Source organism: Zootermopsis nevadensis, unplaced genomic scaffold, assembly GCF_977971745.1.
Source record: "Zootermopsis nevadensis isolate Lab colony 2312 unplaced genomic scaffold, Znev_1.0 Znev_ptg000024l, whole genome shotgun sequence".
Lineage (NCBI taxonomy): Eukaryota > Metazoa > Arthropoda > Insecta > Blattodea > Termopsidae > Zootermopsis > Zootermopsis nevadensis.
This window is the reverse complement of record NW_028259156.1, coordinates 9,674,231-9,962,588: the sequence shown is the minus strand read 5'-3', so window position 1 is coordinate 9,962,588 and position 288,358 is coordinate 9,674,231. Positions and strand designations below refer to the sequence as shown.

General features: G+C 37.0%; 18 protein-coding genes across 33 annotated transcripts in view; 6 read left to right on the top strand and 12 right to left on the bottom strand.

Moving 5' to 3' along the window:
- LOC110831953 (glutamate receptor ionotropic, delta-2) overlaps window positions 1-10,853 on the bottom strand; it is a 24,411-nt gene extending 13,558 nt beyond the window's left edge. Inside the window, exons 1-2 of the mRNA XM_087355437.1 lie at window positions 9,961-10,853; window positions 1,257-1,426 (exon numbers count right to left, since the gene is read on the bottom strand). Of these exons, the coding sequence (XP_087211563.1) occupies window positions 1,257-1,426; window positions 9,961-10,159 (369 nt within the window). The 5' untranslated portion in view covers window positions 10,160-10,853. The remainder of the gene's footprint in view (window positions 1-1,256; window positions 1,427-9,960) is intronic.
- Window positions 6,122-30,812, top strand: LOC110839309 (acyl-CoA Delta-9 desaturase). Of its 3 annotated transcripts, none has more exons than XM_022083403.2 (6): window positions 6,122-6,321; window positions 18,929-19,108; window positions 20,423-20,553; window positions 23,989-24,194; window positions 28,758-28,943; window positions 29,403-30,812. In XM_022083403.2, exons 2-6 carry the CDS (start codon window positions 18,952-18,954, stop codon window positions 29,683-29,685), a joined length of 963 nt encoding a protein of 320 aa, XP_021939095.1. In that variant the 5' UTR covers window positions 6,122-6,321; window positions 18,929-18,951; the 3' UTR covers window positions 29,686-30,812. The 3 variants fall into 3 exon arrangements, with proteins under 3 accessions (XP_021939095.1, XP_087211567.1, XP_021939096.1); XM_087355441.1 differs by lacking the exon at window positions 6,122-6,321 and adding an exon at window positions 7,169-7,276; XM_022083404.2 differs by lacking the exon at window positions 6,122-6,321 and adding an exon at window positions 16,198-16,292.
- An 8,223-nt stretch (window positions 30,813-39,035) lies between these two features.
- On the top strand, window positions 39,036-46,244 carry Desat1 (Desaturase 1). Of its 2 annotated transcripts, none has more exons than XM_022083398.2 (6): window positions 39,036-39,195; window positions 41,422-41,672; window positions 41,817-41,947; window positions 42,959-43,164; window positions 43,256-43,441; window positions 44,046-46,244. In XM_022083398.2, the coding sequence occupies exons 2-6, from the start codon at window positions 41,444-41,446 to the stop codon at window positions 44,362-44,364; spliced, it is 1,071 nt and encodes a 356-aa protein (XP_021939090.1). In that variant the 5' UTR covers window positions 39,036-39,195; window positions 41,422-41,443; the 3' UTR covers window positions 44,365-46,244. The 2 variants fall into 2 exon arrangements, with proteins under 2 accessions (XP_021939090.1, XP_021939091.1); XM_022083399.2 differs by lacking the exon at window positions 39,036-39,195 and adding an exon at window positions 39,931-40,795.
- Window positions 46,245-47,155: 911 nt separating this feature from the next.
- Window positions 47,156-57,058, top strand: LOC110839305 (uncharacterized). Of its 2 annotated transcripts, XM_022083395.2 has the most exons (6): window positions 47,158-47,922; window positions 51,214-52,254; window positions 53,077-53,103; window positions 53,273-53,299; window positions 55,296-55,474; window positions 55,942-57,058. In XM_022083395.2, exons 1-6 carry the CDS (start codon window positions 47,373-47,375, stop codon window positions 56,083-56,085), a joined length of 1,968 nt encoding a protein of 655 aa, XP_021939087.2. In that variant the 5' UTR covers window positions 47,158-47,372; the 3' UTR covers window positions 56,086-57,058. The 2 variants fall into 2 exon arrangements, with proteins under 2 accessions (XP_021939089.2, XP_021939087.2); XM_022083397.2 differs by lacking the exon at window positions 53,077-53,103 and having other exon boundaries at window positions 47,156-47,922.
- A 1,656-nt stretch (window positions 57,059-58,714) lies between these two features.
- LOC110838480 (trypsin-1) lies at window positions 58,715-157,135 on the top strand. 4 transcript variants are annotated; one of them, XM_087355439.1, is made up of 8 exons: window positions 58,715-61,308; window positions 98,877-98,901; window positions 140,911-141,052; window positions 141,318-141,480; window positions 142,279-142,487; window positions 142,902-143,104; window positions 143,823-143,877; window positions 144,676-144,946. In XM_087355439.1, the coding sequence occupies exons 3-8, from the start codon at window positions 140,938-140,940 to the stop codon at window positions 144,792-144,794; spliced, it is 864 nt and encodes a 287-aa protein (XP_087211565.1). In that variant the 5' UTR covers window positions 58,715-61,308; window positions 98,877-98,901; window positions 140,911-140,937; the 3' UTR covers window positions 144,795-144,946. The 4 variants fall into 4 exon arrangements, with proteins under 4 accessions (XP_087211565.1, XP_087211566.1, XP_021937383.2 ...); XM_022081691.2 differs by lacking the exons at window positions 58,715-61,308; window positions 98,877-98,901; window positions 144,676-144,946 and adding exons at window positions 139,897-140,005; window positions 156,500-157,135; XM_022081690.1 differs by lacking the exons at window positions 58,715-61,308; window positions 98,877-98,901 and adding an exon at window positions 139,897-140,005.
- Window positions 62,209-70,881, bottom strand: LOC110839308 (trypsin-1). Of its 2 annotated transcripts, none has more exons than XM_087355443.1 (6): window positions 70,779-70,881; window positions 68,768-68,942; window positions 68,170-68,375; window positions 66,197-66,405; window positions 63,331-63,385; window positions 62,209-62,453 (listed from the first exon to the last, which is right to left on the bottom strand). In XM_087355443.1, the coding sequence occupies exons 1-6, from the start codon at window positions 70,840-70,842 to the stop codon at window positions 62,356-62,358; spliced, it is 807 nt and encodes a 268-aa protein (XP_087211569.1). In that variant the 5' UTR covers window positions 70,843-70,881; the 3' UTR covers window positions 62,209-62,355. The 2 variants fall into 2 exon arrangements, with proteins under 2 accessions (XP_087211569.1, XP_087211570.1); XM_087355444.1 differs by having other exon boundaries at window positions 68,870-68,942.
- Window positions 71,424-77,104, bottom strand: LOC110838478 (acyl-CoA desaturase). Its single transcript, XM_022081687.2, has 5 exons — window positions 76,888-77,104; window positions 75,647-75,777; window positions 74,206-74,411; window positions 73,261-73,443; window positions 71,424-73,055 (listed from the first exon to the last, which is right to left on the bottom strand). Exons 1-5 carry the CDS (start codon window positions 77,057-77,059, stop codon window positions 72,641-72,643), a joined length of 1,107 nt encoding a protein of 368 aa, XP_021937379.2. The 5' UTR covers window positions 77,060-77,104; the 3' UTR covers window positions 71,424-72,640.
- LOC110838479 (venom peptide isomerase heavy chain) lies at window positions 77,964-83,662 on the bottom strand. The gene is made up of 7 exons (XM_022081688.2): window positions 83,525-83,662; window positions 82,188-82,290; window positions 80,549-80,732; window positions 79,738-79,943; window positions 78,718-78,944; window positions 78,439-78,496; window positions 77,964-78,245 (listed from the first exon to the last, which is right to left on the bottom strand). The coding sequence occupies exons 1-7, from the start codon at window positions 83,597-83,599 to the stop codon at window positions 78,124-78,126; spliced, it is 975 nt and encodes a 324-aa protein (XP_021937380.1). The 5' UTR covers window positions 83,600-83,662; the 3' UTR covers window positions 77,964-78,123.
- On the bottom strand, window positions 84,523-91,309 carry LOC110838486 (clotting factor G beta subunit). Of its 2 annotated transcripts, none has more exons than XM_087355438.1 (8): window positions 91,197-91,309; window positions 89,888-89,945; window positions 88,839-89,004; window positions 87,759-87,964; window positions 86,420-86,572; window positions 85,683-85,909; window positions 85,431-85,488; window positions 84,523-84,975 (listed from the first exon to the last, which is right to left on the bottom strand). In XM_087355438.1, exons 1-8 carry the CDS (start codon window positions 91,275-91,277, stop codon window positions 84,836-84,838), a joined length of 1,089 nt encoding a protein of 362 aa, XP_087211564.1. In that variant the 5' UTR covers window positions 91,278-91,309; the 3' UTR covers window positions 84,523-84,835. The 2 variants fall into 2 exon arrangements, with proteins under 2 accessions (XP_087211564.1, XP_021937391.2); XM_022081699.2 differs by lacking the exon at window positions 91,197-91,309 and adding an exon at window positions 90,951-91,147.
- Window positions 95,695-108,358, bottom strand: LOC147872804 (trypsin-7-like). Its single transcript, XM_087355442.1, has 7 exons — window positions 108,108-108,358; window positions 102,785-102,887; window positions 101,345-101,507; window positions 100,523-100,728; window positions 98,144-98,349; window positions 96,717-96,774; window positions 95,695-96,223 (listed from the first exon to the last, which is right to left on the bottom strand). The coding sequence occupies exons 1-7, from the start codon at window positions 108,201-108,203 to the stop codon at window positions 96,102-96,104; spliced, it is 954 nt and encodes a 317-aa protein (XP_087211568.1). The 5' UTR covers window positions 108,204-108,358; the 3' UTR covers window positions 95,695-96,101.
- LOC110838471 (transmembrane protease serine 9) lies at window positions 109,710-132,908 on the bottom strand. The gene is made up of 15 exons (XM_087355416.1): window positions 132,752-132,908; window positions 131,101-131,245; window positions 130,472-130,634; window positions 129,657-129,865; window positions 128,047-128,252; window positions 127,316-127,373; window positions 126,696-126,819; window positions 121,022-121,216; window positions 120,477-120,657; window positions 116,563-116,674; window positions 116,101-116,263; window positions 115,395-115,603; window positions 113,705-113,901; window positions 113,169-113,226; window positions 109,710-112,740 (listed from the first exon to the last, which is right to left on the bottom strand). Exons 1-15 carry the CDS (start codon window positions 132,833-132,835, stop codon window positions 112,619-112,621), a joined length of 2,226 nt encoding a protein of 741 aa, XP_087211542.1. The 5' UTR covers window positions 132,836-132,908; the 3' UTR covers window positions 109,710-112,618.
- Window positions 144,852-167,734, bottom strand: LOC110838477 (soluble guanylate cyclase 89Db). Of its 2 annotated transcripts, none has more exons than XM_022081685.2 (13): window positions 167,375-167,734; window positions 159,125-159,330; window positions 157,610-157,803; window positions 153,408-153,784; window positions 151,949-152,169; window positions 151,087-151,194; window positions 150,370-150,538; window positions 150,037-150,180; window positions 148,650-148,803; window positions 147,997-148,106; window positions 147,130-147,216; window positions 146,509-146,627; window positions 144,852-145,459 (listed from the first exon to the last, which is right to left on the bottom strand). In XM_022081685.2, the coding sequence occupies exons 1-12, from the start codon at window positions 167,414-167,416 to the stop codon at window positions 146,511-146,513; spliced, it is 1,929 nt and encodes a 642-aa protein (XP_021937377.1). In that variant the 5' UTR covers window positions 167,417-167,734; the 3' UTR covers window positions 144,852-145,459; window positions 146,509-146,510. The 2 variants fall into 2 exon arrangements, with proteins under 2 accessions (XP_021937377.1, XP_021937378.1); XM_022081686.2 differs by having other exon boundaries at window positions 146,552-146,627.
- Window positions 167,735-168,661: 927 nt separating this feature from the next.
- LOC110838475 (RUN and FYVE domain-containing protein 2) lies at window positions 168,662-186,068 on the top strand. 3 transcript variants are annotated; one of them, XM_022081680.2, is made up of 11 exons: window positions 168,662-168,880; window positions 173,709-173,887; window positions 174,523-174,632; window positions 175,027-175,234; window positions 176,104-176,264; window positions 177,634-177,931; window positions 178,529-178,669; window positions 179,835-179,932; window positions 181,572-181,788; window positions 182,935-183,165; window positions 184,423-186,068. In XM_022081680.2, the coding sequence occupies exons 1-11, from the start codon at window positions 168,691-168,693 to the stop codon at window positions 184,561-184,563; spliced, it is 1,974 nt and encodes a 657-aa protein (XP_021937372.1). In that variant the 5' UTR covers window positions 168,662-168,690; the 3' UTR covers window positions 184,564-186,068. The 3 variants fall into 3 exon arrangements, with proteins under 3 accessions (XP_021937372.1, XP_087211636.1, XP_087211635.1); XM_087355510.1 differs by lacking the exon at window positions 168,662-168,880 and adding an exon at window positions 171,235-171,326; XM_087355509.1 differs by lacking the exon at window positions 168,662-168,880 and adding an exon at window positions 172,966-173,542.
- LOC147872803 (sodium channel protein Nach-like) lies at window positions 185,484-192,040 on the bottom strand. 2 transcript variants are annotated; one of them, XM_087355512.1, is made up of 4 exons: window positions 191,734-192,040; window positions 190,069-190,122; window positions 189,023-189,271; window positions 185,484-187,603 (listed from the first exon to the last, which is right to left on the bottom strand). In XM_087355512.1, exons 1-4 carry the CDS (start codon window positions 192,011-192,013, stop codon window positions 187,362-187,364), a joined length of 825 nt encoding a protein of 274 aa, XP_087211638.1. In that variant the 5' UTR covers window positions 192,014-192,040; the 3' UTR covers window positions 185,484-187,361. The 2 variants fall into 2 exon arrangements, 1 of the variants encoding a protein (XP_087211638.1); XR_015536982.1 differs by lacking the exons at window positions 189,023-189,271; window positions 190,069-190,122; window positions 191,734-192,040 and adding an exon at window positions 188,200-188,662 and having other exon boundaries at window positions 187,465-187,603.
- LOC110838476 (opioid-binding protein/cell adhesion molecule homolog) lies at window positions 188,744-284,733 on the top strand. 3 transcript variants are annotated; one of them, XM_022081684.2, is made up of 11 exons: window positions 188,744-188,888; window positions 214,626-214,812; window positions 243,611-243,708; window positions 257,414-257,621; window positions 263,115-263,273; window positions 267,576-267,701; window positions 268,638-268,775; window positions 275,119-275,268; window positions 280,241-280,312; window positions 281,268-281,378; window positions 282,137-284,733. In XM_022081684.2, the coding sequence occupies exons 2-11, from the start codon at window positions 214,725-214,727 to the stop codon at window positions 282,286-282,288; spliced, it is 1,302 nt and encodes a 433-aa protein (XP_021937376.1). In that variant the 5' UTR covers window positions 188,744-188,888; window positions 214,626-214,724; the 3' UTR covers window positions 282,289-284,733. The 3 variants fall into 3 exon arrangements, with proteins under 3 accessions (XP_021937376.1, XP_021937374.1, XP_087211637.1); XM_022081682.2 differs by having other exon boundaries at window positions 267,573-267,701; XM_087355511.1 differs by lacking the exons at window positions 188,744-188,888; window positions 214,626-214,812 and adding an exon at window positions 233,617-233,634 and having other exon boundaries at window positions 267,573-267,701.
- Window positions 193,495-201,351, bottom strand: LOC110838472 (pickpocket protein 19-like). The gene is made up of 7 exons (XM_087355429.1): window positions 201,298-201,351; window positions 200,664-200,764; window positions 199,474-199,611; window positions 197,519-197,722; window positions 195,985-196,156; window positions 194,815-194,960; window positions 193,495-194,191 (listed from the first exon to the last, which is right to left on the bottom strand). The coding sequence occupies exons 1-7, from the start codon at window positions 201,349-201,351 to the stop codon at window positions 193,972-193,974; spliced, it is 1,035 nt and encodes a 344-aa protein (XP_087211555.1). The 3' UTR covers window positions 193,495-193,971.
- Window positions 203,452-206,205, bottom strand: LOC147872802 (degenerin del-1-like). The gene is made up of 4 exons (XM_087355428.1): window positions 206,199-206,205; window positions 205,759-205,815; window positions 205,086-205,325; window positions 203,452-203,988 (listed from the first exon to the last, which is right to left on the bottom strand). The coding sequence occupies exons 1-4, from the start codon at window positions 206,203-206,205 to the stop codon at window positions 203,840-203,842; spliced, it is 453 nt and encodes a 150-aa protein (XP_087211554.1). The 3' UTR covers window positions 203,452-203,839.
- On the bottom strand, window positions 208,129-210,163 carry LOC110838473 (sodium channel protein Nach). Its single transcript, XM_022081677.2, has 4 exons — window positions 209,997-210,163; window positions 209,696-209,899; window positions 209,177-209,348; window positions 208,129-208,278 (listed from the first exon to the last, which is right to left on the bottom strand). Exons 1-4 carry the CDS (start codon window positions 210,161-210,163, stop codon window positions 208,129-208,131), a joined length of 693 nt encoding a protein of 230 aa, XP_021937369.2.
- Window positions 284,734-288,358: the final 3,625 nt, after the last annotated feature.

Here is a 288,358-nt window from a genome sequence, read left to right as displayed (position 1 = left end):
TTAATTATAACAGCTAATGTCAACGGTGTTAATTTTTAAAACTTAACATAGGTGAACAGAATATCGGCTGGTCGATAAGATAAATGCTGTAATCAGAATTTTATATTTATATGTTTTTAAACTAATTTAATTACGAAAAGGTTTTGGCTCTTAAAGTGCCAATGGATGCTTTCACCTTTCCTCATCCAATGTCCCACGTGATGGGACATGAGTCATGAAGAAAACTACTTAAAATATTGACCGGAGGGTGTTAAAATATTCTTAGGTGTTGAAAAGCCATGAGCAGAACATGTCAACGCGTTTTTTACAATTAATCAGTTGAATTACAAAAATAATGTTTTACTTTTTGTACCGGTAGATTTATTTCAAGACAAGACTGATTAGATTTAGACCAGAGGTTCCCAAACTTTTATACCTTGCGCCCCCCTTAAAACATTTCATAAATTTCACGCCCCCCTTCCAGAACAAGTGCAAGCAAACAGATTTGACATAAAATTTAGTTATGAGTATACATTTTTTATAATTTATTCAATACATTTAATTTAAAAACTAATAAAATACACGCTTCATACCCGGATTAGTGGGATGGATGTGGTTGCTTCTGTGAACATAATTTATCATACCGAGGTTGGAGTTTTGAAATGGCCGCTCTAAGGTCGTTTTCAAGGTTCATCGTAGAAAGATAATTTGTTTTGATGGCTGCCACTGCTGAACTGCCTCAACCAAGCGAAGGATGTTAAAAATGTTTCTCCATATTTCATTAAAAAAAGTTTTTCATACAAACAACACGCCCCCCGCCCCAGGGGAGCGCGCCCCAAACTTTGGGAACCTCTGATCTAAACTGAAATTTGTATAAAATTTCTAAAACATACCGTTCAATATTGTATTCCTTCTGACTGTTGTTGCTGGTAGTGAGTTTAATTTTGTCATCTTGAAAAGTCGAGATCATTTTATCTTGATTTAGATGCATTAAATGTTAGCTAGGCTACTTGAAATCTGGTCTCCTTTTTATAAGAAGAGCCTTTTGCTTTTATTCTTGGTATTAAGAGTGATATTGGACATGTAGACTAACAACTGAACACTACTAATGAATTGGTCCTCTAATCTTGCCGTTTTATTTCGCCGGTTCCCGCAAAACCCAATTTTGGAAACATCTTTATATAGGCGCGTGTTAACTGTGGGAAAAGGCTTGCTGCTTTCATTAGACCGTGACTCATATTGGCTGAAGGATTGCAGTCTGTAATTATTTGTCCTACCTGTTCCAGGAACTCTTCTGCGACAAGTGACACCCTAGACCCAGTCACAATGACGGCGCCGATCCTGTGTCGGGCGATGCTGATGGCAGAAGGAATATGAGGGTCCTTCAGATCCTGAAGACCAACGAACACACCGCGCCTGCTAAGCCCCTTCACAAGATCCATAGTTCCTGCAAAACAAGGGCCATCATTCTTGCTACACTTACAATTACTTCTGTTTCTTATAATGTAACCTCACCACTGATATATTGCACTGTTCATAAGAACGCAACAGAAGAAAGAACACAGATAAGAAATAATGTGGCTTGTGATCTTCTGGGTTGTGACGCCATGGTGTAGTCTTGTAGGTCTTTACTATTCCATGGTTGATGGGATCTGGGTTGTGATGCTGTGAAATCTTGTAGGTGATTATAAATGTGTCGGAGGAAAGTATTGTCTCAATCTTCAGGATATCAGAGCTTCTGGGTAATGGTGGGGTGAACTCTTATTGCAGATCACCAACGTTCCGGAGGAGCATGTTGCCTTAATATTCTTCTTTTTCTTTTGGGAAATTAGATGTCATACGTTACACCGAAATGTCTGTATCCTTCTACAACATTACAAGGTGTCAAAACCTGAAATACCACTTTCGACATTTTTATAGCCTTGAAAGTCTCAAATATCATTTAAGGAATAATTTGTTTTAAGAGAATTACTAAAACATACTGTAGCCTATCATCGCAATATTTATGTCTGTCCGTCCGTATGCATGTATTGATTGATTTCTTAACTCTTTTATGACGCTACTTGAACTTCAAAGTTTAAAGAGTGTAGAAGCAGATGAAAGAGTGGAAATCAAGCCTCGTTTCACTCTATACTTCTACACAGTTTGTAAGGTGTGGTAAGAAACTGCGGAGTGGCGAGTGGCGAGTGACTCGTGCGTTGAGCGGTACAGTATCACTCGAAAATATGGGGTAGTTTTACTGACAGAATATGTATATTAGCCTGATGGTTAAACTGACCCGCGGTCTGGAAAACATTTTAATGTATACTCATCCATTCATGTAAACGGTAGCGGGACATGAAATAGATAAACAAAATTTCGAACTAGTATGGGAAAAAGTTTCAGCTTTAACGACTTTATGGAAATAGCGGACGAAAAATTTGGCTCAGCGCTGCATAAAGAGGAATGGTCAGGCCGATTTATGTACTGAAGATAATTGAAGCAGAATTTCTGAACGGAAACCGGCGATTGATAAAATATCAGAACAGTTTATAGTTAACTTACAAACAGACTGTGAATACCTCTTAACCTACACCAAGGCGACCATCAAGGCGAAATAGGCGGAGCAGATTCTCCGGGTAGCTGAAGTAAACACACAAAAAACAACTGGCCCAGCATTTGGTTTTATATTTTCTTTTTGGATCTAAATTCGGCTGGGCTTGGCCATCAATATTTTTAATTGGCTGTTGAAGATCGTGTGGTGTTACGTAAGTTAAAAAATTCCAACAGACAGCCTTCAGAAACTAAGATGTTTACCGCCAAAACAATAATACGACATATCTACATCATCATCATCATTATCATCATCATCATCAATTATTCATGTTTTTCATTTCTCAGTACAACGTAAATACTATCAAACTGGTCCTGTATTCTATTCCAGTTTATATGTAGTTACTAACAAAAGCGCCCTTTCCATGCGAAGGTCTTGTAAGCATCAGTACCACTGGCCAATTCTTTTATACGTCGCCATAGCTCCACATAATGATTGATTTGTGCACTAAAGGGTATGAAACAGCGAGAAACAGTGGCGTGGTTAGTGCAAACTCTTGCGAATACTTTAATATTTGGAATACATAAAACACTGATATTTCTTAACAAGATGAGATACTATTACCTTCTGAAGAAATACGCTTGTCGAATGACACAGTCAAATGGTTAGCACGCTTACCTCATATTCGGGAGAAACCGCTCACAAGTCTTGGCCCGGGGACTGACTTAACGAACTGACATTTTTCGTGATTTCTCTCAGTTCTCCAGGCAGATATCGGGATAGGACCTCAAATTTGGCCATATCTTTCCAAATTTATCATTTATCAAACCTATTATCATTCCATGATATGTAGATTGAACTACTGATGGCGTCGTTAAAAAACCATAAATACATACATAAATAAATATTCTACTCCAGGAGTCAGTTCAGACACATATTCTTACAATTTTATCTGAAATATAAGGGCATTATTAATTTGAGTTTCTACAAATAAAGTTTGAATCCTGACTGGCTGATAAGAATCAAGTTTTTTGTCGTAATATGTTTTAGGAAGCGTCTGCCATACAGAATTTCGTCAAAATCTAGCTGAAGGATACGGCGTCATCGGATAGATTTAATTGTTGCAAAATGAGTGGACAGATATACAGGCAGGACTGGAGTCTTCATAGAACTTCGTCATGCAGCATTATTGAACTTCTGATAAATTGGCATTAGTTGTTCGTTCCCCTTTAAGGGATGTTGTAAATAGTCCACCAGATTTCTGACGTCAGAGACTCATCATCTGTTACAGCGTCAAAGTAATTACATTGCTTCACTGGTGATGGGTGTTTCGTTAATTGATTGCAGGTCTTCCACTAGTTGATGTTGAGACACTAATTAAATTGGAAATACTTCAGTACTTTTAACTCAGTGGTAACTATGTGTACCACCTGCTTTTTCATTGTCAGTATCTCTAAATTTTGCCCATAGCATGGATTTGTGGGTTCTGTATGATTTTCAGTACAGAGACTATTTCCGTAAACAGCATCAAGCAACTGATCATTGTAATGGAGACTCGGCCAAGTTATTATTTTTAATTTTACTTTCATTTATTATTTATTTATTTATTAACTCTTTTTAAACTGAATTTGTAAAAATTCGAAATTCCAATGAAATGGATTAAGGTTCTCCTCAAATTAATTCCTTCTCATCATTTGCGAAACTTTACAGTCGGAAAATGTTCTTTCTTTTCCCTCCACGCCTAAATGTAATGTCTTTCGCTATTCCCCCTTTCATTTTATATATTTTTTCTCCTCTTTCTTCCGCACTTCAAAGGGATAATAACCCTACAAATAAATCACCTATACACCCTTTTATGTGCACAAACAAGGCTGATGGATATGTGACGAGAAACAGAACTTTTCAATGAACGGAAGGTCTTTCCATGCATTCTCACAGTTAGCCAGCGGCTTGAGGGCTTCCACAGATTAGATAACAGCTGCTTTTTTCAAATTATACTAACAGCGTAAAGTCGTTTGCAAAAGCTTCTACAAGCCGAAGTCGGTACGATTTTAGGTAATTTCAAAATTAAAAACAAACAAACAAACAAAAAACAAAGAAAAAAAACAGGTTTTTATATCGTCGAAATAATGTTATCATGGGTGGTGATCAGCTAAGTCTTAGGTCATGTAACGACGTTTCAATCTATAATGATCAAGAATAGTAAGCACGAAAGGATTTCGCAGAATTTTTTAAGATAGACCAGTATGTGTCCATCTGAAGAGACTGAGAAAAAAAAATCGGTCATTATAGTCGTTAGCCCGGTCAGCATTAGAACTCGGCACCTACTGAATACAAATTCATAGCATTTTATCTACACCAGATCGTTTAGCGTGTTATTGCACCAAAAACTGTGGCAGACTTATACTAGGAGTCAATATTTTCCAGACCCAGAGCAACATTTACCCTTGTTGTCCACTCGCGGGTCACAATGTTATGAGTTTCTATTTGGTTAAACGCCACTGAAGTTTGTTAAAATGATGCTACCAAACGACGTCTACTGTTGTAAATAGGCTTAGATACTGTACGTTACTTCTCTTTGACAAAATCAGTCGTTAGCGAGACAGGACTACTTTAAGCTACAAGGTACAAAAGTATTTCGCTATTACATATAATTACTCTTACAGCAAATCTGGAACATCCCTCCATGTTTTGATCAGTATGGTGCGTCAAATTTATTGATCTGATGTTCTTCATTAAGACCTAAACTGAAAATTGCACGCAGCGATTGGTACTGCCAACTAACAACAACGTTAACAAAAGTATTTTCTGATAGCAGTTAACTATTTTTTATCATATAGGTTAATGCATTTTCATTAGAATAACACACGTACAGCACAAAACATATGCGATGCCGCGGGTTGCAAACCCCTAACATAGTTCTTTTGCAAAATCTTTTATCACAGCCTCTGGAAGCAGTTACATAGCAACGAGTAAGAGACAGAGAGATTCACCTTCTATTTTCTAGTTATCAACTAGACATTTTACATAACATGAGAAATCGCTGCTTTGAGCATACATAAACAAATAACTCAGTTGATTATAGAAGATTCAGACAAGGTGAGTTATACACGTGGTGGCATTTTATCCAAGCTAATTCAAGGACTCAATTAAAACAGAACTAAATAAAAATATACCTTGAAGCAACAATCAACTTTAAAAGAGGCCTAGAATGCTGTTTCTTACGTAATACATAAAAACTGTGTCCATGATTGCCGATTACAACAAATAGCAAAATTTTTTATGTTAAGGAGACATCTAATGTCTTAGTAGCAAACTGTGTTCTGGGTCGTGTACAAAAGCGCCTGAAGTCACGAATGCCGATCTAGCTTTCAGCTATGTCCACCTCGAAATAGCATTTGCCGACATTCACGTTTGTCAGGCACCTTGGAACTTGCTCCCCCCCCCCCCCCCAATAAATCTCATGACTACTTTAATAACTGTCTTACGACTTCATAATTTCCGATCACTATTCAAATTAAGACCTGTCAACAGCGCTACATTTTTCTCCCGAACTGGGCCCAGCTACTTCACACGTAGGCGGGGCCAAGGATTATAAAATCGCAACGCAACAATACCTATACGTTAGTGTAATCATCGACCACCAGGGCGGGAGTTCTTATCTGGCAGGCAAGGTAGCACCCAGTGTATTTGTTTGAAGTGGGTAAGAGAGTAGAGTGCAAAGTTAAATTTGCCCCTGCGTCTAAGGTCCACTCCATAGAGGCGTATTAGAGATCGTGTAGTCAATGAGAGATTGACATAATATTGAGGTAAGTAGCCGACTATATGCTAAGGCCGAATTGTCCAAAGGACAGAGCCTCGAAGTTTCCCATAGCCAGTCTCGACATGGTGGCGCATAAAATCGAAACAAATCTTGGCCATTCAGCCTGCCACTTAAGTAAATCCGGCTTCCGGTTAATAGAAAGTAAACAATGCTTTAGCTGGGAGATAAGAAAAATACATTTCTTTTTGTTAGAAGTGGCATTTTCTTTAGCTAGTGAAGTCTGAACAAGTTTGTGAACATATCCGACCTCATTCGTAGACGTGTCCATTTAAAATATCAGTGTCAGTTATCATATCTTAAGTTTACCTAGTAAAACCTGCGGAATATTACGATTTGAGTAAAAATAATAAATTTTGTTAGTTTGCGAACGTGGTCTATAGGAAGGAGGCGTTTTTATACAGAATATACTACTAAGTACTAAATACGGTTGTATTTCTACTCCGGTATAAACACTCTAAAAGTTTCAAAATTATTGTTTTAAACAAAGAAGTTAAGCCTATTTTTAATAAAACATATTCCCGAAAACGTGTGTTCTTTGTCTCTGCTTATAGACAAGCTGCAAAAGGTCTACGAATATCGTGTAAGTACTGTTATAACTGAAATAATACTGTGGTGATAATACGAAATTTCAAGATGAAGGCCTAACTAGTATGTTTGATAGTTTCAGATATTTTAAATTCAAATTGTAAGATATTTTGTACAAATATGCTTCAACTTTACCCTTTTAACTTACAAATCTGTTCTCTTCATTCAGAGGGAAATTTTAGGAACATGTTATCTCCACAGATGCTTCAAAGAGGTTTTTCTGATTTTAGATGTTAAATTAAGATTCCGAAACACAGGATACTCTGAAGATTTCTGTCTTCTGGGTTGTTGCGCTGTGTAATCTGGTCGATGTTAACCAACGTTTCAGAGGTCATACTGCCTCCATTATCAGGGCGGTGAGTATGAAGATTTCTGTCTTCTGGGTTGTTGCGCTGTGTAGTCTGGTCGATGTTAACCAACGTTTCAGAGGTCATACTGCCTCCGTCAAACTCACTTCTGTCAAAACCTCAAATCTTACATAGGATACTCTGCTCACCATTTTGGTGTAATCTGTAACACGACTCGTGTTTCTTTTAAATAATCAAACACTGACTCACAAAACCGATACCATTCAGGTGTTATGTGTGGTAAGAGACTTCGTTAAAGATTATTGTCAGCGGCTCAGACTGTACAGCAACGAATATTAGGATAACTAATTAATATTAAGCTGTAAAATTATGAAAAATGTCGTGGTCTATTTTGATATATGCTTACTATCTTGGTAGTTGCCTGGAGGGACTGGGGAAAACCTCAATAACCCTCAGTCAGGGCAGTCTGTGTCTGGGCCGAGATTGCAGCCCGAGACGTACAGAATAAGAAGTAATGTTCATCACTTAGATACGACATTGAGGAGGCAAATGACATTCGTAAAGTCATGGAAAAAATAAGGCAATTTTCGTTAGCTTTTGTAATAGCAAGCCACAATCTAAATTGGTTGTGAAATTTTGAGCTAGTAATGAGGTATAAGTATGGCCTGCAGAAAGTACTGATTTCAACCATTAAAATGAGGGAAATAACTTCGTGTGGCAGACCACATTTTCGAAAATTGAATTTAAAGGACTGCCAGTAGATGCAGACTCTAATTATATTGCGGTTCCGGTTGCAGACAAAGAATTTTTGCTGTGTTCATAAGAACCAACGAGTGGACCACGTGTAGAGCCACTTAAATTGTGGTGAGATTTCAGGTTCTCACGGCGACTAGTACGAAGACGGCTGCCGTCTGGGATTTTGCGCCGTGCAGTCTGGTAAATACTAACGAATGTCTCAGAAGAGCTTACTGCAGCCATCATCAACGCGATTATTTGAGGTTTTATCTCGCACCATGAGTCAAGTCACCCCTTCCTTCTAGATTTAATAATTTACACGGGCCTTTTTATTCACTCCATTATAATTGAAAATCCACGCGTACATAATAAACGTCATTTTCCCAAGTGTCTATGATTCCATGCATAGTAGAATTTGAGTAGATAACCGATACTGAAAAAGGGGTAAAAAGTAAAGTTTGTCCCGCTATGCGCCGTACAGGCGCTTGGGGTGAGTGGAGGTATAGCTCCTCTCTTCCTTGACCTCGGCACCAGATGGGGGTGAGTGGTCAGCATCACGCCCCGGCCGGCTTTACCCCCGGGAAAGGACCCCGGTACCCATTGGACAGGAGGCTGGGTGGGCCCCAGAGCAGGTCTGGACGCAGAGGCTAGAGGAAAAATCCTCTGCCCCCGTCGGGAATCGAACCCCGGTCGTCCAGCCCGTAGCTAGTCTCTATACTGACTGAGCTATACTGAAAAGGGGGTAGGGTGGACTTAAAAAGGTCTAATGTACCAACTAAACTGGGAGCACTGATGAAAGTATGATTAGTAGAAAACAGCTGAAGACACGACAAGAAACCAGCTGCTAATTTCATTATGTATAGAATGCTCATGGAAAGAATCATATTTTGTGTTCCTGAGTAACACAATTGGCCATCATAAACTTAGACAAGAAAATATAAAAAGCATGAAGTGAAAGTTTTGTTCCATTCAACATTTCTCCTGTATTTCCAACAACGGGGTAGTTTACTGCCGTTTCTATGTAGAGAATCTGCAGACCAAAATAAATCATCACTAGCCATCAGTCTACAGAAATGAAAAAAACGTTCCCCTTTATTCTTGCTATAGCACAATGCAAGTCTTTAGCTGCTCCAGATATTCTCAAACGTCCTTCACTTGCTGTAAATTAGAAGTTTTAGCGTTTAACATCAATGACATTACTACTAATAGATGGGTTTCTAAACAGGTCTGTTACAACACAAATTTATCCTAAATTAAAGTGATTCATCGCCGCAAACCAAAATAATTCGTGCGCTTGCCGTGACGTTATTTCAATTTGGATGAAATTAACATAAATTAATAATAGTTATAAATCACCATATGAAACCTTAGGACCCTGATTATACACTCGTTATTTCTGCCCTTCGTCAGGTCTACGAGCATGATGGTGTAATAATATCCTGCGCTAGGGGGTCTTAAACTTATTCAGATCTGGCTACATACTACTTTTTATAGACGCGTCCTCGATCTGATTTGCGTTCTCCATTAAGCTGGACTGATGCTCACAGCGATAGGTAGACCTACTGTCAAATACTGACAAATTATGAACGTGTCTTATCATATCACGTAACTATATTGCACAGTATATAGGGTTACATTATTACAAAAAGAAAGGATATGCGGACAGCGCAAAACACATGGCCGCGGGACATGTTTGAGAACCCTTTTTATACATTTGTATTCGGAGGACACCCAGTTCTAATGACGGCCGACAGGACATGTCATTCGGGGAGCTGTCACAAATTCTGAAATCATATAGTGTCGGATGAAATGAGAAAATTATTATGAACTGTACGTAAACATTTGTAAGGAGGCAGTCATAGCCTATATCGAGACGGGAAAACCACTTATGTTAAATAACCGGTAACCTGTTATCTTTGAAACGCGTACGCCTATGGCATGGCGGTTAAGAATAGGGGCAAATTTATTTACCCCTTTAAAACGAAAATAAATCTTACCCGATGTGGAGTGCTGGTATATGACTACTTGATCCAGTTTCCTCCAGCGAGCATATTCAGCCAGAAAGCAAGAGGTTATGGATTCGATGCGACGGGTTCGCTGTTGATAACTGGTTTTTGAACTACTGACCACAGCTAACAATATTAAGAATATCACCTCGCTGCAGCTGCAGAGAAGTATACGTTCTTCACGACCCATACTTCGTCTGTTTAAACTAGAACATAAAACAATTTAAAGGATTCTGACATCAGTTAGATTGGGTGAATGTCTTTATTTTGTTAGGCATATTCTTAGCCAAAAACGTTTAAAAATTTGGTTATACTTCGTCTACTTTCACCTGAAGACAATAGTAGAACCAGCTTCCGAACCTTTGTGGCTTTTAACAAAAATAATTAGACAACGATTAAAGTCAATACAATAACTATGCACAAAATTCAACATGTTCTATCAGTAATATCCACGCAGGAGATGACAGTACATCATGACCTTGTACGATGCTGTTCTTTAATTAGTTATTGGGCTATTTGTATTGATGGATCATAGACAATTTAACGATGATGTATTAACTGGTTTGATTTAAACTATAATGCAAATGAGGATATTCCCCACAGTTTTTAAATGTAAATAATGTTTGTTCTGTTATTTTCAAAAATCTGTAAAGCCCCCTCTTCACTGAAAAACAAATTTGAGTAAGGAGATAGTTACAACGTTTTCCACATGTAATTACATGAAACTCCTCATCACTAAAATATCTTAATATTACAGAAGATTTTCCCTGTAATGAGATCGAATGTAACGGGGGGTGAGTCTGAAGATGGCTGTCTTCTAGGTTGTTGCATTGTGTAGTCTGGTAGAAGTTTACCGACGTTTTAGAGGTCCTTGCTGCCTCCAACATCGACATGTTGATGGAGGCAGCAAGAACCTTTTGAAACGTCGGTGAACTTTTACCAGACTACACAATGCAACAACCCAGAAGACAGTCACTTTCTGTTATTTTTTTATTGATCATGATCAGGGCCGTCTGTAGAGGGCGAAGCAGGCTACGCGGGTCTTTCCTTAATATTTACACAAAAAACAGTACCTATTACATTTAATCTTACCGGCACCAAGTTGTAGGTTATATTTATTTATCTGTTCCGGGTTTACAATTAAATTAATACAACTTAATATGCATTGTATTACAGTTTTACTAGGGCGCTTAAGATGTCGGTGTATTTAAAATATTTTATACACCTACGATATTATGCATGTTCGGAGGACAGACCTTTAAATTTTCGAATTGCGTATAAGAAAAAAGAATATAGCTAATTTGTAAAATGGAAGTGATATTCTGTAATTCCAAAGGCGCCTTATAAAAGAAGTGTTTATGGTTTTACGTAAAGTGGTCATCAGATTTATTCGATTTTGATGAAAACTGATATAGCTCGATACTCCAAGATCAGACAGTTTCTTTAATTGCTTCAAATGTCCAGATAGAAGGAGCAATTTTAATAGGTGCTTCGCAAATGACGAACTTTTTCTTTCAAATACACGAGGTGTTCTTATCCCTTGGCCCTTAGAACTCTTTTGTGATAATAAGTTAACGCTCAGTTAATTTTAAGCGAAAAGTTAACACAATAAACGAATAAACCAATTTGTAACAATAACAGGAGAGGGAGAATTTATCCCTTTGCTGTTAGCATACCTTGTAACCATACAGTTATAACAAAATGTGGCTTTCAGTATTCCTCAAAATGGAAGCAGTATGTACCTCCAAGATGTTGGTACTCACCTACAAGTCTGCACTGTGTCACAACCCACAAAACCACACTGCTGTATAAAGCTGAAACCTCACTTCGGTGGTTATTTTCTAGACTTAGATAATTAAACAGCAGTAATGTTTACCTTTATGCCCTATCCGAAAAGTCTCAATGAATCAAAGGTATGAAAGACATGACAAGTATTTACGAGGGCTCAAGACTATGAAATATTCAGCACTTGCCAGTTTTTCGATGGCTACGTCAATGTGTCGGGTGACGACAAAGCTAGAGAAGAATCCTTTGTTGTGACTAAAGCAGAAAGGAAATCTGTAACAAATTGCCTGTACAGCATTAAGAATTCCCATTACAATGAAAATCATCAACATAGGCAGACGTGACCTATTCAAGACTTTCCGTAACTTTATTGTCAGATGTCTTATACGCCAACATCCAACCTTCAGATGAACTTAAACTGATATTAAGAAATTTATAATTCCCTTGGAAACAAATGTCAGCTTCAGTGCTTCGGAGGTATCGATTACAATTTTCGATACAGAACACTTCATAGTCATAATACTAATTCTGGCTCGGATTGTTAGAGTTCGGTTCATGAAACAGGACGGCAAAGCAGGTGTTCACTGGTCAAAGAATTCACGCGGCTGTGTTCGCTCCGTTGATAGGCTCTGAAACATTTCATAGTACGCATACAAAGGATAAATAATATTAACTAGAGTAGAAATTCAGCAGAGAAACCTGAAGAAAAAATACCATTTGGGAGACATAGTCATGAGTGAGAGAATGATATTAAAACGGATCTCAGATAAGTAGGATATGAGAATTTGGACTCACGTGGCTCAAGAATACGATTCACTGCAAACTCGTGTGAAAATAGTAATGAACATTCGCCAATTTTTGGACCTAATTAATTGTATTTCAAAACAAATTATCTTAATCCTTTCAAGATCTTGCTGGGATCGATCCAGTATTCGGGATTTAATTTCCTTCCCAAACTTTCGTAAACTTCTACCAGACCACACGGCGCTACAACCCAGAAGACAGCCATCTTCATACTCGCAGCCATGATAATCTGAAAACTCAAATGGAATTAGTGACTTTGTGGGATCGTGACTTTTAGTGTGTAAGTTAGGCAGATAGAAGTGTTTTATAGCTCGATTCTTGGCATTGAAAGTTGAGTTATATCTGCTATCATCGCAAAAATTATGGATTATCATGAAGTAGAATTATGTTCAGATCACGTAATGTATCACGCGTCCTAAGAGGAAAAGCTAGATGGGCATTGTAGAGGTCATCTGATTGCTTAAGCATTATACTGAAATAAAACATATGAACAGCAAAATCCACGAATTATCATTCAATAAACTGTCATTCACTCTTCAGTCAAGGGTAGAACTTTCGTTATCACATCACGACTTGCCAAGTATTTCATTGGTTAATAACACGGGTAGGACATAGTTCTCCATCATAATATCAGGTATTATAAACAAATTTTATAATAAAGCTTTCTGTCTTCTGGGTTGTTACGCCGTGTAGAAGACAGAAATCTTCATACTCACCGCTGTGAAAACTTCAAATCTTACATAACATTTATAATTCTGATTCTAAATGCTTTGTTTTATGTTAGTGGTAACTATGTACACCGCCTGGTTTGCATTCAGTTGCTTGGCATGTACCATAGAAAGTTTATGGGTTTAAAACTTGGTTTCGCAAAATAAATAGCAAACGTTTCTTAACACGCAATTAAAACAATTACCCTTACAACGATGACATGTATGTGTTGTAGGTAGGAACCTAATGATTAGATATTTAGATAGAATTTCTTCTTTAAAGAACGAAAGCAAAGGAAGAATGAAAGAAAGGAAAAGTGGAAAGAGGAAAGAAATTACGGAAGACACATTACGGTTTCTTTTCATTACGATAATGACAAACTTAGAAGATTTAAAAAGAGTTGGGAGGTTCCCATTGAAATGGATCTTGCGGTGAAGACTTGAGAGAAAGTGAAATATCTTTTGTCGTTTTACTATAGTCTTTGTTATTAGCGTTGCTGAACGAATAGTGAGAACGTTAAATGGTCAGTTAACACAATCCATGAGTCTGACACAGAATGACTCTATTGTTTCTCCCAGCAAAAATATTTTTGCGTCTCAGTCACGCCCGTAAATGAGATTATGACTTTAAAATTCTGTCATGCAATATGGCACGCACACACTGGCAAGCAGATACGGAGAAATTATGGATCACGCTATATATAGACAATTATTAGCGCGCGTCACCATGTCACATGTCAAAGGTCATCCCGCAGATGATGTATGAGTGAATATGAATAGCATCGATTAAATAATATTCGCAAGTGAGTACCGAAGAACTCGAAGCTACACCTGCCCCAACATCGCTTTAACCACAGCAAATCCCGCGTGTATTAATCAAAGGTCGAAGCCTATCAAACTCGGTGAAAAGCTGGCGACTAACTGCCTGAGCTAAGGCACGGCCGAACATCCGACGTACCCGTACAGATAATCATTAACCCTTTCAGGTCTATTGTTAACGATGTACGACACCCGCTTTAGTGATCAAGGACTCTGAATTTTCCTCACGTCGTGTATTAATGGCTATCGTATGATTCTCAGGATAACGATATTACCCTAGCTACAGGAGTTGCATTTCGTTGAAACCACAAATACATCCATGAAACGAAGGAGATATTTCATAGCAGCAAAGGAGAGCCAGCGTGCTGATAATCACATCTGTATATGAGAACGACACTGACATTGAATGACAAGTGAAGTCATGTAAGAGACAGGATGTCACCACATGTACTCGTGTTTCGCCTAGTAAGCCGCCCACCAAACAATACGAAATTGTCTGGGTATGAAAAGGAGAGAAACCCTGAAAAGCCTAATGATTTTACATAAGTTAACAGTGTTCTAGCACACACAAACCACTAATATTTAATTGAATTTACATAATATGTAGGCCTGTAATTTTGTTTATAAGCTTCGAACAGTGGGTCTTTGTTTCAACTGCCTAAACATTGAAATTTCTTTCAACAATTAAGAGCACATGCAGATTCCACCCCATGATTTCTCTAATCCTTTCGTTCCTCACTCTCTCTCTCTTCTGGATATTCCAGCCGCTCTTCATAGGAAATCCATTTCCATTATTCTCAACTTTTTTTTTTTTGTTCCGAGAGTTGCCATATTTCTGCTCCATATACAGCCACGCTTTGTACCATCGTTTTATATATTCTCTCTTTCGTTATTTTTGTGATATTTTTGTCCCATAATTTTGGGTTGAGGGCTCCTATAAATCTCCTTCCTTGTTTTATTCTTTCCTCTGTTTCAATTCCATACATCCCTTGGTCCCCTATCATCGCTCCTAGATAGTTTTCCTTAGAATGAAAAAATAATAGCTTTAGATTCTTCGGTATTTAACAGGAAATTCGAATGATTTTCAGTTGCCATTCAGTTTAAAGAAGCACCTATTGTTCTCCCAGCAATGGCAGGTATAGGCTATATTTCATTGAACAAGCTTTGTCTACCCCTGTCATTGACTCGCATGCTGTACTGTTACATAATCACAAAATAGTATTATTGTTCGATATGCTTCTGAACGTCTCTGATATCGCTGTTGAATATTAAAAAAATATTGGACCTCACAGCCTTTCACTCATTCACTGCAAAACCTCGGCTTTACCAGAGTCAAAGGGCAATGCTTAATGCTTAAGCTGTAATTCTGAATACCGAGAACATCTGCTGATATCTTTCGATAAACGTTTTTATCTGTTCTTCCTCTGCAGGCATATTAGAATTATATCTATGTAAAAAACAAGCTTAAATAACGGATTTAACTAACAAAGACTAGGCTTTCAATACAAAAACCCATGAACGAATTCCAGAGTACAACATCACATCGTAACACATTGAAGTGTTGAACTGTGTACATGAGTGAAGCAAACTACTTTATAGACATATACTTCGTCCCCGAATTAATAAAACACGACGTTTCGGAGATTGAAATCTATCTCCGTCCTCAGGTAAAACCTACTACGATGGCCCCATCGACAGAGCTAGTCCCTATCTCCGGAGATAGGGACTAACTTACCTGAAGACGGAGATACATTCCAGTCTCCGACAAGAAGTAGTCCTCCATACTGGGCACATGCATAATCGTCAGACAAGTACATATAGTTCTCAGAATAAATTCTAACGTCTACTTTTCTTCAAGTGCTTCAGTCTATATGTTTACACCGAGAAAAATTATATACGAACAATTTTATAATTCATTAAATCATTTCCATTAGCAGAAATTCTGTACCATTTAAGTGTGTCAAATAGAACTCTATTCATTAGTTGGTCAAAACCCAAATACAGGAGCTCTGAACACAGGCCTTTATGGTAATTTGCCATAAGTATGTTTTTCCTCGTAAGATAATGAAAGAAGGCTAATCACCGGATAAGCCTAATTTATTCTGACCATGTAAATTGCAGTACTATATACAGTTTACACAATTCACCAGTTACTCTGACCATCAGAACACGAACTGACATTTTGCTCCTAATAGCACATGATACAAGGTACGTAAGCAAAGATTATTGTTGAAGGTAGAAGGAAACTTTATCGCTGAGACCGATAAACAAACACGTCTTTTGGGGGAGGGGTATTTTTAAAATTAATCTGGAGTGCGGAGATCAAATACAGGAAAAATTTTGGTAAATGCGAATCTTGGCAGGATGGCTTTAATTCTTGGTTGGCAGTATATTATGATGTTTTGGCTCTAATAAAAATGTAATTAAATAACGAGTGTCTATTTTATTATCACAGTCTTATTTGTAGGTTATATTACTGTTGACCAAAAGAAAAGTTACCAAACTTTCGTAAACTGTAACACAACAATAAAATTTCTTATTTATTAGGAATAACTGTACAAAACAGTGTCCTTAAGAATATTCTCATAGGTGTGCAAACACTACTGGCATGTTATTCATACCAAGTTTTATAAATATCTGTCAAATGACTCGAAAGTTACGAATTACAGGCACTCGTACATGTCAAATATCATTATTATTACTATTTAATGTAGGTTAGAAAGTAATGAGAATGTTTACTAATGAAATTTATACAGAGAAATAGATCATTACATTGCAAAATTATTACTGTATAAATTTTATTAGTTTATTTTGTAAACATTCAAAAGAAATGTGAACTTCATAATTTATTCTGCAACTCTTGATTAGATAACTGACTCTCTCAGGGAAACTCTAATAACCCGAATTAACAATTGGATGTTAGGAAAGACGGTGATCATAGACAGTTGCTAGTACCTGACCGGTTTCTTCTTTCCCTCGGGGTCATTTCTGTAAGATAAACTCATTCAGAAATTCCCAGAAATGTTTTCGTGTCTCAGCCACTTCACTGGAAAAGACTGACAGTCCCCTCAGTTTTTAATATTTCTGTAACTTTTTCATTCTCCCTTTGCTATGTACACTGCATTCAACGTAGCTATGCCACCGGCGACATCAGCGGATGGGAAAGGAAAAAATAAGGTTGGGTAGCTTGTTTACTGTATCAAATACAATAATCCGGTTTCATAAAAAAATAATTATGTTCTGAATGTTGCAAATAAACAAAACTCATAGTTGTGCTGTTAGTAATGGCCATATTCTTACACCTACATTCCATACTAAACGATAGGTTCTACAGCCCCAATCTGAGAATATATCTCAGAACTTTAGAAAAAAAATACAAATGTATAGTCAGATTGTTACCATCACGCCAGGATAGACACCTTGGTATCACGGTGGGACAACTGCTTGAACATCTGTGGTAATTATATAGCAAAGTGAATTGTACCAAGATATTTCCATGTGTCATGAAAATTAATCCTTCACCTAGAAATGTTTTCCACTTTTTGAAACATCCTCGTTTATTTAATCTTCAAGTATTATGTGTCTTCTTTCATACTCTAATATTTTAATGGTATGTATTCTACTAAGTCACTGGTAGTTTTATCTTCTGAGCTGTAACTTCACGTAGTCTAGTTACACGTCTACTAGACTTTAGTTGACGGGTGCATACGTTTCGGAGGAAGTGTAGCCTCCATATTTGCGATTTGCCTACGTAGAAACCTTATGTCTCATTACTGAAAATTTAGTCAATGAAATAAGATAGTATTTATATGTTTGCGGACTTAAAATCATAATACTGAAATAGAACTTTGTTAGTAAATTATAGCTCATAAACCTTTCATTATTCAAATTTCATTAAATAACAAACGAAAAGAGAGTGGCAATACAATTAAACAAAGTCCAAAAGTTTCTGACGATCGTACCGTATAATCTGTAAGAGTGTTATTTTGGACTTTGTTTATCGTCAATATTTCATTAAAAATACAACCTTTCGGAAACTCAAACTTGTTCAGTCTTCAGGTAAAAGTGGAAGGACAGAAACACTAGCTGTTGAGCCCTCTGGTTGGGCTAGCCTCAGATCTGGACCGGTTCTGACGTTTTCATCAAAACTATGCAATACAAAAGTAATCAAAACTGCAAAGTACAGCCAAGCAACTGTGCCGCGCACTTGCCATACGTGTTCTGCAGCACTTTCAGAGCTGACTGTACAGGATGTACGTTAGAAAATGCAATATTAGATGTTGCGGGAAAATGTAATGATGAGGAACGCAAATTCTCTCATTTCTGATGCTGTCCATATTCAAGAGTTTTCGTGGTCTTAGAATGAAGGTGTCAGAACTGTGATATCACCTGCAAATGAAGTGGCGATTATCATACAATTGTGACTGTATGGTGTGAAGTTTCTTTCAAAGCTTTGCAACTTTATCATATTAATACTGGTCATAAAACTAAACTTAATAGTAAGTAAAGTAATGCGTGATTGGGAAGTAAGTTTTGTTAATTAAGTGTGCTCAACAGCTAAAGAGAATGTTTGAACCCAAGAGGGATAAATAAGAAGACAATGGATGAAACTGCATAAAGACAAATATAAAACTTCCTATCAGATTTTTGCGGTAACATACGACTTTGTACCACTCAGATCTCTATATCAGATGCAAATAATGTAGCCCCAAAAAGGGTTTAAACTCACCAAGGCCCCAGCGTGAACAGATATGGAATCAAACACAGGCAGTTCCCCGAGCCCCAGGTACGTACACACACTTATTCTCTGGCTCAATATATGTAAGAAATTGTATCGTTTTCAGGTTACAGATACCACTGAGATAATATGACCGAAGTAGACGCAAGAGATGAAAAGTACAAGAATGGAGAACATAAACAACGTATAAAATGGGTTAATGTCATCAGCATCGGTTTATTTCATTTGCCGGCACTATACGCACTGTTCATTTTACATCGGCTCAACTGGAAGACCTTTGTGTGGAGTGAGTGCTTTACAACTGAAACCTACACGTGCTAATGAATAATATAGATTACTTCCTCCTTTTCTCATTCACTCGCCAGGTTGCTAGAGGTCACAACTGAATATTTGTAGTGTATAATGCTGTGCACGACTTTACTGCTGCGTGCTTTTTAATGAGCAGGCGATCGATATGGGACGTCACGAAAGCCAAAAATAAAATTTAATGATCGGTAAGAATTGTTCGGCGCAAATAATAGAAAATGTATATGAAGCCACATCTTTTAGATTTAAGAATCTGAAAAGTTCTACTATTACAGTGTCTTATGTCTTATTGTAGGACTGACAGAACAGACTCAGAAACAGGTTTCTGTATGATTATCACATGTTCTGGTCCGGGGGTGGGGAACCTGCGGCCTTAAGGACACATGTGGCCTTCTAGGTCCTTACGTGCGGCCTTTTGACTGAATCAAAATTTTACAGAACAAATGCTTTTATTTTTATTAATACATTTTTCAAGACGCCCTAAAGGTCACAAATGACGGATACCCATCTAGAGGATCAACTGAAACTCCATGCTGCAACCAAGCATTCAAATGCTTTCCAACAAAAAGCAGACACAACAAAGTCATTAAAAGATTAGTTAACTTTAAAATTAACAAATAGTTTACATAGTAGTTAGACTTTTACAAAATAATGTATATTTTTAAGTATATCAAATTGAAGTTTCTTGAATGCGGCCTTATTTGATTACAGCTAAATTAATGCGACCTTCCAACATGAAAAGGTTCCCCACCCCTGTTCTGGTCACTCCGTTCGATAGCTTATTAGTGTATTATATGTTTGTTATTCCTACTACCTTTATTATGATTATAATTCGTCATTTTGTATTCTATTACAACACCGAGGGACTTATTTCTGTCCTTTCCATCTTGTCATTTGTTTTTCTCGCGTCTAATATTTGCGTTCATATTGTAGTTTAGGAATATCTATTATTCCACATCTACATCGTCTTCCTTGACATGGTTTTGGTGCTAACAAGCCCGTTCCCAATTCTGCATAAATCTGTTAAGATTTTCTTTGCAGTTTTCTTACCAGTTCTATGGAACTATCGATATCTAGTCTTGTGTTAACATTACTGTCTAAAACTGTTTTTGTTCGTAATTTCATACCATGCAAATATAAATAAATTCTTTAGGTTTTAGTGCTGTCTCAGCATTATTAATCGCTTGTTATTTCATGTGTCAATAACTTTCCTGTTTACAAAACCAGGTCGCTCTGACCGACACCCAACAGAAAACACTCCACTCACTGTTCTTGCAATCTGAAACTGTTGCAGGTTTGTTAGTCATTCTTACTGCAGGTTTCGGTATTACCGGAGGCGTGCACCGTCTATGGACCCATCGTTCATACAAAGCCAAGTGGCCACTCAGAGTCATCCTCGCTTTGTGCTTTTCTGTGGCAGGCCAGGTAAGCGACGTCAGCTTTCTGTATTAACTGTTTTTTTACGTATGGTCTGTTACGACTAAACATTAACTTATAAATATGTAACCATTTGAATATAGGTTGTTGCTGCCTCCATCATAAGAGCAAGGATCTCTGAAACGTCGGTAAACTACTACCAGACTATAGGGCGCTAAAACCCAAAAGATAGCCAACTTTGCACACATCGCCGTGAGACCCTCAAATACTAATTAGTCTTTATAAAAATGAGCACTTAATAATCCAGGCGTTGATGAGAGATAGTATTAACATAAATGTTAGGGAACAGGCTGTGAAAATTGGCTTTTGCTTTTATTGTATAGGCCCCATTATTTGTCAGTCCCTGATTCTGATCTTTCTTAGGGTCTGTAATGTTAACAGTTGAAGGAAGATTAGTCATTCAACTTTTCTATATCTATATGTTCTTGTGTCCAAACAAATTCGATTTTGTTGTTCTGAAATAACCAAATTCAAATCTAGTGAAACATTACAATTGAAAGCGTTTATTGAGAAATTGGTGAGTTGAAGTTTGAACAGACTTGTACTGAAAAGTATTACTAATGACTGCTTTCTTCCGTGATCGGGCTTATTGACTTTAACTGATTTGTTGTGACGCGATGTTGACGTAATTGATACTGCCTAAAGAAGCAAGAGTTAAATTCCCGGTAAGTGTTTGCACTAAAGGAAAGTAAACTGAAGTAAATATGGTTCATTTCCGTGGTAGCATCTCAATAATTCTCGGAATCAGTGATCGTCGTGTCGACTGCAATACTTACATTTATGTAACGCATATAATTGTGCACACGAATAAATATTTTGAGACCTAATTATTTTAACATAATTAATTTCCATGTAGATATTTCGATAATACGAATCGATACTCACTGAGTTATAAAAGATATCGATAATTTTATGTATAGGCATAATTATTATAATATAATTAACCCGTGTATCTGTTTCTTTAGAGTGCTCCCTTACAGAACAGGGCCACGTGGGTTTCTTGAGGACATCTTGATAAACAGTCTTCTATTTATATTTAGTCTGACTGCAAGTCACGCAACGCGTGATTTTATGTCCGTACACAGACTATTAAGCAAATATTTGCATGTTATTTCTTTTAAACGTCTGGGACTGTAGATATTACCGGTTACTAGTACGGATGACCCTATAGTCCAAAGGGCGACCTTAAAAAATTTTACCTGTTTATTAGCAAATAACCATACGTCTTTCACTTGATTACCACGTGGATTGGGTCTTAAGAGTCAAGAGGTCTGTGGGAAACGGACTTCAGACAGAACGCATTCACCAGGCTCATGCCTCAGAAGTCCATCTGAATACTCCTTAGGATTATCCCTATTATCAGCTAAATGCAGCGAAGGCGATCGAAGATTAATTTAATAAGCCAATGTTTATACCAAAAAAATGTGTGTCACGAGGGTAACAGAAACAGAAACAAAGTCGTTATTCTTATGTCCTGCGAAGTACCAAATACAAACCGAATATTTTTACAGACCTAATTACTTTACTTTTGCAACAACAACAACAACAACAACAATAATAAATTATAGATAATATATTATTTTGGTTTTTATTGCTGTAATATATAAATAATATTTTAAAAATAGGTATTAAGTTTTTCCTATACTCAAATGCTTAAGAACAAAATTATTTTCAGAATTTTCTCGGGGAATGACCTTGAACCCCCTCCCCGTGACACCTATAGTGTGCTTTACACACATGCCTCTCAGATCCCTCTGATTTCAGAACTGTGACAAACTTCCGCGGGTGTAAGAATATTTGGAAACACTGGGCCAAATTTTTGAGGTAAAACAAGGCTTAGTTGAAAAGCAGATGGTATCGATTTTGACTCCAGGGAGCAGGATCTCTACGAAAAGTTGTAGAATAAGATATTTTACACTTTATGAAAATTGGAAGTTCTATAAAGTTTATTGCCTCACTTACAAAATCCCACCATTGGACCGTATCCCGAATCTTAGCCCCTTAGACATTTTAATTTACGATGCAGGCTACTACTGTTGTAGTGTAGGTAAATAATACTTCTGAAGTGGGCGTCTGTTAAATCGATAGTCATATTAAGCCTGTCATTAGTCTGCTTCATGGAGAAAAGTCCTTCTTGAGAAGCTGATAGTCATTCAGTTGGTCAAGAACTCCCCCTTCTTTTATGGGACGGGAAACATCATTATTGTGTTTACAAGAGCACACCCTGGTCACTACATTTTACCAATTTAATCCAGTCTATTCTGTCACCACATTTCTTTAATGCCAGTCTTTCCTCTGCTCCTAAAGTAATTCCAGTTTCAGACAGAAATGTTTTATGCACTTCTCATCTTCCTGGTGCATGCTACTCGCCTCATCTCATTGAACAAAAATTAAAATTCTGAATTATTACAAATCCGGCAGGATCCGTGACAAGTAGTGGCGTACTTTAACCCAAATCTCGGCATCCACCTGAAAATGTTCACGTAAAATTTCTGTCGATATTAATTAAGTTACAGGATTAGGCTTGTCTCTGGGCTAAGTTACTTGGTTAGGAAGATTTTATAGCTAATTCGCTTTTCTCAAAAACAATTATTGTCCTCAAGATGTAACAACGGAATAAACTACACATTTCTGGTGTTTATAGAAATTTTCTAACCCATAAATCATGAAGACACGAATGAGCTCTCTCTGACAAAACAAGTGTTTATATGGCAGAAGCAAAATTTCCGAAGGAATGTCTTACACTTAAAAAATATTTAATGTAGATTTTAGAACTTCAGTTTATGCTTCTTACCACCCAATACCCTAAAAACCTAAAAATTAAAATACCAGTATCTGCCTTTAACTCCAAGGAAACAACATAAATTGAGAAACGTATTAATAATATAGAATGAGAATGTTTGAAAAAAGTGTTGAGGAGAATATGAGGAGCTTCTGTTCACCAAATACTTTTGGGGCAATTAAATAAACGAACAGACGTACAATAGTCTGCTGTTAGGGTATAAAGAGATAACACGTATCGGGGCGATGAAGAACACATGCAAAATTTTAATCGGAAAGCCAAAAGGCAAGAGATCACTTAGAAGCCCTAGATGTACATAGGAGAATGATACCAAAATGGGTGTTAGAGAAATAGTTTGTAGACGTGTGGACTAGGCCTGTATTCAATTGGCTTGTAACAGGCAATGGAAATTCGGCTTCCATAGAGACATAGAATTTTGTGACAAACTGGACAATTGTAACATAAAAATACTCTGCTTAATTTAGTTTTTAGTTAATACTGAAACGAAGAGACGCGACTGCTCCACTAGACGGGAATTTCTTGTTCCTACAGTTAAAAAAGACAGTAGGAATAACAGTTAAAAATGTGTTCAGCAATCGATTATGTACATAATTCTGATTCAGAAATTTATTGGCCAACAGAATACGATATTCGATTGGGTGCGTGATCACCGGGTGCACCATAAGTTCAGCGAAACAGACGCCGATCCTCACAATTCGAAACGAGGTTTTTTCTTCGCTCACGTCGGATGGCTCATGCAGACGAAACATCCTGACGTACTGAAGTATGGGAAGATGATCGACATGAGGGACGTCGTGGAGGACCCCGTGGTCGCCTTCCATCAAAAGTGAGTACTCACTTTATTGTGGCTATTTAAACTCAACTACGAATTTTCCCATGATAATTATTAATAGAATATGAATGGCGGAGTTTTGCGTCATCAGTGGTACACGGGAAACACATTAAAATATATTAATTTATTATTTATCGTGCGTATACAATATGCATTAGTCTGTGTAATATAAACATTATAGACGAAAATAATAAAGACTCATGGAGAATAATACAACTATAATTTGCTTGTACATCGAGGACATAACTGCACTAATGTTAACATGCTGGTAGACTGATTTACCAATGTGTGTGAGTTGTGACATCTTCAGTATTTGTACTCATCAACATTCGTTTGAGAGTAACAGATTTGAAACCTGTGTCGTTCATAGTGGGGCATCTAGGGATTCAGAATTGTATTATATCACCTTGAAGATTTTCTACTAAAAGTTGACCAATAATCTCAATCACGGCTTGCTAGGAAGTTACACGTTTTTCTGCAAGAAACTGAATATTGCAGCCGTGTGCATAACACTCCTAATTCGTTCGGGAGGTCCCCGGTTCACATCTCGCTCGAACACCGGCTGTGTTTCGCGGTTTCCCTCAATTCCTTCTTATAAATACCTTTTTAAATTGATTATTCAGTAATCATCCCATAATTTGACACTGCCTAGTCTGCGCTATTAGCAACGTTGTTAAACAAACTGCAGATAAATAAAGATGAAGAGTGGATTTATCTGGATCAGGATATAGCCAAGTGGTAAAATTATGTGAATGATAATGAACGTGGAATTTAGTGACTAGCTGGGAAACTATTAGCTTCTCAAGGAGGATTATTTATTTTATAGTTATCCGAGTTTTAGCAATATTCAGATAGGAGTATTACTTCAGAAACATGGGATAACAGAATAAATGGACAGACCTTTTCAACTTCTCTATGAGAAGGTAATAAACAGGTCAGCTGTAGCCTATTTCAAGGTTGGCATGGCTATTTACTTCCAACTGTTATACTTAACCAAATACTTAATCTTGTGTCGCAACGGTTGATAAACTTATTGTTAACATATTAAATTGACAAAAGCTTATCTTTGTTTTTACACTGGAAAAATAGATTCCATGCTTATCCTTGAGACTCCTCTGTTTAAAAAAAGTGTTTTCATTGTCACAATAACACATGAAAAAACTCTCCGATAAGATAAGACAAATTGGACTGACATAAAATAAAGAAACATTTTACGTCAAGCCTCTAGTATTTCAGTGTAGCCTATATTAATTTCTCCATTGAACCTGTAGTAATATAAATGACAGTACCTGATTCTTTTTTAAACATATGAACATTACTTTTTAAGTGTTCATATGTCTTCGCCTCCTCCTATTCAATTTTTATCGTTTTTATTCAAGGACTTTAAACATATGTTTTCACACAATGGGTTAATAACTCTTTCTGAATTGTGTATTTTTCTGTCCACTAACACACTGCAACTTACTGTTTTTAATTTAGCATTATTTTTGGCTCTCTGCTTATGAACAACTGCCCTCATATGATATAACTTCGTATGCTACCTATCTTGTACAGTATTTTACCGAAAATATTAAAAATATTTTTGTTGATTTAATGCTACGTAAATTTGTGTCTTTCACATCTTTATATATAATTAAATTGGGAAAACATTTTGTGCAATCTCATGACGAATTATTCTTGGTTAGTTTATATAAAGCAGATATTCGGAGCGGTAATGTTTGCTTCATTTTTATATGTGCACACTGCTCATCCTGTGCCTACAACGGTTGTATGGTTTTTGGAAGGTAGTAACTATTCTCCCTACCGGCCCACCCTTCCGAAAGAAACCAGGGTACGATACCTGCAGTCCACAGGGAGTTACATCAACATCTTCACGGCCGTGAGAACCTCAAATTTAATATTTGTTTTCTTACAGATAAAGTAACTAGGTAAAGCGAGCACATTTTACCGATCGAAATTCATTCATACCTTTCAATTATGAATGAATTTTAGATCATCTGTGAGAAAATAAAGAATTCTCTGGTGACAGACTTGAAAAATAAATAAAGAATTTAAAAAATCTGGAAAATATTCCCCTTCATAAAAAATTTATACATTTTTAAATTTTATTTAAATAATTTGATAAGGGGATATATTATTTTAATCCAGTACAAAGAGGTATTGGTATAACATGTGTCGCAAAACGACAGGGTATGATCAATGATTTATAATTTCTTTACGGAACAAGTGTACCTTGACGTAATTACCGTCTCCTTTCAACTCTAACAGACATATCAGCACGGATCTGAAAGTATGTCGTACGTCTTCTTGTCGGTCATTGTCAGGGCTTCAAGAACAAGAACCGATGTTTCTTTAACTGTGTCTGTGTTACAAAAACAAATATTACCAATACCACTGAGTTATTCTTCAGCTGTTACGGATTTAACAGTATGGTCTGGTCAGATTAAAAGTACTTCTGTAACAACGAAAACATTTAGATTTTTACAGACCACTGAAACAAGAAATGGGCTCTTCGAAAGGCTTCTACCGACACCGGACAACACAATATATCGCTAATATAGTCGAAATAAAGTTTTATCTACAACACGGGAGGGATTCAACCCCTGGATCCTGGTTTTCAATCTGTCCAAGACTAATACGCCTCACACAGCTAGGTCGCGCTGTTCGATGTTCCAATGTTCAACTGATTTATTCTAAAGTTATGTAACCGATGCTTTCCAACTGCGAATATTATGTAGCGTCGAAAGAGGTGAAAAGGTTGTGAGTGGTTAGTGGATAAGTATACAGAAGCCTGTGGGTATGACCTGTTTCAAGATATCATTCTGAAATAGAATTGGAGAAACTGAGAATAAAAGGAGAAAAAATTAGGCTTGAATACAACCGGCTCGACATTGTAATGAGTACCTTCCCAATACGTCTAATACGTTACTGGTACAATAATGCGACTCCGACCTTGTTATAATGCCCGGAAGAAGAAGGTGACGAAGCTCAATAGTACTTGAAGTCATAAAACACAATACAGCTTTATAAAAAAGCCGTTCTACTTACATCTTCAAAAAGAGATTTTCGCACCGAGCTTTACCGTAACAATACTGAGGAGGCTAGCTAGTAGCCTCAAGGGAATGTAACGTCTACTGTACGATTCAAACATGAAGGCGGATGAGTGACGACGAGAGAAGCAGAGAGCCAATACATACATCAACAGATCTTTCTTTTTTGTTGGAAGCACAGTGCACAAGTTCACCATTCTCTACCTCTACCTTGGAACAATTAAATACCTTCAAAACGGCGTTAACTGTTGATCGTCATATTAGTTATTACGGCGTGTGGTTATGTAGATGGCAAAGACTAAAATGGTACGTTCCTCCAATATGTCGCTAGCAACATGCAACACAACACGGCGTCTCAACCCAGAAGATCACAGTCATCAATGCCATAACAATCTCAAATCTCATGTAAGTTGTTCGTTCATTGTGCTGATTTTCTCGTGCTAAAAGGAACACTAACAACGAATTGCTACCTGAGACACTTTATTTTAAAGTATTTCAAGTTGTAAAAGCTGCGAGAGAAGGCGCACAGTAGCAATAACGAAGACTGACGTCGTAACAGTCCTTGACCCTTGCTACTGCTCAACCGAAACCAGCCATCTTAATCGAAACGCAGAGTAGATAACTGCAGCCATCTGTAGCTGTAAATGCTGGCCTTCATTACCAATGCAGCATTGTTCCCTCCCTCTCTTACTGGGCACACTTTTTAGTCAAATAAAATCAAACCGTGACCTACCAACCTACCAAACAAGTTCGTGTAGCGGTAAAGCTCATAGCATGTGTTCCTGAGGTAGCCGGTAGTCGTTATGGGAACCGATTTTTCTCTTCATTACCGCCTTCAGACTTCCTCTTGGGACTATTCGGACGTCTAGCCAATTAATTCTGGATGTTTTTTTCCCGAAGACAAGGTTGCCCGAAACGGAAAACAACTTATTTCTTATCTAATATCGAGTTTAAAAATACGCGAAGCTATACTTCCACATTACCATGCGCCTTCATTGCGATCTGCTTAATTAAGCACTGTGACAACTTTACATTTACCTTACAATTCAACAATATATGACATATGGAGTTGATTAGACGCAAATGCTCAATAACCTATCTACTGACGTGTCTTCATAAAGTTTTCAATCCGTCGTGTATCCCAGTGAACACGATAAAAACAATTCGGGTAATGATATTTCATAGATGTTCTCAGAGAATAATCTTAACTCGTTAGTCGATAGCTGTACCATTAATTAATGTCGGACTTGAATGGAAGACCGTTGAGATTACAACGCGCCACGATTATTTTTATAGCGATCTGTCCATTCACAATTAGAACTTTTAGTATTATCCCGAACCAATCACAATTCGCAACAGAGTGTTTTATTTATATAAAGAACGTTTCCATTACTTCGGCCCTAAAAAAGGCAAGTTTTTCCAAAACGTACGCAATATTATTTCCGTAAAAATACGGTTCTATCCTTTAGAAGACTCTACAGTGAATTTTGCTATTTGTTTGTTGCAGATTTTTCATACCTCTGAAGATTATGTTGTGCTTCGTTCTGCCCGTACTGGTACCCCCTTTGATGTGGGGCGAAACATGGCAGTACTCCATTCTCGCAGCGGGGTTCCTGCGCTACATGGTTGGGCTCAACTCCACATGGGCGGTGAACAGCGCAGCCCATATCTGGGGCAACAAGCCCTACAACAGGTAACACTACTTTATATCATTTTGTCTGAATCCTACTTCATAGGCCTATTAAAAACGTTTTGTGCTACGTAGAGATGTCTGGCTTAGAAGCGCTGGACCATACGGTGTTCTTCCTTTTACAAGACCAATGAATACAACTTGTATTCCTATATAAGGCTAAATATCTGCTAGCTTTTCAACGCCATAAATTGTATTACGAGAATATTAATTTGAGAATTTTAGTGAAGAGATCTCTTGGAAAACTGATCATGTCTAACGCCTGGTATTGATGATGCTGAACCCTTGGGATCAGTTATTACAATGTTACTTTTTAGATTGTTGGTTAGTTAGTTAGCGAGGTAATTACTAAGTTAGATGGCAAATTCATACATTTTTCCCGAATATTGTTACTTCTTTTCCTTAGGTCAAAAACTCCCTTGCATCATGCAAACATAACCACACTTTTGTATGATGTTGCAGGGGCATTAGTCCTGCCGAAAATGTTTCGGTGGCCATAATGTCTATGGGTGAGGGGTGGCACAACTATCATCACGTTTTTCCGTGGGACTACAAAGCAGCCGAACTGGGGAATTACACATTCAACTTCACCACAGCTCTCATAGACCTGTTTTCGATTGTGGGCTGGGCATATGACCTCAGGGTACCAACAGCCGACATGGTCCGTCGTACAGTGGAAAGTAAGGGCGATGGGTCTCACCCGCATTGGGAAAGCAGGCAGGACGATGCAGTGAAGAGTGAATGAATTCCGGACCCAATGACTAAAGTCAATTCAAAACAGAGATGCCACTGAGGCACAGAACTGAAAACAGTTTTGTTCAAATACTTTGATATTTAGCCTGTATGCAAACATACCGACGCAATTTCTTTACGCTTATGCTAGGTTGAGGGAATTGTTTACAAATGAGAAATTAAAAAAATCAGTCGTCCTATTATCATTAACATAGCTGAATTTCTCATGTAATCTGCTTTTATACAGCGTAATGTAACTCCATGTGATTGCAGGGCTAATTATGTTGTATGAAGAAAACAGTGAATAAACTATCCAGATAAACAATGAATTAACTTTAGCTACAGAATACGAAGGTTCATCACATTCATGACAAAATTCCATAATTCTATCACGCTTTTGTTATTGTCTACTATCTACAGTGCATTATTATACGATAAAACACACAGAAACAAACATTCTTCAAGACATGTGGATTGCTACGTTCTGGGTTGTGACGTCGCGTAGTCTTTTAGTTCCTTACCAAAAATTTGGAGAAACTGTAGCTTTCATTTTCTTGTTAGAAGTGACATTGTTGACTACCTACATACTATGAGGCGTCACAGCCCGGAAGACAATTTTACAGTCGTGAAACCTGAAATGTCATATTCCTTTTAGACATTTCGATAAAGATATGACTGTAATGCAGTGCTGGTGTCTGACGCCATCGACAATTCTAATTCAAGAGAGAAGAATTGTATACTTTTGAAGTAAGCTGCAAGGAGTGGACTTATTTGAAAATAAACATGAAATCTTAAAAAAATTTAAGTTCATTGTTAACAGAGCCTTATAATAATTGTTTAGTTTTTCCGTATTAGATATTTTATAAAAGTTTCCAGCATCTTTCATTCCTAGGCAAAAAGTAAATTATGAAAATTTAAGTTCTATAATGTGGCTTAGTGAAATTCTATTTTCAAACAAAATTGCGTAACTAAGTATAACTTCTGATAATTATAATTTAGTAGGTCCTAACATGTCTTGATTGTCTTTGCTAGTTTCGAATGTACGTGTTTTATATGTTGTACTACATTTAACTTAACGTTTTAATCAACAAACATGCTATTTTTATTTTTCATTAGATTGAATAAAGAAGTTATAACGTATGTCTTGTTTTATTCTGGAAAATTCTAGTGTTACCTTCTTCGTTTCAATACCACTGACGTGCATTTCATGAGCTGTTTATCACTGAAATATGTCCTTAAACATTTTAAGCTCTCATTAATATCAACGAGGACAGTCTCACGTCAATATTTATGACCATTATTTTCAACCTCAAACTGTGTGCTAAAAATCCCCGGAATTTTTTAATTTTACTATTATACCCCTGATGATTACAAAATAAAAACTTATTTTTCTAAACCGTTAAAGGGATTATAAAGAAAATAAAGCATTTTAATAATGCAAGAAAAGACGGTGAACAATTCCATTACTTTTGACACCAATGACTAAATGCGGACAGACTATAATGAGTGAATTGTAAGGCTAAACGAAAAATGGCCATACCACACTTTACCACTCATACAGGAACCACTGTATTAAACATAATTATGACCTAGTGTGCATAAAACTGCTCGAGGTCTTCGTCAGTGTTACAACGGAACGGTGTGAGACAGCACAAACTGGCAGAGTGCATTAATAACATCAAATACGTTGTGAATTATTGTTTGAAGCACACTACCTTGAAACCTCATAGACTACACGCAGAGACTGCACGTAACATACAATGTGATTTTTTGTACTACTAAAGTTTTTGTTTGAAACTGTTTCTACCTATATAAGATACATCCATTTGTATGTTGGTGAGAGTGCGGATGTTTAGACACAAGCAGAATATTTTACTTTCAGATTGTTACATGATGCTGTAAATCGCCATGACTAATTACTTATATGGGTACAAAAGTAGCCAAGTTTCACTCCTATCATCTTCTAATATAAAATAAGCAAACAAACAAACTATTAACACTATGAATGACACTATTGATAAAAGCGTTTCGAACTCAAGAGGTCATCATCAGTGGCAACAGGGAATTAAGTTACCACTGATGATTACCTCTTGAGTTCGCGTTTGGCTCTAGTGTCATTCATAGTGTTAATAGTTTGTTTGTTTGCTTATTTTATATTCTAATACACTACACGGTATGCAAAGTTTTAAGACTATCATCTCCTCTAAAGACCCTCCTCCATGGGGTCAGTTATACTAAATACGATTTTAAGTACCATTTTGGGTTTTGTTGCACTGCACACTGAAGGACAGTAATTAGTTATTCCTACTAAAATCATCATGTATTTGACGTCTGCCAAACTATGAATGATCAATTACTCCTTTGACATTGCAGAAATCACGTTACGTGGAGTTCTCACTATAAAAAGTCAAGGAACTTCTGGCCCAAATAGTTTCTGAAATATGTTTACGTATTTTTAAGCGATACACCAACAGGGATAAAAGTAACTGTCAGCATTATCTCACTCGTATTATTTTAAACCAACTTAAATTTGGTGTTGAGAAATATAGTGTATATAAATATATTGGGAAATACCCGTACATTTTTAAATGAATAGATAGTTTATGTTCACTTACGTGGACTTCATCGAAGACGAGCATATATAAAGTAAGTTGTAATATCAGCCCGAAAATTACCTGTTGATAAAAAACAGAAGCATAGATTTGGAAAATATGATATTTGCGTGCTTCAGCACTAGATTTCCGTTATCTTTTGTTTGTGAATACAAATGCCACATTTAACGCATTGTATTCTCATGGTCGACATATTGCATGGAGCGGTATTTGACTAATATCGGAAGAACTCTACCATGAAGGAGACCAACTAACATGTCACTCCCTTTCTCTTTTCGTTAAACTGGAACAAATGGAAAAGTTCATTGATTAGAACTACATAACGTTTTCGAATATCCCCTTTCTTGTTTAGTTTACCTTCAGTCTTGTTCCTTAACAGAAGACAGAAAGCCATTATTCCGAAGCCAGAATCATCGAATACTGTTCAGGACTCAGTTTTGCCACCGCAGGATCTACGAACACATATAGGGAATGTGAGTAAACTTTGCCTGGCTCACATTCCTTAGAGACTTGGATTTCGTTGCTGTTCACCGTATCAAAATTTAAGTAGAAATATGTTACCTCAATCAGCTCTGTGTATATATTATACAGTAATTTTTATGCGATAATTGAGCTTTGTATAAAGGATAGATTATGTTTGAATGACATGAATAAAAAATACGACATTTAATGCTGATTCCCAATACGAAATTCAGTCCATAATCGACCAATACATTTGAATATCAAATTTGTGATGGTAAATCTAGCGTCTATTTTACGCACTTTCTCTAAAGCAGTCTGAAAACCAGTCTTTCAAATCCTTAAGTTTCAAACTTGTATTACCATACATTTGAAAAAGAAATATTTTGTTGCCTTGTTGTGAGGCTTTCTTATGCGTTAGTAACAAAGCCTTTGCAATAATAAATATACTCTTCTGTAGGTAGTCCACAATGCAGTACGGTACTAAACCGCAAATTTGCTATTTGTTATTTCTGTAGGACAGTGAATATCTATGAAGTCTATGTCTAATACCAGTTACCAAGATCACGACAGCCTCCTCCAGTTCCCTATATACCTTATAATCTTCATCATATATATCATATATTTGCAGTTAAAAGAATTACATTAAATGGTCTAAGAATATATTTACGTGTGCATTACAGCTTATTAATTTTTCAAGAAAGCCTATTATTCAGTTAGGAGGTTAAGTTTTATACAATATTCCCAATTAATTCGGTAGTATCATGAAAATAATTAAGTTAATAAAATGTGTTTAAATGAAAATTACAGCAAAGTCCGCATAGGTAAACATATATTTGATTCATTTCCTATTCGGAATGGCCTGGAACATGTAGATGCTTTTTAACCATTGCCTTTCAGATTTTCTTTAGATACGTTATCAGGAAGTTCAGAGAGAGAGAGAGAGAGAGAGAGAGAGAGAGAGAGAGAAGAAGAAGAAGAGGAGCTTTAAAGGCCTGACGTGCCTTTTACGGCACGTCATTGGTATACGTAGTTGAATCTCTGCACTTAGGACACGGCGCACATCGCATTATATAAAATGGCATTGTCATTATGGTATTAGGCTCTAATCCATAGAAGCAATGTCAGTGTTGTCTAGAAGGACGACCCTATAAATTACTTGTTTGTTTTTTTATTTAGGCATTTTATGCAATTAAACACTTTTATTTTGTTTTCTTGTGCAACTTTTGAGTTTTGCTGAAGCAACAAATTAATTAGCTTTGTTTTGAATAAGGAAAAACATATGTTCCAAACAGTTGGTTCCTTATTTACAAGCTTCTCTTCTGAATCCTGCTTTAGATGCAGTATTCAAGTCGTATTTTCTTAGCTCAGAAACCTTTCAATGAAACTGCTGTTCATTTATTGGTAATACATTTTGTAATTTAAATGAGAAAACGAATTCAAATACATAGCGGACCTCTGGCCATAGCAGTAGACAGCAAAACAATGATAAAGGTACGGGACCCAGTGTTGGGTTGCCTCGTAATGCTGCAGCTGATTACAAGAATGAATCTTCTCCCATAGAAGACTAGAAATTCTTTCTTGCATAGTTCTTGGTCACATTATTGTTGGAGGAATGAAATCTTGCAAGCAACCAGCAGCAGCCTGTCACCGAAGGGAGTCACTAGTGAAGAGATGAACGTTTTCTAAGCTCGTGTTTTCTGTACGGGGGCGCAAGAATAGATGGCCCTGCTCGACGATCAGCCCTATACATGAAGATTTCTGTCTTCTGGGTTGTTGCGCTGTGTAGTTTGGTCGATGTTCCTCGCCCTGATGACGGAGGAAGTATGACCTCTGAAACGTTGGTTAACATCGACCAGATTACACAGCGCAACAACCCAGAAGACAGAAATCGTCATACTCATCGCCCTGAAGACGGAGGCAGTATGACCTCTGAAACGTTGGTAAACATCGACCAGACTACACAGCGCAACAACCCAGGGGACAGAAATCTTCATACTCACCGCCGTGAAAACCTCAAATCTTACAGCCCTATAAATCTTTTTGTCTCAAGGGACTGTTTGTTCATATTTTAATATTATGCTGAAAATGCAACCGCCCCAGTGCCAGGTACAGAGAAAAGTAGAAGAAAGATGGTTTGTGTAAGCTGAGAAGCCTATGCTGTTTGGCAGTACATTTTGCTGTGAGCTAATATCCAGATTAATGGCGAATGTAAAGTCATGAATCGGGACGCGTCTTACTGACGAACACTTATACGGATTCATGATAATCAAACAACAGAAATGAATTTGATACTGACACATCATACTGTACGATTATGCAAGTAAAATCAGTAACAAATACCACACAAACAACTTTTTTGCCAAGAAAAATTCAGTAATATATGAACCTTTTTGTAGCAATAACACCATTAATACACTTCTGTTACCTTAAAATAAATTACATTTATTTACAACTTTGCGGCCCTCAGATCGTTAACCAAGGGTAAATTTTGTTTTGGGTGTGGAAAAGGTTGCTTTAGTCGGAAGGCCGGATGTTAGGAACGCTAGGTGTTGATAGGGATAATATTAAAATGGATCTCAAATCCATGCGGTGTGAGAAGTGGACTGGATTTATCTACCTCACTACGGGATTCAGTGACGGACTTATGGTAGACCCAATGAATTTTCGAGTTCTTTAGATCTCAGGAAATTTTTTGCCTATCTGAGTGACTGTCTTATTCTCAAGAAGATTTTTTTCGATGGACGTAGTCCAAATTGTTACATTCACGCGAATATTACATTGTGTGGGAAGTTAGCCCTGTTGTCTCAAAAACACGAAACAGACCTTGAACATTGGTACCTCATATGACAACGAGTATCAATGCGAAGGTCGTAAAGACACTAGAAATCACGCAACTGGCACATGGAAGATTTTCCTTCATACTCCATGATTATATTGATGGAAGCCTGACATCTGATTAATGTATGTAGACCTCTGAGAACTGCAATACTGTAAAATAATAAACTAATACGAGCAAAGAATATTCTTTAAAATAAAAAAGTCCTTTTTAGATTTGTGTTAATTTTAAAACTGCTACTTATAATCGTTATATGTATGTTATGCATATTAGGCCTATTTATACTTTTACTGTATCATCCTATGTACATTTGCTCGTGAAAAGTTTACGAACTTTACAAAAACATACAGTGTTCAGGTTGTGCTGGCTGGACGATAAAAGAGAGGCTCCGAATTTTACCTCTGCAGAGACTGAAGAATATTTCACACGAGGTCTACGTTAAACCCTAATACGCAATGTAATTTTTACATAGATCTATAGAGAAATATGTCAGTGGGAAGGGAATACGAGTTAAGATTTATTTAAAATACTTGCTGAAAACACATCCGGAATGAACAACAATTAGGATTCCTCTCGGGTCAGAGTTGTCGCCGTGAAAGCGTCAGATGATATACATATCATGAAATGAAGTTGAAATAAAATTAGCGTAGGCTATGTTTCTAATTCTTATATTGTCAGTTGTTTTATATGGTTCATAAGGTATCTTGTTTTCAGGAAAGACCATAGATTAAAAGTTCTGATGATGATCTCTTGAGGTTGAAACGCGTATGGTACTAGTGTTTTTTTTTGACGTAAATCCGTCTATACGGAAGGGTCATTCGGCAAAACGGCGTTAGAAAATTGTATAAGATCCATACCAACAATGCCTAAATATGCACCGACAATGGTCAGCTTTTATATGAACTCCTGCGTGCATAACAATGCAAGAAAAAGGATTCGAATTTCTAACACACGCCTGCAACAATATTGGCTGAGTATGCCATAAAGCTCTTTTCTCATTTATTATGCATGCTGTATAATTGCCTGAATAAACCGTATTGCAATCCACTCCTTTACCTAAGAAACTAATTGTTACGTCATCTGTTTATTCGGCATTGTTGTGTTTCATTACTGCCGTCAACAATCCGCTTTCGTTATTGCGGAAAGAGCTGAGCTGTGAATCGCTTGTAGAAGAAGTGCGTCGTAGAGTAGATAATATTGTGCTGTTAAAAACGTTTTAGAATATCAAAAGTATATAAGAATTATTAAGAAATCTGTGATACTGCCCTCCGGTCTCTCCATTTTAGTGCCGGTGGACATCGTGGTCTCTTACAATTGAACAAAGTTTGAGGTAAGGGATAATGGCGCGTAGCACTTCAAGCTACTGCTGCGTTTGTGTGTTGCGTCATACTAGGTGGAGATAATACGATGGATGACATTGAAGCTAATGCATAATATATGAGACAGTACAGAAAACGTAAAAAAATAAGAAGTATTATATAAAGTACCTGAAGTTCCCCCCCCCCAAAAAAAATACCAAACACTAATGCTGAACGTAAGAGGGAATATAGAAATCGCAAGAAGCAAGTTAATGCTTCCACATCATTAGCAAGTACAAACAATGACTTAATCAAACTATTTACTCAATTGTAAACCATGTATAAACGGAATGGTTCCACTGTCAATTTTTATAGTGCTAATAGTTTGTTTGTTTGCTTATTTTATACGAAAATAACCTGTTTAAGAAAATATTAGTGCCTCATAAGGATCAAATAAATGGACAATTTAGAATACTAAGCAATTTTGTAATTTTTACAGGTCTCCAAGTATTGTTAAAACAGTGAATTCTAGGACTATGATGGTATGAAGATATGGCTGGGGTTGAAGAGTCAAGGTATGCATTCAAAATTTTGGCTACGAAATCTGAGATGATGGGAACTTTGGTATTAGCGTTGTTTTTATCGATTTATTTGTAGCTTATTTAACAGCACTGTCAGCAAATCAGGCTATATAGCGTCGGATGATGAATTAGAAAGTTTGTGGAAGAAGTGGTAGTGACCTAATTAAAAATGCATTAAATTAATTTGTGGTATTTGCCAAGATGGAATGAGAAAAACCACGAAAAACCTAAATCATAATAGTCTGTTTCTGGGCCATGGGGAACTTTAGAAATTAAACAGAAGCTCTATGCCTCTACGGTGGGTGTAGAACTTTCGAGTTCTACTGTCATAAAGCTTTTGGTGATAATTAAAAGTTTATTGCCTCATTTTAGAAACAGTATTATGTATATTGAATTTTAAATGCTACAGAAGGAAAGGAAGATTGTGGAATATACGAGAGTGGGGTGGGTTCCGAGAAATACATCGTTGGGCGGCGGAAGTTCGAAAACCGCGTTTTAATTTAAATAAATATCCGGATACTTTCATTCGATTGCCGTTTTCGATTAAAAATAGGAATTAAACAATCGAATGATTCTTTACGTCATTTTCCACAATCGAATAAATATTCGATACATTTTTTAATAAATATTCGTTTTTTTGGATAAGTATTCGATAGTAAGAACCATTCGATTATGAAAATCACTTGAGTGTTCTTGTATGATACATCCGAATGGTTTAAACTAAGTAAGGGTGTGAGACAGGGATGTATTCTCTCTCCATAACTTTTCAACTTATATAGTGAGTCCATATTTAGAGAAGCAGGTCTTGATGGAATGGCAACAGGCATTCGTATTGCAGGAAGAACTATCAACAATCTACGATTTGCAGACGATACAACTCTACTGTCTACTGACGAAGAAATAGAAGTGGTTAATAGCTTTATTTTATTAGGTACTATAATTAATAGTAATGGTGATTAAGCCTGACTGTTCCCTTGAGGCCACGATCTGCAAATTAAGACTAAAGTACTTTGGTCATATCATGCGAGCCGACAACAGTCTAGAAAAATCTATAATGCTTTGAAAAGAGGAAGGTAGTAGGCGTAGAGGAAGACCTAGGATGAGATGGATTGATGGAGTCATGGAAGTCTACGGAAAGACCCTGGAAGAACTGAGGACAGTTACTAGAGACAGAAGAGGATGGAGGGATTTTGTTCATAATGTCACTAGGGATCGACCCCGACTCGATGGTACCTGAACTGAATGTACGTTCCCAGCACCTCTAGAGTAAAGTTGCGTAAGACTGTCTTACGTTTCTTTGCTAATTTAACAGATGGTCGAAGTTCGTTACAGAAGGTATGATTCGTGCCCACGTACTAGCGAAAGAGCGTTTAGTCCAAGGTACACATCACAAGCACTTAATAGGTTATGTAGGTGTGCAGACTCGTAACTAACTTGTCTCTGTAAAGGTTAGGTTTGCGAAGAGGCAGTGGCGCGTGGTCCGTGGATCACGCCACCAGTAATGACGGTTCGGTGGGGGCACCGGCTGGTCACATGACTCAGGGACTGTGATCGCGCGATGTACACGTGAACGAGAACCCTTTCGGTTGCTAGTCAGTTCATAGTATAAAACGAAGCCGTTGATGTGTTGTACTCATTTCACTAAGGAAGCGTTTTATGGTTGGTTACACAAAGTGTTTTTATCTTTACCAAACCTGTGATAGTGTATTAGTTTGTGTGTAGTGTATTTGAAAGGTGAGCATTTACTTTATTTAAAACTGTTAGTGTTGAATTTGATAAGAGTGTTTTAAAATGTTTGATATATTTGTGCAATCGAAAAGAACCTTTATTACATACGTTCTCCACTACAAATATCGATTGCTTACGATCGATCATGTTTCAAGATGTTCTACCACTTATCGTAAATTATTTGGGGAAGCTGTTAAAATATAAAATTTTGCATACATATCCCTTTTGCAACAAGTGTTCCTATTAAATATTGAACATCTAGGCCTAGTACAACGATAATGAACGGGAAATGTTGAAATATTCAAATGTGGGTTTCTGTTGAAAATTTACAAATTTAATAAACTTGCAGTTGTAGAGAGTAGGGGAGGAGAACATGCAGTTTTCGGAGAAGTTCTAATCGTTATTTGTTACAGTTCAGGTGTATTCGGCTGTCTTTATTTGTCTATAAAAACAAGTAGAGTTATAACGGACGATTTTACGCTATTGAAGCCCCCGTATAAGCTGTTGACACCTTTGTTTCAAAGGAATGTAAGATATTGATGCTCCCCATTCGCTGATCGCCATCCGTAAAATTTCCTGCTTTCGTTAAAACTACTTTAAGTCTGCGAGGTGATGCTACTAACCGACTACATATTTAATTTTATATGGGAATCACAAATGAGCAGTGTACTTCCTGTGTGTAAGAGATTAAAGTCTGTAGAATTACATTAAACAACTGCGATATTTCCTGCTTAGTTTGGGAACACAGGAAGTGAAATTCTGCCACACGCACTTTCACTTCCTCGTGGGGACAAAATTATACAAAAGTAGCTACTTGCTGTACCTGGTAAAAATCGTTCGGTCTCATCAGACAGAAATATTGCAGCGACTTTAATATTTTTTGTGAACATAAGATTGCCTGGCTTGCCCTGACCCTGACACCTTTCGCACGCGATCAGTCTGATGTGTATGACACACAAATCATTATCACGAGTGCTTACTACAGCCATAATAATTCATTAGGACAGAAAAAGAAGAAAGAATAATTTATTTTTTGTCTTTCGTACTAGTACTAAATGTTATACTACCGTCACGCCTATTATGACATAGAAAATAAGATTTTCCAAACCCCTTCAGGCAGGGTTTTAACCCAGGACACAGCCACATACTGTTTTCTCCTCTTCGAAATTTCGATCCAAGAATCGTGTACAATATTGACGCATATCCCCAAACGGAAACCATAGAACAAGACAATATAATTTTTTAAACGCTGACCTCGCACAGTATTGTTGAAGGTTAATGTCAAACTTCATTATATGAACAACATTATGTTTGGCGCGGAGCTTCGTGACTGGCTAGAAAGATCACACCATTGGATCACCTGATGCTATCCTACCCAACTGTATTGCGTCACAAACGAGAAGATCGATATCAAGGAGGTTTTAAATTTAGTATAACATATCCCGGCTAGGAAGAAGTGAACGAGTTTGTGTTAAAATGTAAACCAGGTGGAGGGTGTATATACCACAAAATTTCACTTTATTTTAATGTGAAGACTTCGAATAATACTTTTGAAAAATAATAGTACTACTCTCTCGTGGGGCAGCTTTACTACACTAACGTGAAGGTTAGACAATTTGTTTAATCACATTTGGGGTTGTGAAAACGTTGTGCAGTGGTTCAGAACTACACTGTATTTTATTGTGTTAACATTATAAATATGGTCGAAAAATAATGAATTGCCGTGTGCCTGTGAGGAGGAAGATTATTGACCTTTGAGCTGTCAGCTGTCAATAATTGTGATATAAACAAGGTTATTGTAAGATAATAACCAAAATTGTAACAGTAATGGTGAGCAGTAACATCAGTCTTTTTCTGTGAAAACCTACTGACGCTATTTTATCTAAAACCGATCCGATTTTTAATGTGTTTTGAACGTTAATTATTTTCATTAAATGCCCTACTAGTGGCATTCAATTTTTGCAATTTTTTTTAGTTACATTGGATCAAGTTATACATAATCTTTAATCTGACTGTCAGTATTCTTTAGACTAAAACAATTGCTTTTTTTAACATGTTAGGTTATTCAGAAAAACTTCACATCATACACACGTTCATCAAGAACTAGGTATGTAAGCGCACTAGCATTGTATGTCCTGGCAAGAATTGTCATTGTGTAAATTGAATTCTTCCAAGAATTTATTTTTAAAGTGACTGTAAATCATGCCTGTGAACCGTATCCTTTATTTCCAGATTAATTGGTGCCACACCTGACATGGCTCCAAATATAACAAGTTCTCCAACAGGAGTGCTGTTTGAGGATGATATTGTTGAGACTGTAGCAGTACCATCTATTGAATCTAAAAATGATGCAAAGCCACCTGAAAAGTACAGGAGACAAATTGTGTGGAGAAATGTCATCCTTTTTGCATATTTGCATCTGGCTGCAGTTTATGGAGCTTACCTGATGTTGACTTCAGCTAAAATAATTACATCAATATGGGGTGTGTACTATAGTAGATTTTATGAGATGTATTGCTTAAATCAAATTTAGTTTGTTTTAAAATTTTAATATAAATTGAATGGCGGAAACTGTTACAACAGTGCTTTACTATTGCTCTGATAGTTAAATATGTTTCTGTTTGCAGCAATCCTTTTGTACCAAGCAGGTGGTCTAGGTATCACGGCTGGGGCACATCGACTATGGGCACACCGTGCTTACAAAGCAAAATGGCCATTGAGACTCATTCTCATGCTATTCAATACTCTAGCATTTCAGGTAAATAACAGATATTTAGAAAATAAACTTGAAGTGCTTCATAACTTAAAATTCTCACCTACTGTCAGAGTGAGTATTTCATGAAGATATGCATCTGTCTCCATAATCAGCGCTGAAGATGGAGAAATTATGTTTCTCCAAAACATTGGCATCTATAAACCAGTCAGCATGGGGTCAGCCCAGAAGCATATTGCCATCTTCACCACTGAAAATGTGAAATGTCACATGTTTTTAATTAATTTTCTTTTGTGTTGATTCAAGAACATCTAGATCAAGGGTTCCTGTGGGCTACAGCTAATATTTTGAACTATTGCAACAACATTTTATATGTGTTAAAATTTAAAAAAAAAATGTAAATATTTTTCTGTAGTAAGATGGTTCTGAATGTTTTTGTGCAAGTTACATTACCATGTAAAGCCATTCCAAAATTAGATTTGCAAAAATTCTTTTGCTTTTATTGGAATTGAGAAATTGTTGTCAAAACCATGAAACTAATTGACCAGTGATGAAAACAAATTACATCCGAATGCTTTAACAGTTCAGAAAACTGAAAACTTTTTTAAATTCGAAAAGTATCACTCAGGGGCACAGTAAAATGTATGGTTACGGGGAATTAACCTCCTTCTGTTCCCCTCCTTTACAGTGTATTTAATGAAGATGGAAAATAACCTTATAATCTTCACAGCACTTCCTTGATATCTGACAGTTAATGTTGCTTCAAAACTGCTGCAAATATAATTTATTTTCGTAATAATTGAAAGCTCTAAAATTTCCTGGTTATGGCAGACTAGAGTAGATTAGATTTGATGGATTGTAACATGAAGTAATAATTGGCTTATGATCTGTGGATTGTTTAGTCTGCTCCCAATAATCTGCAGGACAGCAGATAATTTCTTGTTAGTGTTAAATAAGAGAGAGTACCTAGAAATGAAAACAATTTAGATTATATTTCCATTGTATAGAAAACAAAACTATGGTGGTATAATGTGAAACAAAATTTTTATTTTGCAGAATCATGTACATGAATGGGCTCGTGATCACAGGGTGCACCACAAATTCAGTGAAACTGATGCTGATCCTCATGATGCAAGGCGTGGTTTCTTCTTTTCTCATGTTGGCTGGCTGCTTGTGCGCAAGCACCCTGATGTTAAGGAAAAAGGAAAAGGAATTGACATGTCAGACCTCGATACTGACCCACTGCTCATGTTTCAGAAAAAGTGAGTATCAGATAGCAATCCGCACCTTATTCTTACTCGGCTGTTCACGGTAGAAGATGCATTACAGCTACGCGCTGCTTCGTCATTACAGGTACTATCTGATCATGATGCCGATACTCTGCTTCCTGATACCAACAATGGTTCCTGTGTATCTGTGGGGAGAATCTTGGACAAATGCCTGGTTTGTCGTGGCCATGTTTCGGTACACGTTCACGCTCAACATGACATGGCTTGTAAATAGTGCTGCACATATGTGGGGAAGTCAACCTTATGACAAGTAAGTTTCAGAATTAATCCTTTTTTCCCCCCTATTTTACCATCTGTGGTCTTGGGTCAGACATGTAGCATGCACGAAGGAAACATATTTGAAAAAGAAAAAAATATTCTGGTTGGGAAACTATATGGAAGGAGGCTATTTGATAAACAACATTGTAGATGGGAGGATAATATTCATCTGTATCTAAATAAGGTAACTATGTGGGTATAAAGTTGAGACCAGTGATTGACGTATTTCATGTCGGTAACGAGCCACAAAGTTTTGTTGTAACATACCATTTTATCAATATCTCAGTACTTATTGGCTGATGATGCATGATCCCAATTTCATTGTCACTTTTCAACTTGGACTGTCATGAACTGTTGAAGGATTTAACATTTTGAAAAGAAAGAACGTAATAACTCTTTGTCCTTGATGCAATACCATAAGGACATAGATAGTTTTCCTGCAAATGTATGTTAATGGTTACATGTAGCATGCAACTGCGTATGTTTCTGAACATAACTTTGTTCTGCATAGATAAGAATTACAAGTCTGCTGGTTGTATGTGCGCCATTCAGAAAATTGTTGGTGTTTTTTGATTAGTTCTTTCTTTTTCTTTCAGATACATCAATCCAGCAGAAAATTTGAGCGTGGCCGTATTGGCACTTGGTGAAGGATGGCATAATTATCATCACGTGTTTCCGTGGGATTACAAAACTGCCGAACTAGGCAACTACCGTGCCAACCTGACGACCGCATTCATCGACTTCTTCTCGCGCATCGGATGGGCGTACGATCTGAAGACCGTGCCGATGTCTATGGTGAAGAGGCGGGTTGAACGCACGGGAGACGGCAGTCACGAAGTCTGGGGCTGGGGCGACAAAGACATGAGTCAAGACGATATGGATCAAGCACAAGTCATAAACAACAAATCTAAATAAAATACAACTTAAGATTTGAACTTGACGTAGTGCGGTTGAATAACGCAGAATTATTGATGAATGATGAACACTGTATTAGTTGTAGTGATGACTGATGTTTATATTTGGGCAGAGCCCGAGATGTGTTTGTTGATATATCAGGCTGGTCCTTTCATTTCACACTTTTAAGGGACATTTTTTAAGGACTGCTTGCGTAGCCAAGCACTTAAGCCTGCCAGCTTTCACATTCAACATTCCTCCTGTAATGTGAGGAACAGAAACAAATGGTGTAGTGTTGTGTCTTATGGGCATTTGTGTTACCGTTAATAATTGTCAATATTGCAGAAATAAAATACACTTGCAGATACATTGCATCTTAATGCAAAGTTTTGTTCGCTGTGGGATGTCACAGGAGGATGTAAGTGATCTTAAAGATATACACCTTATTGTATGTATCAGTGCATAACTTTTGGACGTTGAATAAACTAAAACTAAAAGTACATTCCATATATGTCTCATTTGTATGGGGGGAGGGGGGACTACTGAGATGTGATGTAACGTAATATTAAGGTGTCCTGGTGTTTCCTCTTCGTGAAATTGAATTCCAATGTTACGGCGTTAAAATTCATTCCAGATCGTGACTTAATTTTGAGCGCTGATACATAACAATAGTTATCAGTGTAATGAATGTTGTATATAATATGTTGCCTATCTGAGTATGTGTATATTGTGATCATTTCATGCCATTTTCAAAGAATTCCTTCATTTTACCTGTTTCATATTGTCATTATTATATAAAATTTAAAAATACATCTGTGGAACTTCGTTCATAAATATATGTATGGTCAAAAACTACATTTATGTCTACTTTGTGTTAATTTAGACTGTAGTTATGTGTTTATGTAAACATTTGTGCTTATTTTCGTAACATGTTTGACAAATTTAAAGGCTTCAAAATTGTTTTACGTATTCAAGAAATTCTTCAGATTACAAGTTAAATATTTTTTATTACTGATAAGCCAGTTGGGTGATCAGATATGATTGCTTTTGGCAATACATGACTCAGAATGTGTAACTGATTGGTGTTAATTTACAGGTGTTGATACATTTCATTATTTTGAATTGGAGAATAACAGTAATATGTTAGGTCCATGGAAGTTTGGCTGAAGAAATTTTCAGAAAAATTCTGAACATTATGAAGTGTATATATTTATTATTATGATGTACTGTGGGGCCATACAAAATCTGGTTGCAGCAGCGGTGGCTTTGGCCGAGAAGTGACAGCTTTGTGTTTTAAATCTCTATTATCTATAGAACAGTGATGTTTACATAATTTATTTTGTTATCTAATGACCTAGAAGTTGCTCAAGAAGTAAAGTAATATACAAATATTTAGTTGATATATTGTTAAGATAGTTTGATGGCTACCTTTGTGGTAGATGAATGAATAGTGCAGCTGGCAAGTTAAATTATGGAAGAAAATTGCTGTAATGATGTTGGCTGGCATATAACATAAAACAAGGCTCTTTTGGTGAAAATTCTCAACTGCATACATCCATGCACACTCAAACATTTACACTGCTCTCTTTCTTTGTTACTGGAATATGTGGTGATGGGACATGTTTCCATCTTGTGTATTAGAGTTGTGTGAATGCATATGCCTTAATTTATTGTCTCTTATGTTGTAATATTCTTTCATGTTGAAGTCCATTAAATAACTTAAAATAATCAAAAGTTTATTACTTTTAATTAAGTTAATTACGTCATGAAGTTGTTCATTTACATCTAGATGTATTCTGTTTTGGGTGTACAACATTTTATGTGCAACAGTGTGTGAGAAATTACTGAAGCTGTGATATTTTTGTAGAATGATGTGTAACCTAATAAATGTTTAATGGTCATGGATGATATTTCTGTTCCTATATCGCAGATTTTTCCATATAGCTGGATTAGGACCAGAACTCTGTATTTACAGTTCAATTGATTTTCAGAATGCAATGCGAAATTACATTATTTGCACTGATATAATGTAGAATCATAAATCCTTTAGAAGTACTGATTTTAGATTTGCTGTGGCAGTTGTGGAACTAAAAGCAAAATACACTAACATTGGCAAGGCAGGTACAAAAAGGCTTGCTTATATTAAAAATATATACTAAAATTTAATAGTGTAACAATTTTATAAGAAGGCTTCAATTGTAGGTCATTTACATATACATGATGCCCTTTCTTGATAACTTTTATTTTTATATGTCTTGTCATCCAGGGCATATCTACAAAGAATGTGTCTGGATCATTCTTTCTCAGCTTTTCCCATTTGAATTTAAGCCAGTGAACTACCTCTAATTCATCATTAATTTTTTATTTTTTCATTATTACTTTACTGACATGGGTCAAGTCAAGAAATTGGTTGATTTATTTTGATGATAATACAAGGATTGTTTTTACAGTCAAATTATGGTGTAAAACAGAACAGTCAAATGACGTGACAGCAAATATTCCCTCTATTTTGACTAAATGTTGCCTTCATTGAAAATTTTGATTCTTAACAATAATTTTAAAAAAATGTCAACAGTGTATTCGCAAGACAGCAGTATTCACATTGTATTTTAGCAATATACTTTTACGAGTTATCCCAAATCCTCTAATTTATGAAAAAATGGAATGTAATATATATTGAGAGAGAGAGAGAGCAGTGATTTTTCTTTATCGACTGAGCATCGCTACCAGTGTGATGCCTCTATCATTCGATGGTAGATTGCAGCACAGTGAGCATGCTAAATGCACTGAGATAACAACAATTAGTGACTAGCGCATCGGTACGTAGGTGATTTTGGTATCAACTGTGGAAGATACAATCTGTGGGTGTTGCGTGATTTGGTATTGTAGACAACCTACCTTGTTATTGACTGAGGTTTTTTGTGTTGCTCTGTGAAGTGTAACGTATGTTTTACGCTGAGGAAATAATGTGATATTAATATAGTGTCACCGATGTGAGAGACTTTGAACTATAACTATTGTTTGGTCGTATGAATATGAGAATGTTCATAGAGGTTTTTGTTTTGTGTTTGTTGGCACAATCCCAATTTTGTATTTCAATTGCTGTACAGCCAGCACCGACTGAAAGAGGCATCGTGCCTCACAGTTCGAATATACTTGCTCTCATAAATGATGCCAGGAAATGTGGGGCCTATGCCGGTACATCAGATTTAAACGACTTAACAGCATGTGATAGGCCTGTTCAGGTTGCATCTGACCCAAAGGAGTACATCGATTATAGCCTGGTTTTGTGTATGGTTTTGTATGATGCCGTCCAACGTGTCTGTAAAACAAAACAAAACTTTACCAATTTAAAACAAAATGTTAGTGATAATTTCTGTGATATTATGACGAAAACATTTCCAGAACGTTCCTCTGAGAAATCGGACTGGGTCTCACTTCTTAGGGGCAAATTTGAAAATAGTGATACTTGTAAACAAGAATGTATACAGGGAAAGTTGATCAACCCAATATGTGATTCTATATTGGCGGCAAACATATTCACAATGGAAAAGCAAAAGCCCCCTACCATTAGAGCAGGTGAGTTTTGTCTTAATTTGGTTATTTATTAGGATGCCAAAATGTGATTACTACACTTGTGTCCACCTCTTCCCATATCCTGCCTGCTACATGCCCTTATGATGCCCAGCCCCCTTTATCATTTCATGACATTTTAGGGTAGAGCATTCATATTAACCATGTTAGCCCAGTGAACACTTTGAAAAATGAAAAGTAAGAGGTGTACCATTATGGTTCAGTAGTATGCTATTGCACTTTAACATAGCAGAACTAATCAGATAAAATGCGTCATTAGCCGGCCCCAACCAACCCTTCACAGATGCTGTTAGCTGGCTTGTTCAGGCATACATTCTCCATATGTTTGCTGAGGCACAATTAGAAGAGACATTATATAGTGTGGACTTGCAAGCTATGATCTTTGCACAAACTTTGACTGCTATTATGCAAGTTGTTTGTGTGATGGTATTTTACGTAGCTCACAATATCATGTTTCTCATGATTTTAAATGCATAATCTCTGTTGTACATATGTCCTGTTTTTACTTGTGCATAAAGGAAGATAAAGTATGGTGTATGTACTCAATTGCTAAAATTGTCATGACCACCACTGATTTCATTTCTTTATAGTTTTGTTTGGTTTGGTGGTAAGTTTTTGCATGTATGAAACTTGAAAGGAGGCATGTTGGTGGAGCTCTGGTGACTGATGGCTGATAGATCTATTTCACTATCATTTTATCAGGTTGAAAAGGAATAGGTGTTATATTAGGCTGTGATAATTGTCCCTTTGTTTCTGATATTTTATACTAATTTTTAGATATACCATATACATTGTCAGTACTGTGACCTGTTTTAAAGTTAAGAGAACACAATTTATAGGTTTTTAAAGCAGGAATGCTGAGTATCTCACTTATATTGAAAAGTTGTAAGAATATTGAAATGGTTGTGACTTTGCATGTGAGAGGAGCATCATGTGGTTAATTTGACATGATTCACTTTATAATGTTAGTAGGGTACTGATATGAAAAAGTCTCACTTTTGACAGCCTTTTGCACCTACTGTCAACAGAAAGATCTTGTTTATATTATTACAAAAAAACTGAATCATTTAAGGTGTCTGGTTGCAGAGCCAAGCTTTGTTACTTCTTTCGTTTCCTTTACTGACACATTTTGTGAACATTTTTTTGATGTAAATATGTCTATACAGAAGGGTCATTCGGCAAAAAACATAACGAAGATGTGTAATGAAGTTGGGTAAGATCCACATCAACAATGTGTGAATATGGACTGACAACAAAGGTCAGCTTTTATATGAACTCCTGCGTGCATTGTTATGTTACCTAAGAAACTAATTGTTACGTCATATGTTTACTCGGCATTGTTGTGTTACATTACTGCTGTCAACAATCTGCTTTCGTTATTGCGGAAGGAGCTGAGCTATGAATCGCTTGTAGAAGAAGTGTGTCGTAGACTAGATAATTTTGTGCTGTTAAAAACGTTTTAGAATATCACAAGTACTTATCTTATATAAGAATTATTACATTACAGAGACGTATTTACGTCAGATTCTCCGGAACTGTGGTTCCACTGTCAACTTTTATTGATGATATGTTACTTTTAAATTTTGTCATATTTGAATATTTGCTGAACATTAAAATATAATAGTTACCATAGACTACTGCATTGTTGTCTTGTGAAGTTACACATTTATGCCACTTCCTGCCTTCCAGCCAGTAACTGCCAAACTTTAGCTGAGGCTATCAATTAGTCTTTATGTAAGTAACACACCCACTCATGCACACACAGATATAGTTACATACTCACACAATCTCTTGTACTCTCTGTTTTTTAAACACTTTGAGACTTGTACAGAGAAGTTTTCTGTGGCTAATTTCTAATATATCTTCTTGATCCAAAAAGTTTAATAATTTTTGCTACTGCTTATTTTGAAATGACAGTTTTTTTGTGCTAGACATCTCAGTGACTGTCATGGCAAATGTTCTAGTGTAGGCTGTTTTTTGTCCACTTTCTCTTTAGTAAGTGCACTGTGTTTTTAATGGGTATTCTCCCCAAAGTAACTGAGTAAGACTGACTTATTAATTTTATGAATGCCTATTATGCTTGGATTGTGAGCCCTGGAAACTTATGAAAAAACTTTCTGTTACACTTTCTAGTGGAACCACATATTGTCTTGCATTTTAAATACAGTATATAAAAATTTAACTTGCACTCATCAAATTTGGTATTAATTACAACTGGTGAATGAAACCAATGAATTATTTACATATGGCCAAAATGTTTCCATACAACACACATATGTATATATGTGTGTGTGTGTATATATATATATCAGAAATTACAGTTACTAAATATTTTTCAAAAAGTATTGTTGTTGTGATGTGGCAATTGAATTTCTTATTTAATTGAATAAAAATTTCCTTGGATATTATCCATTGTCTAGTAAATGTAAAACGACGTTTCGGAGATGGGACTCTATCTCCGTCTTCAGGTTCCTACACAGTCCCATCTCCGAAACGTCGTTTTACGTTTTATATTTACTAGACGATGGATAATATCCAAGGAAATTTTTATTCAATTGACTCTTCACCATTGTCAAGAAGTTTTAGATTTGATATTCTTATTTAATGTTAAGATTTTGGCAAATTTCTTAATTGTTGACTTCATATAAACTCTTATGTAAATTCTCTTGCTTTTTTGAATGTTTATGTTGTGTTGATAGGAGTTATTGAGTCATGTGTTGCATAGTATTGGGATCTGGCAGAATTTATACCATTTTCTCTGTGTAATGCATGACATTTTAGAACATGCAAAATGTGAACTCTGTGTAGTTATTAAAAGTAAAAAAAGTGAGAAAATACTTTACATGAAGATGGTATTGTGTTTGATATTTGCAGATATTTTAACTTGAAAGTCTCTATTGCCCTGAAGTAGGAAGTCTTTATAAAATGTATGAGAAGACTTTCAAATTCGAAGCCCACTTCTGTCTTCCACCCCACTCCACCAAAGTACTAAACCTACCTCAGAAACCTGCCAAACATGTCACAGAGTTTGGTTTTATGCTTACTGGAACTCTGGAAATAGTATTATTTTATATAGTATTCTTAATATTGTTGATTTTGAACCTACATTTGTCTCAGAATTGGTTTTGTTGGAGTAATAAGGAGTAGGGATGATTTAGCATTGTTCAGTAAGAAAAAAGTAATGATGGGAAATTTACTGAGGGGAGTTTTTTATGTACCTGTAAACTAAGTTTGTTCCAATGTTTGTATGTACTTGAAATTAGTAATTTGTTCTAGGTAATCCTGGTTCCCTCATGAATTTACTGGACCCTGGAATAGGCAAGGATATAAATACTAAGAAACACAAATTCTTAAAGGTAACTTCTGTATCTCCTGAGGTAAATGATAGAAGTCCAAAGATAGATGTTGAAGGTGTTCATAACATTTCTGAAGCACATGCTACACAAGATAATGTTGTAAACATGTTGCATACCACATATAACCAAACAAGTGAAGTAACGCAGCAATCTGATATACACGGTCATGTTACAGAACAGCCACATATCTCAAATAATAATAAATATGATTATACATCTTCAGAAGGTGATATACAAGATACTGTTATAAAACAAGCAGATAAGAAAAAAACATCACATGATGCACCACACCAGGGTTCTGGAAGTGGAATGCCATATGGTGCAAACCAGGTTTATGTCAAAAATACTAAAGCCCCCCCTGGTGCAACAGGCCAAGCTTCAGGAGGTGCTGTGGCAAACTTTATAAAACAGGCAAATCCCACAAATATGAACATCCCATCTGATGATGCAAAACACCAATATTCAGGAAATGGAGTGCCAGATGGTACAAAACAGGAAAATACCACAAATAGAAACAACTCCTCTGCTAAGGGTGCAACTAACCAAGCTTCTGGAGGTGGTGTGCCAAAAGTTGGAAAACAGACACTCACCACAGATAGGAGCAACTCATCTGATGATAAAGTACCCCAAAGTCCAGGAGGTGATGCAAAAGAAGTTACAAAAGAAGCACATCTCACAAATGAGATAACCCTGTCTGATGATGCAACACACAATAAAGAGAAAAATAAAAAACCAGGAGCTGGAAAACATGAAGACAGCTCAGGAATAGCATTCTCAGCTGATTCAAAAAGCAATAGATCTGAACAGAACTCAGCTGATGATGATACTGTGTACTTAGAAAAACAAAACGATGATGGTAATGAAGATTCTGTTGTGCCCACTAAAATGAACACTCTAGGTTCAGATATGATTGATCATGATGATGTTGATCAAGATGACAGTATAAATGCAGATATTCCAGGTGAGTGTTAAAACATATTGCTTATAATAAGAATAAATCTTTGTAGGGTATTTTTTGCATGCTTATGCAATAATGTATAATGGTAAATATTGATTCAGAACTTCAATTTGTGACACTGAATTTTTAAAGTGTACCAAGCTCTGGTAATCAGTGAAGTAATAGTTCTAACCCTTTAAAGCCTAATGGTAACTATATGTTACTAACAGGTAGCAATTCTACATTTTGCCCACAAAACACGTTTATCAGTTTCTTATAAATGTCAGTATAGATAGCTGTTCATTTCTGTAAACATCATTTCCTTTGACTATTTTATTCTTGTAATGGTTATGGATAATGTTCTCTTTGAAGTAAGGACTGAATGTTTAAATATTAATAAGATGATCTGTGGCTTCAGAGGGCTAAGGAAAGGGAAATTGATGTATGGTCTCAGGAGTGTTGTCCAGGTTGTGTATTTTCATAACAGAAGTTATTAATAATAAACTCAACACATACCCTTTTCTGCCATTAAAGTGGAGTTCTTTTCACAGCATCGTAACAGGAGACTTGTTTGTAATGAATATATATTTTGTGTTAAGTCTAATCTAAACTATGTCAATAGTGATGGTATTTTGTATTTGTTAAATACTGTTTTAAGAATTCTGTATTGTTTTTGTTTGTACTCCACAGACCAAAGGGTGAGCTAAAACTGGTAATGGTATATAAAGTGCACAGTGGAGTGGACTATCCCTTGGGGAAACTGTGTGCTATGTGATCTGTATGTATTTTGGTGCTATAAATTATTTGGCAAGATAAAGTGATCATAATTTTTTCTTTTTCCCCCAGGTACTTCTTCTGGCAAAGAAAATGTTGGTAAGGACAATAATGTTGTGTTTGTTAAGTGTGTGCCATTGTTATTCATGTAGGAGGTAATTGAAATTTTTTTGTCAAGTTTATCTTCTGACAAGAATATTAATATAATATTTTTTAAGAAAGTGTAATTATTGTTCATGCAGGACTTAATTGTTTTATTTTCTTCTAGGTATTTCTTTTGACAAAGAAGATATTGGTAAGGACATATCATGTTTGTTTACCATATGTAATTATATACATGAAGTTTAGCTTAATGTAACAATATAAATGCCACTTTGTAATTTTGACTGTCCAGTCCTGAGTCATTTATATTTTTTTTTCAGTTTTTCCAGGTTCATAACAACTTTGTTCCCTGTTATTATGAATTAGCTATAATTATCCCAACATCTTTTGCCACTACATAAACTCTGCAGTTGATGCAGTATTTTTACATAACTTCTAACTCAAGGTGTGGGAGCACAAAACTTACATGACTTTATAGAATAACAAAATGGTCATAATAAATTCAGTAAAATGTAATTTTGAAAGTGTAAGGAGCCTCAAATCAAACCAGTAGATTCCATGATGAGGTATAATTAGACATCATGTAGAGTGGAATTGTTTGTAGTATATTGTGTATGGAATAACATTAGTCTGTCTGTGCAGATCTGATCTGTACCACAGGAAGTTATTATTTTCTCAAACGAGCATGAAATTAATGCATAATTGAGAAGACATGTCTGCATGTTTTATCTTCAGAAATGCTGAATAGATATTAGTGACATTTTGAAAATTGAAATACATTAAGAACTGAATTTTATTTTGGTCCACATTAGTATATTTTAATCACTGTGTTGGACAAAGGTTAATTTGAACTTCATGAAATTTCTCAAAATTTGCTAAATGTACAAAAATGGATATGAAATACACAGTACAGGTGTCATCAAGATCTGTACATTTTATTTAAAAATTTCTTCAGTCTGGTTGTAGATGTACTACAAGGACACTTACTTTAGTCTGTGCACTATATCTGTACTCTTGATTAGTTTTGAGCAATATAATTTATGACTATGCTGTGCAGTACAGGTGGGACTTGGTGTACGCTGCTTCAATTTATGCCCGCTTCACTTTTGCGCCTCTCATAGATCACGATTGGAGGGGGTAATGAGTCATGACTCTGCCCAACTTCCTAGACACAGATGGTCCTGACATTGTAATAAAACTGTAATACTAAATGATAAACTATGGCCTAAAATTTAAATAATTAAACAAAAACGGAATATAAAATGCGACGAGATGTGTGTCATGCCTTCAATTTAGCACCATCAACAGAGGAAAGTGAAGCTGACTCTGCAATGCCGGTTAGGACACTAACAGTGAAATCAATGCAAGAGGCTATTGCTCTTATTAATAAGGGATGTGAGATCTTCCGTAGCTACGACCCCAACTGGGAGCGGAGCTCAACCGTTAAGAGAGGAATTAAGACAGTTCTACAGCCATACTACAACTTACTATCAGAAAAGAAGAAAACCAAACAGACATCTAATCTATCATTTTTAAAGTAGTAAATTTTATTTCTTTTTCTTAAACATTATACAATTTTCAATATGTAAATTTCATAAAATAAAACATTTTTTAAGTATTACTGAAAATGAAGATATCCGTCTTCTGGGTTATTGCGCTGCACAGCGCAATAACCCAGAAGACAGATATCTTCATACTCACCGCTGTGAGAACCTCAAGTCTTACATTACTGAAAATCTTGGACCAGAACCTAATGTATTTACATATGTTCCCATTATATTTTTGCCTCAATTTATGCCAGAAATCTCAGGAACCTAACCCCGGCGTAAACCGAGTCCTACCTGTATTTGTACTGTTGATTAGATTTGGATCTGTGTGGAAAGCATATGTACTCCTAATTGGAATTCATATTCTTTGTACTCACAGAATTGATGTTATAAACAACTGCAATAAGTCTTTTTAGTTTAACCATGTAAATATGTCATGATCAGTTCTTCTCTGAACGTGTTATTTTACACTTAATTTTTCTTGTTATTTCTGTAAGCCTTGAAGCAGAGCTGAAGAGTTTTTATGCTTCATTATAATGATTTGACTTGAATTTCTTTATACTGGTTTTATGTTACTAATTCTTATTTATTTCATGTTTCGTCAAAGCCCAGAAAGGAACTTATGTTTTATTTGTGTTCCAGTTGTAACAAATGAAAAAATCCTGATAAACACTGAGAATCGCCAAGAAGCAACAGGGAATCATAATACTGCACAGTTTAACCAGTTAGGGGATACACAAGACTCTCATTTTTATGCCTATTTTATGACAATGGTGGTAATATGCATCATTGGGTATTTGTTATTCCACAATAAGCAAAAGGTATGTAATTTGGAGGTTATTCATGCTTATTTGTATGGTAGATCTGGCTAGACTTCTATTTGTTAAAATGATGAGTAACATAAAGATTGAGCACCTACACATGCTTTGTGTAAGTTTGTGAGATTCTTGCAAGTAGCATTGTACATGTACTCTTAAATATGGAAATTTGCATGTAGTTTCTCTGTATTACACACCTCATTCTCCTCATTTTATTCACTAACAATATATAGCACTACAAAATACAGCGTCTGTTGATCAGAAGAGTCTCCTGTAAGATTCTAATTATATATATTTCATAAAAGTGTGGAAACTTGTACATTTCAAAATTTCTTTCCTGAGTAACTGTTTCTTATAAAAATGCAAAGTGAATGTTCGGTGCCTTTGAATATTTTATTGTATGCAGTTCTGTACAGCAAATTACAATCTCCAGTATAAATTCTGAGATTGTATTAATTGTTATTTTACAGATTCTTGCTCTGGCTTTGGAAGGCAGGTCACGAAGGGGCACTAGAAGACGTCCAAATACTTCAGGGTACAGGAAATTGGACAGTAACCTAGAAGAAGCGGTTACCTCAAAATGCAGTACTTCAGTTACACATGTTATTTACTGAATGGAACATTCTTGTTATTCTTTTAACATGGGTAATGTAGTTCTGCCAAAGTCTTTTTTGTTTGTGTTAGCACTTAAAGTGCATTTATTTCAGTTTCATCTTATTTTGTAATACAGGGTGATTCAAAAAGGACTTTACAACTTTGAAAGTGTATAGAAATTTATTCAGAAGGCTTACAGAATCGGTTGAGGTGTCATTTTGTAGCAAAACAAATCAACAGTCATTTTGGTTCGATGTGATTGCCATTGGTGATACTGCAGACATCCCACCTGAAATCAACTTCTTGCCAAACATGATCCAGCATATCTGGTGTCACTTCTGCAATTGTGGCGGTGATTCGAGCTTTGAGCTCAGTGAGATTGGCAGGTAAGGGTGGAACATACACATGATCTTTAATGAAATCCCATAAGAAAAAATCGAGAGGTGTCAAATCTGGAGAACGAGGTGGCCATGCTATCGACCCTGTTAGACCTATCCACCGACCTGGGAAATGGTTATTGAGGAAATCCCGGACTTCTGAGGTAGTGAGGTGGTGTGCCGTCTTGCTGGAAGTGAATGCGTCCTTTTTGGCCATCTTCGTCTAACTGTGGTATGAGAAAATTTTCGAGCCATTTTCAAATGCACTGCCACTTGCGCTAGCGGTGACGGAATTCGGTACTACAGCACAACGTGAGTCAAACTTGATTTGTTTTGCTACAAAATGACACCTCAACCGATTCTGTAAGCCTTCTGAATAAATTTCTATACACTTTCAAAGTTGTAAAGTCCTTTTTGAATCACCTGGTATTATTCTGCAGAAATTTTGTGCCTCAAGCATTGTTTGCTGTTGTGACCAACAGAAATGCGCTATAAAATTACATGTTTTGTATTAATTTGTTTTTGTTTGAAGAGAATTATAACTTCTATTCTGTACTGAGAATAACCAGTTGAGTTTAGTTGTAAAATTTTAATTAAAACATTAGAGTTCTGTGCATTTGTACCTTGAGTCATTTTTAATGTCTCTTTGTAAGTAACTTTCTCCACATGATATTTTCTTTTAAATTCTTGAAGATGTACTTCTCAGAAGTTGTTTTCTCTGAGTCTCATCTTCTTTCTCATAACACTTTGTTCTTTGAATATTGTGTTGGGGACTTGAGACATTTTAATTCCAGGCCTACCTGTGTTTCCTAAAACTTGGTTAATGTTGGACAAATTACTTACGTTGTGTATTTCTTTACATACGGATGGTTGATTATGACCATGTGGTAATTTCAGATTGACAATACACAGTTCATTTGAATAGTGAAGAACAGTTCCTTGAATCGATACTCCATATTTTGATTGTTGTATTGGTGATTTTTTTTGCACATGTAGGATTTGAGGTGTTCATGGCGGTAAGTCTGAAGATTGCTGTCTTATGTCATTGCACAACTTTGCATAGGTTTGTTATATATATATATGTGTGTGAACAGGCAGTCTGGAACTGTGTTAATGATCTACAGCAAATAATACTCTACTTGGTGAATGGATTAGTTCTTAGGTTGTCTTCAGTGTGTAGCTTGTGGTAGAACTACTTACAACTGGTACTTAATTTTGAGACCTAATATTAAATTGTTTAAATTTAATTTAATGTTGTGATATATGTGCTATAATGTTCTCAGCATATGTTATTTTTCCTTTGTCCATTTCATGAATTACCATAAGTTATTATGAAATGTATCTGTTGTGTTGTTTCCAAATATCAGCTTGTAGGGTTTGCGTAGTATAAATATGTATTTTTTATTTGCTTGTTCATAACAATTCAAGTGAGCAGAGAATGTAAATTTGCAGGTAGTAAGAGAATTTTCCTGTTAGGAGACAGGAATTTGATCAGTTGTAAGCGAGGATGACTGCAATTGTCACAATGACGTGGACTCTGTCCCTTTTTGTGAGGTTATGGGAGGAGCTGGTAGTTTGAATGTGTTTAATATTTTGAATACTAATTCCAGCTGCTAGGCATTTGTTGTAAAATAAACATTTACCTGAAGTTTTTCAGTCCACCAATTTAGTTAACAACATAGTATATTGCGATATTTGTACTTTAGTCTTAAGATTAACTGTAATCTGGCATTGCTGGTAACATGGCTAAAACATGTATGTCTCTTTTATTTTTTATTGATTTTTATTTCAGTATTCATAAATATTAACAGTATAAGGGTTGATTAACTGAATGTTTTCAGATTGTCTCGGTGGAACTAGCAAAATACCTGCAAGTTTATTTTATTATAGTTGTAGTATTGAAGTTCAGCTGCTTGTGTAAGTTCTAAATATTCAGATGTTTAGTATTTGAAGTATCTGCTACTATGTCAGTGTCATTTCACACAGGTTTTTAGTACTGAGAGATAAAATATTAATGTGTGTAATATTACATTATGACAGAATATCAACAATCTTGAATATAAGATAATTTGTTGGATACATTTGAAACTATTGCTTGAAGTACAGTGACATAGGAACTTCTATTTTTGTTCTGGTTAGTTTTGGTATTTTTGTTTTACTTAAAATTTAGAGTAGCATTTAACCTTTATCATCCATGTTTTGGTGGCTTACGTGTGATTCAGTGACTATCACGCTAGCATAGCACACACCATTAACCCCAAGTTAAAGTCCTACTGGCATAGCCATTGTACAGCGGTTTAAATTACGTGTTCCAGTATAACAATGGTTTGAAATACTAGTGGTGCTAGCTGATAGCTGGCATTTAAATAAATGCTCAGAATGCATAATATCAGAAAATAGTGTAATTATAACCAAAAAAAATGGCAGTTGTAGAAGCCTCTAGAAACATTTTAGACAGACAGTATAAGAATCTGCAAAATATGCAACATTTTAATATTATTATGTTATGGGACGACATAGTTTGCCAATGTATAACCAGCATCTGGTTAAGCAAGATGAGCTGGACCAAAATTTATAGACCCTCTTATTGTTAGCAAGGGCTCTGAATTTTAGATGAATTTCTTACATGTGTGAAAGTAGTATTGGCTGTGCTTATGTATATTTACAGGTACAGGTAGCCCTCGATTTACGATGGGGATGTGTTCATGGACGAACCGGCGTAAATTGGAACGATTTTATAATGTAAATCAATGACATGCGTTCCCAGCACCCAAATATTGACGAGTAATATAATGGAATTACATTTAAAGCCTTGAAATAACGTAAATAAAATAAAGGGAATTTAAAAAATATGTTTTATACACTTACATTCGGCGATGGCGTGATGAAGCGGCGTTAGTTCTGTGACGAAGTCCCAGGTTGAGGATCGTCATGTTTTTTAAAGAAGGCATGCAGTGTGGACTGTCGTGATTTCTTCTTTCTTTCAAAATTTCACGATAAGGCCTCATGGATGCCATAACGCTCCTCTTCGCTGTAACACAAGAGCAGACTCTCATACGCAAAAAGTTTGTATTTCACAAACAGCTTTTACCGATTCATCGATCTCATTGGAGCAAATTCGCGTTATCGAAACATACGTATTTACAGAGATGACTGTATTAATAATTTTTATTCAAAATCAGCGATGTAAGAATTACGATTTAGTATAAGAAGCAGTATGAGAAACATTGTAAAACGTTATAAATGATAGCAAAAAATATATTTTTTTTTCACTTTTTGACTTCCTGGTTTCAAAATCGACGTTATTCTGAATCGGCACAAATCGATAGCTACCTGCATAAGTATCTCTTATTTTTTACTATAGTAATCACTGTTAGGAGCTTAATGGAAGTACATATGTTGAAAAAAACGTGCATGAACACATCTAGAGGTATACATGGTCGGTTTTCAATCTGTCTTGCTGTGTACCTTGTGTGGTCACACATAATGATGACCCGGAAACAAATTATCAACGATGCCCTTGTCAAAATTGGAAAGACAACCAGAATGTGAAACATCTTGCGGTGTGATGTTTTTTAAACCATAAAGAACTGGAGCTTAAATATTGTGTTTGTTATTCATTTAATTTGGTGGTAGACAGCGAAAGGAAAATCTTATAATTAATTTCTAACAATATTTGAATTCATGATCATCATCCCAGCTATATATTGTAATGCATGAAATCATGATAGCATCACAGAATAATTTAGGCTTCATAGCGTATCTGCAACTAGAGGCTGTGCTGTAGCTTAGGCAGTTAGTTGCAGCAAAGGCCTGCATTTGTGCCCAGAGGAGTCCATGTGGAATTTATAGTGGGTAGAGTGGCAATGGGGCACTTTCTCCAAATTATTTGGTTCCCCCCCCCCCCACAGTATCATTCCACTGCTCTGTATTCATCCATGTATCATCTGGAGATGGAAAATGAGCCCGTTACAAGCTGCAATTCCATAAAGACGCGTCATGTCTCTTCATCATACTAACATTGCCCATGGCTTCATGTAAAATTGCATAAATTGTAAATAGGCAACTATAAGGGTATGATAAGAAAGAATGAAAATTATACAATTGATAAACAGAACTAATTTCCATTTGTGGGGAGGGTGCAGAAATAAAGGAGCGGGAAAAAAAATGACATTGAATTGCGTAATTAAAGGACTAGAACAATCGCAGCATATTATTTTGTAGATGACACTACATGTCTCTTACAAGGTCTGATTTATCGGAGCAGCATGACTGGCTCAATGGCGTTGCTATTCATCTTTGCCACGTAAGCTATTGAAAAATTCGTTCACTAGGTAACCAAAGATCACGCTGGGATGACATGACTATATAATCGCTGGCACAGAGTTGAAATCTTCCTGTAACCTCCAACGTTGACGCAGACGACAGGAGCACGGATTTGTTCATAGGGCAGACTTTGTGTAAGAAGGGGCTGTCATCTGTAGTTCTTCATGCCAACTAAACGTGTCACCAGATTTTGCGTATTAAACATTTGAACGTCAGTGCATTAGTACGGTGGACAATTCGAATGAATGGACAGTGTGCTTAATTTTGGATATAAATAACGTACGTGAAAAACCCAGCGTAGGTATAAAATGCTAGGATTTGTGTGTTGATATATAAAGTGTAAAAAATGTTTAATACACTGTAGAGGTAGTAGGCCTAGTTTATCTTAAGGTCATTAATCTCAACCGCAGGTGCGTGTGTGTGTCTAAAAGTGAATAGAACATACCTAAACTCGAACTCAGATGCTAATCAATGAAAAGTCGGTGCTTGAAGATCTTCTAGTTTCTTCCTGCTTCTGCCGCACATCACTAAATTGGTTCGGTAAGTACTCCATGTGAAAATCCGACCGCATCTTATAGACCAATTTTATAACACTACGTAACAAAGCGTTCTATGTAAAACGAAATCCAAAGTACAACATTTATAACCTTAGGTGACATCAAAAGAACAAGACAAGCGAATTTTTTAAAAGTTTTTATTTGATAGGAAGAACTTGCAGAACAGTTTACAGCAAAGGCTAAAAATGTCCATCACCTCGAAGACAAGCGCCTACTGAGATTTTCTTAGCAGTCGGTGTATTATTCGGAACTTCCTTGTCAGGAAACGCATTGTTAACTGCTTCACGAACTGAACATACGATTTCGATGCGAGGTTATGTTCGAAAATGAACACGTTCTGCTCCTAAATACGCCATGCTCGTGGCTCCGTTAACTGGAATAAGCAGCGGCCTTGACAGTCAGAGTGACCATGACTCAATGCGAAAGGGAAGTTGGGAGAGTCTATTACACGGAAATGGACTAATTTTATTTTTGTTGTAAAAATTATGTTCGTTGCTTGTTTTACCGGTTCCTAGAAGGGGTTTAAATCCATTAATAGAAAATCTGTCTTCATATGGAGTTATTATTTACCATCCTTAAACCAAAAAGAGGTGCAGCCTCATTTTATGTATGATTTCAAAAAGTGATAGAAGGTTGAAGTTGAAGCAACTGCGACGATGGTACTGGGTCGCATACACCACATGAATACAAGTAATTTTTCGTTCAATGGATCAACACTTTCATTCATTAGTACATGACTGCTGTTGGGTTACTTTTTAAATGGTACATACTGTACATCTGTGTTTGTATTGTATACGTATTATGGCACCTGTAGATGTAGAGTTTTGAGAGACGTTGTTTTTACAGAATAGGCCAGAGGAAAAAGGCTGAAGAAAGAACTTGGTGAAACATAGCAGTTTATTTGATACTGATTTTACTGCAGACCTGCTTAACAAACGGGAGAAAGTCGGGTAATTTTACGCTTTACAAAATTTGGTTTCATTCAATATTCTTGAAGTATTTTTTTAGCCGAGTGCTTCTGATCCTCATGTCATGTGTTTTCCTTGATCCAGTCTAGAAAATAATAAACATTTGTGTAGATGCCGGGGTATCCAACTTTTCCGCACCCAAATCCGAATGAAACAATTCCTGTGAAAGCAATACAACACATTTAAGTATTTGCCGAATCTGACGACGCCATATGGGGGAATATGTTAATACACGTAATTCATAAATAGAGACACAAATTTTCGAAAAAAAAGTTTTTTTAGTTCATTAGATTATACAGCCGGGACCTTTTTCTTTATTGAGGTATCACTTTCTGTTAATGATTTGTGTGCTTACAGGATATGAACATGATGCTTCTCTTGAATAATTACATGTGATTTCTTTGCTTCCATATGATGAATAGGAATCTAGTAAGAGTAAACACAAATGTGTTCATAAAGAATTAAAAATTTGGATGAATATGCTACTTTATTTAAAGAATTTGCAGCTGACGTTTCTAAATTGCATGGACATTTTAAGATGTTTCAGGTTTTATTTAATATTTTACGTAAGATGGAGGATGGTTAGGATTTTTCATTGTTCTTAATGTATACAATGAAACAGCGAGTGTAATTCACAATTTCATAGCATTCTTCAGAAACTTTCTACACTTTTGTACGCATGTTGCAAGGCGGATGCGTTTTTATCATCTAGCGGATTTTGTCTGTGGTTGTCCATTCTAACAACCTTCATTTTTGACTAATGGTCGCAAGTGATCTATTCCTTCTCTGTGTCATGCGTGTTACGTGCCATGTACATGCCATTATCCTCGACTTGATTACCATAATATCTGGGAAAATTCCCTGATTTTGTAAGGTCTGTTACTAGCATCATAGTATATAATGTTACTAAGTTTGAACATAGGGAATTGTATTATGATAACAGAATCACTCATAGTCAGCGACGGTCATGCTGTTTTGGTGTTTCTGCACTATGTCACGAAAATGCATTTGACGTGACGCAAGGAAAGAGTAAATACCTGTTAGAACGAACATTCCGTTGTCTACTACTTGGAGTGGTCCACCGCTGTCACCCTGCAGAACAATATCAGTGTCAGACAAAATTGTTATTCCTCGTAAGAGAGTAAACTTTTATACGGCCAGTCTTAGTTTAAAAAATATCAGTTAAAACAATTTACTTTTATTATACGCTCATTCTGTCTAATATATGTATCAAGCAGGGCTGTACTAAAATCTCCAAATCCAGCTCTGACTCCCTCATAAAAGCCGAATATGTATTAATAAGAGTAAACCTACTAAAATGGTAAATGGCACCATGAGAGATTTCATCACCACCACGTGAATCATCAGGCTACTGTTTAGACTTATAACCCATATTTAAATATACTTCTAATGGTTATTGCAGAAATCATTTGATTTGTAGACAGTCCTAAGTTACCGGAGCCAAAGTTACAAAGCATTATTCCCACACCATGTGGCTCAACGCGTAGTTGAATCATCCTAAGCGTAAGGCCGCCGGCGGCACACGGTATAGAAAGTGTCCTTAAGATTTTATATCGAGGTCGGAGTCGGAGTCGGTACATTTTTACCGATTCCGATTCCACAGCCTTGGTATCAAGTACTACGAGGCGCGTCCCAAAAGTAAGTTTCCCACTCGTCCCACAGCTAGCAAACCTTATATTGAGCGAAGCGACTGTGCGTACGTGATAGAGCAATGACGTAGCATGGCGCATGCACTAACGGTACTTCCCGCGTTCTCACAGTAGCATCGTTGCAGCTGTTGAAGATGGAGGTTCTTATTCCAGCTCCCGCCGACTGTGAAGTGCGGTCAGTGATAAAGTTTTTGAATGCACAGAGCATAGCGCGAGATCGAAATTCATCGTCAGCTGTGCCGGGTCTATGGGCCTAACGTCATGAGCAAGCAGATGGTGCGTCGCTGGTGCAGACAATTTTCAGCAGGTCGACAAATTGTGCATGATGAGAAGCGCAGTGGGAGGCCATCCATCATTACAGACGACCTTGCGGAGCTTGTGCGGGAACGCATTATGGATAATCGTCGCTTCACAATTACGGAACTCAGCAGTCATTTCCCGCAGATTTCCCGCTCCTTGTTGCACAAAATTGTCACGGAGCACCTGTTGTTCAAGAAATTGTGCGCCAGGTGGGTGCCGAAGCAACTGACACCAGAACACAAAACAAAGCGCATGGAGTCAGCATTGACATTTCTGCAGCGGTACCATGATGGCGGCGACGAGTTTCTGGACCGGATCATCACAGGTGATGAAACGTGGATTGCACACATTACCCCAGAAACCAAGCAGCAGTCAATGCATTGGCGTCACAGTGGATCTCCCTGTAAGACGAAATTCAAGCAGACGTTTTCGGCGCGGAAAGTGATGTGCACGGTGTTCTGGGACAGACGGGGCGTTCTCCACGTCGACTTCCTGACCAGAGGTGAGACGGTGAATGCTGAGCGTTACTGCGAAACACTGCAGAAATTGCGACGGGCCATTCAGAACAAGCGGCGCGGGATGCTTAGTGCCGGTATTGTCTTCCTGCACGATAACGCTAGGCCGCACACGGCTCGACGGACAGCAAGTCTCCTGCAGGAGTTCAGCTGGGAGGTGTTTAATCATCCACCCTACAGCCCGGACCTCGCTCCCAGTGATTTCCATCTTTTCCTACACCTCAAGAAATTCCTGTCCGGTCAGCGTCAGCGTTTTGAGAATGACAGAGAGGCGGAGATGGTTGTCACACAGTGGTTCCAATCCCAGGCGGCAGACTTCTACGACACAGGTATTCAAAAGTTGGTCCCACGGTATGACAAATGTCTCAATTCCGGTGGCGAATATGTTGAAAAATAGCTGGACACTTGCTGTATCTGTTGCAATAAATATTTCCATGAAATTGTGTTTTGTTTCTGTAAACGGCCCCAGGGAAACTTACTTTAAGGACGAGCCTCGTATATACTTCCACTTGCTTTGTTAACATTACTTGTCTTTTATGTTGGTAGGCACGAGTGTTAAGAGGATATAAAAAAAAAGATTATTCGCGAAATACGCCCGATACAATAGCGATGCGCGGGTTGAGGACCACAACGTAGCATGACTGAGTTGGATGCAAAGAAGCTGCGTAAGTTTCGCGAAGATGCATCACGGAAAACTTCTAAAGAAAGCGCAAAGAACGGAGTTGTTTCTTTGGTCTAGAATATTACAGGTTCAAAGATTGCAGAAACTGCCCTGGGTTCGAATCCCAGAGCAGATGTTTCCTGCATCTTGGAAACTATTGACGGGAGAAGAGGGCCGGACGTTTCGAAGTAGATATTTGGCAAAAAACCTTCATAATACTCCAACTCAACATCACCCAAACAAACCAAACCTAACATAACCAAAAGTAATCGAACCCAAACGAATCTAACTTAACGAAAATGAACTAACCTATTGAAATCGAACCATTCCTGACAACCCTAAATTGAGAACCTAAAATATGGACGTAACACAATGTAACATAACTCAAGATAATACAAACTAACCTCTCCTAATCCAGTAAACCCAATAAAGCCTAACCTAACCTAACCTAACCACACCTAACATAACCTAGAGTAACCGATCCTAAACTATGGCATTCGACTATGCGTATCAAATGATCATGCCTACGATAGAGTTTTTGGCAAGAACTAATAAATATAGCACTTTTCGAATTTGTCCTTAGTAGATAAGCTGCGGGTAGTCTGCTACGAAGGCGTTGACTGAAACCAAACTGATTTGGGCTAGTACAATAATGGTGTTATTGGAAACGCATTGATGAACCTTCGGATACCAGAAAAGTAAATATTTATTGACTAGGTGAGTAACTATAATCGTTTGCTTTTACTAGTTGTCTCACCAGGCAGCTGTCTACCCCTCCACCAATAACGCCAGCGCATAAAATTCGTGGACTGGGTATGTTTGAAGGTAGCTCTAATTCATTGCATTCTCTGTTTGTGAAGATCTGAATGTAGGCCCTCTGTAAGGTACAAGGCATTGTGGGGTTATCTTCAGTTGTCTCGCCAAATCCGACTATCTCTCCTACTCGATTCGTCAGATTCCTTTCGACTGCAACACAAACGTACATATTGCCTGCTAAAAACAATAGTGACGTAACTCAGAAATCACAGTTTCGAGAAAAATGCCTTCGAACTTTTGGAGCAACTTCAATCTTCCATTCCTCGTCCGCCATACAAATTTTTCGAGTAATTCCTTTTACTTTATTCACAATATGCTTTGAATTAATGTAATTTGTAAGTTTTCTGCTTTTTGGCTTATTTTTAGAATGAGTTACATAGCTAATGCATGACGTGATGCATAACTTTCAAATACTTTGTGGGGTAATAATGACGTAATACATATTATTTCGTTTTCTAAACCAGTTTATTCTTCAAAAATAATTCGATTTAAGATTACTAAGGCACAGTTGCATAGTAAGCTTTTAATTATAGCAAACTGTAAAAAAACCTTTCAAAACAAAATCTATCAAGATTTACTTACGTTATTCCCATAGATAAAAGGATCTTCTCTCCTCTTGTAGTCATTTTCGGCACTGCTCACAATAAACGCACGTTAGGTAAAACAACCGATAAGAATGAATAGTGACGTAAGTCAACAGTAAACACGTTCAAGTAATCTAGAAAATGACGCATTACTCACGTAAGTCGAAAATATGTCTTTAGTGTTTTAACAAACAATTTTCACAGTTGGTGCATTACTGATGTAAATCAACATCCGTCACTATTGACGTGAACTTACCAATCCTAACGCCATCGAGGTCGGCCGCACACTGTCTTACGTCTCTCATGCACGAAGAGATGGAGCGAAACGTTCCCGACAATAGTGGCGTTTATCGTTACCTAGCGGCATAGGGCGGACCTACACTTCCGCCGCTTATGCATGATTTAAAGGTGAATGTTGCAAGTCTATTTATGGATATAACTCAAAATTGGCGATTTCTGAGTTACGTCACTATTGTTCTCACCAGGCGATATATAAATTCAGAATTAACATCTTTTATCCTTGATAACAAATGTAGAAATAATTCGGTTAATATATTTATATACAACGTTTCTTAGCCTTCCTCTAATTCTTGCCCTTTAGGTTTGCAATTCCGTGATCTCTTCGGTCATAAGTATTACCCATTCTTCCTGTTCTTACTAATAGAGCTTAATCCAACTATGGTTGCGATATCAACCTTTATTGTATTACAATAAGCCTATCAGTTGTTAGGCGCATTTAAAACTAAAATATGCAGAATTACGCATATTACCTTTGCCAGGTCTGTCTGTCCGTCCGTCAGCCCGCGTGTGACAACTCGAGGACAACTGAACAAATTCTCGTGAAATTTCATACTAGATGGTTTTGCACATATTTGTAGATACATTCCAGTTTTGGTTAAAAACGGGACTACCTTGACTGCCATGATTACCTGTAGAATCCCATGTTTGTCTAGAGCTGTACATTCAATTAAGGGCCTTAACTACTGCTTCTTTACTTATGGTTTTGTTTCATTTAAAATACGTACCGTACTTTTCTTTACCAGTCTATGAATTATTTCACTTACCCACGTAAATATTTTACTTTAATTGTTAAAGTCTCCGTAGCCACTTGCGATTATGAAATGTTTTAAATATTTACATTCTTGTACTTGTTCAGTTTCTTTCACAAAATCCCACCATAGATCCTTCTCCTGAATCAGACGATTTTAGGCCACACATCTTGTTTTTTGCTATCTCCTCAGAGTCTGATAAACAGTTCAGATGAAACATTTAAATAATGCACGGAATTTATAATAAATTATCAACACAAAAACTCGTAGCATCTCTTTACCTTTGCCGGGAAGACAAATGGGCGTGTAGTTTGTAGTTTGATTCAACGTTATGATGGCGATATCATAGCTGTCGGTTGAAGTCGTAAAGTTTGGGTTCAGAACGACACTGGAAACCATGAACGTCTGTTGGGTGGACTCGTTCATACATCTGTTGTATATTCCTAGAGTTACACTAAATTTGGATGTATTATTGTCCCCTTTCATCCTGAAAATGTATTTCGTATTATATTAAACAAATTTGGCCACTTTATCTGTATCTACTCTTTTAATTTTAATTTTAATTTTAAGGAATCATTAATGTCCATATCTGAATGGTGCGCTGGAATTTTTTTCAAAATATGCATATGCTAATCTGCTACGCGGAAATGGAATGGACATGCCATCGAGACCTTCGGAGTCCAAATGTGGTTGGGGGGCACTTTTAGTATGACGCAAAATAAATACTGTGAACAAAAACTTTTTCTTTGTGAGAGGAACCAGTGATACTTAAAAATGTCAATGCCACTGAAAGACTCTGGTTCACAAATTTTTAGGGGAATATCTTCTTTGGGAATAATTCTCGCTGGGACATCACCACAGCAACATCTACTTACTTACAAGACAAAACAGTGAGCAGCAGTTATTACATGGTGGCTGTCGATAAGTGTTCCTGAGCATATTGGGGTCGTTTTATCTTCCGGGGGATGCAAGAGTGCGTACCACGGTAATCTGTATCCATCTGCGTCTTCTCCTCCCACTATCCGACCCTGTGGAACCAGCTCGACTCCGCAGTCTATAAATATATATTACGCCATGTGTGTCTAATAAACTAATGTCACGAATGCAGTGCTTGTTAAAGTTGAAACAGGACTTTGTGTTATCTATGCCGAAACCAGATAAATTACTCTATAAGTTTTAATATTAATAGAATTATGAGAAGCAGAAAGTGTTGTGTGCATACACAGTTTCAGTCGTAGAATGTGGAAGAAATTACTTGAGTGTCTTGTGTGTAGATGGGAAGATAATAATAAAATTTGTCTTAAAGAAATAGGGTGTAAGGTTAGGGTCCAATGGCGGGCTCTTATGGACACGAGATTGAACCATCAAGTTCCATAACAGTCGAAATTCCTTAACCAACTGAGAGACAGAGACCTTCTTAATAACAACTCATGGAATTAATTTCTTAGAAACTGACGTAAAATCTGTTGGTTTTGGACTATTCAAATGTTACAATCGCTGTCTCGAATGTTGTTCGTTTCATGCACTTTTATTCACGTTTTTCTATATTGAATTGTCCTGTTGGTGTAGAGGTCTTGTAAAGGGGTGGCCCATCACTCACGAAATCGTAAGAAATGCCAAAAAAGAATTAAGTGTTATATGAACAGACTCTGTACTTGTGACTGCTCTTGTTAGGGGCATGAAATAAAGAGGTTTAAATGGGCAAATTAAGTAGTATACATGAAAGAAACAGCAAGTCCACAGAGGTTGGGAAGTCATTTAGAAAGAGACATCGCTAGTTTGGAATATTCTAGGAGAAGTAAGTTTCTGCTTCTGTTATGACAGTGATGGAATTTTGTATTATTTTTTGCAACTGTATACATTATTTAATCACTGTCTTCTTCACCTTTCTTTCGGAGTTCTTGCCACAGTACAGTCAACTCCTCATGATGACGTAATGATCGGAACTGGTTGACATAAGTAGAACTAAGTTGTGTACTACTCGGCTTCTGTTGGTTCTGTGGTTAGTTAGGAGTTCGGGGTGCTTTGATTTCGGTTGGTTCGAAGAAAGTATGAGGTTTGCTCTGGCTTTTTGTTAACAGCGTGCTAATATTGTTATAAAAACTTAAAATGTATGCTGCTGTAAGTTTATTGATATCACACTCAAGATATAATGACTACAGATTTTAAACAAAGCTGACTTGAATTCATTTTGAACCAAGGACATTAAGTAGAACGCACATGCGATGAAAAAAAATGGCCCAAAAACATTTGGTTACAAATTTCAACTTATATTAAGTAAATGGGTGAGTAAAATTGAATGTATATGCGTTTATATAAGACATATTCAATTTTATTTAGTGTCAATAACTAATATTTTTATTTGTGACGGCTCAGAAAATTTGAATCTTCGCATTGGGACAAACTTGTCCACAACAGTGTTGATACTTTGTGGTACTTTTACGTGAGTGGTTTCTTATGGCATTCTTAAATGTGTTACAAACAAGAATTTTAATGCGTTAATGACAACAAATATGTATAATGGCTCTAAGTATTATTAATTTCACATCCTCGCGTATGGCGATGAGGGATCAGCTTTAAACTCTAGCCACTCAAGTTTACTCTGTTCCACTATACATGGGGGCACAGAGTCGGTCTGGACGTGGTAGTGTACAAAAATACCCTACAGAGAATCGAAATCCGGTCATCCATCACACATTTTATTGCAGTAAATAAGAATATTAAAAATAAATCTTTTGTGCTAGCAGTTTATTTTGAATTGCCATCTTTTTTGTTTCTTCTGCCCATAAAACCCTTACAAATGCTTCTGTGATGTAATTGTGTCATGTCTATAGTTCCAAAAATGTAATGAATTTTACATTAAAACTGAAACAGTGTAATATTTACTCACCTGTATCTGCTTGTACGTTTATTAGATGAACAACAGTCCATAATAAGACTGTACCTGTTTTCATAGTGAAACTACAGACCGAACTGACAATTTTAATACGTAACCATGGGCTATTATCTGCTAGTAGTGTTATCACTTGAGTTGAAACCTTGCAGTGTTTCGTTTCTGCCATAATTAATATTACCAGTCACAAGAACCTTCTAAATGTCACGTAATCTCTAGTTTAAAATATTAAGCAAATATAGTGGAACCTCGTTATATCGCGACTGTGATCATGTCTCCCAATAAGATTACATATGTTTTACACATTTTACATATAACGCGGGTACTGAACCTGTCCGCCGAAACCCGCGTTATATCGAGGTTCCACTGTGTTGTATAACAAGGGCAATATTTAATTATGGCTGTATTCTGGGTTATTGCTCCGTGCAGTGAAATAGAAGCTTACCGGCATTTCATATCGCCCTGATGATGATGGCATCAAACACCTCTGAAGTGTCAGTGGACTTCTATTGCACTGCACGGAGCAAAAAACCCAGAAGACAAACAGCGGAACCCAGGCGAGCGAAGACAGTTTAGAACTCGCAGCGTAGCAAAGCCAGCGACGCTGTACCAGTGACTAGAGCAGCGCAAGGGGGGGGGGGGGGAAGGAGAAGTCCTTCCATGACGTTGAAGCATGCAATTTGTTTCTGTTATTTGTGTCCAGTTATTCTTTCTGATAAATTAAATTCATATTCTAATATCAAAAGGATGTGAAATTACACACATCTTCGTTGGTTTATTTTCCACGATGCAGCCTCATAGTGATGACTTTATGTAAAACAGATGGAGCAACCAAACAGCGGTGGACGTTGATCGCAAAGCCGATGCAAAGATATGAGAATTTTACAATGGGTAATAAGAGTTTTGCTTCACGCTTTGGATGTTCATATTTTCTAACCAAAGAAGACGCATTTATTAATATTATTGGAATAAAAAGACCAAGTTAATTTATGTTAGCATGTATTTGAAAATAATTGTAAGTGTAGTTTACTTGTTTTAAAAAAAAGTACAAAACTTGAAATGTAGTTATTATTATAAAATGCTATGCTAAAGATTCTTGCACAAAAGTTAATGCAGATGTTTATTATTAGTACTTGTGAAAAAAATTTAATTGCGTTGTAATATTAATGAAAACCGATATATGCAAATAACATACAAGTAGAGACCTCTAACATTAAGACAATGCAGTGTCTCAGACTGATAATGAGAACAAATTTCTTCTCACATGATACAGTGTTTCTTATATAAATAACTTGTATACTAAGCAGTGTTCCCTTGTCCGTCTGTCTGTCCACGCGCATGAAACTCGAGAACGACTAATCGGATTTTTCAGATATTTGATATCTTGGAGTTGTGCCAAAATTTGTAAAAGTATTAAAATTGTGCTTAAAATCGGCCACATACCATGAAGACATTCACGAGTTTGCTCTCGCGGAAATGACTGGGTGGGGAATCACGAGGCTCCCTTGATTACCGTGGTTATTATACTTACCATGGTTAAAGATACAACGGCAGGTTCTGACGAACGCACCAGAATTATTACGCTATGCTTATGATTTTTAAGTTGTTAATTTAAAAATATAATGGGATTACAGACTGAGTTCTACTTCAGATTCTAAAGTCGTATGTACCACACTTCACAACAGAAAATGTTTTGCAGTAGCCTATGCTATGCCAGAGTAAACGATATTTTAATTCATATAACATCATACTGTGTTTGATTTTCAGGGTAAACCAGGGACTAGTGTAAAAAGAGCCGACATTCCTACATGTTTTATTGTTGATACACCAGAATTTTTTCAGAGTCTTGTCTGTGTAATTCATGCATTTGAAGTGTTCAGTCTTCGTGCGGCAATATTTTCATTCGTTGCTTTAACTACGTTGTTATATGCACGCATGTCGCTTCTTATAATTTCTTCTCTACAATTTAAAACCTTGTTGGTGCTTAATTGTGTCTCCGCGTCGTCAGATGAATCCTCTTTCCACTCACAGCTCAACATGTGACTGCCATCGCCGAATTTCTTCACCCATTTGTTTACCAAATGTTGGGGAGTTTCTTTGAGATTATACGCCCAGCCTCTTTTTTCCATTAGTTGTATTACTCTTGAAGACAAATCGTGTTTATGTCCGTACTCTGACGCACGATAATCTGACGGAAATGTGTGATGAAAGTTGTGCCAGCCTTCTCCACACGTTAAAATTGATACAGTGCTGCTCTCCACAGGTTGAATTTCGCTGTAGTACGAACAAAAAAGCACAGTTATTGAGGATCAGATAATCATCTGGCATTCTTATATTTATGAATTTATTTTTAAGAGTTTTTTCCCCATATTTTCTGAACTCATCTAATCACAGAACCCCCCTACCCCCCAAGACAGTAGTGTTTCATCTGCACTACATCGCTCGAGGAGGAGGAGAATTTGAAAATAACTTTTCTTACCCGTTGTAGGGTCTAGTGCCGTAGAGGTGGGCCGCACTGTTAACGAGCCATGTGATGTTGTACACTACCACACTTCGTAAAATGAACACGCCTAAAATTGACACCCGGACCGACTCACCCCACAGTAGATAGGGCAGGGCGACGATAAACGTGTTAATAGCGCCGTATAACAAGTAGTAATACCTGGAAAAGAATCACATTCTTGAACTTTTGTGCGTTCCCAGGTCTCCACGCTAAGGGGCCGAATTCAACTACTGGTCTCTATGATATACAGAGAAAGTGTACAAAATCCTGGGGAATGAAAATGTTATGACTTGTCTTAGTGTTTATGTTGCATCGTCCGTGCCTTCGCAGATATAAAATAAATAAGAACATGTGCTCTACATGCAATTAAATGTAACAAAGTTATTGCAATGAAACTGTAAAATAAAACGTCGTAGAATGTGTAAAAGTCAGAGACCAAAAGATCTTGTAAATAACATATCAGAACATATCTATGTTTGTAGTTGTTAATAATGACGTATATTAAAGACAGTGATCACAGGAGTGATTAAACAGAAACATTATCACGAGTCAGGTATCTGATTTGCACGCGGTCTTTCGGTTTGTATGTATTTTAGGACAGTTCATAGGTGAAATTAGTCAATATAAGAATCTTGAACATTCTCATTTTTCAGAATATTTTTTCTCTTAGCTTCCTCTTTAAATACACGAAAGTATAATTTTATTCGTTGTTTTATATGGGTGTTAAATTTGGTCTCTCGTCCTAAGGGAAGAGTGTAGGTTAAGGGTATATGAGGAAAAAATGTTGATTAGAATGTTTGGATATGACAGAAGAAGAAGAAGAAGAAGAAGAAGAAGAAAGAGGATGGAGATAACTGCATTATGTGATATTTCGGAGTATCATTTCATGTGACGTCTCTTATAATCGTCCAGGCAACTTACTTTTTCTGGAACATTATAATTGGATCCGCTTCGAGATCAGAGAGGTCGAGGGTTTTTCCTTTTGCAATAACCTCCGGGTGTTTTCGTACCATCAGCCAACCGCAGTGCGAGAAGAAGAACCCTCTCTTGGCGTTGTGAGGGTCTGCGTCCGTGTCCGAATATTTGTGGTGTTGGCGGTGATCGCGCACCCAAATATACAGACTGTTCTGGAAAGATAAAATAGACACAATTTGCTCGTGACTTTGTTACTATATGTCCATGGATTCAGCTGAAAAGTCGAAAAACAGGTATCACTCATTGGGTTGTTACGTTTTTGTGGACGTTTAGGTAGGTACAGTATCAGTCGTGAAGATATTCCTCAGAATCACTGATACACGCCTACAATTTCACAGTACGTTAAAATCCGTGTACCTACGTTTCGGAAGAACCTGCTGCCTCCATATTCAGATCTATGATTCCTCCTAAACGTTTCTATCTACTTAAAAGTTCATTAGGTCTTACAACTCAGGTGGCAGCTAACACTGACATTCTCACCCTTGTGGTAATTTTATGTCTTATAACCCTAGTTTTTTACCCGGGAAACGGAAGTAGCTGAAGTGTATGTTGCGTACAACAAACGAGACATTCTTCTTTGTTTAAATATTTATCCCATTATTTTATGTAAAACATTTATAAGTACAAACCTCTTTGTTCTGCTCTATTTTTCTCGCCGACGTACTGTTTAAAAGAAGTACTAGCCGACACCGTAGCTGCTAGCGGAAAACTGAACATTTAGTTCCATTTTCGTACAGGCTTGTGGAAGCAAGATATGTTTGTTCTATTTCATTTTTCTGTTTTGCTTATCGTTATACAGCCATAACGTTTATGAACTTCTTAAATATCTGCTACGGGATTAGAAACTGACTTTTTTTTTACAGGATTAGCATCTTTTATTGTCTCTAACTCACAAAGGTGTGTAGAGGTACTGAGTTTAATAGCATAATTTTATCTAGCAAAAGCACGAGAGTCGCAAAAGGTGGACAGTTATGAATTATTGGCAAGGTGGCCAACGAGTTTGGACGATTTTCATGACACGAAAATATACATCACGCATCACAAAACTTTCTGAACTACTTCAGATATATAAAAACATTGTCCGTTTTTTGTTCTTAAGAACCAAAATATTTTCTTTTTGTCAAGAAGTAGTGAAGAGTAAACTGTGACGTCAGAGTTAACTTTTATGTTTTTTCATTTAATTGAATTGTGTTTTGCGTAGCGAGTCTCAACATCCTTGATATTAATTTATTATTGCCTCTGAGAAATCTTAGCTCTAACAAATTATTTAGAATTGCATCGCTGTGTTTTATTCCATGACACATTCTCGAAACAACTGTGGAGTCATTGTATTTACAGTGCAGAAACAAATCAAATCATTAGCTGTGATTCACTCGCCAGTTCTTACCTCTCCTGTCATGGTGAAAAACGCCACCAGAAGACACCGCAATCCAAATGTTGCTTTAAATGATCGATGCGCGAAGCAGCGGTGGGCACCGATTGTGATTCCAGCACCGCAGATAATAAAGACGATAAAACCTGCAAAACATGAAAGTATTCAGATGTTGTACAAGATTTCGTTTTGAGTTCAGTCGCTTGTAGGTTAAAAATAGACCAAATTGATTCCCACAAATGTGAAGAAGGTTTGGCGGATTTGAAAGGAAGAATCAATCGTCTGCTACAAAGGAACACGAAGGTCTTTAACTGTTTTCATAAAAACCCGCCTTTACCCTAATCTGGCTACATCCCACCTGACTGCATAGATCAGGATATTTCTTCATAAGCTTATAGTTACACAGGAGATTGAGAAATTCATAGCTTTTATGTACCAAGAAGATTTATTATTGACTTTAAAAATCCTACCGATGGACTTCATCCTAAGCCGACGGAGTCCGGTTTACGTCCTATTCATTTAAGGTTCCATTTCTCATCGGGAGGGTTTTAGAAACGTTGCCATAAACTTGACAATTATGAGTGAAAAAAATATCTGTATGAAAATATTACTGGTCTAGAGGCACTAGGAGGATATTACTAAAACCAGTGTTGAAGATATAGGTTTAAATATGTGGACGGGATTGAGCTGTCTCAGAATACGGCAATAAACATTAGGACATTAAAGACGTGGAATTTATTGATTAACTGAGGGATTATAAAGTTTTCAATTTGAATTCTGTTCCATAAATATTCTTCTTTGTTTAAATAATTTAGACTTAACAAAATTGATGTCAGAGCATGTACTATAGCTTTCGATTAAACACCATAAACCAGCTGTATTACGAGCAAAAACAGAATTTGATCATGTTCTAGGATGTGTTTAGACCACCTATTACTTAGGCCTATGTCGTTATATAGCTGTCAGTTCATATTGCCTTAGGCGGGTCCTTTTAGTAGACATCGTAAATGCGAGGTAAACTCGAAATCGATCCTTTTTATTTGTGTTTCTTCGACTTGTTATGAACGAGAAATATTTTTCATTGTCATGTGGATAATTACAGACGCAGTCTGTAATTCGCAAGGAGCAGAAAAACAGCCCGAGGGGTAATTGCAACGTTTCCAATCTCATTCTTCACCTGAAACATTGTCGTTAAATGAGGTAACTACGTAAATCTAGATAAACGTAAATATATTAAATAATTGTTTTCTGCTTACCATATATCCAAGTCAGCAATTTAGCAAATGTAATAGAAACGTGTAACCCGTACAGTCCTATAAGGTGCATCAGCAAAAGTCCTAATGCATTTTTCCACACAATCTGTTGCTTTATTTTAATTTTAACTTCTTCGTTGGGTTTAACAGGCTTCTGCAAGGAAATTCTATCCATGGCGATTAAATGAATAACGCCTCTCGCAACAAAATTATGATAGACACTGGCGTCTTCTTACAGAAGTACGCCATATATTTTGATTAACTTTCTTATATAGATTTCATTAACAGAAGTGAAAGGAAAAATGGGACAGTTTACGCAATTGAATGCCTGACTATTCATATTATTTACATACAATGTTATATTTATTTTCAAACAGGAAGTTAAATTTCTCTTTTTGCTAGATGGGAGCATACGACTTTATAATTTTGTAAGGTATGTAATATCCTTAAAAAAACCGGAGTAGCTCAGTCAGTATAGTGATTTGACTTCGATTGCACGATTGTTTGATCCCCGGCAGGAGCAAAGATCTTTGTGTCCGAAAAGTCTGAGACCCACTCGGAAAACCATAATAATAATGAGAGATTTTTGCCCTGATGAAGGTGTTGCATTACTTATTACTTATTTTTCACCTCTGCCAATTCCTAGTTTTGAATCATAGCAGTTTACTATTGAATACATATTTACCCAGATTATATATATATATATATATATATATATATATATATATATATATATATAGTCTTCTTGATTTACGTTTCGGTTGCTATATACTGTCGCGTCTGAATTTAAATATTTTATTTGAATACTAGGATGAATATTTATATTAGGTGATTCGTTGTAAGCATATACACATATTTTATGTAAATAATCGCCTCTCATTTCAGTGTCCTTCCCAGAAAATTTAATCAAGATCAATAACTTTAAATTAGTAACTTTATTTAAACAAAGAAACATACAAAGGGACAGATAAGAAAGACTGATGGACGCTTGGGTTCTATGAAAGACTAGGAATATCTTGAACAACTGAGCTAATATCAGTTTCTCCAGGACTGCGCTCCATAGAATCAATAATACAAAATAAATTGTTTAATTTATTTACAAGATTGCTTGTAAAGTTCATTGTATATTTGTTATAAATGTCCACAAGCTTAAATTACTCATCAGTAGGAACACGAAGCAGATTTAGATTTATCTTTCATTATTTGTAATAAACGTGATGCCACAAAGTGTAACATTTTTCAGTTGGTACAATACACAGAATCCTGGGTGTTGGCGATGATCCATGCTGTAAACATGGGTACGTTAGTGTACGTTCCAGGGTAGTGTGGGTGAGCGCAACTGATGCCGTTTGAAATAATACCTGAAAATAAATACGACTATAAATTGCCTTTTTTATTCCCATTGTCTTCATTTAGTAATAATATTTTTATTTTCGTCTGAAATACATTGCACTTTCTTGTGTGTATAATTTATTGCGAATATCGTCAGATTAAGAATTAGATTTTTCGAACAATACATAATACCATTCAAATGAGAGTTTCGATTTCACATACCTATTATTTCATATCTTCCCCCTTTATTTATCACCTGAAGTGGGCCTCCACTGTCTCCCTGGAAAAGTGACACACGTGCCATTCAATTAAATTAGTTACAGTCACGAAAAAACCAAATCTCATAAATTAGTTAATAGTTTAGGGATCTCAGGAGAATTCTATAACCTGTTAACAATTCGGTCATTTCCTATGTACTTAATCGGTCTGTGGTTGAAAGAACGTAGAAGATGCGAATGTGTATGTGGATTAATTGATTAATAATCAAAGAACAGCGCTGACCTGGCAGGAGTCCTTGCCTCCTTGAGGCACTCCTGCACAAAACAACGTGGAGGGTAGCTGATCAGGGGTGTATCTTGACTTCATAAGGCATTGCGACCTGGGGATGATGGACAGCTTAACCTCCTGGAGATAGCACGATCGCTGTGGTGAGTGGTATGTCAAGATTCCCCAACCCAGAGCAGTCGCTTCTTGTTCTGGTAGCTGAATTGACGCAGAGTTTCCTAAAACTGGCGGATACGTAGCGTATTATTGTTCATTACATTAAGTAGCGTATGCTATGAGTAAACCACAAAAGATGAGTTTTGGTTTAGAGGTTTATAAAGCGCTGTTCTTGGGATTCATTTAAATTGACAGCGTATAAAATTATAAATATATGTCTGGTAAAAATAATGTTGCAATGGATAATATTATTTCGTAGAAAAATTTTGATTTCGAAATAATCTCAGTATAACGTGGACTTCAAATTATCGGTTCGTAACATATAGGCTGTGTCAGCATTAGCTCGATTATTTAAACATAATGCACCGCAATATAATATTTTTATATGCATCTAGTTGCTATTGATTTTAAATATCACATAAGAAACTTTTCAAGGCCTCTCTAGATGGGCTCACCCCATATCTCCTTTAGTTCATCTCGGTTACTGGACTCGTCCAAATCTACCGCGCATCGTGTTTACAGTGGTCACATCTGACAAGTTGAGCTGTATGTGTTCCTGCATGAGTAACTCAGTACAGTGGTATTAAACCTTTTCTGTTCGCGTACCCCCAGATATAATTTCTCTTTAACTTTGTACCCCCAAAGTTGTTGGTGTATAATTCAAGTTATACATAGTATATAATCTACATCTAAAATAAATTAAATAAATTACATTACTGATTATTCAGTTTTTATCATAAAATAATATATATATATTAAATTTCACGCCCCCCTAAGATGTCTTCGTTTACCCCAGGTTGAATACCACTGACTTACTAGGCCTGCTTTGGTGTCACGTGATAGAACATACGTAGGACTTACCCCATCGCGGGAGACAGATGGGCCTTACAACCTCGTTGAAGGTAAGTCTCATATTTAGCTTCAAGAGCATAATGTCATAGGCGTAAGCACCGGGGTTGAACTGAGGATGCGCTACCATCTTCTCGACTGAGAAAATAGAAATCTTGTTGTCGGGCTCACAGTAATTGTGCTCTCCAACTATTACTTTGAGCTCCTCTTGACGATACCTGAAACGACAACGCAATTTGATATAAATGTAAGAGGACAGACAAATATTGTTTTAGACCTAGCCTTTTGCACTAACTCACAGTACAAAGACCAAAGAGGAATTAAAGTGGGACAATAGTGGAATATTTTCTTTGCATGGTTGGTAAAAATGCTGATGCCCCTGATCATGTTATAGCTCAAGGTTAGACCGTAATATGCTGCTAGTCCATTTTTGCCGCGTGAGTATGGCATAAAGATGGTTGCTGCACTAGAGGTTCGATCAAGGAACGAGCAGTATTAATGCCCAGTCTTGCAACAATTTCTGCAGTAGTTACCGTACAAATTTCAAGAATCATTACTTGAACACGCTTTATGTTTCATTTGTTTGTGAATGTGGATAAATTTTGTATACATTTCTAATCTCAGCCACGAATATCCGTGCATGATTCAATTATTTTTCGTCGTACATTATATTTTATTATCCTTAGCTTAGAAATGGGATGTCTGCTAGAATGAATGGATTAATTAATTGATTGCTTGATGCGTTAACGTGAAGTCAGTTGAATGCAAGGAGTTTTTAAGGTGGGTTGTATGTAGCAGTGGTAGCCAATCGGTCTCTGCTCACCTGGTTGTCGTACAATGTGCTGCTGTCAGAACGTACTGGTCACTGATAAGAACGCCACCACAAGATGGGGTGTTGTTCCCTGTGATGAGAACCATCCACGGGTAAGCATTTTGGGGTGCCGTCTCTCCCCCAACTATGCGCGTATCTTGCTGTCTACTGCTGTTCAAGTTGGGTACCCCACAGGCTTGAATAAAGCAGATGCCTTAACGGATTAACTATTGACAGGATTTAACTGCACGGGCAGAATCTGTTAAATGATCGGCTGCTCAGGAAGTTCCCTTTATTTCGTTAAACCCAAAGGTTTCAATACAAAGCATTGGATCATAATCCGAGCCAGTTTAATCCATTTCAAAATCTCACTCATTTATTTGATATCTACTACAATATTATCCTTCCATATATAGAAGCGATATTTTGCCTTTAGTTTCTTAAACTAAAGTGTTTGACAAATTTGTCTCTGCTGTCTAATCCTTACCCATGTCATCCTGTTTGATCTGATCAACCATGATATTTGGTAAACAATACAAACTATGAAGCTTCTTATTGCGCTTGAAATTTTCTCCCGTCTCTTGTTTATTTCTTCTTTTGCATTCGGATATTCTACTGAGCTTCCTGTTCTGAACGAATCTCAGTCTGTGTAATTCCCCTAGGACTAGAGACCAAGTTTCACATAGAAGACATAAGATAATATGCAGCATAATTCTGAAATGGATGACACAAATGCATTCCTCGAATTTAACTGGCTTCTAACTTTGTTATGTATGGGAAACTGATTTTGTTACTTTCATATTTAAACAATGTCAGATTTTATAATAATTTATTAGCTGTCATATTATTGCTTTACCCTGGATTGTGGTGACGAAGCATGAACATACCTAACGCTATAACGTCATGGATACGCAGAATATGTAAGATGGAATGGAAGATATAATAAATATGTATTGAACGTAATACAGGGCATTTTATGGACACATGAAAGTAGGCTGCAAGGACCTCTGAAAAGTCGATAAGCCCCAACCAGCCGGCACTGCACAACATCATGAAGGCAGTCATGTTCGCATTTTAGCACGACGAGCCGTAGAGTATTTCACCACGCACATTGACAGTGCCATCGTAATTTAATGGGGTGTTAGTAGGCAACTGTTGCGCTGATTCCTGCATATTTTGAAGGTTTATTTAATTGATGTTATGACGTTGTTAGTTTTATGAACGTCAAAGCTTTCTTTCTTTAATAAATGTATTGAAATTAATAGGACAAATAAATAATTGTGACGGTTTTAAATTAAAATGAGAATTATGTATCTAGGTTTATAGGTGCTCTAAATTAAGAACTAATTTAACCAAAGTCATATTTTAAATATTCACGCCATTCTTGTGTGGCGGGATTGGGTCATAACCTGTGTAAAAGCTAATTTACATAACCACGTGACCAACCACTCACAATGTGTGTGTAATACCACTACTAATGTGGGTACAATTTATAACTCAGTGTCTTCAAACGGACACGTGTGTGATAAACAGTTGGTGTGTAAATAGTAAACACAAGGAGAGAAAAACTGGCTCTTGTTATTAAGAGATCTCGGTGTTGAATGTCTTAGAACGAACATGCGTGATAAGTTGGTAGACTGAATTTTCTTACCGCATTGCTGGCACTGCGGAACACTGTATGACGGACACAGTTTTATTTCAGCTCGACATTTGATTCTCGCTTCTTCTCTGCTTCTGTTACAGGATGATTGAACCTTTGGGGGAATTTGAGATTATTGTTATGGCCTCGGTGTGATAAAATGAACAAAGCATCAAATAATTGATACAGCGCTGTATAATATTAAATTAAAATTAAAATTATTTAAAATACATACCAACAGGTTATGTTAGTTATAATAATAAGGCATTAATGTAATTTATCTAATTTGTGTTAAATATATTGGGAACAATCTATTGTGGACGTGATTCATACTCGTAGTTAATTTTAAAATTACGAAACTCCCCAAATTCATATATAAAATGCAATCACAATTTGATCAGTAGTCTAATTAAGAAGCCAAAAAACTGAGGGAATCATGCTAGAAGGATGGATAATGTCAGAAAAGCGTAATGATGATGTAGTTCTGCACAGGGATAGAAACAGTTAAGTTTTGGCGTATGAATACTAATAGTGCACGTATGTTAAACGAAATAAGCGTAAGAATTTAGATTTCTGTAAATCAGTCATTTTGTTGATACGCCTTTCTGGAGTGATGTCGTCGATATCAAGCGTAATAGAATGCAGATGGTGGTACACATATAACGCAGAGAAAATTCAATGGAAAGTTTTGTCCACGTCATTTAAAAACTTCGTGTGATTGAAACTTCTGTATTAAATATTGGTACTGTAGGCGTAATCAGAGCGTGTCTGTACAACATTTTAATAAAAGCCGTAAAAATGTGGAGGCAGTGCTTGTAAACGTTGATTTAATTCTTTGAGTAAAGTGGACACAATTTTGAATGAATCGGCCATTTCGGAGTTGACCAAAATTGGTTACGTGACTTGAATCCTGTCTTACGCGGATAAAAGAACGGACATAATAAAACTTGTATTTTTAAAAGAATTATCTTCGGAACGCACATAAAATGAAGAGAGGTGAAGATTTGTTCTTAATGCTATGGGTGGTGTAGTGTGATTTAACATTTCCTTCCTGTGTTGTGTCGTTCAGATAACTAATATCATCTTTTGTTTGTGGATTACTACTGTTTATTTTAAAAGTTTAATTTTCAAGAATTTATTTTAAATTAAATGATGATCAAATATGATAGTAATTCAGAGTATAAATGGATAGTGATTCTTAAAGATTAGTCAATTAGAATGTTATAACTTACCTTAATTTTCCTATAATTGAACTAAACGGACTTCATAAGAGTGGCTATAAATCTTGCAATCTGAGGACGAGGCCTTGAGTATCAATGCTGCTTAGTTTTCGAGAGTTAATACCTCACCTGGATTTTCTGCATCTGATCTCCAAGAATAAGCAACGTAACGACGAACGGGAGCAACCACCGACTATTATTCATGGCAGTTCGGTAGGTGGAATAACGTACAAATACATCTCCAGTCCTCTAGTCGCTTCCAGAAACGTCAAAGTCGAAGTATGACGCGAAACAGATCACGTCTCTGACTATTGTACAACCAGCCTTATGTAACACGTCCCATTTTAATCAAGTGATGGTTATGCGGGTTAGCGTCACAGTTTTGTTTCGAAATAATCATAATAACTAAAGTTTTATATATATATAAATTGTTTGATAACGTAAAAGGTGGGTACATAGTACACTGTAACTAAGCGTAGCCCTAGGGAGCCGGATGCAATACTATCCACAGACTATTAAATTTGGTGCTAGAAGGGCGTACATGATCGGTTTGTGCCTCCGTTATCGATGCGATTTGTGGTGTGGCAGCGACGAAAACCCGGGCGCCTGTTTCTGTGACGAAATCCAGAACGTCGCATTATTATGTAAACTGATGTGGAAAGTTAAATATCGTACGTTATTATGTGATTCAAATGTGACTGTTGTATAGGGAGATATCCTAGCTCTGAACTGTTCCAGTTACAAGAATTTCAACTGTTTCTTCTAATTATTCGTCGGCCCCTTTTGTTTATACTAACAGAACATCGGGAATCTGTCTTCAGGCATCCTTTGTTTCGACCGAACGTCGTGGACGAGTAGTTAAGATTCCTGTTCCTTATTCGGGAGTTCCGGGTTAAAAACCTAGGGCCGAGACCTGATGTCCTGAAAGTTTTCGTGGTTTTTCTCAGTGTATTCCTGCAAATGTTGGGATAATTTATTAATTTTGGCAACGGCCTCTACCTCCCATGTCCTTTCCAGTTAAATTTTAAGTAATCATCCGATCCCATCATTCGATGCTGTGTATTTCGAGCTAGTAACAGCATCGTTAAGTAAACTGTAACTAAATAAATAAATAATTACACAAGGCATTGTTTATAAATATTTAAACCTTTTATTTTATATTTTTATTGCTGTACTGTTATCTGCTATTTATAATTCTTGTGTAGTATCTGTATTACATGCACGATATTCCATGTTACAATTTTTAAAGCACAATTAGGAACACATGAAACGTCCATTTACATTGGAACTAGATGCATACATATTTATTTCTAATTAATAATTTAACCAAGTCATGCAACTTGGACTTAATTCGACATACATGAGAAACTTTGCTGTTCCTTATTGCAGCCGCTTTCAAGCACCTCACCAAGGTTTCACGAAGTGAACCATAGGCGCTGTCTAGAAACCGAATTTTAATATTGATGAACAATAACAGGCATTAGGAGTGTTGTTGTGTATCCAGGACACGTAGCTGTTGATTCTAGTATAGAGAGTTGGCAGTGTTGAATTAACACAATCGTTGTTAGCAGAAAGGACGCCTGAAACACAGATTCATATTAATATAAAAACGATGGTGAGTCTGGCGTTAAGAATAGACTATCGTATCTCATGCGCTATTACTTCAAACAGCCACAGTTGTATCACAGAATCTTTCGTTTGATTTCTCACACTAAAATCGGCAATAACAGTATGTAAATATTTTGGAGTAAGATAAAGTCCTGACCACTAAAAGCAACTTGCCCCAATGTTGCCTTTTTCTTTAACACATGACGGCAAAAATATTGCGCACACTTAGTTATGTTGTGTCGTAGTAAGTAGTGTGTTTAAACGAAGTGTGAAGTTCTTTGAAGATGGTGCGTTATATCTGAACGAACTTTAACCGTATTAATCGTGCAGAAAATGTTATGAATTGTATTGTCATGTAATCTTTGAGAGGAAGAATGGATGGTCATAATTTAATAATTTCGGAAGAAACTTTTAGTCTGTATCTTACCGATTAGTTGGTATACTCCACGTTGATCTCTGAATTGGACCGGTGCTCCGACGTCAGTCTGAAATTATGTGTAAACAAAGTGTAAATAAAATATTAAATATGTGGATAATATGTCTGATCATATAATTTTATATTATTGCATAATTCGAATTAAAATCTGTTTAGAATACAATTTACGTACCTTAAGTGCCAAGTATCTCTTTTATATATAATATATTAATAATTGTACTATTATAAAGGAGGTGAACTTACAGAGCAAAGTTGATTTGGAGCTCCACTAATTCCAGCACAGCCTGTGTCTCCTGATATTTGTTGAGAATTGACGCTGGCATCCGGACACCGACCTTCTCCTAATACTGGAAGGCCTAGCTTCTTGGGAAGACAGACGTCGTCAGGGGGAACAGTTGCTTGTCTTCGTTTTCGGGAATTTAAGTTTTCCCAGAAACCATCGTCTTCATTTTGGAGCCACTTTTCATAACCTAAAATAACAAACAAATTTGATCAGGAAATCGTTCAAAGGCTGCGTTCCATTTATATAAATCTGTGTCGCAACCCTGATTGGCCAAAGTATCTTCACATGTTTCTGTTCTATCGCAACTGTCGCCATTAATCTTAAAATGCTAAACACAACAAAATAGTCATTCATCTTATGAGACCCAATAGCCTGAAAATACGGGTTAGAACCAAATCCAATATCGACTTCATGTCAAACATGCACAATCTCACAGTGGACAGTGTCAGGACTGTTGTAACGGTAAAGGCATACATTTTTCTTAGATCATAAAGCCAGTTACAGTGGCGTAGAAACCAGACTGGAGAAGGATAGACCGAACTGAACCTTATTTAATAAATTACATAAATTAATATAAACACACAGGAGGCAAAATCTAAAGTAACTCTTTTGGGAGATCTGTGCTCCATTCACTAGTATAATGGAATTTTACTTTAAGAAGTTTTGGCATGCCGCAAATAAGGTATGAGCGGCCTACCACTGTTTGTATTCCTACGTCTTCGTCCCGGGGTGGTGGTGGTGGTAGGGGCCACAGTAGTGTTGGCTGCCGTTGGTTCAGTTGTAGTTGACGTGGAATTGGGATTTTGACCCCAACTGACAACCGTCGCTACTTGGCCCAAATACTTCGCATCTGTAAGACAAAATCTTACATGATTGTACTCGTGATAAAGTGCGGCACAAACGGGGCGGAGCTTTCGTGTTAATCGTGTTAGCCTGGCTAACGCTTTGAAGAACGAAAAATTGAAATTCTTCCGTCTTATTTTAGTGGTTCAGAGGTACTCCATACACTGTAGCATAGCAAATTCAATGCATCGTTAGCCAGCTCCAGCGAGACAGACGTTGGTATCAAGGTAGTCGAAGCTTACGTTCGCCGGGAGTAGCCTCACCTTGATGGATAACGACTTCTGGCTGGCTGGCTGAAGATGGCTGACGATGCATTTTATCTGATCGGTTTGCTGTGTTGCAGTGCATGGAATACCACTGAACCACGAAATTAGGGCAAAGCGTTAGTCGTTTTGACATGTTTTACACAAACTCGCCACCTTTGAGCTCAATCTTAAGGTGTAAATCTGTTGATAAAATTAAGCTGGCAGTAACTAATATCAAGGAACCGATGATAGTTTCCCCATTGCGGGGCTTTCAGGCGATGAGCGGATTGACGGTTCATGCCATAGATCAGGCGATTAGACGCTGGCTTCTCACTGTGGAGACCAGGGTTAAATCCTGACTTCAAGTGAATTTCATGGTGGTCAAAGTCGCAGTGGAGCAGGTTTTTTCTGAATTATTACGTTTTGCTCTGCTAACTATATCCTGTCATTACTCCACACTCATTCTATCACCGCCCTACAAAGTGGAGGAATGCCCTAAGAAAGTAGCCATCCAATAAGGGGCGTCATCTCTGACCTAACACTTGGTTTCTATGTAAAAAGAGTTTAGTTTCGTTAGGAAATTGGTGGGCAATGGTGAATAGATATTATTAATTCTCAGGACGTGACTGGAAGTCTCGCACCGCCTCTGGGATCGGATTGAAATATTTATATACATTGTTGTCGTAATAGTACATCCGTAGTAATGATGCTGGCATAAGTAGCGGTAATTATAAAAATAGTAGTAGTAATAGGCCTATTATTACCGGTGCTTGTAATGAGTTTTAGTAAGTAATCAGTTTTTCAGCTGTAGTAGTGGTGGTAGAATAGCTGTTTATCAGTCATAATAGTACTTGTGTGTTAATGTTAGTAATAGTTTATCAGTATTAATAATAGTATCGGTGGAAGTAGAAAGAACAGTAGATTAACGTAAGAGACGCTGTATCTTACTAGCATCCGGGAGACAAATTGGATTGATGTTCTGATTAAAGGTAACAGGATTAGTCAACTCTAGAAGAGCTATATCATGGTCCCCTCTGCGCGCATCGTAGTTGGGCAGAACGATGATGTTGGATACGCTATCATTGACAGAAGAGATGTCCACCCGACATCGGTCATATGCACCAAGTGTCACTTTCACCTGATATGGAGTTAACCTGAAAAAGAAATTACATTATCATTTTTATAAAAAATAACATATTTTTTTAAGAAAGCGTAAATTAATGCAGAAATTTATATAAACATAATTTAATTGTATTGGACGTAGTCTCACAGAGCGAAATTAAACACCGTCGCAATGGAGCCGATTATGTCAGGTCATGGGACCATGTGGAAGGCACCCGATTGCCCACTGTTTTAAGGGAATGTCCCATAATTCGCTTGTAGGGAGGGAGAAAAACTGCGCAATACTTCGGCCAATATAGGAATCCTCAGGAACCAGCATTGAATGTGGGGCCTCTAGAATACGAGGCAGTTAATATGCAACGCTAGAACATCACACATCCTTCTTAAGGGTGCCCTATATACGGTGCCTGTAATAGTATAGTAAACCTTTAAAATAACCATTTCAGTTGAATATCCGTCGTGATTAAGGCATTTAAGACAGATTTGCTCTCTTGACTGATAACATAAGCACGTCTTTCTGACTTCCGTGTTCCCATTTGCACTTACGTAAATAATTTAAATTTCAAAATATAATGGCCTGTCACTTTGCTGAGCGTGTCGTTAAGATTTTAACTTCGTCGAAAAAATCACAACAGGATTTTTGCCTATAAGCTAACTTAATATAAGCGATCGACAGCTTCATATGTGAGCTCTCATAAGAGACGTTTCCTTTTATGTCTCATTGAGCCGAAAGTTTTTTGTAAATTTGTTTCTATTGTGTAATATTCTTATTATAAATATCAATGACAACAAAGGTGGTCAATTATCATGTCACTTTGGATGTAATATGACGGTCGAAATAACTTAATTGTACTGTATCTGCAAGTCGCGGAAGATACTAGCTTATGTCGTATTGCAGTCACTTACCCAGCCAGTGGTCCATTAGCTGTAATGATATATCGATCATTGATGAGCGCCCCACTGGAAACACCCGTCCCGTTGAGAATAATGGCCGCCAGCCAAGGAAACTCATGAGTCTGGGAGAAATCTCCACCCTGCAGACGAGCAGTTACACGGTTCGGTCGTCCGCAAACTGCGAATAACCAAAATAACTTTTTCTCATTATCCAACTTTTACCATGTGGCGGCTTATCGCTTAGTGAAGCATCAGGGACATTTTACATTTACCTGGCCTACAATTAAAAAAGTTAATAATATACCGTGTAACGGTCAGGAAATAACTGATAAAGTTGACAAAGATTAATAACTAATTTATAAGATACCTAAATGCTTAAAATATGGAAAATATTGGTATAGAAACAAGGTCGACGTTATGGAAAAACACGGTTCAGAAATATCTCACTGTTATTTCCACACTTTGTGAATTATTGTTAAATGTATAGAAACTCATTTTAATTCAAAATGTAACTGCACACCAGTTGAAAAATATTGAGAGCCCTTACCTCAAGAGGTGAAATCAAGCCTGCTTGGCACAAATACCATCACACGTGAGATAGGCACAATTAAGGGCATCTGCGGATGACATTGTAAATAACACGACTGTGTTCGTCTAATGAAAGATTTTGTAGCATACACAATGCAAATCAACACAGATTTAAATTTCACGGAAACAGTTATTCTGAATTAATTGAGATCAATACTATAGGTCTGAAATGAGACCCAAACACTGTGCTTAAGTAATGTATTTAAGTCGAGACATTTGGTTGAAGCTTCTTTATATCACCTGGACCAAGATTTACATTTTACTATATTTATGGTCTGTTTTACGATGTTGTCAATAGCACATATTAGCGTCGAATGATAAGATGAGTCCTGTATGCAGAATTGGAAATAAATACTTCAAAGAACCACACGTCCCATAATTTTAATATTAACATAGTAACACGTGAGAAAAGCCGGCTGCCTTGCATTTGACTAGCCTTGCAGTAATTGCATCTCCTGGCGTGGAATACTCACGGCAGTTGCACGTTCTCGGTTTTCCAAAGAAGAAGGAAAACAATCCTTTCCCCTCACCCTGGAAATCAGGGAAAATATATACATTTTATAGCCTGTAAGTTTACGTATACATGAGAGGATTATAGGGTATTTGTGCATAATAGGCCTAATGTAAGACACTTTGTATTTCTCTCCATTGCAGTAGCATTCGGTATACGTACTGCAAAATAGGTCTAAGCGTGTAACGAACCTTAAAAATAAGTTTTATGTTAGAGGCCCATATTACTATGTTTGTAATATTTAAATTATCATCAGTATTGCTTTAATATTGATATAATTCAGTAAGATTTTTTTAATTTTTAAGGAAATTCTAAATAATCGAGCCACTTCATATAAAATGCATAAAAATGGGATTTTTCTTTCTTGTTCCAGGTATCTGAAGCGTTTTTCTTCCAAAATACAAATAAAAGAGATGGGCCCTTAATTATCGTGAGCTGTTAAGTATATCACATAAGGCCACATTATATACAGTATCACCATTGTAAATTTTGTTCCTTTGTTCTTAATTGTCTCCAGGCAAATTGCGAGATAGTTATTTACGGAAGTCCACGCGGCTTTTTTTCCAATTACATAATTTGACGTACTATGATTATTTCGTTTAAAACAGCGTCGAGTAAACGATTAATAATAAATTACCTTAATTTATTTATTCCACGCATTATCAGTTTTCCACTGAATATTGTTGGGATAACGAAACTTGTTTGGGGCACTACTTCATCTTCTAATGTTCAGATACGTTTTCTTTTCAAATTTTACCTAACATGGACTATATCTTTTTTCTGCGAAATGTGACTCTGCGTTGTTATCCTATTTTAGTTCGTTCAACAATTCCCATTCTAGAAAAGAATTTGTTTTAACAAATAAGGCAACAGAAATGTTATTAATGTTACTTGTACTTCTTGTAGCAATTCGATGTCTTTCTATTTCTAATTGTGTCACCAATGCATATTGAAATATCACGTTGACCATGAAAAAGTCACAGAACACTTAAAACGAACGTTAAATTGTATCCTGTCTAACTTACCCTTCTTGATTTTATCAACCTAATGCTCACCGAAGAATACCAATTATGAATCTCCTCATTATACAATTTTCTTCGTCTTCCTGTTGATTCTTTCATCCTAGGTCCAAATATTCTCCTTGGCGCCGTGTTATCAAACACCCTCAGTCCACCAAGGTATTTTAATTAATAAACGAATAAATGCATTCCGTACCTGAAAAGTTGGCAAATTAAGGCCGATATGTGTAGAACTGAAGTAAGTGTACTCACGTTGGAGTCCATAGCTTGTGAAGAATGTAGCAAGTAGAGAGCCACAGCCAACGCCAAGCTCGTCTTGCTGGTAACCATCATGATCGACCTGCTTCCTGAAGCAGACTGACTGCTTGCTGAACGCACTCTTCAGCTTACATTTAGAAGCAATAGAGGTCATCGCCATAATCTCATAATTGTTTTGCTGATTGTCAGAGCTTAAGTTGGCGTTTCACAAAAAAACAGATTGGTGCAAACTTCTCAGGTAATATACGCGGAAGAAAATCCCGTGACATTTCAGTGATTCATACTTACTAATTTATCTCATGAATCAAGAAATATAAAACACATGTGATTTATAGGTATGTGAGAGCGTGTGTGATAAATGTGAAAGTTAAGTAGGAAATTACGTGGAAGATGTTGGTTTACCCTATTTTAAGGCATTGTTCCAATATCTTCCTAGAAAAAACTGTGGAAAAACAGTAAAATCTCTCCGAACATCTGCCTTCTAGTAAAGGATCGAATCTAGGACCTTCAGAATAAGAAAAAGATTTGTTAACCACTCAACCGCGATATTATGTCGTCTCTGTGTTGAATCTTGTTTTTGCATGGTTTGTCTCACGTCTTCCTGTCAGGTCTTCTTATTTCATAGTACCAAACTACGACATTAGACGTACGAGGTGCGATCGGAAAGTTTCAAGACTGCGCGTATAAAAACCCGTACATTTATCTCAGGTAATAAATTCATCCATCACCCTCGAAGTAGTTCCCCTGGGAGTGAACACAACGATCCCAGCGCCGCTGCCAAACCTGGAAGCATCCCTGGAAATCTTTCTTTGTCAGCCTGTCAAGCACCATCTGCGATTCTGCCTGAATCTCTTCTATCGTCTCAAATCTCCTTCCCTTTAGCTGAATTTTCATCTTTGGGAAGAGGAGGAAGTCACACGGAGCTAAATCCGGCGAATAAGGAGGGTGCGGGATGACGGCCATAGTGTTTGAGGCCAAAAACTGGCGAACTTTGAGGGCGGTGTGCGCTGGCGCGTTGTCATGATGCGTCGCATGTGGAGTTCTTCCTTTAGAATCAGCTGACAGGTCCCATAGCCTATCCCAACAATGTCGCACAAGTCGTTGATGGTACGACGTCGATCATCGTGAATGGCTGACAAAGAAAGATTTCCAGGGATGCTTCCAGGCTTGGCAGCGGCGCTGGGATCGTTGTGTTCACTCCCAGGGGAACTACTTCGAGGGTGATGGATGAATTTAATACCTGAGATAAGTGTACGGGTTTTTATACGCGCAGTCTTGAAACTTTCCGATCGCACCTCGTACAAGAGGTTTTCCGAGTGTCCAGATGTTACAATCTGATGTTTCGGTCAGACGCTCTGTTCCAGCGCCGCATTGCCTCAGTTGTGATCTGACGTTTCTGTACGGTGATACAAAGCAACCATGCATGCAGTTCAGGAATTTTCCTGTGGGGCTGAGGGAAATCGACGAGCAAATCAGACAAGACCACCTGGTCTCACGACCGAGACTCGAACTTGGTAACTCCAGAGGCAAGGAAGGCGCTGTACTACATAGCTAAACGTAACCGTTGTGGTCCATTATTTCCGAACACAGACGTGTCTATACTGGCACGAATGCTTCATATAACGCGCTGTCAGAAGTATTTAGCGGAATAATTTCAGTTATTCTTAATTGTCCGACCTGAAAGTTCAATTTTTCTTGTGTTCCCATTTCCTGCGTGCGTGAGGTTATTTCTTAGGATTTGTTTGTATTACGTAGCTCAACGAAATATGTTATGGGACTCGTTTGATTGTAGTTACATTTATGCAGGTATGTAGGTGTAAGAGGTTGCTGACAAGGAAAACAAGCGGGTATTATTAGCTGCAGCGCGTTTCGTTCTCATGTGGGAGGTGCCCGGTTTATATCCTAGTCAGGGACCGGATTTTTCGAATTTTCTTTCGAGTTTCTCTAGGCCAGTGCTCTAGATAGTTCCAGCAGTGTTCCACAGCCGGTGTGACGCCACACCGTTTCAGTTGCGCTTCGAATTCTTTTTAAAGAAATTGCATATTCGCACGTTGAAGTTAGAATATAATGTTTAATCTTTCGTAATTGCAATTTGCAATACACACACTAGTTTATCATCGATTGTCTTATCCTACAAGTGAAATGTTTTATTTTCGTATACCTATGTTCCTATAAGGAAAGTATTTATTTTTACGTATATATTTATGGCTGTGTATGGTTTCGTACCCCCCTTTCGTGCGGCGATATTTTGTGGTGTACCTTTATGTGCCTTTGACAAATTTATTTCTAATATATTCATTACTTTTTTAATCCACCGTTCTGTACCCAGTGGCGTTTCTGAAGAAACATTCCTGCCATCTTTCTTCTTCTAATTAGTTCTTTGTTTAATTACAACACCAGAAACCATTCAAAAACAGAGTTATTTTTTAAGTTGTTAGAATTTGAATGAAATTATTAGTTTTTGGCTTTTTCCTACTAATTCCCGTGTTATAACTCCACAAAACTGTTTAAAATTGCGTCATTTTAATATTGTCGTCTGTGTAACATTCGTTACTGTTTTATAAAGAACTGGGTTTTATATTTTGTGTACAGTGACAGACACTTTGATGAACACTCAGAAGGCTTGGCATATGAATCTTGTGTTGTAACTAGACGACCGGGGTGTAATGCAAGAAACATTGCTAAAACCTGTGGAAAATGGCCAGTACTGAGCAGTTGACACAGCAATAAGCATATTTTAGGACAAACCCGTATCCTTTCAGCTTAGCACTCAAATGGGGCGTTATTAGTGGGCGTGATATGACGGCATGGAAATGTGGCTCACTGAAAGTTTGACCTGCTTTCTGATTAAAGCATCTAGTTGATCCAAAACAAAACAGTTATGCTGATTCAACAAGAGACCTATCTTGATATTACTTTTGTATACATTACCGCGGAAGGTTCGTCAACGCATTTGTAATATTTAAATTGGAAAAGATTGTATGTAAAATCCCCAACCCCTTATATGCAGTGGTTAATCACATATTGTATTTATGCAGGGCTGCCCAAAAGTAACACCACAATTTAATTTATATATACTAATTTTGTGTTGATTAATTATGTAGCCACTTCTTTTTCTTGTGTTACTTTTGTCATTTTCCATAGTTTCACAACACTCACATACTTAGAAACGTAAAGGGAATAACATAGCAATACTAAAAGTGTTTATGATATTTTCCAACAAATCTTTATATTTCACGATGTCAAAATATTATTGTTTTTCGATGTAAACGTGAATTATTTTAACACATTTAAATACTTCCAACTAAATTCGTTGTAATACGAGGGCGTTCAGGATCGTACAACGAAGAAGCGTGCATTACTTCTGCAGCAGATATTCTCACAATGCCATGTTTGTAAAGCTAAGAACCTAGTAAAATGAAAGAATGAACCTTCTGCAGTTATTACTTGGCGATGACATCGCACAGAGTAGACGCCTATCTTTTATGCTTGGAGTATCCGCACTTCCTAACATTCCGCATTTGAAGAATTTTTAAAATAACATTCAACCGACGATGAATGAATTCTATAACAAGAAAGTGGTTTCATGTATTCATTCGGGAGGGAAGATAGGCGAGCCAAATGGATGTGGATTTATGGGGTGAGACTAAGCTAACCTGTGAAACTTTCTGAACTCGTGTTAAAATTCTGTGGTCTATGTTAAGGGAAATTATTAAAGTTATTTTCTGTTGTTACCCGTGGCTTTTACTTTATTTGCTGAAGTTTTGCAACCGCTCTCCCTGCTGTTGCATGTTTTTATGCCAAGCTGCGGGTTGTCGTTCGTAAGAGATACCGCGCGGTGTGGTTTCGGCGCTAATTATGTAACCGCAGACTAAGTTGCTGTAACCTTACCCACATGCCATCATTTCATGCAGTAGTATTTTACAAGTCAGTATATTGCACCTGTTACATACAGACCACCCTAATATTTCATCATAAATATTTTTGTTTTCGTCTGGAATATAGGACGCAAAATGACGGATGTCTCATATTTTTAGAGCATTAATAGGTATTCATTGAACGTAAGTGGTAAATCTGAAACGTCTCTAACGATGGAGTCAAGGCCATTATTATTAAACGTTTATATAAATTGGCTCTTGATTTAAAAATAACAACGTTATATCAACTGAAAAAACAAAAGTGAAACGATTTTGGACGCTGAGTTTCAAAGGGTCGTGGACTTAAAGGACTGAGGAAGACCACGTTGTCGTAATATGCAGTCTCATAACCGAGACTGAACTAAGCAGCTGCACAGCTAAATTCTGTATCATCAGCAACGTGTCCCTCTTTTCTTGGTTTTTGTCTACATGAGTTGATATGTTATTTTAATAACACATAAAAGCCACTGGCATTTTATTTATTTCTTGTATGCAGGACTGGGTCTATACCCCCATTCCTCCATACGTCTTCAAGACGTGGCGCTCAAAATTAGTAAGTACCAGTGACAGATTCACCTTTGTGTTCTTGTTGTGTCAGCGTGTTCTCCGCTAAGAACATGGATGTGTGCCCATGATGTGTCGTATTGTGCTTATGCGATTCTTCGAGCTGTTAAGGACGTGCTGTTTCAAAGGAGTTCTGAATTCGAAGAGGCTATAGGATTTAATCATCGATATCTGAAGACAAATACACAATTCGAAAACTGGGAAGTGGTGAAGCTCAGAAATACTTAACGCAACCATTTTTTATCTCATGAAATAATTTATGTAGCAACATAATATAATCTCAGCACGTCCGGTAATAATATCTGTTTACATGGCTTTACATCTTCAGCTTTGGTCTTTCCAATAGTATTTCTCTACATCTTGAGTCGTGGCAGTGTTTTTGTCATGGTTCCACAAAACAGAAGCAGCAGAATGGTGATCAGTCTTGGCAGTAACATCCATCCCTGGAATTCTCCTTTATCCATGCCACGTACCGTGTCACGCGGGTGTAGACACCAGGATACCCGGGCCTAGCGCAGCCATTTCCCCATGACACGATACCTGAAGCAAAACAGGACGACCAACTATATCTCTGTGTTCATAAACGCCGTCTGTGCTGCCTGTTACCATACTTTATAACATGACTGTACCATTTATACTTTCAGAGATTTAATTCGTCTAAAATGTTTTCGAAGAAACCAGAAGGGGAAAAAACCATTTAGGAGACGAAGTGTAGAAGGGAGGATAATATTAATGTGATTCTTAGGAAGTAGCACGTCAGGATGTGGATGGATTCAGCTGACTCAAGATAGGTCCAGGTCCTATAAACACGGTAACGAGCCTTCTGGTTGGTCATAATTTTTGGGACTAGATATTCTCTACAGAAATTTGTTTCCAGTGGATTCAATCTACGTTCTTTACATAAAGGCCAACTGTGTCGTAAACTATGTGGGTAGTGAATAATAGTGAATAATACCTTAGTAAAGCTAAAAATTTGTGTAGATCGTGAAGTTCCTCATAGGTTCCTGCCAGGGAGTGACGTTCTTTTACTTACCAATGAGTTCGAATTTTTTATCCTCGCGTTCAGTTGCCAAAGGTCCTCCACTGTCACCCTACGAAATAAAGAAATGAAACACCATTGACATAGCACAGAAATGTTAATTTGTTTATAGTTTACGACTATTCCCACAATATTGTTATTATTGCGATGGGGTCAGACTTGTCTCTGTGGCACTGGGCCTCTGACAAACCCTTTGTTTCCACAACGCAACCACCAGCAAACTAGTGTTGCCCCACATGGAAGAGGTCGTTCAGGTTGCTTACGGTCGAAGACACTTAAGGCTATTTAAGACTTCGCCCAGAAGTAGTCTGTGAAATTTTAATGGCGCCCGGCATAAATCCGTAAACATAGACACAATACATGTTAATTCTACGAATAGAATGTGACCTACAATGATCCAACGTGTGATACGTTGCTACAGTATCGTGGATGGTAGGTGTTACACGTTTATTTAGAACTGCCTTCACTGTTATACTCAGTATAACACAAATAATAATGTCAGAGCGTGAAGCTGACCAATGAAAATATCCAAAATCACTTTTTGCAGTCTGCACGTTTAACGTCTGTGGAACAGCAAAGCAAGAGAGTCAAGTTAAGGATGACTGAAGTTTGTAATGTAGAATTTCTTCTAGGTCACCTGAAATTCTGTTATACTTACATTTCGTTTGACTGTTTACTGTCCTACTTAAAGACTAATGTTTCTGTTTTGCATACAATCGCACTGTTTTTCAATCCTCGAGCTAACGGTAAGGGAGATGGCTGACAGTACAATGCAGCTGAATCAGATAAGACCTGAACACGATCGGAATTTACGTGTGTTGGTGTCACATTAATTACTTGATAGAATTGTAAAATAGCTAAGCCACACAATCTGCATTTCATATAATGAGAACTTCATAAAATGTAGGAGGCTGTATGGTGTATTGATCTCGTGACTAGAACAGACAATACAAAAAGTTTATACAGAACTTTGGTAAGGAAACATTTACTCTTAAGGCTGAGGAGGAGACAGCAGGATGGACCATAGGCGTCATGGCAGGCTTTGATATTACAGTGACCACCACCAAATTGCATGCTGAAGGCCGCGGAAAGATTTAACCACCACTCCAACCCTTACGGTCGGCTCTGAGTCACAAGTACAGTGTTACGAGCTTTGCTACACTGCAATTTTTGAGCAGTCTTCATTTCCCTAGGCTTCACTGTTCGTGTTGCACCGGAGTACAATTTTGATGAGATCTTGACGCACACAATTTGGATGATAAGAGATATTAGATATTAATAGTCTGACAATATTTGTTCATAAGATAAAAATAATAGTGACTCCGTTATTTTCATAGAGAGAGACATTAAAGTAGGATAGTAGACATAACATCTGTAATTTAGGTGGTTACTGTTGTTTGTGATTGGGTCGCCGAACGTACTTGACAAGAATCCTTCTTTCCTTCCGGATAGCCCGCGCAGAGCATGTTGTCGGAGATCATCTTCTCGTTGTACTTGGTGTTCTTCCGACAGTCTTGATTGCTCATGACGGGGACCTCCACTTGCTGCAGGATACAGGAAGGTTTTCCTTCTTCTTTAATCGTGCCCCAGCCACTTGCTATCGCCTTCACGCCCTCATAAAGCGCATCTGTGGTTGGATATTGGACATTGCTGTATTAGATGTGCTCTAACAATTTTCTCCCATTCCAATGTGAGACTTTCATAGTTGCCACAACACTAAAAACAGTCTCTCGATACAAGATTGGTTTTGCTGTTTCAGATGAGATTTAGACGTAAATAAATAAAAAATAAATTTATACATTCACAAATAAATAAGTAAATAACTAGATCGAATAAATTACTCAATTAAAATAAATATAACTCTGTTAATAATTCAATAAGCATACGAAGAAAATTATTTAAAATATGAACTATTGATTAAGTTGGTAATGAGATAAATTAATCACCTCATATCTGAATGAATGAATTCACGAAGAATAAATAAAGATTTGTATGATAAAAAGAAATTTTTTAGAAAGCAAGGTAGATATGAAAAGAGTATCTAGAGATAAATCGTTACATATACTCCGAAACAATAAAGAATTTATTATTACTTTATATTCGTTAATACCTCTTTTTACCAATTAACATTTAATTGTTTTGTGTGTTTTACAGAAGGAGGTGTTGGCGTATCGTACCGGTAAGTGTCAGAAATCTTGGTAAGAAATAGACTTAATTAATAACGTACTGAATAAATATGTTTGTTTGCTTGCAAACAAATATTTATAATTGCATAAAATGAGTTAATCCATATACACACGTAACTGGATGGAAACAAAACGCTTTTGGAACTTTTATTTTAAGTGTTTCCAGAGCAATGGTTTACAAATTTCATAGCATCATAAATCGCTTCCTTGAAAAATCAGGCTGGGGATCAACAATTTTAAAATTATATGAAAATAAATGTTTTTTTCCGATAATTATGTCCACGCTTGTCCCTTCTGTTTGTACATCCCCTTCTTTGGGGTAGACAAAAAATTTTCACATCCCCAACAAACGTGGCTTTTGTATAAATCTCTCCAATAATCTGTCGTATCTGGAAAAGGCTTGTGTCTAATTAACTGCAACAAGTAGCTGTTGTTAGCGGTAACTAGCAACGACGCGCATTTAATGACCTGTAAAAGCCGCTCTCGCCATCTGTGATCCCGATTCTAACCATTTAGAACGTTCGTTGCCGACTACTCCGAGATAAAAGACGACTGTGGCAATAGTTTCACGGTTCGGAAGGAAGTTCCAATGTTGTTTCATATTTATTTAGTTTTAATTTTTCATGCTGGAATTTTGAAAGTGGTCTAGAATAATTGCAGGGTGTAGAGGAAAGAACACTGAAATTTAGAAGGCATATATATATACTACAGTAAAACCTGCTTGTAACGGAATTCGCAGTGACCAGAAGAATGTTTCTCTTCAAACATGTTTACGTTTAACAACGCACTTGTATGTAATACATAAATTATCTAAATTAGAAGTCATAAATCTATGCTATACATGTGCACTATATTGTTACTGAGTGATCTACATATTCGAATTTATTTGTGAGATATTAGGTTCTCACGGCAGCGTGTATGAAAATGGCTGGCTGTCTTCTGGGTTGTAGCGCCGTGTAGTCTGGTAGTTTACTGACGTTTAGAAACGTCAGTCAACATCTAACAGACTGCACGGCACAACAATCCAGAAGACAGCCATCTTAAAATTTATTTGTTTGGCAGATTTTCTCTCAGTTTTGTTTTCTGCCTTTCCTCACTTATATAAAATAGGTCATTGAAGCACATTTCACGTTTCGTTCAGTGCCATCGCGTCTATTTGTTGCCAACAATAACGGCAGGTAAACTCAAGCCAGCATAATATTGCCAAGTATTTCTCTATTTTATGGGGATTTATCCATCAGAGATATTCTGAGTATAAAAACGAGTTTTAATTTTCCATTACCTTCAATATAACGCCAATACTGACATAGGTAATAGAGTGGCGCTCTAACGGGGTCTAACTATAATGCGTGCTGCTCCCCAATAATGATTAACGGCTCAGCTGACGAAGCATAATTTTGTCGTATTAAAATAATCACCGAATTAAGGAACACCCGTTCCATTCGGTGGTTCTTCAACACAAATCGTGTCATGATTCAATGTGTGCTTCCTCCAAGCAATTCGTACAGCCTATGTTAAAAGTTCGCTCTACTGGATGAGTGGTCGGTCAGCCTGATGCAGACAGGAACGAGGTTAATTTTCCTACTTCATGGGGTCGCCCTATTAGGAATTCACCTGTGTTGTTTGGCAGGCAGATAGGTCGGATCTTGTCACTGATAGGCACCTTGTCGTTTAGTCTCAGTAGGGCGATGTCATGGTCGAAGTTCATGAAGCTGAAGTCACCGGTTATAGCACGCAGTACGAACCGGCTCTCCGGCTTCCGGGTGTCGTTACATCGGTCGTGTTCGCCGAACGTCACCTTGATCATGAACCACATGAACCTGTTGGAACAATCAACAGCATTGTAAAGTTTACTATCCGCCGACAGAGCAGCGTAAAACTCTACGATCATACTGTTGCAAGGGACACAGCGGGTCCACGAGGATACCGAGCGATAATTGGACAGTTCTGTTATTAATATTATTACAGTAACAAAAGGTTTTAAAAATGTACCTTATGAAAATAACATAGAAGGTAAGTACAAAACGTGTTTCATGAAAAATATTCCTTAACAACTCAATTTTTATTGGAATAAAATAATCAATGTTTATCACTTACACTCACTATCTTTTCAACCGTCCGATTGTTTGACTTCTTAGAACCTAACAGGAAATTATAGCAGCTGGTACACGTGGCCTTTACAATCAACGCTCTACAGACATCAGCTTGGATCGAAATTGAAAACGATATAATTACTTATAGTCGGCAGTCGAATTTGGAGTTTGAAGCGAAGTGCAAACATAATGACTATGTTGCTGACAGACTTATTAGGCACAGACTGTTTAACATGCGCGTGTTTGATTGTCTAACGAACTCATTCAATAAAATATAAGGTAATGATCTTGAAAATCAGTAGAAAATTTTCTTCGATCAGGTTCATAACAAGACAGGTCCTACCCTTTGACGCAGTGTGCAGCTGTAAGAACGTATCTGTCATTGATGAGCATGCCACCGCAGTAGAATCGATTGAAATACGACAGACGGGCCATCCATGGGAATTCATTCATCTCTGTGGGCTTTCCACCCACAATCCTGCTGCCATCATTACGCTCACCACAACCTAGAATCACGAACATCACTTGCTGAATCATCTTCAGTGCGAAACAACGTCAAAATCACTGATTTATGCAGATGTTCCTCCATTTCACTTACGGACCCTTGTATAAAACTATAAAAACAGCAACCGTAAACAACTATGTTTTCTTAGGCCACACCAGTCACTAAATTATATAATAATATAATAATATTATTATTTTTATAAAATTTGAAGTTTTCACTGCATTGAAATATCGATGTTGGTCTTTATGGTTGTAATAACATATACTTGCAAACGGATACCAAACTTTTCGGTAGAACATCCTGTCTGCATCTTCAGGGCTGAATATTGCTATGAGCAGAAACTGCGCCGATGGCACCAGTATGTCAGAATATTTCAGGAAATTAGAATCAGAATTAATATACAGAGGTGTTTATCCAGGTATTGACTGAAATGTGAGGATACTTTTTAAAGGCTAAAGAGGCTGAGTGTCGGTTATAGTAGTAGTGACCAGCGCCTGTCTCGAACGACTTAAAGAATCCTCATTTCGAGGAACGTAGAGAGTGACACTTTGTGGGATTTGAGGTTTCTCACGGCGGTGTGTACGAAGATGTCCCTGACATGGAGATACCATGGACCTATGAAACGTCGGTCAGTGTCTACTACTGCGTGGCTGTACGACCCCCAAGACAGCCATCTTCATACCCTTTGACGTGAAAACCTCAAATTCTGTTTAATGTTTAGCCAGAAACTGTAACTTATATCGCACTGTAAGAATATGGAATTTGTTGCCATATAGAAATTTCCAGGATGTCTAGACCGTCGAACCTTTGTCTTGTTATCTTACAGATACATCTCATGAAAGGGGTTTCGATTTCCGGTAGGGTTTAATTATTCTCTTAGCCATAACGGCCAGACAGCCTCTAGGGCCTGCTCAACCTCCTGTCCACTTGGTACCAGGGTTCTTTCCTTGGGGATACAGTGGCCTAGCGTGAAGGTAAACACTCGTTTCCATTCATACAGAGCTTAATAATACGTGGAACTTTAACCCCACTCCCTCATACGTCTGCATAGCCTGGTGCTGTCATCGCCCTGATGATGGAGGCAGCAAGGACCTCTGAAACGTTGATAACTTCTACCAAACCACACTGCGATACAGCCCAGAAGACGTTAACAATTTACGATATTTACAGCGATGCTAGGAAATTTATTGAGGTTATTAGTTTCGTTGTCCCTGTTTCATTATCAAACAGAAACTAACGTATAGTGATTTTCATCTAATAAAGTAATTTCGTACTCACTACATGTATGTCTACAGAAGGGGAAGTCGATCTGAGGAGGTCTGGTTGCAAAAATCCCAAATAGGTTCCTCGTTGCTTTAGGGGAATTATCGGCTTCTTCACTCTGTAACATAAAAACATTGTACCGTCACCCACCGCATGTAAAGCTTTGATATTTTATCCTTTCAAAATGAATGCAGTTTTATGCGTTCTTTACACACAATTCAGAAAGTGAAAGCACAATGAGGAGAATGTGTATGTGCGGTTCTTTGTCCGTCCGCAGTTTTCACTCCGAAACAATTCCACGGTTTTTAAATTAAATTCGGCATTGCGTTTGTATACTGAAAATTGGGGGAAAATTTAATTTCGGTGCTTACCTGTACTTTACATGAAGCACAAGTTGAACTTTATAAAAATTAAAAAGTTATTATTTGAAAGTCATGGCACATGACATAGCCTTAAATACAGGCCTACTTATAACTAGTATTCTCACTTCCATTTCAAATATCTTTCGATATGGCGATCGCTAAATTCAAGTAATTTCTGGCTACATTGTGATTAGATTATCAAAGTTGCATTTGTATTTGAAGCAAATAAATATTTTAAAAGTTTGTTTGTAATAGTTAACTCCATCAGAATATATTTTTCAAGAAGATTTGTAAGATAAAATTCATGTACAATCTCCACGACTCCCAGAAAAGTTCAGTTCAGTTTTGCGGTCGATTGCTTAGAATTTTTTCCTTATCCGAAGGTTCTGGTTTCGATTTATGGTTCGGAGGCTGGCTACCTGAGATGTTTATTTATGTTTATTCCCTATACAGACTAAAATATGCCATGCCCACCTCATTCACATGAAAGTAGACTATGCAGTTGAGAATGCGTCGTTAAACAAACTTAACAAATTTCTCTTGCTTACCGTATCTTTTTTTATTTATCCTTATTCCGCTGCTGATACAATGCAATAAAATGTTTATACGTGAACAGCGTTTTTAATTTGTACTGGTAATTGTGATTGATAGTAAAAACAACGAATTTCATTTCAGGAATTGAATATCCTCTTTTATGGGTGAAGATAAGGACCGCCATTAAAGACTTCTTCCAGTCGAAAGTGAATTACAATCTCAACAGGAGCCTGCTTCTTTACAATCCACAAACAAAGTCGAATAGGATTTTTACGTGTTTATTGCTCAGGCTGGTATTAGGGTAAAGTGCGTAGTCTAGCTGGCATAAAGACTTTTCGACTGTCTGAAAAGTTTTGCAGGTCTCTGTGTTATTCGGTTTGCATCCCTGGATCTATGTTTTCGTAGAACATTGCTGAATTTAACACCACATAACATATGAAATTCAAGTTCTACACAAAAAGTCCCCAGTGTAAACGTACCGTTTGTATGTATTTTCAGTTCCAGCAGATTTGTTTAAACGTTTGGAATTCAGAAATATCTGAAGACGAAGTTGTAATAAATCCATATAGTGCTCATATCTCAGCCACGCTTCCCAAAAAGGACTCTGTTTCACGATGTTACGAGCAGTTAGTTGAAATACTTATTTTTTACAATATAAACCGGTATTTAAATTCTTGTTATGGAATGAATTTATGCCAGGAGTTTCAAGCAATACGAAAACGATCAGGGTTACAGTAAAAAGCTATCCTTTGTCTTTGGTCATAGACCTATATTTCATCTCGTTTCTTCGCAGCTTGAGGTGACCTGCAAGGACAAACAGCATATGTTTTAAACGGAAGCTACTTATTGAATAACTTGAATTCCATTGCTCTGAGTAACTAGTAACGTGGCTAGTATTGGAAGGGAATTCTGAACTGGTTTGTTGGCAGCACCTCTCGGTGGCCAGTGAACTGGAGGATTGTTTGTGCTGTACTCAAACGGTTTCGGTCCATGCCCTCTAGCCACATTCACTAATTACGCATGGATCATGGGTAGCGACACCAATACGCTCACGGCTTGTGATAGTCTATTGTTCTCCAAATATAGTATTCGGAATTATACAGCAGACAGCGCTGTGAAGTTGTGTAATCTGATTGAAAATTATTCATGAAAGAGCGTTCTCACACACACAGAACTAAAAGTTTTCTCCGTCTTACGTCGTAGATCCTGACTTCCTGATATTTGTCTGATGAGACAATCAAAATTAAACAGTCATCTTTTTTGTCTGTCCTGAAAAATACATTATGGTGACTTCACATACTTCTGCAATTTTAAAGGACCTTGGCCCCTTTCGAAATTATATAGAATGGAATAGTCTCAGTCTGTATTAAGCCGCCACGCCATAATTTCCCTGATGAAACAAACCATAACAGCGAACAACTCCAGTCTGGATATTCGTCCCCTGGGACGAGGACTGCATTCTGGACTTCCCAAACACAAAAGAGTAGTTGTAAAACCATTCAACATCATCGCTCGATAGTAAATATCTAGGTTACAACTTAAAGGAATATAAGTGTTTATGTTTTCGTTATAGATGCCATATCGTTTGGAACTTTTCATTACTTTGCGTAGGGAATTTATGAACGTCTTCACATTATGGGCGGCTATAGAATTTTATGTGAAATTCGAGATTCTCACAGCGGTTGAGATTGTCGATTTTGGTCTTCTGACTTTCAATACCGTGTGGACTTGTAGGTGTACACCAACGTAGTTCCCTCGGTCGCCATACTGATAATTGTTTACACACAAAATGTTTGATTCAGAAATTATGAGTATGTTAATGTTTTGTCTCTATAAAAATGTTACATGTCTAGCTCCGAAATTTTGTTAGTTATTGCCAAGAAATACTACACACATCTTCACGGCGTTACATCACAAAAGACCAAAATCGACATCTTCACCGCAGTAACAACATCTCATATTTAAAATCTTAGCTTTTGTTTTGTGTTTCCCTTATTTCTTCCATGTCCAGCGGATATTCTCACACAGGTCTGTAGCTGGACCTATTAAATATAAACGTGGCCATGACTCAGAAATCTTAGACCACCTGCATTATCGAAATCTTACATTTCGTGGATAAATTGTGAAGGATGAAATGACAAAGTTGACGAATTTTTAGCGTTCACTGTACTCTCCATTAACAACTAATGACTGTGAAAGAAAAGATAATTTTTTCCCCTCTTTCGTCTTCTCGTTTTCTTTACAGGTCAGGAAACTTAATTTCTGTACCAATATCAAAATAATCTCTCCTGCTATTTATTATTCTTACTCTTACGAACGTTCACGTTTATAAATCTGTCATCTTTTGTTTTCTTTTCCGTCTACATATAGAAATTTCGTAAGCTACATTATCGATGTAAAAGGTGGCTGTCATCTGGTTAACATTCCTGCTTTATATTAGGGAATCCCGGGTTCAAATCTCGCCCAGCTAGTTAGAAATTTCCTCCTTATTTATGGAAACCGAAGGTTCATTAGCATAAATCATTATATTTTGTTCAGTAATTAATGTATGTGTTAATTATTTATAAACAATTATTAAGTTAATATCGAAAATTTAAAAATGGCTAGTGTATATTAAAAAACACTAAACCTTTGCAGCACTGTTTAAATTGCGTTAGAAGAGTTAATTTAATTCGAATACTTTTTATACATTACTTTTAATAAGATAAGGATGGCAGGAAATACTAAGTTTTACTTCGTTTTAATGCGCTAGATGTAGCAAGAGTCAAACTAAAAAAGTGCTCTACTTAAAAAGCAATTTCGTTGGAAGACTTTGAAAGACACGTTGCTTAGGAGAAATGTCAGAAATTAACGCGGAAATTACTACACCTGGTTTCATAACAACAAGCCCGTTGTTGGCTCGCCTTCTATTCAGAGTATAAAAATGTTGTTACAGAACTTAATTTAGTTTTGTATTATATTCTTTGTTGAAGCAGAAATGTAATTTTACTAAGCTCCATAGAGAACTGCAGGTATCTATGTTAAAGATTTTCTGTTTTCTTGCACCTGGAAGTTTAATGTGTCCCATTATCCAGAAGCAGCAGTTCTGAACAATTTATTTTTAAATTTGGTTTGTGCCTTCTTATCACGTTTGAGAATCATATTGTTGTGGCTTACCGTTGCTTCTTGTCAGAGTACGATCCGTTATGAATTTGTTCCGGTTTCCAAGAAAGTAAACCATGTTCAACAACAGTGGACCTCAGTCCTCAAGTATGCTACAGGCGTAGCATTGTGTAATCGTATAAAATATAACAAGATATAAAGATCGGTTATTATATTTTTAACAAAATTGTCTAAACTGCATACATTAGGCTTAAACAGTAGTAATAGGATCGGAAGATGATAATTAAAAGTCGAATAAATTAGGATTTGAAAGGCGGAGTTGTATTCTAATTAAATTACTACCTTTGTATTTGCCCGTAGACAGAAAGCCGCGAAAAACCCGATGATATCCATTAACGCGGTGGACATTTACATCGAAGTACCTCCTGAATACAAGTCTACAGAGTTACGGCTAACCTGCTCGGTTTTAATCAGTTGGTTAAGAAATTTTCCGTATTTTATGGAACTCGACGGTTAATACTGTACTCACAAGAACACGCCGCTGAATCCTATACGAATCAAGAATCCAGTCCACATTCTCACTATTATTTTTACTAATATTTTTGAAGGGAATAAATTATCAAGCTTCTCGTTATGTGTTTTCGTATTCATGCTGCGTCCTCTTTCTTAGGCTCAAGTATTCCTTCTACGCGAAATCATTGACATAGGTAATTATGATAGGTCTAAAGATAAAGGACAATTAATTCTGATTTCTGCAAATCTGTCCCGCAGATACCAGTAACCATTCTGTCAATGTTGCTGTTGATTTTTCTTAGATAAATCGTCTTTCGTGTTTTATCACGAAAACAAAATATATTTACATTTCAACTCTTTACTTTAATATTCACTGTTGTCCATACACCAACTCAAAATATTATTACTAAAAATTAACCTTCTTTAAAAACAGCAGCGCTGAATTTATTTATCATCAAGTTACATTTGAATTTCAAACTAGTGTAACAAATAAAAAATGTGAATTCGGTATTTATTTTTATATAAACTAGCATTAACGGTTTTATTCAAAAAACTATTTATAGAGAAGCCAGTATCTGATATGGTCGAATAATCTTGGCGTATCGACTCACGTGTCGGAACTAATCGATTGTCCGCAGTCGGGTCAGTTATTTTGTTAGAAAGAAAGAAGGAAAAAAGAAAGAAAACAGTGTTAAAACAACGTAATAAATGGTAATTGCTGTCCTCCTGAAGCATAGATTTCCTCAGCCCAATATTGTCGTTAATTGGAGACACGTCGTATGCAGAACAGTAGTCACGTGACAGGGATGAATGATGACATTACTTACCAGTCCAACACGAGCCGCTGAGAAGAGAAGGATCACGACAAGGCTCCAGCACCCCAAGTTCCGGCTCAGGAAGTGGCAAGAGATGAAACTCGACATGGATGTATTATACCTTGAATGAACACGCCAGAACACAGAGTGTTAGGGACCAACTGGCGACTGACCCACTCGCTCGGCTCAGGTTGTATCCCCTACTACACAGACTTCTTGTTCTGCTTGGCTCTGTCCTCGTGCAGGCAATCAACTGCCGAGGCAGTCCAGTCGTCTCAGCTGCTTAGCATTCATTTGCGCTTACCATATCGGGACCAAGATCGATTATACAGTAACACCTGAATTGGACGGAAAGATTGGTTAAAAACGGAGAGACTGGTTTACAGTAACACGTGGATTAGACGGATATGTTTTCTCAAATCCAGAGAATTTGAAAACTAATGTAAAATTATCTGAAATCTACGAAAAGGAAATGAAGGTAGTCTGCTGACTTAATAAGTTTTCTGTGGTGTCCTTCCTAGGATTTATCTGGGAAGGAATGTTTGTGTCAAAAATGCGAAAGAATGAACGTAAGCTGAAAGTGTTCTCTGCTCAGAGTGGTGTACGAATATACAAAATGGAAAAGTCAACTGACTTCTCTGGGGTTTGCATTGCAAGCAGGTTTTACTGTTTTGAACTACATATAGATTTTAAAATTTGGATATTTCAACAAGTACTGGAATTCGTCTCTTATAATGTGCCTCACTAGTGAAACCGAAGTCATAAATAATAAAACGAGTCGTAATACTTGTTAATAAAATTTTAGGCTACGGGCTAGATTTATGGCGGAGGGCGTTGAGAATGTTCCTTAATTTTCTCATCCAGATCGGCTTCGTGGTCTAATTAGCCTTCTAACCTTTTTTCAAGAATAAGGACGTGAAATCCTCAGAACTGACCTCCACCTTCTGCTAATTTTGTGTGAATTCTTACCTCCACTTCTGTAAACGCCTTCAAGGCATGGCGTCTAAGCGCTGGCCAGACTTTTATGCGGCAGTTTTGTTCGGTTCGGGATCTGGGTACCGTGACTTCGATTATTCACGGTTTCTACTCCGTATTTCAACAGACGGGGACCAGCAAAGTAATTATTCAGGCGTCAAAGAAAGCGCTTCCACAATGTTGTACAGCAGCTGATGTGAAACAAAACTTTGCTGTACATGCGTTTACAAATAAAGAAATTCGCAGTGGTAGCACTTTTAGTTTCCTGATCACTTTGTCCGAAGTTTATGAAATTTTACACTGAAGATCTTTAATTTGTTGAGAAATATAAATTTTCAAGATACTGACCAGTAAGTACTGACACTATGGTTTAACACGAGATTATAACGAAACGTTCCTGTGATAAGTACAGGCATTAATGACAAGCAAGTTTAGGTATATGACATTTTGGACTATATTCTTTACGCACGATGAGATAAGTTGACGGGTTTGGTAATAAATAATTTAAACGAAGTCAAGTTAGTCACGTATTTACGGTCATATTTCTCGTTACTTAAAGAACGTGGTTGTAAGTTATGCGGTGAACTAGTCATGTAATATAAATAGGGGTAGAAACATTACAAATTCATACAAATAATATTATTCGCACTTCATTAGATTTATTGATTCGTGAGATCTGTTTAGATACATTCAACACACTATATGGCGAGCGAAAAGATATGGTTTGTTGTTATTTCTACTTCGTAGTAAGTTCTAAAGATAACCTCTGAAATAAGCGCTGTGTAAAACGGTTTATGTCTTCCACAGTTCTGCAAACAAATTATGTTAGTATATTTTGTGTTTGGAGTAGTGCAAGACCGCTAGCTAAGTCACTGGCAGTGTTAGCTTAGCAGTAAATGAGTAGGAAGCTAAACAGTATGAACAAATATAACACGGAATTTGGGTCCCTTGGGATGTCTCTCGGCACTCACCAAGTTGTTGTTTAAACGAGAACTCACTAATGTATTCAAGCTAATGCACTTCACAGCTCTTCTCACTGTTTAGTATATTTCCACTAATTACACAGTCATTTAAGTTACATAACGAAACTGAAAACAAAGAGTAACGATAAACTAATTGACTCGTTAATTACCTATTTTAGACTGTTCAGTTATACAGGAAGGAAAATGTAACAGAATGAATAATGAATGAATGTGGTGGTGTAATGGTTAGATATTCTGTTTTGCATTTTGCAGATCTCGGGTTTGATTTTAGACGTGGAGAACAATCATCCTGACGGGATTTTCCCTCTCTTATTAAAGTTATAGGACTTTACCTTAAAAAGATAAGGATCAGTCATTACTATGTCTCTTTCATAGACAGACCAGGGTCTTTTATGTTAATAAGAGCGTGTTCTTTCTTACAAGTCCATAAAACTTTCTTTTAGTCCTCATTAAATTGTCATTTTGGCCACAGAATAGAGTGATGTGAAGATTCTCTAAAGGTGAAAAACCTGTGTCATTCATAACCAAAGTCTGTTATCTGAGGATCGTAGTTGGCAGTAATGCTTGGAATAATACTATTTTTACTTGCCTTATCCATTGTATTTTTACTATAATTAAAATATTAAATCATCAGATGCAACTATACAAGTACAGAGTGACGAAGGAAGTGGATTAAGGATGGAGAAAGCGTAAATTGGATTAGAGTTTGACAGGGAACCTATTGAACAGAAATTAAAATAGTCGTAAGAAAAGAACGTGGAAATAATTGACTTCTTCTCCTGGATATAAAATTTGTGCCATTGCTTTCTTTGCTTTGTTTGGACATTGAGAAATTTAGTCCGTGTTCTCAATTTTGCAAGTTTCAATAACACTTTCTTTCATGACCCGTCGGCCGCGGACGATAAATGATACCCCGAAGTCACACATTTTAGCTGATGACACTTGTAATAGCCATGTAAAATGTCTGACTCTATAGAGCAGAGTCCTTCTTGAGTAGCCAATAGTCTGTCAGCTAATCAGGACATTTTCTCGGTCTTCTGTGCATCCGAAGATTTATTGCCGTGCTTACTAAATTCTCTCTAGGGCTAGCTGAATTCAGTTCACACTCTCACTTTGTGTTTTCATCCTTACATCTATGGCTACGTCTGTCAAGTGTTCTTTTGCCTTCAAATTGTCCGGCCGAAGATTGGAATGCATTTCTAACCTCGCCCCACCCGTTTTATCCTGATTTTATCACCTTAATAATATTTCAAGCGTATAAATTATTAAATTCCATTGCATGCCGAATTAAAGCCACGTATAGTCTCCCATCGATCAGACCAAACCTGAGATCATGACAGGGGTGAAACTAGAGAGACAGAACGATTTTATCGATTTTTCTAAAACCCTGAAGGCGGAGGCAGTATGTTCCTCCAAAACTACGGTATCTATCTATAAATCAACATGGTGGTATAACCTGGAAAACCAAAATCCGTCTTCACCGACTTGAAAACTCAAGTTCTCATATACGATAAATTATCACTCTATTAAACTCTTAAATCTTGCTACTTTATGAAACAGAATTATCAGAAATGGAGTGAAAAATAAATTATTTATTTTATGTGCTAATGTAAATGCTTTGATTTACATGTGTATTGAAATAAGTTCCTCGTATTACAAGAGGATTTGTGGGACCATTCCTGGAATTTGACACAAAAGATATACAGTATGTAACTTCAAGAGCAATGTTATTTTTGAGAAGCTTATAGTAGTTCTGCTAGTCACCACATTACCCGTCTTTCATAGAAACTAAAGGCTCATTACCGTATTCACAGGAGCCTTTGTCAGTCTTCATCCTGAGCCACTGGTTTTCAGTATTCTTCAGTTAAACAATTTTTTCACCTTTTGCTTATTATCATAAATATCATCATCGATAATTAACCTCTGCATTTAATACACAATGTTTTGAAGCATGTAAACTAATTAACACTCACATCTGTCGCTTCTCCGTTCAAAAGTTTTCATCACCTATCGATCACTAAGTATCGAAACTCATGTATCCCAAAGTCTAGAATTAATATTCTCCTCATCTAAGTTTTTATAACATCTTCTACTGTAGTGACATGCAATTTCATGAAAGTTTGTCTGTTATGTTTTTAGATCATTTTGTAAACAAATAAGTGCGAAAATAACATAATGTTCACCATAAAATGTATTTCTTTGCTCGGTCGAGTGTTTATCGAGACATCTATTTATTAGTGAATGCTAACAAGATTTCAGTCATATTTTAAATTATTTCACTTTTAAGCAGTGCTCCTGAAACAGTAACTATCAGAAATTTATCTGCATGTCACTAGAGGTATCATATTTTATCAATAAAAAAGTGGTCACATTTACATTTATATACTTGTAGATTGCAGGTGCCATAAGTTTCTTGCAGTTCAGTTGTTTTTGTTTTCAAATTATGCTAGATCGCGATAACTGCAGCATGTGCGAAGTTTGCTGTAGTAATAAACTGTATTTTTTTCGGAATGCCCAAAAGTAACCATTATTTGGAAACACCTCTTATGAAGCATGTATGCTTTTTTAATTGATGCAGAAGCAAGAACCCTGCATGTTCTTCTTGACCCAATCAAAGTATCGTGATACACGTGTGTAGACTCCAGGGTACCCTGGGCGTCCGCAGCCCACACCCCATGACACGATACCTGCAACAAGAAACAGGTGAAGGGCTGAGGCTGTACGCTTTAAGTAACGCTCTAGATATTCTTATTTTCATCACTAAAATGACCAACACAAACGAATGGGGGTGACACAGATATAAATATATACATATAAATTTAGTCTACTTCACGCTTGAAGTAACTAAATAATTTATACACTAATTGTGTGAAGCCGATTGGCTCCTTCCTGAGCAATTTTTTGGTTTCCAATTACTTCTTCTGTCTTAGATCCAAACATTCTCATCTGCTCTCTGTCCTCAAACATCATCGATCTATGTGAGTCAAAGACCTCCAATAATGACTTTTTAAAGTTGAATTTTGTTATTAACTTTGTACTTTTTGCTTGTGTATGTGAAAAATATCGTAAAAACATGTGTTTACCTTTAGTAATGTATTTAATTATTTAAACTTACCAGCGATTTCAAGTTTATCATCTGCTGCTTGTATTAATAGAGGACCTCCGCTATCACCCTGAAAAATACATTATTAACAAAAAAAGCTATAGTACACAATATAATAATTGTTATTTTATATGAACATTACAGTCTCTGCTGTCGAGAGTTTGTCACACGAATTAGAAACTAATGCATATTAATTGCACTGAACTCTGTGTTGACCATTTCTGGTTCTCCATCTGGTCAGCGTATAAAACGTGTACAAATATTGTAAGGAAAGAAAATTGCGTTGTAAGTTTCTGGTTAAGATACCAAAATTCTTACTTTTTCGAATATTGTTAAATAATAAATTATCTGACGCCTTATATATATATATACACTCACCACTTTATTGTCTGAAGAATAGAAAAATTGACCAAGCATCCGATACGCTTTCTGATGAGAACGACTCCAAGAGCTTTACTGAAGACATGTATGTGGGACTGAAAGTTGTGTCTGTTCACCCAGGGGACTACTCAAAAAGCCAGACTGTGGGCATCTGGAATGACACTGACCTGGCACGAGTCCTCGGCCCCTTTTCCAGCGCACAGCATGTTGCCTGTGATGCGGGATGGGCGGTACTTCATCTGCCGGCATTGCTGAAGGCTCAGAATGGGCACCTGCACTTCGTGAACCAGTGCTGGTAGCATACCTCCTTCCGACGTTCGGCCCCATCCGATAACAGTACCAACACGTCCCGCCGGATCCGTACCTGAGTCGTCAGAAATACACTTCAGAGATCTGATTTGCAAGGCCGCTGTGTCCTAAGTTGTCTGATAGAAGTTTATCGACGTTTCGGAGGTGCTTGCTGCCTCTATCATCACGGCAATGTTCAAGGCGGTTCTCGCCCTGATTATGGAGGGAGCAAGCACGTCTGAAACTCTGTAAACTTTTACCAAAATACACGGCGCTACAACTCAGAAGACAGCAATTTTCATACTCACCGTCGTGAGAACTTCAAATCCGTCTGAACTGAAGATCAACTTTTAAATTCCGCCAGGAAACGAAATTTTTTTTGACGGTTGTGTTAGAGTATTTAAATTTCTGCTTCATATTCGGGAAGTCACATTTCGATTCTCGGTATCGATTAAGGCTTTTCGTGATCTTATTTAACTACTCAATTTCAAATTCCGGAAGAGCGTATTGACATAGGCCACGACGGCGTCCTTACACTACGTTTTATTTCGTTTAAAATCGTTCTCCCATTCTATGCTCTATAAACTGAAGAAATGTTAAATGGATTACGGAAGAAACAAAATACAATTTCAAATGCAATGTGATATTTCACAATAATTATATAGCCTATTTATTTGGAATACATTACTTGTCGGAGTTCGTAAGTCTAGGTACATACAGTTGGCATTTATTTGTATTGTCACTGGTAAATAAAATTTGAAATATTCTGACAGATGTACTTAATTTCACTGCATTTTCCAAAATACAGTTCTTCACCGTCATTTTGTTCTGTGCTATATAAGTTATGCGGCAAAATAAATCAAGAGGAACACGAAGAAAAGGATGTATTACAGAGTTTAGCAAGTCCTTTGCGGTAAGACTGTTCACTAGAAGTTGATACGACAGCGAGACAACCAGCTTTCATAGGACAAAATAGAAACGTACCAATACACATACAAATCAGCTGGCAAAATGATTGTATTCTTTCGTGCTTGTGTGTGTGTAATGAGTTCGAAGGCAGGCAGGATGATAAGAATTTTTTTAAGCTGAACGTATTATGAAATCTCTATCAATATAATTTGTATTTGTTATTGTTGTTTTCTGATATTATTAGTTTAGGTACTTTTAATGATTCATTACATATTATGAAGTTATTGCTGAATTTTCTTTAGTGTCATTTTATTTTCTTTATGTTTACTTGTTAATTAGTTCGACTACTTTAATTTCGATGGCAACAGAGATAAGGGATGATCTAAAGGATTAATAATTACACCTAACTTAATGTAGCACTCACCCGATTCCGAGACACAGTGATATAACGCGCTCATACTCGATATTCTCCCGTCTCGGAGACACTCTGTAGGCTGACGCTGTCTTTGAGAGGCATTTACCTGATTCGCAGATAGCGCGAGTCGACACATTCATTTCCGGAACTTGGTCATCTCGTAGAATCATTTGTTCTCAATAACATGTCCGGCACTCAGTCTGGTAGAAGAGAAACTTTACCTCGTGATCGTGGCCTACACTCACCAGACTGCGGAAGACACACCGGTCTCACACGCTTCGTAAAGGTGACTGGCTTCCTCAGCTTGAGCAGCGCAATGTCGTGGTTGTAGGTGTTGACATCGAAGTTCCGGTGCCTGATAACAGCAGCCACGGCACGCATGACTGCCGGCGTGTCTGATGTCTGGTACTGGTCATGATCACCGAGGAACACCCGAATCTTTGAGCGTTTTAACCTGCCGTTCGACAGATAGTCAGTCAATTATACGAGGGAAGTGGGGAAATATAAAACTGCTCTTATCACATACGATACATTTTTCTAAATTGACCGTCTGACGTATGAGCGAACGTTTCGGGAGCCTTCAAAATCCGTTTGTTTTGATATTAATATGCATTTCTAATATCGACAACTAATCACATTTAATTCTTGTCATACTTTACAATTTGTGCTTATTATTTGATTTTTCTCCTTCGTTGACATTAGCTCAGGTTTCATAGCGTCATTCGAAGGATGGGTATAAATGACGAATTTGAAAGAATGTGGAGGGAACGTTCCTGGAATTTGCTTGAAATGACTACGACGAAAAACCTAACAGATGAGTATTTGACCATTTTCCGAATTTCGGATCATAAAAATCCTATATTATGTTTGCCAAAATCGCCTGCTGTTGAATTATGAGTAAATTTGGATCACATACTTACATATTATTATATATATGTATTGTTCTCTCACCTCCTTACGCAATGAGCCGCTGTCAGCACATAGTCGCCATTTAGGAGCGATCCTCCACAGTGGAAATTACCGTCGTACACGAGACGCGCTACCCATGGGTACCGGTTCACACCCGTCGGGCGTCCGCCCACGATTCTAATCTCTTGGTTTACCACTCCGCATTCTGTTGGAAACAACACACGATTTTCCATCACAGCCCCGCACAGCATTTATAATTCCAAATTTTCTGAGGGTTTGACACATGACATTGGCTGTCTTCAGGGATCTTGCTCAGTATAGTCTGATTGAAGTTTACCAGCGTTTAAAAGGTCATTGCTGCCTTCATCATAAAGGGCATGATTGAGGCAGAAAGCATTTCTGAAACGTTGGTGAATTTTTACCAGACTGCACACTGCAGAAACCCAGAAGACAGCTGCCTTCACACTCGCATTTTAACAATTCACTGCAGAGCCCCGTACTTACGACATGAGCAGTTCCTCAGCGCTTCGTCTTCAGTATCGGAAGAACTACTGGATCCCAGACCGAAGAGTTCGTCAAACAGAAGTCGATTGCTGCCGTTCGTGTCATTTTCAGTCTGAAACAGCATACCAAGGTGACAAGCACAACGGTTAAACTAACTCCATGGAGCAAGTCTTTCTTGAAACACTAATAGTCACTCAGTTGTACAAGAAATGACCCGTTTTATGGCATCGAAAGTTATTGTCGGGTCTATAAAAACCCGCATTGGCTTCCATTACAAGTGAGGCTAATCCAGTTCACACTCTCACATTCAATTTATTATGACCCAATTTTATATTAGGTTTCTATTTATGACCAGGTTTTCCAGAAAGTCTCTTAGCTTGAGAAACTTTAAGTTTTACAAACAAAGTTCTGCAGCTCTCCCATGCGTGCTACACGTCCCACTGATATAGTCGCTTTGTTCTTTCTAATATATGTTGAATTATACAAAATTTGAAGCCCTTCGTTATGCAGTTTTATGCAGAATTCTTTTACTTCTTGTATCTTAGTCCACAAATGTTCTTTTCAGACACACTCAGTGTATGTTATTATTTTATTGTAAAACACCACTATTTACACTAATACAAAACAGCGGGTAAAGTTATACCTATTATGTATTTAATCTTTACATTTTTAGATAGAAGACGGGAAGACAGACGATTCTGATCTTAATAGTAGCAAATATTTCTGCTCTTAGATATGTCATAAACTCAATGTTGATTTATTACTGTCGCTTATAGAAATTTGAACGATGACATATTTTCTAAAGATGTAATATGTTCTGTGATTTTACTCTGTATTTTGGCGACGAGATGAACTAAAGAACTAGTAGCTTTTTCTGCCTTTGCCTTTCTATTAACCTTCTTACTAGCTTTTAATGAATTTGTTTATTTATTTGTGGTGTTTACGCCAATAAACTTACATCATCAGAGTAGACCAGAAAGTGATAATTATTACCTCGTTTCAGACCATTCTAAATAGGAAACGGATCAGACAAATATTGATATATACAGACTTTACTTTAGGTTTATTTTAAATGTATTACCCTACATTGATTAATGGGTACACAGTTGTGGTAGTTCTTTCTTATTCAGAATTTAAAGTCTAAGTACTCCATGTGAATTTCAGAGCATCTTGGACAGTCCTTGGTCGTGACCCCTAGTTGACAGTGAAAGTAGGTAGAATTACCATAACAATGACCTTGCTGTTGGCAAGGTCCACGTCTTTCCCCCCCCCCCCCCCGCATTAACAGGCCAATAACCTGTTTTTATTTGATTAGTTATAACTTGGCCCTCCTTATGTTCTTGCTGTCTGGATATGAGAGTTACGTGTGCAATATTTACTAAGAGAACATACCATTTACTTGTGCTTGGTCAGGGCTATAGCATGCCTCGAGGGTAGGCAGTATATGAGTGTGGGGCAATGGTGGAATGTTGTTTAGCAGGATAAACCCGAAGAACTCGGAGCAAACCTGCTTCAGTACCACTTTTTCTCGGGTCTCACTTGAAGTCACACGGGATTAAATCCTAATTTTCGGGATGAAAAATCAGCTTCTAGGTGCCTTAGATCTAAGCCATGTATGATAAAATTAAATTAATTTCTGACTACTTGTACGAATGGAATTCTCAGCGTCTTTTTCCCACATTTTATTAATTTTGAATACCTAAAAGAAAGTTCGGTTTACTCGTATATATGGCAGTATTAGGCAAATATGAGTTACACAGTACTTAAGTAGGGATTTAAACTTGTATGACCCATTATGGAAGGGTAAACTATAATACAAATGTTGGTGTCTCTAACCGTAGAAGATTCCTCATTTATTGTTTTTAACGGAATATCTCCACTGAAATTTATGTACATTCTCGATGATTCATTCCATTAATATTATGACAATAGCATTTTATTAAAATAACAAACTCTTAAGATGGCTGTCTTCTGGACTGTAGCGCGATCATCTCCCCGATAATGGAGGCAGCAGGGACCTGTGAAACGGTAAATTTCTACCAGACTACACGGTCCTACAATCCAGAAGACAGCCACCTTAGGATGATGGATAATGTCAATGAAGTTTTTTATTTCATAAATACATTATGTGTATGTGTGTGAACGATGTATGATGCACATTACTCCTGAAGAATATATATAAAAAATACCTAGATATAATGATGTAGGTAACTTGACTGTCTCTGTTACTAGTAACGGTTTAAATTTAATAAGAATTAAACCTGTAAGTCCTATTATAAGTAATGGCCACCACTCGCTTTTCTGTTAAAACGTGGCATCCACTACAACCCACTTTGTCTGCTTCTTTCCTTTGACGAAGAAATCCGAAACATTAATGACGTGAACCGCCCTGTTTTGTAGAACTTGTTTTGTTCTTACTGGGTTTTAAGAAGAAGAATTAGAGCGGAAACGAGTATTTTTTCCGCAACGTTTAGAATCCCATTAAACGGGATTATTTCCCGTCAAAGCGAAATAACAGTCACAGTTGTGTTTTACATTCTGGTACATTTCTTTTCCCGGTGCATCGTCTTTGTTGCCTCTAAATGGATATTGGGAGCTTGTGTTTAATGTGGAAGCAGACACTTTCTGTCTGGTATGAATACTTGTGTGAACAGATTGTCTTGTTCAGCACGTCCAGCTCTGGCCAGCTTGAGCTTCGGTGTAAGCAGTCGATTTGTGTAAATTATATTTCTCTTATATTCATATATTTACTTCTACACCATTTTTCTGCTAGCGTGGAAGATAATTTATTTATTTTGTGTATATTATTTTATAACAAATTAATGTTATCAGCGCAAACACGTACCTTATTTAGACCATTCCAGCCCACTCTAATTCTCTTGAAATTCCTTGAACGTTTATCTAGGTCCTTGCTGCCTTCATCATCAGGATGATAGCCCTGATGTTGGAGGCAGCAAGCATTTCTGAAACGTCGGTGAATTTGTACCAGACTGCACGGCCCAACAGCCGAGAAGATTGCCATCTTCAGTGAAATGATTCCCTCAAGATAGACCACACTGATTTGAGAGCACTTTCTGACAGAAAAATAACTTGTTAAGAGCGTATGGCTAGAAAAAAGACTATTCGGACATTATGGATTGAAGGTATGTGTATGGAATAAGGAAAGTATAAAGAAAGAAGTGTTGTTCCCTCCCGCACCTGATTCTAGGTCACCAACAACAGTGCTTAGCGACATGATGTACAATGTATCAGACTTTCTAAAAAGGGCGGAGCGCTTCCAACTGTCACAATACAACCTCCGTATTTCCAGCAACTAAGCTTAGTAACCACCTGAAGTTTTAGATCCTCGGATCGTGAAGGAACATACAAATTGCCCAAAATTTTTATTTCTTAATAGTTTCATATACGTCCTTGGTGTTTAACAAATAATTAAATAATTTCCGAGTTATTATCACGGCAACTTCAGTCCATACTTCGTCACAATCTCCACAGAAAGAGTGACGGAAACGAATCAATCACAAAAAAATGTTTTATGGTTCTGCGAAGAAAATATTTTACTATGTAACCCTTATAACGTGATGAAAGCATTTGTCAGTCTGTATTTGTACATGTATTCTGTTTTTGAAATACATACAGTAAGTAGTATGTAAGTGGTATACATACTGACAGACCAATTCCCAGCGTTATACTAAACTTAGAATTTAATTACTATGCTCTCAAGAACTCTAGTCCCTTGACTTGAGCCAAGTGAATTCAGCCCACACCTTCCGATACCATTTCTTTAAGATCCGTTTTAATATTATCCTGTCATCTACGCCTAGGTTTACCAAATTGTTTCTCCCTCCAGGTTCGTATGTAATGATCGAACAGAACTGCAACTTACGTGTTCTGTCCATCCATATTCAGCAGCTTACCTCTCTGTCAGACTGTCCTGAAGATGTAGATACGTGGAAACAATAAGTGGCATTCAGCAGCACTAGCAGGACACACAATGTCGGCAGACATCGCAACACCGACACTGGCATCGTCCTCCTCGCTACGACGCCGTCTTCGTCACTGTTGTGTTTAGATGACGTAAGAACGTTTATCGCACATCAATATTCACGTGCTGTCCTCCTGCTCACTTTGTGCTTTCCTGTTACTTCCATTCGACAATACGACCCAGGATCGCGAAACCACTGAAGTAAATTTGTGTCACTGATAGACTGCAATTGATTCTCTACCACATCTGCAGGAATTTACAATAGTAACTCACGCCTCTGTTATGTAACAGACTTAAACACACTTAGCAAGAATTTATAGACAATTTTTGACTGTAAATTCGTATTCCTTTATGAGCACAAGAAGGAAGAGATTACTGAATTGAACCACGTGTATTTCACACTCTTTTAGTAAGTACTTTTCCTTGTGTTGCTAAAAGTTTACCAAAGTTCGAGTAATTATACAGCTGTTCCATCACCTCTCGTATCCATCCTCTGAGTGAAGTTGCCACGTGCCCGTGTTCGCGTTCACGTTGTCGCGAACGCGCCCGTCCGACTCCTTGTCCCACTGACAATTGCTTTCACCGTCGTCTGTAACAACATCTCGCAAGCCGCTACTCGCACTGATGAAAGTTGCAGTAAGGAGAATAGGAAAAGGAGAGTAAAAAGCTCTCCTTGAAAAATACTCCATGGTTTTAGGAGGGAAACATCTGTGTAGCTCTCACTTTAGAGAAGTACTCTGTAACCATGTCAACTCCTGGTTTATTAGTTCCATCGTGTTTTCTTTCGGAGTTTCACTTCTGCTGAGAAAACTTGTGTACAGGAAACCCTGACGAAGCATTACATCGAAACATTTATTGTCATAGAACATGCAAGCGACGTGCCCTGCTTTCGAATCTAATGGAGTCAGAACAGGTGTAATTCATGTCCGTTGATGTTCTCTCTGAATTATGACAGCTTATCAGCGTCTTCAAATTTCACAATTTGATCCTATATTGAGTCAGCTAAATCCATATATTCTTAAGCGGGTATCGCTGTTTTGTGACGAATAATACAAACTCAAAGAAAATAAATCACTTCCAACTGAAAGATAATATTGAATCTAAAGAATTCTGAAACTGAGTTGTTAAACATCATCCACAGGACCGGAGAATGGTAATCAATCTTTCTACAGGAACTAACGAGAGTGAAATTGATTGTGAGCCTCTCATGCTGTACAATGAAGGCGATTGAACATGTGATTGGATATCGAAAGCTTGTAATGAATAAAGCGAAACTCGTATGTGATGTGAAACTTACACGGTGTGCCATAATGAGGTACGTATAGCTCGAGGCGCGTGATTGTTATATCCTTAGTCTGATAAGCTTCTTGACCGGATCAAGAATTGTACAAATTTTGTATGAATACTTATGTTATCTATCGTGAGGTTTTGTTGTTTCTCCGATACTAATTCTAATATACTCATCTCCGAATAAATTCATTTGAGCTTCAACCTGTCGAAGGAAGAATATATCCCGAAAACCCTCTGCTGAATTCTAATAGAACGATATATAATTAGATATTTGAAAACCACATTAAGAAATCAAATCAATGTCCACGAAAAATGTTAGAGCAGATTAAAATCGGTGAATGTTTTTTTTTTCAATTCGTATTTTTTTAACTTTCTGTCTTTTATCTAAATACCTGAAGATTAAAACACTAAATTAAACGACTATAAACCTCTCAAGCAGGGTTCTGCTTTATGATGTAATGTTACAGAGTTAAACCACATAATAAAAATACTTTTTTCTTCCAAACAGCATGTCCACAATATTATTTGATTTTAGGACATTTAAAACGCCACATTACATGTATAAAATAAATATCGGAATTATAATACTTTTATATTACTCTCCTGTAATTTTTAAAATAACCATTTGATTTAATGTTTCCTCCAGTAAGATTTCCTTACAGCTGTTTCAGTAGCCGAACTTACTCATTTTAAACCTGTTTCATAACAGCTTCCAAAAAAAAAATCTTCTGCTTTCATCGGCCTTTCTATGCTATTTCAGAAACGAAAATATGACTACGGCTCAGAATAAAAATTACTGCACAACCCTCCTCATGTGCGTGCATTCAAACCCAGCTCTAAACAGAGCCAAAAGTTTCAATACCGGTCGACAAAGGCGTTCTTTAATGTCTCTCACCATCAATCTTCATACATTGTGGTCCCATTCATGAGTAATGACAGCTTTGTTGTTGCTGTAGCCGATAAACTGCAGCACGTTATGATCTATTGGCCTCATTATATGCTACATTAAATCATCGCGTGTCACATCCCTGGAACTTATGCTATCGCTGCTGTAATACTGTCTAATGTTTGTTCTTGAGGTTATATTTAATACCATATACCTCAATATGTCTACAATTGTTTATAATATTTTGGATATCTATTACTCTTCAGTTTTGAATTTATTTTTCGTATGACTTTACCTGTTGTGTAGTTCTCTGACGGAAGAAAAAGAGATTGGTGTTTGGTAATAGAATTCGGAAGAGAATGTCTTTGTCTAAAGAAACTGTAGTAATATGGGGATACGAAATATTATATAAAGAAGGCTTTTTGACAGTATTAAGAGATTGTTATTCGGTTTGAACAAATTATAAATTTATCTGAATCCGTCAATTGGTTTCGGCGTTGAAATATGCTGACAAACGGGCAGACACACTCTATTATACGCTCATTTTATTTACCTGTTGTATCGAACACAATACTAATAACAACAACAATAATACTCGCAGCTTGCATCATAGTGCGTTTTGCCTTGTTAAATGCATTCTGTCTCAAAGAAATGACAAATTAAATTATGAAATACATATGTAACAATGTGTGAGTTGGTCTGTGTTCCTGAAGAATTTCAAGGTAGCATAAGAAAGGCTTTTCATTTTGTAGTCCCACTTAAGTGGTGTTCTCAACTTTTTTACTTGCAACTTTGACATACTGTCGAAGTGTTAAGTAATGTTGCTCTCAGATATAGGCATACAAATAGCATTTGGCCCCTTTTAACGCCTGGTTGCATTTGATTTCTAAGGTACAGCTGTTCTAAATATGGCACTTTTAATGACTATCTTGCGAAAGCGCCCTCTTTAAACCAATTTACTGAAATAATAAAAGTGATTATTTATTATGACAATTTTACGAATATATTTTTCGTTAAATCATAATAAAAAGGGACATAAATATCCCCTTTCTTTGAAAGGGATTTTCTTGTTATAAACTAAGACTGAAATAATTAAAGTCCGTGTTTATGACAGTCTCATGAATGTGTGTGTGTGTGTATTAGTCCTTCAAAACTGCGAAAGTTACGTTTTAAATTTTTATTTCTTGCAATATCATGTAATAAAACATTTGTGGCGTACCATTTGATATTCGCACAGTTCCATTTATATAAATGTTTTTGCACCATTTCACATTGTTTATGAACACGGTTTAAAAACTACAAGAAGTACAGTAACTGTATTGTGTGGGGATGTAGGTCATTCGCCTACTTCTGGCGCCGTCCCACGGAACTGTGTACCTCCCTTCCCCCTGGTGTCCTCCAGCTACTCATCCACCCAGTGACCTTGTTTCTTACTTCCTCGGCACGCGGTGGACAAGGGCAAGTGAGTGAGAGCTGTACTTCACGGCCACCGCTAAGGCCATTGGCTTCCTGAGGCGATTACCATTCCCCCATCTCTAAAATTAAAGAGCGATACGTAGTGAAGAGCTTAATCTAGGGGATCCACTGAAACTACTACGGTTCTATTTCATTTCCGTTCGGATCATCGATGTATGAGATTTTAAATGGTATGAGCGTCTGGAATAGGCATAACAAACGAGCATCTTCATGCCCTCTTGGAAATGATAATGACGGCAGAGATGTTCGCCGAAACGTTGAGCTGTTTTCCCACAACTGACACTGCTTGTTACCCGAGAAAATGTTATCGAGTCCAGTCGCCATGAAAGCTTCAAGTCTTACATCCAACATGTAATTAAACAAAATAATAATTAACACGCCTGCGTTATAAAGGAAGGAAAGCCATGCTTGCCGACATGGAATATTTGTATCTCCACGCCCTACTTCTTTAACGTACATTTTAACTTTTATTCTCCATTCTAAGCCAAATATTGTACTATTCCTTTTCTTGGAGGTTTTTTCTATCTAAAACGTTCTTTACGCTGATAATTTATCCTAAGCATTTTTCACTTGTCACATTTTTTATTCAAATTTATGTAATAATATCAGAAGCCAGGTTACAATCTGAAATATCTTCTGGCTGCCAGTGGTTGTTATTTGTAAACAGGAAAGCATGGCTCAATTCACCTAAACGTCAGGTATAAATAAATTCAGTACAAAATCTCTTAAATGCATTCAATACGCCCTGCCTCCAACCTTTCATACTTGGCATGAAGAAAAACGTAATTAGAATATTCTGTGTCAAAAGACAGACTTGCTGGGAGGGGCACGACGTTTGCCAACTTCTATTTTTCCTTTCAGTCTTCAAATGTAGGTTAGTGAAATGGTACAGACGACGAATAGCCAACAGCATTTGCTATTAGCTTTTTTTTACTAGTAAATGTGTTAGTAATATAGATTATTACAATTTTTAAACAAAACATATTGATATGCATGTTGGAATATGCGTTACTCTTACGTCTGGACTGTCGAAAAAATAAATTTTTTCATAATGTCGCTAGAGTCCTTGAGTAGCCATTGATCTCTCAGCTAGTCAAGAAAGTCCCTGTCTTTTATGGAACGAGAGGTTCATTCCTGTTTTTCGATTGTCTCGTGTATGTATTGTTTTAGGTTGTCGTATATTCAGTCATTACTTTTGAATTAATAGAGTGTTTTATTTTTATTTTAAAAATTGCGTTTAAATAATGCATTTCAAGGAAAGCATTCTATTATTATTAGGTAGTGACTTAGGCTGTTGGCAGTTTTATGAAATATTTCAACAACATTGTTTTTTTTTTAAATGAAAATCTAATTGTGGGGGGGGGGGTAATTGTTTAACAATAAGAACATGGACATAATTCTATGTCGGTGTCAAGTACAAGTCAAATGGTCTGAATATAAATGCATGCCATCTAACGGTGGCCTGTGTTTAGCACTAAATAATGTCTGTCCGAATGTTCTGCCCTCTAGTAGAAGTACACGAACCAGTTAGAAGGAAAGTAGTTGGACACGGACACACACACACACTAAAGTGTCCATAGATATAAAGTATAAAATTTCGAGGTCTCGAAATGAAATACCCCATTATCTAAATACTTTTAATTAACCCTTCAGACCGAAAACCTGTTTTTGGAAATGTTATGCATGTTTAGTCCTCCAGTTACAGAGTGATTTGTCGTATTTATTGTGGTACTTCACAAATATTTGTATGTCTATAAGTGTCTGGGAATATGAACACAAAATTGTGTTAAAAATAGTAAATTGGGCTCTTGAAGATGACTGTCTTCTGGGATATTGCGTCGTGTAATCTGGTAGAAGTTTACCGACGTTTCAGAGGTGCTTGTGGCCTACATAATCAGGGCGGTGATGGCCGATCGATGAACTTCTATCATACTAGACGACTCAACATTTATACTCGCAGCTGTAAGAACCTATAGCCTCACCTAAATTTGGATCTTGTCACTTATCATCATCATAACAATCACGTTATCACTCAGCTGGGCCGTTTTTTACCTATTTCCGGACTCGCATGTCTGACAGTTTGTTCATCGTCGTCCTTGGTTTCTCGCTCCAGATTTTCTGTATTTCATCATTAATTAGAAAAATCTACTCCTGTATTCTGTGAACGTGACAAAATCTATATATGCTTGCACACCAAATATTTCTGTCAGTACTTATGTGATCTTTTGCTTATTAAAAATTCCTTACTCTCTTTCCAGCGTTTAGACTCGTATTTTGTGTTCTGTCAGGCTAAAGGTAGGTTCAGGTGTAATTGAAATTGAGGGGATTGTACTCTGAGGATGGCCGTGAGTTGAGTTAGTAATTTTAAATTAACTGACCCATTTATTAAACATTTTATAGTTGCGCCGATATCCTAAATAGTTTACTGTACAATAAATAATCGTGATCATTGATCTAGGCTATAGTCAGGTACTTTGATGTCCGGATGATTCCTGTCACAACGGGGGCGGACACATGCATTCGTCACCTATTTGCTGGTGTATCCAATCCAAGTAATTGGCGACCTTAGTGTATATTCCAGGAAAATAGGGCCTGGCACAACCTCGACCCCAGGATACTATACCTGCCGGCACAAGAAAAATCACATGAAATGTACTTATGCGCAGTTGGTCAACAGAATTGTCTAAATTGGAAGCCCGATAAAGAGATGGAGTACACGATGTATGAGGTTCTTGTGGTGATGGAGTCTCCAGTTTTGTTCTTCTGTGTTGTAACGCCACGTGAACTTGAAAGTACGTACCAGCAATATGAAGAAATGTACTTACGCCATTTTCAGATCTGAAGTTGAAGGAATTTGAAGCTAGTTTAATTACGTAATTATTTATTAATAAGGTTGGTTACCTTCAATACGCACGGTGGAAATTTTAAATTGACGTAGACGACGTACGTTTTCCAGAGCTTTTTGTTAATGGAGACATTCAGGCAGTGTTCATAATACGAGGTAAATTATCTGTCCTCTGCATGCATTAAATCTTATAGATGCTTCTTAAAATTATTCAGTAGTTAGGTTATTCATGAAAATTCATGTTGGAAACGTTTTTGTGTAATTTGTCACTTACCCACGGCTTCCATGAAGCCACGTTCGCCGTCGACATGCAGTGGTCCACCGCTGTCTCCCTGAAAAGTGAAGCGTTTGAAATGCGAATAATCTTGGCTGTGCTAGGCGTTGTAAGTACCAAATCTCATATTCTCTTTAGGCTCCAACTATCCAAGGATATGAATGTTTAGGCAACAAGCGATATGTCACTAAGTTTTCATTATATTCCTACATTTTATCCGCTTTTGAGTAGTTCAAAGCCACAGCTTTGCAAGGGACCGTGATTTACAAATATACAAGTAGAGTGACAGTATGCCTTCTGACTCCATGTAGTCATGCAGGTGTTTTCTGATTTTTCGAAGAACCTGCCGCCTCCATCTAAAGGCGGCTTTCTAATATTGAATGTTCAGTTAGAAAACAAATACATATATGAATGTTAAAACATATATATAGAGTCGCCAGGCTTAAAACTTAGATCTCTTTGGCAGAATTTATTACTTAAGAACTTCTGTAACTTATTTACATTTGTCAGCAATAATAAAATGTTACCCGAGTGGGATTCGATCTTATGTCTATATGTACGAGCCCAAACCGCTACCCCATGGGCAAAGATATAAGAGAAGTCGCTTTGAATAAAATTTCAAATCCTGAAGTTGAAGGCGACACGTTTCTCCGAAACTACAGCGTCACAACCCAGAAGACGACAGTCGAGTTGTTTTGAAATCCATCCGATTAATTTAACCTCGTTCTCACCTGACACGCGTCCTTCTTGCCGTCCGGGTATCCCGCGCAGAACATGTTTTCGGTGATCCTGTTATTGGAGTAACCGGACTTGGAGCACTCCTCCTTGGACATGATAGGGACGGCCACTTTGCGCAGAGCAGTGGATGTGGGTCTCCTCTCATCTGTTCGACCCCATCCCACCACGATGCCCATCCGACCCACGTAGTTCTTGGTGCCTGCAAAACACATTCAGATCATAGAGCGAATGAATTGCAGACAGGGAACGTTTTTCGGACGGTGCAGAAGCGAATATTTATGTAAAACGCTGGGCTAGATGATTTCAAGGTTGCCGCGAAATTGTCCTTATTGAGAACAGTTGATTTTGATCTGAGCTCGCGTTTCCCCGAAAAGTTCTGTCTATCTTCACGTTCACACAGCGTTACAATCTACAATAACACTATCGACATATTCACCGCCATGAGAAATTTTAGGGCTAGCGCGCTCGAGCGGTTTTTCTGCCGCAGCGGTAAAACTACCGCAACCGCGTATTCTTGTTGCCTGTTCACACGGACGGTGAAATAAACGCATTGTCGGCGTTTTCTTTTCATCTCGGAGCTGGGTTTTGTGGAAACAGTCGGGGTGTGCTCTAGCCTGATAAGTCGAGGCATAGATTTTTGTTGAGACTGTCGCTGTGTGCGCTTTGGTGCTAATAGCAAGGGCAAAGCGTAGAAGAAAATTTTGGGTACATCCACTTGTAAGCCAAAGATTGCTGACAGGCCAGTTTCACAAGTTATATGAAGATCTGTATGTATCCAAAGAAATTCTTTGGATACTTCCGAATGAGTAGCAGCAGTTTCGACGAGTTGTTGTTCATCATTGGACCATCTATTACCTACCAAAATACTGTAATGAGGAGGTCTGTGCAGCCAGAAGAAAGATTGGCAGTAATTTTACGGTAAGAAGAAAAAGTTATATATTTAATTTTATTGTCACTGTACTCTGGCATGACCTTATTGTACAGTGCCGGCCTCTTCTCCAATTCGATAATGATTCTCTCACTACCAAAAACTGAGGTGTCAAGTTCCATTACGCGTGTAATCGCCACCAAGATCGGGCAAACACTGGTCGGCCGTGCGGCTGTTTCACCGCTCGTGCGCGCACGCAGTTATGTTTCCTTGTGTTCCATTGCCACCGCCAGCCGCTGTGCGGCAGCCGCACAGCATCCAAAATGAAGCATGTTGCGGCAGAAATACCGCTGCGGCTGTTTCACCGCTCGTGCGCGCAGGGTCTTAGTGCTGTGCTTTTGTGCCAGAACTGTCACTAACGCAGTGACACAATGAAATACGGAGTTAGGCAAATTACTGCATTGACATCTTAAGTTATTTTTTCTCATAAAATGTGAGGTTTAGTGACTTAATTATCTTTCCCGCAACACTACAAACTTGCGCCTTGTTTTACGAGAAACGTGCGGTCTCGGGTAGTTCAAAGCATTTGGAGTGCTGTTAGAATTCCACTCTAAGCTTTCGGCATTATACTACGAGAGTATAGTAACGACAAAGGGCTTATATGGCGTCTAAGGATCGTGTCGAATTTCGTAACAGGTCCCCCATCTCATTCACGCGCACTTCTCTCCAACTCACCATCAGCTGGTAGACACGCGGGACGGACAGTGGCATTGAGTTCCACCGGAGACTCGAGTTCCAGAACGGCAATGTCGTTGTTGAAGGTTAAGATGCTGAAGTTAGCATAAACTATAGCTCTGGCCAATTTCCTCTCAACTGTCACTGTCTCCGTCTTGCTCACCCTGTCGTGTTCCCCAAGCACCGCGCGGATGTCTTTCGCGTTGTATCTGAAACAAATTTTCCCTCTGGATAATGCTTAAAGTTTACGCGTGCGACCGAAGCCACGACGACAAAAGAAGTGACGACGTCTGTTTCTAAACCATTTATTGCCAAACCTGTTCTTAATTTACAATAGGCCCATGGTGTTCGTCATTCAGCGTCATTTAGGTTTTCCTGGTTATGTTTTTATTATCGTTATTGCAGGGTCAATTTCTGTAGCTTTACTGCTTGGCAGACGCGACCACTTGCAAATTACAGTTCTGCGACAAAACCAGTTCTTATATGGCAACTAGCACAAAGACCGCGGTGTTACCTGGCATTGGTAAGATTACTTGATACTTGTCGTTGAATATATTAGTGAAAAAATTGCTGTACCTAAGCCCAACATCTTCAGCGAAACTCGAAATAAGCAGAGACTTTTCTTACACCCATACTGGCAGTAAATTTACCCTACATTGCACCCCATATTTACCTAAAATATACAAATTATAATACGAATTGATATAAAAACCAGCGTCAACTCATTGCCCATATATGTGCTAGTGAGCAAAAGTTGACGAAATGTAAAAAACTTTTCCTTACTTGGATGGAGGTTCCTGGAACATGGAACTCACCCGTCAACGCAATGAGCTGCCGTTAGCACGTGGCGTCTGGTGATGAGACTTCCGGCACAATAGAACTTCCCGCGCTTCATCAGCTCAACGACCCAGGGGAACTCATTCACCTTCGTCACCTGGCCACCTACAATCCTCTGCTTTCGGTTTGGTAAGCCACAAACTAGAATAATTCACAGGCCGAAAATTATAAACTGTTCTCTCGTTTTCGTAACACACATGAGAGAGGTAAGAAATGTAACTGAGTCGGAGAAATTGACGTGAAGAGACCACTTGCGAAACCTATGTTTAATCTGGGAGATAATATTAAAATGCACCTTAAGGCTTTATAGTGTTTGAATATGTGAAATTAGATTCGACTGGCTTAGGATAGGAACAATTTGTGGGTTTTGTGAAGACGACAATGAGCGTTTTATTCCACAAGATACGGGGCTGTAAGAGTGAGTATTAGCCTCTGAAGAAGAATTATGCTCCATCACCGAGTGTTGCAGGAGATGAAACTTGCAAGCTGGCATAGTGATGACCTAACATAACCTTTCCGTGAAGCCTTTGTTCTTTTAATATGCGGCACTAAAACTTATTTTCCCGACTCTGCGCATTCTTCATCCTTCTGGATCCTGAATACTTACCGCAATCACAAGAATTGTCCCCGCTGTCCTCAGTGGTGGTGTTCTCGTCGTAGTATGTGGTGTCTTCGTTGATGGTGTCGTTGTAATGTAACTGCACTGTGGAGTTGGGTTGATTGGGTAGCGGTGGTTCGGCTATACCGTCATCCTGCATGCGATTATATTTATTAGTATAATTTATACTATTTCTCACACGGCGGTGAACAAGTCAGTGTTGGTCTTCTGGGCTGTAACGCGTTGTGGACTCGTAGGTAGATACTAATGTTCCTCCAAAACGTTGGTATTTCTAAACAACTTTGTACTGTGTTAAATTCAGGGAGACCAACATCGACGGATTTACTAAACCTCTGGAGAAGGAGACCCAGTCTCATTTGTGTAGTGCGCCCTGGCTTTATTTATATTGTTTATCTATCGGGAGATGGGAGCCATCCTTTAACTTTTAACTGGGCTGGATTGAAGTAAGTTGGGCTAGTTTCGTTCCAAAAGTCAGGCGTTCTCCTCAGCCTGAACATTTTTTCCTCGCTACAAATGTTTGCTCACATCAAAAATAAATTATGATAAATCGTTCACTTATAACTTAATGAATGTGCTACTATCCAACCAAAGCTCAAGTCTAATGAACTACATTTTTAACGGACTCGGTCATTTTGCCACTCTGTAGTGAAGTACTTATTCCGACCACAGTTGTGGTTCTTCTGGCTACGGTCTATGATAGTCACTTAGGAAAATCACATATATCTAAAAAAAATCATAAGGGCGTGTATTTTCTGTTGTATGTTACGTCATCTGTAGAAGACCTTCAGGTCACTAAAGATGTAAGCAGCGTAATATTATTTAATTTTACAGTAGCACGTGCATCGTGTACCATGCTCAGCCTGTTGAATATTCATAGAACGCAAGAATGCGTTAAATATGGTGACATATTTATACCTGGGATAAGTAAACTTCATATCTTAGCTTTACCAGTTCATATAGTAAGCATTTTAAGAGCATTTCGTGTGTAAAGAAAATAGAAATACGATTCCACGTAACCCGTTTCTTTTTTGATCCTAAGGTAACTTTGCTAAAGTAGACTAGATATTTCATTAGCCCTGTATGACTTATTCGCCGAACGGGATCGATATGTTGATAAAATACACAATTTTCCCGTAACTTTTTTAAACCTAAAACGCATACATGTTGAAGACCTAGAAGTGGATGGGAGAATAATAGCCAAATGGCTCGAAAGAAAGTAGGATGGGAGGGAAAATGGATTCATCTGCATCAGGATATGGACCCGTGGCTGGCTGTTATGAACTCTGTAAGAACTTTCGCGTTCCATACAAGATGTTTTTTTTTTCCATTGACTGTCTGATCGTGTTATCAAGTTTCTTAAGAAGGAATCTGCTAATAAAGTTAGTTATCACATAAATTTTAAGTGTCACTCTTCAATATTGGATGTTATTTTCACTTTTATGAAAGTATACTTTAGCATTCGACTGAAATAACTTATTATTAGACACTTGGAAGAACGCACCAGGAAGATTTTGTTTTGAGACAGAATAAAACATTTATAAAAAGAATCCTGCGCAAACTGTGTTGTAATCACGATGAGGTCATTATTTAACTATCTAATTACAAGCATGCAACGAAATACCATTCTCTTTTAACTTACCGTCTGAGGCATTGCGTATATAGCGAAGTCTAAAACGGTCAAGATGGTGACCACCACACACACAGAAGCTTTATAACATAGCATTTCTGTTAACGAAAAGGATTAAAATTTAACTTAACTCACTGAAAAACTGATAAGAGGTGTTACAGTGCCTACATCTGAGGACTCACTGATATATGTGCAGTTTGTGGGTGTGAACTATATATACAATTTTGACATTCTGTCCCATAGAGATATCTGTTCTAGTACGTGAGGGGAGAGGGGAACAATATTTTACCTTGACTGTTTTTAATCAATAGAAGTATGTATATACTTTTCCTTATCCCCACTGCTGCTAAAGCTTTTGTTTAATGTTCAGTACGAAAGTGAGATTGTGTTCTGTCATAACCAATAACCTCGACCTCACTTCTTATCCCTTGTACTTCCCTGTGACGAATATTATTCATGGTGAGAGAACTACATTCATAATCTCTACATAATGAATTTAAAGATGCAAGTCCACGTGTTATATGTAATGCTAGAAGTATGTCAATATCAGGTCATTGTCATGCAGGCATAAAATATTATTTACTCTGTGTAACACAGACTGTTTTATAAAAGGAAAAGCGACACATAAAACATATTTCTACGAACCCTTGTAACAGTGTTTGAATTCAGATGAATGCAAACTTTTTCAGTTGTGTAAATAATTGTGTATGTTCTGGAAGAATATATTTCTTCTTCAGACCTGTACTCGGATCTCTTTAAATATGGGTGAATTTAAACACGTTTGAACTGTATTATCAAATACTGTAATTCTATTAGATTTGCGAGATTTTCTTATATGCATGAACGCATATTTGAACATTTATCCTTGCAAGGTATATTTATTTTTATCGTTAAGAAGATTTTCCATTGATGCATTTTATACCTTGTAATTATATATTAGGTTAGATTAAATTAAATCGGACGGATATTTAAATTGTTAGACCAGAAGGGCCAGAAGTCAAAGTCTCGATGGACGAAGTACGCATGGACCGGAGAGCCTCGCGAGAAAATAATTTGCTTTTAGAAATTATTAAATATATACTAATCGTTCATACTGACTGAACACAATTTATTTACAGAAACATAAAGGATCACAGAATATCCCAGAAAATGTAGCGTCTAGCCTGCAGCAACTGGAATTCTATTCCTGGCAGGTGTAAGGATTTTTCTCTTTTACCCACCACCGCGGTCAGACCTGGTCTGGGACGCACCCAGGTGCATGACTACAGGTTACTGGAGGCCTTATTCTCGGGAGTAAAGTGGCCAATGTTTTTAAGCTAATCAGTCATATCTATCTAGTGCTGAAGTGTATAATGCGTGAAGTTATACCTCCGATCCGTTATATTTTTTCTTAACTTTGAATTTCTATCACTCTATGTCTTAAATTTGAGTGTCAATACTTTTTACAAAGTATGAGAAGAAGCCATATTGTTACTGATGTATAAACTCATATTGGAGTTTTTCGTGAGTCCTACTTTTGCACTTGTTTTATGAATGAATATCCTTTTCAACTTCGTTCTATTTGAAAACGGGTCGCATAATTCTGTCCCCAGTTTCCATTTGTTTGAAAGATTACTAGTGCCCCTTTTCCATGAAACTGTCAAACCATTTCTCAGCTGCATTGACACTGCCATGGATGGCAATATGTTGACATATCAAGAACACAATATGAAAAATACAAAGAAGCAGCTTAAAAGCAGGTGCTCTGCTTCTGCTTAGGACATGATTTGAATCAGTAATCATTTTATGACCTAAAACCTAACAGGTCAGTGAGCGGGCATACTGCTGGCTTTTCTGAGTGGGATTTCTCAATTAAAATGCCGGTATGAGACCTTGAAATATGCAACAACTGTCTAATTCCCAATATTTGAATAACAAATAACATAAAATCAATCAATTTAGGCCCTCTGTGGCTTTTAACATCAAACTGTTCGTGATCTTATCGGCCGATAGTTGTCTGTCCGAATTATACTTTTCCATTTTGATATTTTTTTAAAACCTTGTACCGTGTAGTGTACTGGAATATAAAACATGTATACACATATCGTTGAAGTTCACAGACACAGACTACGCAACCACGTCTCACCGTAGACCAACAACGGCAATCAGACCAGTGGACATGAAAGGCAAGTGCCCAATATAACACACCAACTCCTGTGCAATCAACGTCCAATGAGGTGTTACATAAATATGGTTTTGTAAAATACATAACTTTCACGCCCTGTTAAAAACCACAACGTTTTTGATTTGTTTTATATGAATAACTTGTTTTCTTGCCACTGATGATGACCTCTTGAGGTCGAAACGCGTTTAGCATTAGTGTCCTTCAAAGTTTAAACAGTTTTGTTTGTATACATGTTTTATATTTCATTTTGATATTTTCTTACCAGATTCATCATTAGACCTGGATTTAATTTGATTTCTTCAGTCTTCTATGAGTCGTTCAGTTCTGATGTCATGTAGGCAGTGTTGGGATTAGATTGAATGGTGGCTAAATAAGCAATCTACTAGAACCACGCAAGGCAGCCCCTTATGTCCGTGTCTGCACCATCATGTATATACTGTGAGGAACTGTCACTTCCATGTAAACATAAATTCAAGTTCACATGCAAACTTAATAAAGGAGTTCTATTAGCACGCAACTTATGCAGATTTCAAGGAAGTAACACACACAAATGCAACATTAATTCCTTTTTCCGGGCTCCATGTGAACCCACATATTTGTCTGCAGATAACATAAGAAATACCAACTGAATATGGCAAAGAGCTGATACCGTATTGCAGTGGTATTCAACCTGGGGTACGCGAAGACATCTTAGGGGGTACGTGAAATTAAAAAAATATTATTTTATGATGAACACTAAATAATCAGGGCCAGATTTAGAGTTAGCCACAGTAGAACCGGACGTAAGGACATTCGATTTGGGAGATTATATACTATGTATAACTTGAATTATACACCAACAACTTTGGGGGTACAAAGTTGAAGAGAATTATATCTGAGGGTACGCGAACAAAAAAGGTTGAATATCACTGCCTTATAGTACTACGCGGGTTTAATGGTGGATATAGTTGCATTATTGGGGAAGTTTCTTTGTAGTTTCATCGTTTATCCTTTCATTTTAAAAACCCATAATTGAGAATTTAATTATTTAGTTTGTTTTTCTGGTTTGTCATTCCAAAGTAATATACGACAAAGCAGTCAATTTTGCTATACATATAGTGGAAATGTCAGATTATTTTTTATTAGGCAGTAAGTACATAATATTTCAGACCGAATATTAGAGTACATAAATAAATAGTAGGAACACGTTGGAAAGAATAATGAAAACTGAATTTTAAAGAGTTTTAAATTATATTCCACGATAAAAATAAAATGTAGGAACAATTAAAGAATGGCTTTAACAGAAGACTTCTAATCAGGCGAAATATGCAATGCGAGCCTAATTTTGAACCTGTTAAAGATTATTTCTAACACTGTTTTATTCTACCTGAATTGAAGTGTTGAAAGCATTTTCTCTGTTTGTAATTCTCTTTTATGATAATGTGTAAACAGTTAAAATGATTTATTTTCAGACACCCATTCATATGTGATGTGACGTATGTCATACGGGGAATATTGTTATGTTCTGTAGACCATAGAATCCAAACCTATCTATGTCATCTTTGCATTGTCTTCAAGCCTATGTAACATAACTATTTTCTAAATCCTTTAACACCATATAGCTGTCATCTTTTTAAACAACGCGTATACCACGTGCAGGCATTGTGATCATTAACTACGTTCAATATACGTTACTGAAATCCCAGTAAGCTAAAAATGTTCCTTTAAAATTGATCTGCCACTATAATTCGTGTATTATAAAACGACTTTGCCACTTAACACCGCAGACCTATATTGAAATTCTTACCATTTATTTTGTTACGTACCGAAACTCAGGAAACATATCTAAAATAAACATACCACTTCTAAATAATGACTCAGAGGGCAGACATTGTGACTCGCAAAGTTTTCCATTGCTGTGGAGAGACAGAAACATTAGTCTTCAATAAATATGTGGAAATTTCTATTGTTCTTTGGAAGTGTTTTGAGCTGCTTGTTTAGAGATTACTGTAAGTTGTTTTCTCTTGAAATTTCAGATCTCATACATAACAATTCTTTGGTCTTGTATGCAAAATTTTTACATCAACCTACAGCGCTTAAATTAGAGGGTCTTTCACTTCCTCTGAATGTCTTAGCGCATTTCGGTGAGTTGCGAAAGGTTGTTGCAGAAGGTTAATTTTCAGTGTTCATGTTACTTTTATTATGAGCCGTGATAGCTCAGACAGTATAGTGACTAGCTACGGGCTGGACGACCGGGGTTCGATCCTCGACGGGGGCAGAGGATTTTTCCTCTAGCCTCTGCGTCCAAACCGGCTATGGGGCCCACCCAGCCTCCTCTACAATGGGTACCGGGGGTCCTTTCCCGGGGGTAAAGCCGGCCGGGGCGTTATGCTGACCAACTCACTCCCATCTAGTGCCGAGGTCAAGGAAGAGAGGAGCTATACCTCCACTCACCCCAAGCGCCTACATGGCGTATAGTGAGACAGCTTTACTTTACTTTACTTTACTTTTATATTACTTTTATTATTCCCTGTAATTAACTGTTCGGGAATATGTTTGGTAATAATGTATTATGATCATTTCATTAAGGTAGACTACACCGGCAGGGACTGAAGCACGCGTGAGGGAGATAATATGTACAAAATTTTATTAGAACAACCACGAAGGAAGAGACCACTTGGGAGACCTAGACGTAGATGGTGATAATATTAAATGTATTTTTCAGAATGAGAATAGATTTGATTTAACTGAGTCTGGATATTTAATCGCTTTGTGAACATTGTGGTAAACATTCAGCATGGGTAAAATCAGAGAATGTCTTGGATATTTTGGCACCAACTTTCAGAACAACGGCATTGTATTCCACCTGTCCCCGTAATTATCTCACGGGCAACAATAAACAGGTATGGTTCAGAATTGTTTTCTAGTAACGCGTAAACTAACTAACTAGTTCATGGCTTACCGAACACAAAGGTTCATCACCGGATTAACCAAAGCCCTCCACCGGACCCTGTCCTGGGCCAACAAAATCCAATCTCCTTCAACTTCTATCTCCCATGGACCCCGTCTGACATTATCCTCCCATCTACGTCTAGGTCTCCCCAGCGGTCTCTTCCCCTCAGGCTTCCCAACCTATACCCGGTGCACACCTCTTGTCCCATCCTGCACCGCGTAAACTCCCATAAATACCCTAATGAGATCATTGCCGATCTTGTAGTGCATAACGGTGTCACTTCGCAGTGTCACGTAAATAATATATTAATCTCTTTTTAAGACTACAAAGCAGTTTCATGATTTTATTAGGCCTGTCGTTTTACTTAAGAAAATAATTTAAGTCGAGTTATAAACAGACTTTGAAAAGTTCTTAAACATTTATGTTGCAATCACCGTTATTAACATGCGTTATGGATTTTTTTAAGGCAACAGGGCCTGTCAGGGTCCCTACGTGTTATAGAAAAAGTGACAGAATGTAAACAAAGTTAGCAGAGGGAGATTACAAGGGCAAGACTAGAATGGGCAGACGGTATGAAGGCCGCCATTCGACATGTGGGAAGTGCTCCATTTGCTAATTGCACTTGACAGATTTATTGCAGGTTTCTCACGCCTTTATTGCCTCATTACGTGGCATGACCTGTGGTATAGGCAAGTGAAGTGTAAATCATAGTGGCGCGCAATTTTAATATCTTTATAGTCCAGTGGCAACTAAATGTCCCATTTGCTCTAACGATAAACAAGTCCGCATTTTTTTTGGGTTTTGTCACTGTGAAGAGGAATTCTTTTCTTAAAGAGGACCATAAAGTGATGTATGGTTATAGGTTTCGGAAATTATAAAAGTTCAACATATCTTTGTATAATGTAAAGTACCAACATGGCGGCTGAATGAAAAACAAATCTACTTCACCGGGATTTGTTCCTGACGGGTTGACTACGTCTTTTGTAAGTTTAATTAAAGTGGAGATAACATCGAATTGCGTGGGACTTACATCATATTTAGTTTATTTACTGAGGCTACTCTGGAACCATGGTAGCCGCCACCAAACTTCACGCTTCAAGGAGACGCGGAAGATGGAATTAAGATTAACGCTATTTTTTCAACCACTTTTACAGTTTGTTAGTACAATTAACTTTTAACCTAGTGCAACGATAACTGAAACGTCCACACTAGTTGTGATGTGAATAGTTAGTTTGATAAAAAATACGAACTTATTGTATTTAATGTAGAGTATTGAGTTTGTCATTTTAGATTAGTTTTTTTTGACTCAGTACACTAGAATTTTGCGTATGAGTTCTTTAATTATTGTTTTGTTTTAGGGGTGTAATTTTTTAAGTTCCTTATTTTCATTTATTTTTATTTAGGGTTATAGATTTGTTTTTTTCAATAGTACTTTTTTGTACTTAATAAAATACTACGTTAACTTCAGCCTCATTTGTGGGATTTTGTATTCAAAATTGGCTTTATAATAAAGTGTGTGAATTTGTGTAGTTATAGCCACGGCGGTCTAGCGGTTAGAACGCTGGCCTTGTAATCCTGGGGTCTCGGGTTCGATTCCCGGCGGTGCCCGAATTTATAACTTGTGTTGGACAAGGCCGTCGTCTAGGCAACACGGAGTGTTTCTCCGGGGGCTTCCCCGGTTTCTCCGTGGCATCCCAACAATTACTCCATTCACACACAGAAGAAGGCAATGGCAAACCACTTCTGGATCGTCTGCCAAGAACGTATATGAACAGGTCCTAGTCCGAGAAAAGGATGGAAGGATCCTGTTCATATGGACCTGTCGTCAGACAGAACACTAAATAAATAAAATAATAATATAATAATAATTTGTGTAGAATTTGAACATCCTTTGACAATGGCGTGATCTTTAATAAGTAGCCCACATGATGATACCTGTCCCTTGACCCATATTGTACGGCGGCCCTAACACAAGGTTAGCGACCAGCACACACGATCGCTCATGTACTTATATAAATATGCATGTAGCGGATCTCGAACGAAAGTGAATGTGCTGACGACATCATCGAAACTCGTGTTGCGGTGATCTTCAAAAATGGTGACATACATCTGGAAAAGTACAGTAGTCCTGTTGCTAATTGTTACATTCGTTGACTACGCTCAGCTACAGGTACGTCCTCTTTGATCTGTGACACAAGAGTTGACCAACACGTATGTTACGTACATATGGCCATAAATATGTCAGTGGAACAAACCGTTGTCAGTACGTATTATATAAAACTGTAGCAAAAGTAACTCTGAGTATCAGAAACATTCTTGAGAAGCGTATAGTCAATATTTTAGTCAAAAATTTATCGACTTTTGTGAAGCTGGAGGATTATTACCGCGTTTACAAGAACACGTGAAATATCTTGGGATTGACATTGAATTGTCTTTTATTTGCTTCGAAAAAGTTGGACACACATGAAATAAATTTTATTTTATTTAAGTTGTGCTGTAGTAGGAGATAAGACGATCTATTTATTATATTGCTTGTTTGTTTCTAAAGTAATATTTAACTGCTTTAGAAGTAAAGTCTATTCCTATGTGGCGTCGGATGACGTTTAATTGTGTACGTTTTAAAAAAAAGCTCTCTGGAAAATATTTGGACTTGGAAAGGATAAAACAATTTAGGATACTTTATACACTAAACGATATTAGAAATAGTCATCTCTTGAATCATGATCAATAGTGGTCATCGTGACACCATGGCGTCTGGTAGTGAAAATGAAAAAAGTACGAAAAATGTAGTGATAGGCCTCAAACTACGCCTTAAATTAAAATTTATTTTTATTTTGTTTTAGTGTTTAATACAGCAGATAAAAGTATATAAATCCTACGTTAATGTGTTAATATTAAAGCAACTAGTATCGTCATCAGGTTATATGGCGTTTCTTATTCAGTGATACAGATGAAATAATTACTTAAAACCCTCGTCTCTTGTCTGACGTTCATATGTGCGACATACGCTGTAGCAGACAGGGGTCAGAATCACTAGACGTGACAGTCTGTGTGGTGACTTGGAACACTTCTCAGCCAACAGGTGAGGATTCGGTTGACCGGATGAGTACGATTTTCTCCTTCTTCGAGTGGATACTGAGCATTATAAGTCCGAGCTCCGAGGATTCGGAAGATGTGCAGCCAGAGCCGATAGACCCTTCCAAATGCGAGCCGTGTAGTGAGTACCATGTTCCTCTGCACGTCCTGGAAATATATACTGTACGACGGACGAACTTAAGACTAGTTATGTGAAATAAGAGATTCAAACAATCTCAGTGCAAAGAAAGGTTGTTTTCTTAGTTTTAATTCCGAGCGATGAATGGAACAAAAATTTCCAGTACATTAACGACTTATCCTCGAAGTCGGGAGCGCTTCAACCACCGAAACGTCGTCTATATCAAATATGTCTCATTGTCGGAAATAGAAATTTAATTGATTTACAGAATGCGGCCTGGCCAACAAGAAGATACGTATTGTGGGCGGTCACGAAACGCAAGTGAACCAGTATCCCTGGATGGCTCAGCTACTTTATAACAACCGTTTCTACTGTGGCGGGACGCTCATCAACTCCAAGTATATTCTTACAGCGTCGCACTGTGTCAAAGGGTACGCTTTATTGTTCCCAGGGAACAGTCATCCACTGTGGGTTCTCTTAACGTGTAAACTGCCCATTATTTGGTCATCGTCGTCGATGTTTTGACTGCTTATCTGATTTGTAATCCTGGGGTCTCGGGTTCGATTCCCGGCGGTGCCCGAATTTATAACTTGTGTTGGGCAAGGCCGTGGTCTAGGCAACACGGAGTTTTCCTCCGGGGACTTCCCCGGTTTCTCCGTGGCATCCCAACAATTACTCCATTTTCACACAGAAGAAGGCAATGGCAAACCACTTCTGGATCATCTGCCAAGAACGTATATGAACAGGTCCCAGTCCGAGAAAACGATGGAAGGATCCTATTCATATGGACCTGTCGTCAGACAGAACACTAAATAAATAAATACACTCAGTAGCTTGATTGTCATGTGTCTGTTCTTCGTTATTGTCATTCAGTAACATGATCATGGGTTTGGTATTAATTAATTATTTTAATAAATACATGAATTAGAAATTCCCGTCAGACTGGAGAAAATTGCGTATTGAAGAACTTTATACACAATACGAATAATCCTTACTTACAGTTAGAGTGATCAAATCAAGGAGAATGAGATTGACGGGGCATGTAGCATGAACGGGAAAATGGAAAAGACCTTTTGTCTCCATCAGGACCCTATAAGTTACACTGCACAACATCCCGAAAGGCAGCCATCTTCAAAATCGTTACCGTGTGAACCTGAAATCTCACATTCTTTACATTGTTTTGGTAAAATCCGTGTGTCTACTAACCTGACCGGGCTTGTGTTGTGTAGGTTTAACCGGAAAAATATCGTCGTAAGGCTGCTGGAACATGCACGAGGTATCAGCAACGAGACCGAAACCATAGACAGGCGAGTGCAGCGCGTTGTGATACACAGTCGGTATGACTACACTACATTTAACAACGACATTGCGCTGTTGAGCCTCGACCGCGACGTGGCGCTGGAGGACCGTTTGCGACCTGCCTGCCTCCCAGCTCTAGGTAGGCTTACATTTTCGATATCAGTCGACATAAATTACAATATCGATATATCTACCAAATTCTAATTTACCTTCAGGTTTTCCGACTGAAATTCTGTATGCCCCATGTTTATTTGACCTCAACCTGCTTGATTTTATAATTCTAAAAACGAGAGTAGGTAGATAAAAGCTTATTTAAAACAATTAATTCCAAAGTTTACACTGCCGATTGAGAATTATTCGTATCAAATAATTTCATGCGGAAATTTAAAAACGTTTAACTTTCCTAACTCTGTAGAATATAAATGGACTCTCTACTCAACGTGTACCTTCGTTTTAAGTAGGGCTGTACCTTCATGTCTGTAATGAAAGTGGAAACAAATTGGTTTAATGTGCCTGTCAAAACGCTGAAAGTGCATGTATATCTCGATGGCAGGCAGGAGCTTCACTGGGATGCAGGGAGTGGTTATTGGTTGGGGCACGACGGAACAATACGGTGGCTCGTCTGACGTACTGAACGAGGTGAAGGTCCCCATCATGTCAAACAAGGAATGCAGGATGACTCCTTACGGTAACAAGGCTATCACGGAAAATATGATGTGTGCCGGCTTCCCTGAGGGCAAGAAAGACGCCTGTCAGGTAAGCATAAGTTGGGAGTTTGTCAAGCGATTTGAGATTCAAAAATTAACGCTTTAAAAATGTATTGGTTTTGATGGGGATGAGTAATTATTTAAAATAAAAGTAACGCTTTATCTTCTGAAATGAATTAGTGACTTGAGTAAAAATCTTTCTATGCAATGTTTGGAATGTCTCCATGTTAAAAAGGGTAAACGTAGACGTAGCGCGGTGCTGTTTTATGTAGACAATTCATAAGACTTGATTGATTGAACTGGTGGTTTTGACTGTCAGTAATTACTGCTGACGTGAAGTCTATTAGAGACTAATTATTATTCGTCGTCGTTGCTTATTTATGGTTTATTTAACGACGCTTCCAGTTAATTAGAATATATATTAATGAGCAATGACCTGAAAAAGATATGGAATGAAGTTTTCGTCACCTAATTTAAGATATTTTATGGAGTAACCGAGTAAAAAACAACCAAAAAATCTGTTAGGGTTAGCCGGTCTCCTGTCTGAATTTTTAACCCTGGACCTCCACAGCGCGAATCAGGAGTACCTGTGGTAGTGAAATAACTGGGTATAACTGTGCTGTGTAAAATACACCAGTCACGGGAGCAAAATATTTCTGGTCTGACCTGTAGGTGATATTTGCAAGATTTTGATTCGTATTAGAAAGCTTAAGCGCCACAGCAGGCACTTTAGATGGCCACAGTTCCAAATTTCTGGTTTTTTGCAGGGCGACAGCGGAGGACCGTTGCACGTTACCAATGGGACTCTGTACAGCGTTGCTGGTAAGTTGATATTTCTAAGCAATCGTCATCGGACATGGTCTTAGTCTTGTGTATAAAATCCTTTGGCGCAGTATTATCCGTTTCTCCCTATATTTGTCTACATTTGAAGATTTCTGTCTTCTGGGTTGTTGCGCTGTGTAGTCTGGTCAATGTTAACCAACTTTTCAGAGGTCATCAGGGCGATAAGAACTCTTCATACTCACCGCTGTGAAAACCTCAAATCTTACATTGTCTACATTTATTTCCTGGTTATTACGTGATAATTACAAGTTTGAAGATGGCTCTCTTCTAGGTTGTAGCGCCGTCTAGTCTGGTAGAAGTTTACCAACGTTTCAGATGTCCTTACTGCCTCCATCGTCAGGGCGATAAGTACTTTGTTAAATTCTACCAGACTACACAGCGCTACAGTCCAGAAGACAGCCATCTTCGGACTCAACGCCGTGAAAACCACAAGTCAACTTAATTACAAGTTTTATTGCTTGGCTAAGTTTAATTAATAAAGCGATTAGTGTGAGGTGCCAAGACGGTAAATAATAGAGAATTGTTCGATAAGAGTGTGTTGAATGATATAGTCATAATTAATAATATTTATTTTAAAAAATCCCGTGCGGAGAACGAGCTACTTCGCCAACATTTTACTAAACACTCTTCAAATGGATGAATAAATTGACGAATAACTGAATAAATTCCTGATATTTTGAGTGAATGAATAAATAAATGACAATGATAATATTTTACGATAATTGTTATTTTGTGCGGAAACAACAAACGTGGAATACAGTGACATATGGATTGCAGGGGTCGTGTCTTGGGGCGAAGGGTGTGCCCTGCCCAATCACCCGGGTGTGTATACTAGGGTGAACCGATACATCTCTTGGATCAAACGAAACACGATAGATTCTTGCTTCTGTGAATGAATATCACGCGTCATCTAGTCATTCCAGATTTGTGGATCGTCACACGCTTCACACAGGTCAAGGGTCACAGATTATTTATTGTTCATTGTTGACTTGCTGTACATTATGTTATCAGTACAAAGATATTCAATAAAACAACTCACCACTGTCGACATTATCAGCATTTTAATCTTGAACCCATTGTAACTCCGTAAGGAGTACCGTGCTGAGCAGTCACCGGTATTTTTTTTTCTGCTACGTTCAGATGGTCTCTGGGGCCCAAACATTTTCTGTCCGATGGATACCAGGAGCTCTTTACGCCAGAGTACACTCACTGAACTAGAAGCTTACCACCCATCTCCTTACAGGGTTAAAAATGCTTGGCGCTAATACGCCTTTGTGGTGTGGCGTTTAATGAGACACAGCTAGAAGTTTATCTTTTTATGTACACCATGACTGAAACGGAGTGACTGTTAAATTATGTGTAGAGCCAACTACTGGAAACTTATGTAGGTTTATGTTAAATATAGCTCAGAAATGGATAACACCCGAAGTACTAATGTCACACATCTTAACAGATTCAGTATTATTTTAAATAATTAAGAAACTCTTCTCTTGTGTGAAGGTCTGTGTTAGTATTCTCGAAGAAATTTTTCTCATTTGCATAGAGTTCCGAGTCCATTAGCCTGAAAGAAAATAAAGTTGGCCTTTATGCTCCTTTACTTCCTGATTTGTTACTTCTGATCGAGTGTGTGAAACTCCGGTAAAACCCATAAAATAGTGGCTGTCATTCCAATAATATAGATATTTCGTAAATGTGACGTATTTTGATGTATAACACCATGAAGCAACTTATGGTGCACGAACCAGGTTTTTACGAAGTTGGCGGCTAAATAAAATGTTCTCTGTGGTTATTCTCAACTAATTAGGTCCATAGAACTAAGTACTTTTAGAAAATCTGATAACCGTAAACTGTTCAAGAAATGTCATGCCATTTATGGAACCAAAATGTTCATTATAGTGTTCACAAAAGCCGCTGTCGAATCCTATCCTGTCCACAGACTCACAACTAACTGCTTTAACATCCACTTTGATATTGTCCTGCCTTCTACGCTTAGGTTTTCCAACTGTTCTGTTTCCTACAGGTTTGCCGGATGAAACGTCTTTGCTTTTATCATCCCCCCCCACCTCCCATGTTCTGCCCATTATCCTTATTCGAAAAAACGGCAGATATGAAGCCAAGGAAGAAATGAATTCGTCCTCCAAAATATTTCCTGTTTACTGGAAGTTTACTCGGTCCATGTTACACCGGTTGAACTACAGTTTTTATTATAAATGAAATTTAAAATAGACCATATTCTTTACACCGTTAGCATCTACACTGGACTACGATATTTTTATTTTAAATTGACCTACACATTTCATAATATTTTATTTTACTTTAATGAGTAAAACTATGACATTTTAGTTTAATCGAAATTTCTTATTATTAAAATAAATCGATGAACCATGAACAGATTACAATAAAATACAATAATATTAAGAAGATAAATTTTAAATTATTTTTGTTATCATTGCCCCTTTTTTGAAAACTCAGAAATGAGCCTTCTTACAGAAGTCTTGTATAATGACTTTAATGCAGGTAATGCACAATTGTGCGATTGTTTGGGTGGGAAATATATTACACAGATATATCTTAAAAATCCCTGGAATCCAGGCAGTAAATTCCACCAACTTTTAACGTATCCCGTTACTCGCAGTGGACTTGGAGCCCTCACCCTTCTCAGCGCTCGGCTTCGATTCGTCCGCGGTCGCATCGTCCCGCAGCCAAAATATTTCCATCTCCCCTTTTCCCTGAGGAAAATAAAGCAGCGTGATTATATACAGAAGAAAACTACGTGGGACAGGTAAAATGTTTAATTAAACTTGAGATTCGTCTTTGGTATGTACAAAAAGCAGGCAACACAAATCATGAGCTTTCTGTTTGTATGGAAACAATGATTTTTAATATTTTACAAATCTCAAAATTGGCGAAATATCAGTTTTATCCAACTCAGTGAGTCATAAGGCCTATCTCTTTTGAGATGACGGTTAAATAATCAATGAAATCATAAGAAAGTATTCCCGAAAATTAAATGAGATATTTTGTTTGCACGTGATGTCGAAAATTAACTGAATAATTTCGAAATTGAAGATGACTCTCTTCTGGGATATTGCATTGCGTCTTGTGGTAGATACTGATCGCCGTTTCATATAAGCTTGCTGCTTCTATCGTTATGGTGTGAAACCGGTCAGTACTGACAACTTACTGTTAATAAAATAAAATATAAATACTACGAGGCTGCTGTGTACATACCTTCACTGTAACGAGACCCCTGGGTTCTATGATATATCGATCAGGAAGCAGCTGCCGTGTGGTTGTTGATATATTAATCTTACCAGGCTGAAAGTGAAGCAAAGCAATCAGCTGTTTACAGAGGGGACTCTATGGAGGGAAGAACGGGACTTGTTCTGGTTAGGTATTCAGGGGGTGGGGGGGAAGACAACGGCCAGGATATTACATTATATTACAAATAAAATTTTATCTGCATCAGTGGTTATCACACTTGCTTCGTATCTAAGAGATAACGCTTTCGAATGTTGGCCCCAAGGCCATGTCACTCTGAAAATTTTATAATTACCTCCCAAGAAAACCCTAGATTTGTTGTACCTTAAAATAAGCCATTTTACTAATCACAACTGCCACACCGCTTAGTGCTATATGACTTCAAAAATTTTGTATCCATCTACAGTAGATCATAATCCCATCAAGGACACAAAATCATAACTTTTTATACGTATATACCACGGAAGAAAGTTAATATTGAGTCCATAATGGAATTTAATTATCATGGTAACTTTGGGGTGACAAAAATAGCCCAGTCAGAAAAGTGACTAAGCTGTGGGATGGACGATGGGGGTTTTATTCCCGGCAGGACAGGATCTTTGTCTTCTGCACAGCGTCCACACAGGCCTGGGGTCCACCCAGCATCTTGTCTATAGGGTACCGGGGCTACTTCCTCGGGGTTAAAGAGACCGAGAAGTTAAACTGACCATCCATCTGAAGTGTTACGTGCGGATGGCTATATACGTCTTATTGGCTTATCCTGCCTTCTTTTGGGATAGAAGAGAGCTACGTTCTAACTGCGTAATGACTCTTAGATTATTATGACAGGCTACTCACCAGGCTTGTGGTTTGCATTCTGGCTGCGGTGTTGACTGTGTCTCCAAAAAGGCAATACCGCGGAACCTTGAGGCCCACGACTCCAGCAACCACAGGGCCCGAATGGATTCCTGTCGTGCAGAGGAGTTTGAAATATAGGAGACACTTTTCAGAGGCAAGGCGATTTTTTAATTAGGACGCGGGTTCTGCTATGAATGGAATCTGAGAGCGCAAACTCATTGCTTACCTTATTACCAACATGAAAGCAATCTTCAGCGAATGAGCAACATTTGATCTCTTTTCTATGTTTGTATAATTTAGTTTTAGATTCGGATGTTTATTTTGAGTGGTTATGAAATATTTTTATTTAAATGTCACATGTAGGCTAGTTTCTATAATGTTAATTTGCATATTTAGACTTGCTAGTAATAATTCGATTTATAGACTATTCTTTATACCGAACAGTTTGAAACAGACGAGGTATCGGTCCTCAGAAAACAGCTGTTCTGCCTTTCTCTGAATCATGATCGTAATCGCTCGTTTCCGGATTATTTAAGGACACTGTTACAGCTGCAAAGAATATATAGCGTTGAATTGTGTGAGAAGGTATCATACATGGCGAGTTGTTAAGGGCTTTCAAAGCATTACTAATGGTTTTTGTAAAGAAAACTCACCGATTCTAATCTGCATAGTGATTCCTGAGGGGAATTTGAGTTGTTTTACATGCCGCAGCAGACACAGTGCGACATCGGCTACGTTCTCCGCGTGCTGGGGGGTGTATTCTGGCGCCCCGCTCACTGCCATGTACACCTGGCCCACAGTTTCCACCTGGACAAATTATACATGCATAAGTGGGGTTTAGAAATGATTATATTAAAAACTTGAATTCATTTATTCTTATTGATTATTGACCGTTTTAAATTTGCATTAGTAATTATGGTTCACTTGGTCTGTGACTCTAAGGGGAGAAAACAGATTAAGGATGTTTAGAACAGGATGATAAGGAGAATATTTGAACCGAAGACCAATGAAGTTTTTTTTTTCGTATCCAGTACACACCTTTCAGCATGGTGTGCATTGGTGGTTAGCAGGATTCACGACCCATCAGTACATGGGTTCGACCGGGACCGCGACATTTAACGCTCCTGCTGTGACCCTCTTTTTGTGAGATGATGATGATGAAAGTGGAGTAATTGTTGGGATGCCACGGAGAAACCCCGGAGGAAAACTCCGTGATGCCTGGACCACGGCCTTGCCCAACACAAGTTGTAAATCTGAGCACCGCCGGGAATCGAACCCGGGACCCCAGTATTACAATCCCAGCGTTCTAACCGCTAGACGACCGTGACACCAATGAAGTGAGAGGAACGGAGAAAGAGTTTCATAATTTTACTCTTCTCCGGATATTATTAGGATGATTAAATGAAAGATAAAATAGGCAGGCATGTAACACGCATGGCGAGACGGTAAATGCATACAAAATATTAATAGGAAACCCTGAAGAGAAAAACATTTGGGACGCAAAGGCGCAGAGAGGCGGGTGCCACTCAAATTTATCTTAAAAAGCAGAGTGTGAGGATGTGAACGGATACGTGTGGCTCAGGATGGGTTCCGGTGGTAAGATCTTGTGAATGCGGTAATGAATCTTCAGTATTACTGATTGCTGAACTTGTCGCGTGCAAGAAAGTAATACGGATTACGTGTTAAATGAGTTTATGGATGAGAGTTCTCTTTTAAAAGCTGATTGACCATGTCCAATGTAATAGCAGTGCAATTAAACATTTATATTATCATTAGAGTTATAAGTTATTCATAAAATGATACCAAAATTACTGCGTTTAACAGTTTGTTGAAATTTGTGTTTCAGTGTACGGTACACGCTGTGACCAGAATTACGTTTATTAATTTATATAATTAGTGATTATTGCACGCATTTTCACATTTTCTGTTGAGAGCTTTACATACATGAAGTTTTGAATTGTGTAGGACTGTGAATTACCAATGCCATAAAGTCGTTGTCTATATTTAGAATTGATTGTCGAATAAATTTATTATGCGTACCTTGTATACGTTGTAACGATCCATAAGGGCGTCGAAACAGGTAAAAACTGCGTTCATACTCATAACAACGTCCATGGCGTCTTGGACTGTTGAAGAACTGAAGTCCACCAGTTCGCAGAAGAGGATGGAAACTGCGTCAAACGACTAGAAATAAATGCAATAGTAGAGTTGCAAATACTTTTGTTAATCCTTTACTTAATTTATATGAAGTCAAACGATGTCTCTACGCCTAGCGTATTGCGCATGGGTGAGATGAGACACGTACATCGAAGTTTAGTTAGAATATCTGAAAGGAAGAGGCGATCAGTGATAAACTTCGGAACTTTTCCGTACCTGGCACGTACTGAGGGAATTCTTTTCGGTGCGAAGCCTGTCTGCCACCGACTGAGGAATCATTGAGTAGAGCAGTTCGTCACCCCTTCGCTTCCAGCAGTCCAGTAGAGTGTAACTTCTCTCCAGTTCCGTAGACCGCTGCTCGGCTCTCTCGAACATCAGCTCCAATCTGGTGGCACACACACACGTCATATATTTGTCACCTTTGTGATAGTTCAGTGGACTATCAACACTTTCCATGCTATGGACGAGTTATGTCGTTTTGAAGCTGACCATTGTTTCCACCCCCATGTCTTTCGTGTGTGGCATTATTAGTGAAAAGAAACCCGCCCTTGACACGTGGAGATAACCATTAAATATAGGGAAATGTTCTTAATGTTCCATGATGTTGCTCCGCTGAGTTTGTCTGCTCAACTCAGAAACTATTGCATGGGCGTTGTGACTTCTAAACCTAATGTAGACCTAACAAATGTAAGGGGAGTTGTATTAACTAAAAAATTAACTAAAAAATTAACTAAATCTGGAAGCTCCTAATTTGATAACTAATTTCTTATAATAATACTATTTTGCACCTTATAACAGTCATCTTATTACAAAGCTGTGGTTCAGAATTCTTAAGATTCTGATGCACAGGACTGTGACTGCCATTGTGGGATCTCCGTACGCTGCGCTACGGATAGTTTCCATATCCGGTCTTCGCGATAATCATGTCCTTACCTGGAACAATGCTGCCATCCAGCTAAAACCATTTCACGACTCAGGCCGTGAAGGTTGAGGTCGTTTAAGTACAATCCCATGTTCGGAAGCTCATCCATATTGTTTATTCTATAAACGAAGAATTGCACAATTAGTTGCATTTATTAGCGCTTTGTTTAATCAGTTTAAACCACACCAACGCTTCAAGTAAGATAAGAACCGAGAAGCAAAACTGTGACCGCAGAATGCATCACAGCCTTCTCGCTTAGTTTTCAGTTCTTAGTGATTTCTTGTGGCATAAATACGCTTCCTGACTGTGATCTGCACCCGGGGTAATTCAGCATTTGTCAATGTCGCTAGAGTGTAATCTTTGTTACGGGGTGGATAAATTTCCGTCGGACTTAAGAGATAAAATAGGAGTTTTAAAGAGTTATTTCTATGACTGTGCACCTAATCATAAAGAAATATGGAATGTAATGGTCCCGCTAGATTTTCTGTTTATTTATCTACTTAAGGACGTTTTCTGAACGACATAACCAGCGTCTATTCAAGATAATTTTTAACAATGAAAGGGAAAGATATGCAAGGAAATGGTTTTGACTATTTTAAGGCATTGTTTAGTGTTCTCCTTATACAGAGTGATGGAAATACTCTGTCAGGAGAGACAGTAACTGGGAGGATAATCGTACCCGGGACTTTCGGACCACGAATCATTAATTTTACCAACTGAGCAGTAACATCCGGTCATTGGTTCCGTACGTCACCATCATTGTCTCACACGTGTTTGAATTCCTGAAGCGTGGCGATCTTGAGACCTAGAGAGCAACTCGTAGCTGTGAAACGTATTGCTCTATTCTTTAGTATTTTGTGGTCAATGACTTACAGTGGGCTGCAAAGGAAGATGATCGCTTTGATGTCGTCGATATATTTCATTTGTCCCTTAAGCAGGATACTGCGTGTACCCTGGCTGCCTCGCCGTCGGTCCAGGAAAAGAGGCAGTGCTGGCTTGTTCTTAACGTCCACATCAGCTGTGCCCTTGTCATCTTCCGCCCTCGGTGTCCGGATCAGTTCAAGCTCGAATAGCACGGAATGCAGGTACAGGGTCTGCGTCACAACGTTATCGACAAGAAATTCGTTTAGAAAGAGGCTATCTTTTGGGTTGTTACGCCATGTGGCCTGGTAGAAATTCTGCCTGACTACTCGGCGCAACTATCGAGAAGATGGCCGACTTCATACTCGCCACTGTGAGAACCTGCTAACTCACCAAGAAATTTAATAGAAAGGTCCAATTTATATACAAAGGAGCACACTTGTTACTAACACCGCTAAATAGTTTCCCTTAAAAATGTATATATCCCACTTTTTATCGAAACCCAAGGCACCGTGTTTATAAAAGTCCGCCATTTTATTCCGTCTTGGGCCACGTTATTCCAGACCACATCCTCACTCCATATTTATCAATGTCCCACTCCAATATTCTTCTCCCATGAATGCTTAATACCCCAAATGGTCTCTTTCCTTCAGAATAGCCGACCAGAATGTTGTATGATTTCCTCATTTGACTCATGCGTACTCCATGTACTACCCATCATATCTTACTATCTTTAATTCTCCCCACGTCAAATGTATTTGCCTATTAGTGTATGTTCAATTCAGTCACACATAGGGCGACTCTAAAATGTTTTTGCTGGGTCAAAATTTCGATGGAGAACACAATATGAAGCTCTCGAAAATCTTAGTACTGTGTCGTTATGTGTGGGTTTACAACATTCTGTGTTCCTGTATTGGAGTGGCCCAGGTTTTGTCAACTGCCTCCTAAAGCGTCTCGTAGTCCTTTTGTAAACTCATATAAACAATCCACGTAAACCAATTCTATTCAAGACCCACGTTTGTGATTGGTCGATGATGTAATAATTCGATGTGACCGTAGTCCGTTTAAAATTAAGGCGGCTCAAATTTAACTTAGTTGTCTACAATTTATTTCCGTGAAGCGTTGTGGTCTCTGAATTATCACTGTCCCCTAAATTCGTATAACATTCGTTTTTCATTGCCAGAAAGTTGTCAGAGAACAAGAGTGGAATGAATTCTAAGAGCTGCTTGTTTAACACAGGATGCATAACAAATTTTATATACGAACAAATAATAGGTGAGCGTTTGTCACTTTATTGCTCAGCAATGTAAAGTTTACGACATTATAATTAAAATTTAAATATAAAACCCACATTGTAAACGGATCTAGAACGTAAGAAAGTTGCTAGACGCAAAGTTTCAGAAATATGTAAATCTAAAGCTTTGTTTTATTCGACGGAAAAGAAGTAAAGAAATTGAAAACTGTCTCTCACATTTTTCCAAGTGAAGGGAATTCCTCTAGGACGCCGTAGCTTGAAGTTGTCTATGACGGATTTTCCTAGGAGATCATCTGGACTTGTGCCGCACACTTGAACGAGCTTTTCCCCGGCTGCCAGGATGCACATGTCCTCATTGAAGACAAGGCCGAACGGAAAGAGACGCATGAGTAATGAACAGGGGACGGCAGGCAGGGTGAGTCTCTCCAGGTGTGTCCGTTTGTCAGCCCGCGACAGAACAAACTCCTGATTATCGAAATTGAGTCGGAATCTGACCAGGACTTTCCTTGTGCCCGTAACGGATGTCGTTTCCTCTAGCACGTTGATGGACAGTTGCGTGTTGTATAATTCTTCAGCTATCTGGTACAGTTGACCTGTAAGAAGCGAATACTATTTTATGACTGTGGTCCTTTCAAAATATTGCCATGTGAACGAATTCTTATTCGAGGGCGATATTTAATTCCAGTGGTACAACCCTTAAAACATAACATATGCAATTAGCACTGCCTTCTTGTTTATTCAATTAGTATTACTCAGGAATGAAATGTTTATATTTATAGGTGTAAGTCACAAAAAATAATGAGCGTGAAGGATTAGGAGAATCGATGTGATGGTGAGTCGGCAGGTAAATATTCTTACCGTCGATGTCATCAGTCTTGGCGCTCTAAAGTTAAATAAGAGTTAGGCAATGTGATGCAACACTTCAAACTTATACAGGCTGTTACAGAAGGGGGCGAATTGAGGAAGAAAAGCTGTTTTATTTTATACTTTTCTTATATTTTAGAACATGACATCATATGATTATGCCAGTGTCTTTAAAGTACATATTCTGACCTATAGTTATTATAACATTTATAAAAAATATTTGTCGTCAGCCATCTTCACAAATTTATCTCCTGGTTACAGTCGCAGAGCCGAAAATTAAAAGTGTCAGAAGTAGCTAATGCTGTCGATTATTTGAAGGAGCTTGTCCTTAACTGAATTTTTCTATTTTCTTTTTTACCTCGAGAGGGAAATTCGTGTTATTGGATGGGTGATAAATGAAGTGCCTGTTAGTAAGAAGATACCAGCCACCCCGTTAACGTCTTAGAGACATGTTCCATAAATCTTCACGCTATAATGTGAGAATATATGAGAAAAACAATAAATACTGCTTCCTAATTAACTTGAAAAAGTCATTAATATAGACAGCTGAGTATAGCAGCAGAACACTAGTGATTTATCTATAAAGTATTTTGCTTGAATCTCAGAATCGGTAACTTCATACACTGTTATTTCCCTAACTCTTTCTAAGCTACTTCCGAAATAGTTTTACGTCATTCTAAGCCCTTAGGTAACGCTCACGACATTTTGTTGCATTTTAAATATTACTTCAGACTGCACTGTATGGATTTATGCTATTTAAGAAACGTGTTTATTTGTAGTATACTGATTATTTACTTCTTGACTAGACATTCAGTAGAATTATAGTGTGGGGAGCCTATTATATTCGCGATAAATCCATAAACATAAATTTTGAAGGGATGTTTCACTGTACAGTGTGGTAGATGTTCACCGACGTTTCAGAAGAGCTTACTGCCTCCAGCTTCGGGTCGATGATGATGTAGACATGCTGCTGCAACCATGGTAATTAACAGTTGGGTTTAATGAAAGACGAATTTATTAAAGTGCTAAGTGAACACAGCTGAGCCTAGATATTTAGAACTGTATAAGGGGGTGAATCATAATTACACATAGTCCACTTTTGTACGGAATACTGCTGTTCGTGTTAAAATGATAAATGCGTCTCCAGAGGGGAGATATAATAGTGATTCACAGAATAGCTTTTTTTTAAAATTTTATCGAACCTTTTGTCCTCTATAAAGGGAATGAATCAAGCGAAGAAAAGAAGGGGTCTCAAGTAAGTTTTTGTTCGGCGCCCACTGCTGAGGAACTGTTGTGTTCGATCTCCGTTTCACGTAAAAAGTTTCAGATCATGACCGGCGTGTGGAATGGCAGACAGATAGGAATAAGTCCGTCTTTACTTTTATGAAATACAAGTCATCGCGCCTTTTTGTGGCTATGAAGAACAGACACACAATTTCTTATAAAAATTCGCGGCACACATAAATCCTTGGCGGCACGGCCGTTGCGGAACATTGGCTTAGTTCTCTCAACCGAGTTTCACTTTGAGGTTTTCTGACTAAAACTACCATCTTCCAAATTCGTGCTACATGTCATATCAATGTCACCTTCCATTTTATTGATCACTATAATAACATTAGGCATTATGAAATTCATTATGTGATTTTCATTATACTCCTGTTCCTCTATCTTGGGTCAAAATATTTTTACAGAAGTTTGTTATCAAATAACCGTAATATTATGAAAGAGAACTATTAACACTCCACCAGATGTTCATCTGTTGCTTAACTAAAATTCTGGCTTCATATTCCACTGAAATTTAGGTTTAATCTCTTTTTTTACTGGGTAGGATTCATGTGAAATAGCCCCATTTATCACCATTAGTATTAAAGTTCTGTTTGTCGTGAATTCGTCATTCAAACAACATCAAAGCAACGTAATCCGAGTAATTCTACAGCTTCTCACCCATTCGACCATATGCGTCTGATAAACGTAGCGGAACTTCATAATTCTTATAACATAAAAACATACTTCAAATAAATATGTGCATTGGTTACTCGTTTTAGTTCCATCACAAAGCTTTTAGTCAATGTTTAGAAAGACAGTAATAAATGCTTATAAGCTCCCGGTAAGAAACTCTCAAATTAAATTATAACTATTATAATATTCGTATTCTGATGAAACTGTAGATCCTGCCCATAACCTAAAATTGTTATAACAAAATACTACGTAAGATATCAGGTTCTCACGGCGGTGTCAAGATGTCTGTCTTCTGGGTTGTTGCGCCGTGTAATATGGTAGATGTTTACCGACGTTTCAGAGATGTTCGACGCCTCTTTAATCAGAGAAATCATCGCCCTTATGATGGAGGCAACAGGTACCTCTGAAACGTAGCTAAACGTCTACCGGACTACAACCTAAAAGACAGCCATAATAAAAAACTGCCACGTGCTTGTCCTTTCCAGATAACGAAGAATATTCTCCTCATCGCGACACCAGTTGTCTCTTGGTTCGAGGCAAATGGGAGTGAAACGATGTATGGCGCATGCGATCCGAGTCTGGTATCAGAAACGTGTTTTTGATGAGCTAGGTTGGCCGGGCCTGCGTGTAAGAACACCGCAGCAATCCACTTTGTGACTTCCCAAGGGACAGAACGACAGAATACAGGCAAGGTCACTGCTGTAATTACCGACATTAATTAAATAGTGCCCGTCTTTGGTTTTGTAGAAGCGATGTAATTTCAGAGGAGGAATGGATTTTGTGGCAGAAAACTTTGTCTACTGGAAATTTGTATTCAACCTCGGAAGCTTTCAGAACCTGTGGCGTTCATGATTTAATTTATATTCCTCATTCTGAGTATATGGGAAGCGTCTTCTTCTACGGGGATGTATGAAGATCTCAGTGGGGATGAATCATTAATCGTTCTGAATCACAAATGTTACCAACTGATACGCGGTACTTATTTAAGGAAGCTATAAATTTAAGACTATATGGCGTCAAATGATGAGTAACGAATAATGAATTGGAAAGGACATGGAAGGAAGCGGTTGTGGTCTAATTTGAGGTATTATACCGGCGTTTGTCTGGACGGGATGGGGAAATCCACGGAACATTCAATCAGATTAAGCTGTTTCGGTCTGAGATTTGAACCGGTATCTACCGAATATGAAGCAGGAGTACTAACCATTTTGTTGTGTCGTTGACTGAGAATAGAATTTCTCACCTTTCCAAATCATATTTTTTTTAAAAAAATGTTGATGCTGTAGGCCAATAATCTGATCAGTTTAATAAACCACAAATAAATGCCTGTTATTATAAATGTTTTGCGTATGATCGGACAAAAGCACAGACATGGGGGAGGCTGGCTGTAAAGAGAGTGGCTGACAGATATAACTTGTCTTTAAAGGGTTTTTTGGGCAACAGGTACTTAAATTTTGGAAATAAAATGTGTAATTGTTCTGAATGCGGGATTATCATTTGTCTTAGACACGTAGTAATTATCAGGCATACTTGGGCCTTCGTTTACACCTGGGGGTAATAAAAATTATATAATGGACAGTCTTTGAAGTACTTACCCATAAAGTAGTGGACAAAGCCTTTTCTAGTGCTCCTGTACACCAATACGACGCCCTGTGGGTCTACGTGTGTGATGTACATGGATGGACTCTTCATCTTGGGATACGTGAAACGCATCTGCATGTGGATATTGTCCACATTCTGTAGGAAGTCCGAAAAGTATCGTCCAGTTGCTTTGATCATGAAATCATAACTGTAATAGCATTTCTATATAAGTGAAGTGTTGAGACTGTCATTAGGCAGGTTTTTGCCTAGCAGGTCTAATACAATACGTAGTCCACTGTTTTCGGAAGATTATCTGGTCTTGAAATTTTAAATAACCAACATCTTTAAAATGGCTTTATAATATTTATGGATACATAAATGCACCCACATGGGTGTTTTAAATAAACGTCAAAAGACCCATGTCACCCTATTTAAAGATGTTAACCCTCACCATAGACCCAGGGATTCTATGAGATCTGGGGCACGTATGAGGCATTGATTATGGCTACCAATAAGCTGAGAAGACAACTGATATGTAGAATCTTGGGCTAAGTTAAAGGGTTGCACAAAAGATCAGAAATGGTCACTGCACAAGGATCTGTTAGGCGCCCACGGCATTAACATACATGCATACGTGAGCGTTAAATAGCGAATAATTTTTTGGTAGGACTATTATTAGAAGAGGAATGCAAAGCTAGCCTTATTTGCCTTGGTAAAGCAATTACGTTTTTTGCTACCGTATAATTTAAAGGCTATTTAGAAAATTTGTGAGTAGTAAATTACTGTACTTTTAAATAGGACAACGTGGTACCATGCAAACGTTTAAATAGAGAATGATGAAAGTTAAATTGACATGCAATTAAAGGTGCAGTCCTTATAATGCGAAATTGTAGACACGTCGTCAAAGTTAGAATTCTTAACAAAATAATTTATAGGATTATTTTCACAGGCAAACGCCTGCTTAATTCTTTGAAGTTGAAGATCGCCCAAGCAATTCATCCCGTAGAGCAAAGAAAATACATCTCATATCCATTTTGAAGATCACCTGGTTAATGGTGTTTACACTGACAAGGAGAGGTCACCAGACTTGAGTCGGGGATTTGAACGAAAAAAGAATCGATGGAAAGTAGACGGAAAATAAGTGGGCACAATTCGTTCAGTGCGCCTTAGTTTCTACTTTCCGTTGATCCATTTTCGTTGAATTCCCTGATCCCACTCTGATGACCTCTCCTTGTGAGAATCACATGAAGCCCTTAAATACAACATACAGAACTACTGATTTTCAAAGAAGATGGTACATATATTTTTCACTGCGCCTTACTGTTTTAATATAAACTTATATTTTACTTAACAAGCTTATTTATGAAGCCTTGAATTTCAGTTTCCAAGTGACCAAATGCAAGCAATCTTCGAATTAAATCATGTTTTAAATTATCATAAATCTAATAATTTCACTCTAATTCTTGTTTCAATATGTTCATGGAAGTGTGGAGGTATTTTGTACAACATATCATGTGTTTGCCCTGTACCCGAAGTTACTGAAGAAGCGCACGAAACAGCGACCGAAGAACTGCATGAAGTGGTCTTTAGTTGCGCCCTCCCCGGTGACTTCAGCGCAGGCTACTGCCAGGCTCGTTATCAGGTGGTCGGGATAGATGTGGTGAGTGTTGAATACGGCAAATTTACAACCTGCCTGCTCCATCACTTGCTGCCATATCTCTTCCCCGTATTCCAGCTGCAACATTACGGAACTCAGGTTAAGAACGTCGGTCGGATTTAGGTTCGGAGTGTCACCTTTCTTATGACTGCGTCTGCTAGTTACGGATTCAACAGACCCTGCTCACCTTTAAGAACAAAAAATATATTTCTGGTGGTGAAATTACTTTTGCAACACCTCATAAATGATTGAAGGAAGTTAGAGGCCAATTTCTTAGTTTGATTTTTATAGACAGTAAATTATAAAGTAAGGTTTTTAGTATGATAAATTTCATAGGTTTGTGGTTATATTTTAACAAATTTCCTTTAGTTTTTTTTCCGATGTTGATAGCTATTCTTACATTACACGCTTCTTCTATTTCTGTCTGTCCATTCCTATCCCAGCTGCCATAATGTATCATTCCTCTTGACCGACTTCTTACTTCCGCTATCACGCACGTTCTTCTTATATCACAAACAGCTTAAGCGGAATAAACAGCATGTCTAGTTCCTCCCTTAGAAAGGTCTCAGATGATAAACGTGATTTTAACGACGAAAATGAAGGAAATCAATGTAGCACAGTATCATAACTGTGAATGGATGTTCTAGATACAAGAAAAAGCTCAAATTCAGATCTAATGACCGCTACACTGGGATATTGGGAACGACCCGTTCTTCAAGTGCCTGAGCACTGCGGGTCCCAACTTTTCAGTTGGCTCGATCCATGGACATTCGGTAGGACTCCTTGGACGAGGGATCGGCCCGTCGCAAGGCCTCTACCTGTACACAGGACAGCACAACACAGAAAAATGCAGACAAACATCCATGGCTTGAGTGGGATTCGAACCCACGGTCCCGGCGACCAAGCGGCACGAGACCCACGCCTCAGACCGCGCGGCCACTGCGGACCCCGACCGCTACACACATTATATAAATTTAGTCATACTTTATTCCCTCTGTTTCTGTGGTGTTTCATGTAAATTGCAGCTATGAAGAGGCACGTAGAATTAGAAGAGATAATATTAACTATAAACGGTTGTTAAATTAAGATTTTTAGACGCGTTCTCAATCCTGAGAAGCTGCTTTTAAGACTTCCGTCGGTCTGTCCCCCCGTACGTATGTAACAACTAGAGAAACCTTAATGGATTTTTTGAAATTTGTTTATCAGGGAATTTTTCTAAAACGCCGACAATTTTCTACGCTCGGCATTAGGTAAAGGCGAGAGGTCAACTTGAATTGTGTATTCACCACTTACAGCCAGCTGGTTATTATCTTGGAAGGTTTTCGGACATTATTGAAGGACCTGTCATCATTTTGATACGAGTGTGAAGATTTAATGTGTTCCATATTTGGTACCCGCAACGTACAAGGTTCTAAAAGTGTGTTGCTCGTGGCACCAACACGTCGTTTACGGAAAGGCTATCCATCTGTCCATGAACAATGCACACTTGGAGCAGTGCATGCGAACGGGAAGGTTGGACACCTTCTAAATAAACATCGCTATCTGCTCTATTCACGATATGAGTTTTCATATCATGTTGTGTAATGGCTTGCTCTTAATACGACACAATCACAACCATGCGAAATTTTAACGTCAGTAACTGTAAATGTCTGTCGGATGTCCGACAAGAAATACGTACGAAATTTTGATTCGAAAGCCTGAAGGAAATAGACCACTGGGAGGAGTTATGCGCAGAAGCGAGGATGATGTTAAAATATACTTCATATAAAGAGGGTGGGAGAGTGTTGATTGGATTCATCTGGCTCATGATGGGGATCGATATCGGGCTCTTGTGAACACGGTGTTCAAATAATCTTATGCCGACTTAAAAGATTCTCGTTTACCATATTTCAGTTAACGGGTGACTTAATGCTAATCTCAATAAATTATAGATTATAACTTAAACATTTTCAGAGCTCTGGTTGTAACATCTCAGTTTTGTTTCTTCATGAAGTGATAAGCACGTATTGTCTTGTCTGTCTCTACACTTACGTCGTGAAATAGGTTATTCTAAAATGCCTGAGTAAAACTTATTTATAATTTCTTGGTTATAGATCTATATTATCTAAAGTTTAAATCTTTTATACAGAATGTTGATTTCTACTACAGATCCTTCAGGGAACAAACAATATCTATCCTTCAAAATTGTTTAATATTTATTACATCCAAATATTCTGAGATAAAGATCGCAGGACCAAATGAGTTCCGCTTTTCAAGTCACGTGCATATTATAACAATGTCAGCTCTTTCTGAGAGATTTCCTGTCATAGACAAGATTGAAGTCGATCACAATAACAGAGCAGCTGATTTGTGCACTGAGGTAACTTTTTCGAATTCCGTTCTAGGCATAATATATATACCCGCTCCGGTCTGTGTTGACCTGTGTAGGCAAAGGCCTTGCTACGGGCCTATTTTCTGTGTAACAATCAACATATTATGATTACTGTTTACAAATTTATTTTTTATATCTCGCATGTATTTGGATGTAATTTTCTCTTAAAAATGTTAAAGTTTTTCACACAGTGTAACAATCTAAGCAGCTACCGTGCCATGTAAGTGACAAATCTTATTCATTAATTTTATATTAAGAAATCAGTATTTTTACTTAACCGTGTCACGTATGAATATCATATTAATTTTATTAATTTAAAAATCCATTGAGGTACGTACATTCAGAAGCTCCAAGTACACTTGTCGGATGCATTAATATGTCTACAGTTTAGCTTTCTTCGGTTCTGTTCGAATTAATTTGCAACGAGCGTAGCGATGACGTCAGAGAAATAAAATTATGAATGCATTGTCACAAAGGTGATCGTGACTTATTTCAGTATCCTGTTTTATAACTTCCTTCGTCTCTAGAGGGAAGCTAAGAATGGGATTAAGAGGGATTATTTCGCGAGATCAATAATCGTTCGTGTAGAATGGATACGTCCCTATATTGAATACAGCAGCTATATATTATGATCGTATTTTAGCTTTCTGTTAGAAACTTATAACTTTGCCTATAGCTAAAGAAGAGTGTGTGGGTTCCTGTACATCTGATGAGGTGCCATTGTAGAGTCACGGGTTTCTTTACTACAGCTGTCTGAACTAAATCTGCAACCCTATTCAAGCACAAATGAGGTAGAGGTTTATCCTGGCACTACTCTCACGGTAACCCACATGTATCTTGGAACTGCTCCTAACAGGCATGCAGCCAGCACATTGTTCAAACAGACAAGCGTGACGAAAAAAAGACTTTGTAGTGAGGGCGAACGGTGCTTAGGACTTTCATTTACGATGTATCGTAAGTTATTTAACGACACGGTATCAACTGCAGTGGCTATAAAGCGTACAATATGAGAGGGTAAGCGCGTTTGGAGTACTTGTAAAGATTAAACAAATGTTGTGGTCTCTCATGTACAAATTCCTGCGTGCTCCTTGTGTGACTGAGGAAAATTTTAGTTAGAAGAGTCGATATCCCAGCTGAGATTCGAACGAAGCACATCCAGGTTAAAGTTTAAAGGGAAAGTAATATTTTATTAACCCTTCATAGCACAGTTGTAGCGATGTGTACCCCCCGCGTTAACATTTAGTAATTCGGTCGTTTTGCCCAGAGTGTAGGCCCATTTATCGGCTTCGTATGATTCTGCGAATAATTAACATCAACATTAACAGCGATTTCAAAATAAGTTTATTCTATTGAAGTACGTATAGTTTTCTATATATCACGTGCATCACGCTTCATAATACAGATTTAATTTCACTTGGACTTTGCTGCACTACGTCCCCGGAATTCGAAGGCGTGTATCTTCGCTATGTAAGCGTGAAGCCGGTTTGTGATGCTGCAATTATCGACTGACGTGCTACGTGTTAATTTGATTGATATTTGCGAGCTGAACACAGCCGTGAATGGGCCAGGTATGTCTACACAAATTGCATAGATTATCAAATTACATCAAACTAATGTACACGCACATCCAGATTGATGTGCTACTTGTTTTACTGGACAAAGACCGTGTAAAGTCAATACGCATAAATCGAAGACTAATTTTCCCTTGCAATTAATTATACTTGACAAGAAATTATGCGAAAAGTCATGAATTTAGATGCTTAAATTTATCTGACGACATTAGAACAAAACAGAAATTAACAGTTAATTGTACAATTTAGTAATCAGTACGTAATTTTCTGATGTCTCTTTCTCACTTCGTCTCTCTTAAGTTTAAAGATTCACCTCAACGTCCTATTCTCATATATCCTTAGTCTATCTTGCTTTACTGTTATTAAGATAATTTTTGTGTTTATGTTTTAAGTCTTTCGGGTGTGAGCTATTAAATAAAAATATTTTGAGTACTATTTTAAGGCATGCACGCTATAATTTGAGAGTGTATTGTAACTGGCATGGGGGTGCTTATCTAAATCGGATTTGCGGAAGTAAATATGTTATTTAAAATTATTCTTTGTCAGGACTTTTTCCATCGTCTGTTCTTTAAAATCACGACGTTTCGGAGGCTGGTTCTGTCTCCGTATTCAGGTGAGAGGTACCTACTCTGTTGGGTCCCTTAGATAGAGCTAGTCTCTGTCACTGGACAATATAAATCGTGCAATTGCCCAGTAACAGAGACTAGCTCTATCAAAGAGACCCAACAGATTAGGTACCTCTCACCTGAAGACGGAGACAGAACCAGTCTCCGAAACGTCGTAATTTTAAAGAACAGACGATGGAAAAATTCCTGACAAAGAATAATTTTAAATGTAAACTACCGTCGTCAAAAACCCTTTAGAATTGAATTAAATATGTCATGAAGAAGTGGAAATGCGTTTAAATCGTGAAGTGATGACAGTAGATATCGGATTGCATTTGGCCAACAAGATGCTTCTTTTAAAACTGTTCACAACTGTTTGTTATTTTTCAACGGCGTTTCACTCCATACAGTTGTGAATACCAATTAACAAATAAATTCTTGTTTTAAAGCTTTGTGCAGAATAGCAATTGGTTGGTTCAAATAACTGGCCAAATGCAATCATTTGTCTTTTGCGTGACAGTCATAAAACATGGCGAATGAATAAGATAATAAGTAGGATGTAGTACGAACCCATAAGTAACTAGGTCGGCCCCGACAGAACAGAGGTCGATTTCCGTTTGTTTTTAAGTATAATGTCACTAATTGACGCTGTAGCTATTAGGGCAGCTACTATTAAACACACCCAAACCCAAAATAAAATTTGTGAGAAAGTTTATCATCTTTCCCCATACAAAATATGACTCGATTACATTGATTCATCAGTTGTCATCAGCCGAACAAGTATTAATAAATTATATATATATACATACATATTGTTGTTTCCTTTTAAACAAATGCGACACAGAACCAACACGTTTTAGAAGTACATCATCTAAATTTTCAGGATCTTCTATGGAATGGCTCAAGGTCACAATTTTGAAAACGATTATGGCAAGGATTTCAAATGAACATGGCTTCTGATTCTCCTTCGATAATATGATAGTTCTAAGTGAATATGAACTAATCTTAAGTGAATAGGATGTGAGGGGGTGGCCTGGGTTTGTCTGCCTCAGTAGCACTAGTGGTCGACTGTAGTAAACAACGCAACAAATTTGGATTTCATGAAGTGTGAAGAATTTCTTTGCCACGTGAGCGACAGTGAGATCCTGAAGGACTCTGCTCTATGGTACAGTCAGTTAGTTAAAAAGACAGTAACTTTCCCGAAAGGAGGAAGTGATAGTTTGGTACATAATCTGACTCTATAGCATTTAGAAAATTATTCAAAATTTCTTTTAGTTACTAAGGCAGTTATAATCCTCTTACCGTTTTCAATAGGCTATCTCTGAAATCATTATACTAGCGAACTCTTTACCAATAGAAAGTACGCCTCTTCCAACTTACACGTGCGTTCACACGTGTATGGTCATCTGCCAATTCTATGTATTTAAACCCAAATAGGCGAAATCTTATAGAGCCTTATAGATTAATGTAGCAGTAACCCCTACGTAGGTATTCAGGAGATATGCGGTTCGTATTTCGGCTGTAATTAGCTATCCTGATTGAAATGAAACCTAATTGCAATTGAGATATCCCCTTCAAACAGACCACGACCACTTCCCTTCAATTTCTTACTAATTTATATCCATGATCGCATTCCTATAAAATTCTACTCTCTTAAATAGCATTTGTAGTTGGAAGAGTATCAATAAATAATATAAGAGCCGGTCACTCCATTGCGGATTACATTTTCCTACTTTTATTTAGGATTTGGCCTGTAATAGGATTTGCCGGTCTTCTCGGCACAGATTTTAATTTATCAAGTGTTGGAATTAAAATTAATGAATTACTTGAAGTCCGTGTATGTAAATCCTAAGAACATATTTCGGCTATAGCACAGTTAAACAATAATTTTAAGGAATACGAAAAAAATTCCTAGATTTCTATCATATTTAGAATATGACACATTTTTTGTATTTGAAACCATACATTTTAGCATAAATTTCGAATGTAATTGATCACTTTCCCGCCATCATATAAACAAATGGTGCAAGAACGTTCATTATAGAATTAATACTAATCAAGATACGTGCGTTATTTTAAAACTCGATAAAGATTAAGTCTAAGGGCAAGTTAAGTTGGTAAAAATGTTCAGGATGTCACTCACCCTCCTTAAATTTGTCTTCATTCCACAGCTAGAGACAATAAATAAATAATCAGAGTGAGCAGTTCCTTGATTTAAAAGGGAGTTGTCATCACGTACCAGCGTACATTAACAGCTGGACGTACTGCTTTATCTTGTTCAGATACAAAACCCGTTCGACGTAAAAGTGACAAGCGATCAATAAAGTAGCTTAAGATGTATTAATATCTGAACTGAAATCGTGTATTTATTCGTAGATTAGTAGCCAGCACATTTCAATTAAAATTAGAACATGAAATTATTACAGTTTCAAATCTTAATCTTATTCTTCGCTTATGCATACACTTTACTGTGGCATAACGGGAGGTTCGGGATTCATACTCAATTCGGATTTGTGACGATGGTTTCGAAACTTGTTGGTTCCAGATAGTGGTATTGAATTTTCAGGTTCTGTTACCACAATGCTAGTTGGTTTATGTTTGTTATACTTCGGAAATTTACTTAACATTAGACATTAATGTTATGTGTTTTAATTTATGAACTCAATAAAATACTTGATATAACATTTATTTTACTGTAACTATGACAGCACAAATGTTATTCTACTTATTACACAGAAGGAAACTGGGCTTGGAAGATAAATCGCTTCGGTGTTGATTTATGTTATAAATCAACACCGAAGCGATTTATCTGTGTTTCATAAAAGAGACTTGAGTATAATTTCGCCTGAAATTGCATTTAAAGTGTTTTAAATCGACAGGTTATTAAATAAACTTGTTGCATAGGGCCTACATTAAACTTTTAGTGGTCTCCCGGAATGCCAAATTATGGTTTCTATCAAATTTAAATCCTTCTGTTCGTGACGCTATCTTAAAATAGACCGTGATCTCCACCGAACAAAGTGCTGTCTAACAATCCAATATTTAGTACAAGTCTTTTATATTGAATAAAAATTTTCTTGGATATTATTCATCGTCTAGTAAATATAAAACGTAAATCGACGTTTCGGAGATGGGACTCTATCTCCGTCTTCAGGTTCCTACACTCCGGAGATAGGGATTAGCTCTATCTAGTGGGCCCAACTGTGTAGGAACCTGAAGACGGAGATAGTGTCCCATCTCCGAAACGTCGTTTTACGTTTTATATTTACTAGACGATGGATAATATCCAAGAAAATTTTTATTCAATTGACTCTTCACCATCGTCAAGAAGTTTTAGATTTGATAAGTCTTTTATATGTTCAAGAATGTCTGATAAACTTTTACGTTGGGCAATCTGAATTCTTGTCAGTACATTAAAGAACGATAACACTGGCTTCTTAACACAGATCCATGGTATTTTTTCAGCAATAGAATGTATTTGATGGCTGTATAACAGGATTTTAGTTATAAACATGGTAACTGTAGCTCATTCCAGCATACTACCACCATCTTTCAGTATTAAAATAAAAACTGACCTGTACAAAATGTTGAACGCTTTCTAGCAGCATACCATACATTATGTCTATTTTGTGCAGAACTTCAGGTCCACAGTAATAAATTCAGAGTTAACCAGCTTAATACTTCGGTGGTGCAGGTACAAATATAAGTAATATTATTCATACAAAACTGGTGTTCCAAAATTATTTTATTTTTAATTCAAATGCAACTGAAGATTGATCATGTGACACTTCACTCGACACTAAAGTATGAACTTTCACGACACACTTCACGCAATATCCACTTCGTTGCATCATTGGATCGACACACACAACAAGAGTTTCATTGTCGATGTCTTTGGTGCCTTCACACACACAAACACACGCACGCACGCACGCACACGCCGCTACTAGCCGTGTGTACATGCGTATTGCTTGCAGCTATAATCCATGTCATGCGTGGAAGGACCTAGCTGGTGGAGTCTAATTCTAAACAGCTACATCCATTATAATTTACACTTCATATATTGTAGTCTCTGTTTAACTTATATTCACGAAGATAATTACGACCAAATTAAACTTATAGAATACCATCCATTTCACAATACGTTTGTAGCTACCTCAGTGAGTATTAATACGATTGTGGAGAAAAATTTCACAATATGAAGTGTCATAATATGTACTCTTCACCGAATAATATTTGGATGGTCAAATGAAGAATGAGATGGGCGAGGCATAGAGAATGCGTGCCGAGTGGATGGCCCTTTGAACTCAGTAGTGAAATTTCTGATGCCATAAAAGGCGGGGAATTCTTGACTAGCTAAGCGACTATTATCTTCTGAAACATGACTCAGCTTCATATAGTTATTTAGTAAATTAGTCGCATAGACACGAAAAATTCCGATTTTACAGTTATTTTACACAAAGGTGAAACTGAACCATATAAAATGTAGCTGGTCTAAAAATGGACACATGATACATACATAATAAAATATACAATTTTCATTTGTAGTATTTTCCCGTGTGTTGTTAATTCTAGAACCGCTGAGCTGATTTTCATGAAATTTGGTATGCCATTGGAGCCTAATCCGTAACAGGCACTTTAAATTTTTGTTTTCAGTTGGAAATACTTTATCGGATGAAAGAAGCGACAGACATGAATGAACCCATATGGAGTTTTTTGCTTATATAAAAGCGCAAAGAACACCTAAAACTATTCTTAAAGTTTCTGTACACGAATTTCCTATCCTGATACAATCATGCATTAGTTTAAATGAAGTATTTATTATCGATAGATCGAAGTCGATGGGCTATATCGAAAACTGAAGCATATCGAAAATTGGTCAACATAAAACATGGCCACTGCCTGTAGTGAAGATTTGCCAGTTTCTCCAACAGATAGTAAGTCTGTGACTGAATCAGTTAATTCTTCCGGCAGCAAAAGCTTGTCACGTTCTCCATCAATTTCGTCTATGAAAGAAGACAGATGGCCTGCATTAGTTGTTTCCAGGGAACCAAAAATTGGCGTGAGGAAAGTGATCAAGTGTAAGAGCATGTTTATGATTTTTTTAATTTCTCATAATATTGCATGCATGTAATGCGTTTTCTGAATGGTTTATAAGATGTGTAATTTGGGACTTGATAGTGATATAGCTGTGAAATGAAATCTACTGTCTTTCGAGTAGCTTAATACTTCTCACAATAATTACATGACTTGATGTAATATATGTTTGAACAAACCTGTCATAATTATTACATAGTGGCTTGCCGTAATATTTTCATGAAAAAAGAAAAGTCTGCCTGAATATCATGTTACTGGTAATTGTGAAACAGAAGCACTTTACATCACAAGTTTTCACAAGGAAATCTCCCAAATCAGGTTTCACATATTTCCCCTTCCACCTGTTAAACTAACCCCACACTGTCTCTAAATCTAACCTTACTTCTCTTACACTGACAGAATTTAATGTCATTTAAGTAAAACTCCTAGAAATGTATGTGAACAATATTGCCGTGTGATGATCATACTCAACCCCATCTAGTCTTTTGGAATTTATTTACATTCCATAGATCCTTCATGGTACCAGCTAAGGATGTGGAACATGTCTTCATACAAGTACCAGCACTTGGTACATGTAACAGTACCAATACAAATGTAACTGCATCATTGATACAGATATATATATATATATATATATATATATATATATATATATATATATATATGAATATTTACAATACCTAATAATTTTTTATGTAGTTGTAGAAGGAATGAGATAACAGATAATCTTTCATTGCTCTCTTAGATACTTTTATGCGTTGGTTTAACCTTTCAATGCTATCTGGAGGAATATTGACTAACTTAATCTTTGCATAGTAAACCCCTTTCTGGTGACTAATGAAGTTAACATTCAGCATATGGAGATCATGTTTATGTCTTGTGTTTGTACTGTGTGTCAGAATTTGTTTGAAACTTCTCCATGTCATCTAAAACAAACAGCAGTAATAAGAGTAAGAATTCACATGCAAAGGAAGTATATAAAATTTCTTAAATAGTTCTAAGTAAGATATTTTTTCAAACCTGCCATTATTCTATTGATTTTTTTTTTTTTTGATGTTAAATACTCTTTTGCTGCCTCTTCAATTTCCCAAGAAGATAACTCCATAAGAAATGATGGAATGGAAATAAGCAAAGTAAGTTCATTTTAGGTATCCATTTTAAGGAGTTACAATAAGAGATGCATATTTGCTGGGTACAGCACTACAGTGACATACATATTCAGATTTATGGCTTCTAGATTTACTATTGTAGTGCATCCTTTCATGACACCCTTTTATCATCTATATCTAATGTCTTTATATGTTTATATGGATAAATGGTTAGTTTGGTTTGAAATATATTTTATAGGCCTAGAAACCTGCACCTAACATCCAGGCTACCTTGCCTTGGTTTTGCAAAGTCTTGCCAACAGTGTGTTTTTTTAATTAAAGAAACCCCATTGTTATCAACTGATTGCTATAATCAGATAAACATGTCTCATTGGCACTTTGTCCACAATGAATCCTACATGGACTCTGCTCCAGATTCACAACATGGCCTCTGTATTGTGACCTAAGTAGCTGTGCATTTGAGTCGTGGCATTGTGGGAAGTAAATAATATTCGTTCTTATGATGTTCATTAAATAATTGTATTTTCTTTAAGAATGTTCTGTTAGTTATATAGACTTTTCACCAATGTGACTGACTCATAAGTTTCAGATAAATTGTTAATGAGCTGTTCCATTATTCTTGCATTACTAGTGTCATCTGTGGTTTAATAGTTCATATATTTTAGTGTTATAAACCCTGTGTCTTAATTTTCTGTGATTATTTACTATTTTCATATCACTGTGACAGAATAAATTTAGGATGTGCAATATAAAACTTCCTGCATATTATAATGTTGTAATTGTTTTCGTGTTGGTAGTCACGTGAGTGTTGTAGGTGATACGATCACAATACACCAGCTTTTGTAAAAACTGCTTTCTTATACTGAACTTCCCTTTGAATATTTGCAAAACTGCACAATTTATTCTGTGGTATTCCTGAACTGAAGCCATCCCTTTATTAAACACACTTATCTTCTGATCTAATCGCATTTACTCTTTGAGTAAAAGAGACTACTGTAGTTGATTATGAACCATCAATTCCTAAGAAGCATTTAGCACCAAAGGTATTTTCCTGTTCAGTGCAGATTGGGTAAGTTTCGGTTGATAAGTAAAATGTTTTTGTGATTTATGAACAAAAGTTTGTATTTATTAATTTATATCAGGTACTGTACCTTATCAAAGCTGTTATGTGATGCTAAGCAACACTGCTGATTATCTTTTTATGATAAGACTGGTGAATTGAACAGAACTGAGTTAGCTTTGTAGTTAATATCTAATATGGTTACTGTTAAAATGTTTTGGTTCTCAGACTACCAAACTGGAACTGGAAAACATTATAGTGGTAAGGTATATAATCAGTCATATGTCTTTCTAGGATTTCCTTGATAGAAATGATACGTTGATGTCATGGCAGTGTGATTTAAAGCAAAATGTTATAATTATTTTACTTATTCTGATAAATCACAGGCATGTGAATATTTTATTTTGTTTATGGACAACCTGAATCTGTTAGTAGGTCTCAGATCAGAATGCAGCTGTCTTAAATATTTACAGAAATATAATTTACCTGTTTTTTATGTGAATGGGAAAGATCTCTGTCTGAAGGAAAAATAAAGATTGAAGAGATCTGAAAGCTGATGAGAGTGTGATTTGGGACAAAAGTGATAGTTTAGCTTGAAGAATTTTGTAATAATAATAATATGGGGTCATGGGAGCCCAAAATTTGAATTTTTAGTAGTGTTTGTTGTGAAAAGCAGTCCATACAAAATAATGTTTCCATTAGTTCCCTCATCCATAAACTGAGTTGACATTATCAGAATAATCCTTTTTTCACTAAGTTATAAGAATATCAACAGAAATAATCAAATTTGGATCCTGTTTTCAACAAAAACATTTTGTAGAGATGAAATTTCTATTCATCAGTAGGTCATGGATGATTTATAGATAGAAAGTCCAGTGGCTCAGTAGGTCGTTAATGAAAATACAATTTATTCTCATACTTTTTAAAACTAAAGATTAACATTTATCATGTCTTGTAATGGAATGATTTCATAAAGGTGAGTAAATAAGAGTTTAACTGCTAAAAGTTGAAGCATGTCTAATTTATAATATTTTAAAAGTCATTTTGCACCTCAATGAAAACACAGTACATCTCCATAACAAAGTCCAGATGGTTAATGTTGTTTGATGAAATATTTGCTTTTTACTTGGAGAATCACATGAAACCCATAAATATATTTATGGAGAAAATGCAGCGTTACTGATTATTAAAGTGGGTGGTACATATTGTTACCATTGGGCTTGAAAGGGTTACAAAACAAAGCTGTAAGTTGCAGATGTACAGAATTTTGAACTCATATTGTGTTAGTATTTGTAGATATAACTCCACCCTTTGAAGCTGAAGTCCATCTAAATAAAATTTAATAATTTTATCTCATAGAAAACACAACATGCCTCCACTAGAAAGATTGACTGGTTAGTGCTGTTTAAGGAAATAATTGTGATTTTCTCTGAGACTCCATCTATAGAATGCTGAGTTATTGATTATTAAAGCTGGTAGTACATAAGTTGTCAGTTGGCTTTAAAGGGTTAGAAGTTTTAAAGCAGTATGAGAGAGGTCATATAAACTATTTCAGTGAAATCCTTTTGCAGAGATTTAGGAATTAATGCAGAATTTCTGTGTCACTGTTCTGTTGTCAACAGTTTATGTGTATTTAGCAGATGACTGCAATCTTGCGTCTTACAGCTATGAGTATTGATTTTCACAGAGTGACTGTGGTGCCATCTTGTGTGGTGTGTTGTGTGAAATCAATAACTGTGGCTCTTGAATGTGAAGGCTAGTGGCCATGATTCTCGGTGTTCTTTTCCAAACTAGTGGTGGTTTAATTAGTTTCTTCTTTGTATTAAGAATGGACATAGGATTGTGTGTCTTCAGGAAGTTAGGGATTCGAACTGGCAGAATTTACTAACATGTAAATAACATTAAATCAGTGTGTGCCTATTCCTGTAACATTGTATATCCTCTTGTTAATTTAAAAGATTGGTATTTAGTAGTGCCTGTTAGTATGTAACGGTTTCATTGTCATTACTGTAAGGCACACGTTAAGGAACTGGCAGTATTAAACAGGTTTATGATTCAGGTTCCTAAATATTTATTAAAATGACTGATTGAGAGGATTCAGAAGTTTGAACAGCTTGTTGCCTTTTCTTTAAAGTAATATATGAAGAACTTAATCTTGTCAATAATTTTGATACATATTTAAACATTACAACATTGTTATTGTTAGATGAACTAAAATTGAAATATTTAAATTTGTCTTTCATTATAACTGTGAACACTGGAAATATTTGAAACCGTTGTTTGCAACGGAGAGTCGGGTAGGATGATTGATCAAGATATGGCAGGTGCACAGGACACCATCTATCTGTGCAACTTCCGTGTATCTGTTGATGGTGAATGGCTCTGCTTGAAGGAATTGCAAGATGTGGAATTTAGTGTCCCAGAATCTTCATCTCAACCATCAACTCCATCCCCTGATGAACCTCTACCACTACTTGGTATGCTTCCGAGGAATGTTTGTACTTATTACTTGAAATGCGTTAATTGGCATTTCACTGCCCTGTAGAACCATTTTCCCTATGTGAGATATGTATGGTGTAAACAAAGGGTTTAGCCAGTGAAGCCATTGAAAACAGATTGACAAATAATTTTCTTTTATTTTAGCCCGAGACCCTGTAATGATTGAAAGAAGTAATTTAGTGAACATATCAAAACTAATAGTCAAGGAGCTGATAGAAACATCACTTAAGTATGGCCGAATGTTGGATTCTGACAGCATGCCTTTGCAACATTTCTTTATAGTTCTGGAACATGTGTTAAGACATGGATTGAAACCAAAGAAGGTAATATTACAGTTTGAATTACATATTTTATAATAAACACTGTAATTCTGAATAGTGGTATTTTACAAACTTTGGATATGTTTATAAAAAGGAATGAATTATGCAGAATGAGCAGGTCAGATGTCTGTGATTCATTATTACTGCATGACAAGTAGTAGGTAGGGATAAACATTTTTTTGTATTAATTCAAAAAAGAAAGTGGTAAGTTTATGTGTAAAGTGTAGGCAAAATATTTGCCACATTAAAAGTATTTTTCAGCTCCTGTGAATAGCCTGCCTATATGTTAACCCATTATGTAACCAATTTCACTTTTATGAATAATTAATATTGACAAATTAATGCTCATGTTTTTTCACTTCAACATAATCAACATTTTTAATAGATTTTCTATGCTAAATGATGTCATGTTGGTCATTGATGTCAAGTAATAGTTCTCTTGTGACACAGTTAAACTGAAATTGAAGCTCTGTTATCATATCAACAAACTTCAGAAATTATTAAAAGAGTTATTTTAATGCTTAGTGAAGAATTGCCCAGAAAGAGTTCATATTGGCTTAGTGCTATATAAAGTCATGACAGTACTTGATTTATTTCTTTTCATTGTCCACAAAGTGAAGTTAAGTTACTTGTTTCAGGGCCTGCTTGGACCCAAGAAAGAACTCTGGGATATTTTACAGTTTGTTGAAAAATATGCTATCGAAGCACAAGATATTACAGCAAGTGTTAGAGATCTTCCAACTGTTAGGTGAGTGATAGTGCTGTGACATATAGGAAACTAATTTACTAAATAATGGTCGTAAAGTTATAATGATTCTTTAAGCCAGTACTCAACAAATTCTAGTAACCAGGGTGGAAATCAAAAAAGATTGGAAGTAAACTACTTTTCAGTTTCAAAATTCACATAATTTTCACAGAAATTTCACACTATTACAAAAGATGTCTGAATATTTATTCCTGTAAGTCCATTACTGTTCATCAGTAAGTAAAAAATTATGGAATTCTACATCAAAGGTGCAAGTTCATGTACAGGACTTGCTGTGACATTGCAATGTAGAATTACGGAACTAGGTCAGGTGACAGCGAAACACGTTTACCCTTTTATGTAGACTCGGAATACTGAGCGGTATTTCCTTTTTCAGGACTCATATGGGCAGAGCTCGAGCCTGGTTGAGATTAGCCCTGATGCAGAAAAAATTGGCTGATTATTTAAAGATATTGATTGATCATAAAGATGATCTTTTATGTGAATATTTTGAACCAGATGCCCTCATGATGAGTGATGAAGCTATTATAATAATGGGACTCCTCGTGGGTCTTAATGTTATAGACTGTAACCTGTGTGTGAAGGTAAGTGGACTATATCGTATAAAACTGTATAACCCCCGCCCACCCCCTTGAAACATCTGTACCTGTATTCACATGTGACACAGGAAGGGTGAGATATTTTTACAAGTTTATTTACAAAATTGTGAAAATTATGGCTTAATCCTTTTAGAGCATTTATCAACAAAAATCAGCATAATAAAGCTTCTGGTTAAATTTCATAAGAGTTATTTTATGAATTACTTACAATACAAAGAATTTTTGTTTAACTGTCGATTGGCATAAGCCATAACCTTTATTTGGTGGCAAAGGAATTATGTTACAGTTCAGCTGAGAACGTTAGGTATTTTTTCCTTATTTATGGATGGATTAGTGCAGTGGTATTCAACCTTTTTTCTTCGCGTACCCCCAGATATAATTTCTCTTCAACTTTGTACCCCCGAAGTTGTTGGTGTATAATTCAAGTTATACATAGTATATAATCTACATCTAAAATAAATTAAATAAATTACATTATTGATTATTAACTGTTTATCATAAAATAATATATATATATATTTTAAATTTCATGTATTCCCTAAGATGTCTTCGCATTCCCCAGGTTGAATACCACTGGATTAGAGTACCTTATAATAGCCTCTCTTTAACAATATGTATGTTTAGTCTGTGTACAAAATATGTTCTCTAATTGAAGATAATATGATCAGGTATTGATTATTTATTTTAGTATTGATAGTCTTTTATATTTCTGTCAATTTCCATTCTTAGAAGAAAACATATTTCTGATTCTTAAAGTAAGAAGGTAGGTGGAGAGATGTAGAATTATTTTTAATTTTTTAATACGATGTATTATAAGCCTTGGGTCACTATGTGCAATGAATTTCATTTAACAGGAAGAAGACTTGGACTGTCAGCAGGGTGTAATAGATTTCTCACTGTACTTGCGGTCAAGTAACCAATGTAGTGAATCTTCAGAAGATGATTTGGATCATGATAACATGACAACTGTACTTGACCAAAAGAATTATATTGAGGAACTCAACAGGCATCTAAAGTATGTATATTATTAGTGATCGTCATCACATCATACATCCATTTCAGATGTGGTGAGCGATGTGACAAGTGAGAAATAATGGGACGATATTATCCAGTATTTTCTAAATGTTTTTTCTTTGATTTTGTGTTCCATATTGACCTGGGGGTTTATTTATTGCAGATACAAATATGTTGTTTATTTATTCATGAACGATGATTTCAGTACCTTAGATTATGTAATGTTGAAAGTCTGTTATTATGAAGTTAATAATTGTCTTGAAAATGACACTATATAGAAATATGAATTATTTTTCTTTTTACTTCATTTAATATATAATATGCCAACTTTTTGTTTGATAAACAGTTTTTGGAGATAAGATATACTGTTTGATTTAAGCTTTATAGAAAATGGGCTTTATATAAGACCAGTACAGGTAAACCTCGATTTGCGCTCAGTTTGCTTCTTGTTGACACATTGAATGTGCTGAAAACTGTGTGCTAAATGTGTTTGTGTTGTTGTTTGACCACTATTCTGCAGTAGCAACTGTTTTATATTTATAAATTGTAGAAGAGCCACCATGTCTGGTAAGAGAAGTAAATGTGTTGCTAAAAAGTTGCATAGGTCTATTGCGTTAGAAGATAAGATTGACATAATTCGTAGAATAGAAGGTGGTAATACCCGTCGTAATGTGTGCAGAAGCATGAAGTTGCCTCCTTCCACTGTAACTACCATAATGAAAAATTCATATAAAATAAAACAGTCAATGCAACAGGCTACGAGAGTAAGTGCAATGCAAGTGAGTTATAGCAGAAGTAAACTTTTAGAAAGAATGGAGAAATTACTGTTGCTATGGGTGGATGACATGAATCGAAAAAACATTCCCTTGACTGAAATTGCTATCACGTATAAGGCGAAGTCAATTTTTGAGGAACTTAAGTCGTCAGTGTTTGGAGCCGGGAACGCACGATTTACATTATAAAAAGAGTTTCAATTTACGCAGGTTCGTCCAATAACGCATCCCGGGCGTAAATCGAGGTTTACCTGTAAGTAAAGTTTGTCCCGCTACGTGCCATACAGGCGCTTGGGGTGAGTGGAGGTATAGCTCCTCTCTTCCTTGACCTCGGCACTAGATGGGGGTGAGTGGTTAGCATCACGCCCCGGCCGGCCTAACCCCCGGGAAAGGACCCCGGTACCCATTGTAGATGAGGCTGGGTGGGCCCCAGAGCCGGTCTGGACGCAGAGGCTAGAGGAAAAATCCTATGCCCTCGTTGGGTATCGAACCCGTCCTGTATAGATAAAAATAAAATTTTCTTGATAAGTTTTGGCCTTGGATTGAGAAACTGTATTTTGTAGCATATTTGTTAATAACTGTTGTGTTGTATTTCAGTGCTACTGTAACAAATCTGCAGACTAAGGTTGAAGCGTTAACAACTACTAATGCACTGATGAAGGAAGATATGTCAATTGCAAAAAGTAACATCTTGTCACTGTATGAGGAGAATGTTAATTTGAAGAAGGAACTCGGCTTGGATGTAAATGCAGACAGAATGGATGAGGGAGGAGGTGATGGGGAACCAGCACATACCAAGAAGTCAGAAACAAACTCAGAGGTAGAAGAACTGAAGATACAGCTAGAGAATGAGAGGAAGCAAAGACGTGAGACCGAAAAAGAACTTGGTCTGCAGGTAAGGAGTGTAACTATGTCAGGGAAGAAGAGATGTTGCAGATGATATAAATGACTGAAGTGTTGTGTTCAGAGACTGTGGGATATAAGTGAAAGGAAGGATAATATTAGCATGGATTGAATGCACTTTGTCTAATTTTTTAGATTAATTTAAGAAATCCAAGATGAGGCAGACATGTAGCACACATGAATTAACTTGGATAAACGATAAATACATTCACAGTTTGCTTGATATAGCCATAGCAGATATTAGAGAAAATAATTATGTTTTTAACCTGATTGTATCAGTTGATTATGCCATTTTTTCTTCCACATCCTACATTACTCACTCAGTTCACATAAATTTGTTAATAAAATAAATTGTATGGTTATAACTTTGTACTGTACTTTGAGATACATTTGTATCAGTATTTATACATCTTCAGCCATAATGGTCAGTCAAAAACAGTGTCTCATAACAAACATTTTTGCCATAATTAATGACCTCAAACTTGAGTAAAAGAATGTTCAATCTGTCAGTAGTGTTTTACACTAACATTTGACTGTTAATTATAATTATAAAACCCAGTTGGTAAATTGTTTTCTTCTTATTTAACAGATAAGTCTGAAGGCAGAAATGGAAGTGGCAATGAAATTATTAGAAAAAGATATTCATGAGAAACAGGATACAATAGTATCATTGAGAAGGCAGTTGGATGATATAAAACTCATAAACCTGGAAATGTACAAGAAACTTCAGGTAAGGAGAGAATTTCATACTTATTTGTAGTAAAATTATTTATTGTTAATACCATTTTGTTTACAAATTAAAACTGGTGAACTTTTGTAAGATTGAGTTTCTTACAGCTGTGAGTATGAAAATGGCCATCTTCTGGGATATTGCATTATGTAGTCTGGTAGATATTGACCAACATTTCAGAGGAGCTGACAGCTTCCATCATCACCCTGATGATGAAGGTAGTAAGCCCATATGAAATATCAGTCAGTTTACCAAAAGACAGTCATCTTTGTGGGAAATTTTTTGTTGTTGCTTTGTGTTTTATATGTTTGTACAAAATGCTCAAATTAGTGTTTCTTTGTATCAGATTGTCATGTTAGGTTTAGAGAATTCTTATTAAATGAGTGCCCTGGTTATAGTTTTATTACATAAAATAATTTTAAATTGTGTGCTGCTATTTGGTAAATTATATATATGTTGTAAGATTTGAGGTATGAAGATTTTTGTCTTCTGGGTTGTTGTGCCGTGTAGTCTGGTCGATGTTAACCAACGTTTCAGAGGTCATACTTCCTCCATCATCAGGGCGATGAATATGCCATTCACATTCCGGCACCTATAAACCTAGCCCCACACACCCTATTGGCATATTCATCTCCCTGATGACACATTGGTGAACATTGACCAGACTACACAGCGAAACAACCCAGAAGACAGAAATCTTTATATATATGTTGATTGTTAATCTTCTAGGTTTTAGATTTCAGGTTTATTTTTCTTATTGTTTTAACCAGGAAAATCATACTTAAAATAAATAATGTTCTCCATTATCACACTTTGTCATTCAATTTTTAGGAATGTGAGGAAGAGTTGACCCAAAAAGGTGAGATGGTGACACGTCTCCAAGCTAAAACAAGCCAAATTGGTCAAATCCTCAACAACTTAGAAAAATACAATCATTTGTTGAAAGATGCTGAAAAGGGGGGTCACACCTCAGCAAGGGGAAATCAGCCCAAAAAATAGTAGCAGGAACACATAAGTCATATCTCTGTATGTTTAGTTTGCATTATCTTAATGTGCAGTGATTTTATCAAGGTATTTTCACAGGAACTGTGTATATATGAATTGCTTTAATAATTGGGTTTCTTATTTTGTGTTGTTTATGAGCCACTGATAAATTATATTGCAGGAGTGTGAGAGCTCGCTTAAACACAAAACTGAACTAATCAGCAAACTGGAGGCTAAAACATTCGCTATGACTGACACTATACAGAAAATGGAGGAAAAGTAGGTACTGCCTGTTGTTGTCTTGGTGTTTACACGTTTTAACTCACGGACAAGGACAAAAGAATAGGAACATTTTAAGACCAATTTAGTAATAAATACTTGAGATTGTTTTGGACCAGGTGGAAAGGGATGTTCACTCTTTGTTTTGAAACAAGGAATTTGTTAATAAAATGTGCCCTCCGTATTGTTTTGAAAGGCTTGCATAAATATTTGTACAAGTATAATTTGTCCTTTGAATGCTGCTTAATGTCAATAGCCAGAGCTGCTGCATTGCATTATAGCTTTAATTGTTGTGTTATTTAAATACTGGCCCTATTCCTTTTGCCTTCAAAATAAATTTTGCAGTACAGTTGTGTTTATTATATATAACATTAAAAATGGACTATCAGACTGAAAGCAAAACAAAGTTTTCATCACTTATAAATGGTTCTGGTGATGGTATATTACAATTATTACTGAATTTCTGGCCTTTGTCCATCATCTGGTATTCTGAAAAGAAAATTTTAGACTTGTTTAAGTTCTCAAGTGAAGAGTTGTGGAGTTACTACTCATCTCAGTCCATTAGAAAGAACAAATCTCAATCACTGGACCACCCAACTAAAGCAAAAAGTCCCTGAGATCAAATATTGTCAGCTGTAGATAATAAAGACATTTTGCAATAAAAATTGTGGAAACACCCACAAGGATCAAAAGACAGATATAAACCCATATAACCAATGGACAAGTCCAGAAATCCTGTAACAATAAAGTTTATTCTCACTGCATTAAATCTATCAAGAAACAAATTGTTGTCATATCCATAACAAAGTGATGTTTTGTGCTTAAAATTCAACCACATGTTATGGATCATAATATAGGAATTAAATGTAGTTTAGTAGTGAAATATTAAGAAAGAGTGTTACTGTTGGAGATATTGGCAAACCTACATTACAGGCCGCCACATGATAATGTAATATTTTCATTTACTACTTGAGTGTTCATGTATTATACAATTTTTAGGAAATTGACTGAATTTTAAATATTTGTTCCTTGCACTGTCAGTAATATGAGAACTTTTCATTATCTGTGCTTATTGCTTGTAAAAGGTATTCTGTAATAAAGTATATATTATGAAAAATATGTTTATGTTATTCAACTAATGGCTTGTATAATAAGGTTGATCAAAAGTGTGAAAACATTTTCCCTTCATTATTTTTTATACCTAATTTTGGTTATTTCTTTTTTGGTTCATTTAGGTTGTCTGTTTTGAGGGTTTGCCATTATTTTCATTATATCAGTCACATTTTGTTTTGGAATGTTGACTGTAGGCATGTAGGTAATCATGTTTAGAGGAGGGTCATTCTCTTGCCTTTCATAATTTATAATGAAGAATAAGAGAGAATGTCACTGGTATGAGCTCTGCCTACATCCCTGCAAGTGACACAATTTAAAACTGATAGGGACATTTTTATAAAGTGACGACTTGATAGCATATATGATTTATTTTATTTTTTTGGTAGTACTAGAAATTGTATGGCTCAGTCCTTCACAGCTTTGAAACAACAATTTTTTTTATTTTTTCTAATTATGCTATTTGTTCTATTTTTGGTTTTCTGTTCCTGTTCCCAATTCCTGTTACATTTTGCTGGTGTGAAATTAGGTACAAGCAGTGTGAAAGTGAACGAACAACAGCTGAGGAGTCTTCTCGAAAACTTGGACAGCAAATTGCAGAAAAAGAGGTGCAAAATTCTAGTGTTGAAGGTGATCTTAGGATAGAAAGGGAATGGCGGACATCACTGCAAGAAACAATGGTGAAGGATAGAGACAAGATATCTCAGCTTCACCAGGAGTTGGGACAACTGAAATCTGTTGCATCAGTAAGTAATTTCACAAAATCATACCTAATGAACTTGTCTGGTGATCAAGACTGAATATTCAAACTCGTGCACCAAGGGCCAACTTTGTATTCAATCCCGAATAATTCAGTCTTATTTAAATATCTTGACTGGCAACTTGACAGTGTTAAATATCTAATTTTCATAATAACACTCAGGATTTAATATTTGACCTTGATGTACATTTAAAGTGTGGTCTTCTGAGTTCTTGGGCTGTATAGTCTTCTTGTTATGTAAGGGATAGCTCAGTCAGTATAGTGACTAGCTACGGGCTGGACGACCGGGGTTCGATCCCCGACGGGGGGCAGAGGATTTTTCCTCTGGCCTCTGCGTCCAGACCGGCTCTGGGGCCCACCCAGCCTCCTCTACAGTGGGTACTGGGGTCCTTTCCCGGGGGTAAAGCCGGCCGGGGCATGATGCTGACCACTCACCCCCATCTAGTGCCAAGGTCAAGAAAGAGAGGAGCTATACCTCCACTCACCCCAAGCGCCTGTATGGCACGTAGCAGGACAAACTTTACTAAATTGAATTCTTTAGTCTAGGATGTTATGGGGCTAAAGTCAGGAGGGATCTGTGATGCAGGAGTTGACTTTCCTCCGATAGAGGTCATAAAAAGTTTTGGAGATGTGATGATTGTCCACGAAGATTTTACGGCCCACTCCTTTGGCTCTCAAAACCTTTCGAAACAGTCTGATGAGTACTTGATTCACTTGAAAATTTTTTACAGCTGCTCTCCCCATTGGGGCCAACCCTAAGGATGTTTTCTTCTTGCAGGTTATTTGTGAAGTATAAGTTCCGTATTACTAGAAGGCCCATATTTGTACCCTCTTTTATTTCTTATGAGTTCGTTGAATTCTATCTGCAAATGACATCCATTGTGAATGAGTTTGATTTTGAAATTCCATATACTTGTGTAAGAATCAGCAGTTTAGTGAAAGAGAGTCATCGTGCTGTTCTCTGATACTCATTTCTTGCTTTCGTAGTTTTTCTTGATCTAAATGCCCGCAACTAAACATGACTGGTGTTCTTTAATATTACTGAAAAGTTGATAATGAGTGAAATGAAAATGTAGAAAGTTGTGTGAGACACAGGGACTCCTTTACTTGATACAATAATATTTCTTGGCAGAAATATGTTTCTTTGCAAGAGGAACACTACCAACTGAAGGAACAGTACACTGAACAAGAACAGACATTGGAAGAACTTGGTAATCAACTGAGCATATCAAAGCTTCAAGTTGCAGATCTTAAAGAGGAAGCAACAAGGAATGTTGCAAAAGGGGAAGGACAGTGGGCCTCAGACAAAGAAGTGACTCACTGTAAGGGGTGTAGTAAGGAGTTCAACATCACACGGAGACGGGTAAGGAATTTCAGCATTATGAGCAATATTGGAATCTGACATTGATAATGTACTGTGTCAGCTTTTATATTTGAGAGTATAGATAGGACATAGAATTTGGGCCTGTAATTAACTTTATTAAGTTTAGAAATTATTGGTTTTCTGTATTTTGTATACATTCAGCTATGAGTTTTTATAGTTCTCGATTTAAAGAGATTTCATTGTATTTTTTTTAATGTAATTCTGGAAGTCAGAGGCACCATGAGAGAAAGTGAATTGCATTTTTTATTCTTATCTGTGTTACACATACTGTATCATTCTTTTCATTTTGTTGTTCCCGTATTGAACACTAGGGGTCTGCAGTGGCCGCGCGGTCTGAGGCGTGGTCCTTGTGCCACTTGGTCGCTGGGACCGTGGGTTCGAATCCCACTCAAGCCATGGATGTTTGTCTGCGTTTTTCTGTGTTGTGCTGTCCTGTGTACAGGTAGAGGCCTTGCGACGGGCCGATCCCTCGTCCAAGGAGTCCTACCGAATGTCTATAGATCAAGCCAACGAAAAGTAGGGACCCGCAGTGCTCAGGCACTTGAAGAACGGGCCGTTCCCAGTATCCCAGTATTGAACACGATAGTGTGGTTTCGAATTTACAAATTGTTCATGGTTTAAGACTGTGATCCTGATAATCTTCATAAGACAACTCAGTAAGTCAGATCCGTAGCTGGTACAACAAGTAGAGGAGAGTAAAGCAGACATGGATTCCTCAGAATGTAACTCTTGTGGTTCTGTTTGTTAAGTTATAACAGACAAATCAGCAAAGTGTAGGGGACGGAGCAATTGATGGCTCTAGACTGTTTTGATTTATTACTGTATAATTGTATGAATACAAAATTTAGATCATAAATGTTCTGGTTCATGTCCCCAAGAGTTAAATTACTACAGAGTTGAGATTATCCTGTTGTTTGGCTGAACTAAAGGCCATTTGATTAGTTTCAGTTCTGTTTTACTTTTGTTGGGCTTAACCCGTTGACTTTAAAATAAGAAGATGCGTTACAGGCTAGTGTTATGGTAATTCCTTAACAGTATTATCAACACCACTGACATGAGACGAGAAGCCAGTATTTCAATCAGGTAATGAAGTACGTTGAAGTCAGTGGGGTAGATTAAATAATGTCCATGTGTTTATATATTGCTGAAACATGGTTGTTCCAATTTTACTTCATAATCAACAAGCAGATTTTTTGAAGTTTTTCAATGCGATGATGATGATCTTGTTTTTTGCAGCATCATTGTCGTAACTGTGGGGAAATATTCTGCAATGCATGTTCAGATAATACTATGTCGTTGCCATCATCTGCCAAGCCAGTTCGGGTGTGCGATGAATGCCACGTGTTCCTTGTTGGACGATACTCGGTTGTGCAGTGAACTGAAGTGTGATCTCACCATGGATGTAATCATTGCTTTGATTTTCAGTGCAGCTCAATATTTCCACATGTATATATATATATATATATATATATATATATATATATATATATATATATAGTTTATAGAATACAAAAATGACAGTTTGTGATATTTGCATTACGAAGAGCTTTTTACTCGTCACTCCAATTTTTTATGATTTTATGTAAGTGTATCAAGCACATAGGCCTATATGTACTGAAACATACATACAATTTTAGCTTTGCTAGTGTATAGAGGGGGGAAGTTACAAGTTATTCCTATAGAGCAGTAGTATTCAACCTGGGGTATGCGAAGACATCTTAGGGGGTACTTGAAATTTAAAAAAAATATATATATTATTTTATGATAAACATTACATAATCAGGGCCAGATTTAGGGTTAGCCACAGAAGAACCGGATGTAACTACATTCAATTTGGGAGCGCCATTCCTCTCACTCTCTCACTTATGAAATTCTTATGTGGGCGGCAGAAACGAGCTCAATCATCTCATTAACAGGTCTGATCCACATTAATTAATAATTGATAAAATATTTAAACATATTATTTTGCTTTGTTAGAATACCTTTGTTCCTTTATTAATTTTTATATGATAGACAATAATGTATTTGTAATTTAATAGCTTGATTTTCCTTATTCTAATTTAAAACTTATTATTTAATATATTATTTTGAATTTAATTTATTTTGGAAGTAGATTATATACTATGTATAACTTGAATTATACACCAACAACTTTGGGGGTACAAAGTTGAAGAGAAATTATATCTGAGAGTACGCGAACAAAAAAGGTTGAATACCACTGCTATAGAGCACATATTTAAAATAGAATATTGAAGGAGTATGGATATGATGACTATTGGTTTAACAAAAACACAGTGCACTACAGAGCATGTTTATTTGCATTTTGTGGATAAGTCAAGAATTGTTATTTTGTTTTACTAAGTGATGACAAACAAAACAATGCACTTGTGTAGGTTATATAATTTTTCTGCCAAATTCATGGAAGCATATGCCAAGTATTGCAAAATATACCATATTTAATATTGCCATTTTATGCATTGTGCCAAATTGATATGGAAAATGTATTTTTAAATTTTGTGAAATTTGTCTGTTTTATGTTATATTCAGTTCATATGTTCCATGAGGTACTGATATTAATTTTAATGTATGGTGCACCCCAGCTTTCTTGGTGTTATTGCATATTTTCTGTTTATCATCATATAATAATTGTCAGTGTAATGGGAATTACTCATTACAAAATTATGGAGAGCATGTTATATTATGATCTGAGACTATGTCAGTTTGCTTGAACATCAAGAAAATTTGTCTTTTGACCAGAATCCAGGAATGGCTGTTCTTATGTTTTCCTTCATAAAAAGAGTGCAACATACAGGCACATGAACATGATATGTATATATATATAAGAGGTTTGTATTATATAAAAGATAGTTCTTTTTTTACAACTTTAAAGATCTTTATTAAGATATTATGAAGCAAGGAATATTTACTAAAGCTTACTGTTATATATGGAGAAATGTGTGGAAAACTATGTAATGGTCCCATTATGGGATCACCGTTCCCCTTTAGTGGACTGAGAGGTTTATTACCGTTAACAAATCGCTGTAATTTTCTTGGTTGGACACACTAATGGTAGTGATGGTGGTGGGAGCTATTTAGATGGGATGATGAACAGGTATTTCAGGGCTTTCTTTGGCTTAGAATATGAGTTTTTTGTTTCCAGGGATGATAGCGTGTTAACAATGATATACAGTGTGTTCACAAAGTCCCTTCGGGGTTTTGAAAAATTGTGGTGCGCAAACAAATTGAACTAGCCACATGCGGTTTGCGGCAGAATACATTGAAACTCTGGAAGATGGTGCTCCACCTCATTGGGGTCTGCAGGTACGTGCGTACCTGGACAGGACATTTCCAGGAAGATGGATCGGCAGAGACGGTCCAATGCCTTGGCCTCCACGTTCGCCAGACAACACTACTGGATTTTTTCCTGTGGGGTTATGTCAAGAGCAATGCGTTCTGAACACCAGTTAACAGACTTGATGACCTGAAGACCAGTACCAGAAATGCGATCTCGGCTATTCCAGCAGACATGCTCCACAGAATATGGCAAGAGCTCGAATATCGTCTGGACGTTCTCTGTGCTACCAAGGGAGCCCACATTGAGGTCTACTGAGGTCAGTAAAAAACGTCCAGAGTTTCACTGTAATCTGCTACAAACCACATGTGGCTAGCTCAATTTGTTTGCGCGCCACAATTTTTAAAAAACCCAAAGGGACATTGTGGACACACTGTACAATGATGAGGCAATTAATATTAGGGTAGACAAGAATATGGTAGGACATCCATTGTCCCAGTTGGTCATTTGACCTTCCAGAATGTTCCTGGGACTTCAGTTTTTACTCCAGACATAGATGATTATTCTATCATAAACTGAATTCTGTGAACTCTTATTCGTATAAGTTTTATTGAGATTTGTTGTTTTCTTTATCTGTGCTTTTAAGTAGTGATCAGTGCATCATCAGATCTGGCCTGCAATAAACACTGATGTGCACCACTGGAGAAAGCTCTGAATATTATAAATGGTGAGTAACAATGGTAGAGTAATGTAATCTTCAGAATTAACATCTTAAACACATTTCAACAACTGCAGGTAGTAACAAAGATTTGTTCTGTAAGTACAGAGTATTATGCAGTCTTCCATGACCCACTGTACATATGTAAAACTTTTGCTACATGTTTTAAATATTCTTTATATAATGGTTAGTATAATCTGAATCTATGGGTGGCATAAATGAAAGAGCTTTGAGTGCTGGAACTTTGTTTTTAGAAACAAGAAAATTCTTTGTATTTGGTTCTCGCTTTCCTCTTTGCTGTATTTTGATGTATGTTGCCATACAAATTCTGAGCACGTAGTAGATCACTTCAACACCACTTAGTAAGCTCACTCCAAGAAATAATCCCATGATTCCACCAAAGGAAACTAAAAGTAAGGAAACAGTCAAAGTTCAGTATAATTATTAGAAGAACTTTTGTCTACTTATAAATTAACATTAAAATTTATTTTCCAAGGCCCAATTATTTTATTTTGCAAAATTACTGATATGTCTTGATTTTCTTACTAACTTCTTTGCATGGAATGTGATTTGAGTCATTGATACATTTAATGTAATATGAATAATCACATCTGCAATCATCATTCCTGTATATAGTTCATTTAGAATAATTTAAAATTTTAATGGCCTATATGGCACATTATAAAATCGCAGAATTGTAAATAGGATTTAAGAAAACAAACCCTTTAGTGTGTTCAGATATTTACAAGGAATACAGTCATATATACAAAATTTAGAAGTGGCATTAATTAGTCTTAAAAATTTGAGATGGTGCACGTTCTTTGACAGGTGGAGTGCACACATCTATCACAAGGTTTGTAATAATGCAATTTGAAGGTCACTAATCATAGACATGAGTAATATGCAGTTGCTCTGATGATGGAGGCAGTAAGGACCTCTGAAACATTGTTAAAACTTATACCAGACTATATGGTGCTACAACCCTGATGATGACCATACTCACCACTGTTATAACCTCAAATCCTACCAAGCTGGTACCAACTGAATTTACTTATACTGTTGTTTACATATTGTGAACATCCAGGTTAGCTACGTTTTTGTATACCAAAGACTGTTGTTTTCTAAAATTGTAATATTATTTCCTTGACAGTTTCAATGCCCATTGGAAAGGGTTAAGTATTCATAAAATAATGTAAACAGTGTAAGAAATTGATGCTGAGGCAGCCTTGGAGATTATGTCCCATTTCAATCTCCGGTATGAATCTAATAAGAACTACGAAATTATGGTCTTTCCTTATTTTAAATAGGCAAAACTTTCTTGGTCTGTCTGATCCTTCTGCGTACAAGAACAGTTTTCAATTAACCACTTCAGTGCCGAGTTTAATTTAAATGACAAGTGTAAACTTTCTTCCTGCCAGCTAAGTACGTCGATGTTTCAGTGCTGGTGTAGTTGCTCATAACTCCGAGAGATGACACTCAAATGTAATCAAACTAAAACAGGTGTTGACAGAAGCTTTGATGTATCGAGTTATGAACATACAAGCGATATTCTCTCGCAAAACGTCTTCCCGTTTGTGTTTCCGTTCGTTTGTAACATGTGGCTGTCTCGTGTGTAAATGTGGTAAAGCAAAACGTTAGCATGAAAGTGAATAGCTGTGCAAGGTGACATCACATCCTAAAGCAGTACTAAAGGTAACTTGAAAACTTCATGCGATTACTTCTGATAATTTCTAAGTTATATAAAGTTTTTTGTACTCATGTAAAACACTTTCCTTATATTGAATAATGGCTTTCACGGGGCATTTAATTCCCTTGAACATACGTACCAATTAGTTGCATTAAACTGAAAGCTCGTTCTCGTCGATACTTAATTGCACCCATTTCATTGTAAAAAACGTCAATGTGGCCAGTGCTTTCCTTTGTAGTAGGATCAGTATCAGGAACCATGTCATAATCCACAAGAAATGTGTTGTCATGACATGTGGGTAAGCAATTGGAGCAGTTGAGCACTGCTGATCCTTGTTCTGCATTCAAATTTTTGTATCCAGGTGGTGGGTTGTACACTCGCAGATTAGCTGGCAAAAGAACAATTATTGCATCCAACAACAAAATTCCTTTTTGGTGGATTAAATTGAGATTATGATTGACAGTGTGAATAATACCATCCTCTTTTAAGAAAGTTTCTGACCCCCAGTAATGTGTAATGTATTATACAGAATGTTCCACAAGTTTGATGATGACATACAGTGTGTCCCAAAAAGATGTAGAGACACATTGAATGAATTAAATAAAACACTTTAATAAACTAAACCGTTACATTCGTCAGCATCAGCACTTGGTGTTGGTGTTCAAACTTACCACCGTCAGCTTCGTGGCGCAGTTGACAGAGGAGAACATCTGACTGACATATGGCCGTCAAACTTGTTGCTTTGTATACATCTTTTTGGGACACTCCGTTGTTTCTTTGTGTTATACACTAAAACATTTATTTAATATTCCTAAAATTTAATGGCCTGACGAAGAGTGTGGCGCACTACTATGCATCAGTCTGTGTTCTATGGACATTAAAGAATTCTTAAGAATATTTTTGATACTGTGGCGTAGAATGAGTTTAATTAACGTGCATAGTTTTGCATCATTGTAGATGACACGTACGTTTATGATATTTTTCAAAATATATTTGACTGTCGGCAGCAATACTTTATACTGATTTGGGTTGGAAATAAAGGTAACATATTTTAGGCAGTCCAATTGTCGAAGCCAGTCGGTGGCTGTATATGTTGTGCAATGTGTGGCCTTCAGAAACATAAACTATTTAATTTTAAATAAATTTCTGGTCAAATGTATTGGTTTTATAATAAAATGCACTTACTGTTCTCTTTTGCTAAACATGGTAGTTGTGAAATTTTGCACTCCTTAGCGCCATCTGTTAGGAGGAAAAAAGAGGGCTTATCATTTGTTGGATTTTTATTTTTCAACGGTATGTGCAGTTCTTAGTATGTCGCGGAGAGTGAGAATAGCGTACAAACAGTAAAGTATTTCCATGGTCCCAAACAGGATTTGGTGTAATAACGCCACAAAAGAATTCGGACAAAAAAAAAAGAATGTAGCAATGCACTATGATAATTTAAACGTGAAAATTAAGCCACCTTTGGCCTACTTTAAATGACATTACATAGCCTCGAAATCATATTTAAATGGACCAAAGCGCGTGAAGCCATTAAGTGAGACTCGTGAGGTAATTCTTGTTTCTTTCACACTGTCCACAATGGCGGTAGTGAAACGCGAGATTGAGATGAAGTACCTCATGTGAGGTGTTATTTGTATAGGGCGCCCGGAAAGTCAGTGTGCAGTTAACCACGATTTGCCAGCATCGCCAGTTCTGTCAACATACTTCCAGTGCCAGTGCGAATGTTTTCAGGTCATACATTGATACATAACCGCAACTGCACAATGTTTTTCGAATGCACTGTATAATAACGGGTAGCGTGATAAATATAGAAACACATTTAAAATGGCGTAGATATTTAATAAAGATGGAAAATGAGAGAGAGGATAAGTCTTGTAGGATAAAAAGCGTGGATATATATATATATATATATATATATATATATATATATATACATAATTCTGACGTTTTCAAAGGGAAATCCATAGGTTTTTTGAAAAGTAAAATCTATCTGGTCAACTGCGTGTTAATTTCTATGGGGATATTTTTTGTAATTGTGCTAGTGAAAGCGACCGTTTTGCGCTACTTCTTTAAAATAAAATGTACCGCCATTGCTTCTTTGTTATAACACTCTTACTAACATTTCCATCCAGCAGAGTTCTATTTGTTATTGCATTGAGGTCCGCGGTTACTCTGTAAACCGATTATGACCACTTACGAAGCAGATCAAAGACAGAGAAGACTGGGATGCTGGGAACCACCCGTTCTTCAAGTGCCTGAGCACTGCGGGTCCCAACTTTTCGTTGGCTTGATCTATAGGCATTCGGTAGGACTCCTTGGACGAGGGATCAGCCCGTCGCAAGGCCTCTACCTGTACACAGGACAGCACAACACAGAAAAACGCTGACACACATCCATGGCTCGAGTGGGATTCGAACCCACGGTCCCAGCGACCGCGCGGCCACTGCGGACCCAAAGACAGAGAAGAGGAGAGGAGAAATTCCAATTGACTTGGGCATGTTTAAGGCCTATTAATAAGAAATTCTGTTTTTGATTTCTGTGTGGGGGACGGCGTTCGAACTTCGAATTATGATGGTCAATACTGCTCTTTCATTGTATAGCGCAGTCATTCTACTCCAGTATAATGTCAAATATAAATTGTCCTAGGGTAATATGTGGCATAATCAGTGACATCAGTAAAATGTATTCAGGCTTAACTCATTTCACATTGCAAATGGCCTACTTATCTCGTTAGAGTTCCCAGTTATGAAATGTCAACATTCAAAGCCATTTATAATATAAACCTCATATGTAACGAAGGGAAATACAAAATAATGTTAAATAATAGCAGTAGTTATGTATATTTACCTTGCTCAAAGTCGTAGAAATAAGGGTGGCATCCGCATTTATCTATGAGCCACTTCATTCTGCATTCAATGAGACAGCCTTGAAGTGTATAGGTCTTGAAATACTTGATGTGATGTTCATCTGGAAACATGCAGTTCCTTGTCGACATATCGAGTCCTCTCACCTCCGGTGAACATTCTGTTACCACTGGTGATATCTTGACTGAGAAGGTTGATGCAATCTTCTCAGGCATGTATATGCTTTTACCAGATTCTGGAGGAGCCATTGGATGATGAATCATAATCTAGACAAATAAGTCTAAATTGATCCATGGAAAATTTAAAAAAAAAATTACTCATTTAAAAAATAAAGTAAAGTTAAGGGTAGTAGATTATAGATTATATATGTTTTGTAAGCTGTTATTCCAATGTTGCGACCTGTAAGAAATCATATATTTTATATCCGAGGCCCCACACTGGACCCTTTTGTAATCACGGATATTCTAGAGTAGGAAGTGACTAAATCAATTCAGAGTTTGCTTGTTCGTGTGGAAGGTTTACATCCCTGCAATAAATATAACGCGCTACATATTTGTGACTAAAATTCAAAGTTTATTCATTCGTGTGGAATGTTTGCGTTCGTAATGTGCTGCATACTTTAATACAAAAGTTCTGATCACTAAACGAAGCACAACTTAACCTAACCTTGCTGCGTGAAGTCCCGTAACTCACGCTGTCAGTCTGGCACCCTCAAAAAATCGTAAATAAACGACCTTTGTTAGTATAAATGTGATAAAGTGATTGTACATTGACCATGTGCTTAATTGTGGTGAGTACTGTACCTGAACTACAATACAGTATTGATAATGTTAGAACCGAGTTCTCGTAAGCAAAATTCTCTTTCAAATGTTGAATGTTTTTATAAGGTGGCGCATGGAAAAAGGATTTGGTTAAAATAACATCATTTGTTCATCAAAAAGGAACTTTTGACTGGTCTGTTAGCTCCAGTCGTTTTTGTCTGTGTTTTATCCGGTCCCCCAAGGTGTTTTCGCACCACGAAAACTCTTTTAAAATTTACCTAACCGTAAATACTTATTTTAATGGGACTAAGTCAAACAAAGTGTTTCCAAATGGTGACAAAACGTTTGATATTCACAAGATGTATACAGATAGATCTGTTTTATGTTTGTGCCCTGGATAGAATCGAAAGCTGCGACAGTAAACAATCCAATGACCACGTTTATCATGGTCGGCGTAAGACATTCATTACAGAGATGATGAAACATCTTCGATCAGACAGTAAACTAGCATCAATTTGGACGATCAGGGTTTAGTTTCCTATATGGGTGTTGAGTTTTTATCTTCAGTACCACAACCAGCAGGTTCAGGTCCCTACTTCCTCATTTATTAACCCCCTGGTACATAGTCCTTCTTGTGAAGCTGACAGTCAACCAACAAGCCTTAAAATCTCCCACTGAAATTTCAGTGTCGTGTTCACTAGAGTCGCCAACTGGATCTTATCCCAAGCCACTTGAATCCAGCTTATATCCTAAGATCCATTTTAATATTATCCTTTCATGTACTTGTAGGTTTTTCAAGTCATATTTTCCGTTTAGGTTTTCCAAAAAAAATTCTGATGCATTTCTCATCTTCCCTTAAATCACGTCATGTCGAATTTTGTCTTTTGTTTTTACACATCCGTGCTAACTTCAATATAATTTTAAATTGTTGAACGACTTATGCGTTGCTTTATTTTCCAAAGGGGCGGTAAGATTATTGTATTTTTATATTTTCAGCGATATATTTAGTTATTCACTACGGGGCAGCTGCAAGTATATTTAAAAAGCAGTCGCGGACATCCGACAAGGAGTGGTCCATTAGTTTGCGGGTTCGCCTGGGGAATAACAACTGCTGACCTCAAAATATCGTTATGTTACAAAAGGTTACCACAGGTCGTTGGACATGTGCGGGCTCTTGAAAACACTATAATGAAGCTTCTGGTCTCGTAAAAGAAGGGATATTTTTTTAACTAGCTGAGCGAGTATCAGCTTGACAAGAAGGACTGTGCTGCGTTCAAATGTTTAAAGATTGGGTTAGGTTAGGTTCGAATATGTAAACTGCTGTATAAGTGGACACGGACTTAGCTTCGCCCACATCTGCACTTCCGATTTATAAGTACAACGGATTTTTAACTTCTGCGCAAGAAAGGACATGTTTTTTCCTCTTTTTTTACCGTAGTTCATCTCTACCAAGGACATTGTTAAAATGGTCTGTAAACTAGAAGTGGGAAGATGAGGAGAAAAGTATTAACTCGCGCTCCATTTGGGTCAAGTTGCCCCTCTCCGAGGGAGTCCCATTCTGGTATTTTATCCAGGAACACCTCCAGACCCGTGGCACTGCCAGATGCGATATTGTGCCGGGGGGAGCAGCCGCGTTCTCTGTTCAATCCGTCGTCGAAAAAGAACTCGTCGCTGGCGGAACTACCAAGAAAAGAAGATCGAATTAGTTGTAATTGAGGGATGCATCGAAGGAACTACGATAAGATTGATAACAACCTGTGACCTCGTACTGAATTATTTCGCTGAGTATTGTGTGTATTTATTGCATTTTAATTTCCGACCACAACTTTTGAGATGTTGAGTTATTTCTGTATAAACAGAGGCATTTTTCGGCATTAAGAAGTCGTCTGCAGATAGTTATGAGTTCTAGAGCTACTTTCCAAAACTAGATCCACTGAAGAATTGCGTTAATTACATGAAAACGGGATTCGGGGTTCTCTCGGCGACGAGGATGAAAACAACTCTCTTCTGGGGTGTTGCGCCATGTAGTCTCGTCAATTTCTACTAAACTATACGTCACAACATCCCAGAAGACATTTTCACATATTACGGCAATTGAAAATTAAAATTGATTACAGAAATATTTCTCGTTGATCCATATTTACTCTGAAGATGGAAAGAGTAAGTTTCTTCGAAACAGTCAAAGTTTTTCTGAAACAACACGGAGTTATAACTAAAGGGATCCAAAATTAAAAGCTGGTGGTCTTCCTAAATGTATCAGAGTCAAAGACGTAAAAGACGTACCAGTAATTGATGAAGCTTACCAGTTTCTAGTGATTTCCGAAGTGAGAGAGTTGAAGGAATAACAGAATCCAGCCTCTGTTCGCTGTAGGTGAAATACAGTGCAGCAGTTAACTGCATAACCTGTCCAGAAGCAATCTTTGAACACTTCGTGGCATGTAGGGAGGACCTGTTACAAGAGAATACCAGCTCCATAAGGCAGATTCCTTCTTGAGTAGTTATCAGCCGCTCATGTAGTTAAGAAATTCCCCAACATTTATGAAATCTTAAAGCCCATTTTACTGTTTACCAGATCTTACCACCGGTCATTACCCTGAGGCAAATGAATCAGTCCACATAACACATTCAATTTTAATACGACTTATTCTAATATTATTCTCCCATCTACGTACAGGTCTTCGGAGCGATCACTTTTTTCTGTCTTCCAAACAAAATTTTGTACGAATTTCTCTTCTCGTCGTAAACGTCTACCAGACTACGCGGCGCTACAATCCAGAAGACAGCCATCTTCGTATACACCGCCGAGAAAACCTCAAAGCTTACTTAATCTTCTCACGCGTGCTACACGGAACGTGCACAGCCTGTCTCATCCTTCTTGATCTGACCATCGTTATAGTTTTTGGTGAACAGTACAAACGATAAAGCTCCTCATTATACAGTTCTCTCCAGCTTACTATCACCTCATCCTTCTTATGATGAAATACCCTGATTCTCTCTGCATATTTCATCTCAGAAACTGATGATCGGATTTAAACGAAATTTGGGAGAATATTTTAAATGGGCGTGAGTCTACCCTCGCCTGAAGGGAAGTTTGTCTGGGCACTGATGAGGATATGAGGACGAAAGAGAGAGCAGGCAACAGGAGAAGATACCTCTTGGGAGATTAAATGTAGGTAGAAGAATAATATTAACACAGATATTTAAGAAATGGGGAATTTGGACTGGATTTGACTACTTCAGGATAGGGTCTTGTGGCACATCGGGTTCCGTAAAAGACTGGAAATTTTTTGACCAGCTGAGCGTCTGTCAGCTACTGAAGAATTACTTTACTGAGTGTAGTTAATTTTGAATTATTTTTGTTATTTATGGAACCACTGAAGCTTGTGTAGCTCAGCTTATCCGAGCCTGTCCCAGGTTAGTTATTACAGTAATGTGGAAGGACAAACACAGATGTCACGCCAGACTGCACTCACCTGTAACATGAAGTCGGAAACAGTGAAATTATTCAGTTGACGCAAGAGATCTTTGACGAGATTGAAATGTGGACCGACTCGGTAGTAGAATGGGAACTGGAACACGGATAAGCCACTAAGCACGTGACGGAACCTTTCTCGTAGGTGGTCGTCTAGGGTCCGGTTCATGTACCTGCAATTAATAGACTTTAAAACAGAAAGTATCGCGGTTCCCCAGCTACGAACATCCGCACTTACAAATAATTTTATTTCTGTCTCAGTATTTTAATATGAGCGAACGTTTAGGTCACAATCCGTTCTGCCTGTAATAATTTACTTTCCCAATTATGCAATGGTTAGGTTAGTATGAAAGTTTCTGTCAAGGAAATACAAAAAAAAAAATTGATTACGGACTTTACTGACTGTTAGAAATAAATATATGTTACAGCACTGTAGTTGATTTCTAAAGATAAAACTTGTCCTCAGACGACGCTGGGAAAAAAACAACAACAAAAAACTGTGTGCAATTGCGGGTCTTTTAAAATATGTAATGAGATGTATGAGTCATTGCTTCGAATCCTCCTCCGTAGTTTGTATCAACGTTATATTTTCCACACAGGTGAATGTAAATAATTCTGATATTTTCATTTTGAGAGATGTAATTATGTGTTACAAGGCGTGATGAATATAAAACTTGGATAAATTATTCCTGAAGCATTTTTAGGCTCCGTGTGTGAAGTATTGAACGCCCAAATTGGTTTTGCTAAAACATGCTTATGAAAAATTTGTATGCTTTTGTATTAGTGTTTGGAAGACATTTATTGCGAAAATATTTTTGAAGTCTCCTGTAACTAAAATTCTAATGTTGCTGTTCAACACTTTTATCACCCTTTTACATAAGATGCGAGAAATTAAACCACTTTTGTTTTCTGTTGTATTTTTCTCGAAATTTCTGTTTAGCCGGTGTTTCTGTAGGCATGTTGTGGAGGTAGCTCATTCAACGGTGTTAGATTTATGAGACACGTTTAAAATAAACTTTTATTCCATGTAGTATGTTAATTGAATAAAAATTTACTTGGATATTATCCATCGTCTAGTAATAAAACGTAAAAGAACGTAAAACGACGTTTCGGAGATGGGGCTCTATCTCTATCTACTGAGTAGGAACCTGAAGACGGAGATAGAGCCCCATCTCCGAAACGTCGTTTTACGTTTTTTTTACGTTTTATTACTAGACGATGGATAATATCCAAGTAAATTTTTATTCAATTGACTCTTCACCATCGTCAAGAAGTTTTAGATTAAGTATGTTACCCTTTACACTTCAGAAGACTTTCTTCCGAACGTACTTTGATGCACTATGAGGCTAATACTAAAAATGTAATACATCAAATTATCTTTTGAACCTGTTTATGTTTACTTCCGTTCGTCTTCATTCAACTTCATCTGTTGGGCGAGGGAACTATGACACCCAGCCACGGTTGATATACGTAGACACACTATGCCAATAATTTTGTGGCAACTTAAATGCGTGATCGAGTGTATCAAACAATACCTTTCGAGGAGGTTTTCTCCGATAGTTCTCTTAACGTTGACGGCGGGGCAGATGGTAATGGCAGGAAAGGGCAGTTTGTACAACGGGTAGTTTGTGGTCTCCACGTTTACTATGATGGGGACCTTGGAGAAATTATCCCACGCCGAATTGATAAATACTATTCCTAAAACCGCACATGCCAGTGTGGCAGCAATCCAGCATAACCTGCGCACACAGTTTATGTAGGCATTAGATATGTTTACAACATTATAGCCGAAAATATGTGAAGGGAAGAAACACTTGGGAGACATGGAGTAGATGGGTTGATAATATTTACACTAAGCTTAAAATAGAACTTACGAACTTTCCTTGTATTTTGTTAAATATTAATTTTTTCTATAATTGACTCAATACAAATCTTACATTTTAACGTAGGAAATTTAAGTTAGATTTAAACTTCATGCAGAACAGATGTTAACTCTGCATCGATTACAACAAGCATATAGTCCATTCAGTTGAATCAACATGAAACTTCAATAAACGATTTCACTGAAATTTGTTTAATCATTGTGGTGATATACGATACTCTACTTAACACAAATGTGTATGGAATTATTTCCAAAACCTATATTCATTTTGAATTCTTATCCTACTTTGTTTAGTTAAAGGAAATAAAGTAGGCTTAGGAGATTACCAAACTATGTGTATGAGTTTCCAGCCTCTAAGTTTTGTAACCAGGGGATCAATTTTTACGAAATTTAGTATGAATATGAAATCATAAGAGGCTACCTTAATCCCGTACTTTCTAATCTTCTAAATCACCGAGAGCTAATTATTTTACGGAAGTTGGGTGTATTCATTGAAAGGAAGAGAAACGACCGTAGTGACTAACCTGTCCCCACGGGCAAGAAGATAATGAGTAAGGGTTTTACAGATATATTTCTGTCGAGGGAACTCCGACGCAGTCAGAGAAGGAAGATAGATAAGTTTTTCTTAACGGAAGTTAAATGAGGTGGTGTTATTTTCTATTCTAACCGTGTATCTAACCTTCTTAGACTGTTCCATTAACGGTTATATGCGAGATCAGATAGTATTATTAAAGAGAGTTGCAGTTATTCAGTTCTGGCAGATTTCGCACTGTATATTAGTCCATATTTTATTGAGTCTTATACATAGGGCATGAATGTGACTGATGAAGTCAATGAATAATTCAACAGGTGAACAAGGCAGCCTTCATATAAAAACATGGACACTCGATAATTCTACTTTGTGTTGTTTGTTTTTACACCACTTAGCTGCAGTAATTTGTACTGAGTGTAGTGGGTGGGCAGAGTAAGTAACTGAGTTCCGTGATAAAACACGTTTCTGCATTTTCCTTAGACATGCTGGGAAAATTGCGATAGAAGTAAGAGGAAACATGAAAAGATAAAAAAATATAATTTATTTCAAAAGCCAATGTCAGTATTAAAATGACGGATATAAATAATATAAACTATTCATCATTTGCATCTGGTTGTTTCTCATTGTCTCTTGAGTTTTGATAATACTGTAACACGTTTAACATGGCTGCTTTATTCGCATAAAACATTAAAGAACAGTGACCTAAGATTAAATTTTGTATTCGAAGGATGTGAAAATTATTAAAATTTACGAAAGAATCACAGACTACAGCTAGACTATAACTACTATAGCATAGATGTACGAATAAGTGAAAAGATTCGAAGACCCGGAGCTGGAGGAACGAGTACTGGCAATGATACTTTTGGGCTGCCATGTGTTGACGTTGGAGCGGATTGATTAGCGTATTCGGGATAACAGGAGAATAGGAATTAATTAAATTGCATCTGAAATGAGCATTCCTCAGGAAGGAACGATTTTCGGCTTAACCGCACGTGCGAGACAAGAACATTGGCTCGTCTTCGGCATAAAGTCCCTGTTGTAGAGGTGTGGAGATATAGTTTCTAATAATTTCTTACCTATCAAAAATGCTGGACGAATCCTTGGTGATATATCGCAGTCCGTGGAGTGTACTTTCTTGGGAGAATTCTTTTAAAACTCCAAGAGGACTGAGATAATTTTTACGCTCTCTTCTTCTGATAGGATTTCGCTTTCTCCTGTTAAATAAATACACTTTTAAGTAACACTGTTTTATTCGTAAGCCCTAAGGAGCAGTAAACGTTTTCTAAGACGTAAACCAATTAAAAATTTTATGTTGTAGGACTCAAATACGATCAGTGTTTATTAGACATGCTAATGGGAATGTGAATTCGATAGTCGCATGAAGATGGCTGTATTCTGGGTTGTTGATCTATGTAATCTGGTAGACGTTTACCTACATTTTAGAGGTACTTGATGCCACCATCATCAGGGCGAGCACCTCTGAATTGTCGGTAAACGTCTACCAGATTACATAGATCAACAACCCAGAATACAGCCGACTCCATACTTGATGCCTTGAGAACCTCAGATCTCACTCGATAGTCGCATGTTTTCGAAACCATAGAAACCGATAGTTTCTGTGTCGTATCTGAGAATCTCGAATATATAATCTCAGTTCGGTGGGATTTTATGGTCTACTGAGTGACACTTATCGTGTTTACCCTTCATATGTCTAGGGTAATTGCTGGTATAGCATTTTAAAATAGGCCACGCCCCACTAATTTCATATTGTTTCCAATTAGTCATTCACACAATGTCCTACCGTTCGAAGTTTTATAACCAGGGTGAGAGAATCATTGTTATTTAAATGAATACATCAGTAGGTTAATAAGAAATCTTAAGTAGCTGATGTCTCTGTTTCAGTGGACAGATTTGAATAACGTGTTTATTTCGAAGTAGCCTTTAGTTATCGTTTGCTGTGATAATGACAATTGCATTTATATTTAAGGTTCACTCTCTATAGATCAAATTTCGGCAAAATTAGGATGGAAAATGAATTAACCGTTAATTATGAATGCGATGAAGTTGAAAAAAAGAATACCTGTATTGTTTTGAAACTTTAGGAAGTAATTAATTTTAACTGGTTCCAGTGAGATCGTCCAATAGAGCGGTAGAAAATGCATTTATAATGCAAAGTCCCTGATGACTTTGATCAGTAATTTTCGTAATTTTGAGTAATAATGACGCTAAAACACACCTTAGAAAACTTTAATCAAATTAACGTTACCGTCTCCTTTTGACACCATTTGGAATACTTACACTACACTTGCTGGAATTGTCCAGTCCATTTGATGTTCTCCAGTAGTTTCCCAGTAATGTAGCCAAGTACTGTTCACAAGTAACACTCTTTTTGTTGTGAAATTGTTTACGCGAGTAAAGAATGGTAAAGGAAATGGGCTGGACTTGATTCGATCGTCTCTTCTGACACAGCTGATAAGTGACTTGTTATTGTTTCTTACGCTCAGTTTCTACAGCAGTACAGTATGGTTAGAAAATTTATGACTAGAGATTGGTGCATTATACACATCACACTCTTGTTTACTTGAATGTGTTCTACAATGAACATGCTGTATCATGCATTTATAATGTGTCTTTTTATATAAAAATGAAAACCCATTGACATTTTAGACGGCAGTCTGTCATGTATGACAGTTAAGTGCAGGGTAATTTTAAACTTACTTAACAATTTAATAAATTTATAGTTCCGGTTTACTTAAATGGGAATGTGAAACACTTCAAATTAATGACTACATTATCATTGTGACGCATTCTCCACGTGTGTTCCTTTGATAATATGAGAGATCTCCCAGAGTTGGCCCAACTCTGCCCATACCCTGCCAGCAATACGTTCGTTCACTTACTGTGTATCTCATCAGAATCTTCAGTTCTTCAATGCTGTGTGGCGTAGGAGACATTTAACGAGAAGTTCCAAAGTAGTGAAGTCAGGAAACCTTGTCGGCCTCAGGGTTATGACATCACGACTAAACCAAAGAGACGTTGATTATCAAATTATTATTGGCCTACTTTCCGCCTGAGGCAAACGCGTATTAGGGGTTTACCCACGTAAACTGATGGAAGTTACTCAGCAACAGTTTTGAAATTCTGACGTTTATAATTCTTGTGTGTACGTAACAGAGGACAAAAAAATAATAAACGTGTAAGTTTGTTTAAAATCTATGGAATTGCCACAAGTAGGGACACTTTTATTTTAATGTGCACTCACTTTTTCGTATGAAGAAAATAGTAAAATTGCGACATATGCAGTTAAGTCTGAGTATGTTTCAATACTAATAATTTGTAGAGAGAATAGTTTTTGTTGGAGGCAAGTATTAACATTGTGCTATTGGAGAGATTTCACCGTTCGTACTTTTTATCTCCTTATTTTTAATAATTCTATGATGGTAACATCACTAGTGGAAGTGAATGAATTGTATTGAAACTTAATATATTAATAGAACTTTTGAAAATATGTGGTATTTGTCAGAAGGGGAAAATTTTAATACGGTAACCGCGGGTATTGTGTATAATTTAAAGCTTAATATTGATAACTGACGAACGATTGACGGGTTTGGGCAGTGATATTCATGTGTCATGTGTGCTTCTGATATCCTTCTGGTCCAGATGCAATGCGAGATTTCAGTCATGCGGCTAAAGAAAGTTGAAGCATACGTGAGAAGCGGTTAACTGCAGTAAACGTGGCAACCATAAATATGACTCGTCGCTCACAATAAACTTATTGGGGAGGAGATGTTTCGTTGTAATCTATGCCTGATGGCAGAAAGTGGCGAAAAGAACAACATAACAAATATTTGTGTAGAAATACCAGTGACACTGAAATTTAGACTAACCTATGAAACACCCTGTACTCAGAACGCCATCTGTAAAACGTACCAAATACATTATTCACGTTGTTTTTGATATATTCATAGAGAAAACTGTATTTATGGCATCAGAATGGTTTTTACAGAGTAGAAGGAAGCTTTTATTAACGAATAAGAAATAAATCATTATCAAAGATAAACAAATTTATTAACAACAAACTGAAAAAGTTCACACAATAATAACTGTAAGGAGACAGACTAAAGTATATGTTTATGTGTGATATAAAGCGGCAATACACGCGACATCACTTATTATTTCTGTGAAACGTTCTATAATTAACATAAAATCGACACACTGCGATTTATTCGTCATTCCATTGTACAAATTGTGTGCACAAAGCATTATCATATTTATGTTACTTTAAGTTTTTGAAGAGGTGTTGTGCAAATTTCTTAAAAGACACTAATGCTGAGAATAATAAACGTTGTAAAATGTATTTTCATAAACTTTTTAAAATTCAGAACAATTTCAAAGCGAAGGAAACCTTCCTCGGCGAAATTAATTTAATTCTTGTATTACGTTTCACGGGGAGTATTAAATATGACAATCTGTATGTGAGAAAAAGTTCCTACTTTCTATTTCAAATTTGTACTATTTAATAATATTACTGGGTCTAAATGTATCAAACACCTGTGGTAGACATTAGTTCATGTACACCTGCGCGCGTACACACACAAACACACAGTTCAGGATTTTGTCAGAGACTTTGACAGAACACTGAATGTCAATGGAACAATTTCCAAAAGGCCTTGTTGGTGGTGTATTACAATTACTATTGATACTTATTCCACTGGTTGATATTAGCCCCCTGCAACGGACGAAGGTAGAAACAGATCCAACACCCAAAACGTGATGTAGTCTTTGTAGATATAGTACGATGGATAATGTAAAACAATTATCATCATTAACTGAATGTCATACTGATTATTCTTTAAATACAGTAAAATTACGTTGTATTTGTTTTTTTAAGCACTATACACTTTGTAGGATTTGAGGTTTTCACAGCGGTGAGTATGAAGATTTCTGACTTCTGGGTTGTTGCGCCGTGTAGTCTGGTAGATGTTAACCAACGTTTCGGAGACCATACTGCCTCCGTCATCAGGGCGGTAACGGAGGTAGTATGACCCCTGAAATGTTGGTGGAAATCTACCAGACTACACGGCGAAACAACCCAGAAGGCAGCGTCTTCGCTATACACTTTGACTGTACTACTCGTACGCCAAATATTTTTGTTTCTGAATAATGCAGTTTGGAGAACATATAAAACATTGTGTTTATGTTTCTTATTACTGTGTCAGAAAGTGGCACCGACGTTGCTGTAATGGACAGAAACAGGTACACGTGCTCAGATGTTGACTTGTGTGTTGTGGAGAGACGAGACAAAGGTCAAACTAATAACTGTATAAATGTGCTTTCATATCTCAGTAATTTGCCAAAATTTCTCAAACTCTTTTATTTCATTTGATAAAATATAAAGATGTGCTCTTCGGAACTCTAAGGACACACATGACACATTATTTACTATTCTATCCAGGCGTGTCTGAGTGTGTTTGTGTGCCATTTTATATTCTGCCAGAACGTGACACATCTCATGACGCAGAGGTAAAAGAACTGAAGCACACTCAGCAAGCTGAATCCAAGAAAAAGGCTGACCACACCCCCAATAGACACTGAAACATTAGAGGTACAATGTAATAAGTCAACTGAAATAATTATCAAATAAATCAAAGCTATCACATTCATGGACAGAAAATTGCGCTGGAAATACAAGGAGATCAAAATGACGTGCGCATGTGATAAACCTCCAAAGCGAAAGATCGTAATTGTAATTGTAATCGTTTGATGAATTTAATTCAAAGTTTATGCGAAAGTTCAAACTGTTTCTGAATAATTACTATCTACAGAAGTCTCACATAAAAATAAATTAGAATCGTGATTTGTCTAAAATGTAACTCTATAAAAAGTAATTCATATAGGTATATGTATGCATGTGTTATGGGTGAAACTTATAAAAAGAGTAAATGCAGCACAAATATATACAGATGATGTAGGCCTCCGGAAAGGGAAATTTGTTTTAATATTTTATCAGTCGTTTGTGGTATTTATTTACCTAAGTATAAAAATCTTACAGTTTATACCCACACTTAGGAAAATCTTTGTCATAATGCGGGAAAAATTTAATTATAATGCAATTTAAATAAGACGTGAAACAATTATCTAAAAAACTGTTGGTGTTTGAGAACAGGGTGTTGAGGTAAATTTTTGTATTTATATTAAAGGAGGCGAAGTAACTGAAGTATTGAGATCATTACATAAGAAGGAGACATAACTTTCAAGCCTTGTCTACCAAATATTATTTGGATGCTTAAATCAAGGATGATGTGATGGTCAGGTCGTGAAGCATGATTGCGCCATACGAGAAATATAACTATAGCGTAGAAGAAATTTAGTCGGAAAACCTGAGTACCAATAGTCTATCACAGAATTTTGAAATTAATCTAAAGAATCTATGAAATGCAAGGAATTTCCAGAGTAGGTGAGCGACTCATAGATTATCCGAAGGACTGTGCTCCATAGATTTGTTTAAAAATTATCACATTTTAAATAGATCGATATCACATCTTATTAATACTTGCAAGTTAACAAGTCCACAAACCCTTCAGTAACTTAAATATTCCCTCACTTCAAAATTAATCATTAATGTAAATGACTGACACCTTAGGTGTTATATCGTATAGTTATCGTATTAAAACTGTGTCGTACTGACCGACCAGATCCATGAAATCGAAAGCCAGTTTCTGATGATATTTAATGGCAGACAGATCCTTGTAGAACACTTCCAGGTAACCACCGCTGTCTCTGGCATAGGGGTTGCTGTCGTCAGTGTAACTGTAGTGCAAGGCGTAGTGGCTGCTATGGCAGGTTGGCAGGCAGTTAGAGCAGTCGATAGCGGTCAAATTTTCGAAACCACGTGTTCCCTTTGGAGGCCTGAAGATCCTCAACTCAACTGGGTATAAGAACGCTCAATGACTGATCTTGAAGGATAAATGTTGTCAGTGCATTTTGCATGAATATAATACAGCACGTCGTAAGGTTACAATTTTACCTGTTGTTTTGTATGGGTGTGAGTTTAGCATCTCACACTGAGAGAAAAATAGTGTTTCTTAAAAATATTTAGTCTCTCAGCTGGGTAATATTTTCGCCACCATTCAAGGAACCAGAAGTATTCTCACTGTGCCCAGAAGAACCTTCTATTGGACTCTGTTATGAGTTAGTCCGCACCATCACGTATATTTCGTTTAAGTTCAATATTATTTTCTCGTGTTATCGCAGGTCTTTCTAGTAGCTTATTTAGTGTAATGTAAGACGTATTTACGTTTTTATGCATGGGTTACTGTTGTAATTGTTGTATTGTTTAAGGTCAGACCAAGCGTACTTACGATTATGTTGTGTTAAGCACCAGAGTTGAATCAGGGTACATTCTGGAACATTATCTGCTAAAAGAAGAGAAGGTAATCAGTTAATTCAAGGATAAAAAGTAACGCACAGGGGACACGTCTGAACAATGACGAGTACGTGGAAGCTGATAATGAGATTAAGAAAAGCATGAATATGAGATTAACTGGTGCCGTGGAAGTCTTTCGATGGAATGCCGGAACAAAATCGTCCTGATGAATAGTGCATTATGACGATAAACTTACTGTATCAGACAACCAGAGAACAGGTTATTGAAAACATTAATCGTGAACTGATTTAGATAGCCTGTTGACTGAATTCTTCCGTGCATTTTTCCACATTGTTCTATGTATCTCGTGTTCCATGAATATTACTGGTGAGACATAAAGATTCCTTAGGTTTTATTGTTAAACTCGAGTGTAACCTGTCATGGTAAAACGAGTTAAATTAAAGCAAAACACATCTGACTAAGTGTAGATGTCTATGTCTTTACAAACCACGGTCCTGCTGGCTACGGACATTAATCCGAATAAAACATGCCTGTGAACGCGCTGAAGACGTACGGGCGACATCCACAAAAACTAGCGATATTTCTAAGTCTGCATTCCAGAAGGCAGTTCTGTTGTGTGTACGTTTTGAACACTGAGAGACGCAACTCGTCCGGGAACAAACATTGGCGTTGAGAGATGGTGAGAGCCCGGACACCGATGCTGCTTTCCGTCACTGAGGGCGTCACTTGTATCCTGAACGCCATGCCGTTCTTTTCGGGCATGTGGATGCCGGTCCCAACCTCAGGTAACTGCACCGGGTGATGAAGATAAACCTTCAAAGAACAAAGTAATTGTTGGCACATTCATCGCCCTGATGACGGAGGCAGTATGACCTCTGAAACGTTGGTAAACATCGACCATACTACACGGCGCAACAACCCAGAAGACAGAAATCTTCATACTCTGATGACGGAGGCAGTATGACCTCTGAAACGTTGGTTAACATCGACCAGACTACACAGCGCAACAACCCAGAAGACGGAAATCTTCATACTCACCGCTGTGAAAACCTCAAATCATACAAAATAATTGTTACTTACTGTCCGGTCAGAACAGAACAAGTCGAAGTATTCCGTTTACATGTACACGATTTAGGTAAGTAGAACTAAAAACGCCTTCTTTGAGTACATGGGAAGTTCAAAAACTTGAGCCCTGTCCAGACACAGGCTTTGTCTTCTGTGTGGCACAAAACTGTGAAAGACGTGCTTATGATGGTATTTTTTTCGGAATATAAAGTCAAGGTTTCAAAATGCTTTTAAGAAATTTCGGAGCATGTAATAAGCTCGGAGATTCGACCTTATCCTTCGCGGTTTCTATTTCATTTCACAGCGAAAACATAATCTAACGGCGCCTTTTATAAATTTAAACCTCTGAAGCCGAGGTTCATGTAAAAACACCAGGCTTTTCAGTTACAAAATTAAATATTTTGGTGTTTTTAATGGAAATAACACTGCATGTTTTGAGTGTCATACGAGGTCCACAGGCTAAATACACTCTATGGTCAAAACACAGACTTACTGAATGCTAAAAATGTGGTACATACGGGTTAGGAATATTTCTGATTTCGTTCTGTGCTTCCGGACAGCTGAGCTGCCCAGGTTTGTTTATTTTGTGTGTAACGTGTAACTATGCGTGCATTCATGTATTACGTATGGCGCCATTTCACTACTGTAGCGAATTAGTAATCGTAAAGCAACATACCCGGGCCCCATTTTTGTCACGCTGTCCTTCTTGCAGAGAGTTCTCAGGCCTTGAGGGCCTCAGGAATACTTCCAACCCCGTAGTTGTTCCGGAAGCGATGTTGTGACGTGGCTCGCATTCACTGAATTCGTTCTTCTCTTCATGGGTTACTAAGAATCGAGAAAACTCCTCCGATTCGGCACTAGAATAAGCAAGCAATATTCCAGAAAGCTCACAAGCTCCGTGTGCATGACTAGTAACGACTTTTTTTCCCAACATAAATGTTTCTTATTTATCTACCACGTGACATCCCTCTTAGGTCAAAATAATCTCACCAGCTCTTTGTCTGTAAACATCTACAATATGCTTTCTTGCCTTAATATGAGAGACTAAGTTGTTAATCATACATATTGTCTAAGTTCCATTCAGACAAACTTAAAGATAGGAGTTCGTTGTCGGTAGAAAGGTGAACGACGTATACAAATATTTTTTTGTAATTGCTGTGTCCAGGCGGCTTAACCAAATTCACATTTTACATCGCGCAGTCACCGATAACGACTATGCAATAAGAGTTTAATTTAGTAAGGAGGGTTGGATTAATTTGTGTTGAGGTTCAAATAAAACTCACCAATTCCATGTATTGTCAGACGTGAGTGAGTTAAATGAGTAGCAGAAACCAGCCTCTGTTCTCTGAAGATTAAAAACTTCGCAACAGTTGACTTCCTTCCCCAGCCAGAAGCAATTGCCAAAAAGTTCCGAGCACGTGGGCAGCACCTACACACATTACCAAAATTTATGTGTAAAAGATTCAACCATGATTTTACAGATATAGGCATTACTAGTCAAGTTCCCGTTCCCTGCTTCGGTTTCTTCTTGTAAATGCGGTGTTTACCTGTCCTTATTTTTCCAGTTCGATCTGTCATTATCCATCACCCATAGCCGTGCCGATATATCTGATACGCGCTTTATTAGACCCCGTTACTATTTCTATGGTTGCAGATACTGACCTACCTAATACAGAATTTATAATTTCTTCGGAATATTTTACTTGTATCTGCGTGTGTGAGATTCACGAGATTCATATCACGGGTAAAAACTGAACAATTTCATTTATCCTTTCATGTATTTGTGGGTCCAACTGACGTTCCTATTTAATAATTATATCGATATGTAAAAAGTGAAAACTTATATAACCTAGCTTGTTGTATGCGGGGCCTAACTCCTAAGAAGATAATTCTTTATTTAGAGTTATTTATAGTTGAACTTGGAATAATCACAGGATCACCATTATGACTAACATTTTCTTGGAGTCACTGTCCGTTTTAGGTGTATTAGAAACCCTGATAAATGAAGTGATTATGTTTGACACATTACGAAAACTACGAGTCTAATATTTTAAATATACTATTAAAATGTAAAATGGAACGTTGTTTACTTTGAAACTAGTCAGGTGATGGATCAGATCTGAAGTCCCTAACTTAGAGAATATGGCAATGTGTTGCTTGGACAGGGTTGTCTGTTTAATAATTATTTATGCAACATTTTGAAATATCCCGGCTTGTCATAAGTTCTTTGTACATAATCCAAAAGCTATATAAACGTTATGATAAAAATAAGGGAACTCTGATATCTCGTATGTATGTGGCTCACCCAGACCGCTGACATAGGCTACCTGCAGCATGAAGTGAGACACGTTGAACTTTTCAAATTGTGGCAGGATGTCGAGAATTGGTTCGAGATGATCTTGCATTCTGTAATAGAAGGGATGTTGGCAAATGGCTAGGGCGCCCATCACGTTCCGCACGACCTCCTGCAGTCTGCCATCTAGACTCACGTTCAGGTACCTACAAAACAACATGAGTCCTTTTACGTTGGCGTGCTGTACTTAGGGGTTGAGGCCTCGTTGTAATATTGACAGCTACTGTCACTGCTCATGCCGTACGTACTACTGAAACGTCGATGAATATATTACCAGACTACAAGGCGCAATATTCAAGAACACATTCATCTTCTGGTAGGTACTGGCCAACGTTTTAGAGGATCTTAATGCCCCTACACTGGTATTCGAAGCATTAAGCTCCTATGAAACGTCTGTCAGTATCTACCAGACTACATGGCGCAACATTCCAGAAGACAGCCATCTTCACACCTGTCACCATGAGATCCTCAGATCTCAAAATGAGACCTGCACCTTGTAAGAAGCTCCTCTCCAACCGTTCTCTTGACGATGTTGGCGGGGCAGATGGTAACAGCCGGGAAGTACAGTTTGTATAGCGGGTAGTTGGTTGTCTCCACGTTTACCACGATGGGACTTCTGGCGAACTTGTCCCATGCCCACTTGACGAAAACACCAGCCGTTACGACGCACACTATGAGGGCAACGGCAGTGCATAACCTATACGAAGAAGTACAGGACCTTAAAGCATCACCTCTGCATAAGCGGTGTCAGGCGCATCTAATATTTGCAGACGATACACTCGTGAAGGATTTACCTATCAAAAGTGAGTACTCGTTCTTTTGACTGATAACCACGGAGAAGCACACCCTTCACGACTGAAGGAACCTTTGGTCTGTTCCCGTTGTCTCGAGCTGGAGCGGCTACTGGTGACGAAAAACTGACGGGATTTACGACTCGGTCCATCTTCTTCTTCTTCGTCATTTTATTGGTAACTTGCGCAAAGATCAGTCACTTTTAACTTAACACTAACAGACACATATTAATTCATATTTATTTCAGTACTGCGAGAAAAACTTGTACTTACCCCAGCAGGTTAGTGTGATTTGCATTGGGCATATATTAAATTAAACTATTGTGATTCACATTTCTTATTCTTTTAGGCTGCAATGTTTTATCTATCTGAAAAGCACCTAGAACGTTAGGCTTATGTTTATGGCATGTAATATTACGTCTGTGTTCTGGTTAGACGAAACGTTGTGTAACATGCCCGATTTGATGTTACTGAAATGGTCGTTTGCAAATGAAGAAGCATGCCGTTACATACTTTTATGGGCTAGTTGTCATGCGGATGAGAAATCATCACAACTACGTTATGTTGTATTTTCCTTCTTTCATGTATTTTAATAATATCCACGTCTAGGACTCCTAAGTAGTCTGTGGTATTCAGATCTTCCAAGTAAAAATTTGAATGCTTTTCTGATGTCCCCGTTCGGTAAGCCTGCTACACGTCTCGTCCGTTATTTTGCTTTTCTTTTGTTTTGTTTATCTGCTATTTAGTGACGATTATACATTATAAAACTCCGTATTATGCAAAATTTTCATAGTTTTTTTGATTCCTCTCTCTTGGACCCAAAAACTCTTGTATCCCACTTGCACAATTCCCTAAGTGTGGTTCGCAGGCACACAGAGCGAAAACTTTGTAGTCAATAAATTTGGAAATCCCAAGATCTCACTACTTACCTCAGCCACGTAATATCACTTGCACTCTATTGAAATAAGCCACTTTGGTTCATACTTACATTATAGTTTCTGTTTCTAAAGCCTGAATGTATTTTATTGTTGACTCGGAATAACCTCTGTATATTTTACTGAATATTTGATACTTATAAAGCTATATTTTAGGTATTATGTTCTAACGACGGGATATTTCAGAGTGAATCAGAGAAGTATTTCAAACATAGGCCGATGTTAGTGCGAAGAATTTTACTCGTGTTGGTCCTAGGAATACTCGTAATTTCATTCGTTATGAAATACGAGGCTACTCGCTCTCCTTTGCAATCAATACCAATGCTCAGAGTCCTCTCCTACTCACATGTTCCTAATTGTGTCACGTTATAAACCACTCCGACATCGACAAATTATTTACATGAAGGGCAATGAAATTATTGAATTCATCATTTTGAACATTTATATTTGCTGTAGCTGACGTTCACGGAGGCCAGCTTAGAGGTAGAAATTTTAATTTGTATTTAAATTTCCACCAGTGAAGCGACTGTCTTGATTTCGGTTTATCCATAGGTTTTAATAATTCTTAAAGACCAAGTATTTGATTTTACTTCAAAATATTCTGCAATCACTTTCTCACGTATTCTTCCAAATTCCCTGTCCCCAGTCGTTTTTATGTTGATTTCGAAACTAAATACGCGATGTAGATTATATAGCGTCACTAAATTACATATTAATCAAATATAGTTCATCTGATAAGTATTTACCAGTGTTTAGCAAGTATGGGTCAGAAACCAGGATGCATGTGTTCGTTGGGGGGGGGGGGGGGGGGCAAGAATTTTTCTTGTTATGCTTCTTGTTGCAGTAACTTAAGCAGGAGAAGATATCTTAAAAACATGATGAAAGAAGGTGGGACGTTTTAAAACGATATTTAGCTACGTCGTTATTATTTCGTTTCATAAATGTCATCGCGATTCGCGCCCTGTCTCTTATACTGGCTAATTAATAAAATAATTAATTGAATGTATTTTAATAAGGCACCACTCTATTATAATGCTGTAACATTGTCTGCATATTGTAAACAATACTCGCTCTGAAATTTATCTATGTTAAATTACTTCTGTTAAGGCATACAAAATTTTCGTCGGAAAATCAGAACGTAAGAGACAACTTGGAGTACCAGAAGTAGATGAGAATATAATATTAAAGTCGTCACTAAAAATAAATTTGGATGTTGCGGATTGGATTTTTATGACTCAATACACGCACCAGTGGCGAATATTTTTAACAGTGTAAAATATCTTAGGTTTCATAAGATAATATTCTGGTTAAATAGGGTTGTAGCTATTGGTATCGACATCTATAGAATAATGGAGCAACCACAGAATAAGTTGCTATGTTACTAGTTCCTCAACAGGTGGCAGAACTCTTCAGTATTTCAAGAAAAAGCCGTATTGAATTCGATAATAAAACGTTAATTCTCCAATTTTTTGTACCCCGTCTGACCAAACAGTGCCTTTGATCTTCAGAAACTGTGCTCGGTTGACTGGTGGCTATACGTCTTTTGCTGTATAAGCAACCTCTGCCTCTCTCAGGAGCCTACGCAGGCTTAGACGAAATTTACAATATTTGATCTGGCGAGATATATTTGGATATAATAATCCCTGCCGTTGAGGTGAAAATTTCTTTCTTTGCATAATAGACATTCATTGAGTTCTTTTCCCTTTGCCTTTGAAAAGACTACTACACGTTTACAATCTTGAGGCCGAAACAGATCATTTATCGGCGGAGCTTCGTGACATGTAGGAGTAGCATAGGACAAAGATCAACCTGTCTCTCGAAATTTAAAATCTCTATATTTCAGGGTTCGAAGATTTCCTAAATTGTCTAATATTAAAGACAGTTGATGCAAGAAAATGAGTGTGTTTCGTAGTTGACTAGCCAACTTATTCAGAAACTGGTAGTCGCTTCAGATTCTCAAGAAATTCCCGAAGGTTTATTATCGCGTTTAAAATAACCCGCCACTGGAATCCAATAGAAAATGTCACGCCCTCTATGTTTGATATATGCATATGACGAAGAAAGCAACATAGGAAAGAAATTAACCACATAAATGCAGTGTAGTGTATTTTCCGCAGTATTGCCAATTAACCCATCAGTTCCATGTGACATGATTTTCCGCAAGCACCCAGGTGTTCTGCCTATGATCATAGTGTTTGACCAGCTGCAGCTAATGAAATGAACTTGTGGTTAAGTGAAATGGTGGAAAAATGCCATGCAGTTACATGCATAGAGAAACATACCTAATGGTACACTAACTGATTAGAACTTCCAGGTGGCATGTTCAGCTTGTATCAGTTACTCAGTCATGCTTGTCTGGCCGACCTACAACGCACAGAACAACTTTAAGTTCTGAATGTATTTCTTTCTCTCCCAGCCTTAAATTGTCTCTGTGTTTTTTTTATTATTTGGTACCCGTTGTTTCTAACTTGCAGCACGTATTTTAAGACTTTTGAATATATTCGTCATTATCAAAATTTAGAAATTAAGAACGTCTATTCGAAGAAAATTTGAAATAACTGAACGACATTTGGTATAATTTAAATGTAATCTAAATCCGTTCAGTAGTTTCGGAGATGAAACATGCGTACGGACAGACACGATATCCCCATTTCGTATACAGAAAGCACAAGAACTGAACTAATTATGATACTGTGTAGAGTTCTTGCTGTTGGGTTTTACAAAGTTGGCTGTTTTCTAAAATAATGCACATTATTCCCTTCCACTATATTTTTCGTTTTTGAAGTCATTTAAATGCAAACTCTGGTATTCCCTTGTAACATATCACACAGCTTCAAAGGAAGAAGCAAATACTCTTAGTGCTCTTAGTGAACACATCAGAAACTGTCTGCTGCAAGTTGCAATGGCGGATTCGCACACGCGTTAGTAGCATCAGTTGGTTCAAAATCCACTTCAGTTGCAAAAGTTTCTGGGTGTCAGAGTTGGAGGGAGAAGAAGAATATAATTATTTTTCTTGATTTGACAATTTAAACATTTGCTCTGATACTTTTATGTCCAAAAAGAAAAAAAATGCACAATTTTCGAGGCATTTTCAGATGGTTAAGTAGCCGTCACAGCGTGATCAGCGCTCCTGAATCGTATTCAGAAGGTCCGTGGTTCAAATGCCGGTCTGGATACCAGCTATCCTGAGGTTTTTATGGTTTTCTTAGTCCCTCCAGGCGAATGATGGGATAAATAAGCCCACAAGCCCTTCCGAATCCTTTACAGCTCATTATTCGACGCTGTATAGTCTGAGTTATTGACAGCGTCGTTAAACAAACCAAAAATCGACCGTTTAGGTCAGCTAGCAGTGAATTTTCGGATTCTATAGAAGGCGGTAAATGCAATTGTCAGTTGAGCGGTTATCAACTTCCCATGATGCATGTAGTTAGTGTATATTATTATAGATTAATTAGTTGTCTATTAATTTTGTTCTGAAGTCACAAGTTCGTAAGGGAGTAGACACAATTCACGGACGTCTGAACAAACGTCCCTTGCCGAGTGGAGATCGTGTGCCATGGAGCTACTTTTATACAGCGATCGGTCGCTCTATTTAGCGAGTGTTAAGTGCATGTGTCAAGTACTTTGTTTTCTTCTGATGCGTTTTGCAGAATTGTGCGTGTGGTGCATGCTGTTGACATCGTGATCTTGTGCGCAGGGCGCCGGCGCCATGCAACTGGCGTCGCTGTAGTGGCTGGACGCGTAGTCGGATAGTCGTGATGCGGTTCGGGAAGGTGAGACAGTTCCTGCACTCCTCATGGCCCGGTACGGTTCACACGTGTTCACGACGTACCCGTTCATCTCACTACTGCTCACCTTCAGACTCATCGCCACAGATGTCACTGGTGAGTGCTACTTGTCAGATATCTTCAGTATATTTATTACACTGATTTTTAAATGTTAAATATACGACATTTGCGAAAATAATGCTTTTTTATTTTATAATTCCCATAATACAGCAATGTTTTATAATATCCCTGAAGAAGAAAATTAACAACTTTGCAGATATTTGTTATTTTCTGTGAAATTTGCTTTATCATTAACGTTGATGTTAATTACAAATTGGAATGATATTTTTTATACAATAATATTTAAGTACATATGTTTATTGTGATGCCAAAGCAGTATTAGATTTTTTCCAATGAAACTCTTAGGAATAACATTAAAATTTTAAGTATTGTTTTCAAAATGATGTCTTTACAAGATGAAAACTAACTTTGTTTACGATCGAGGTCATAATTGTGACATTATACCAGCAGTGTTCCATATATTTCGCTTTCCGTCTCTTTATGAGCGCATTATATAGTTTCTACATCCAACTTTATGGCAAAAATTGAAAAAATGTTAAACCATGTTTTTGTTATTTTAACAAGTTTTACTTAAAGTTATAGCTTTGAGCTGCCATGAACTCATCGACGTTCTCCTTTAAACCTGTATATTGAATTTGTTACAGTATAAAATATTTCTACTCTATACAACCTGAGCTAGTGACACGCGTCGTTAAATAAACCATGCACAAATATAAAATATACAAATAAGGGCCAGTTTCTGAATTTATGGCTTGGTAAAAATCCAACTTTATTCCTAAATATGATACTCAACTATTATTATGGGAAATAGAGTGATTATCTATTTCATTTCACATGGAACACATGTTTATTTGACATGAAATTCGGACATGGGATGTCTAGCTGATCAAAGATACAGGCTTCTTGTGATTTGCGAAAGATGAGCTTGCAATTCGTGGGGCTGTGTTGATTTGAACCCCACCGAATGCTCAGGCAATACTGTGATAATATTACCTTTATATCTGCAGGACGAAGTTATCAGTGCTGTTTAAATTATTATGTCGATTCCAAACTGAGGGTGTTTGAATGCAGCGCGGATGAGAGAAAAGTACATAGTGAGGAGCTTCATAATGTTTAGGCTCTTTTAAATTATTATTAGCGTTATTAACACAAGAGGAACAAGGTGAATGAAACATAAACAACGAATAGTTTATGAGAAATATTCTATACCTTGGACCCTGAAGTTTTCATTTACGTTTCGATTGTTTCTTGTTACAATTTGGTATATTTTTCTTACCTCTCCCACGCATCGTATGTGTCCCGCCAGTCAAATCCTCCTTGATTTGATCATCACAGTACTATTTGGTGAAGATAAGGAATTATGAAACTCCCCATTATTGATATTTCGCTAGCCTACTGATGCTCCTATCTCTTTGATCTAAATATTCCCTCTTGCCTCCTATTTTCAAGTATTCTCAATATATTTTCTTCCCTTAGGGTAACAAACCAAGTTTCACACCCGTAACGGGTCGGACTGAAAATCAGAATTGTAATTTTGTGTGTTTTGAACATCAGGTTACCTTAGGAAAAAGTAGTTAAAGACACATGACTCCGTTTACATGATAGATGTATACGTTTGTTCGTGTTAAATTTACCGGTATTACTATATTCGTCGTCATATAAAAGTGTAAGTCTCTGAATTGTACCACTAATTACAAACAAATAATTGCTTAAAGTCGCAACTTCCCCCTCAAAGAGGCGAGGCGCAAATTATAGCCTGTTCGATGTAGTAACAGTAAATTTTGTAAGTAAATCAACGTCGGCAGAAGTTAAAAGCCTCAGTTAATAAAGCCGAAGTAACTGAAGCATGGTATGCAGTGCATGATAATATTCGGTTAATATAAAATGTGTTTATGAACGGCCGAATGTACCGATTTTCACGTTGTCTCAAGATGTAGACTTTATTTGTTATCTATCCGAGAATTTGTTTTTGCATTCGAGACGCAATCTTTCTTGTAATCGATTGTACGTACGTGACCTAGGGAATACAATTAACTCCCGGTTGTCAGGTCATCACGAGACTCAATTAGCTCGTTGTCTCTGTCTAAGTCTGACAGGTCCTCTCGCTATGGGACAACATCACTGATAACGATGTGTTGTTAACGCACTGATTTACATTTTCGGTACAATTCATAGGTACAAATCTGTGAGTTTGTATGTTTTACTAATTTTTGAAACTTTATAGCTCATCGCCTAACGTCGCGGTGGAATGGTTAGAATTTATGCTTCCAGTTTGAAAGGTTTAGGGATTTGAATCTCGATTCGGAAACCGGCTATACTGCTTGATGCTTTAAATTGGTTTTCCTTTACTCTTTCAGGCAAGACCTAAAAATAGTGTCTTCAATTAGGCCACTACCTCTTTCTACTACATCGTTTTTAATATTCATTATTTATTAATCGTCGTATCGATACGGCAAACAGAATGAGCTATTGCCAGTGTCTTTTTGGCAAATAATTATTTTCCTTAAGCTGGAATTCTGTTTATAATTTCGGCTTTCGGAGATTAGCCGCGTTGAATGTTAAAAGTTATACAATGTTTCGGCAGACATTACAGTTGCCATGTTCTGGGTGAATATTGAGCCGTTTTAGAAGCATTATGTAGTAAGGCAGTAGGTGACGAGTGATTTATGACTCGCATGATCATCCCCTTTGCTGACCAGCATATTTATGACAGCGTTCGATGTGAAAGCCATCGACTTCAACCCAATGACATCGAAATGTGGACTATGTATTTGAAATTTTGGCTAATCAGATCACTCATATTCTATTCTGTGGATGTTGCCTGCCCTACATAGGGTGCTATTTTCCAAGTCACTCGCATGGTCCAACATTAACCTCGGAGAAAAATTTTCTCCAGCGCTACTTTGTAAAAAGAGAAAAAGAAAGTCACTTGAAATTGCAGGGATTGAAGTAGGGTCTCCCTAACGAGGCGTGTGAAACCAGCTTTAGGCGCGTAGCCTGATATGTAGCACGGTCGTTCGTAACAATTAGCGCTGCTAAAACGTGTCACTGCACTCTCTTTATGTGACTAGTATTCCTCACAAATTTATATCCTTGAATTTGCTGTATAAGGACCCATAAAACGATATTGGTGTCTCGGGGCCTACAGGCAATTCCCATCGGAAGCATAACAGCGCCTTTATTGGTATATATAGTAGAACGGAATTGCAGGGCGTTCGCTTTGCATAGTAACAAGCAGAGTGCTGTCTTCACGAAATAGTGTAGTAAGGTGGAGCAATATCTCCATTTATGAAGGTTTACTGTGCTGTGTCTTCGGAAATCTTTTGTTGATGCTGCAGAATGTCTCTTTTATTTGTTATCTAAGCGTTTATCCTCATGATTTAGATAAATGTTTCTGAAATTCGTAATGTCAATTTCTGTATGGACAACTACTTTATGTTACTTAACTTTGAAACCGATTACATATTATGAAAGCAATAATCCCATCGACACTGAAAGTTTAAATACTGGTATTATAACAATTTGTGATACGAAATTAGCATTTTATGTGGCACTTTTAAGTGTATTTAATAATTTGCAAATCTACCAAAACATTCACTGAATGGAACTAATGTTGTTACCATGTCACCATGTTACCATATACGAACTTTCATGAAAATCGATCACTAAGCATAGATGAGATTATGGTTAAACAGAAACAAACATGAACTACTACGTACAGATTAATTATGACGAATAAATCTGAATTTAGTAATATAGAGCAGTAGGACAGAGTGCTAATATGATCAATTCGCGAAATAATTTTATAGACCTGTGTATTCACATCATCCTATCAGCATTATCACAGATGTTCTTCTGTGTCGGCTCAGACGGTCGGTGTCACGGCGCTGGGCATCACGTGGCTCGGCGTCGCTATGCTTGTCGCCGTAGTATTCCACGCATCGCCATATCTGCGTCACGTGTTACAAGTCGTGTGACGTGGCCTTGGATTCACTGGCTAAGACTTTCGTTCTTTGCCTTCGTATAACTTTGCCTTGGTTCATCTGGTTCTGTCACCGCCTAGCTTTTGGACACTTTTCGACAGTCCCCGCGATACGCGGCTTTAAAAGTTGTGACTCGAGTTTGTTGGGCTTCTCGTGTGATCACTAGCCTCGCAATGTTACGAATCGGCACGCGTTGCAACGCCGTCGCGTGACTTGCGTCAGGTTATTCCTCGTGATGTGTACGGCGTCACTAGGTACGTCTTAGCTGTGTTTGGAGTCTGGTCGGCATCGGGACCCCAAGCGAAGCTACGCTAGAAGTCCGAAGGATCGCCTTCGCGTGACGAAGGGTTGGGTTCTTTGAAGTTGTGTTATTCTTCTAAACGCATCTCGCCGTCGCGATGGTCGGCGTCGCGCCTTCAGGCGTCTGTCCTCTCAGCTGCTTGTTTCTTGGCACCTTTTGTCTCGGCATCGCGATGCTCATCGTGCTTAGGGGAAGTTATCCAGGCGTCACGTGGGGTACCTTAAGTTGACTTTGCGTCGTGTGGCTTGGCGTGAGTTTTCGTTGATTACTTTGACCTGATGTCGTTTTTGATGACTGAAATAGCCTTTTGCCAACAAATCTTACTGGGACCTATCAATAGTGTTTGAAATTCAAGGGAAATAAAAAAATGTCATTGTGTCTAGTATGCTATGAAGTAATATTGAGCTTTCTATTTGAAAATATTCATAACGTGGGAAATTACATTTACAATTTTTACTACGAGTGATAATTTGTTGGGCATCACTGTGTCTGGTATTCTAAAAAGAAAAATCAATTATTTTCCTGGCGTTAGGTTTCGTAGAGGAACATTTTCTTTTGTTTACCAGTTTTTGGTATGATTAACCGTTTGCGAGGGACAGCGTGGAACAGACGCAAGCACGGAGTTTCGCTATTATGTATCTGTTATTGCAGTATCAAATTCCATAAGCAATCTATACAAACAAGGCGGCACTATATGTCTAATGAATTTAGACAGACGGACGCAGTAAATCTATATGTTATTACAGCATTGCCATTGAAGGCTTCTGAAGACGTGCCGTGTACATGATTATTGTAGCACCGAACGGACGAATCGTCTGTATAGGCCTCTTGTAATTACTGTAAGAATATGCAGTGCAAAAGAGGCACAAGTATTGTAGGTCTGCTAAGACCGGAAAGGGTGGAATGACGGCTAACAACTACCACACCGATGCGTTCGACATGCAATTTATGGAGCACAAAAATTTGGTTGACAGCATCCTTCCTCTTTTATTTCATAATATTTCTATTTTAAAACCATTATAAAATGCAAATTCTGGCTCCAGTGTGATGAATTTACGTCAGGACAACTCAGCACAACAGTGAATTAAAAAGTAAAAGTGAACAAGGTATTAAAGCTTGCTTCTTATTTTTGTGAATATTTTACAAGACTAAATTCGCTTAGGCTGATAAAGTAAATTCGATAGGCTGACATAAGTCATATATTATATGCATACATGCCTACCAAAAATATATTTAAGAGACGTTTCTGACTTAACAATGCTGTTATTAGGGTGACAGTAGATGTATTATAATTCAAGTTTCCACCTTGAATGACAAGTTTTTAGTTTAAAATTATGGGCAGTATTTTTGAAATGTGCTACTTAAGATCGAAATGTTCCATGTGTTTATTTCCTTGTTCCGACAACACTGTCTTATAAGCGATTAGCATTACGTAAATGACAGGCTCTATATAATTAGGTAAGAGGATTAAGAAATTATAAGATTATACCGGAGCGTCATGTTTTGAGATATAACTAAAATGTTACTATGATGACAAGTTCCGGTTATATACCTGAAACATGTGGTCACAAGTGAATTATATAAATACAGTATACAAAGTTAAACTGTTGTATATAGACGGATAATAATATTTTATGATTATGAAGTATTTAAAGTATCCCGATGTCCATTTATACCCCCTGCTTTCTCTATTGTTAAGAATGTATGTCTTTATTGTAATAGGCCACTATATTCGTTGGCTGAGTATCAGATATTGATAAGAAATCTGCCAACATATCGCATTGCGAGGGGAAAAATGTTAAGGCAACAACATACGCATCTGTCACGGCCCCATGAGACGCGCAATATCCCTGACCAAACAACATATTAAGGTCTATTTATATAGGAACGTAAAGATAACGACACGAGCCCTTGCCGATTTTTCAGAAAATATTATTCAACGTTTTTCAATGGAACTGTTTAGGAAAAATATCGTTGGAGACGTAAGTTGGGCGAGACTCGTTCGTGGAACGGACGAGCTCGGATTCAATATAAACAGTTCCATTGAAAAACGTTGAATAATATTTTCTGAAAAATCGGCAAGGGCTCGTGTCGTTATCTTTACGTTCCTATATAAATAGACCCTAAATCTAATCTTGGTCCGACTCCTAACATTCCTCTCCGCCAGGATTGAAAACTGTAAAGAATAAGGTTGTTTAATGTAAACTCAGGAGCGTTGCTGTTTGGAAGAGATTTGGTGCTTGAAGGTGTTGGAAGTTCAATATCTAAAGTTACGAGCTCTGTTCTGTAACCGAAGCGTAGTTGTAAAAGTCATAATGGTCATAATTTGAACACCGGGATGTTTAATAACAAGAAGGGATCTAGGGGAATATTCAGCCAAAGTTTCAAAAAGTCCCGTTAACTCGTAAACAAACTACCAACTACATACCGCGTGTTTTTCCAGTGCAATATATACATTCTTTTAATATTGACTTGATGTCGTGAATGTGGCCAAAAAAGGATTTTGAAGCGAAAGGGGAAAAATGCATTAAGCCCGTTTAGAAGATTTGTTTTACAAGGACTTGGTCACAAGTTGACGAAGCGCCGTGTAAATATACCAACTTTCTTACGACCTGGCCATTTCAGAATTACGACCCTTTTCACATGGTCCCCACCCTCCTGCTCTTTGTGCACAATTTCTCTTCTGGAGCATAAAATTTTATTGCTCGGTATTCGCGAAAGGACAGCTCGAATATAAAATTAAAGTTATTAATTAGCAAAGAAATTAAAATTTAATTTGCTAACTCAGTATCGCTGCGTTTGAAATAACTTTATGAGAGTTTTTCGTAATAGGATTTGTTCCACTGGGAGACTCAGAACAATTCCTGAGATGCATACAGGATCCTGTCGAAGTTTCAGTATGTTTTTTTCTGTTACTTCCGAAATTAATATATAGACTACACAAATATCTTATAACAAGACAAAGTAAATAATATAACAAATGTAGGCCTCTATCTGAAGAAATTTATTCGAAACACGTCACATACTTTATCCCAGCTTCGTCTTCACACAGTTACGCAATGACATTATGCTTAAAGTATTTTTACCTCTTTCATTAGCCCTTCATTCATGTATTTGTCACGATATTTTAAGTGCCCGCTAGAATTTTTTCTTGAATTTTCTGTCAATTTTCTGCGCTCGTACCTTGCTTTAATCTGTAACGGTATACAAATGCCATATTTTCCTCTCCAGTGTTATTTTTCTCCATTTCCTTGTTCTTCGGCATTCTATCTCGTCTGATATGCTCCTGAGATTATTGCGAATAGATTCTGGTCCTTAATGAGTAGATACTAATGTGTGTTTTTTTTTCAACGAACTGTGATTGTTCTCTCTCGCCATAGCAGCTGCATTTATACTTAATCTGTTGCTAACAACTTTTTTTGGTGGGGGGACGGGGTAAAATGGAAACTCAAAATGGCGGTAAAACAGCAAGAGTCGAGTAAAAATGTGGTACAAGTGAGCTGGGTCCTGAAAGAATGCGCACAGTCCGCAAAGAGGCACAACGGGTGACTACAAATAATGAACGTCATAATGACATACTGGGAACTCGACAGCGAATAGCAGAATCGCTAATATCGAGGGATGTCTGCGTTCCATTAGAAAAGAGCGTCCGTTTTTCCAAAGTTGTTACTTATTAAAAAGGCTAGCAGTATCTGTAATTGACAATGAGATTGTTTGACACCGCCTTTATTTTGCATGTACAAATTGAGACAGAACATTTCAGTAAAGTCATTTTTCATGTACATGGTAAGTGACCTTTGATCTGTTTGAAGTTTTTTTCCGTTATTAGATATTAAGATAAGAAGGATAAATTGTGGCATAATTAAAGATTTATTTAATTTGTTGTCATAATTACAGTTTTGTTTTGTATGATATGCGTGAAGTAAACGCGTAACGGGTGACCAATTCTGTTGCCCGTGTGCTTAATCCATCTATGAATTTACTCAGTTAATGTGTAGGGTCTGCACTAGAAGTTATTGAGAGATTTTAATTTAATTCGTATCGGCTGAGTACTTCACATAAAGTTTAATTCCTACTTTATGGAACCTTTTTTAAACAGCTTTACAAAAAGCTTTCGCACGTGTCATATTAATCATTAAGCGCTACAATTTGTGTTTCAAACAAATTTCTGTTCTATATTTAAGGGGAAAATGATCAACTAATGCTATTACATGCAAACAGTGGATTTGTATCTCAGCAAATGAGCGTAAAAGTCATTGAGGTATGCATAGTCGCTCTCCAACCAAGTCCACATTTCAACAGTTGCCTTTCCTACTACAGAAAATGACTGTATTAACAATGTGACAGGCAGTCCATGCTGCAGTTCCTAATGATTTTCGTCGTTGCTACGTACATGACTGGAGTGGCATTAGGTATAACCCGCGGCATCAAATGCGTTCGATATCTATAACTCAGGATATGACGGCGGTGGAGTGTAGGAGAAGCAACATTACCTCTGACACCACTTCCTTTGCTTCATGACGGTTTCTGTGACGTGGATGTCAGGTATGCAGCTCGGTTTATAGTCTGTTGCGATAAGCAGTTCCGGTGTGATGACAATGCCAGTTACATCCTACCTAGCTCCACGTTACAGGACCTTCATCAGCCATTCTTATTTAATTGGTTGAGAAATTTCAAGCTCTTTTTATAGAATTCAAAGGATCATCACCGTACTCATAAAATCTCGCCATTAAACCAAGGATAAATTTAAATCGTACTTTATTTCACACTCTGACATCTCTCTCTCAGAAACGTTTTAACATTATTCTTCCACGTACCCGTTGGTTTTTTCAAAATTTCTTATGCCTTTGGTTTACACACAAAAATTGTTATGCATTTCTTATTTCCTCTCGTTTGCACCACTTTTGGCACATTTGAGTAATAATACAGTATTCGTGTCAGAAATAAAAAAATAAATAGGTGCTTTACTTTATAAATATAATAATTGTTGTTCAGGAGAGATTTCAGGTTCTGACGGTAGGGAGCGTTAATACTCGAATGACTGACTTGTGGGATGTTTCGCTTTGCTTGCTGCCCCCAACATCAGGACTCTTCGCCCTGAGGATGGAAACAGCAAGCACTTCTGAAACTACGGTAAACTTTTACTAGACTACACGGCGCAAAATACGGAAGACAACCGTTATCAGTGTTCTTTAGCTTTCGTGGATTCTGGGGAACTTCCAGTTCAGAAGTAATTCTGAAATTTTTAATCGTTCAGATATCTGATGGGATTCTTTTTACGAGGGATCTGACTATTTCAAAACCTCTACCTGCACAAGACTTCTGTGCTATGCTGCATCCAGATGTAATGTGAAGTTCTTTAGAGTTTTAGCATCTCACTAGAAGCGGCAGTAAGACTTCTGATCTCGTTATTACTTCGGACTTTTAAAATAAACAATTCTAAATATAGTGATAGAGAGAAAGACAATATTAAGATTACGGTTTCAAGGTGCCTTTAATCTTTTATTAGTTTAGACAGTTGTACTGCAATATACTTTCATACACCAAGATAAAATAACGGAATAATTATCCAGGAAGTGATTTAACCAATTAAAACTTGTCAGTATAGTTCGGAAATGCAGAAAGTTTACTGATTTTTTAAACTGCTATGGCTATTCCTTTCAATTTTCGATGCCTATCCTAGTTAATATCAGGTGATAAAAACCAACAGATTCAGTCACACATCATAGCCGGGCAACTGTGCATTAAAGTGATCTCCAAAAACGGGCGCAAACCATCACGCGTCCTTGCCAAACGTCAATTCTTCAAAAGGCTTCTATTCAATTACCTGCATTCATTTAAGGATTTTAAAAACTTTTCTTCCGACTTACCGTCTTTACAGAAATCCCTTTATTTAATCTCATTCTCTTTAAGAATAACTTTAAAATGTATAGAACGGTCTGTAAAAATTGTATCTCTCTGTAGAAGGTATTGAACCCCAGCGACGGAATGAGGAAACGGTTGAGGTTATAGTGCGATGATGCGTCTTAATATTAATTAGTCACTTTAAGGTTGTTAATTATAAAGTTTGAGAACACAAACTTCGTATTTTGTTTCCAGTAAAAGTTATTTAAATTTCTGCTTAACTTTTTCTGCACACTTTTGAAACCTCCACCTTCATCAATTCAGAGCTTATTCAAGTAATAAGCTAGCAAAAATGAATCTTTATATTTTTTAATACTGCATATAAACAGATTTGATTTTATCTTAGAGATGTAAGCTGTGCTATGTACGCTTTGTGATTTTTTCGCTGAATATCCCACTGAAGTATGCCAGTATTCGTTATGTAGTAGTTTATCTTTTCATATATCTGTAACTGTATTTTATTTCGAATAACAGGGAGCTTTATAAACGTTGCTACCGTCCTTTCTTGCCTGACAAAATGTGAAGCATAGAAGGAGAAAACATGATCTAACAGCACACACAGAGATAGTAAAAGAGCTCGTATTTAAATTAATTCCACTGATTACAATTCAGAATTATTTTTATACAGATGTTACTTAATTTTTGCAAGTAATATGCCTATGAATTGTGATTGAGAATAACGATATTGTAAATCGACATGGTTCACAGTGTGGAAGAATTTGTATACGCGGGCAGTGTGATTTCAAAAACGGAGGCACTTGTAAATATATTTAAGGGGCGCATAAAGGAAGAAAATGGAGCTTATGTCCATCTAATACCCAGTGCAGAGAATTAATAGCACTGTTAAAGCTATCCATTTATACAGCTGTGAAGCAAACCGTAAATTATAAACATTTGAAAACCACTGAGTGAGAAAAATAAGGCGACTGAAAGTGATCTTTTACACCTTTTGAGTAAAGAAGGGCAGAAAGAGATGATAGTTGAATTTAAAACTTTGAAGTCCAGTGATAATACTTGCTTTAATAATTATTAACTTTTGACTTAGACCACAATGTGTGTAAAGAGTGATTATTTCCTTGAGTTACACTAACCACCATTAACCATTTGTAATAGAGACACGTGCTTTTGTTGAGGTGAGAACTGAATTTTTGAATAACATTTAGACTGGTCTTGATTCGAGAGGGTTAATAGAAGCAAATGGAAATGGTCTGGGCTTAGCTTGAGTAAGAGCAGAGGAGTTGTAGAAGAGAGACGCTGGACTGAACCCCTCACGGGAGTAAAAGCAGACGATGACAAAGAATGACTTGGACAAGAACAGTCGTATAGGAAGCTCTAACGCAAAGCATGGCAGAGCGCGCACTGAAGATGAAAGGTTGGCGGCGCTTTGTGGATGTCTTCTGCTCCTCCTAGGAGTAAGAGGAATGATTAATTAAATCTATGTGTAAAAGTAAAATCTGTCTTGTCGTGATACTGTCCGGCGTGTCTGATAAACGATACAGCAGTTTTGCCTGTCTTCCGTTCTTTAACTTACTGGACGGGGCACAGTATTGTAGTCGTTCTGCTGGTCAGAATAATGATGGCTAATATTCCTTTTTCATCTACACCTAGGTCAGAGGTTCCCAAACTTTTATACCTTGCGTCCCCCTTAAATCATTTCATAAATTTCACGCCCCCCTTCCAGAACAAGTGCAAGCAAACAGATTTGACATAAAATTTAGCTATAAGTATACATTTTTTATAATTTAGTGTATATTATTCAATGCATTTAATTTAAGAAACTGTAATAAAATATACGCTTCATACCTGGATTAGTGGGATAGGTTCCTAGCTGTACGTGGACTTATATTGCCGTTCACTTCCTAAAGCCGCCTATGCTCTACGAGTCTGAATTCTACAGCACTGTAAGACAACTGCCTCAACGAAACAAAGGATGTTAAAAATGTTTCTCCATATTTCGTTAAAAAAAGTTTTTCATACAAACAACACGCCCCCCCCAGGGGGGCGCGTCCCACACTTTGGGAACCTCTGACCTAGGTAATGTAAAAGTAAACGGATTTCCTACCTGAAATGATTTTTATTTTACATAACATTTATGTTTAATCTTCATTCTCGATTCAGTCGCACCGGAAAAATCGCAGATATTTGTATAAGCCTGTCATTTGTCTGTGTGGCCATTTGCTGTTTTATTCCGTTTATTTGGTCCCGAAAAGAGCGTGCTCTTTTTTTTCCAGAAGTAGCCTCAGCAAACTCTTTAGTGAGCGTAACCGTTCTCGGGGTCTTGATTCTAATCTGGGATTTCACAAATTCTGAGCTTTGATGAGAAAGACAAAGAACTCAGTTCCTGGAACATACTCGTATACCAGTCGTGACTACTTCTCTTGTAAACTACTGGATATCGTTTTTAAAATAAATTTCTGTTAAAAGTTTATCGCTTATGGTCAGCATTTAAGCGCATTACGTGTCACTGGCACGCACTGCGTAGGTTCGCGTGTGGCTTGCTCGCACGTTCGTGTATGACTGCGTAATTATGAGTTGTGTGAGTACCCATGTAACCGAACTTATTATAATCAAGATAACAACAGTGAACTCAAGACACAGTACTATTAATGCTGCTCCAAAACATTGACGAACTAAAATACGAGTAAATTTCCTATTTGAAAGTGCCTTTTAATAATTTACGTTTCGAAATTCCAAGCAATGCAGTACTGAGAAACATGATAAAGATTGTGTATTCAAAGAAATTTCAAACAATATTCGTGTCATATTTTACGTGATGGGTTTTCAACAGGATATCTTACACTGAGGAAATTACATTGAATGAAAGTTATAAGGATCTATAAAATATATATGTATAGAGTCTTATGGTATACTTGTATCAACCTCAGTGATTCCAAGAAAACAATTAGTGTGAAATAAGTACTATCGAAACTTCATGCATAGACGAAACGCACCATAGATGTGTAGTTGCACGCAAACAACCCAAATTATAATTCCTGTAAATACATATAATTCTACGATCCATCCCAGAAACTGGTACGATTTGAAAAGGACTTTTGGACCTTTATAATCACACATGATCTGAGTTGAGACCATTCTGAAGAAGATTAGTTTTTATTTATAGTGGCATATGATGTCTAATAGTAGCAGTCACAAAATTGCATGCTTTAAGGTTACAGCAAAATCATACAACGTTACAACACAAACATCCCGGGCGATTAAAGACAGCTCCGAACATGCAGCGTATCAAAGCTGGAATTGCGGTTTAGAGCAGCGGGGAGGGGCGGAGAAGTCCTTCCGTGGCCTTGGGGCATGCAATTTGGTGATGACTACTATAATACGAAAGGACAAGTCATACTTGTGTTGTATTTGAGGGGTCTCTAAAATGAAACACTGATTCAATCACATGCAATTTTCCTCTCAACTTCCTGATAATAAAACAAGCTAATGACAGCAAAAAGTCACTAGTGTGAGATTAAGTATTGTTGAGGAGACAGCCCACTCGTGGTCTGGTAGTGACTGAGAGTCGCGTGGTAGGTGCCTGGTGGTGTGCTGGGAATGAGAGGTGGTCGAGGCGTGGCTGATGGTCTACCTAACGGCCCCGAAACACGCTACTCGCTGGTTTTATGTGCCGCGAGTTCATGTGACGTCTGTGCTTGAAAACTAGCTTGAAGTGTGATTCCATTTATTTCTGTTGACAGAAATTGACATAAATAAATGAATACAACATTTTTGATGGAAAACCTGTTGGAAGAGCCATACAAAATCTGAATTGCATACTTTTAAACTGATTAAGTTGTTTAAGTGCTAGTATTAAACCCGAAGATATTCATTTCTGTGAGTCTGGTAGATATTCATAGCCGCATGTCCTGTATTATACATACAATTTGTATTCATAATTTTATTTTTTGAACTTATTTCAGTTGTGAAATATTTAATAACAGACGTGTCACATATTTCTGCCATCATATTCATGGAACGTGTACGTCAGTATGTAATGTTCTTAATGACTTAACTCAACGTAATAGAATGTAGCAATTCCGTTACAGTTGCCAAATTATAACGTGTATTGTGCCCAAGAATGGTTGCTTAATTTGAGACTGGGAAATAAGGGATTGGAGATACGAAATACTCCATCATAATCGCGCTCTCTTATGAACGCGTTCTGAAGAAGAAGTGAATTGGAACACAAGCACTGCGAAAATGAAGCGGAAGGAGAAATAAGTGGATGTATAAAATGTACGTAATTCAAGGGGAATTATTCTCGGAGATTGGAAGAGAAACTGATTCGTCGCCTAATGGAAATAATAACGTTCATGTCTTTTAAATCGTTCTTGCTTTCAAAGCTGAGATTTCGAATTATACTACCTAACTGTGTACGTCTCCTCTCTGCGCCGAAAATTAAACAGCCTCCATTTTTGTTTGTCTATTCCTGTAATCTTGTGTCACGAGCATGTGTTCCTACTATATGAACGCAAGTATCAAATGCAGTTCCTTTCATATGCGCGTAATATTTTCAATTTAGAATTGAAGTTTTAATCTTCAATGAAATCTCTTACCATTACAAGTCTCCTTTGTATTTTTTAGATACATTTTTGTTTCAATAATTTCTTCTCAGGTTCTAACAAGTTCACATATTTAATGTCCTATTTATAATGTCACAGGAAACAAGTTCTTTGATCAGATCCAATTAGTGAACACGGTTTCTTGCACGAAATTAATTGCTGTTTACGGTAGAAGTTGCTGATGCTTTTTGATTTTGTGTTAAGAATAAAGAAGAAGGGAGTTCTGTTAGTACACTTCTGTAAAGTATTTTCTATTATTCTCCGTATTTCTGGAATTTTAATGTAACAAAATGCTTGCATAATGGCCATATGGATATGGGTAATACGTATGTATATTTGTAGGTACATATATTATGATGAATTCCACTTTACCATTTTATTGTCAATATAATGAAAATGTTTTATGTTGCTCAAGGTATGATATACCGACGGACTGTGCTGAACACGTTAATAACCTTTTGATTCCATAAATAGCAGAGAACGTTTTGACCAGCTACACCACTAATAGTTTCTCAACAATGACTCTGTTCCTGGAGTTAATTTTCTCTAAAACATCGTTTTGTACACAGTTTCTAAGATATTTGATTTTGAAGCTACGTAAAAAAATGCACATAAAAAGCCAAACTTCGTTTGTTTTATGAATTAGCTGTTCATAACCACCTCGCCAGCCATAAAGCTGTCCAAGCTGCTTGGTGTTTGGCTGTGCCGTACTTACGAAGCTGCTATTCTGAGATTCCTGTACGAGACGGCAGAACAATGATAAGCGGTAGGAGTTAACTGTTCTAGGATGAATTCAGAACTTTTGAAAGCGCGATAAATTAACTGCAGTTGAGCGTGATTCTCCTATTATGATTATAAAATTATAATGCCGTACACGTTGAGCACCAGTGTTATTCATAAGTTTAATATGTTGAAGATCTATTCAGACGTATTATTGTTATGGGGTTTAAATTAATACTTTTAACATTCACGTACTTTGTTCCTTGAAGTAAGTTTATATAGGCATAGTAATATTACCTGTGTGTAATATATGCTACTTTTTAATAAAATAGGTCATAAGTTTTAGATCGCATGTAATAGACGACTCTATTTATGGAACTGGAGACCAGGAAATGGAGGCGAAATTTCCTGTAGTTTCTATTGTTTCTGTTTTGTTTCCTATGGGCGCCACATGCAAGTTTTTTATCGTTTCAAAGAGGCGATCTTTTGGGTTACCAGTCTCCAACAAGACGGACAGACGTGTGGCAGGAGGTTTAGAACGACACGCGAACTTCCCACTTAGAGTCACGAACCAATGAACTGCGTCATTTTTGTATATGCAACAAGAACAGCGTCAGGGCCTAATGCATCCGTCATGTCTCGAACCAAGGATTCCACCATTGCTTCGTAATATAATTCATAAGTATGAAGATTTCAGAAATCTTCATACCCACCGCTGTGAAAACCTCCAATCTTACAATTCATAAGTAGTCTAAACGCGGCAGATACTGTATCCAAGCTGTTTGCGTCAAGGCAGAGAGAAGGCCATTCTTGAAAATATATTATTAAATTAACTAGCTTAGTGTATCATAGTTGACGGTAATGAATCTGTTTTATATTGAGCACTAATAAAATTTATTGCGGAATTATCTTCGCAAATCATTTTAAGCTACACGATTTACAATGAAAGTCTTTAGAAGGTAAATTAAACGTCAAAATATCTTTCGAAACTCACCGACACAAAAACCGATCGCCAAACTCAGATCCCGCCAGACAACATTATAAGGCCACAATAGCCTCATTTGTATTCTTGCTATCGGAGTCGCCACCATCAGAACTTCATATAATTTTCCACCCCGCATCTAACTCATCGAGACAAATACGAATGACGTGGCTGTTATATTAGGAAAAGATGTAATGTTTATGAATCTGTGTCTGTTCTGCGTTCGACTTGGCGATGCCACAACTTTATTAACTCAATTTAAACCTTCGAAATAACATCACAAGACAAGGTGATGGCGGTCTCGTTGTCTGAGCCGTATACCTCTTTCTTTTCGGGTCATGTGTCTGACGACCGTTTTAAAATATAATGTGAGTATCTTTGAAGGAGGGCTAAAAAAAGATATACAGAATTGTAGTAGGTAACTTCCTTTGAAAAAGCATTAGATACTTATGATGTACAGAACCTTGGTACGAAAGCTGCTTCGAAAATAATTGTAGAATACAGTAATTTGATAAGAAGACACTTTCATTAAGGATTAAAGAACTATGTACGCAGTTTTGGCAGTGAAACCATTTAAAATGGACTTACAGAAATACGATTATATATAAGTAGATTTGGTAAGGACATTTCTAAGGAAACGGATTTAGGAAATACTGGCCTATACAGACGTGCGGCATTGAAATTTCGATGAAAAGGGTTAGAACTACATGACGACGGAGATGGGGATTTGATGTTATTAAAATGGTCGTGAGGCTGTAGGCAATGTTATTCTACCTTCCTTCAGACACAGACGGACCTGCAGTAAGCATACACGCTGATAGCATTTCAAGATACGATCCAGAGGAAACTTCTTTCTTAATGCAGTGACAAATTGTAATGTTTATAATGCGACATTCTTGATAAGGGTTGTTTTACCGAGCTCCAGTAAATCTGATGAACACAAAAGCCAGGCTGACGACATGAATAAACATTTCGAGAATGCCGCAGATATCTTTATTAGGAATCCCTATTATACACATTTCTACATTACTTCTTGAGACAGATTTACTTTTCTAAGTGTATGAGCTGTATAGTGCAATGTGACAAACAATCTAAGTGTAAGACTTACTGTTAAGCATTACTTCAGTTCCAATCGGGCTTGACTTAAAGTAAGCACCTTTCAAGATTTAAGACTGAGAAACATGTAAATTAACATTATTTTGTATTGAAGATGCCATAAACATATTCTTAACCAGATGATAACACATTATATATTGTTGTACAAAGTGTACAAACTGAACGCATAAAGGAGAGGTTGTGTCATTTCACCTGTTCGCATGTTTCTTGGAGGCTGCAGAACGATTTTCCATTAAACTTGGTATTGGATGTCAACACTGAATTATCCGGAAAGTTTACATTTGGTTAGGAGTTAAATCGGTTCAGGTTGTTTACCATTTTACAGAAAGTTCAAGTTTATTTGTAAATAACATAATATACACATCTCTTTACCATTTATAACTGATATTTTAAAAGGCTTTCATTATGACTAGTAATTAACAAAATTCAATCGAAAATAACTTACTCTCTTCAATGCGATGTCTGAATTGTGAGCAACCTTTTAACAGTATATTTTTATTTGATGTGAATGGACATAAAAGTCAGTGATATACAGAAACGCGGCAGACAGGCGAAGTTTTCTTCGCGGCGCTGAAGCGCAAACAGATTATTCGAACGAGATGCACCCTGAACACGAAACAGGAACAATAATCACTGTGCCGACTGGATCAGTAGCTAATGATCGTAACTGTTGTATTGAGCGTCTCACCAGAATGCCTACATATCAGTTATTTAGTTCGAAATTTGAGTTACGCACACACAAGAACACATGAACGAGCGGCCATGCTTTCTTAATCCTCACTGTACAATAAAATTAGAAAAGAATAAAACAGAAGCCATGACTGTATTTTGATGATAAAATAAAAAACAATTAAAGTTGTGAAATATTTAATGTTATATTATTTTTTATATTAAAGAAATTAAAATTCGGTTTTTACATCAAAATATATTAAAGTTATGAATTTGGAGAGTTATAGAAGCAAACGATACTGACATGTTTTAAGCCATTATAAAATTTTATTTGGGGGCCTGAGTAAAACAACAATACCATGCCTGTCTTTGGGCTAAGATCTATTTTATAGTTGCAGATTAAATCACTTTGATTTGACACTAAACCTAAAAGTAGATTTTAGGTTCAGTTGGCGAGATTAACACAAGTAGCTGAACTTTGACACTGGCTGATGTAATTTCCTTATATAACCACGCATTGTGCTTCATAGATGGCAGTTTACAACTCACCAGACATGTGGCAGTAATAATGTGTTCTTTAGCCCGGTAGCAGATTCTGTCGCAAGAAACCTACAAGGAAGAGTAAGTTCTTTAAAAAATATCGAAACACATCATTTCGCACTGGATACGTTGTGTCTGTATAGGCTACAGCATTGAGAAGGAGGCCTGAATACTTGCAAAACATTCAAGCTTGAAATCCCTCTATCCTAATATATTGCTAACGAGGTACTTGAATAAGAAAAGAGGGCAGGGAGTTGGCTGAGGAGAAAGCTTTCTATAAGTACAAGGGTTCTGCTTCAGTTGGCATTTGAACGTGTATTACGAAAAGGGCGCTGTGTGTGCCTTCGGTTAACTGGCAATACAGCGTTTGGGGTATTTACAGTTCAGTTGTCTAGTTTTTACTCTCCGGATGTTCAATTTGTAGATCGGTTGTATGTTATCCAGAGTTCTGGACATTGGTACCTACACTGGGTGCATACTAACACATTTTATATGTCATTGGTTACGGCGAGGAAGTTTGAAAGACAAGTATTCAGTTTTGGAGATATATTTAACTTTTGTAAAGAAATGAAAGGATAGCAACGGCGTTTAATTAAACTGTATGCAGTTTAAACATCAATCGACCAAGAGTCCTGTAATTGCAGGTAGTATTTGATCTTAATATCAGTATTGTTGGAAACCATATAACATTAAATTCTATGTTTAAAGGAGTTTCTTTGAACTGTATGACTCCTGAATGACACAAACATGTATGAAAAATGAATAAATTTTAGGTTATGTATTTGCAATGGATTTACAAATATTTTTGAATAGATTTTCCTCTGTTTTTGTACTTGAAAATAACATGGAAGGTAATGCCGAACATTTAAGCTAGCTTGTATTACGACTGTGGGTCGGAGTAAAGTGGTATTATGTTATTAATGAATCCTGACTGTTCTTCATCTGCAGAGCACTGCTTCTGATCTTACAGCTTGTCGTAAAAATAGGACATGTAACCTTCATATTATTTTTTGTTTTAAATCATATGTTCAAACTAAATTTAAAAACCCAGAAAATTACGGAGAACAAATAGCTTGCATGTGAGATTTGAGGTTTTCACGGCGGTGTGGATGGTGATGATGATCTGAATTGTGGTGTCGTATAGACTCTTCGGTAGATGCCAACGGTTCGGAGAAAAACACTGCCTCCATCTTCAGGCCTGAAGACGGAGGCAGTCTGTATCTTCAGTCGCCAAAACCCAGCACATCTTCTCATATTTTACTGTTAATTTCAGTGTTGAAGCTTCTGCTGTTGTTAACAGAGTTCGTATCATCTGTTTATTCAGATATGAGGGCTTTCTAATTCTACGGGGAACAGAATCCTTCTTGGAACTGTTAGTGGCGCAGCTGGTCAAATTCCCCTCATGCTATGGAACACAAAATTGTTGTTTAACAAGAGCCCGGTTCTGTACCCTGTCCTTGACTATACGAATGTGGTTTACACCCTCAAGACGTGAAGACAAAGGATTTTGAAGTGAATCGTAGCAAGCTCTCTTCGAAAATAATACGTTCTAATTTTTTTTTGTTCGTTAATTACTCGTAGTTAGCTTTCATTGAAGGACAAGAAGAAGCAGGAAGTTTGAGGATGCAGTAGCCTTCAAAGGCGCAAGTAATAAAGTTTATAGTATATACTTGATGTCAGACTATGGCGCTTATCTCTGCTAGAAGACACTAACTGCACTCATAATGCCATGAGTTGTTAGGACCATTCTTGTGACTGGGGGCAGGGACAGAGTACGCGTTCGCTGTGCACAGAAGTAGGAAATACATTAAGTACTTTACGTGGTAAAACTGAAAGAAAATAGAATGGAGTGTGATGGCGCCTTTTTCCTTTTAGGGCAGTTGGGTAGGTGTACCGTCACAAATAAAAAACTATACCCTTAATTTCACTGCCGTTCTTTTGTGAGGCAATGTAGAGTTGAATTGACGGTTGTCTGAACTTACAGTTATTGCCAAAGTGACTTAAAAGTTTCATTCTGTATTGCGTCAGTTATATTTGGGTTTAAATATTATTATATTACTGCACGATAAGTGATTAAGAACATGTAATTTATATAACATTTAAAAACCAAGTGGCAACTACATGTACCACCTGTCTTAATAATCAACTTTGAATTTTTCCCACAGATTTGAGTTTCTTTATGATTCAGAGTAAACAGCGGTTATTTTTTTAAAGTGTACTGACCAGCTAATCTTCATGATAGATGTGATTTCTACTTACTTTGTGGGAAGGACTGAATTCTTTAAATTCCATTTAAATTAGATTTGTCTTCAAGGGTTAATAGCAGCCAATGTGCCTTAACTGTATGCATTTCGACACTTCCGTTACCATTGTTTATATTCCTTTCATACGAATTTATCTTAAATTTTTATATAATATTATTAACGTATAAAATATAAGAATGTAGTCAAGGAGTATGGCTCCCATTTATTAATCAAAATGTACTTTTTCACAACCAGAAAGCGTTAGGTGTTTATTCTCACTCGCCTTCTCCACACAGTCGTCAATGGTTTTTAGATGGTTAATAATGAGCAAGTGATGTTCAGATGTACAAAACTTTTTTTATAATTATTTTATTCTTACCTTATGAAAAGTATGACACTTACAAATTCAAAATTAATTTTATATTTTCAAAACATCTCCTTACCAAAAATTCCATTTATTAATAATTTATCAGAAGTGACAGGAGGTGTGCAGTGGAGTAAGTATGATTTAAATATTTGTCTGAATGAACTGAAGAAGAGACTTAAAACGTCGGTGAACATTACAGAATTTTAATCACGGTTCATCTGATTGTTAGTGAAGTAGATTACGTTATTCACTCTTTAGTGGCGCTAAAATTCTATTTTTCAGAACAGATTGTACTTTTAACAAAAATGACTGTGACTACTAAATATTATGGAAAGTACTGAATTGGCGGAAAATCTGTGTTTCAATTCCCTGGGATATTTTTATAAAAGGGGGCATTAGGAGTCTGTGGCGAATAAAACTGTGGACGTAGACATTTCTCCATAATCCTTTTATAATGTGATTAAGGCGGATGGCGGCGATACCGGAAGAGACAGAGGCTTTCGCCCTTCCTCTCCCAGGCCCCAATTCTTTTTTCTCCACGCAATTATTCCAAACCCTCTCTCGATGCTTCAGCCGTTCTTAAGTGTTCATTAAACTCCGCGTGACATCAACACTATGGCAGACGTGAAAGAAAGTTGCAGTTTTATTTAAAAATTATCTAGGCACAAACGACTTGTTAAATTAAACTGGCCAGCTCATTTTTGTGCTTCGCAGCTGTTTAATTTAAAATTTAATAACATGAAAGGTTTACGCAAGGTGTATTGGGAAAAGTTGGAAGGAAGAGATCGTGGCGTGTTATAAACTACTGTCCTGGAATTTTCCGGAGGGAAATACAAATAATCTTCAATTAGTATCCGGTAAAGTTTATAAAAATGTACCATCCTAATTCCAGTCGCTGTATTAATGTATTCTGTTTTCTCTTAAAATAAATACATTATAAGTATTAGTAAAATATAATTTAAAGCTCTGAAAATACAAGGAATGCATACATAATTTTGGGAGAGCAGCTTCTTTGAAAGTGTCCACTTACAAGACCAAGAAGTAGATGGGAGGTTGCCATTTAATGGAACTTACGGAAGGTAGATGGAGCTGAATCGGCATGGTGAAGAATGCCCCGTTTGGTATTAGCGGTGTTTGTCAATTGGATTATAATATCTATATGTCGTAATTAACAAGTGTCACAATCGCCAATGGCGAAAATAATTTGAATTTTTAAGTATGTTGAAGTTACATTCAATAATTTATGAAAAGTTAGAAAGGCCTATTCTACTCTGGTTTCACACCTCAATAAAAGGACAATATGCCAGATAATTATAATTACAGAATTATAATTAGTCCGAAAACTTAATTTCATGTGCATCATGTGAAGATCGTTGAGAAGAAACAAGTAATTTGAGGATAAACTATTTGACACATTTTACCTGCGAAAGAAGTAGTCTGTACAGAGTGGCTAGGAAGAATTGAAAATTAATAAAGCGTACATCGTAGGGAGATACTTCTGCACCTTAAGTTGGGAGTATTGAGTCCCATCTTATGAAAGTTATCAGACAAAAGCTAAAGGTTCCGAAACATCATGCCCGTAACTTTTAACGTAACGTTTTTTTTTGTATAACATTTGTGGATATATTTATGAAATAACTTCACAACTTTTGCATGTCTAGCTGTAATGATTCAGCAACTGTCGCTGTCAAACGGAAAACTAAATATGGGTATCGCATGCTTTCACTTTGACATTTTGCAATATCCAACCCCAAATGTAACCTTAAGAGAATTTGGATATAATTTTTTAAGATCTGCATGTAACCGCATACATCTAACACTTTATAGCTCTACATCAGTATTAATTTCAATTTATGCGTTTCTTCGGACACCATGTTAGTGTAATTTATGGCAGGTAAATATACGAAATTAAGATTATTTCGAATGATACTTCAACCTTAAAACTCGTATTAGTTATTCTTGAATGAATTAAATTTATTATAACCGTGTGTACAAATATTTGAAAATAGTTCAATTTAGTCTACGCATTGTAGATCTATATTTAGGATTACAAATGCATAGTCTTTTGTAGTCTGAGTTTACACTCTTGATTTAAATAATTCTTAGTCCAACCTGGATTATATTAATTGTGAGGATCGATTTCTACACTTCTTTTACCAGCCATGCTGGCTTAATTTTATGTTAACGTTATAAAAATAAGTCTAAGTTTTGTGAACGTTTCTGCTTCAATAAGCGCCCTGTTAAATGGCTCAGTTAAAACTTTTCTGACATCTCCGTTCCTCAGGGCGCAGTCACAGGCACTGAAAAATTACCCAATTAGTCACTTGGACTAACATGCGTACAGTGCAAACTGCCGGACAGACCTGCAATATGTTTTACCTTTTTTCACTTTAAAACCCGAATTACTACTCCAGGATACGTTTCGTGAGTGTAATGTTACATATTTTCACCTCAAATACGTCACTGTCGTTCTTTCAAAGCTGGTGAAACTGTAAAGACTACGAAACACAAATTTGAACTCATCAGAAATTTGAGAGAGTTGTGCCATGTGACCATTTCTCACAGTGAAAAGGACTTCTTGAGATGCTGGTAGTATCTTAGCTGTTCATAAAATTTTCCGTATCTTATAGAACCTGAAAGCTCGTTACTGCATTTCCAAGATCCCGTCACATTGTTCTTTCCTGAGCCACTTGAATACAAGTCACTCTCTGATCTTCTTTGTTTAGAATATTTTGAAAAATTCTTACACATAAGCAAGTGTCTGTCATGTGATCCCTTCAGTTCAGGTATTCCGATTGAAACTTTTACGCATTTCTCTCATCTCCGTGAGTGCTGCATTCACACTTTATTATGTCGTAGTGAACCTAGTTTATTTAAACTCTGCTACGGAGGTTATTTTGCATTTGGTAAGATACGAGGATGATATAAGGGAGGAAGCTTTCATGGGGTGACATTTACCAGGACCGGTACGAAAAGAAAGCAATAGGATTATCATTTGAACTAACGAGGTTCAAATGATTTGCCTCCGATACTTTCCAGGCGCCATTATAGTTAAATTTCTAGCTTATTTTATCCTTTTTGAGCCCTCGTGTGAATTATGAAGTGTCACATATCAATAAAATCTTACCGTAGTAAACTGACGTTTTGGGGAAAAACTCTGTCCCTATCTTCATGTTTCTGATGTGACTGGATCATCGGAAGCGGCTTTATTGATTGTACTAGCCGCGAAAGCCTCAAATCCCATAAGTGTCACATATGTTTGTCAGATGCCCATTTTACATCCTTCTCCTCTTTAAAGTGTAATAAATGTCTGTAAACCTTCTGTGATAACTGATGATGTCTAGTCTCATGAAAATTTGGAGTTAGGAAACGACCACTATAGTAATTAGAGGACGGTGTCTGTCGATAGTCAAACTCACTGCATCACCACAACAAACAGCTAAGCCTCTCTCCAACCTAAGTGGATAGCTGGTTCCACGTCCCTCAATCTATCTGTGCCCTTGATTAGCTTTGGTATCGAGATTGAACAGGGACTGGTCCACTCGGTGCCACTGTGTTCAGACAGAGCCAATTTGCTACCCGCCGTTACTACCTCGCTAAAACGGTGCTTAAAACCCTCATGAAACCACAGTGTTTGTTCAGTGGAAGCAAGATATCTACCCTGCCAAACAAAGATAATAGCTTAATATGTCTTCTTTAATTGAACATAGGTTTAAAAAAAGCGAAGAAGGGGCGAAAAGAAAGAGAAATTATACAATTCGACTGCTCTACCCTTAGGACATTGAGAAATATATCATAAAAGAAGGTTAATGAGCCCCAATCGACAATAACTTTAACTTTTCTGAGCAGAATTGCAGAAAAGGGAATCGTTTAGGGAAACAGTAAGCGGGTCATTATAACTCTCCGTGTTCCAAATTTTGTGAATCATATTAAATAACAACACGAGTATAAGAATACGTCATTATTCCTGAAGGCATGATCGTCAAAGGGGAATAAAATTTCGGCCGTAATTTATTCACAGCTTTTTCATTACATTTATTCCGTCGATGCGGAAAAAAAATACGTACACTCATTGTTTCGTCTTACAGAACTGTCTGGCTGTTTTGTGATCTGATAATAAACGGAATTCAGTGTGCTGGGAAATAAATCCGAAACAAAATTAACCTTTTATATGTGTGATCTGTTATGGAACAGTTATCATAACTATGACCGTGATACAAAATGAAACAACGAAAATCTGCCCGGTGTATCCTACAATGACTTTCAGAATAATAAACAATAAAGAACAAAACTCTCAATACAAAAGCCACTATATTAATGTCACGTGTGGAGCTCTGATTTCTGTACCAATCTGACTAGATTCAATGAGATCCCATTAGAGAATATAACAAGCCACCACTTGTGACAGAATGACCTATTCAGTTTGCCTTTCATCATGTTGCCCACTCTATATTTGATTTACTACTCCCGTTAGTAAAATGGCTTAGCTTTAGCTAAAGCTGCTGAGAGTTTTATAATTGATTATTGTCCCTTTCCAAAACCATACTTTTTATTTATATGTTTTTGGTATGAAACTCATGCTGAATATTTTCGAATTATGAAAGAATATAGGAACAATAACATGACGTTATTGAAGAGCTGACTGTAAAAGGCTTTTCATGCTGAACTGAACAGCCGATTATTTTTTGTTCACGAAACCCGTGCGATTCATCTATACTTTTATTTAAGCATATTGACTTTGCGACTAAGCATGTTTGTGGACTGCTTGTCATTTTAAAACTGCACACCTATTGTCAGTTCCTCACAATATGACGTCCTTTAAAAAAATGAACGTTAAATAAAATAATGTAATCTAAAATTAGCTCGACGGTAGCTTAAGTATTAAAGTACATCTCAGTATTTTATATCATCGTCACGTCATCGACCTGACAACACCAAGTAAATAAAACCATCTGACACAGTATTTCGTAAAATTCAGTTTACTTAAAATTACTTACAACGTTAATAAAGCTGCTCTAAATTAATTATATCTGGGGATTTTAGTTATATTTTGAGATTGTGACGGTATTTATTAAAATGTTAGGAAACCTACATATTCTACCGAATCGAGGTAAATAAATGTTTCGGTTATTTCCCACATGGATTTCAACTTTTCAAAATATCATCTGCTACTAGTAGTGTAATTTATACAATGCTAATCCTACTCGACTTGGAGTTTCTATTAACAGCAGTCACTTGTTAAGGTTCAATTGGAAATTTCATTTTGAAAACCCCCGTAAAGCTGGTAAATGTTTCTGCAATCAATATAGTGACCAATTTTAGTATGTTTTGGCCTGTGTAGTGATGCCACGAGTTCACTAAATAGTCCCTTAGGCCTATATAATCGGAAAAAATGTCTGTATCTCAAAGTATTCTAGTTCTCTTGGGAATATTTTAGAATTTAGATGTATAAGTGTTGTACATAACACTGCCATGGCCGATTTATTCCCCTTATGCTGACGTTTCCCTATCGATATCACCTCTTTACATTATCTCGAACTAAGTAATTATAAATCTGCTGAATAACTCCATACAGCAGAATATTGCTTGTTAACCTGTTAGTTGCTCAGCAGCTCAAAGGTTTTTATGGATCCAGGAAAACGCCCTTCATGGGGCCATAAACTGAGATCGTTAAATCATACAATTTCACGCTTTGTTCTCCTAACATTTATTTAATATGGTGATATCTGAGGTTCTCGCGGCTGTGAAGATGACCCAGTTGCTGTTCTGGGTAGTGACGCCGTGTGCAAGTGGCAGATATGGGACAGACAACGACGTTATATTTTACAGTTATGTTAATGGGATCTCAGGTTCAGAACCTCCTGTGTAAGGTAAAAATCAAAGCGAAGTCTATTCCGAAAATACATCAGAGAGAAATGTCTGTTGATCCGTGTAGACTCAATTAACTACGCAACAGGCCGAGGGCCGAGAGTATACCCTTATCTGCCTGTTCACAGCCCCGCCAGCACACCAAATCCCCACACAATGTAAGCCTGGATGCTTCCCTCTCTGTTCGGCGCAGGAATTATTGAAATGACGCTGAAAATTACCATTTATCTCCCTACACCAGACAGACAGACAGACAGCCTCCCATCATGTAAAATTTCTTGGTTTGCTGATTGGCTGGCAGGTTTGCGTCACTTCGGCTTGGTTTAAGTGCTACTCTCCTGACAGGTGGTATTTTAATGTGTCGTGTCTTCTTGTCGCATCTCTTTTTGTGTTGATAAAAATGAACCCATAATTTCTACGTTGGATGTTACAAAGTGAACTGAATAGTGTATCCCTTTTTGGAGTAAAAAATAAATAAGTTGCATTATCGATCTCGTAACTTCTCGTTTACTGGTTCAACTTCAGTTTTTCTATCTACGTAACCCATCTGTATTGTTTATATTTTAGTTAGAGAACTCGAGGACTCTTCATTCAGGGCCTCTAAAAATGAAATATGAACTTGAAATACGACACAAGTAAAATAATTTCGTGTTTAGGTAGCATTTTTTACATCGGTTTTCACACATCATCATTGTCACGTGATAAGTCAGTACACTGACTGACTGCGGGCTTAATGATCTGGATTCAGTACCAAGCAAGCGTTATTCAGAAAATGATATTGAAATTGCGGATTGTGGTTTTTGGGTGAAAGTGAAGACATCACATCTTAGACAATTAATATGTAGTTAAAAATAACTGTGGCTTTAGTTAGCTCTGTTAGTTGCAGGAACAACTAACTTTATGCGTCTTCTCAATTTGTCTTGTCTGACTTTGATCATTTGAATAAGTTCAATTATTGAGAGAATGGCCACTAGAACGCACATACTGATTTTTGGATTAATTAATATTTAACTAAGGACAATTTTTTAACATGTGAATATGGAAACTGAACTCACGTAATTTGATTCTTGCAGTAAAATACATTATGTTTGTGAATCCTTGGAATTGGTGGAGTTTTCTCATTTTTTGAATATTTGTCTCATTTACAGTTATAAGTTCTATTTTGTGAAAATTTACTTTAAATATCCTAGTCCTTAGAAAAGCCAAAAGGAAACGGTCACACTGTGAACCCAGGAGATGGAACTAAGACGTCACAAGCGGTGGAGATCACATGGAGAATTTGCCTCAGTGACATCTTTGAATTAATAAGAAAATATTACTGTATGTTGTGAGTGTGGTATAAACTAAACATTGATAAGAGGCCAAGCAGTTGTTTACTTGGTATTTTGTTAGATTAAAAATTTACCTTATCAATTTATTCCACCTAATCACAAAATATAAATAAATATCGTAAAAGTTTTATTCTACAGACTGGACGATTAATGACTCAGATCTCTTAACTTCCGCCGAACACAAGCGTGGCTGATTCTGAAAAAATGGCAATAAGAACACAGCATAACTGAAATGTTTTCACTTTCAGATGTACCTAAATTCGGTGAGCTGATTAACAATGTGACGGCTTCAGTGGGCCGAGAAGCTACGTTGGCCTGCGTTGTGGACGACCTAGCGACGTACAAGGTAGAGCAACACTTGTCTGCAGTTTAATAATAATTCAATTTAATTCGTTATTATTAGAGTGATAGCCACGGTGGACTGGCCTTGTAATCCTGGGGTCTGGGGTTCGATTCCCGGCGGTGCCCGAATTTATAACTTGTGTTGGGCAAGGCCGTGGTCTAGGCATCACGGAGTTTTCCTCCGGGGGCTTCCCCGGTTTCTCCGTGGCATCCCAACAATTACTCCATTCACACACAGAAGAAGGCAATGGCAAACCACTTCTGGATCATCTGCCAAGAACGTATATGAACAGGTCCCAGTCCAAGAAAAGGATGGAAGGATCCTGTTCATATGGACCTGTCGTCAGACAGAACACTAAATAATAATAATAATAATAATAATAATAATAATAATAATAATAGAGTGCTGTATCAACAGGCAGATGGCCAATTACAGATACAGCACAAGGAAAATAAAGTGATTACAATGAGAATACTTGTGACACATATTAAAAACAAAATGTATTTTGGAAATAGCTGCTGCACTATGTACCTCAGGGGCAAGGTTTGTCTCGAGTACATAGAAATAAATACCCTATAAAGTGGCGAATAGATGAAACAATAATATAGTATTTCATAGGTGAAAAGTAAAGTTACCAGTGCAAGATTATAGATATAATGTGAGTGGCAAGTTTTGAAAATTTGCCTGTTAGTATATATCTCATAAACTCCTTTCTAGATTGGTATCGAGCGTCGTAGCAGTGTGGTTAGCACTCCAATTTCGTTTATTTTATATTTGAGAGGTCGCGGGCTCAAATCTCACTCCATGCAGATTCTAAAATGTAATATTGTTGTGTACCGTTTGAATATTTGCTGCAGTGCAATAAGGCACTGATTTTGGGTATATTGGAGGCGAGCTTTATACGACTATGTATTACGATGAATAATTTCATATCATATTCAAATCTGTTCCTATGTAAATGTTCGTTAACCACATCGCCTGTCTGCCTGCCTGCTTGTTAGGTTTATTAAATTTTATGTTATTCGCATATGGAATTCATAATCGAACTCAGAATTTTAACTGGACTTTAATTGGAATCAGGCTTTTTGTCAGGATGAACGCCAGATGTACAAAATTATGGCTTTCAGAATCTTGTGTTAAACTCAGTTACCATCAACTGACAACTATTTACGCGCGTCTACTTTGAATATAAGATCTGTAAGTGAAGTTTAACGAAGCGTTTGGTCTATTTTTGAATTGTAGCTAAAAATTGTTCATTTGTGTATTTACAGCACCTGATCAACTAAACATTTATTTTTCCTGTGAAAATTAGCACATGTGTTGAAAACAGACGTTGGTTTTGGCAGTAATTTTCTGCTGGCAAAATATGTATTGTGAAAAACGTCAGAAATGTATAAGGCACAGTTTTTTCAGTATTTTCCGAGCTAGTATTGAACTATTTGAATATGATATAGAATGTCCAGGGCTATTAGAACTTGAATGTCTATCTATTTTCTTTTATGGTTCATTTTCAGTATTGAGAGTCAATTTCATGTAAGCCATGGCATACAACCTGAAACCACGGTTTGTTATATATTACGTCATATAAAACTTCGCTTTATTACAGCTGAGACGAAATTAAATAAGTTCAACTAATAAACCCTTTTATTGTACAGTGTTCATATAGCATAAAACGAGCTTTTAAATTACTGTTATGGTATGGGAGAATCCCTCGGAATCTGGCGGACTGACAGAATAATTGCTAGAATTTATGCAGACTTTGAGGTGATACGTCTTACAGTATATATTTCAAGGCGCAGTAAAATATTTTACAAACTTTCACCTCTCCCTTTTTAGTGTGTTTAAAGAGAATTTGTGCACTGTTCCGGGTCAGTGTTTTTAACACTCTGTTCAGTATTGTGTTTCACTTATAGTAACAAACGACTTCGATGAAAGGATTATTCGAGAATGGACACGCGTTTCACTCGTGAATACGCCATGTTTGTACCTACACAGCTTTGGCGCAACTGGACTTGAGTAGCGACCCAGCAACCAACTGTGTTCTTTACACTAACGTACTGTTTTAGGCAACTGCTCATGTGATACAGCATAATTAAGCTACTTGCTAGCATTAGTGTGATTTGATGTTAATTTTCTTACTTCATAAGGAGAATTGGAAATTGGCAAAACCATGAAAAATATAAATTTAAACACATCGACCGCTGTGCAATGTTTGGACTCGGTCAACTTTACCTCTGATCGATCCATCGTTTGTGGAAATAAGGTGAACACTGCAGAAATCCTTTGAATCATCTGAGTATCAAGGTACTGTCACATAGTGTCTCTGCTTTCTTTGACCCGTCATTAGAGACGACGCTTTGAGTTTGTCTGCATGATCTTAACGAGAGACCCCAAGCTTACTTTTACGATACAATCTGTGTTATGAAGGCCTGTAAATGCACTTGTATACATGTACAAAGTTTGCAGCGAATTCATTGAATCGGATATGTGGACATTTTGAAAATGAAGTGTGTGCATGTAAAAGTTCGGAACTTTAAAGAAGACGTGAAACGACGGAATGGTAAATTAAGTTTAAAATACGAGGCTCTTCTCTCATGATGCAGACACTATAGGGTATAATTAAATTTCATACCCAGAAAGCAAAGGGTGGGTAGACCTATACATGCTAGATACGTACAGAGTAACACAAAGCTTGGCTTAAATTGAGTTTGGAATAGTAGACATCCTACGTTAAAACATTTCTAATGACTTACTATACAGTTGATCTTAAATGGTTATTAAGCGAGTGATTGTGGACATGTCACGACATACGAATTGCTGAAGCTCCTTCGTCTCAGCCCTTTGACCGAAAATCACAACTGTATCAACTACTTTTGTCTCCGTCACATTCCGAAATTGAAGTGCTCTCACATTAAGAAACATTGTTAACGTTTTCGAACATGGGCTATGCCTAACTCTAAGCTTGTCCTTCTGTCTCCGAACAAAATGCAGTTTATTACATACCATTAAGGAGCCGTGGTAGCTCAGATGGCAAGGTGAAGTGGAGAGATAGCTCCACTCATTTTAACCTCAGCACTAGACGTTTAGAATCTTAAGAATTGAAGATTTCTGTCTTGTGGGTTGTTGCGCTGTGTAGTCTGGTCGATGTTTACCAACGTTTCAGAGGTCGTACTGCCTCCGTCATCAGGGCGATGAGTATGAAGATTTCTGTCTTCTGGGTTGTTGCGCTGTGTAGTCTGGTCGATGTTTACCAAAGTTTCAGAGGTCGTACTGCCTCCGTCATCAGGGCGATGAGTATGAAGATTTCTGTCTTCTGGGTTGTTGCGCTGTGTAGTCTGGTCGATGTTTACCAACGTTTCAGAGGTCGTACTGCCTCCGTCATCAGGGCGATTCTTCATGCTCACCGCTGTGAAAAGCTCAAATCTTACATCTTAAGAATTATTTGCAGACATGATGATAACTAAATATCAATCGAAACACGTAGTCTAACAAGAAATGGGTGTTTCAGAATGTTGTGAATAACAAGGTGTCAGAAATGGCGGAATTTAATCAATAAAATAAAAATTATACTGCACCGTACGGCATTCAACTTTTGAATAGGGTTTGCTGTTAGAAAATATACCGTCGACTGCTCTGTGCGAGCTCATCCCAAACGTGTCTAATCTAATATACTCTAGCCATTTGACCTGATAGTCTACTCATCCAGTCGGATATTTTATGTGCGTCCCTTTCCAAGTTCTTTGCAATATATTTTCCAGAAAAATATATCACCGGAATAAGAAAACTGAAAAAGCTAAGAGGAGCCCTCTTACGAGATTCTCGTAATGTGATAGAAGTCATAAAATGTAGTTGTCAGCGAAATCTAAAGTCGTGTCTCTACAAATATGGACCTGGTTATATCCTTCTATCGATAATGTTTTTGTTGATTAAAATTAACCAACTTTAAAATTTGCTACATCCCTTTGCAAACTAAGAAATCACGCAATTTATGTTACAGAGAACCTTCAGAATTATGGTCTGAATTTTGTTTGGATCAAATCCTTGTAAATGAAGTGTACGAAAACGCCACAAACTTACTATTATCGTATCAGTAGAAACGAAATCCTTGACGTCGTGATCTGTTTTAATTCAAGTTTTCTTTTTGTAAGGAGATTTTTGCAGCATCGCCATCCTCGTCTGTCACCACCCCCACCCCAATAACGTTTGAACCAAATGGTGGAGTTTCATAAAACGTAGTATGCGCAGCACGCCTCTAGATGCCACTCCAGCTTTGTAGGTTTAATTTCCACGTCTAATAAATCCAACATTGCGCTTGTGCGAACTTTCGATATGGGAACGAGAATGTACCAAATTAATTTAACGTCCTCGTATTTCTTGTGGAAAAAAATATTCGATAAATGGTCAACCATATGCATTATATAATGTAAACAATAACTTTGTGCTAGCGAATTTAAGGTAATTGCTAATGAACCATTGCAGCTGAGGTATGAAGTATCTTATACATATATACCATAAAGATACGTACAAATAATGTACGAGTATGTGTTCGTTTTTGATTTTAACAGTTACAAACATGGCGAATCCTTGTGATTATGTGTGGAAAATTTTACGTAGCCGGGAATTTTGTTAGTGGTTATTTTGTTTAGATATGCATCACTAAATTACGCAGTCCTTATTATTAATTTATAATCCCATGTGGAATTAAACATTTGAAGTACAATTGACGTCTTATGTTTTTACCGAAACCTATTTATTGCAATTGGCCTGCACAGTATAACGAGTTTGAAATTATATTCATGATAAATTATTTTCAATAAAGTTCTGTAGAGAAGATGGAGTAAACACATATTCAAGCATAAAAATGTCCGTTGAACATTTTAGGCATAAATCTTTTAGTAACCAAAAAGAATCATAAAATTGCTTTGTTAGTACATATTGCATATAAGTACTATTGTGCACACATTATTTATAAAATGATGGCCCGCCAAACTCCTTGTGCTGCTGCTACGTATTCTCGCGATAATACCGCTCTGTCTTCTGTTCTAAGGATCGCTTGAAACATTTCTTCAGCCCACAAATTCTCCTATCTGAACATTGCTGTATAGGAATTTATGTGTAAAGGAAACCGAAGCGTGAACCCACATCTCTCCGGTTCTAGATCTGTCGCTGTATCTGTTTTCTGTTGCATAATCATAAACTCTTATACATTATTGTAGAAATAACCAACAAAAAATGATTAATATGACAAAAGTAAACGTAAGCTTAATAGTATCATAAAAGAATTATTTATGATAAAATGTTACATAATCAACATATATACTGAATTCTATTAATATGTGTTTTGTCATACAGGCTGAAAGTTTATGGACTAACAAGTTCTCTCCTTGCTGATATTATTGATTTTTGAGCACAGAAATAACTTTATTCAGTCGTGCAAAAAGTCCCTGCAGTTTTGTAATGTAATATATCTTATTTACCTACATTTGTTTTGTGTTAATATCCGCTTACATAGAATAGCTCAGCAATGAAAGCTGGCTTAGGGCATAAAAGTGTCAGATTTCTTTTTGCACCGTAGGACTGTACAGAATGTACTTCACCTGCGTAGGAGAATCAAATAACCCCGTTTACGTACTGAAGGATTTAATAACAAAACATTTTATTATGGTGGGATCCACTGTTTCAGAACGTTAATACGAGATAAAACGAGAAAAGGAGTTCCCTGGGTAGAGAAGAAAAATGTTTATTGGAGGAGAAATTGCCTGCGTTATTATGGGCGAGTATTCGACTCTCCAGGAACTGACTAAAATCTAAGACTTGCCCACTTTAGACGCTGAAACTCTAATAAGAGGGACACAGAAGATGAAATTGGGTGGACAAAACTATGACAATGTGCAAAGCGTCCAGAGTCAAGTCAGAGGCCGTCAGCGTTACTAAGGGGTCCATCAAGTTAAATTTTGAGCACGGTCGAGACTGAAATACGCCATTGCGACACCAATAACATTTTATTGTATTATCCGAGCAGGGGTAAAAACAGGGCTGGATTGCAAGGGGAAGGCAGAAGAACGAGAAACATATATTCGGAAAGAATTGGTGTATGTGAAAGAGCAAAACGGGTGGCAGGGATGAAAGAATTGAAATGCTGCCAGTTTAAAAACTTGCTTCATGTGAGCCATATCGAAAAATATGGAAGTTGTTGGGGACCCACAAATGTACAGTGGGCATCTGACCAAAAATATACTGGAAGTAACACTGTTAAAGAATATGGTTAAGATAAATAGAAAAAAATTAAGAACTTTGCCAAATAATCAATAATAAATATTGCATATTTTAGGAATTGAAAACTGGATGGGGTAGATATATTTCTCAGAATTATTTATTCGGAAAGGGGTAGTAGAATTGTCTGTTATATCCGTTCTTTCAGAAGTACACTTCCTTTGTCGCTTTGTATCACGCGTTTCTCGGGAGTGGATCTGATTTTGAAATACCCTTGATCTTTCTTGCAGCGCTTCTAGAGGTACAATATTAGCTTCTCTCTTGAGATGCGAAATACAGAGAACCAGACGAGATGAAAAGGCACATCGAATATTATTCGATTCACCTAACTAGGCTAGTCTAGTTGCAATGAAAACGTCTTTAACGACATGATGATCATTTATTTGTCATATTGATATAAACCAATAATTATATCGATATCGGTCAGTCGATATGCCGAAATCGCCCAGACTTTTTATCAAAATCGATCAGTCTACATATCGAGAACGACCGGTTGGTATATCGAAATCGTCCACTAGATATAACTAAATCTGCCACTGAATATATGGATTTGGTCAGAAGGTATGTCGATACATACCAATCTATACATCGATATTTACCAGTAGGTATATATAAACCGATCAGTCCATTTATCGATGTAAACCAACCGATAAATAAAAATATTGTAGACCATATAACGATATCGACCAGTCGATGTATCGAAACGACCGTTCTGAATTACTATCAACTTCTCAAGAAGGATTCTGTTCCATGGAGTTAGTTTTAAACTGTTCTGTTTAACATCTGCAATATTTCTCTTAGTAGCAAGAATTAAATGAAATGGGAATATATTGTTGAACTAATTTATTACTAAAAATCTGACAGAACTGTACCATTCAATTCGTTGTCGTGTATTTTTGAAGATAGGAAATGTAGTAGGCCTATGTAGTGATGGTGTCGGGCTTTCATATTTTATTGACATTATTCGAACTTTTGTTAGTTGGGGTTCTAACACGAACATCGTAGATCTAAATGGCCTTCATACTTCTTTACCGAATTCGCTAAAATTTAACCAGTATTTAATGTTATACTTAAGAACAAGAAAAATGTAATTTCTGCTAGAATGCCTTACGTGTGAGTCAGAATTATTCTTTACCGGCTCTTAGTCAATGATTTTGTATATGGTGTACCGTATTAGCCTAGTTGACATTTTACGCTGAGTGATTTTAAACTGACATTTGGATATAATGACGAAGCATTGTTATTGCCCTGCTCACAGAATGTCAGAATGTCAGTTCATACACCTTTACAACAGGATACGTGCTCATTTTAAATTCATACAGAATGTGGTATTGTTTTAAAATCATTTAAGTAAAAGGTGAAGAAAATGAATTGTTTCAGAACATTATCTAATTGCAACAAAGATAATTTTCCATTTCAATACACCTAATATAAGTAACAATATCCAACGTAATGACGGAGTAAGGAAATCCTCAAAGGAACATTAACAAAAATACTAAATGTAATTTCTTTGTAGTTCTGATTTGTAACAGGTATTTGCTAGTACAAATTAAGGTTGTGTATAAACAGAAATATGATAATATGCCTTCATTACATTACCAATTTATCTTTACAGCACCTCAATGTGAATTCCACTCTTCATACGTATATTTTTTTTTCAGTTTTGAAATGTAGCAGTATTTTCGCACAATAAACTTTCTCGCTATGTGCCAAATAGACCCAAACTATGCCTAATTTAAGTCCATAAGTAAAGTAGTCTTAAAATGAATTAAAGTCAAAGAAACTTATATGTTTCAATACTTCGTTACACAGCTACAGAATACGTAGGATAACGTTAATATTTATATAGAGTTGTAGGTAATATGGCGTTTAAAGAGTGCCAAATTAAATACGTTGATAAATTTTAGAGTAGCTCTGTTATATAGTACCAAGTTTTGTCTGAATCTATGAGGCTGTTCTAGCCGTTAAATTGGCAGACAAATATTACGCATCTTTCGAATCTTTTACGGAAACACGTAAAAAGCTGCAGTCGGGAAGCTTCGTGGCATTGAGAAAGGAAATAGTACTAAGATGGTACTTAAAACTACTGCTAACAATGCGTTAATTATGCACTCCGGCATGATTACAGTTTCTGTACCACTGAGTTAAATTTCCAGTTCGTTGTGGACACAGTACTCAAATGACGTCACAGCTCTCCGGCAATAATGTTGTCGCCATAATAACCCTCTCGAGGGGTGAGTGGATTGAAGTCTTTGTTTTAAGTAAGTTGGTTGCTGCGTACTATATGGGCATACGTGACGTAATATCTTTTATATCCGCCATAAATTTACAGCTCATGAAGCACTAAGTCTGTCCCGAAAGAGAAAGTCTTGTAATGTAATTGTTTGTATGTAAGTATAAATTTATATAATGCATGGAAAAGTAAAAACTGTGCTTGTTCATAAGCATCGCGCACTAGAAGCATGAGAAATGCGTACAAAAGTTTACTAGAAAATTGCGAAGGACTTAAGAACAGACAGTAAGATAATATTAAAGTGGATATAAAACTAGAATATGATGGTACAGAATACGTATTATTCAAGTGACTGAGGATAGAGTCCAGTGATGAACGTTCTTGTGTGGCTATCAGTTTTTTCAGAAGTCTTATCCACGGAAATAAGCACTCTCAGGGAAATTCATTTATACGTTTACAAAAAAAGGTTTTGAGCCTGTGCCCATTTTGCTCATACACATTCCTTAAACAGTAAGTTTTTGTGTGAAGCTGAGAATATACGCGACTTTTCATGTCCCTTAATTGGTATATCCAACTGAAATATTAAATAAAATTAACCTTTTCCCAGCGTCATGTTTCCTTGAAGCACGGAAACTGAAATAATTAGGACTTAACTGTGGGGTTAAAAACTCCAGCACTGACATGAAATACAGAAAATGAATTTCAGTTGGCGCACTGGCGGTAAAGATCTCGTTACAATCTTGTCAACATGAGGTTGTATAAAGGACAAAAGATGGGCCAAAGAAAGGTCGCAGTGATGACTTCTTCCGTTCGCCGGATCTTGAGTGTAAAGACTCTTTTTGTGAGAGTTTCACGGGGATCCACCTGGGACCGAGGAGAATGAATAGGATGGGCCCGTGCCTGTGACTCTCAATTATAAAGAAATACTTCACGTAAGACTGTCTAATTCTCCTTATTTTGTAGTCAGAAATTTATTAGTGTTTCTGATTTAGTTCGTTTCCCGTTGGCGCTAATCATCCTAATTCCTGCTTTTGAGATTCTGTCGTATAGTATTCTTCTCACTGTGCCAGAAAACATGTAATGACTGTCCTGTCCAAGTGTTTAACATTTTTTCTTTTTTACATATTAATTGTGATTATGGGTAGATCTTTAATGATTATTGTAATTAAAGGCGTATGGTAATCGCCGGCATATGAAGGCAAACAACAAATTAAGGCGATTTTATTACAATTTTTGAAAGACTAATCACTGACTTGTTACACTGATCTTACTGTACGACTTAATCGTCAGGATTTCCAAAATATTGGCCCAGCAGCGTATAAATTTCCTGATTATGTAAAAATAAGATGTTTTCGATTAGATCTTAAGATATTACTGCCCTTTTTCATAAATTATGATTCGACGGTTATGACGGATACGTTGATCGATCTTATGAACGTCTACGCGAATAATACCGATGATCGCCCAGAATGCTTATCAGCGATATGTATTTGTGTCTTAACACCCATCAATAAATTTCATGTGGTTTACACAGCTGTCAGCTGCCCATAACTATTCTCCGTGTTTAATAGTTATTTCCTCCACTGAAGAGTACCAGATCACAAGGCGAATGTGTTTAATAGATTCAGTCTTACTGAAATACTCTACAAAACAAAGAAGTAGGTAAGACTCGAGAGAATAATGAAATGGATTTCAACACATTTGTATTGTGGAAGAAAAATGACGAGTCTTAAGTTTAGAGTACTTATCTTCTCAAGCATGAGATCTCAGGTGGAAGATTAAATTGTCGTCACGCTATGTTGTTAAGTTGGTGGTCTAGTAGTATATCGCGAACTACAAGGAGTGTATAAGAGTGCTCGGAGTGACATGAGAATTAAATTTCGTAAACTTTCAATGTTACCCGCTTTTTACATATTTTGTAGTAGAATATTATCATCAATTAGTAGCTAATATTATTAAAGGCGCAAGACCAAGTAAGTAACAATAAATAATAACTCTTGAAATTTATGTAAATAGGCCCTCCTCAGTTTCAATTTTTTTTTTAAATTTATTCTTTATTTGTTTAACGGGGCTTTATCATCTGCCTACTACATGTTGAGCATCGAATGGTGGAATAAGTTTGCAAATGATGAATTGGAAAGTCAGTAAAATGAAACGGTAGTTGCCTGTTTTTAATATAATGTCCGGGTATTTGCCTCACTGACGGAAACTACTAAAATTCTAAAGTAGTAACGCCTGTCATCGGACTGAAATTTGTACCGTGGGCCTCTCGAACACAAAGCAGAGTTGATATCAACATGGCTGCTTTGTTTGGTTTAACATTGACCTTGAAGTGCCCGAGAAACGTGACACGGTAAGATTTAATTAACGAATTATACGTTTCCTGGCCTTTCCCCAAACACACTTATGCGACCCGCAAAATTAAGCGTAAGAGGAGGGACTATAATTTCTTGTCAGCCTGTAATTCTTGGTCTCGTTAAATTATTTTGTGAGTTAGCGGACGAAGTTAAAATGAGGTAAAGTAAGACCTCATTTCTCATCATGCTCTGAAGTAAAGAAACATTCTAGTTGCAAAATATGTCTTAGCCACAAAGTACCCCTCCATCCTACACCCCCTCCCCAGCGTCGAGTAATTAACTTGTCTTTCTGATGCACAATTTCCAACTACCAACAATTCCTTTTTCGATTGAAATGGGGATTACAGTTTATAACGCCTTGTTCTAGAGTCTCTGTATTCAAAGGAGTTTCATTTTGTGGACAACAAAAAATCATCCAAGAAGGTTATTCAGCAGAACCTGCACATTTGTACAATGTCGACTGCTGCATATTTAACGAGAACAGTTATTTTGTAAATTATTTTCTTTAAAGACAGTTGTTTACAGGCCCGTCTGTCATACGTCAAAGAGTGAGGAAGGGAACTTTTGTATTTTGAACTCTCCGTGTCTTACATAACGGTTCACAAAGATTTTAATAAAATTTGCACTATTTGAGATTGAAAATAAGTTAACTTTGTGTTACTGAAATTACTTAACTATTGCGTAAAAAATTAAAAGTGTAAACTTACAAGTATATTACGCGACTTTGTTCAAACTTTTCTTCTTAACGTCTGATAAAGAGCAAAGAAATATAATATATAGAGTGACCTGTAAGTCAGTCATTTTCTTGATACTTCCTTCTGCAGTGTTTTCCTCGATTACAGATATGAGCTACTAGAACGAAGTTCCTAGCATCCCAACGAAACTCATAAAAAAGATTCAGAATAATTATGAGAGTTAAAAAAGTTGAACGAGCAGTATTTACACTTAACTAGGATGTAATATACGACACATTTTAATACTTTTATTATAAAATTAAGTAGCTTTCAATTTTTGTACAACAATTAAAATAATGCTGTATTGGGAGAAACAGAGACTTTGAAATATTTATAAAAAATTGTTTTATAAATCAGACGTATGACTGAAATGAGTCTCCTGAATACTATCATGGAATAGCTAGAGGAATAGTCGGTGATCATAAAACATATAGCCAGAGAAGAATACGAATAGTTAATTACAGGAACTGGTTCAATTATTAGAAGAATTTATTATTATGAGCTAAAGTTAGAAAAAAGCCCCTAGAGGAGATGGAAATATCAGCTGTGTATGCAGCCTAATTTTCGGAAGAATCTAATGAGACTCATCTATGTAGATAGTGATTAAGAACAGGGATACATTGCCTTGAACTGAGTAAGGTGGCTTACTCTCCGAACAATACCCTTAGGTCTATTTATATATTATCTGCTTTGCGATTAGACCTGTACTATCTGCTGGAATTCTTCATCGTTTTCAAGAGTTTTCGCAGTAGATGGCGTAAAAGAGCTTATTTCCCTTCCTATCCTCATCTCAGCTCAATATTCTACTACAAGTATGTATTAAAACATTTTATGTAATGAGAGAGTTTAATTACACATCTGCTTTGCTTGCTGATAGCGAGAGCGAACAGACGTGGTAAGAATTATCGCTAATGAAAAGAGACAGCAGAATTCACTGTTCCTCTGCGCTAAGAGGTTACTTTGATAGAGGTTCTGATTAAGAAAGAAGCCAACAGAAATATTTGAAATGTTAGTCTAATAATTACAGAAACTTTCTGAACTGCTTCTTAGAATTATTTTAATTACAGAAATTTCCGCTACCTGAAAGTTGCCAGATATAATTTAAACGTTTTGCACCGTGTCTGTGATTGTAACTTTTAACATACAAAATATATTTCACACAAAATTTGTGAATTTATCTTTGATCGATTAACATACTTGAATTTACTTGCTTATGTAGAACGGTTTGTCAGTTACTGTGTCGTAGCACAAACACATTTAGGTTTGATCAAGGCTGAAATGCTGAGACTTCAGTGCGATAGAAAGAAAGTTATTTAAAAATTGATAATTTAAGACGCAAAATTTAAGAATGCAACAAATTAAAACGATTGAATTTATTTTAAGTATTAATTTATTTACTTAAGTGATTGAGAATAATAAGAAATCCTATCAGAGGCATGAACCGAAAACGAAATTGAATTGAATGAGAGAGATATTCTATTAAACAAAGTACTATCCTTGTTGAATATATAAGTGTTCCTCTAGTTTATATTAGCAGTAGAAACACATCTAGTTGAGAAAATGACCTTGAAGTGACGATGTACATTAACTGTCCGTGTAGGTATTAGCACACTAACTGCGTCTAGAATGGAAGGGTAATGTTTGCTGTTTAGCTAGTTAATTATACGTAATTAAAACTTGATGGTATTTTTGTAAAAAATCTGAAATATCAGGAAAATAAATGACACATATTTTGGCATGGAACTGTAATACGATCAATAATAATAGACTAAAATGTCACAAGGACAGTAAGAAAAGTGCATGCATACATTTCTCTTACTGCTACAAAATGGCACTGACTTGGGTAGCAAGGTGTGTAAACTGAAGACTAGTTGTTTCGCTCTCCTCTCTTGTATTATGCAAATGCTAGAACATTTTGAAACTTCACTTGTCCCCCAATTCGCAGTTCATCTTGAACTTTAACAGATAAAATAATTCAGATAACCTCAAAGGAACTGTGAGTGCCAAGTGGTAGTTACTATTTAGACGGCCATCTTAAATTCTAGTGGTTCCTGTGTGTGAAATAATGATAACAGTAAGGTGTGATTTAATTAACTGTTTTTTGTCTGTAGGTGGCATGGCTACGGGTGGACACGCAAACCATTCTGACGATAGCTAGTCACGTCATCACGAAGAACCATCGTATCGGCGTCACACACAGTGACCACCGCACGTGGTACCTGCACGTCAGAGACGTCAGAGAGTCTGACCGGGGCTGGTACATGTGCCAGATCAACACTGACCCCATGAAGAGCCAAATCGGCTACCTCGAGGTGGTCGGTGAGTGGCCGATTAGTTTACATTAAAGACGCCCCTGGGAAAACGGTCATTTGTAAAGAAGTAGGTTTTGGGGACGTCGGAGGAACTATCTGGGGATCATGAACAATGGAGAACATGGTTACCAACGTTACGGAGGAATTAACTCCGTGGCAAGTTCTTCCGAAACGCTGTTAGCCATCTACACTACTAGATGGTAGCCCGAACTACAACAGTATTTTTAAGCTTTGGTGAAATCAATATTACAAGAAAACTATATTTTTAGTTTTTATTCGTTTTGAAAAAAATATGTAGAACAGTTTTACATCAGATGCTGAAAGAGTCTATTACCTTCTTGAATGCGAGGATGTGCCCTTGTGTGTTTTGTGCGACTTTGCGAAGTGTTTCTGTGGCACTGTTGGCAACAATATTTTAAGTATTTTTTTCACGAACAGGTGCAAATTATTTGGACGGAATGTAATTATCGACAGTGAAGACACTTTCCGATTTTAAATGCACCAATTTCTCATCTGCACGGCTTTATGGAGACTAGGCCTGATTAGAGGCCAAGCAGCTCTGGTGACCTTGACACTAATATGACGGGGCGGTTTAACAGTCATTTGCAAGGGGGTGAATATGTTTCTGATTTAATTTTTGCAACACAGTATGTCATTGCTGTTGGGTTGCGTTCTAAATTGCACAAGTTATCATAACCCGTGAGACCAAGGTTCCTCAATGTTTCTTGCTTGTTAGACTTTCGACTGCTAGGTCTCTGGTCTGTTAGATTCTAAATTACTTCTGAAAGAGCTAATGCTTTAGATATTTTGTAGGAATGTTTGCACACTGTTAGGTCCATGGATGGGTCTCTACATGTACGCAACAAGACTGCATATAACAATGACGGTATTTGTCCAAGACCCTAGTGGCATTGGAACCCGCGAACCGATTGTTTGAATGGTCGAGTAGCACACGAACATTTGGCCACAGATCTACTGAGTTCACGCATTATTTGCCTTTTGTGCCAGTCCAAGTTCATAGTTCGATTCCCGAACTGGCTGAATCTTGAGATGAAGGGTAAACCATGCTTTAGCAAGTTAACCTCGTTTATATAAACGAAGAAGGTGTAATACCGTACGAGCGCCTGGAATGTCACTGGGTTTGACCCGTGGCACCAACAAACATCGAGACGAGAGTGTGGAAGGACGGTTGCACCTTAAAATGACTGTACGTATTTTTACATGAATTATTTCTAATACAATAAATGGATAAATTTTGTGAAGTGGCGTGGGCCTAATTTAAGCCTTTAATATCCAACCGCTGAGTGTTCGGAATGTTTATTTGTCAAGTGAACTTTATTATCAGTCTAGGGCGGGGGTTAGACTTTATAATTCTCTCTGTTTTAATAAAAGATTTCGCCCTCGTACATTTTCATATTTGCCTCCCAACTGCGGCAGAAAAAAAGTGAAGAGATTAAATAAATAACGTTTATATGAAAGCATAAGATTCTCCTACAGTAACAGACCAAGAAATATACCGCTTATCAACACAGTTCTGTGCACAAATAAAGTCCATTCGGTGCCAGAATTTTTTCTGCTTCGTGTACCGAGCGCGTTTATGTTTCTGTGTGTAACTGGACGGTCGAGTTCTTTGAGGCACTAGTGGGAGCAGACTAATAAAAAATAGACACGAGATAATTGAATCCATTAGCCTGAACATTCTGATTGTGTTTGTCATCTGTGAATATTTAGCCTTTTCATGAATGCTACAGTGACGTAATAAAGAATTGCCATATTAAAGGGAAAAGAATGCAACGCTGTATTCCGACTGGAACACACGAATTTTACAAATGCCTTTATTTCGTTTTTGCTAGCTACAGCGATGTTTATTTTATGCACTATTCGTTTTCTGTTATATTTGTGAAAAAAAACAAACTAAGGAACCCTAAAGATATTACACTGTACGGATATGAAATGACGAAGTTTTTTAACTTAACACACTAACTAAACTTAACCCCACACAATTTTAAATATAGAGCAAAATAACCCAAGTCTAAACAAATTTGAGGGTGTTAGAAGCCGGATCTATATAGAAATGAATATTAATGCTGGCTCGGACCGTAGGTTATATCACAAGAACAGTGATAAAATACTGATAAAAGAACGTGATTGTGAGACAATAACAAAGTACATAAAGTAATGATTATAACTAAAATAGGAATGTGTACATAGACTTTAGTAAAATTCTGGTATAAATGTTGTTAGAATCAGATGACTCGTCTTCTAGAATGTTCAGGCGTATAGATGTGCTTACTGCCGCAGATAGAGATAATAAGCATGTCTGAAAAGTCGGTAAATGTCCATCAATTTCTATAATACTACACGGTGCATAGTGAGAATCTGAAATCTTACATTCATTACAATCAGTATATCGATTCTCGAGTTGTTTCATACAGACAGACATATAGACAGACGGACGTGGGGAAGTTAATGGGTGAAGTCTTGTACCTTCAGTTAGGAACACACCTAAAATTGAATCAAGTGTAAAGGTTATACAGTATCGTAAATTGATTCAATTCATATCTGATATAATTTTAAGATCTGTTATATAATGAGGCATTTAATAAAAATTTTCATGTTTTATGTGTGTTCCGTATGATAGACAATATCCATATGGATTAAAATTAAATTTACTTGGCATCTGTCCGTACAGACTCCATATATAAATATAATTTAAATCAACCCAAAAGCTTCAGAGAAGAAATATGTCGATAGATGTGTACGGAAAAGACTGATTATTATGCTCTCACTTTATGCACTGCTTGAGAAGAATGCATAACTTTGAAATGATGTAACAAAATGTACATTTGGTAATACCCTATGCTTGCTGAATAATTTAATCAGCAGCGTTGTATATAATACTTCGGTGTGATAAGAATTTCAACACGCACAGAACTTCGCATGCTATTATAGAATTTTTATAAAGTTAATAAAACTAGAGTTTTAATGATTATAATCATTATGTCCTTGACATTCGAGTTGTAGTTTCGTGGCTATTTATGAAAACTATCCTGTGGGAAATAAAAATTCATAGCCAACGATCAAATAACGTATTTTGTGTTACTATAATCATTCTTAAACGTGTCAGATATTTATATGTCAAGTTAAGTGGGTATCTTTTCATTGAAGTGTAAGAACCTCCCATCTCTGCAATGCCTCCAATGTGCATCATCAACGTCACCTTCAATCATTGCGTATATACAATACAAATGTGACTCGGCGTAAATTTGTTGCGCTAGATTTAAATCGGAAATCGTTTCGTGTTCCAAAAGTTCAGGCAGACTAAGGGAGCCTTGCTTTGCGTGTCAGAATTGTGCCCAGTGACCTTTACAGAGACTGTAATTAGATGTCAATGGTCCAATGTGATCGCATTTGTAACCGTGACGGCGTGGAAGCTACACAGTGGGACCATATCTGTACTTTCACACGTCATAACATACCATTCATCGTAAAAACATTTATCACGTGATAAATATCTGTTATGGGATATTTTAGAGGAGTTAATAGTAGATTTAAAATTATTAGAAAGAAGAGAATTGTTAAGAATAATATTTATATGCCCAGAGTAATTAAATGTGCTTTCAGCTTTAAAATACTGCGATAAAGTTGCTAACAAAAATTCATTCTAAAACTGAGATTTAAATTCTGAAATTTGAGATTTTCTCGGTGTTGAGTTTGATTATGGCGGTATTCTGGGATGTTCCGTGTAGTCGCGTAGAAACTGACCGACATTTCAGAAGTCCTTGTTCATCAGGGCGAAGAGCTTAGCCAAGTTCCTGCCTTGTTCGGCGTGATCCTTACTTTTTTGCGCGTGGCTTACCCGTCGCTTATTCATCTAAAATGTCGGCCAATTTCTACGAGGGTACACTGCTCATTCGAGATGACTGCAGTCTTCAAAAACGAAATGATTTTGTACAAACTTCCGCAACTTGAAAAGTGTTTACTTAAGTTACTCTGACCATGACAGAGAAACTATTTGGCTAGCTCGCAAACATGTCATTATTTCCTTGTCTTATGTCAGGTACGCAGTAATTTGTGTTAACATTACCATATTTGTCTCAATTGTCAAAAGTTGGCAATGAAAACAGTGTCAGGATATTTCGTCGCTGACGTTATAAAGATACATTTACGAGATTATTCATTACGCTAGAAATAATTACATTTAATATTTTTATGAAAGCTGTTTCCACTTCGGTTAAATACAACAAGTTTACAAGTTCTTAAATGGAATGTAAAAACACGTTGTAGTTTATATATGCAGACGGATTTTAACTCAATGGTATCTCCTGTCTCTCAGCTTTAAGTTACACTCGATTTGTGAGGTAATAACATGCAAATGTATGTAAAATAGCAATAGTATCGTATAACACTGCATTGGTCTACTACAGAGAAGCAATTTAACGCCTCTCTATGCCTGACTTGTAGATTGTTTGTGGCTTGTATAAACACTCTAACTGGTGCGTGCTGATATCGGGAAGTTGCTGCCACAAACAGGCCGTAGAGAGACCACGGAAATGGCACAAAGCAAAGCGTCCGATAGCCTGAGACATCGAATTTGTGGGTGGTGCTTCTGAGAAGCATCAACAATAAAAACCAAACGTGTATAATGCCCTGTGGCAGGGACCGAATTTTTCTCTCTCCATCTGCAGATGAGGATGGGGGAGTTGGAGGGAGACTTCGTTCTGTAAAATTCCTTAACGATGAATATTAGGACCATCACAATTTGAACTTTCCTCCAAGTATTACTTCGAAAATCATATTATGAATTATGTGGTTGGAGAGATATTTTGTATCCAGCAAGATCCAGGAATATACAGGAGGATAATATTAAAATTTAACTTAAGAATGTGGAGTGGGGACTGGATTTAACTGGCGTCGGATGTGAACCGTCAGCGGGCTCCTTCGAAGAAATTAATTAGCCCTCGGTTTCCGTAAAATATAAGGAATTATTTGAATAACTAAGCAAACCATCATCTTTTCAAGATGAACTCTGATCCTTGGAGTTAGATACATTGTTATACACATCCTGAATCCTATTTGCTTCATTAATACTTCAATCAGTTTCTGTGTGCCAATTATTAAAACCAACAAACCTCTGTATACTTAAATAATTGAGTTACTGATCTATTGCCAAATATACTGGTGAATTGATAACCGTCCAGGGTCTTATTATTTAAATAACAATTTCGAATCTCTGAGAAACAGACACGACTCGTCCTCCCAAAACCTTCACCAATCCACAATTCATGATAATTTTTCATCTTATCTGCAGTGTAAATAGTATCGTTAAATAACAGAAGGACCATTCAGTCGATTTTAGAAGCAAATCGATAATCTGGAACAGGTCCGTCACCAGTTGGCTTGGGTAATGGATGTTTGACTGTACGCCTGTTTTACATTTTCATCATCAGATGGCATTAAATGTCTTCATTTGGTGTGTTAATTGTGTTCGAATGTGCAGTGCCACCGGATATTCTGGACTACCCCACCAGCACGGACATGGTGGTGCGTGAAGGGACGAACGTGACACTTCGTTGCGCCGCGACGGGGTCACCTCAACCCACCGTGACCTGGCGTCGTGAGGGTGGCGAAAGTATTCCAATGGGCGCTGGTCAGGAAGGTAGGAGACACGCATTTATGCCCAGTGTCAAATGTGATTAGCCGTTCACGACATCACGACATTATCGAAAAACACGAGGTTTGATATTCTGAAGGAAACTTCGTTGGTCTTCTGGGTTGCAACGCCGTGCGGACTTACAGGTAGGCGGCGTTACAACTGAGAAGACCAGTATTGACTGCACTATTAAATAAATAAAAAATAACTAAATTAACATGTAACATAACCAAAACTTTCAACGCAACTCCCATCCTCTCAACTTCTCTCTCAAAGACCTACTCTGAAAATTATCTTCCCACTTCCTTCTTGGTCTTCCAAGTGGACTTTTCCCATACGCCATATTTCAAAGTTTGTTTGCTGTGAAGATATATTGTTTATTTTGTTTCCTATCATATTTCTTGTGTATTTACTGGTTAAATATGTCTGTTGCTTAGTGAACAAGACGTAGATACAGTTGTGGCAGGAAATGTAAACTAGCAACACAGAAGCTTAAGTTTCTCTGTCTCTCATTTTACTCGACAGTAACGACGTGCTAACTTATTTCCGGATTGACACTGTGGGATGGTGCTCGCAAAAGCGAACATTAATTGAAGCGGAAGGATGTTACACTTTACTTAACTAAAATTCTGGGAAGAATAAAACGAGTTCTGGCAACTGACAATTCCTTAAACATGCTGAAGGAACGAGAACAGATAGTAAATTGTAAACTATGAAATGAAATAAAGTAAATTAACATATAGGATATAAGAAATCAACCGACTCGCATAAACGTACTTAACGTTATAACATTTGGTTTAAAAATGCAAATATTTTTTAGGTAAGCATTAATTCCTCATTTTACGAACATTATAAATACCACTTACATTGAACAATAAATTCTAAATCAGAAATTTACAGTAAAATTATGTTTGTAACTCAAAATTAGTTAGTCAAGTGTTAACAAAATGTATTTGTAAATTAATGAAAAACAACGTTGGTAATAATAATTATTGTAATAATTTCGAACGTTGCAGCTGAATGCTTAGCACAGCCACTATACATCCGATAGGTCCCGGCATTCAGTATCTGTCTCGAGACCGGCTATCCTGATTGATTTGTCTGTATCTTTTCTGAGACCCTCCTGGCAAATGGCAGGATAGGAGGCCTACGTTCGTCTCCTTCCATATACTTTCCAATTCGTTAAACATTAACTATTCTATACTCTTAGCTAGTAACAACGTCGTTAAATAAACATCAAATAAGTATAATAATAATAATGATCACAAGAAGAACGACTCTATATAATCGACGCACGTGAAAAGGCACGTATGGCCTAAGGTCATTATGATCATTGGTCGTTATGATCGCTCGACTTAATCCCGCAAGAATGAATATCCGCTGATTTGTGCGCTGTAGGACGAGGCCTTTAGACAGGTCTATCCGTTAAGGAGTTCCACTAATTGGCTAAAGTATTCTGTCTTTCAGTAGTAAATCTGAATCGAAAAATGTCAGAGATTATAATCCATGAAAGATGGTAATTATAATTATAATTATAATATTTGTGGTGGTGTTGGTAGTAATAATAGTAGTGATAGTAGTAGTTGTAGCGGTGGTAGTTGTAGAATAAGCAGGCGTAGGAAAGAAACAAATAAATTTCAATGTATTTTTCTGTGAAATTCTCTCAGTGGACGTGCGAATTAATTGTTTTTAAAGAATATATGTTTATATGCGTATGTATTACGATAACTGTGTACTAAACTGGTTTAAATGTAATACATATATTGCTGTGTTATCATCGTATAAGATTCAGTGAATAGCTTATAGAAATATGCCGTGAAAACTTAACTTTCAGAAGCCCCTCGTAAAACTTTTTCACGATGTAAATGTATAATCGGTCGTATTGGATCCGCCCAGCAGAAGATAATTTAATTTAAACGTGAAGCCAATAGAATGAAAATTTTAATGTATGACGGCTCTGTAATATATCGGTCTAAAATAGTTAAACTTTATGCTGGTTAAGGCCCGCATAGCAACTACTTCATTCGGCAACATCACAAAAAATTTACTTTCGCTTTCATGAATTCTTTTCAACGTGTTTGCATTAAATATTCGAAATAACATATAGTCTTCGAAGTACTTTAGTTTAAATGCAACACTGTGTATTCTCTGTGCATTTTTACACTTATTAGTCATGCCTTTCGAACCAAGAACGCTTGATAGCCTGATGTGACTATTTAACCAAATACGCAGATTAAGTCTGAAAGGAACTGCGATCTAATTATAACATTAATAAGACCACTCGTATTTATTTGTAGCTGTGTATTTTTTTATAAGATATTGTAGGTGCGTCATATTGTGATTTTATTTAAAAATAGTATTAAAATATATTAAAATTGTCCGTCAATCACAATAAAGTAATATAAGATAATTAAATGGTTAAAATATTATCCTTTGTTCCGTATCGAGTACTCGATTTACATATGGAACATTCTCGACATATTTCGGCTTTCATAGAGCCGTCATCAGGTGTATGTTATAAACTCCTAATTCAATTACTAATTTTTAATTTTCTTATCATTTCTTCGTTTTTCACATTGTATCCTCTTACAACTTCGATATTACTTCTCTGGTAAGTTTATACGTTTACTTTCATTTATTTATTTTGTTTTCTATATTCAATTTCATTAATGGTTTCGAATCCTTTAATTCACAGACCAATATACGCAGCATTAACATCACTCCGACAATACGATTGTATCAATGATATATAACACAACAACAAATGTTTATACAATGTGAAAAACGAAGAAATGATAAGAAAATTAAAAATTAGTAATTGAGTTACGAGTTTATAACATACACCTGATGACGGCTCTATGAAAGCCGAAACATGTCGAGAATGTTCCATATGTAAATCGCGTACTCGATACGGAACAAAAGATAATAATTTAACCATTTAATTATCTTATATTACTTTATTGTGATTGACGGACAATTTTAATATATTTTAATACTATTTTTATGTGTATTCTTTCTTTACAAGTTGTTCTGACCATAGTAAATAGCCTAGTGTCTTAACCTGTTCCGATCTATCAGTTTTGAATTCCAAGGGCACACTGCCCGAATAACGACCGAATTCGGTGACCATCACTTAGGTTTTTGTTGATATTATTAGCCACACTAGTCAAATTTCGGAATAAAACCTTGACATAGACCATGAGTGTCTTCTTCCAAATATTTCGTCACTCATCATTCTTGTTCGGCACTTTATAAGCTCTGCAGTTGATATGGGATCGTAAAATAATCACACAATCAGTTGTATCCCTTCATAATATATGTGCGTGTAGGCTATTCGGAAACAGTTAGAAGCATTAGAAATTAACAAATCATTATTTCATTCTGAAAACTGATATTCTTGTTTATTAAAATGTACAGTATTTTGATATTCAGTGATGCATGATGAGTGATGCCGTATGTTATTACAATAAATTGAAAAGTTAAAATTTTCCTTTCAGTGTTCAGGTTAAACAGTTTTTGCTTAGCAGTATTTCGAAATGTTAACATTTGTCTGCTTTTCATGAAATTTTATGTCATTTTCCGGTTAAATGCACCAACTAAGTTCAACGTGTACACGATTATATATAACGTCGGTCTACTAAAATATTGATCGCTAAATTGATTTATTTTGGTCATATAAATTACCTCTAGATATTCTTCAGTGTGACATGCCTAGTGGAGAATTTAACCTAAACTGCCGATATCAGACCATTATCGTCTAGAACATAACGAGATACGATATGCACGGATAACTTTGTGGTACTTATGTCCATGCACAATAACATATTGAGGGTAATAACAGTAACTCAGGGAAATGTTCTGCAATCACATTTATTTTATTCGGCTCGCTAAACCAATGCTCTCTGTGTATATCGTTTCACCACGCCTTCCACTTCGTGTAATAAGAATTGTCTCCCATATACCATTGTTAACTTTCTCCCTACTACTTCATGCACGAAAATTATATTTCGATGCGTACCACATTAGTGTTTTTAGCGCTGGCTAGTTTTGTAGCTATTTCATAGAACAGTGGATCTATCACATTAAAAATTTTCGTTTTAAAATCGTGACAGTGTCTGTTATCAGATTTCTCTTCTGTTTTGTGAATTTTTTTATGAATTATCTAAATTTCAAAATCATAACTAACGGAAGACAATTGTTATGCTGTTTAGCATAGTTGTTTTCGTTTACATATTTGTTATGGAAGCAGCATAGCGGCAGGGTACAGCCTGCTTTGTATCAGAACATTTGAAACGTGTATTTCAGTAGCCAGCGTGGAGGGCGCAGTGTTCAACATTACCCGGGTCAACCGGTTGCATATGGGAGCATACCTCTGCATTGCGACCAACGGTGTTCCGCCCACAGTGAGCAAGAGGATAATGCTTATCGTCCATTGTAAGTTCATAGAATATTACTCGAAGATATTTCAACGAAATTAAGCAAGTTATTTTTAACCAACCGAATAGGAGGTGTTTCATGTCGCTGGACTGCATTGCTCTTTATGTATTGAACAAATTTTTTTAAGGTTTTTGTGATAAAACATCAAAAAAGTAAACAGTCTATTAATGCATGAAATTTAATTTTTCACATACAATCTGATCATTTTAGATACTGTAGCCTCATATATGACGATTATAAGTAGCTACACTGTGTTGTCGTAAGCCAGTGCAATTTGTTAACTGACCTTCCTCTCTGTCATCTATTATCATTCACGAATAATAACTTGTAAGACTTGAGGTTCTCACAGCGGTGAGTATGAAGATTTCTGTCTTCTGAGTTGTTGCGCTGTGTAGTCTGGTCGATGTTAACCAACGTTTCAGAGGTCATACTGCCTCCGTCATCAGGGCGGTGAGTATGAAGATTTCTGTCTTCGGGGTTGTTGCGCTGTGTAGTCTGGTCGATGTTTACCAACGTTTCAGAGATCATACTGCCTCCGTCATCAGAGTATGAAGATTTCTGTCTTCTGGGTTGTTGCGCTGTGTAGTCTGGTCGATGTTGACCAACGTTTCAGAGGTAATACTGCCTCCGTCATCAGGGCGGTGAGTATGAAGATATCTGTCTTCTGGGTTGTTGCGCTGTGTAGTCTGGTCGATGTTTACCAACGTTTCAGAGGTCATACTGCCTCCATCATCAGGGCGACACAGCGGTGAGGATGAAGATTTCTGTCTTCTGGGTTGTTGCGCTGTGTAGTCAGGTAGATGGTTACCAACATTTCAGAGGTCATACTGCCTTCGTCATCAGGGCGATGAACATCGACCAAACTACGCAGCGCAACAACCCAGAAGACAGAAATATTCAATGCAGTTACTGCTATCTGATTACTGATTACAGTTCCTCCAATGATTTGGATACAGAATCAATTGGTTGGAGCACATGAAGGTCAGCAGATGACACTTGAATGTCACTCAGAAGCATACCCAAAGTCAATCAACTACTGGACTAGAGACAAAGGCGAAATCATAGCACAAGGTAAGACCAGCTAAGAAGAACGATCAAGTAGAAACAGACTGGTTAAAATGTATTAAAATTGTTTGATTGATTAATTTAGTGCTCAATATAAAATTAATATTGCATAGGTGTGTGGCTTATAATAGGACTCAGTTTTTCGCAGCAAGTCCATTTGATACTAATATTTATGATTTTATGTATGGAGATGTAAAACACATTATAATGACTTTGTTTGACCTTTCTTGCGTTAATTACATGAGGTGAATGCGTATAGTGAAAATTTTTGCAGGCGTCATATTTCTCCAAACCTAATAAAAGGATTCCAGCTTAAATCAGGGTTATAACACTATATTAAAACTGTCGGTCGAATTACTTGTTTGTTTGGTATCCGTTCAAAATTACCCATGAAATCGATGTTCTGGAAAATGGTACATAATGTGAAATAAAATGTAGGTCCCATTGTGATCTATAACATTTATTTGGAACCTCTTTTAATGTGGAGGATATTTAAAAAAGGAAAGAATGTTAATAGATTCTGAATTTGTATTGTGTTACATCAGTAGTGTAGCTACTACTCGTTTTGATGCAACAAAATGAACACCAAGGTCACTGGTTATATAGAAATCTTTTTGGATTGTAGTGTGTCTCTAAACACTCGTAAAATTTATTTTCCCCCTGCACGTAACACAAACACGAGGCTTAGGTGACTTCAGGAAGCTACTGCATTCGAGTATCTTGTTAGCTCATATACTTGGTGTAATGGAGAATGACGAGGTACGTTGGTGATACAAACTGGAATTCGATTACACTTCGCTCCCCTCTAGGACTGGATGGAGCCGTAAAACATGACGGTCGAACATTTTACGATCAAAAACTTCATCTGCTTTTATGACATAGGTCAAAAACGAGATCTAGTGACACTTGACTGGTGGTAGGTTACATGATAGTTGTCCCCTTTTCTTTCCGTCTTACATATCAACTTTAATGATATGGAAACCAGTAGCACGACTTGTAATCACATTTTCAGCTGAAGTGCATTTTAAACGGAGTGAAGAAAATTTCGAGTTATCTCATATTGAGACGTTACACCAGTACTTGATTCCGTGTTATGGCAGAGAGGCCCTGCCTTTGGAATACGAGACGAGCAACTATATTCGTCGAGATGAAAACAAACATCTTTGTGTCAACCCTAGGGACGAAGTTCTCTTCTGAACGTCTCTTCCTCGAATATGGTGTGGAACTAATTGAGATTAACAGAACTGATGGCTTCTGCTTATGGGCAGACCTCCAATTTTGCTCTTAATCCTTTAAAACCTACCAGTTGCTATACGTGCCATCTGCTTCAATGATCAATAACTGTATGTTTTATATTTATGGGTCTTGCATGTTTTTCACTGTAAGCAGCTGTAAATTATTTAAACAACATCAACAAATTGATATTTCCAATGATAAATTGTAGTGTTTTCTTTGCGGTACGGACTGAATTCGTAAATATTTTTGCACGAACTTTGGCTTCAATGGGCAACGGACTAAATTGTCCGTTTTTATCCACACATATATATAAAACCATGTAATCAATTTCAAATTGAAATAAAGCAGAAGGATAGTTAGAAATACCGTTAGGGCTTGCTTATTTAAATTCCGGAACGCTGACTAGAAGTCTGTGGGCATCCGGGAGGTCCGGCGATCGGCCAAGGTTCTCCATGCCTCAGTCCTAGAGAAAATCACGTTGCTTTCTATGCAGTCCTCCCAATGTTAACGTCAAAATTTTGCCCTGAAGTACCTACCTTATGAACATAAAAATTGTACCAAATGTTGGCTCCCAAGGGTAATATCAGAATTCAGAGTTGCTTAAGAATGCAGTATAATCCTTCTCAACTTCTCTTTTTGGTCCTTTAACTTCTCCGGTTCGGAAAATCTTTTCTTCACTAAACCTATCTTTACCAGAAGGACGAGCGGACACTGCCTGGGGACCTTCGTAGCCGTGAATAAAATTAAATTTATGTCCCACGCTAAATGTAGTGTTTAGAGCTACTCTCTACTTTTTATTATCTCTATCTTATTCTGGTGCAAGCGTTTATAAACATTATAGAAATTCCAATTTTGTATAATCCACCAAACTTTGTAAATCAATTATCCACTTGAATAAAAAATACGTAGGAGTTTCAATGTAGCTGCCCACTGTGACATATTCTGTACACGAAGATTGAATCGAACTTTATTACATGTCTCAACAACTGATCACATTTATTTTAAATCGTGTTCACACATTCTGTATAAATTTAAAAAGTGCAGATAACTATTATTCCACACCGTTTCTAAAAATGGAAACATCACACTACAAATATGCTTAAATTGTTTTAATTGCATTTATTTCATTTAAATACCTAATTTGATTAGCTCTGTCATCAAAAAAACTGTTGAATATTAAAATCAATTGTTCCTATGTGAAACACGGGAAATTACAATAGGAAATACAAAAAACACACGGATGAGGCACAGAGTAGTTATGAATTTTTACGTGTAGCTCTTGAGCGAGAACGAAGGAATAAGTCTGTTATATGAAACCTTAAAAGCATTTCAGCTCCAGAGATGAAGCATATCATTAAGATATATGGACTAAGTAACAAATCAAGTACAGTGGTACTCGTGGTTTCCTCTACCGGGCTCAAAGATAAATGGCAATGAAATGTCCTGAAGTGAATCACAAAGTTACCCTTTTAATAAATGACCAACGCCCGAAACTTCTGCGTCCATGACAGCAAGAGACAAACAATTCCTGAAAGAGGAAGAAACTGTTTCAGAAACTTTCAAACAATAGAATGACGAAGTTTCCATTCCAGAAGAAAAACGTCATCAGGCCCTGCTGCATGGTTTCAACATTACTTCTCAGATTGTTAACACGTTACTGATTAATGTAGCAGCTATTAGGGCATTATAAATTATAAAACTTGCTGTTCACGATTTAACTTTCGTTAACAAAAATTCACATTTGAAACTTCCCTGTGGTATTTTCAAATAAACTTTTATATTTGGCGAATATTAGAGAACATGATACGTAGTTAATTAATACTATTTAATATTTGCCATCAGTGCTGGTAGGTAATGTGTCCATTGTTGTTGTATTGTTGTATTTTAGTATGTAGAAGACAATACTGGAACAACATGGCCTGTAACTGAATGTCAATTGTAATGTGGAACGTTGTTCGCTTCGGACGAGCCGAAAACTGGTTTCACGATTATGATGTATAGTAGAGCAGTTTTTGTAGATAATATTTCGAAGTATATATTATCAGTGTTTGCCTGTTATTGGCTTCTTGCTGTTGGCAAACACGTAAATAAATTAATTGAATTGAATTAATTGAATTAAATGTTATTTCTTTGCAGTTGATGTCTCCAAAATGTGTCATGATATTTATGGAGATACTGTAGATTGCTTATATTATAGGACAATCTAATTACTATAAGGATGAATGATAATACATTTTCCTAAAATAATAGTAGTAGCAGTAGTAATAATAACTAATAATAATAATAATAATAATAATAATAAACTGTAACATAGTTACAGTTTCCAGCAGTAAAAGAATTTAGCGTACCAGCAGGCTGTTTCTTCAAAGAAACTTTATAGGATGTTTTAATAGTGTTTTTACATCGTAGAAGCAATTGTCAGTAACGAGATTACTTACATTTATTTCGCAAACCTGAAAATTACGTAGTCTGGTCTTTATTGTTCGTAACTTGTGCCAGTAATGTCAGCTGTTTTCAGGGAATATTTGGATTGCTTTCTATTTTCGCTTGCAGTACCTTTGTTAGAGATTTTCAGCGATAGTCCTACCTAACGCAATGAACGTAAGTGTTCATGACTCATGCTTTATAGTTTTCCCTTTAGGCTAATCAAGCAACTTCCTTTACTAATTAACAAACTCCATAACGTAGGATATTTGTTGAAATGTTTAAAGAAACTTCCCGTGTATGGCACAGGTCTGGAGGATGGCAATAAATGTTCCTCTTGTTTATAACAGAGGAAGATATAATCTTTTAAACAGACTGTGTTCTGTTCTCGGTTGCGAAGGAGGAAACTATTATAAGAAAAAACTTTTTTAAACTTGTGCTAAATCTCGCTATTCAATTAGCATTTTTATGAGAAATCCTGGGGTGAGCGATGTTATGGATTTTTGTGCGTGGACGAAGGTCACAATCTAAAGAGCTATTCTGAAGCATTTAACGACTGGGCTTACATATTAACTTGCTGTAAGAAAATGCAAAGGTACTCAAATATATCATTTAAAATCAGCATAGAAATTACAATTCCTTGGGAAATAATGGCGCCATAAAAGGTCTGCATATATGCATGGAAGAGACCATCTCCTTTAAATTACAGCTTATAATTTATATGACCATTGCTGTACATCTGTTCTGAACGTGGTAAAAGGCTATAAATCAAACTGCTGAAAGCGTGGATAAGACGTTTATATAAAAAGGAAAGATTTCAGATTCGTATCTAGAATGTATGAGGATGTCTTAGCTTTAAACCAGTTTGAAGGGTTAGACTTGGTGTTCCTTTGGAGCCCAGGAGCACAGACTTCTCCCCCATGTATTCAGTATTCAATAGGAATTCAATCATGAAAAGAGTAAGTAAGGAATTCTGTTGGGATATCGACGTAAATTAAAAAAAACGAAAGAAATACCAACTAATGGACTCACACAGTTCGTGCCAGGCAACTGATACAGCAGAAAGTAGATCCGTGCTTTTGTCGATGTATTAAATTTTAATTCGTCCTGTGTAATATGTATGTTAGTTGAAATTAAGAAAAAGAAATATTCATTTTGATGATTATGGAAGATATTGTACCTTAAAATTAGGCATATAGGCTTATATATGATGAATCTGTATCGAACACATACTCGGACGTGTAAAGTAGCATTTATGGTTTTCCTCAACACTTCCAGCCGTAAATTGAGCCACGACCGCTTCCTTCCACATAATTTCGAAGATATTATTCACTAGTCATTCTATTATTCTGCAACGTACAGTCTGAGTTATTGACAACGTCGTTAAATAAACTACGAATAAATAATATTCCAGTAAGACCCATCCAGAGAAGTCACGCGAGTGACCATTTGTCTCGAAACGGGCACTTGTAATTTAATCATTGTTCATGCAGAAGACATATTAATTGTGGTTAATAACGTATAGTGAAATGTATTATATTTTTCAATCTCGTTTAAGATTTGTCAGGTTTCTCGTTCAACAGCTAGGTAAATAGAACTCTACTACACAATTTTGAAGAATGTGTATTTTTTTGTTATAATGGAACTTACACCCACTGAAAAGATTTCGATACAAAATGAATCCGTAAATCCGTAATCGCATGAGATACATAAAGCAGGTACTCCATAGCTAAGGTCTGATGCTCGTGCTACATATAATTCTTCCAATTCTGAGATGTTCAGTTAACGTGAGAACTGCAAGACGTTTCTGCAGAGGCAACTTCATCGATCGGGCGGGCAGTTTCCCGATTTCTGACCTATGAATTCTTCATTAGAAGCTTCTCTACTGCGAGTGTCGAAGGAAGGAGTACCCCATTACTCTCTAGGTTCTCTTAGGGCCCTCCCCCATCTCTCTCGCACACAAATCCCCTGCATCCAACCGCACCTGTTCAATTTATCCGTGGACCCGTGACGAAGTTCTTGCAGCAAAGTGCCGTCCGTTCACACTGCCAGTTCTTTTGAAATATTCATTATTTCATTGGAAGAGGTGTTGAGTTCAGCGGCCAACGTCTAGCCCTCCTTAGGGAAACACTGAGCGCAGTCTGGGATAAAACGTATGAAGTCAGCATAGATATTGAAAGTGATTTACCAACATTTCGCATCTAATGCTTTTTTGTTTGTTTGTTTGTTTATTTGTTGCTGTAGCCTGTTTCAGCGGGGATCTATACAAACAAGTCTCCTTATCCTACTGATTCATGGACTGTCATGAAGGAAACAGAAAGTTAAGTGTGCTGATGGCTAGACAGGTAGGCCAACTCCATAAAATACGTAAACATCATTGTCATCAGCGCCATCTTTAGTTACCAGTCCTGATCGATATTCCTCAACTAATCTTTATAAGGGCATCTTGTGCTTTATTCTTTCTGGTTTGTCGTTAAAAATTAATTTTCAAAAGAACCCATTCTTAGTTCTCGGTTTTTATGACATTTTCTACGTATTATTAAAGTCATCTGTATGACCGCAATATTTCTTGCCAGATGGATTTTTCTACGGCGCGTCCCAGTGATTTTCGTAGGTTCTAGTATATAATAACCTTAATTAGGGAAACCAGTTTTCAATATATACCTATTAATGTATTGTTCTTCACCAGGTGGTAAATACGAACCAGTGTTGCTGGACAATGCGTATAAGGTACACATGAAGCTAACAATCCGTGTGGTCGCCCCTTCAGACTTCGGCTCCTACAAATGCGTCTCCAAGAATTCCCTCGGCGATACGGATGGTAGCATCAAACTGTACCGTGAGTACAATATTTGTCTCGTATTTCAGGAAACTGAGTTGCACCTAACTCCACGGAGCAAGGTATTTTGTGAGAACTTATATTCGCTCAGGTAATCGAGAAAGTTCCAAACTTTATTGAACTCGAAGGAACATACAGCGTTTGGATTGCCATAGGTCCCTGTCCAGAGACAGATATATCCCGGGAACATTATCATGTCTTATTTGTCTAAAATTCATTTTAATTATTATCCTCCATTCTGTGTCTACCTCTCTCGTGTTCTCTTTCCTTCAAGATTTCTGACTAAATTTTTCCATACACATCCATCCTGTCTCTTCCATGCGTGTTACATACCTTGCCCATCCAGTTCTTATTTTGATCAATGCTTGCACAATGAGACACGCTCAAGAACACAATTCCATTGCAATGGAAGAGAATGGGTTTTGGAGACCAACTTACATCCACTAGAAATTCTATTCTGGATTATCTGACAAAAACGAATTTATGGTCCTGCCATCTCCTGTCACTGATTGTGAATTTCAGAGGGAGACATGTTGTTCTTGATTGTGTTTATAATTAAATATTTTCCAAGGTGACATTCTGAACATTACTTCACACACGCTTCGCGTTAATTTGACGTGCTTTCTACTTCAAGCAGAGAATTGTATGTCGTGGCGTATTGTGTTTTTAGTGTGATCACTCGAGCACTTGTTCTAATCAGCTTTCTTCTCAGTTGAAGCTCTTTAATGTGATTTGGAAAACAAGACAAATACAGGAAGGCCAGCATTGAAGAAGTGGGGGTATATTTAATTGTGTCTGCGTAGGAAAGTTCGAATAAAGTGTCACAGGAAATTACAGTGGATATTCCCAGTAAATATAAAACAACGTTATAAAGCTAACTGGGCTACCATTTTGGAATAATTCCGTGTTCATTACAAACAATTTCCAATTCAGAATTTACTTCCCATTGTATTTTGGATTCAAGGCTTTAGAGTACGGTTTTTTCTTTTTATACTTTAAGTTACGCTACTGTCAGCTACCATTGTTAAACTCGAGGACGTAACTTTCTGTTGTCTGTTGAGGTGGACCACGCGGAAGAGGCTCCTTGTTATAACCATATCAGGTAAAGCGAAGATATTATTAAGCACGGCTTTCTAAAAAAATTCTCCATGTTCCCTCTGAGATAAAAGAATTTCCTCTGCACCCTGTTTCCAAATACCGGTAGCGTGGGACCTAATTTCACGACGGCACAAATGTTATCTTGTATTTTTACTATTTAATCTACAAAACAGGGAACAAAAGCAGGGGCAAAGTGGACACAGCGTGGAACAGACTATACCTTCAGTTCGAAATATGTCTTTATGGCGTGGTATTTGAAAGATACCAAAAGCAACTTTGCTTTCCACCTTCATCATAAAATTGATCAAATTTTTTTCCTTATAAAAGCTGGACGTCTGTAAACTTTAAATATTACTGAGAAAAATACATAAGTTATAAGAAAGAGGCAGTCTATGTGCAAGCATTGTTTCCCATATAGGTCTATATTTGCAAGTTAGAATAAATTGAACAGAGAGAGAGCTCTTCCGTTCCTTTAAGAATATTAAATCTTATAATGCTGACATATTAATAGCACTGTCTAGTCGAGTCGTGTAATAATTCTTGGGTCTAATTGGAAATAGAACACTCAGACTGGAAAACCGTTTCTGTGTAGGTTGGAGTTTGATTTTCTAACCGGTATAAAGGGTCTGTCCATTGGGATAACGTTTGTCCGCCCGGGTGATTTATTTATTCTTCTCTACTCTAAAGAAGATAGCTACTAAGAGATACGAAAATAATACGTTTAGATCTTCTGCTGTTACTAACAGAAAATGAGGATTTCAACATTATTTTCTTTCCTATCATTCGTATACATATTTGACGCTCTGACCTGTTCAGATTAAAAGTTAAACACTGAACCTATAAATCCTTTCAGACAACTGTTAGTTTTCCGTGTATATGGGATCTACCCAGCGCAATACCCCTAAATTTACAGGACACTGGGAAAACAACCATGCCTCGGATAAGTTACAAACCCACGATCCCAGTATTTTGATATTCCAAAATGTGAACGATTTAGAACGTTCGGCCCCTGTAATTAGCGTTTTGTTTTTATTCAATTCAATTCAATTAATTTATTTACGTGTTTGCCAACAGCAAGAAGCCAACAACAGGCAAACACTGATAATACATACAATAATAATGAAATAATAATGAAGAATAGTACACTAACAGATGAACTAAACTTATACATGTACGGTATTAAATATAACTGCCAAGTACAGGCAAATCCAAAATAGAAACAATATTAACACAGAACAAAATAAATGAAGAAATATAAATAAAAACAAATAATCCACTTAGGGAACACTAATATAATTGTAAAACGTTAAAGAAATATAAAGAATGTAATTTATTTTCCGCTTTGGCGATCATAAGATAATAATGAATATGATTTTCTCTATGTCTCACGAGAAAGAGAAATTCCTGTATCCTGTATCTTGCACAAGAATAGGTGATCAATGGATAAAATAATTACGATCATGTTAATTTTCCCATTGAGTTGCTATAAATGGGCTTTTATGTTTATGAAGGTCACTTTACAATGCCACTTTAAGTAAATATGAATTAGCATGTATTTAATTTATCATCTGACTGTATTCGGTCTGTTACATGCTTGCTAATACAGAAAGTGTGAACATTTTATACCACATACACTCTTTGTTACAAGAAACACGTCAGTGGGTAGTGTGGACACTAGTAGGCCTATCATCAGATGATTTGATAATTTTGTTGTTTATCGCGATGGTTTGATACCTGTTACATTCGATGTCTCACATATACTCTACTACAGTGGTCCCCATTCTCCTTTAGTCCCTTGACATGAATGAAAAGACGGAAGCCCCTAACTGATACGAATGATTCGAAATATGACACAATAGTTTTATAAAATAATTAAAATTATTACTAATATACATTAAATATATATTTTTAGATCTGTCTGTGAAATTTTTGTTTATATTATAGCGTGAATTTCTAAAAAATAATTTATATGTATTGGCCTAAAATAAGACCATCACAAAAAGTGTTTTAAATATGTGCGGCTTCTGATAGGACGCTGCTTCTCATTAACGAAGAGCTGTACTATATGATAAAAACACGAAACACATAATTTACATGAAAATATTAACACATATTTTCTGTTCGGTTTTAATAAAATTACACAAATAAAATTAAATGGCTGGCGGATTGTTAAAAATCTTTTGTACTTCTGCATGAATTCGGATTGTGTTACACCATTTTGATTCTTTCACAATAAAAGTAAATATTTATATACATATTAAGTGCAAGCAAAATCTTAAGATTTAAAAGGTAGAAGCAAAAGTTAAGTTAGGCCTCTAATTAAAGTGTCTATTTACACGAATTAAACTACACAAAAATCAAAATACCTCGACACAATTTAGATAACGTTTACTGTATTACATTTTGTCAAGGTCGGTCACAAACTTGAGGCGATATTAATTGGGGACCGACAGACAGATATGACGTAATTGAAAGGTGCCTAACCTGCCTAAATGCATATTTAAATACAAGATTTAATTGAGGCGTTGCATTTATAAATTTGAACTCCTTTCCTTTTTAAATGTACAAGATTAAGAATGACGAACGACATATATTACTAAACTTATAACACGCTTTTAGAGACATTATTATTTAATTTCTGTGTAAAAGTTTCAAGTCGTTCAATAAAGTGCTTTGCTTCTGAACCGCTTCTAGGCGGTGTTTTCTAGTTTCCGTGCGGGTCGTAGTGTTTCATCCAAAAAGCAAGAGTATTTTTTGCTGCCTGATTCTAAACACAATCGATATGTTATTGCTCCCTAGAGACGCAAATTTGTTTCTGCTACTGCAGAAGACTGTGACGCCTGCAAAGATTGACTGAGGCTCCCGCCTAACAGAGCTGTCGCAGAAGTTGCAGACCAAACACGGCGATTCGCAAAATTGTTTTTTTTTCGGGGCGGGTGGGGAGTTTGTTTCTTCCTAAGTTCTAGCATTCAGTGAGACTATTTGAATCATTTATCTGTTGGAGGTCTTGAAGTTTAACAGGAGCACGAGACCCCAATAATATATGTATTAATCCTTGCTTTGCCTAGAAGAGAAAATCCTCTGTTCCTTGACGAAAACAAGGAAATCCTCTTTAGTGCTAATCTTGAAATTCTGTGAGGAGTTAAAGCAAGTTATTTGCTCAGGTTTCTGTACAACACGTTTACTAGTTCAGCTCTGTTTTTATTTACGTGCTCTGTGCCTCACACGAGAAGATTAGGAGAACATTTGAACCACGTGCGTTGCACATACTCGTAGGTACAAGGAAAATATTTACATAAATCTGAAGTGGAGTGTGAGGGTGTCACTATATTCAACTGGAAAGAATTCGGTGTTGAGTTCTTAACATGACAATGAAAGAAAAGATTCCATAGAGAGCGAGGAATATATTTACGAGATGAGCAACTGTTAGCTTCTTATTCCAGTTCAGTGCATAGTGTGCAGCGGCAACTGACAATGAGATTACTTTATAGTGAGGAATATTAAATGATAATCACTGATTAAAATTAACTGGTGCTGAAAGTGATAACAACTTTAATTCACAAATTAAGAATAGTTACGTTAAAACAAATAGTCCATCCCTTTCACAAGGTTGAATCTAATAGTCAGACAGTTTTGACACTAAATCTAAATTGTCAAAACTGACACTAATCCGAAAAATGCGGGGAAATGCCACTTGTTTGCCGGTTATGATCTTCGCATTGTCTGTGTGGGACAATGAATAAGTATGGACAAGTAATATTACTTCACTAACAATGCAAAAGAAAAAGTCGAATTTATTGTGGCACTGCTCAAAGTACGCACCAGGAACTCTTAACTGTCTAATACATCGCAGTGTTTTATTCCGATTTTGCAGGTATTCCATCTCCTTCGACATCTCCAAAATCTGTAATAGTAACAACACAATCAAGTTCGTCAATAGATCAAGGTATGTCATATAAATGAAAGTAAAATAGTTTATTTATTATCAAATGAAGAGCTGCTGCATGTCTGTCTTTTGTATATGATTCTGTACTAATTTATTTATTAATATTAATTCTGTGCCACTTTCTGCCAAAACTGAAATCTAATTCAACAACATCGTAATTGAATGAAACTGTTTTCTGGACATTATCCATCGTCCAAGACCAAATAAAATTACGACGTTTCGGAGATGATAATCTATCTCCGTCTTCAGGTAAAAACCCACTCTGTTGGACCCAATCGATTGAGGTAATCTCCGAAATACCGTGGTTTTATTTATTTTATTTTATTTTATTTAATCTTGGACGATCGATAATGTTCAGAAAACAGTTTGCTTTAGCAACGCACCATCGTAACAAACTTTCAGAATTCAATTACACTATCACTTCTTGTTTCTTGCTGTCTGTGCTTTATCTGAGGAGACAAATCAGAGACGACGAGCTACGATGGAAGAATGGACCAATAACAGCTGGTAGTCCAGTGTGTACAGATTAAGTAACACAGACAATGTGATGAATTTTATGACTTACCTCGTGACTTCACCAATTGCCACTTTTGGCTCACTCACGGATAAGGACTCTGGGATCTAAGAGCCAATTGCGGGTTCAAATACGAAGGGTAATAATGCCACTCATCACATCTACCCTGATGATGGTGACAGTCTTCAACACATTGTGACTCATACTTCCAAAGCTGATCACCCGAAAATAATTTATTGTTTTCGTCACATATCCTCTTCTACTAATTGATAAGGTTTATTGTTGTACCAGCAGTTTCTTGTAAAAAACAAATAATTCCTTATCTCTTGCTACAAAGAAGATGAACTTGTTTTGAAATATTTATATTTTCTAAAAATAATAAAGTAAACTTTTGAATACCCCTTCGTCATTAAGGGCTGGTATCTGATTCGCTTTCCACAGATAAGTCAACAAACAAGCTCCAAAAGGATTCTGATGATCCTGGATTGTACAAGCAACAAACAAACGAGATCATGGACATAGCCGATCCAGAAAAGGTCACGAGGGGAAGAGGTGGGCTAACACTGGAAACTTAAATATTTTTCATTTTATACAAACTTTTTTTTACCGATGTTCTATACAAGTTTAAAGTCTCCCTCATTTAAGCTATATGCCTAGTCTACCGTAACCTTTAAGTACCTTAGAGAATTACGAAAGAAAAATATAATTACTTAGGTCTCTGTTTAAACTTTCCTATTTCTGTTATTCTGTATATATAACAGAAAATGTCATACCCTTAAACCATTTTGTGTCAGTCCCCATATCACACAATTAATTACGCATTCTTTGTCATTTGTGATATGGAATCTTGTGTACAATTTTAATTCTTGGATTTAAATCGACTGGCAGTAAAATATATTTAATTTTTGTTACTTTCTCCCCTTTGTCTCTTTAAACAAAGTAAGATCTATCTTACGTATGGAGTAAAAACGAGGGCAGTAAAACTACAAAACTTTACAATAATATTGGTATTGAAACTAATGTCGCCAAGGGCAATATTCTTCTCTGTAACTAGTTTTCCAAAAATCCTGGGATTGTTCGCCCATTCAGAATTTCTTTACCTGCAGTTGTGGCTGGCACCCTAATTTACGAAATATGACAATGCTACTTAATGCAAATTTCCTCAGGCACTATTCAATTTAGAATAAATATGACCTATATCCACAAGGATAAATGTTCAGTTTCATATTAATATGTGTTTTCTCTTGCATTTTAAAGAGTCTTCATAATAATTTGTCTTTATCAGCCGTCTTTCTTCTTCCTTATTTCAGGTGATGCTACGGATCTAAAACTGCGAGAAAAACTTTGGGAAAACTCAAGATCACCCCCACTGGTTCCTGTACCTTCTTTCAGCTGCCAAATTTTTATCGTATTTGCCGTCATTATAGTCTGGTCAAATATTCAAGCACGCTTCCTGGTCTGAATATTTAAAAACTTCTTGACAGAATGAATACATATAAATAATTGTTCTGTGGTTCTGTTCTGGTGTCCGTCATCAGAAACTAGAAAGGTGTGCGTGACACATGAGTGCGTGAGATAAACAGTTTGGAAAATAATTATCTCCAGCCCTTTCTCTACGGTAACACTTCTGGCCACTTTCGCGTTAAAATAGTATTAGTTTCTTTAATTGACATTTAATTATTCATTTTTATGGAATCTTAATGTAAACTGTGGAACAAAACTTACAACTCACATAAAAATATATTTAAACACAAAGAATATAAAAAACTTTCTCGGCAGTTTGGGATTATTCCTTACTGACGGAAACATTTTGAACCCTTTAAAAATAAAAAAAATGTAAACTTCTAATCTTACGGATTTTTGAGAAATGATGAAGGTAATTTTAAGTTTATATCTGTGCATACTACAGGTAACTAATCTTAATATTACTGTTTATAATTGTTCCTCATGATCAGAATAAACATAAATGTAATATTTGGCGTATTTCTAAATTTTGAAACATAAAATTTAAAATCACAATTGCTCTACGGAATATTTTAATGCAATTAAAATTTCGGTCCCATTATAAAACTACGGTTTAATTTAGTTTTGTGAGTGAGAATTTCATATTCTGATGTTTTATATACGTACTTTCGAGGCTACACAACACAGACTTGGATGAATGAAGTGTAACAGTGAAGACAGTGCTCCAGGATTTGTGCTTTCAGTTAAGAGACCTTTATAATAAGACCTGTCTTGCAGAGATGAGTTTTAGGGTCCTACAGGTTTCTGTGAATTGCGTGATGACACTAGCAGAGCAAGATTTAGGTTAGGTTCCGTAAAATTCTGTACAGACATCAACTGAGAGATTGTTCCTCAGTGGATATTGCTTCTGTTTGTGTTGCTAATACCATGGAAACTGTTTCTAATTTATTATCTGACCATGGACGTCCGCATTTATCTATTTCTTATTTCATTTCTTATATATTTTATAAGCAATGTCTATTAATGCAACTCTATGTTCCTTTTTTTAAAGCCTAGTATTTGACGTATTGTAGATAATTGTACGCTTCTTACTGTTATTATTGTTGTTGAATATTCCTCTTTGGTTAATTATCAAGCCGTAGGAGATAAAGCTCCAAGCTTTCTTCACAAGATAAAGGTAAGTGGTCAGTTTTATATTTCAGGACCTCATTATCCAGTTACCTACTGAGCAGGAGGCCCAAAAGGGATCAAAATATTCATCATTCTGTAATTAATCAATTTAGCGACATAGATTACCTAACTCATTATCGTCATGATCACTGGTTTGCTTTAAACAGTGTGTAATATGGAGTCGAGATGAAGAATGGTGTTTTGTCTTCAATAAGAAATCCTCCAACAAATAAATGAAAAAATTAAAACTTATTCATTAGCGACCGTCACCACTCTTCATTGGATATTAGAACGCTGGACTTGTAATCCTGGGGTCCCGGGTTCGATTCCCGGCGGTGCCCGAATTTACAACTTGTGTTGGGCAAGGCCGTGGTCCAGGCATCACGGAGTTTTCCTCCGGGGTTTCCCCGGTTTCTCCGTGGCATCACAACAATTACTCCACTTTCATCATCATCTCGCGAAAAGGGGGTCACAGCAGGAGCGTTAAATGTCGCGGTCCCGGTCGAACCCATGTACTGATGGGTCGTGAATCCTGCTAACCACCAATGCACACCATGCTGAATGGTGTGTACTGGATACGAAGAAGATGGATATTATGGTCATTGAAGATGGAATGTGTTCATGAAGAATTTGTATTTCAGTATTGTTTTCTGATATTCAGTTTGTGTAATTATGTAACCTATAAGGTGATTTGCGTTGGATCTCAGGGACTTTCCGTCTGTCAGTACATGTCTGTAAATACCAACTGTAAGAGCTATTCAGAGATATCAAACCCCATGTATAGTATTTACCATGTGTGACTGGTGTGAATATGTCACATTCAATGTTCTTTACGGTGTTTAGCGAAGCTTGAATGCACTTTCGTCAAGTCACAGTACTCGTCACTGTGACCTAGAATCGAACTGCTGATGGCAGTTAATTATATTGGAGATGCAACTCTCCAGTGGGAATGAGAAAATAATTAAATAAATAATATGCAATTTTTGAATATGTGCAACAAAGAGGGAAACAAAATAATTTAAATCAAAATGTATCACTTAGAAAATTGAAACATATTTATTGAAAGAGCATTTGGACTGCCCAATATACTCTGTCACTCAAGGTAATCTCATTTGTACACCTTAAATTTGGTTTTGGTTTGATAAAAATTTGCAAAGGAATTATCTGAAACTATGTTTTTATTTTTAGTGCATTTGGAAATCGTATTAGAATCAGAAAATGTAACACTTAAATTTATTAAGAATTGGACTAATAAATACATTGAAAACACTAATACTGTTCATAAAAACAATACTTTCATTCAGAAGCCAGTATATATGTGCTCTAGGAACAAGTATATTAAGTTCAATGCATTTAGAGTTCATTAAAGTAAATAGTACATTTAATTTGAAGATTTACAGTATTTCAATATCTATGCATAACTATCACTGTTAAATTTGAGTTGATTTAGATGGTGTTTGTAGGGGTAGAGGATATATAGCTCCATGTATTCTTAACCAGGGAATTGGGTGGATTTTACTCCGGTTTATTTAACGATGTCTTTGATTGCTTAGAATAAACAAAATTCAATAATGAACAATAAATTAGAATAATGTAGAAGGAAGCTGTTACAATCTAGGTTGTGTAATATTGCTTAATTTACCCGAACAGGCTGAGGAAAACCACGGAAAATGTATTCAGCGTTTTAGTTACCTGGGCCGATATTTGAACGCAGATTTCCTCGTGTACAAAACAAGCGATGAATCGACCGCGATGTTCGGTATCACTAGATGGGGATAAATGACCATTTAACGTTCCGGCTGCTTTATCACTGGAGAAAGATATCCCAGGATATGTTGAATATGAAGCTGAAAAAATTCTAGGAACCGTCTGGCCATGGTGACCAAGACAAAAAGTCTGTGATCCTGCGCGAAACTGAAACCCAGTTAGCCACTGTATTGAGCTATAGTGGCTCCTTCTTATGATAATTATTGTCTTTGAAGTTGTTAAAGAAGTTGAGGATTTAGCTGGGAAACTATAGTAGCAGCACGATTTTCCTAGGCGATGGGAAGGGGGGGGGGGTTACGGTCTAGGTATTGGGGCTGTTTTCTGTCTCTTACAAATCTTTCGCGGTTTTAAAAACATTTGAAAATACTCTCTGGTGTTTCCATGTCCCAAAAATCATTTACCAGGGTCGACCTTCGGTTCAATTTAGACGCGATGGTAAACTCATATTTTAACGGACACACACGAATACACCGCATCGTAACATCATTAACGTACATTGTCTCTTGCGAAAGAAAGTAAGCTAGAAACAGGTGTGCCCTGAAATAAGAATAACTTCTTTGTGATCGCGAATATTTCCGATCTGATCCGATTTCTGACGATTGCGCCGACTGGAAAGTTACTACGAAGTTATGTTACCTTTGTGTAAGCGTGACGGTGGAGTGGATTTTTAAGTATCTTCTAACAGTGTTTATTCTGGTGAAAGTGATTCATTATTAGTGTACTACTGCGTAAAGTTGTGACTGATACATGTCGTAATAGTTTGGTTTATAAATCACAGTGTAAATTAGATTCAGTGTCGTATAAAGTTCATCAAAAGAGTGGCATGGTGGGCACATGGCTTCATGTTCGAACATCCAATTCAATGGCAGCTCCTAGGTTAGGTTGAGGTAAGAATAAGTTAATGGCATTTAGTTCTGTGAATAATTTGGTGATATTACATACAAATCGAGGGAACGTTGATGTATTTTTACTTTGCTGCGGGGTTTAATAATTAAATCCATCAACAAAAATGTAATAGTACGTGTATGCATTAGGTGAAGCGACGTGGAAACGTAAAATCTTGGGCACAATTTCACCGTGCAGTATGCTGCCATCTCCAGTTACGTACGTTAACTATACCACAGCGAACAAGCTGATGTAGTTCTGCTTGTTGTTAAGAGGTAACACCACAGTGAAACACTCTGCTCCAATCAATATAATCAAAGAGCAGAATTCGACTCTTGCATTTCGGTTCTAGTCTTGGTGGTTGTAAGAGCGTAAATAAAAATAGTAATAAAGTAAACAGTCTCCAGCTAGAGCGAGGTCGTTTGTATCCAGTATCTAGTGTTATTGAAATGAATTCTTATGATGCAACCAACTGTCTCTATGTAATACAATCTTTCTTCAAAAAAGTCCGTCAGTGCATCTAACCAGAACCAGAAAAATCCAGTTCACTTATTATCTTCACATCTGCGCCTAGGTCAACCAGATTATCCCCTCCCTTCAGGTTTTTCAGCTTGTATGTAATTTATTGACAAACAATTGAAATTATTCTTTATGCTTTCACCTGACGGCAAGAACAATGGTGTTTCAACCAATATAGAAATGAAATATTCCTAGAAAAAATATCAGTTTCATGCATTAAATTTGTTGAGTTTAATCGTACACCTGCTGTTGTTTTGTGTAGGAATTGTTTTGCTAGGCTTAACTTCTGAAAATTTGTATGATATGCTTAGGCTGTTCCAAAATTTAACTGTGGTATTTCCTTTTGTAGATTTGTAACTTTTTTTTGTGGGATTTAAAATAATTCCGAAATCGCTTAAACTCGGTATAGTGTATAGGTTTTTCAGTTAAACGACCGACTATAATTTGAGATTCATACAAGTTACACGAGTTTACGAAGATAAAATAAATAGTGGGAGGAAATTTTGATCACAACTACGACTGTTACTTGTACTTCTATTACCACTACCTTACGAATATAACAATGTCGGATGAGGTTGCAGAAGATAGATGTTGTGCAATTTGCTTGGAAATTACTACAAATCTGCTTCACTTTACTCTTAAGCAAGCGGCTATGCTGTTCCATTCTACTTCCTCATGACTCATTAATTAACTGTTATACTACCACGTCAGATTTTACACGAAGCATGATTTGTCATGCACGCAGAATAAATTCTATTGGACAAAATTCCGACCAATGTACAGCCGTCAATTTGAAAATTAAAGAGGCAACATTTGCTCTTAAGCAACGTTTTGTATTACGTAGTCGCTTTGTTCAAAAGTGGTTTAAATAAAAAATAAATGAAAAATAAGCGATGCCTCTGCTTTCATCCTCGGGATAAATAATACTGAGCTGATTATGAAAACAAAGATGAGTGTTAGGCCATCGGGAATGTGGAAGCTGAGATGAACGTATGTTATGAAGATGAAATCTGTTCTAAGATAGAAGCTGAAGTGACTACAGGCATACCTCGTTTTATTGCGTTTTTTACAAATTGAATTGTGGCAACCCTGCGTCGAGCAAGTCTATCGGCGCCATTTTACAAACAGCATGTGCTCACTTCGTGTCTCTGTGTCACATTTTGATAAGCCTCGCAATGTTCTCGCATTGTTTTTTAGACATAAAGCTATTGCACACTTAATAGACTACAGTATAGTGTAAACACAACTTTTATATGCACTGGGAAACCAAAACAATTCGTGTGACTCGCTTTATTGCGGTGGTCTGCAACCTAACCCGCAATATCTCCGGGGTATGCCTGTATTTGTTATGAAAATGCAAATAGATGTTTCTTAAATGCCAGAATATTTTGCTAGATATTTTGTACTTTATTTTAGCAAGATCAAAATTTGTTACACCGTGACAGTTTTAAATATTACAAAATTCTTTTTCAGTCTTAAAAAACGACATTTTAATGGTTTATGGTTCTTCAAGTCTAAGTTCTACGTGAAGGCACTTCATGCCACGAGACGGGATTGATGAGATCGACCGACCCATCGATCTTTCTTGTTTAAGTGCCTCCTTTTTCTGAAAACTTACCAAATGTACAAGGACTATGATCCATTGAACATTGAATTCCCATTCATCTTTCAGTAGCAGAGATGGGCGTTTTAGTGAAGGTGTTATGCGCTATTCGTGTGAAGCCTGG

What these genes read in the sequence shown, in the direction of transcription:
- LOC147872802 (XM_087355428.1), bottom strand. An exon ending in GTGCTTAACACAACATAATC is followed by an intron (nt 205,326 to 205,758) that starts GTAAGTACGCTT and finishes TCTTATACCCAG; the next exon opens with TTGAGTTGAGGATCTTCAGG. An exon ending in CGATTTCATGGATCTGGTCG is followed by an intron (nt 203,989 to 205,085) that starts GTCAGTACGACA and finishes CTAATGTTTCAG; the next exon opens with TGTCTATTGGGGGTGTGGTC.
- LOC110838486 (XM_022081699.2), bottom strand. Translation starts at nt 91,046, where the DNA reads ATGAAAGAATCAACAGGAAGACGAAGAAAATTGTATAATGAGGAGATT. An exon ending in ACGTAGGAATACAAACAGTG is followed by an intron (nt 85,910 to 86,419) that starts GTAGGCCGCTCA and finishes TTGTTATTTTAG; the next exon opens with GTTATGAAAAGTGGCTCCAA. An exon ending in CTCCAAATCAACTTTGCTCT is followed by an intron (nt 85,489 to 85,682) that starts GTAAGTTCACCT and finishes ACATAATTTCAG; the next exon opens with ACTGACGTCGGAGCACCGGT.
- Desat1 (XM_022083398.2), top strand. Translation starts at nt 41,444, where the DNA reads ATGGCTCCAAATATAACAAGTTCTCCAACAGGAGTGCTGTTTGAGGAT. An exon ending in AATAATTACATCAATATGGG is followed by an intron (nt 41,673 to 41,816) that starts GTGTGTACTATA and finishes TTCTGTTTGCAG; the next exon opens with CAATCCTTTTGTACCAAGCA. An exon ending in TCAATACTCTAGCATTTCAG is followed by an intron (nt 41,948 to 42,958) that starts GTAAATAACAGA and finishes TTTATTTTGCAG; the next exon opens with AATCATGTACATGAATGGGC.
- LOC110838472 (XM_087355429.1), bottom strand. Translation starts at nt 201,351, where the DNA reads ATGTCTCCTACGCCACACAGCATTGAAGAACTGAAGATTCTGATGAGA. An exon ending in AATGGTGTCAAAAGGAGACG is followed by an intron (nt 199,612 to 200,663) that starts GTAACGTTAATT and finishes TTTATTTAACAG; the next exon opens with GAGAAAGCGAAATCCTATCA. An exon ending in TCGGAAATCACTAGAAACTG is followed by an intron (nt 194,192 to 194,814) that starts GTAAGCTTCATC and finishes TTTTCTTGGTAG; the next exon opens with TTCCGCCAGCGACGAGTTCT.
- LOC110839305 (XM_022083395.2), top strand. Translation starts at nt 47,373, where the DNA reads ATGAATATGAGAATGTTCATAGAGGTTTTTGTTTTGTGTTTGTTGGCA. An exon ending in GCCCCCTACCATTAGAGCAG is followed by an intron (nt 47,923 to 51,213) that starts GTGAGTTTTGTC and finishes AATTTGTTCTAG; the next exon opens with GTAATCCTGGTTCCCTCATG. An exon ending in TATAAATGCAGATATTCCAG is followed by an intron (nt 52,255 to 53,076) that starts GTGAGTGTTAAA and finishes TTTTTCCCCCAG; the next exon opens with GTACTTCTTCTGGCAAAGAA.
- LOC110838471 (XM_087355416.1), bottom strand. Translation starts at nt 132,835, where the DNA reads ATGCTATGTTATAAAGCTTCTGTGTGTGTGGTGGTCACCATCTTGACC. An exon ending in GCAAGAAGGACGCGTGTCAG is followed by an intron (nt 127,374 to 128,046) that starts GTGAGAACGAGG and finishes TTCACTTTTCAG; the next exon opens with GGAGACAGCGGTGGACCACT. An exon ending in TCAGAGGATGGATACGAGAG is followed by an intron (nt 120,658 to 121,021) that starts GTGATGGAACAG and finishes ACGTGAATATTG; the next exon opens with ATGTGCGATAAACGTTCTTA.
- LOC147872804 (XM_087355442.1), bottom strand. Translation starts at nt 108,203, where the DNA reads ATGTCGAGTTTCATCTCTTGCCACTTCCTGAGCCGGAACTTGGGGTGC. An exon ending in CTTCTGTAGACATACATGTA is followed by an intron (nt 101,508 to 102,784) that starts GTGAGTACGAAA and finishes TCGTGATTCTAG; the next exon opens with GTTGTGGTGAGCGTAATGAT. An exon ending in TAAAAAATTCGAACTCATTG is followed by an intron (nt 96,224 to 96,716) that starts GTAAGTAAAAGA and finishes GTTTTGCTTCAG; the next exon opens with GTATCGTGTCATGGGGAAAT.
- LOC147872803 (XM_087355512.1), bottom strand. Translation starts at nt 192,013, where the DNA reads ATGATTCATCATCCAATGGCTCCTCCAGAATCTGGTAAAAGCATATAC. An exon ending in TTTCTACGACTTTGAGCAAG is followed by an intron (nt 190,123 to 191,733) that starts GTAAATATACAT and finishes TCCTCCTAACAG; the next exon opens with ATGGCGCTAAGGAGTGCAAA. An exon ending in CAGTTTAATGCAACTAATTG is followed by an intron (nt 187,604 to 189,022) that starts GTACGTATGTTC and finishes CCTTACTTTTAG; the next exon opens with TTTCCTTTGGTGGAATCATG.
- LOC110838473 (XM_022081677.2), bottom strand. Translation starts at nt 210,163, where the DNA reads ATGACGAAGAAGAAGAAGATGGACCGAGTCGTAAATCCCGTCAGTTTT. An exon ending in CGAGTACTCACTTTTGATAG is followed by an intron (nt 209,900 to 209,996) that starts GTAAATCCTTCA and finishes TTCTTCGTATAG; the next exon opens with GTTATGCACTGCCGTTGCCC. An exon ending in TGTCTCACTTCATGCTGCAG is followed by an intron (nt 208,279 to 209,176) that starts GTAGCCTATGTC and finishes TAATGTGTGTAG; the next exon opens with GTGCTGCCCACGTGCTCGGA.
- LOC110839309 (XM_022083403.2), top strand. Translation starts at nt 18,952, where the DNA reads ATGACCGAAGTAGACGCAAGAGATGAAAAGTACAAGAATGGAGAACAT. An exon ending in GTGGTCGCCTTCCATCAAAA is followed by an intron (nt 24,195 to 28,757) that starts GTGAGTACTCAC and finishes TGTTTGTTGCAG; the next exon opens with ATTTTTCATACCTCTGAAGA. An exon ending in GGCAACAAGCCCTACAACAG is followed by an intron (nt 28,944 to 29,402) that starts GTAACACTACTT and finishes ATGATGTTGCAG; the next exon opens with GGGCATTAGTCCTGCCGAAA.
- LOC110838476 (XM_022081682.2), top strand. Translation starts at nt 214,725, where the DNA reads ATGGCCCGGTACGGTTCACACGTGTTCACGACGTACCCGTTCATCTCA. An exon ending in AGGCGAAATCATAGCACAAG is followed by an intron (nt 268,776 to 275,118) that starts GTAAGACCAGCT and finishes GTTCTTCACCAG; the next exon opens with GTGGTAAATACGAACCAGTG. An exon ending in AAAGGTCACGAGGGGAAGAG is followed by an intron (nt 281,379 to 282,136) that starts GTGGGCTAACAC and finishes TCCTTATTTCAG; the next exon opens with GTGATGCTACGGATCTAAAA.
- LOC110839308 (XM_087355443.1), bottom strand. Translation starts at nt 70,842, where the DNA reads ATGAAAACAGGTACAGTCTTATTATGGACTGTTGTTCATCTAATAAAC. An exon ending in GCTGCTCACTGTTTTGTCTT is followed by an intron (nt 68,376 to 68,767) that starts GTAAGTAAGTAG and finishes ATACATTTTCAG; the next exon opens with GATGAAAGGGGACAATAATA. An exon ending in CATTTGTCTTCCCGGCAAAG is followed by an intron (nt 66,406 to 68,169) that starts GTAAAGAGATGC and finishes TTTGTGTTGCAG; the next exon opens with TCGAAAGGAATCTGACGAAT.
- LOC110838477 (XM_022081685.2), bottom strand. Translation starts at nt 167,416, where the DNA reads ATGTATGGTATGCTGCTAGAAAGCGTTCAACATTTTGTACAG. An exon ending in TTCCCTTCACTTGGAAAAAT is followed by an intron (nt 152,170 to 153,407) that starts GTGAGAGACAGT and finishes GTTGTGACGCAG; the next exon opens with ACCCTGTACCTGCATTCCGT. An exon ending in GGATGGCAGCATTGTTCCAG is followed by an intron (nt 150,539 to 151,086) that starts GTAAGGACATGA and finishes GTGTGCCACCAG; the next exon opens with ATTGGAGCTGATGTTCGAGA.
- LOC110838475 (XM_022081680.2), top strand. Translation starts at nt 168,691, where the DNA reads ATGGCCACTGCCTGTAGTGAAGATTTGCCAGTTTCTCCAACAGATAGT. An exon ending in AGAGATCTTCCAACTGTTAG is followed by an intron (nt 174,633 to 175,026) that starts GTGAGTGATAGT and finishes TTCCTTTTTCAG; the next exon opens with GACTCATATGGGCAGAGCTC. An exon ending in TCAACATCACACGGAGACGG is followed by an intron (nt 183,166 to 184,422) that starts GTAAGGAATTTC and finishes TGTTTTTTGCAG; the next exon opens with CATCATTGTCGTAACTGTGG.
- LOC110838479 (XM_022081688.2), bottom strand. Translation starts at nt 83,599, where the DNA reads ATGAATAATAGTCGGTGGTTGCTCCCGTTCGTCGTTACGTTGCTTATT. An exon ending in CATCTGTCTCCCGCGATGGG is followed by an intron (nt 78,945 to 79,737) that starts GTAAGTCCTACG and finishes CGTATCCGCCAG; the next exon opens with TTTTAGGAAACTCTGCGTCA. An exon ending in GGGAAGATATGAAATAATAG is followed by an intron (nt 78,246 to 78,438) that starts GTATGTGAAATC and finishes ATTTATTTTCAG; the next exon opens with GTATTATTTCAAACGGCATC.
- LOC110838480 (XM_022081690.1), top strand. Translation starts at nt 139,931, where the DNA reads ATGGTGACATACATCTGGAAAAGTACAGTAGTCCTGTTGCTAATTGTT. An exon ending in GCGTCGCACTGTGTCAAAGG is followed by an intron (nt 141,481 to 142,278) that starts GTACGCTTTATT and finishes TGTGTTGTGTAG; the next exon opens with GTTTAACCGGAAAAATATCG. An exon ending in GACTCTGTACAGCGTTGCTG is followed by an intron (nt 143,878 to 144,675) that starts GTAAGTTGATAT and finishes TATGGATTGCAG; the next exon opens with GGGTCGTGTCTTGGGGCGAA.
- LOC110838478 (XM_022081687.2), bottom strand. Translation starts at nt 77,059, where the DNA reads ATGGATAGAATTTCCTTGCAGAAGCCTGTTAAACCCAACGAAGAAGTT. An exon ending in ATTGCTGACTTGGATATATG is followed by an intron (nt 75,778 to 76,887) that starts GTAAGCAGAAAA and finishes CATGTTTTGCAG; the next exon opens with GTTTTATCGTCTTTATTATC. An exon ending in GGCACTAGACCCTACAACGG is followed by an intron (nt 73,056 to 73,260) that starts GTAAGAAAAGTT and finishes TTCGTACTACAG; the next exon opens with CGAAATTCAACCTGTGGAGA.